This window comes from Lagenorhynchus albirostris, chromosome 5 (assembly GCF_949774975.1).
Source record: "Lagenorhynchus albirostris chromosome 5, mLagAlb1.1, whole genome shotgun sequence".
NCBI lineage: Eukaryota > Metazoa > Chordata > Mammalia > Artiodactyla > Delphinidae > Lagenorhynchus > Lagenorhynchus albirostris.
In genome coordinates, this window is record NC_083099.1 from 92141657 (window position 1) to 92430014 (window position 288358).

Genomic DNA, 288358 nt, shown 5'->3' on the forward strand with positions numbered 1-288358 from the left:
GTCTCTGAAAGTTACTAATAAAAATCTATATAGGCCCCATTTGCATTTATCCATCTTCCATTTTCTTCCCCTCCTGGTATCTTTATCTTCTTTCCTCATTCTCCCAGTTGAAGAGCTCCAAGGCAACATTCAGTTCCCCATAACCAAAATCCACGGATGCTCAAGTTCCTTATAACAGGGGTCCCCAACCCCTGGGCCACGGACTGGTAACAGTCCGTGGCCTGTTAGGAACTAGGCCACACAGCAGGAGGTGAGTGGCAGGTGAGCGAGAGAAGCTTCATCTGTATTTACAGCCACTCCCCATCGTTTGCATTACCGCCTGAGCTCTGCCTCCTGTCAGCACCATAACTAGACGAATTGATGAAATAGCAGAGGATGTTGAGGCACAATTGTTAGAGAGGATTAATGAGTCACCGTGGTATGCAGTCCAGGTTGACAAGTCTACTGATGTTGACAACAAGGCAACAATGCTTGTTTTTGTGTGATATATTTTTCAGGAGGATGTGCATGAGGATATGTTATGTGCACTTTTGTTGCCAACCAACACCACAGCTGCAGAACTATTCAAGTCCTTGAATGATTACATATCAGGAAAACTGAACTGGTCATTTTCTGTCGGTATATGCACAGACAGAGTGGCTGCCATGACTGGACGGCTTTCTGGTTTCACTACTCGGGTCAAAGAGGTCGCTTCTGAACGTGAGTCTACACACTGTGTCATCCATAGAGAAATGCTGGCTAGCCGAAAAATGTCACCTGAACTTAACAACGTTTTGCAGGTTGTGATTAAAATTATCAACCACATTAAAGTACATGCCCTTAACTCACGTCTGTTCGCGCAGCTCTGTGAGGAGATGGACACAAAGCACACACGTCTTCTCTTATACATAGAAGTGAGATGGCTTTCTAAAGGTAGATCACTGGCCAAAGTTTTTGAGTTACGTGAGCTGCTCCAGAGATTTCTTTTAGAGAAACAGTCACCACTGGCAGCACATTCCAGTGACACAGAATGCATCACAAAACTTGCTTACTTGTGTGACATATTCAACCTGCTCAGCAAACTCAGTCTGTCATCACTTCGGGGGAGAATGGTAGCTGTGTTCAAGTTGGCACATAAAGTGGCTTCATTCAAAGCCAAACTGGAATTATGGGGGCAACAAGTGAACATTGGGACTTTTGTCATGTTTCAAGCATTAGCAGAGATTTTGAAAGAGACTGAGCCAGGGCCTTCTTTCTCCCTGCTGGTGCATGTTCACCAATCTCAGCTTTCAAAAGAGTTTGAGCATTATTTCCCAACCACAAAAGACCCCCGAACTGGGAAGGAATGGATCCACAACCCATTTGTGAATAAGCCAGTTGAATCGACTTTATCCGTGCTAGAAGAGGATCAACTGCTTGAGATCGCAAATGACGGTGGCCTTAAAAGTTTGTTTGAGGGCTTCCCTGGTGGCGCAGTGGTTGAGAGTCCGCTTGCCGATGCTAGGGGACGTGGGTTCGTGCCCCGGTCCGGGAAGATCCCACATGCCGTGGGGCGGCTGGGCCCGTGAGCCATGGCCACTGAGCCTGCGCGTCTGGAGCCTGTGCTCCGCAACTGGAGAGGCCACAACAGTGAGAGGCCCGCGTACAGAAAAAAAAAAAAAAAAAATTTGTTTGAGACAACTTCAAATCTCCATATGTTCTGGACGAAAGTCAAGGCGGAGTATCCTGAGATTGCCACAAAAGCACTGAAAAGCCTGCTTCCGTTTCCAACATCCTATCTTTGTGAAGCAGGGTTTTCTGCAGTGACAGCAACCAAAACGAGATCACGGAGTAAACTGGACATAAGCACCACACCTCGGGTGTCACTGTCTCCCATCACCCCCAGATGGGACCATCCAGTTGCAGGAAAACAAGCTCAGGGCTCCCACTGATTCTGCATTATGGTGAGTTGTATAATTATTTCATTACATATTACAATGTGATAATAATAGAAATAAAGTGCACAATAAATGTAACGCACTTGAATCATCCCGAAGTCATCCCATCCCCACCCGCGGTCCGTGGAAAAATTGTCTTCCATGAAACCGGTCCCTAGTGCCAAAAAGGTTGGGGACCGCTGCCTTATAAGTATAAAATGGCATAGTAGAGCCGGCCCTCCAGTCCTCCAGTTCTGCACCCACGAATTCAACCAGCCTTGGATTGAATTTGGTCCGGAATTGGTTGAATCCAATACTAGGTTGGTTGAATCTGTGGATGTGGAAGCCGCATAGCTAGAGTTCCGGTTGTAAATATCAGATGTTATTTAATATACTCAGAATCCTCAAGAGTCTCCTCAAAGAGCAGAGCAGTAGACCAATAGAGTTTTATATTTATTGGATGATCTCTCCCTTGTTCTTTTTTCCACGTTCTTTTTTCTTTTTATTCTCAAATAAAGCCACACAAACAACCAGTGTTGTTTACCAAAGGTGAACTGTCCAATCAGATGATCTACATCCAATCCTTTTTTTAAATCTCAATCAAGATCAGAGTCCTTCTTCTAGACAAACCTTTTTATCTTTCCAATTATCTAGCCTCCCTCAGTTCTTCCAATGGCTGTGTCATTTGACAACTCCAGAGCTGACATTTCATTACAGTGATCAGGTAGGCAGGTTTACTCTTCCCCAGAATGACCAGCCTCAGTACTAATGTCTAAAGTACCTTTTACCTTATTTTTACATTTCAGAGGAAATAAAATTAAGGAATGTGCCAAATTGTGTTAGAAATTTCTAGCATTAACTACTAGGACTGTTAATATCACAGTAAAATACTAGGCTATTGATAGGGCATATTCATTAATTTCACTAGTAAATAGTCAAGAACGTTGAAAGAATTTATATATAATTTATCTTTAAATACAAGCTATAACGATTAAACAGTTTTAGTAGAAATAATGGATTAGGAGTTCAATAAACTATAGCCTGAGGGCCAAATACCACTCACTTCTAGTTTGTGTGTGGCCCGCAAGCTAAGATTGTTTTTGTTTTACTTTTTAAAAAGGTTGAAAAGAAAATCAAAATATGAATATTTTGTGCCACTTGAAAATTGCATGAAATTCAAATTTCAGTTTCCATAAATTAAGTTTTATTGGGACACAGCGACACCTGTTGATTTGTGTATTGTCTGTATTATCTGTGGCTACGTTGGCACTACAGTCAGTGGCAGAACTGATTGCAGCAGAGGCTATGGCTCTCAATATTTACTGTCTGTCTATTTACAGAAAAAAGTTCGGCAACCCCTAAGTTAGGTGAAAACATGTCTTATGACTTATATCTATGTGCTTCACTAAAACTTGATTACTTTAACATCAATTAGTTAAAACAAAACTAAGAAGGTTGAGCACAATGCATGTGGTATTTGGAAGAATGGAAAAATTGTTTAAAATATCTGGATCTTGTCTAGTTCACAATATAATAACAGATTTATAAAAATTAACACTGAACACATCGTTACTGTTTATGTCAGGCGTATGCTAAGAACTTGTGGGTCTTATATTTTATATTACAGCTAGTCAACTGGCATTATCTCACAACCCACAATTACCATTTGAAATAGGCACCATCGTGATCCTTATTTTGGCAACGAGGAGGTGAGACTTAAGTTAAATGACTTGCCCCATGTCACCCAGCCAGCAAATGGCAAAGTCAGATTTGAACAGAGACAGTTTAACTCTTGAGATCAATATTTTAACCCTATAATATAGTTCATCAACATTTTACAAAGATAGTACAGTTGTCCCTTGGTGTCTGTGGGGGATTGGTTCCAGGACATACCCCCCTCTGCAACAATACAAAAACCTGAGGGTGCTCAAGTTCCTTATATAAAATGGCGTAGTACAGTTGACCCTTGAACAACTCAGAGGTTAGGAGTGCTGACCCTCCTCACATTTGAAAATCTGTGAATAAGTTAGAGTTGGCCCTCTGTATCAATTCTTCTGTGTCCAAGGATTCAACCTTGGATCGTGTAGTACTGTAGTATGTACAATTGAAAAAAATCTGCGTATAAATGGACCCGAGCAGTTCAAATCCTTGATGTTCAAGAGTCAGCTGTAGTTGCATATAACCTATTCACATCTTCCCATATACTTTAAATCATCTAATCATCTTTATATCTTCCATATACTTTAAATCATCTTTATACAATGTAAATGTTGTGTAAGTAGTTGTAAACACAATGTAAGTACTATGTAAATAGATGCCAGTGTGCATCAAATTCAAGTTTTGCTCTTTGGAACTTTCTGGATTTTTTTAAAAAATATTTTTGATCTGTAGTTGGTTGAATCTGTGGCTGTAGGACCCACCAATATGGAGGGCCAACTGTACCAATTTTCTTATACACATATTGATCAATTCAGTAACATGTATGTGGGAAGTATCCATTTGCTCACTACCTTGTGATCTTCTGGCCTGAATGTGGTCTTGTTCAATTTGAGAGGAAATGGAACTCTTGTAGATTATTATTAAAGTCACTGAGGTATACGCTTCTTTTAAAATTGCTTCTCCTATTTCCCTTAGTGTTTGAGTGACTGTGAAGTAAAATGGCAACAGGCAGGTTGAAGTTTAATCCAGGTAAGATGGAAGCTTTTGGAGAAGCTGAAGAGTATTTTCTTTACACTGAATTAAAGTCTTCACAGAGCAGAAGTGATTTAGATGGTGCCTCAGGAAAGAGAAACTTTGCATTATACTCTGCATAGCACACAAGTTGTGACCATTTTTTTTTTTTTTTACCTGGTGGCCTCATTACAATTCTTAAAGGCTGATAACCTTTACTTAAATACCTTTTTTACAATGCCATGTTTGTGCATGTATGCCTACGTAAACTCAGATGAGCAAGGGAGCACAGTCAGGGCTCTCAAAGCTGCAATTAGATGCATCGCCAGCTTTTTCCTCCCCCCAAAATTTAGCTAGCACAGAAAACAATAGGCCACGTGCATAAAGCAATTAGTGATATCAAGGCCTGGACAATCACCTAATTCTGTAGCAAGCTACTCTAGACTGGATTATTTATTTACCCTTGCCTTCTTTTACTGTGCTGGTGGGATTTCTTAGGGCTTAAGGAGAGTTAATTCTGCTGGTAGGCATGATCTTTATGCAATTCCACTGTTGGAATTATATGTATTGAGATAAATGTGGGATTCATTGTAGATTAAAAAGGTTCTTTTGTTTGGAGTTGAGGAAATAACAAGGAGAGTGTTTTGAATTCTCTGTTTGTTTGGTTTTTTTCCCCTCTTATTGCATCACACATTTCCACTGCTGACCTTCAGGCAGGCCTCTTTGTAGAGGTTTTTGCCCAAATGATTTGTGAGGGTCTTTTGAGTGGGTAATTGGACATTCAGTTGGAAGCTCTATTTTGACAGTGGGCTAATAGGTTAATTCTGTATTCAAAAACAGATGTGTTTGTTTGTTTGTTTTAAATAATGAGGTGTCAAGCCAATTCCCATTTTCCGGGCATTTTGCTTTCTTTTGATGGCAGGTAATTTGGTAAACAGATCATGTTACTTAACTGTATTCACTTCTTCATCCATAGCAGAAATCTTGTTTCTCCTCTAAAGAGAAACTTAAATATGATATTTATAATTCACGTGAAGGCTGTAGGAGCTAGCATCAAGTGCTTATGATTATATTCAGATGATAAGAAAATGTAATGAAAGTCTAGTAGAGCTTGCTTATTACCGTTGACCTCAAGTGCAGCATCATTTAAATTGAAACGGCTCTGCCCTCTGCTATGAAAAATTGTCCAAAGGGCAAAGAGTTGTCTCTAGGGCTATTCATTGATGTACATTAAACCTTCGTAGAGAATACATTTCCATTGACAGTATGAAAGGGAAAACCAGAGTGTTTTTTGGAAAACTACTTATTTCAGTAAATAATTTCCAAATGATTTCATTAGATAATTGAGGCTTTTCAAATATGAATATACAGAGAATTAGGACAGAAAGACAAATAGTGACATTTAGTAATGCCGCACCATGAAAAGTCTTGGCTACCACTCTAAAAGCGAACAAATAATTATTAAAACCCCATCATCTTATTTTATTATTTTATTAGGGGCCATGATCTATTAAGTTTCCTATATCCTGATAAAAATGTGAATTTTTCCTTAGCAGTACTGTGAATAATACAAATCTAATATCGTATTTCATTTTATTAACCAAAGGAAGACAGCAACACACACACACACACACACACACACACACACACACACCACATCAGACTGCTCTAAGGGAAAAAAAAATCAGCAAACAAAACAAAACAACTGAACAAGTATATAAAAAAAGCAGAAAATATTAGGAGGGGAAAAAATCAACTAATTTCTCTGGACAATCACCTAAATCTGTAGCAAGCTACTTTATAGTGGGTTATTTATTTACCCTTGCCTTATTTTACTGTGCTAGTGAGATATTTAGAGAAAAGAAAACAGAAGCCTAAAAATATTTAAGAATATTATTTCTTAAATATTGATGAATATATGTATCAAATAATATCTGACTTCTTCGGCAAAAAGTATACACAAATTTCTTAGAGAATGTTAGGAAATAGTTTTGAAAATATTGGTGGAATGGTAAAATAACAACTTCTTTAATTTTTTTCTATTTTTAAAAATATTAAAGTAACATTTTTGTCACTGATTTGATAAATAATCATGAACATTTATCATTACGTTAATTTATCATAGTTTTGCTTTAATTATCTTTAAAATGAAATGTGGACAAAATAGTATTTACCCTGTTTACCTCATGGGATACTGACAGTGTCAAAGGAAAGATCTTATTAAATATATCGACTTTATTTCAATTTGTTTCCAAGCTACCCCAAAATATTTTAACTAAACTAAGTATTGTATTTTCTTTAAGAAAACACGCAGAACTTTATTTTTTAGTGGAAGGAGAAAGTAAGTAATATTGACCAAATTCAGATCAATTCAGTTAAGCAGTTATTTCTGACTCTCTCTCAAAGAAAGTAATGCAGTGGCAAGAAAACATATTCACAATTATATGTGATTTAAGAAAAATGAGTAAATTTTCCCAAGTGTTGAGACACTGCTCATCAGCTCCCGACCTGTTGTCCCCATATCCCTGTGTGCCACTGAGTTCTAGTATCATCCAACAAAACCAAATTTGCTCTCTGTCTTCCTTTAGTGTTTTGCCCCAATGCATTTTATCCCATTAGACCATTCTACTTAGATAATTCCTTATTTAATACTACCCAAGTTTTGATTTTCCTTCTTAGTCTGATCCTTGGTTTTTCTGATTAGATCATCAAGCTTCTCTCTCTCCCTCCTCTTTATTTTCTGAAGAACTAACCCATCCTTACCTAATAAGGCCATCTTCTCCATCAGTAGCTCAAATGTGGAGCACGTATGAATGCCGCCAAATAGGCATCGTGGATAAGCTCAGTTACTTCTTCCACTTGACAAAGCGGATCTTCCATTTTGAAATACAGTGCACTGCAAATAACTGAGAAATAACATGATGAAAGGTAAAATGAGATAGCACAAGCACAATGTTTTGATCCACAAACAAAATCTGATTTTTGGTCTGTTGAAACCTTTCCAGTCTCTTTTTTGTTTGTTTGTTTGTTTATTTTTTAACATCTTTATTGGAGTATAATTGCTTTACTAATGTTGTGTTAGTTTCTGCTGTATAACAAAGTGAATCAGCTATATGTATACATATATCCCCATATCCCCTCCCTCTAAATTTTCATATGGAACAACAACTAAAAATATGATTAGTCACTTTGGTTTAATAATTTGTTCTCATTTTCCTTAAAAGTAGATTTGACATTTATCCTCTCTAAACCACATCATTACTTCAGCATAGCAAATTCCTTCTTCCCTTCCTCCTTTTTTCCTTCCTTTCTTGCTTGTTTCTGCATTCTCTCTCTCTCTCTGAAATAAAACTTCTCCTGAACAACAAGAATACAAATAGCCATGAAGATAACATACATCTAGAGACTACAAACAGAAATGGTGTGAGAAAACCATCATCCCATTTTTAATAACTTAATAATTAGAGATGTCTTTGCATCAGTCTAAAATTGACTTCTTTCCTATCCCTGGAAATGACAATCATGTTGCCGGAAATAGATGGTGGACATATCTGGTAGATTATTTTTTCATGGTGGTCAAGAACAGATTTTTCATGTAGAGTACTTTTCTGATACATTTTAATGTTTCTTACAGGCATATATATATATCACAAGTGATAATTGTTAGAATTGTTTAAATGAAGGCCTTGCACCCTGCTTTATGACCAAGATTTGTACATTTACTGCCGCCAGTGACCTACACTTCATTTTACAATAATAACAGTTGAAAACAGCCTCTGCCAAGTATTTGCTTTATTCATCATTCTTTGCTATTTTCCTTGTCCATTAGATTATAAGCTTTCTGCCAGTATAGCTCCTGTTGGTACTACTCAAAGATCTATGTCCATAGAACTGCACTGTCCAATATGGTAACCACTAGCCACCTGTAGCTATGTAAATTTATATTTAAATTAATCAAAATTAAATCTAAAAAGTTTAGTTTCTCGGTCATGCTGACCACACACCAAGTCCTCAATAGCTGCATGTGGTTAGTGACTACCATATTAGATGGTGAAGATTTAGAACTAGTAGACTAGCTCACCTAGCCAGCGATATTTTAGAGCCTAGCACTGTTCATAGAGAAACAAAATAAATATTATCTGAATAAGCTTACTAATTAATCTTTAGGGAGCAGCAATTCCATTTAATTTCTCTTCATGATGGAGTGGTAGATTTGGGATGCTGATATAGGAATATGCACATTTAAAAATTTTTTTTACATCTTTATTGGAGTATAATTGCTTTACAAGATTGTGTTAGTTTCTGCTGTATAACAAAGTGAATCAGCTATATGTATACATATATCCTCATATCCCCTCTCTCATGCCTCTCCCTCCCACCCTCCCTATCCCATCCCTCTAGGTGGTTCCAGAGCACCAAGTTGATCTCCCTGTGCTGTGCAGCTGCTTCCTACTACCTATCTATTTTACATTTGGTAGAGTGTATATGTCAGTGCTACTTTCTCACTTCATACCACATACCCTTCCCCCCAACCCTGTATCCTCAAGTCCATTCTCTACATCTGCATCTTTATTCATGTCCTGCCCCTAGGTTCATCAGAACCATTTTTTTTTTTAGATTCCTTATCTATGTGTTACCATACTGTTTTTGTTTTTCCCTTTATAACTTACGACACTTTGTTTGACAGACTCTAGGTCCAACCACCTCACTACAAATAATTTCGTTTCTTTTTATGGCTGAGTAATATTCCATTGTATATATGTACCACATCTTCTTTATCCATTCATCTGTCAATGGACATTTAGGTTGCTTCCATGTCCTACAATGAACACCGTGGTACATGTCTCTTTTTGAATTATGGTTTTCTCCAGGTATATGCCCAGGAGTGGGATTATTGGCTTATATGGTAGTTCTACTTTTAGTTTTTAAAGGAACCTTCATATAGTTCTCCATAGTGGTTGTATCAATTTACATTCCCACCAACAGTGCCAGAGGGTTCCCTTTTCTCCACACCCTCTCCAGCATTTAATGTTTGTAGATTTTTTGAAGATGGCCATTCTGACTGGTGTGAGGTGATACCTCATTGTAGTTTTGATTTGCATTTCTGTAATGATTAGTTATCTTGAGCATCCTTTCATGTGTTTGTTGGCAATCTGTATATCTTCTTTAAAGAAATGTCTATTTAGGTCTTCTGCCCATTTTTGGATTGGTTTGTTTGTTTTTTTGTTATTGAGCTGCATGAGCTGCTTGTAAATTTTGGAGATTCATCCTTTGTCAGTTGCTTCGCTTGCGAATATTTTTTCCCATTCTGAGCGTTGTCTTTTCGTCTTGTTTATGGTTTCCTTTGCAGTGCAAAAGCTTTTAAGTTTCATTAGGTCCCATTGTTTATTTTTGTTTTTATTTCTGTTTCTCTAGGAGGTGGGTCAAAAAGGATCTTGCTATGATTTATGTCATGTCTATGTTTTCTATTTATGTCATGCCTATGTTTTCCTCTAAGAGTTTGATAGTGTCTGGCCTTACATTTAGGTCTTTAATCCATTTTGAGTTTATTTTTGTGTATGGTGTTAGGAAGTATTCTAAGTTCATTCTTTTACATGTAGCTGTCCACTTTTCCCAGCACCCCTTCTTGAAGAGGCTGTCTTTTCTCCATTTTATATTTTTGCTTCCTTTGTCAAAGATAAGGTGACCATATGTGTGTGGGTTTATCTCTGGGCTTTCTATCCTGTTCCATTGATCTATATTTCTGTTTTGGTGCTAGTACCATACTGTCTTGATTCCTGTAGCATTGTAGTATAGTCTGAAGTCACAGAAACTGATTCCTCCAGCTCTGTTTTTCTTTCAAAGATTTCTTTGGCTCTTTGGGGTCTTTTGTGTTTCCATACAAATTATAAAATTTTTTGTTCTAATTGTGTGAAAAATGCCGTTGGTAGTTTGATAGGGATTGCACTGAATCTGTAGATTGCTTTGGGTAGTATAGTCATTATCACAAGGTTGATCATTCCAATCCAAGAACATGGTACATCTCTCCATCTGTTTGTATCGTCTTTAATTTCTTTCATAGGTGCCTTATAGTTTTCTGCATACATGATTTTGTCTCCTTAGGTAGGTTTATTCCTAGGTATTTTATTCTTTTTGTTGCAGTGGTAAATGGGAGTGTTTCCTTAATTTCTCTTTCTGATTTTTCATCGTTAGTGTATAGGAATGCAAGAGATTTCTGTGCATTAAGTTTGTATCTTGCTACTTTACCAAATCCATCGATTAGCTCTAGTAGTTTTCTGGTAGCATCCTTAGGATTATTTATGTATAATATCATGTCATCTGAAAGCAGTGATAGTATTAATTCTTCTCTTATGATTTGGATTCCTTTTATTTCTTTTTCTTCTCTGACTGCCATGGCTAAAACTTCCAAAACTATGTTGAATAATAGTGGTGAGACGGGGCAACCTTGTCTTGTTCCTGATCTTAGAGGATATGCTTTCAGATTTTCACCATTGAAAAAGATGTTTGCTGTGGGTTTGTTGTATATGGCCTTTATTATGTTGAGGTAGGTTCACTCTATGCCCACTTTCTGGAGGGTTTTTGTCATAAATGGGTGGTGAACTTTGTCGAAAGCTTTTTCTGCATCTGTTGAGATGATCATATGGTTTTTTTCCTTCAGTTTGTTAATATGGTGTATCACAGTGATATATTTGCATATATTGAAGAATCCTTGCATCCCTGGGATAAACCCCACTTGATCATGGTGTATGATCCTTTTCATGTGCTGCTGGATTCTGTTTGCTAGTACTTTGTTGAGGAATTTTGCATCTATGTTCATCAGTGATATTAGCTTGTTGTTTTCTTTATTTCTGACATCTTTGTCTGGATTTGGTATCAGGTTGATTGTGGCCTTGTAGAATGAGTTTGGGAGTGTTCTCCCTCTGCAATATTTTGGAAAAGTTTGAGAAGGTTAGGTGTTAGCTCTTCTCTAAATGTTTGACAGAAATCAGCTGTGAAGCAATCTGGTCCTGGGCTTTTGTTTGTTGGAAGATTTTTAATCACAGTTTCAATTTCAGTGCTTGTGATTGGTCTGTTCATATTTTCTATTTCTTCCTGTTTCAGTCTTGAAATGTACTTTTCTGAGAATCTGTCTATTTCTTCCAGGTAGTCCATTTTATTGGCATATAGTTGCTTGTAGTGGTGTCTCATGATCCTTTGTATTTCTGCAGTGTCAGTTGTTACTTCTCCTTTTTCATTTCTAATTCTGTTGATTTGATCTTTTCCCATTTTTTTCTTGATGAGTCTGGCTAATGGTTTATCAATTTTTTTTATCTTCTCAAAGAACCAGCTTTTAGTTTTATTGAACTTTGCTATTGTTTCCTTCCTTTCTTTTTCATTTATTTCTGATCTGATCTTTATGATTTCTTTTTTTCTGCTAACTTTGGGTTTTCTTCCTTTTTTCCTTCTTTCTCTAACTGCTTTAGGTGTAAGGTTAGGTTGTTTATTTGAGATGTTTCTTGTTTCTTGAGGTAGGATTATATTGCTATAAACTTCCCTCTTGGAACTGCTTTTGCTGCATCCCATAGGTTTTGGATCAATGTGCTTTCATTGTCATTTTTTTCTAGCTATTTTTGGATTTCCTCTGATTTCTTCAGTGATATCTTGGTTATTTAGTAGTGTATTGTTTAGCCTCCATGTGTTTGTATTTTTTACTGTTTTTATCCTGTAATTGATATCTAGTCTCATAGCATAGTGGTTGGAAAAGATACTTGATATGATTTCAATTTTCTTAAATTTATGGAGGCTTGGTTTGTCACCCAAGATATGATCTATCCTGGAGAATGTTCCATGAGCACTTGAGAAGAAAGCGTGTTCTGTTGTTTTTGGATGGAATGTCCTATAAATATCCATTAAGTCCATCTTGTTTAATGTGTCATTTAAAGCTTGTGTTTCCTTATATATTTTCATTTTGGATGATCTGTCCATTGGTAAAAGTGTGGTATTAAAGTCCCCTACTATTACTGTGTTACTATCATTTCCACTTTTATGGCCGTTAAAATTTGCCTTATGTATTGAGGTGCTCCTATGTTGGGTGCATAAATATTTACAATTGTTGTATCTTCTTCTTGGATTGATCCCTTGATCTTTACGTAGAGTCCTCTTTTGTCTCTTGTAATAGTCATCATTTTAAAGTCTATATTTTCTGATGAGTATTGTTACTCCAGCTTTCTTTTGATTACCGTTTGCATGGAATATCTTTTTCCATCCCCTCACTTTCAGTCTGTATGTGTCCCTAGGTCTGAAGTGGGTGTCTTGTAGATAGCATATATATGGGTCTTGTTTTTGTATCCATTCAGCAAGCCTGTGTCTTTTGGTTGGGGCATTTAATCCATTTACACTTAAGGTAATTATCAATATGTATGTTCCTATTACCATTTTCTTAATTGTTTTGGGTTTGTTTTCGTAGGTGTTTTCCTTCTCTTGTGTTTCCTGCCTAGAGAAGTTATTTTAGCATTTGTTGTAAACCTTATTTGGTGGTGCTGAATTCTCTTAACTTTTGCTTGCCTATAAAGGTTTTTATTTGTCTGTTGAATCTAGATCGTTGCTGGGTAGAATAATCTTGGTTGTAGGTTTTTCCCCTTCATCACTTTAAATATGTCCTGCCACTCCCTTCTGGCTTGCAGAGTTTCTGCTGAAAGATCAACTGTCAACCTTATGGGGATTCCCTTGTGTGTTATTTGTTGCTTTTCCCTTGCTGCTTTTAATATTTTTTCTTTGTATTTAATTTCTGACAGTTTGATTAATATGTGTCTTGGCATGTTTCTTCATGGATTTATCCTGTATGGGACTCTCTGCTCTTCCTTGATTTGATTGACTACTTCCTTTTCCATGTTAGGGAAGTTTTCAACTATAATCTCCTCAAATATTTTCTCAGTTCCTTTCTTCTTTTCTTCTTCTGGGACCCTTATAATTCTAATGTTGGCGCATTTCATGTTGTCCCAGAGGTCTCTGAGACTGTCCTCAATTCTTTTCATTCTTTTCTCTTTATTCAGCTCTGCGGTAGTTATTTCCATTATTTTATCTTCCAGGTCACTTATCCGTTCTTCTGCCTCAGTTATTCTGCCATTGATTCCTTCTAGAGAATTTTTAATTTCATTTTTTGTGTTGTTCATCATTGTTTATTAGCTGTTTAGTTCTTCTAGGTCCTTGTTGTTTCTTGTATTTTCTCCATTCTATTTCTGAGATTTTGGATCATCTTTCCTGTCATTACTCTGAATTCTTTGTCAGGTAGACTGTTTCCTCTTCATTTGTTTGGTCTGGTGGGTTTTTACCTTGCTCCTTTGTCTGCTGCATATTTCTCTGTCTTCTCATTTTGTTTAACTTATTGTATTTGGGGTCTCCTTCTCACAGGCTGCATGTTCGTAGTTCCTCTTATTTTTGGTGGCTGCCCCCACTGGGTGAGGTTGATTCAGTGGCTTGTGTTGGCTTCCTGGTGAGGGGGACTGGTGCCTATGTTCTGGTGGGTGGGGTTGGGTCTTGTCCCTCTGGTGGGCAGGGCTGCATCTGGTGGTGTGTTTTGGAGTGTCTGTGAACTTAGTTTGACTTTAGGCAGCCTGTCTGCTAATGGGTGGGGTTTTGCTCCTGTCTTGCTAGTTGTTTGGCATGGGGCATCCAGCACTGTAGCTTGCTTGCCGTTGGGTGGAGCTGGGTCTTTGTGTTGAGATGGAGATCTCTGGGATAGCTCTCACTGATTAATATACGTGGGGCTGGGAGGGCTCTGGTGGTCCAATGTCCTGGATGCGGTTCTCCCATGTTGGAGTCTCAGGCCCGACACGCAGCCGGAGCACCAAGACCCTGCCAGGCACGTGGCATGGAAGAAAAGGAAGAAAAAAACCCAAAAACGAACAGACAGAACCCCAAAACAAATGGTAAAAACAAAACTAAAGAGACAAAATCACACAAGGAAACAGAAACACACACACACACTCATAAAAGGAAAGAAACCAACAAAAAAACCTGAACAGACTGAACCCTAAGTCCAATGGTAAAGCAAACCTAAACAGACAAAATCACACCAAGAAACTTACACACACACACTCACAAAAAGAGAAAAAAAAAAAATGGAAGAGAGTAGCCAAACCAATAAACAAACCCACCAATGAAAACAAACACTAAAACCTTAACTAAGATAAACATAGAAGCAAAAACAAATCAGATGCAGAAAGCAAACCCCAAGTCTACAGTTGTTCCCAAAGTCCAGCACCTCAGTTTTGGGAACATTCATTGTCTATTCAGGTATTCCGCAGATGCAGGGTTTATCAAGTTGATTGTGGGGATTTAATCTGCTGCTCCTGAGGCTGCTGGGAGAGATTTCCCTTTTTCTTCTTTGTTCCACAGCTCCTAGGGTTCATCTTTGGTTTTGGCCCTGCCTCTACGTGTAGGCCACCCTCGGGAGTCTGTTCCCCACCCAGACAGGAGGGGATTAAAGCAGCCACTGATTAGGATTCTATTGCTCACTCAGGCCAGGGAGAGGGAGGGGTATGGTAGTCATAAGTGGAATGCAGGGTGTGCCTGTGGTGGCAGAGGCCAGCATGACATTGCAGGAGCCTGAGGCACGCCGTGTGTTCTCCCAGGGAAGTTTGCCCTGGATCACGGGACCCTGGCAGTGGTGGGCTGCATAGGCTTCCAGGGGGGTGTGGGTAGTGACCTGCGCTTGCATACAGTATTCTTGGTGGCAGCGTTAGCCATCCTTGCCCACCTCTGGGGTCCAAAATGATAGCCGTGGCTCGCGCCCATTTCTGGAGCTTGCTTAAGCAGTGCTCTGCCATCTCTGGGCACACGGAGCAGGAAGCCCCTCTCCTTGCTCACCCTGAAACAATGGTCTCTTGCCTCTCTGGAAGGTCCAGACTTTTTCCCAGACTCCCTCCCTGCTACCTATGACACACTAGCCCCCTTCAGGCTGTCTTCACACAGTCAATCCCAGTCCTCTCCCTGGGGTCTGACCTCCAAAGCCCGAGCCTCAGCTCCCAGCCCCGGCCGCCCCAGCCGCCCCAGCTGCCCCGGCGGGTGAGCAGACAAACCTCTCAGGCTGGTGAGTGCTGGTTGGCACTGATCCTCTGTGCGGGAATCTCTCCGCTTTGCCCTCTGCACCCCTGTTGCTGTGCTCTCCTCTGTGGCTCTGAAGCTTCCCCCCACACCCCCACTTGTCCCCACCAGTAGGGGGACTTCCTACTGTGTGGAAACCTTTCCTCCTTCACAGCTCCCTCCCACTGGTGCGGTCCCATCCCTATTCTTTTGTCTCTGTTTTTTCTTTTTTCTTTTGCCCTACCCAGGTATGTGGGGAATTTCTTGCCTTTTGGGAGGTCTGAGGTCTTCTGACAGCATTCAGTACGTGTTGTGTAGGAGTTGTTCCGCATGTAGATGTATTTTTGATGTATTTGTGAGGAGGAAGGTGATCTCCATGTCTTACTCCTCTGCCATCTTGGAGGTCTCCCCAGTACGTGTACCTCTAAGGGTTTTGCTATTGTTTTTGTTTCTTTGTTTTTGTAGAAGAAGTCTTAATGCAATTCCTAGCTCATATAATCTACTTCCTAGACCAGAAAGGCACTCAAGAATGATCTCATTCTAAGAATTCAATCTTATCAATCCTTATGAACATTGATAGACATTAAGGAAATGGTGGTAGTAGTGGGGACCTGTCTTAGTCTGTTTGGGCTGCTATAACAAAATACCACAGACTGAGTAGCTTATAAACAACAGAAATTTATTTCTCACAGTTTTGGAGGCTGGACATCTAAGATCAGGGTGCCTGCACAGTCAGGTAAAAGTCAGATTGCAGACTTCTCATTATATATATATCCTCACATGGCTGAAGGGGCTAAGGAGCTATGTTGTGCTTCTTTTATAAGGGCACTAGTCTCATTCATGGGGGCTCCACCCTCATGACCTAATCACATCTCAAAGGCCCTACCACCTAATGCCAAAACTTGGAGGTTCTGTTTCAACATATTAATTTCAGGGAGACATAAACATTCAGACCATTGCAAGACCTTTTAGAATTGTAATGAAAGATTTCAGCAATGAGAATCTGAAGTTTCAATTGTATCATGATAACTTCTTCGACTCCATAAGATTGAGGGAAAAGCTTTGAATCAAATATGTGAGTTTAAGATGATAGCAAAGGGACTATAGAAAAATAATTGTTAAAGAAATTTGTTTTTTAATTAAATGTTCTTTCTTTAACTTTCCGTCATTCTAGATTTTTTTTCATTAAATTCCCCAAAGCTAGATCCAATTTAAGTCCTGTCACTCCATCTTTGGTTCACACTGCTCAGGTACAGTACCACACTGTAGTACACAATATTGTGCACTGACCACAGACCCAGAAAGAATAGAATTTATTGTTTTCTCGTCATTGATGAAATTTAGCCAGTCATTAATATCTATTCACTGTATAGAACTGTTTCCTTTTGGGGCTATAATATTAAAACACAGAGAAGAAAGTGATGAGATTCTTTCAACATGCTATTTGTAGATTTAACTGAAGTGAAAAGAACATCTTAAGGCACAGATTAGGGAGGACCATAATGAAAGCATGACAGTTTGAAGAAAAAAATACTCATTAGCCTTTCTCCCAGTGTTCTTTTATCTAAGGAATTCGCTAATCTAGCAGAATAGTTAAAATAAGTGTAAATCAATAGAATGTGAGCTCTGAAGTTATTTAACCAAAATTCCTTTTGGGTAGAGAGGACATGGAACCACCAGAGATCTCCTAAGTGTCAGCAGCTAAAATTAAAAATCCTTGACACTATGCTAGAGAAAATGGAGTTTTGAAATGCATTCTTATACCAGCAAATATTTATTGAGCATTTATAAATGTCAAGGTATTGAGAGATTTTATTCAAACATGAGACAGACATAATTTCAAAGATCACATAGTTTAGATAATTGTGTTGATTTTCCCTGTCTCAGAGACATACTCTTTAACATCTACTCTCATCAAAGATAATAGGATGGTATATGACTTAAAAGAGTGTCTGCCTCATTCTGTTTAATTGACATTTTATAAAGTAACACTCATCAGACTTTAACAGTAAAGCACAGTATTTAAATAGCAATTGCTCTAAACACTTAGCAAAAATATGCCCTGGAAGAATTATATTCATTTATGTTTCCCTGGTGAAGGATTGGCCAACTAAAAAATTTATTGACCCTTTACCCTGCAGCTCTGAAGCACAAGATGGCTATTTAGAGACCAATTTTGGTGGGAGAATGTGAAGATGCTTTCATTCATCCACTCTTTCATTCAACAAATATTAGTTCAGTATCTACTATTTAGGAACTGAACTAGATGCTTGGGATTCAACAGTGTTTGTTTTGTTAAACAAACATTCCTGCTCTCCAGGAGCTTACCTTTTAGGCAAAATGGTTATAAAATTTAAAAAGTATATGTATTATATATAGGTTTTCTTGTGTGTTAGAAGATGATAACTGGCAAAGCATATGTAAGAGGAGCAAGATGAGGAGTATCAGTGGAGGGAACATATTTAAATAGGATGGTCAGGATTGGCATTATTCACGTCTTCTAGCAAATGCTTGCAGAACAAGACGGCATCAACCATGTTGAAATTTTGAAGAAGATTCTAAAAAGAAGGACCAGCCAGTAAATGCCTTACCTTAGGATGGTACCTAGTTTGTTTGAGAAGTAGCCAAGAGGCCAGAGGGGACTGGAGCAGAGTGACTGAGAGGGAGAGCAGCAAGAGAGAGATCAGAGAGGTAGCAGGTGCCAGTTCATACAAGATCATTGTGAGGACTTTGACCTTACTCAGAGTGTAATGCAAGGCCATTTCAGGGTCTTACGCAGAGGAGTGGCACGATCATGACTCATATTTCTACTTAACTTTTGTCGGACAAAATTACCTTTAGCTGATTATCCAAAGTAAATCTTATGTAGGTTACACCGTAAAACAGCTATGGAAAAGAGTTGGACCCGCATTCAAGTTACAGTCACATTGCTCATTCAATAGTAAATCGTTATCAAACACACTTTGTATGCCCTAGTCGTGACTTCCTGGTAGAAAAATTTTATGCCAGATTTAATGCTTTTTAAATATTTAATTCAAGCTTAGATATTCATATTTCTAATTAGGTATTATTTGTGCAAAGTTATTTAATAAGCATATCTCTAAAGAAGATAGGTAAGATCTAACAAAAATCAGGGAATGAACTCATTGTTATTCTTACTTTTTCATAAGAATCTGTTTTGGATGAAACTTTGCAAGAATTTACTGTGAGCAGATTTTTAATGCTTTCCTACTTTCCTATGTCTTCCTAACGCTTTCCTTTAATGCTTTCCTTACTCCAAAAGAAACTGAAGAAGAATAATCAGATGGAAAGATGTCTTTAGGAAACATAGGTAAGGACAAAGCTAATTTTTCCTTAAGAGACCTGTCTGCAAAGCTGGTTTGTATCATTTCTACTGAATACATATTGGGGGAAAATCATTCACACAAAACCAAACCATCACCACAGAGCAATCTGACAAAATGAGTCTATTCTGAGACATCTGCAAATTGTTTGCATCTAGAATTTTCTTTCAGACCAGTCTAGGATAACTGACTATCATTAGCATGACCACATGATTCAGGAAAAGGTAGAAGCAAATTTCTGCAAAGAAAATGTGGATAATACTAATACATTCTCACTCAAAAATTTTATTCCTTAAATGTGTTGCGTTTTCACAGCACTGTTTGATCTGATCTGATTTCCTTCACATTTTCTTTAGCACCCTTTCATTCCTCTTTATTTTCACTCTAGCTGCACAGTAGAGCAACTTACCACAAAAGACCAGTTTTAATTACTTGCCTGCAGGAGTCGATCTTAAAGACTTACTGCCCACATTAAGTTCTGGCTCATTCATGGGTCAGCTTGGGGATCTTGCGGAAATTCTTGAACCTGTCTTAACCTTATCTTCTCCCCTGGAAATAGGAATTACTATAACATCAGTCTCTAAGTACATTTAAGATGACACAATCCATGTTGGTCACCTAGCACAATGCCTATTACACAGTAAGTGCTGAGTAAATTTTAGGTATTAGTATTATCATCCATCCATGTTATTTCTTATATCTAGATTAATTTTTATAAAGCATTGCCACCTCAGATAAAAGATTTTTAAGAATTTCTCTCTTCCCATAGGATAAAATGCTTTTTCCTTAGACTTGTATTAGAAGTCCCTATGTACTAGCATGTCCCTATGGTCTAGTATGACCTAGATTCCAGCTAGTTTTCAATGGATATATCCTACAGTTTTTTTTTTTTTCTTAAAGTCTATTCTGACCAGATAGATATGTACCTTCTTCCTAAACCAGTCCCCTACCATGTGCTTTAATATAAGTTCACACAATTATCAATGCCTAAAATGGATTTTTCATTTTCCACTGTAAGTCTGAATTCCTTTCACCATCAAGTGATGCTTCCAGTTAAATTTCTTCTATGACGTAGTGACTACAGACTTTTTCCTTAAAAATCTACAGTACCTTATTGCCTTTCTACTCATTTCTCATGTATCGTATGTTGTTGCTATTCGACTTCTTTGTTGTTTGTAGACCGTTGATCCCTAGATAGTTCAAAAGCTCCTAGAAATGAAGGACCATATTTCTCTGTATAAACTATAGATCCTGGCACAATGTTAGACTCAGAATCAAACCCAAATTTTGATCAATGTATTGTTCCTAATACAATGATCTACATAGTGTATACATTAAATTTAATGGTGGTGAAATGATGAGTGAATTTTTCTGAGACCAGTGCAGTAGGTGTCATAATAAAAACAAGGGCAGTAAATTGTTCAGGCATTTGATGATTGAAGTCCTAGATGTTTTATTAAAGAGTAGTAATTTTCTTTTTATGGATACAGTTTTAGGTACTATTGCTACAACTGTATTTAGAACCAGGCAGATACTGATAATCTAAGCTGACTCTAAGTGATCTCTAGAATAAATTCAATCATTATGAAGATTGATGAATGTGTGTGGGGGGTCAGGGGGGAGAGGGAGAGAACTAAACATTTCTTCCTTCACGATGTTCTGTGATAATAAATACATATAAAGCAACATACACTATATTTAATACTTGATTATTGGAAGAGCATTTTGAAATTACACCCACGTTCTCAAAAAAGTTACATAAGAAGGCCTCAAGGAATATATTTTAAAGCATGTATTTTAAGGACAAAATCTTGAAAAAAAAACTAGATTATTATGTATTTTCTCATTTTCAGAAAACTTGAACACAGCTGCGCTTCCTGTATATACCCGTGGTCCAAAGTTTTCCATTTCTCAAATTGCTTGCTAGAAACTGGAGATCTAATAAATTTGTTGACCCTGGTTATAAAAACTTTGTCTACTACACAGTGATCAGCCTAGTACTGTTTACTCTAGATCTTAAATTCTTCCAAATAAAAAGACATTTTAAATTTCTCTATCTAAATAGAATAATTAAGGATAAATTTTCAAATATCTAAGTCTCCCTCCCTCCCAGTGAAAGATCAAATGAAAAAATAGAGTATGTCATTGAACCATATGTTTGTTCTATACCAGCAGAAATGGTTAGGAGTTAGGAGGCATATATTCACTTTGTTCCATAATAACTTACCATTTTCAGGGAATTGTGTGATTTTAATGGCTTTAAATGTGAAATCATTCAAATATTGGGCTAATTACTTTCTGTATTGATGACAAATATGTTATCTTATTTGGCATTAATAATTTTGTTTGCTTTTTTGATGCTGCATATTCAAGAAATAATGACATTCATTATTAATATGCCCTAACAATTTATTAACCTAATATAACTAAAATTATAGTTTTATTTTTATTTTAAATCTTACAAACTAGTGATTGCTATCGTCATTTTGTTGTGCTCTTCAAAATTTAATTCCAGTGTTGGCCATCAACTATTTTTCCCAAGGTATTTTCTCTAAGTTTTTATTTATTTATTCATTTATTATCGAAGTATAGTTGATTTACAATATTGTGTTAGTTTCAGGTATACATATACAATATATATATATATATATATGTTCTTTTTCAGATTTTTTTCCCTTATAGGTTATTAAAAAATATTGAGTATAGTTTCCTGTGCTATACAGTAGGTCCTCGTTGATTATTTTATATGTAGTAGTGTGTAATTGTTAATCCCAAACTCCTAATTTATCCCCACTCCCCCACCCCCACCTTGTTTTCTTCTTTGGTAACCACAAGTTTGTTTTCTATGTTTGTGGGTCTATTTCTGTTTTGTATATAAATTCATTTGTATCATTTTTTTAAGATTCCACATATAAGTGGTATCATATGATATTTGTTTTTCTCTGTCTGGCTTACTTCTCTTAGTATGATAATCTCTAGGTCAGTCCATGTTGCTGCAAATGCCATTATTTTATTTTATTTTTTTATGGCTGAGTACAATTCCATTGTATATATGTACCACATCTTCTTTATCCATTCATCTGCCGATGGACATTTAGGTTGCTTTTGTGTCTTGGCTATTGTAAACAGTGCTGCAATGAACATTGGGGTGCATATATCTTTTTGAGTTATGTTTTTCTCCAGATATATGCCTGGGAATGGGATTGCAGGATCACATGGTAGCTCTATTTTCAGCTTTTTAAGGAACCTCCACACTATTGTCCACAGAGGCTGTACCAGTCTACATCCCCAGCAACAGTAAAAGATGGTTCCTTTTTCTCAGCACCCTCTCCAGCATTTATTATTTGTGGTCTTTTTGATGATGGTCATTCTGACTGGTGTGAGATGATACCTCATTGTAGTTTTTATTTGCTTTTCTCTGATAATTAGTGATTTTGAGCATCTTTTCACGTGCCTCACATTTATATGTCTTCTTTGTAGAAATGTCTATTTAGATCTTCTGACCATTTTTTGATTGGGTTGTTTGCTTTTTTGATATTGAGCTGCATGAGCTGTTTGTATATTTTGGAGATTACTCCCTTGTCAGTCACATAGGTTGCAAATATTTTCTCCCATTCTGTAGGTTGTCTTTTCATTTTGTTTATGGTTTCCTTTGCTGTGCAAAAGCTTTTAAGTTTAATCAAGTCCCATTTCTTTATTTTTGTTTTTATTTCCATTACTCTAGGAGACAGATCCAAAAAGATATTGCTGCAATTTATGTTGAAGAGTGTTCTGCCTATGTTATCCTCTAGGAGTTTTATAGTATCCGGTCTTACATTTAGGTCTTTAATCCATTTTGAGTTTATTTTTGTATATGGTGTTAGAGAATGTTCTAATTTCATTCTTTCACATGTAGCTCTCCAGTTTTCTCAGCACCACGTATTGAAAAGACTGTCTTTTCTTCATTGTATAGTCTTGCCTCCTTTGTTGTAGATTAATTGACCATAGGTACATGGGTTTATTTCTGGGCTTTCTATCCTGTTCCACTGATCCATATTTTTGTTCCTGTGCCAGTACTATACTGTTTTGATGACTGCAGCTTTTTTAGTATAGTGTGAAGTCAGGGAGACTGATTCCTCTAGCTCTGTTTTTCTTTCTCAAGATTGCTTTGGCTATTTGGGTTCTTTTGTGTTTACATACAAATTTGAAAATCTTTGTTCTAGTTCTGTAAAAATATTTATGTTTTGTTTTGAGTTGTTTTTACAAAATTATCATTTATCTTGTCCATTGTTGATTAACTTTACTCTTAAAAATGGATTATATCTGCACTGTATTAAAAATATGTCATAGTTAGCTGATATAATTTAATATTAACTAAATTATAGTATATATATATATTTACATACATGCTTAGACATAGAAATTTCCCTACTAAGAATTTATCCTACAGTTACATTCACAGATGTGTGCGATATATATAAATATGTAATTATATTATTTATCTAAAAGATAATATATATAAATGTATCCATAACAATCTATCAATTCATAGAATATGTATAGAATGATCTGCCAAAAGTCATCAATAATGAATTTCTCCATTTTAATATGACTATCCAAATGACCTTTGAGGATAGGAATTAGGCAGCCAAGGCTTGGGAATGAAGTCTATTTTAATCTATAATTTCTCCTATATTATTAAATATGTTATTATGAATATGTTTTTTATAATTAAACAAAATTGACCTAATTTAATTTATGCTTTTCACTATTTTTCTAGATATAAATGATTTTTGATACATATGAAATAAATTTCCTAACCTCAAGAAATAAAAAGATAGGAATTAAACTCCAAAATTTTTATCCTTGTTTGTAAAAATAAAAGGTGAATGCATTAAGGATGTGTATTTGTTGTATTCACCAGTCAGAGAAAAGGTTATGGTTGCCACCTTTTGTCATTTTCTAAGAGGACTATAAAACTATACAATTTCATAAATTTAGAATGGCGTTTTAAAGTATATCCTTCTGTGTAATTGTGTGGCTTTGTTGTCCTACTGTCAGTTTTGATTGACACTTAATAATTAGGTATGGAGGTATAACGGATGGTGAGTTTTTTTTTTTTTTTTTTTTTTCAGTACGCGGGCCTCTCACTGCTGTGGCCTCTCCCGTTGCGGAGCGCAGGCTCCAGATGCGCAGGCTCAGTGGCCATGGCTCACGCGCCTAGCCGCTCCGCAGCATGTGGGATCTTCCCAGACCGGGGCACGAACCCGTGTCCCCTGCAGTGGCAGGTGGACTCTCAACCACTGCGCCACCAGGGAAGCCCTAGTTTTGTGTTTTTTTAACATAGCTTGGATACGGGTGGAAATTGTCAAATCTTTTCTCAGAATGCCTGAGTAGAACGTCAAGATCACAAACTATTTTTTTTTCAATTTCTCTGGGTAAAAGAAGAGGTCTCTTTGTTACAAAGGCAATTTATTAAAAAGTAAAAACACCAAATCCCTTTGAGTATAAATTGAAGGGCATGCCGACTGAAACATTGGTTTACTCTCCTAATAGCATTTAGAAGCAAAATTTCTCCATTTTAATAAGACTGTCCATATGAACCTATTCAACTTTCATAAATACCTTACTCATGCTGAATATATTATTTAACAGTGTTAAACAGTGTCCATATTATATAGAAAATCGGCATTTCTGTTTCTTCATGAATCTAAAAAGGAAGAAATCAGAATGCAACCTTGAATGTAAGTGTAGAAAACAACCAATTTCTTTTTAAAATATGTACTTGAGCACATTAAGCACATTAATGATCCCTAAAATTCTGAAGCATAAGCCAAAAATATATTTTTAGACAGCTCTATGATGTGATTATGTGGATAATTCTATTGATGGATTCCATTTTTTTAATCCAAAGAAAAATGTCTTTTCCCATTTGGACTGCTGAAAAAATTTTTTATTGAAGAGACCATCTCTAAAAGTTCCCCTACCTTATTATTTTAAGATCTTTGTTAACTCGATTTTCTTCAGTTCTTTGGTAAAAGAACTTCAGTAAAATTACCTTTTTTTGCTCATTCTCAATACCTTGCCATTTTTTGTTGGCTTTCAAAAGCCATAGGAAATACCTTTGATTTGTGCTGTTGTGACAACCTCATATTTGTACATTTCAGGTTTCTTTATTATTTCATTAAGCAGATATGCCTTCATGTTACTATTTTCATCTGTTCTTGATATCTTCCCTACTATCTCCTAAAAGTCTGTCTACATAATCACTAGGAAAATAATTTTTAGCAATTGCTTAAGTGTTTAAGAATCAAATATGCCTAGTAGCATTTTGAAATCTTTTATGCATAACATAAAACTGTGATGATTCCTTTTCTGTTACATTTAGATCAGACTTTAGACATATGTTTTTCTAATCATTCTACTTGGAAATTGAAAGAGATAAATTATATTTCATATAATATAAATTTATGTATTTCATATAATACAAGGTACATTGAATACATATTTCATATGAGAAAGCTAAGGTTGGATGAATTAGGGGAGAAGAGAGAAAAATGAATCATGTGTCTTTTGTCGGGTACTGGTTGGAAAACAGAATGGTATCTAAAGGTAGAAACAATGTGAAGTTCAATTAAGTGCTGCCAAAAAATGTTGATAGCTTTATTTTAAAAATTAATTTTTTCTTAACTCCCTTATATCAAAATGATTGTTGAGAGTTTTTCTTCTATCATATTCCAGATTTGAAAATTAGATTAGTAAACCTTAATTTGAGTTTGAATTGAAAAAAATCCCTTCAAGATATTGTGTTAGAAAACATTTTACTTCTTTTTTTCCCACTATATTTTACTTCTATAGGGAGCCAGAATAATAGAAAAATGACATATAGAATGGTGCAAAAGAAAGAATGCTAACCTGGTTGTTGAGAGTTTTGGATTCTGACGCAGTTATGCAGCTAGTTAGACCTGATTTCAAACATGTCACTATTCATATCTGTACCTTGGTTAAATCATATATCAAAAACATGGCTAAATTGGATGATAGTTAAGGCCCCTTCCAGCCCTAAGATGTTATGGTTCTATAATACCAAGTCTCATTGGGAGTCAATATGGTAAATTAGTAATTCTCATGTAGGTCTTATATAGATAGCGTGACTTAATATCTGTGTATTGATTACTGATACTCTTTGTAGAGTTTCTTATTCATCAACAACTATTTAATGAGACTAAGCTGTAGTCTCTGAGCCGTGGGGAGCTGTTGAATGAAGCAATGTGTTCATTTAATTCTGTTGTCATTTCAATTATAATGAAGGATAAAACTTACATGCCACTTTACAGTTAGAAGGATATATAATAAATCAGGTATAATAATTTTGAATTAACACAGATTACTAAATAATGTTATGTTCATATACTAATCTGTACCTTACAAAAGCACTTTTACGTATTGGAATATTTCGGTCTTCACAGTAACCCTTGAAGCATTCATAAAACACACACACACATAAAAGAAACATACAGAGCTTGCCCTACATCGTATCATTAGAAGGCACCCTAACTGCATGCCCTAGGTCACATAAAAGACAGTAGAAATAGAATTTGAACCCAGGTCTTCTCACTTCCGACCAGTGCTCTTTCCAAGATGTAATATTTTAGTTGCTTCTCTGAATACTGGGAAGGAGAAAAATGTCCCTAGTATTGATTTCTCTGGTTATCCCATGGAATTTTTTTAAGAATTGAGAGTATTTGCTTTTTTATAAAGTTAATTTTTTGCTATACAATTTAGTGATGTTATTTTATTTTATTTTGTTTTTTAAGTCATAAATTATTTTAAATGACTTTGAAAATAACACACATATCAATCCTTTGTTGATACAATACGTACTTTAAGTATGGTTGCATATAGTGTACACTAGAACATTGGAAAACATGATGTTAATTGAATTCAACTCCTATGGAGAGACTTAAAAATTGCACTGAACTTCTTTTCAGTTTACTAGTGAACTTTTTATGATATAATATACCAAGTGGGGGTGTAGTAGACATTGTGACCCCTTCTTTAGGAATAAAGGGCTTCCCCCCAACCTGCCCTGCCAACTGCTGTTAGAGATGTAAACTGAAAGTCCTCAATTATTAGTTCCATTCAGATTGCCTCGGCTAAAAGAGCCTCCTCACCCAAGATCACATCCCCTTCCCTGGGCAGCCTGTATCCACCAACTGGTCGACACAGAGGTATAGCGTTCTGGCTATTTTGCCACAACTTAGAATAATTCTGAAGGGTTATCAAAGCTTCAGTGCTCCCTGTGAGGCCAGCTGAGATCTCTTCTGAGAGAGCATCACAGTTCAATTTTCCTTCCATCCAATCCTGTATCCTTTACTTTTCTGTAGATGTTGATTTTGAGAGCACTCCCCAATAAACTTCCTGCTTAGAAATTGCTATATAAAATCTGCTTCTGGAATAACCATTTACTCAGGAAAGGGAATACCCAACCATTTGGAGTGTTAGACACAGGGTCTGAGTTGACATTGATACCAAGACACCTTCATACCCCCCATCTCTGAAGAGACTTGAATTATCTGGACATCATCATAATTATCTCACTAGTACAGTATATTGATGACATCATGTGAATCAGATTGGAAAAGCAAGAAGTAACAAGTATGTTAGGGGTGTTTGCAAGACACAAGCATTACAGAGATGGGAAGATTCAGGGGCTTGTCATATTAGTGCTCAGGGATTCAATGGTCAGGGACAAGTCAGTATACATCCCCTAAAGTAAAGGACAAATGATTACCTCTGATATCTCTCGCCATGAAGAAGGAAACACAACAAACACTGTGTAGACCTCTTAAGGTTTTGGAATCAGCATATTCTACCCCTGAAAAACTGCTCTGTCCATATAAAGTGTGACATGAAAAGCTGCCAGCTTTGACCGGATAACAGAAAAACAAAGGTTTCTGTAGCAGGTCCAGGCTGTAGGACAAGCAGCTCTGCTTCTTGAGCCTTATACTGTATCGGAGAGGTCTGTAATGGAAGAAAATGTCTGGTGGAGTATTGGGTAAGTTTCAGTGGGACAAACACAATACAGTTTATTCTGGAGCAAGGCTCTGCTGAGAATTTTATGCCTTTTGGAAAATATCTTTTTTTCTGCCACTGGGCACTGGTAGAGATGGAATGTCTCACCATGGGGTCATCAAATGACCATGTGGTCAGAGCTTCCTTCATGAGTAGATCTGTGATTAAAATTAGTAGCCCTATAAGGATTTCATTGTAATATAGAAGCAGTGCATCTGAGATCTGGTATAAGCAATGCCCAAAGACTCAAGTTAAGCTTGTATCTTAAGCAGATGGCTGAGCCCACCCCCCTTATCATCACTACAACCATAGCATTCACTCTACCATCACTACCCCACCTCCCCTCACCCCCCACCAGATCATTCACTTTTGCACCAGAACCTCTCACTCTACTTACATTTATAGATAAATGGGGATTTGGAGGAGGAAACGAATCAGAGCTTGGTTCATAAATATGTTAGTTTAGTACGTTGGTTCAGCAAGAAAACATTCTATCCTCGGGGAGTAGACAAAAAATGTGAATTTTTTTTCATTGCAAGCTGATTCCACCAGAGAACACCCATCATGGAAGAGGCACTAAACAACCAAGTAGACAAAGTGAATAATCCAATTGATGTCAGCCAGACTCTGTCATGGTCTGCTCCAGTGCTTACAGAATGGGCACGTGAATGTAGCAGACATGATGGCAGGGATGGAGGCTATGCATGGACTCAAGACCATGGGCTCACACCCACCAAGGCTGGTCTAGCTATCCCCCTACTGAACTGTCAACCTCTCAGCAATAGAAACAAACACTGAGTCTAATACAGCACCATCCCTCAAGAAAACCAAGAAGACACTTGGTGGCAAGTTGACTATACTGGACCCCGTTACTCTTCAGTGGCAATGATTCATTTTAAGAAGAATAGGTATATTTTCTGAGCATGAGTTTCCCTTTCCTGACTGCAGGATGTCAAACAGCACCACTATCCAAGGGCCTAAAGAAAGATCCACCAGATCAGGATCTCACTTAATATCATGTCAGATTGAGACACTGAGACACTCATTTTACAGCAAAAGAGGAGTGGGAGTGAACACATGACCATGAGATCAACAGGCCACCTTGCACTGCCCAGAAGCTGTCAGCCCAATAGAACAAAAACTGGAATTGTGAAGGCAAAGGTGCCAGCGTGAAGATGATTCCTTGCAAGGATAGGGCACTGTCCTCCAGGATGCAATATATGTGTGCGATCAAGAGTTGGCAAACTTTTCTGTAAAGAGACAGATAATAAATATTTCAGGTTTTGCAAGCCATGTGGTCTCTGATGCAACCACTTAACTCTGTCACTCTAGTGTGAAAGCAGCCTTAAATAATACGTAAATGAGAGTGTATGGCTGAGATCCAATAAAATTTTATTTACATAAATAGGCAAACAGGATGGATTTGGCCTGAGAGCCGTAGTTCACCAACCTCTATACTGAATCTGTGGCCTTTATATGTATATGAATTCAAGAATCAAGGGGTTAAAGGACACGTGACCCCATTTACTATCATTCCTAGTAATCTTCTTGAGAAATTTGTGCTTTCTGTCTGCACAACTCAGTCCTTCTCCTGGGAAATATCTTCTGTGTTGAATGGCTAGGATCCGTCATGGCTGAAGACTCTGGGGCCTTTTCCACAGGTCTGAGTGTCTTCCAGTTATCATTTGAGGAGAGTCAGGGGCCCTCTTCTGCAAGAAACCTATCTCTAGATCATGCTTCTGGAACCTCCATATATGTCCATAAGGTATTGGATATTATGCAATTAAGTAAGACTTTATGAAGGTGGTTACATTCACCCATTTAAAATTTTTTCTCACATCAATATTCTACTTAATAGTTTGTATGAATGAGACCTACTTGGAAACATATGCTGCTTTTGAGTGTCATGCTTGTTTAAGACATTGCATCGAATCTTCTTAGACTGACTTTCTTGAGGCTGTGTTTTAGAAAACGGGAATGATAATACTGAATGAAACTGAAAATGGATGAGAAACAAGCTTATGAAGAATATACTCACAATCTAATACATTAGGCTGTAAATTACAAAGTGGTAAACAATCCTTGTGGATACACATCAGGTTTGAGCCACCTAACTCTTAAAGTGTATTTTCTGGCAGGAAACCGTAGGGTCGGTCAATGTATTGGGGAGATAATCTAAGCATAATGTAACTCAGTGTTCATGCAGAGCTCATTGCAGGTACCTGAGTGCAGGGGAAAGCTTTGAAACAGATTGGTATCACTGCCTCCTCAGAAGAGCATTTCTTTTGAAGAACTGGTGCACTGTTTGCCCCAAGATATTTAACACCCCTCTCAGGCTCAATACTTGAGGTTTATTGTTTGCATTTTAAATCTGGTTAAATCACTGGAGCTATGGTTGCTAGGACGCCAGCATTATTTGGAGGCTACTTTACCATCTCCCTTCTAGTCACGCCCTTAATTAGAAGAGCCATCAGTCTGCAAAGTTTTGACTCAATGTATATTTCCCTTTGAAAGGTCATTGAAAATAAAGACCACATTTCCAGCATTTCCACTTCTCTATATTCAAAAACTGTTTGTGTAATACATTCCTTTGTGGACTTGATTAAATTATCCTTATTAAATAGATTCCTATGTCTCCCATTGTGTTAATACTTAGCATTTAAAAAATTCTCCTGATGTGGATTTCCATTGTGAAAAAAGCAGTGTTCATTTATAAGAACAACTAAAGGGTTAACACTTACAGTTGGCAATTTAAATACCAGAGACCTTTAAAGGAGAGCTAATTAGTTAAATAAATCACAGTAATATGCTTTTACTGCTTTCTTCACATTGACAGCATTTTGGGTGCATTGGATAAATATTCACCATTTCCAGTCTGACGTTTAGGATTGTTTCTTTGTTGCCATTTCCTCTTTTTACCTCCCCTATAAAATAATGTTATTTTCTCAAGTTGTTGGGCTGTGACTCTACCAATTTCCTGAATGAAATGGTGGGAGCATGATCTTCCAATTCAATATTCTTAAAAGGTTGGACAGAGCTTACTAGCCTAAGAAAATAATATCAGCAAATTATGCATGCTGTCATCTATACCATGCAGATTACATGAATTCTGCATGAATCATGCAGATTACAGAATCTCAGATTAGCATTTACCCAAAGCATAGAAAAGAGAGATTATAAAGACATTTAATACACTTTCCATCTCCTTATTATAAACTTGCTGAATTTTCAAGAAAAGATATGGGAGAATGTGTTCTGAGGCCACATCTTTACACGGCAAGTGACAGCAGAGCTAGGCGGTCTGCTAGTGTTTCAGGGGATCAGAGAATAGTTCATTTATTCAATAAGTATTTGTTGGCACCTAACAGCAGATTTGCTAATGGCCAAGGGTAAAACGAAAAAGCAATTATGCTTCCTTTGCTAAAGGAACTTTTATTCCAGTTAAAGGAGAAAAAAGACATGTGCACAAGAAGCATAAAAAAAACCCAGGAATATATTTACTGAGGGAAAGGACTGATTATTTGCACCCCCAAGCTAAAGAGGATGGCTTGCGAATGCCTTGTTTATCCTGGACTGCCATGTATACAACCACAGCCTAATATAATCCCTTGGGTACGCAAAGAATGAAAACTATCTTAACAAGCATTTATTTCCCTCAAATATTCACCTTAAGAGCTTATATGACTCTTTCTTTGATATCAACGTTGCTCAAAATATTTCTGAACACATCTTTGCAAATGACCTTTTTTTTTTCTTTTTTTTTCTTTTTGCGGTACGCGGGCCTCTCACTGTTGTGGCCTCTCCCGTTGCAGAGCACAGGCTCCGGATGCGCAGGCTCAGCGGCCATGGCTCACGGGCCTAGCCGCTCCGCGGCATGTGGGATATTCCCGGACCGGGGCACGAACCGGTGTCCCCTGCATCGGCAGGCGGACTCTCAACCACTGCGCCACCAAGGAAGCCCTGCAAATGACCTTTGAGTCTGTCACTTTTTGCAGATCCTTATAGTCTATTTATAGAATTTGAAATTGGACTTGGGTGTTGGAAATGAATGAATATCATTTAAAGATGAGTCTGGTATATATTTTTGGTCATCCTTGAGTATGGTTTTATTATAAAACTAATATATGATTTAAAGTAATGAGACGCCAAAGAATTTTCTTCTATTTCATGGAAAGCAATCCCTCCTACCGAAAAGAATTAAAAAATTTTGCCAGTTGGCAACATGGTTTTAATAAATACATGACCTCCAAAGAGTCAACACTTTTATGCACGTATCAACTGTGCTTTTCCTGACCAACTATATTTAACCTCCTTATAGACTCTGAATTAAAAATGATAGTATTTCTCATTTTGTTTTGTCTATTAGGAAGCTCACAGCAAAATCAATGACTTATATTTAAAGAAATTTTGGTATGCGTTTTTTGGGTAACCTTACCTTGAATCTCATTTTCTGTTTATCTTATTTTTCCTTTTTTCTTGTTCTTGTTATCTATTTCTGTGCCATTGCAGTGTATATGTTTTATAAATTATTTCAAATCTCTTTGAAAAAAATTGAGTATAAATATTTATATTCTTCTTCAATGTTTCTTCTTTATAGATATAGCTCATAATTTATGGATAGTTATACATTTTTCTTTTAAGCAAATAATTTAGGGAAGTGAGAATATGTAATTAGGAGATTATTCGGTAAAAAATCAGTAGAAAGTTCAATGAGGTTATGCATTTAATTAAGTCTAGCTTAAATAGTAAATAACTCTTTTGGAATTTATAACAGATTTATTTAAAAGTTAGCATAATATTAAATAAGAACAGCACATTGATTTGCTAGATTGTAGAGATTAACAGTGAACAAGCTAGATACATTTTTAATTTCCAGGACATGAATATGTTCTGGAAGTCATAAACAATACTTCATTTACTTTATGAGTAAAGACATGATTTAAAAGGATTCATTTTCAAAATAAGAGGGAAAAAATACCTCTATGTACACTTTGTTTCATACACATATATGTTTAATTAGGAATGCAAGGTTTCGTTAACCAATTTGGGCAGAAAGGGATAGGGCTTAGTCTCTTTAAACTTTTATGAATTATTGGAATTTACACTTGAATCAGTGAAGTGAGGTGGTGTCCACGGCAGTGTGTGATGATGATGCAGTATTTACAGATGACGTCTTTCCATAAGTTGCTTTGGGATTTGGAAAGTAGATCCAAATTCAAATCAATATTCAAGATCTGTTTTCATCTCATTTAAGAAGATAGTGTCATACGTTGGTAGTATTAAACATTTGAATCCTCATATGTTAAGTTTTGTGTGAAACACTTTCATCAACTGACAGACCTACCCTAGGACCTTAGGTATTAAGATAGCTGATTACCATGGCAGCATGAGGATACATACTCTCTTACTTTCTGTATTCTCCATAATGGTTAAGAGCATGGACTTTAAAGTCAGATAGATCTGGATTCATTATTTAACAGGTTATATAATTTCTTTGTTACTCAATTTCTTTACTGTAAAATGGGAATAATTATACTTAGGTTTGTTTTAAAAATTATACATATATAAATTGCTTAGTGTAGTAGGTCATCAGTAAATAATATTAACTAATAGTAATAGGAGTTTTAGTACTAGAAGTAGTATTAAAAGTAACAGTGATAATAGTAGAGTAATTATTCAAGAAACATATGAGGAATATAGATTACATATGAAAATGCCAATATTAAATAATATTGGGTTGGTCAAAAAGTTCATTCAGGGTTTTCCTTAACATCTTATGCAAAACCTGAATGAACTTTTTGGCCAACCAACATTTCTCATATGCAAATGCTATCAGTCTTGTGGTTCTATGAAACATAGTTAATAGTTTGCCTTATACGGTCAGAGTACGAAACACATGTGCACAGGGAAGTGAAATGGCAACAGAAATGAGGTCTTAAAACCCTTCATCTCTAAATGTTTTTAATAAGTATGTGGCAGAGGAGACTGTGTAATTGGCAAAATGAGGTGGAAGACGGATATGCATGACAAAGAGCTATTTGCAGTGATAAAGTAACAGATCTTTTGTGTGTATACGAGTATATGTGTGTGCACATGTGTACGTGTGTCTGCTCTGTAATCCTCAGTTGATGATTTATCCCTGAGATTGTTCATGTTCCTAAGAATACAGTGCAGGAATGAAGGATGCCTAAATTGACATATACAAAAAACAAAATCCAACTAAAGTAATTACCTTTAAGATGGAAAATTGTTTAATGGCCATGTCATATTTCACGCAGCTAGGGCAGTTGGTGTCTTGAGGGGAAGTGATGCTGAAGGTGTGCAAAAGGAGCAGATAAGCAAAATCATACTGGCACAGTGTGGGAGGGGATGCGGGGCTAGGAATCATCAAGATTGCAAGTGTTTGCCCAGAATACTACCTTTTATGATCTCCATGTACTTTTTTTTTTTTTTTTTTTTTTTTTGCGGTACGCGGGTCTCTCACTGCTGTGGCCTCTCCCGTTGCAGAGCACAGGCTCCCGACGCGCAGGCTCAGCGGCCATGGCTCACGGGCCCAGCCGCTCCGCGGCATGCGGGATCTTCCCGAACCGGGGCACGAACCCGTGTCCCCTGCTTCGGCAGGCAGACTCTCAACCACTGCGCCACTAGGGGAGCCCACTTTCATAGGTTCTTTGTCCTCTGTTTCTGCAGTGAGTTTTGAAAGATCTAGACAGGATAAAGCCTTGGAGAGTCTTAAGAAAGAAGCTTTCATAAAAAGTAGCCTCTGGAGTTGAACCCAGCAGTCCTGCTACACATTCCATCTTGCTGTTAAGAATACCTTCTTTCATTGAAACTGGTAATAAGCTTGGCTGGCAAATATGGGGGTAGGTCTTCTGAGCAGATTTTAAGAAAGGACTGTGACATTTCTCCCAATGTCTCCACTTGCATCAGGAGAGAAATTGGATAGAGTCGCTTTTCCTTTATCCCCTCCCCTCACCAGTGAAAAAGCTTTGATAATATGGAACCCTATCTGATTCCTCTATCTCCATGGCTGTGACTGTCCTTACCCTCCTAGCCCCACTTATTCAGCTACTATAATTATATCCTTGTTTATCAAGGCTTCCTGATTTTATAGGAAACCTCTAAGCTATGCATTTTTTTGTATGGGATAGTGGCAGCTTACTCTCATTAGTTGTTGGGATAATTTGCTGACATCTCTCCAATTGTAGTGCTAGGAATCAAGATAGGAAGCCAATGGCCTCCCCATTTCATGAGGTATCTATCTTGATACAATCTGTTTTAAACTGTCTGTTGGACTCAACTTTATGGTCATTGACCCCTAGAGTCCTGGTGCCTAGGTAAGTGCATTGACCTAAGATAAGCCCAGAGACTCCAGTTCACTTTTATTTCTGCTGATCAAACGTCCTGACCTCAGCCCAGGATGTGCATGTCTCCCAGTGCTTGATTTTCTCTCTAAATGGCCATGGATCTGACATACAGATCTACACTCTATTGTAAGTTCATATGTTTACTTAAAAAATACTAGAGTGTTGCTGCTAGTTTGTTATATACAGAATAAGTTCAGAATCCCTAGTAGGTGCTCAACACAAATTTATGAAATAAATTATTGATGGACTCTTAAGTTAGTGTCCCGGTGTTGCATGCTTTAGTGATATTCCTGGTAAATGATGGGTATCTGTTGACAACAGTTTAGGGGTACAGCCCAAGGCCGAGGAACTGACATACAAAAACTGAATCCATGACCTTGCCCTCATGACTACAAAATCTCAGTTAACAAGATAAGATCCTGGCAAAAAACTGTATTTTTTGCTGGTACCAGTGCCAAATGCATCCAAAGTGTTCTCATCCCTGAGACCCCCTTGAGATTTCTTCAACATGACCTCCTTAGGTTCCCAAACTCTAGTTTTAGTAAACCCCCTGCCACGGAGTTAAATGTTCACAGAAACTGGTATAATCACAGAACGTCAAAGTGTTCTATTTTGTAGCTGAATTTCAAAGTGAGCTGGATAATCCTATGACAAGCAGTAAAAGTAGTTATGAGAGCTAAATTAAAAAAACTAATCAGATCTCATGTTTCAGGATATGAACTTGTCACCATGAGCATTAACAAGATTTTTCCCCCTTAGATGTTATAGAGGATTTTCACGTTTTAGTCATCTGAGCCATATGTTTGTTCCTGGGAAAATTTAATTCAGCTGCATTTATTAGGTGCCTACTGTGCATAAAGCACCATCCTAGGCAAGATTTCATAAGATTGAGAGGCTTGAAAAATAGAATTAGGCATAATCTCGTTGCAGAGGGGCAGAGGGAGAGGTATGCAGCCAGAGCCTACATCAATGACTCCAAGAGTCATAGAATTTCTAGGAATTCTCATTCCAAAAAGGACCTAAAATTCTTTTGGGGCAACTGTAAATGGAGTATTATGATCATAAGTTAGTTCTTTTCAATTAAAATCTTTATCAAAGGCTGAGATGAAGGGTGTCCACCCAACCCTGGAGAGGGTTCCATGTGACAACCCTAAATGTCAGAGAATATTTAAGGGACCAGATGTGAGAGTAGAAGAATGTTAGGAAAAGCCTAGTTTACCATAACCTGGTCTGAATTTCTTATCTAAGGGAGCTTTAAATCTAAAAAAGCAAATATCTCTTTAGGAGATTTTTTAAAATGCATAATTTCTTAGAGGTGAGTCCATCTCTGTGAAAACTTTGTCATGTTTGGAAGAAGGTTTTCTTCTATGGCAGAAAGAGCCATGATTCTAAATGGGAATTCATCAGGAATACCAGAGAGTGGAGAAGAAAGGTAATGGCCAGGAAGCTCAGGTCGTTAGGGAGGAGAGGAGAAATAAAGCACAGGCAAGGTCAAATTCTAGGTGCTAAAGGGGTACCTGATAGTGAGAAATACCACTGGGAACATCCAGTATCAAGTTACCCTTGCTACTTGGAGGGAGACAGGAAATTATGGGCAACTGTATTTTCACTGTGGCAATAAAGCAGCTAAGGAGGAAGAAAGCTTTCTAGACTGGAGTGTGAACTAGGAATTCTAAAGCAGTGGGGCAGGGGCTTCCAAGTTGCTAGTATAGCCTAAACTTCAGCTACAAACAAAGATCTACTATAGAAAGCAGAATAAAATAGGTGCTATATGATAGAGGAACAATGAATGGGCTGCAGAATTTTTTTAAAAGCAGCTAATTCTGAATGGAAGGGCAAGGGAAACTTCCCAGCAAACAGTATTTTAACAGATATTTCAAGGATAAGTAGGATTTCACGGGATGTTAAGAAGGCATTCCAGTGTGGGGCATTCCAGTATAAGCAGATAGCACAAACAACAACAACAAAAAGTTTAACTGTTCCTGTTTTTCAGCAAAGGACTAATACTCTTTGCTGGACTAATACTCTTTTGCCCTTTGTTGGAGAAGATGAGACTGGAAACAGTCTCAAGTTTGTAATTTCTCTAGTAGACAATAGGGAATCTATAAACAGAGGATGGCCATGATCTGAAGTATTTTTAAGGATATAAATCTGTAATCATTGTGAAGCTTGGCACTGAGAGTCAAGAGACAAGAAACAGATCATTCCCCTTGCCTGGAAAAATGTTCCTTCTTTTATTTTGCTTAATTAGAGAAGGGGCTCACCACTGGGTTTTGGCTTAGACATTCACCTGTTCCGGGAGCCTTAATGATCCTCAGCTCTGGATTAGTACTAAATTTAACTATTGATTTATTTGTCATTATCTACCTTAGACTATCAACACCATTAAAACAGGTATCTTGTCTGCCTTATTCCCCACTCACAATTTTCATTTTTGTGCCTGGCCTCAGTGGATACTTAATCCATATTTATTGAATAAGTAAATGAAAAATGTGTGAATACATTGAACAAGTCAGTTGGGGGAGAAGGACATCAGAAGAATAGTGATGATGGAAATGAAAAACATGGGAAATATACTGTAAAATTCTATCCAAAGGATTGGAGACTTGTGAGATGTGGAAAGACAGATTTAAACATGTCTCCAGTGTATCTGTCCTGATTGGGATGGTGATGCTACTACAATGATGCAGTTAGAGTCTTGTATCCTCCCAGAGATAATCTCCTCCCTGTACAAAAATTTTCATCCAGGTGTTTGGAGATCCCTTATTAATTTTAGAAATGTGGCCATGGTCTCCCCCTATATGTACCCTCCAGGCTGGTTCCTAGGATGAGAAGATATGAATAAGATCCTGGTGCCAACTAAATAGGGTCTGATACTCCTCTTGGGTGTGATTTCTTATCATCCTACAATCGTGATGGGAAGAGAATCCAGAAGTTGGGATGCTTAGATTTGATGCTATTGACATCTGAAGCCCCCAGAATTGTTTCTGGACCCCTTCTCTATATTCAAATAATATATCTGAGAAACGTAAGAATATTTATTGAATAATTTCCTAGAATAAAAGGGTTTAAGTCTGTGAAAGTCTGTAACGTTGGCACCATAGCAACAGAATAATCAAATAGATCACAAAGATTCTCGTTCTACAAAACATGAAAGTGACTAACCTGTACCCAGTTTCATGGAGTAGTCATGGTGCCTGGGCTGGAAGTTAAATCTTCCATTTAAGTTACCTGTTTTGAAGCAGAATAACTGAATAGGATTACTATATAATGTAATATATTTTAATACATTTATTGTAATCAAAATTCATTGTTTCAAGAAAGAAGAAAAAAATTCTATTATTTTAAAAAGAAAGTTAATTTTTATTGAAAAAACATCTGCCTAATTTGCTAGCCAAATATCAGAATGAAAAAATAAAATTCTCAAAGCCACAATTCAAAATCTGAAATAATTAAATTCTTAATTTAGATTGGCAGCATTGTAACTGGTCATATTTTTCTGCACATTAATCTAAAAGAGTTTTGTATTTGGGTTATTTCCATCTTCTGTACCCAGCCACTTGGCGATTTATCCATTGAATATGCACCTGCTTCTCATATTGGCAAAGCAACAATTTACTGTGAAGAATCAGTTGTTTTGAATGACTAATTGGTTACAGGTGCAATGAATTAACCATCTGCCTTAGAGACTGACTCAACTAAGGAAAGGAAAATCCCTTTCCTTTTTGTCACTTTGGGAGCACACCAGGGAGATGTGATTCTAACTTGGAATTTGTAGATCCTATGGTGGTGGGTGGGGTGAGGTGAGTGGGAGGAAAAGAAAGCAAGTTCAGAGGTTAATCAGAAGAATATTACAGAGTCATATGTGAGACTAGTTTATTAGCTTTTATCAGTAATCTAATTATCTTTTGAATTAAACAAACCCACAAACATCTCAAAGTATAAAATATTTGGACTGTATCTGGAAGAGAGCATGTAAACCCATAGATGGATTTATACCAGAACATTTGACATTGTCTTCGTTTATGTTTTTATTTTCTAGCTGTTCTTTCTTGGTTCAAATCTAATTTTCAAAATATTCTAAACATTTATGACATTAATCTATTGACGTGTTACAATATTTAAAAGCAAATCTTTAATTTACTCAGGTGACTGTCTGATTGGTCAGCTGAGGTGAATCATAACATTTTTAAATGGGCAACAATCACTTTTTTTTTCTGGATGATCACAATCTCCTGACTCCAAGATGATAAAATGAAGTTCTTGTTAACTAGGAAATGGCAGTCTGCATTGGGTGACTAGGTGGGGAATGATATTAGATAATTTGGTCTGACTCTACCTCTTTGCCTTCAGGTAAACACTTCATTCTTCTTCCCCATAACTGAATTCCTGTTTTATATGTTGTTTAGTTTACTATGCCTAACTTGTAATAAATATGTAAGTGTTCCATTTGGCTTAACATGCTTCCCTGTTAACACGTTTCCTCAGTTAATTGTCAGAGAATCAGAGAGTCCTGTAACCTGTTCTGATTAGGGATTTTTCTGCAAGCCTCTCTGCCTACCCACATTTATCTTGGGGAATTGGTAAGATGAAAATTAGCATTTCCTCACAAAGTGATGAGGAATCTTTCAAGGTTCATGCACCCAGAAGTACTGTTTCCCTTCCAGCTAGTCTTATAATACATCCTGATGTTTGATTGACTTGGTCAAACAAATTAATACTTTTTCCTTAATTATTTTCAGCAAAGCACAATCATTTGCGTGTATGTTGCCCTTATAAAACCACATGACCTCTTGACATCACTGAGAAGAGCAATCTATGTAGCGAAGTACAAAGGACTTTTCTACATCATTTTAGTTATTAAGAGTATATGAGAGTGAATGGGAATTTTAGGCATGATTTATTCTTTTCCAAAAGTGCTTCATTTCTCTTATAAAATATACTCTAATACAAACAGAATATTTTGGGAGAATTCTATTTTCAAGATTCTTTTTTAGGAGTTAACTCTAGTTGGGTTGTTTTAAAAAATATTTCCCATCAAATAATAGTAGGATATTGAATAGATGAGGTACATTATAATTCCAGTTTTCTGTACCTAGTCAAAATGTCATAAAATGAGATATCTTTTAACAGAATGCCATTTTAATTTCCTTTATTCATTTAGAAAAATACATTTCTGAATTTTCCATTCTCTTCGAATACAAATAAAATTTTATTGTGATGAAATCTTTGTACAACAATGAAATATTTCTGACAAAAGCTCACTCTTTTCACATGCTATTCAGTACAACATTTTATCTGATCAAAAAATTTAGTTCAAGAGTTTCTTAAGATCATTGTAAACATCCATGGTTAATGTATACCTAATAAATTGCTCTAGAAATAATTTGAGTTATTAATTAGCACTACAGAAGTTATGTTCTTTCACTTTCTTTTTTTTAGTTTCATAATTTCATTTACTTTTGTAGCCCATTCAATGGAAAACTACCAAATAGTAGCATTCTTTTCTACTTATTTCTGAATGAATACAAATGCTCATATTGACTTTCTCTTTTAACGAAGTGAAGGCCCTTCACTGTGTATCTCCACTATATTCCCTTCCTTTATTAGTGTTTTAGTGATGCCCATTATCTGATGTAAATTTGTGTTGATGAAAATCCTGTCACAGGAGCTGTGTGCACAGAGGTTACTTAGGGTAGAGTTGAGAATTATACACCTTGTCTACAATACCTTTGCCATCATGAGAGCTGGAAGTCACTTTAGAAACCCTCTTCTAGACTACGAATTTTTCAAGCATTTTATGGCAACAGGACTCCTTTAAATGAAAATGTAAAATGCAATAGAAAAATGCAATACTACTGCTCCAGTTGATGCAAGGATAAAATGCTCAGATTCATTTTTAGTTACTGTCCCTGTTGTGTTCTATAGTCCTTAATGTTCTGGGTGAAATAGTCCTTTTCTAACCATATTTTTTCCTACTGGGAAACGGAGGCATGGAAAAATCATTTGGTTTGTCTAAAGGCAACCAATGAGTTATTAACAAAATCAGAGGGAAAACTAAGTACACTTGAATTCTGATCTAGAGTTTCTCTACTGTTAAACTATTAATTTTAGTATTTGAATTATCCATGTGGTTTCTTTTTATTGGTTAAAATGCCTTTGGTCGCTTACCACTCTATTTGACCTAACCTCTGTATATGAAGTTACTGTGCGAACCCCTTCCTAGATCCTCCCTTCTCTGAGCTCGTGCTAACCTTAAATCCCAGTGCCTAGGACTTTCAATCTCTTAGACAGTTGATTGCGTCAAATGCTTAGCGCAGGACCAAGAGCTAGCTCCAGGCTACAGATGATTTCATTACATTTTCCCCAATCTATTTGTTTACACAATTTCAGCTGGAAAAAAAAATGCATGGAAATCAAACATCTCATTTCCAGTACTGTCCCGAGGCAAAAAGAGACAATGATACATGCCCCCAATTTAGACTAGATGAAGCTAGCCACATTTCAAATAGAGTTAAGTCACATTGCGAGTTAAAACCAAGTTAACCTGAAATGAGCCATTTTCTCCCAGCATATCTGTGCACAGCTTCAATTGATGGCACTGTGAACTGTAAAACGGAACCAAAGGCCAACAGTTTTTCTAAAGAAACTTTAAAACTAGGAAAGTTGCTCAAAGATTGCCTTAGAGTTGCCTCCTCTATTGTCTTTCCTGCGGTGATGGTCTCCGTGGCATTCACTGGTGGCAAATAGATGAAAGTTTCTTACTGAATTGTCTTGATTGCCATATTGATCAGTTTTTGTGCTTTTGTTCTTAAGACAACAGTAAAAGAAAGTAGTCAAGAAAAGTTTCACTTTGACCAAAAAAAAAACAAAAAACAAAAAACATTTCAGGAGAAGCAGTTGGTTCCAGTTAAGAAACAGTTAAGAACGAACTTTCGACTTGGAAGGATAGCTTTTGTTTTGTAACGAAGACTGCCAATTGGTCACAAATGAACTTGAGCACATTTTCTTGATAATCATGCAGCTGATGACTGGATGGATGAGCCACACATGCGTTATAGTTAGTCTCACTGCACTGCCTTTACCTACCGTGTTCCAAGTAGTAGCAAATATTAAGCCGTTAATAACTGACCAACATTTTAAAAGAAGGTTTCACAAGAAATGTAATTAGATTTTATAATTGAGTTTCAGCTAATGTGTGTTTCTGCAAAAGATCAGGTGCTTAGATTATATTTCAATTTATGCTTGCCATCTGCTAAAGTTTTTTTTTTTTTCCCCCCCATCTCTCACTATATATATTCAACATCCTGATCAGGTCTCCATATTTCCAAATCAACTTTGATTATTCAAGACTCACTGTAAATTTCAAATACCAGATTGATTTCTTAGTCTCCATGTTCTCCCTGTATGCTTACAGTTTTATATAAGAAAAGCCATTTCTTAAGTATTAAGCACAGTGTATTAATATTTCTTCACTATGCAGTATTCTTGTAGTTCTTGAATACTATGAAGTATTCAAAACATCTCATTGGAAATATTTATGCTCTGAAACATAATGTTTTGAATTGTTGAATGTAAGTCATTTATACTGTAGTACTTTATGGGAGAAGCATATGTTGACTTTTAATGTTGTTTAATTTGCAGTCCAAAATTGGGAATGCATGTATACAAAACCATGAAGTGGCTAGTGAAGTACTGTAAGCTGGCTACATAAGATTCTACTGTCTGTCTATCTATCTATCATCTATCTATCTATCTATGTTATGTATATCTAATGATATAAAACTTTAAAGAAAAGATTCTTTAATTATCAAGTAAATAATGTTGTAACTCCCCAAATGGTATTCATGTAGATGGTACAGAGATTGAGATTTTGAGAACAACTATTCTAGTTGCTAGACAACTGACTTCGGTAAGCACCAGCATTAGAATCAGTTAGAGAGCAGCTTGACCCCACCTGAACCTCCAGACTCAATCTCCAGGAATGGGTACTGACCTTTTGCATTAGGAATGAGCCGTCCAGGTAACTCTGACACTAAAGTTGGTCTAGAGAGATTTTTCTCTAAGAAAGGGTAAAGGGCTATGCTGTGCTTGCTGTTTGCTTCTGCATACTTCCATGTTTTTGTGCTTTAAAAATCGTGTCTGGTAACAGATTTTTGGAACAAGATTTTAGGGTTTGGAGGAAGATAGCCGAATTGACTTTATTTTTGCTTGCTTATATTTTAGCATAGGCCATTAATAGTGTTGGCAGCATTTCCTACAGAAAGACCCTCTAGCACTCTTCAGAAGATGGACCTGAAGGGTAGATAGTGTGACACCAGGATGTCTATGCTGAAGTGTGTAAGATATCAGTATAATACTAGCCTCTGAGATGCCTCACATGATATTTTGAATTTAGACTACAGATAAAGGTGACACATTGCATTATACTTTTTTATTATCTCTCTACTTTAATGTATACTTTCTTAATTTTGCAAAATATAATTTATTTAATAGAATTACAAAATAGGAATGAGCTTAAGGAATGAACATCTTCCTTATACTTGTATTTTCAGTGTTAGATAGGAATTTACCTAAAATATAAAAAGGTAAAAGTCTGGGAAATCAACCAAACAAAACTTGAGAATTTCTCCTGACTTTTAATCCATATTCTTATGTACTTTGTCCTCTCGAGCATTTTCTTTTCCCTTTGTTTTAAGTAGAAAATGAAGAAAAGTGTGTCCTTCGTGTGCTGTCTCTGTCACAATTCTTTTCTGTACTTTGTATCATGTAACTTGGTGCCTTCAAGAACATCAGCTTCAGAGCTGGTTCTTCCATCAGGAGGTTCTGGATCTTCAAATTGTGTAGATATGAGGAAAGGTAATGAATGGGTTTCCATCAGATGGATCACCTTGGAAAATTTTAAGGATAGTTTACAGTTCCTGTTGTTATTCTCATGTGCTATTTTGCTACATATAAACAAAATACAGCACCAAAGATGTTTATTTGTTTAATGGCAATAATGGTATTGCTAGAGACCAAAAGCTTTCTAACAAACTAACAGCATCATATAATGTAACAAACACAGAATCTAAGTTTTCTTGTTCTTAATGTAAGTTAATAGTGGTGTGGAATTGAGTCTCAGTCTCCTCCTTTCAGAGGAGAATTTCGGCTAAGAGTACAGACTCCATTGCCAGACTGTCTATGTTTAAATCCTGAGCTTGCCACTTAGACGTTATGTGACTTTGTGAACATTACTTAACTTTTCTGTACTTCTGTTTTCCTGTATGTAAAATGGATTCTTACCTCAATGGGTGCTGTGAACAATACATTTTTAAATACGAGTAACGCTTCTAGAGTAGCCCTTGACATAGTACACATTAAATAAAAGTTATCAGTATTCAGTTCAGCCTCCAAAGAAGAACTTTACAGTTTACCCCTTGGGACATCAAATAGCAAAGGAAATGGCCAGATTAGCAGAAGGTAATCTTGGCATCATTCTCAAGCCTGAGAGTGTCTGACTACCTGAATGTTCTGATGATGGATCAAGGAGACATGCTTTCATTGGGAAAAAGCTGCTTTCCCGAAGATTTTTTCAGGGCAAAGGCTGCATGGATCATGCCCATCCTGTGGTCTTATGGGGACTCAGGCCTGTGAGAGTCACTTGGTGGGGAGTTGGCTCAATAGAGCTTCTCTGGAGCAAACTGCTCAAAACCAGGGTGATGAGAGAATATCTATAAAAGATTAGATGGAGGAGATATGATCTGAATTTAGGAAACTAGACCTTCTCCCAAGTCAGGGGCAGGAATGGGGGATGGTGAGGGGAGACTAAGTTTGAGCCATTTTCCATGCCTAGGGGGTCAGATATAAATACCTACCACACTAAAAGTCCAAAGTCAGAGTTCATTAATGCTCTTCAAGTATCATCACTCCTTTCCCTCACATCTCCTTCCTTCTCCCTCATCTTTTTTTACCCCCAAGAACCCAGCAGCAGCCTCATTAATGGAGTGGAGTCGTAAATGAGACAGGCAGGAAAAGGAAGTCAACTACACCCCACTTATGCCACTGAAGCATTTCCAAAGCTAACTTCAGTCAGAAGCGGGAGTTTTTTCATCATACACAGAATGACATTTTAATGACTGAGACAGTACCCTTTTACAACTAAAGTGATTGGAGAACTTTTTCTCTGCTTCCTTTTACAGCAAAACTCAAAAGGGCTGTCAATATCTGCCAGCCCTATCAGTCAGGCTTTTGCCCACACCATTCATCAAAAAATGCTCTTGTTAAGGTCACAGATGACTTGCAAACGTTCACAAGTCCAGTGCTCTCCTCTCAGTCCTCATCTTGTTTGATCCAAAGCCATCATAAGACACACCACCACCTTTCTCCTTTGTCCACTTTCTTCATTGGCTCCAGAACATAATTCCTTTGTTTTGTTTTGTTTTTCTTACAACATTTTCTTAGTCTCTGCAGCTTTCCCAAATTCCTTACCTCTAAATTATGCAGTGCACCAGGGTTTGATCCTTGCAGCTATCTTCCCAACTATAATCACTCCTTAGGAGAGTTTATCCAGTCCCACAGCTTTTAAAAACTATTTTTTAATATGTAGTTGACTTACAATATTATATTTATTTCAGGTGTACAACATAGTGATTCAAAATTTTTATAGTTTATACTCCATTTAAAGATATTATACAATATTGAGTATATTCCCTGTGTTGTACAATATATCCTTGTAGCTTATTTATTTTATCCGTAGTAGTTAGTACCTCTTAATTCCCTAATCCTATCTTGCTGCCCCCCCTTCCTTCTCCCCAGTGGTAACCACTAGTTTGCCTTCTATATCTATGAGTCTGTTTCTTTTTTGTTATATTCACTGGTTTGTTTTATTTTTCAGATTCCACATATAAGTGAAAACGTACAGTATTTTTCTTTTATTGTCTGACTTACTTCACTAAGCATAATTCCCTCCAGGTCCATCCATGTTGTTGCAAATGGCAAAGTGTCATTATTTTTTATGGCTGAATAGTATTCCATATATAATACATCTTTTTATCCATTTATCTGTTGATGGACAGTTAGGCTACTTCCGTATCTTGGCTATTGTAAATAATGCTCCATGAACATTAAGGTGTATGTATATTTTTGAATTAGTGTTTTCATTTTCTTCAGATATATACCCAGCAGTGGAATTCCTGGATCTTATGGTAGTTCTATTTTTAGTTTTTTGAGGAAACTTCATACTGTTTTACACAGTGGTTGCACCAATTTACATTCCCACCAGCAGTGCACAGGGGTTTCTTTTTCTCCACATCCTCACCAATATTTGTTATTTGTGTTCTTTTTGATGATATCCATTCTGACAGGTGTAAGGTGATATCTCATTATGGTTTTGATTTGCATTTCCCTGATGATTAGCGATGTTGAGCATCTTTTCATGTGCCTGTTGGCCATCTGTATGTCTTCTTTAGATAAATGTCTCTTTAGGCCTTCTGTCCATTTTTAAACTAGGTTGTTTGGGTTTTTTTGATATTGAATTGTATGAGCTGTTTATATATTTAGAATATTAACCCTTTATTGGTCATATCATTGCAAACACTTTCTCTCATTCAGGAGGTTGTCTTTTTATTTTGTTGATGGTTTCCTTTCCTGTGAAAAATCTTTTGTTTAATTAGGTCCCATGTATTTATTTTTGCTTTTGTTTCCTTTGCCTTAGGAGACAGATCAAAAAAAATATATTGCTACAATTTATGTCAAGGGTGTCTGCCTCTGTTTTCTTCTAGGAATTTTACGGTTTTCAGTCTTACATTTAGACCTTTAATCTATATGGTGTGAGAAAATGTACTAATTTTATTCTTCTACATGCAGTTTCCAGTTTTAAATATAATTTATAACTTCTTATTGACTCCTATACAATGCTAGACCACTCATATGAACTCCACATGTACTTTACTGTGTATTCAGCTTATTCACTTGGATGTTCACTGGCTTCTCAAACTTGACATGATTAGAACTTCCCTTTTTTTAATATTTTTTTGTTTGTTTGTTTGTTTACTTATTTATTGTCCATGCTGCGTAGCATGCAGGATCTTAGTTCCCCGACCAGGGACCAAGGGTCGAACCTGTGCCCCCTGCAGTGGAAGCACAGACTCCTAACCACCAGTGCCAGGGAATTCCCAGAACTTAACTCTTGATTTAAATCTGCCCATTAAACCTGTTTCTATCTTGGTCTTCTTCCATCTCAGTATATAGCAACTATAATCCTCCAGTTGTTCATCAGAAAACTGTAAAGTCATTTTTGATTTCTTTTCTCTGACATCTTATATCCAATTCATTAAGAAATCATGTTGGCTGTACTTGTAAATGATATTGAGAAACTTACTACTTCTCAGTATATCCCAGTGTATCACTGACATGCTCATATAAGTCACCATCATTTCTCACCTTTGCTCATTTAAAAGCTGGCTAATGGTAGTCTCCTTATTTTGATGTATGCCATGTACTGTTTACTTTTCAACACAGTAGCCAGGGTGATCCTATTAAAATAAAATTCAGAATATGTCATCTGTCTATTTATAACCATCCAAATGCATTCCTTTTGTTCCATAGAAAAGTCCATAATTTTTAACCTGACCTACAAGGCCCTACACGATCGGGGCCCTGTTGCCTCTTTGATGTCATTTTCCTCTGCTCTCCCCTTTGCTAAGTCACGTACTGTCTCCCCAACTTCTTCTCTGCTCCAAGAACACAGGGAGCCTGCTCTTTCCGTAGAAGTTTGCCTTTGCAGTTCCCTCTATCCAGAATGTTTTTGCCCACCCACATGGACTCCTGGCTTATTTATTCTGTTGGGTTTCAGATATATAACCTTTCAGAGGTACCTTCCCAGACCAGCCCATGTAAAATTGCACCCACATACAAGTCATTCTTTATCCCCAGTTCTCTAGATCACTTGTTTTCACCATATTATAAAGTTTTAAAAAACTTTTTATGCTTCGAGTTTTGTTACCTTCTGCTTCGCACACACCTGGCAAATAAGAGATGATCTTATTTGAGAGTGATTGGGACAATCATGGGACCTGTCAGAGAGTTAAAGGAGAGGAAAGGAAGAACATGTTCCCCAGAGCTGGTTTGAAAGGACACAAAATGGGGAGTGGGGGAAAATAAAGTTGTTTTCTGGTACATCCTTTGGACTAACATTTTTTAACTTAGTGTATTCATATATATTAAATAAGCAGTTATAATTAGAACATTGTACATTGCTGTTAATTGGTGATTAAAGTTCATTTATTTGCTTTCACTCCTAAATAGTATAAATATTAACTTTATTTATACTGATATTTGTTTCTTTATCTGTGTTTTAAATGTGCTCCCCCAACCCTTTGTGGTTTTAGCTGTTGCTAGTTTTTCTTGGATCTTACTGTAATTGTTGGCATACTGTCTCCCCTCTCAGACTATATATGGTCGGCAAAGGTAGGTTTTTTTTTTTTTAATTTTTAAAAAAATTTTAAATAACCTTGGGGACTTCCCTGGCAGTCCAGTGGTTAAGACTCTGCGCATCCAATACAGGGAGCACGGGTTCGAACCCTGTTTGGGGAACTAAGATCCCACATGCCACATGGCGTGGCCAAAAAATAAAATTAAACAAAAGTGATGTAAAAAATAACGTTGACACCTTGGTCAAGGTGTATGTACTTGAAACATAACAGGAACTAAAAAAGTGCTTGTGAAATTTATTTTTAATAAGTATTTGACTCAGTTATCTCTTTTAACATAAATATTGTATACTGAAGGAGTCTCAGAATATGTGAGCCAGGGATTTTACATCTAAGCAAGTTGTTCTTCAAACATAAAGTCTACAAATACTGAATTTTTACACAAGAACCCTGAGAATATTGTTTTCTTAAGTCCTCCTTGAGAAAAATCCTTGAGTCCTCCAACAAATCAAGGGTACTTTAGCAAAAGAACTGGCAATAGGGCTTTCCTGGTGGTGCAGTGGTTGGGATTCCGCCTGCCGATGCAGGGGACGTGGGTTCGTGCCCCAGTCCGGGAAGATCCCACATGCCGCGGAGCAGCTGGGCCCGTGAGCCATGGCCACTGGGCCTGCGCGTCCGGAGCCTGTGCTCCGCAACGGGAGAGGCCACAACAGTGAGAGGCCCACGTACCGCAAAAAAAAAAAAAAAAAAAAATAACTGGCAATAAGCACTGAATAGATTTAATTGCAAATCTAAGCCAAAAAAAGTGAATATAAGGCTAAAAAAATGGAATGTAAATTTAAAATTTTCTTAGACATAGAAATGATATATGAATAATAAAAATTGGGAGAAAGAGGAATAAATACTGGAAGTAGAATAAACTCATGGATTACTCATTTGTGAGCGTTGGGGATCAAGGAATATCATTTAAACTGACTATTCTAGTAGTGAAAGTGTTAGCAAATTTAAGGGAACAAAAGCAATCATTCAGTAAAAAGATAATTGTATGACAAAGGAGCAGGGAAGGATGGAAGGGAAGAGGATTAGAGCTGACGTTATTGGTTTTCATAAAAGATAACATTTGTTATCTAAAGGGGGGAGGTCTAAGGGTATTGTATCACAGGATAAGTATAAAGTTAACCACTAGAACAAAAATACAAGAATTCCAAAATTTCAGAGGAACTTCAAAAAGAGGCAGAGAAAACAAATCATGCACACACATGCACACACATGCATATATGCACGTATGTAATTTATACCTGTTTATATACACATTCACGTGTATTTAAGTTACATAATGTTCATGTATATTATGCAGCACATGTTGTTTTGCATGCTAGCTGTTATATAAGATAAAATTTGAAAGACTGTCATATGTCTTTTTCAGTAAGTATAAATGGGCTTAACTATTAAAAGATAAAAGATTTTTAGCATGCATGGCAACTCTTTGCTGTCAAAAAGTAATATATCTAAAAACAAATTGATTTGGAATGGTTAAATATAAAAAATGGAGTAGGTATGTCAGGCAAATACAAAGTAAATAAAATAACAGGTAGTGATCTTAATCTCAGTGTAGAATCTAGGCCGAAAGCATTGTAATGCTAAAGCTACAAGATCCAGTAAGATCTAATACTTAGGAATATATACGTACAAATACTGTAGCAGCAAATTTTATAAAGCAAAAGTTATAGATGATATGGAAAGGGGGCTAAAAAAGTAACTTCACAGTGTAGAAACAGAATAGTCATTGCCACAGCTGTGTGGGAAAGCTTACCTTCCATCAGTGATTAAGTCATGTCCTTGATACGATGTGATGAGAATGGCAGCTTTCCCTCTGTGGTTTTCCTCCCCAAGACCCGTAACTGCAGTCTAATCATTAGAAACATAATGGACGAACTCAAATTGAGTTCGTCATAATTGACGAACTCAAAACGCTCACTAGCACTCCTCAGAACTGCCAAGGTCATCAAAAACGAGTAAAGTAGGAGAAACTTGTCACAGCCAAGAGGTGCCTGAGGAGACATGACAACTAAATGTAGTGTGGTATCCTGGATGGGATTCTGAAACAGAAAAAGGACATTAGGTAAAATTGAAGGAAATCTTAAAAATATATGGACTTTACATATATATATAATTTATATATTTACATATAATTTATATATTACTACTTTACAGTAGTAATTGACTCAGAAATCTCTTATTAAAATGGCTTAAATTTAAGTCTACCATGTTAGAGTCATGCAAATTCAGAAAATATTGATTCCCAAAATATATTTTTTAGTTGTCTAAATTCGGTTAATATGTCTGGACAACAGTTTGCCAAAGATAGAGTAATTAAGCATATAGTAATGCACTGTATTATAACACTAGTCTTTAAATTGTGTAAAGTACTTTCACATATATTATCTCTTTTATGTATTTGCCTTTTAAAATAAAGAATAATAAGTAGATTTTCTCTCCTCCCTTCCTCCCCCTTCTTTCTCTCTCCTTCCTTGCTTCCTTCCTTGCTTCCTTCCTTCCTTCTTTCTCTCTCCCTCTCCCTCTCCCTCTCCCTCTTTCCCTCCCTCCCTCCCTCCCTTCCTTCCTTCCTTGCTTCCTTCCTTCCTTCCTTCTTTCTCTCTCCCTCTCCCTCTCCCTCTCCCTCTTTCCTTCCCTCCCTCCCTCCCTCCCTCCCTCCCTCCCTTCCTTCCTTCCTTTCTTCGTTCCTTCCTTCCTTCCGAATGTGGAGTGGCAGAGGAAATAGGACATAAGAGAATCAAATTTATTCTAGTTCCTAATTCAGTGCTTTCCACCATATGTTGCCATCTATGTGAAATTATCCTACTGGACATAAATTCTGCAGTAAATTGTTCTCTTGAAAGAGAAGATTGCAGTGTAGTTACCTTCAGTCTCAAAATAGGTTGAGTAACATCCCTGTGTGCTGTGAGCAGATAACAGTGAATGAGTAATAGTTTTTAGATAGGATGGGCCAGATTTGAACCAAAAACATGACCAGGAGTAGATTGATAATACATTTACCAGCCTAAGAACTGTCAGGAACTTAATAATAAGGTCTGAGCATTCCCTCTGCTGATTTTCTTCAATTGTGAATGACTTCCAGATAAACTTACAAATAAACCATGACTGGTGTATTTCCACTGCTAGCTTCCCTAGGGAGTGTGTGAATGAAGATCGCCACTTCAAGGATAGGAAATCATAGTATCATGTAATGCAGATTCATATACTCAAGCCTTGCTCCCTTTCTTGAATATATTAAGTGAGCACTATTTTATGTTTTCAAGTTGTATGTTAAAGTCACTAGATGTATTTTCTTTAATTTTTTTTTTTTTTTTTTTACAGTTCCCTCCCCAAAGTGCAAGTCCCATCCCTATTCTTTTGTCTCTGTTTATTCTTTTTTCTTTTGCCCTACCCAGGTACGTGGGGAGTTTCTTGCCTTTTGGGAGGTCTGAGGTCTTCTGCCAGGGTTCAGTAGGTGTTCTGTAGGAGTTGTTCCCCGTGTAGATGTATTTCTGATGTATCTGTGGGGAGGAGGGTGATCTCCATGTCTTACTCCTCCATCTTGAAGGTCCTCTCTGTAAGATCTCTTTTTTTTTGATTTTTGAATTCTATTTTATTTATTTTTTATACAGCAGGTTCTTATTAGTTATCTATTTTATACATATTAGTGTATATATGTCAACCCCAATCTCCCAATTGATCTCACCACCACCAAACCCCCCCTAAAAACTTTTTTTATTGAAGTATAGTTGATATACAATATTATATGTTACAGGTATACAATATAGTGATTCGCAATTTTTGAAGTTTAGACTCCATTTATAGCTATTATAAAATATTGGGTGTATTCCCTGTGCTGTACAGTATATTCTTGTAACTTATTTATTTTATGCATAATAATTTGTACCTCTTAATATACTACCCCTATGTTGTCCCTCCCCTTTCCATCTCCCCACTGGTAACCACTAGCTTAGTCTCTATATCTGTGAGTCTGCTTCTTTTGTTTTATTCACTAGTTCATTGTATTTTTTAGATTCCACATATAAGTGATATCATACAGTATTTTTCTTTCTCTGTCTGACTTATTTCACTTAGCATAATACCATTCAAGTCCATCCATGTTGCTGCAAATGGCAAAATTCCATTCTTTTTTATGGCTGAGTAGTATTCCACATATATATACTATATATATGTGTATATATATATATATATAGTGTGTGCATATATATATATATATATATACACATTACATCTTCTTTATCTATTCATCTGTTGATGGACACAGGTTGCTTCCATATTTTGGCAATTATAAATAATGCTGCTATGAACATTGGGGTGCATGTATATTTTTGAATTAGTGTTTTGGGTTTTTCTTAGACATATATCCAAGAGTGGAATTGCTGGTTCATATGGTAGTTCTATTTTTAGTTTTTTGGGAAACCGCCATACTCTTTTCCATGGAGACTGTACCAATTTACATTCCCACCAACATTGTACAAGGGTTGCCTTTCCTTCACATCTTCTCTAACATTTGTTATCTGTGGTCTTTTTGATGATAGCCATTTAGATAGTTGTGAGGTGATGTCTCAGTGTGGTTTTGATTTGCATTTACCCGATGATTAGCAATGTTGAGCATCTTTTCATGTGCTTGTTGCCCATCTGCATTTCCTCTTTGGAAAAATGTCTATTCAGTTCTGCCTATTTTTTAATAAGATTGTTTGTTTTTTTGCTGTTGAGTTGTTTGAGCTATTTAAGTAAGTTGGATATTAATCCCTTATTGGTCATAACATTTGCAAATATTTTCTCCCATTCAGTAGGTTATTTTTTCATTGTGTTGATGGTTTCCTTTGCTGTGCAAAACCTTTTAAGTTTATTTTCCATTTAATTTTTAACTATCCATATTGAAATAATGCATCTCTTTTATTTAGATTTCAATATTATAACACATTAAATGTCTCTTTTCCTCCCCTTTAGATATTTTGTCAGTCATTCCATTCCTTGGTCTAACCACTAGAGAAATAAAAAGTCATTCAAGCTCATCTTTCAGATATTATTTAAATTAATACCTTTGGTATTAATTTAAATAAAGGCTATACCTCTAAGAAGCTTCCAGTCTTTTAGAAGAAAAATAAAGCAGACATATGGATAAATATGTATATGTAGTTTCAAATTGTGACAAGTGATATGAAGGAGAATAATCTTATAGGATAAAATTAATATCTGAGATGGAATTGGAGCTGAATCCTGGTAGATAATTAAGCATAAGCCAGACCATGAGGGACAAGAGACAAAGGTCCAGGCAGAGCTTCAGCTTTCACTAGAGGCCTAACACGTAAAGAGTTCTGCATAGTTAAGGAAACAAAATAAACATGACCATTTCCTATGTTTGAAATTGAGTGCTTCCTTTCTAAAATGTATCCCTGTTAATAGATCTTCAGGACCTTATAGAGGTAGATTATATTCCAGTACAATAGGTGGTTCTTAGAAGGGTTGTGGCATGATTGAATTTATATTTCTAAAACACCCACTCTGACTGCTCTGTGCAGATCACTGCAGAGGACTGCTGGGAAGTGGCTATTGCAACATTAGACCAGATGAGAGACAGAGCACTGGACTAGGGTGGTTTATTAGATGAGTATTTTGCTGCAGTAATGCCGTGTAACAATAACCTCAGAAATCACAAGCATTTATTTTTATCAATCATGGTTCTGCAGGTAGACTGAGGGCTCAGGGGCTTGCCTCAAACATCGGGTGCAAGTCTGTTCTACATATCTTCTCTTTCTCATGGGACGAGAAGCTTCCCCAGGTATGTTCTTTTCAAAGCAAATAGGCAGAAGTGCAAAAGTCTAATAAGCCAAAGTATCCAAGTACATTAAAGCCCCTCTGTCAGATGGGGCATATATTATATTTGCCTACATTTTATTAGCTAAAGCAAATCATATGAACAAGCAAAACATTGGGTGGGGATTAAAGTCTGACTGCTCCAGTGGGAGGTACTACAAAATTATATTGCAAGAATATATATATGTATAAAATTCTGTAACAGTGAGTGAAGAATATAATCTAATGGATTATTATAATAGGTTGGATGTATAATGTATTTTGCAGGTAGCATTAAATTAGATATGAGGGATGAGAGAGGGAGTTATAAATGACGATTCCCTCAGTTCAGGCATAAACAACTGTGTAGATGCAAGTGCCATTTACTGATAAAAGGAAACTAGTGTAAAAAAAAATCAAGGCTGAGAAGACCACCAGTATTTCAGTTTGGAATATATCAATGAAATAGACAAGTGATAGAGGTGGGTAACTGCATATTCTTGATAGTGAAAAGTGTGGTTAGGGCTAGAGTTGTTGGCATATCAATAGTATCTCTCTCTCTTTCTTTCTTTCTTTCTTTCTTTCATTTTTTTGTTGCTTCTTTTACAAGAATAAGCAGAAGTAAATTGTAGAAGCAGCAATGGGGAAGACCATGGGCTCCACCTCTGTACGCTGAGGTATGACACATGTGGGAGAATAAATGCCTATAATAAAGAGAGACTTCAGGGGAGGCAGAGTGGTCAGGACCAGGTAGTCAAGTCAAAGCAGGGGAGTCAGGGGAAGGATTTAGGAGGACTGAGATTTGGGTCTGACAAAGGGATATATGGAGCACTATGGAAATGAGATATTGATAAACAAATGACCAAAGAGATTTAGAAATCCAGTTTTGATGAACTTAAAGAAAAATGTAAGACATCATTCTTTTGTTTATGTTCCCAACTTTTAAAATATGTATTGTAGAAATGCATGACATTTCAAGATACTTGTAAAAGAATAGTCACCATTTTAATTTTTTAGCACCTTTTATTTTATTCATATGCATATATCCCGCTCCATTAATTTATTATAAGTCAAATGATATGGAAATTTATAAGAGGAAAATTAATATTTTTCTAACCCTGGCAAATTCTACTCTTTTCCGTAACTAACGATAACAGTTTGAGAATTCTTTTATACGTTTCTGTATGCTTGTGGGTATGTGTATACTTATTTATACGGCTTTTTATATTGTTCCAGTTTTTCTCATATAAACTTGCCTTATTCACTTGACAATATGTCTTGAAACATCCCTCTAAGTCAATAATGTAGATATATCTTTTTATATGGGATAGCTGTTATGCTATCAGATATGATAATGTGATGCTGCATTATTTGTACAATATTAATTCAACCTGTGTCTTAATGATGAACATACATGTTTCAAGAGTTAGTATTTTTGTTATTGTTTTTATTCTTTACTTTATTGGCCACTATAAACAATGCTTTCATAAATGCTTTATGCATAGGTCCTTATGTACTGAAGCTTTTATTTCTGCCTGCTTTTATTTCCAAAACTACCAAGATTACTGCTCCAAGGAAAGTGGAGACTTTTTTTTTTAATTTTAGTACATGTTGTCGGTTACTTAATCTGAAAGTTTGTGGCAATTCACATTTCCACCAAAAATATATGTGTATCCATTTAGTGGTACCATGTTCAGCATTGTTTGCGATTGCTTTTTTTGTTGTTGATCTTATCTCTCTTTTTTAAAACTAATATTTTTGGTGACCACATTATTCATTTATTCTAAAAACATTTCCTGTGTTCTTAGGGTACTAGGCACTAAGAAATACATTGACAGGCAAGATAGGAATAATACCAGCCTTCCTGGACTCTAGTAGTCCTGGAAGTTAGTTTATTATTAATTAACAAATTTATTTATTGTCACAAATGCTGTAAGAGGAAAAATACATGGTGCTAAGGAATATTGTCTGCTAGGGCTTCCCAGAGAAAGTAACACCTAAGCCAAAATATAATAGATGAGTAGGAATCAGCCAGGTGAAGGCGAGATGGGGTGTGGAGAACCCTTCTAAGCGGAGGAAGTAAATCAAAGGTAAAGGTCCAGAACTAGAGAACCTGGTTAGCACATAGCATGGGAAGTAAAGGAGAGCCCTGCAGTGAACAACAGTTTGCCTTTTAAGCCTAGTTGAGGAGCGATATACAGTAACACTAAGAAAACACTGGAAAGACTTATGAAGGAGAGTGACATGACAAGATCTGTATTTTACAAGGATCTGTTGGTTTGTGGTATGCAAAACCTATTGACCGAGAGAGGAGGCGATTGAAACAATTCAGGTGAGGGACCCCTGGAGTGAGGTAGTAGAAGAGGAGCTAGTAAAGTAGAGAAGGCTTTGTGTTTAATTGGATGAGTCAGTTAAGTAGAGAGGAGGGATTCCCAGGTTTCTCATTGTAACAATGGAGTGGAGGGTGGTTCTGTTAACTAAGAAAGAATATATTCTGGCTTATAACCAAGTTTAACGGGTTTAATTTCAAAGCTGCCAATTGCCCTAGTCGGGCTGTCTAATTGGCATCTGGGTAGATGTGTCTGGAGCTCAGGGTTGAGCCTGAGATGAAAGTTTTTCCTTCCTTTAGCTCCTTTCTTGAGGATAACTTCCCAAAGTATGCCAAATGGTCATGGATATTTTATGCTTCTCGGTGCTCATTACTATAATTTTTATAAAATCAGTTTCTTATTTACATTCCTACTAGTAATATATGACTATACCATTTTCATCTCATAACTGCTCTCATTGAATAATGCCATTAATGTAATTTTTCTTTGAGTAAGTGACTGAAGACAGATTTGTCTTAATTTCTACTTCTTTGATTTGCATGGTAAACAAGGCATGTTTAATTGATTTTATTTCCTCTTGGGTGAATTGTCTATTCCTCTCCTTTTCCTCGTCACCACTTGTGCTGTCATCTATGCATGTGAGCTCATTCATTAAGTAGTCATTTGTTGTGTACTTATCACCATGCATTAGGCAGTTACATAACAGTTTGGAGCTCAGAAAAAATAATGTATGAGACATTTTCTTTGCCTTCTGGTTCTGAGAAACAGAAACACACACGGTAACTAGAAGATTAAAATAGCATGTACTGGGCTTCCCTGGTGGCACAGTGGTTGAAAGTCCGCCTGCCGATGCAGGGGACACGGGTTTGTGCCCCGGTCCGGGAAGATCCCACATGCCGCGGAGCGGCTGGGCCCATGAGCCATGGCCGCTGGGCCTGTGCGTCCGGAGCCTGTGCTCCGCAATGGGAGAGGACACAACAGTGAGAGGCCCACGTACCGCAAAAAAAAAAATAAAATAAAATAGCATGTACTTAGTGCCATGAGAGAGATATTTCTAGGTTGGCATGGAGATATCTGGAGGGGTGTCTGACCCAGACTGGGCAGTGAGTGGGACAGAAAAGGAAACAACATCTGAGCTAAAAGCAGGGGTAACTGGGCCAGGAAGAGGTGGGTTATGGGGATGATTGGGGTGTGCTGAGAGTGCAGTGGGTCAGGTAGAAGTAACTGCTTGTAGGAAGGCAGAGAGAGGAACATAGAAGTTCAGGTACAAAAATTAGTTCAATAAGATTAAGGCATTGAGTGGGAAAGCAGAGAAAGGCAAAAATAATACTAGAAAGATGAGCAGAGGTCAGATTACAAGGTTAGCTGTGTGGTAGATCTGTGTTTCCTTGATATGTCCACTTCAGAAACTATTCTATTTATACACAGACACCATACTTATGTCCTACTTCCATAGGATGGAATTTGGCACAAGGTATTACATTTTCTGCTCATTTTGACCCACGTGGATGGAGAAATCAATGAAATAAAGATTTTATTGTTCATAGCAGAAATACAAACAAAAAAATTGAAGCTGGATTGTATTCTATTCCATTTATGTCCCAAACTTCTTTCAAGTCTCAAGACCATCTCCTTCATGTGAGTGTTCAGTGATTTTTTAATGTTTCAAGGTTGATTGCATCCATAATTGTTAGTTTCACAGATTTTGATAAGCTAATACTAATTTAGAAAAATGGGATTAATTACATAGCCTATTAAAGACCCTATTCATGAAGTCAGAACTTACAAAAATGAAAAATATAGAATGTGAAATAAACAATAAATGAACTGATAGTTTCTGAATCTCATACTTTCAGATATTCTTTTTTATTTTGTTCTTGGAAGTAATAAACACATATTTTTAGATGATTATTATTCACCAGGTAGTTTGTTTGTGAGATGCCAGATAGGCTGCCGGTGAATGAAAAAAAATAAAACCAAACACAAAACCAGAAAAATACAATTCTACCCTCTTGTCAGCACAGGAGGATTAGTTGTTATTTCCTGTTTAATTAGCACATTTGCTTATATTGTGCTTAATTTGTTAAACTTCATAAATAGTAGTAAAGTCATCAATTTTAACTGGAACACACAGTTTATAAAGTTAAAAGAGCAATAAAATACCCAACATTTAAATAAAAAACTGTCTTTTAGGATCTTTGATGGCATTGTATTTTTTAAATTTCTAATATAAAACCAGGTACTTTAAATATATAAAAGTATGTTTCTGCATACTGCAAACCGTATTTCTTTGTGGGAATATGTTTGGCAACATTTGTTTAGTTCATAATCTCTATCATCATATGTATTCAAATAGAAATGAATTTGCCAGCAAATTTCTCTTAATTTATTTGTCATGCAGTCTTCATGTATGGTCTTAATGTAGAAAATAAAATATGGAAATAAAAACAAAAATAAACAAATGGGACTTAATTAAACTCAAAAGCTTTTGCACAGAAAAGGAAACCATAAGCAAAATGAAAAGACAAGCCACAGAATGGAGAAAATATTTGCAAACGATGTGACCGACAATTAGTCTCCAAAATTTACAAACAGATCATGGGGCTCAATATCAAAAAAAACATTAACTCAATCAGAAAATGGTCAGAAGACCTAAATAGACATTTCTCCAAAGAAAACATACAGATGGGCAAGAGACAAATGAAAAGATGCTCAACATCACTAATTATTAGAGAAATGCAAATCAAAACTACAGTGAGTACCACCTCACACCAGTCAGAATGGCCATCAACAAAAAATCTACAAATAATAAATGCTGGAGAGGGTGTGGAGAAAAGGGAACCCTCCTACACTGTTGGTAGGAAAGTAAATTAGTACAGCCACTATGGAGAACAGTATAGAGGTTCCTAAATAAACGAAAAATAGAGCTACCATATGATCCAGCAATCCCACTCCTGGGCATATATCTGGAGAAAAACATGGTTCGAAAGGGTACATGCATACCAGTGTTCATTGCAGCACTGTTTACAGTAGCCAAGAGATGGAAGAAACCTAAATGTCCATCAACAGATGAATGGATAAAGAAGATGCGGTACATATATACAATGGAATATTACTCAGCCATTAAAAAGAATGAAATAATGCCATGTGCAGCAACATGGATAGACCTGGAGATTATCATACTAAGTGAAGTAAGTCAGACAGAGAAAGACAAATATCATATGATACTGCTTATATGCAGAATCTAAAAAAAAGATACAAATGAACAAAACAGAAGCAGACTCACAGACTTAGAGAATGATTTTATGGTTACCAGGGGGGAAGGGGAGGGATGAATAGACTGGGAGTTTGGGATTGACATGTACACGCTACTATATTTAAAATAGATAACCAACAAGGACCTGTTGTATATAGCACAGGGTACTCTGCTTAATATTCTGTAATAACCTAAATGGGAAAAGAATTTGAAAACTAATAGATACATGTATACATATAACTGAATTGCTTTGCTGTACACCTGAGTATAACACAACATAGTTAATCAACTATACTCCAATATAAAATAAATTTTCAAAAAGTGTTTGCAGAAGTTAATTTTCACCTCAGTCACCTTGACTGATATTCAGTCCAATCCCATTCAAACTCTCAGTTTGAAACATATAAATGAAAAAGAATTACTTTCACTGTAAAATAGAGGCTAAAAATTTACAAAATGTAATTACCTAGGCAAATAAACCAAAGCAATGTAGCCTAAATAAATATCAAGAAACAGTGTAAAAACCATCTATACTTTGCTTAAAAATAACCCATGCTACCACATCACATGTGGAAAGACAGGAGTTAGTAACCAATGGCATATACTGATAAATGCTGCAATGTTATACATACAGGTGAGTTGTAACCTTAGGTTATTTCAGACATATTATAAATGTTCCAGTGTAATGAATCAATAGAACTCTGACTAGAATAGATGAATTGATGAATACTAGAATTCAACTCATGAATGTGTTATCTAAGTGTCCTTGAACAAGTATTTCTGAGTTCCTTCCATATGTTGAGTACTATCCTAGGTGCTAGGGATACAGAAGCAAACATGATGGACAAAAACCTTGCCATCAAGGAGACTGTATTCCATTAAGGGAACAGGACAGTAAGCAAATAAAGAAAATAAATAAATAAATAAACTAATCTCAAACTGTGGTATGCACCTTTTAGTAAATAAAATAGGGTGATAGTATAGAAAGAATTTTAGATAGACTGACTTCTCTAAGAAGTGAATATTTGCAATGAACCTTGAAGATAAGCGAGAGCCAACAATGCCTATTAGAAATCACAGCAGAAAGGTCAGGCAGACAAATGAATGTATTAATGTGGTGCTGAGGGGAACAAAACAGAGGTATAAAGTTTGGAGTCATAGTATTCAGTGCTATTTAAATCCATGGAAGTATACTCACCCAGGAAGATAATATTGCTAGAGAAGAGAATAGGGTACGAAACCAGTCCCTGCAGTGCTCCTGTGTTTTGTGTAAGGGTATTTTATACAGTAAAAAGCTAAAGGGTCACAAGGAAAAGTTAGAAGGTTATGAAGTCTTAAGCCTAAAGATAGGGAACTACATCAACTGTGTTGCCTTTGACAGAAATGAAAAATGATATCATGTTTCCATTGGATTGGACAATAAGGAAGTATTTAGTGATCATTAAAGTAATTTCAGTGGGGAAGTGAGGAAGAAAGCCAAATCAGAGTAGTTCGAAGAGTAAATGGTAGATATAGATGGATTTACTACTTAGTGTATGGAAAATATTTTCAAAAATAGGCCTTTGAAACAAAGAAAAACATGTTGGGGTGATAACTGAAGGAGAGTATAAGCTCAAAGAGTACATTGATAATTCAGAAGAGAGAGGAGACAAGTTCCTTGAGCAAATGAGAGGTGATAGGATCTAGTGTCCAAGTGGAGGAATTAATATTATAAAGGAGTAGGAACAATTCTTTTATGAAATAGAAGGAAAAATATTATATGAATACAGAAAAAGATGGAAAATGAGATTGTATGTATCTAATTGTTTTTTCTCAGTGAGTAAGGATTGGAGTCAAAGGCTGAAAAAGAAAGAAAACTCTTTTGGAGATTTGATATTACATTGTTATGTTGAAGACTGAGAAAACAAATTTACTGGTGAAATGTAGAATAATGGCTTGGTAGTGCTAAGTGCCCACTTGGAATCTGGGTTCAAGAATATAAAGTGAGGGCTTCCCTGGTGGCGCAGTGGTTGAGAGTCCGTGTGCCGATGCAGGGGACACGGGTTCGTGCCCCGGTCCGGGAAGATCCCACATGCCGCGGAGCGGCTGGGCCCGTGAGCCATGGCCGCTGGGCCTGCGCGTCCGGAGCCTGTGCTCTGCAACGGGAGAGGCCACAACAGTGAGAGGCCCGCGTACCAGAAAAAAAAAAAGAATATAAAGTGAGTCTAGGCAATAAGATTCTGTTTTCTCCATTTGTATTCATATGATGGGGTCCTGTCATGGAATAGATTGGATTTGGGGTTTAACTTGTTTTTTTCAGGTATATTCAAAGAAGATAGAGGGAACTGGGGAGCGTGATAGGTAAATTCAGAAGTATGATTATCATGATAGATCACTGGCCAGTAGCTGAGTAAGGAAGAAAATAAGAACATTGAGGGGAGCAAGAGAGCAGAAATAGTTGGACCAGTAGTTTGTAGATATTGGTGAAATTGAAGTTGGAGGACAAATATTAAGGACCTGGAAAAATAGATGACAGTTGGCAGAGAGAATGGAAATAAGAATGAAATAGCAAAGAAAATGTAGTTAATTTGTTACAGAACAACAGTTTTGTCTATCAGAACCCCAAGCCCAGAGATGCACATATAAGACAATAAAGAATATGCAATCCTGAATACTTTAAAATACTACTTCCAACTAAGAAGCTAACAGATTGAAATAACACACATCTTAATGAAACAAACAGCTGGTAGTTTTACAAATTAAACTTTTATTGCTCTGTGATGATAAAGTAAGTCATTCTCAAACACAATTTTATAGAGTAGACTGTCTTACAGCAAAACTGTAGAATGACAAAGGAAAAGTATATTTATAAGAGTTTAAATTCATAAGAATATTTTGCCCTTAAACACTGAAATACTTCCTTCATAAATTTAGAAAACATAAGTCATGGCTCCCCAGACATGAATGAGTTAGAATTTTTCTTCTTTTTCCAAAGATAAAACTGTCTTTATAGGTAATTCAACTGATCCACTTTTTAAAATGTTTGTTTAAATTTAAAAATATGGATTCTATTTGTAAACGGGGAGGTCTGAAATAAATGAATATTTTCTCCCACTGTCTCTGAGATTCCTGGCTAATTGGTAATTGAGTTATAAATTCCTTTGATATGCTGTTGTGAATTCAGTTTGCAATTGTGAATAGAAGAAAATCTAAGTAAGATATGCTTAAAAGCCTGAGACTAAATGTATGATTATATTTCTATTATCTGCTATATTTTTTTAGAAGGAAGTAATAACAGAATCCCTAACTGAAATACTAAAATCCACTTCCCTGTACCTATCACACAAGAAGTAGAAGAAAATAGGGCTTTCCGATTGCAAGTGATAAAGAAATATTCTAATATGAGACAAGAAACATCAACCATGATAAGGACTTTCATTATTAAACATAACAACAGCAAAAATGATTTTATTCCTTGTTACATTGTAAAATGTATGTGTGTGTGTTTGTGTGTGTGCACACATGTAAGATTATGTGTGCATGGTATGGAGGAAAAGAAAGGAATGGGTGGAGATGAGTGGTCCTATAACTTTTTGGATCAATTTCTATGTTGCCTCAATCCTGTAGGATTTTTTGAGTATGACTGTCAGGAGAGTGTTATGCTTGAAAGTGAGATTTCTCTATGAAGAGACTAGGAATCTTAGGACTCTGGATTCAGTTAGAGAGGGTTTATCATGGACAGTATTATTGAAGCAGGAGGAAAATTTGTTGAACATGTTTACAAGATAGTAATTATAATAATGGATTTTGGTTTAAACTTTTCTTCTTATATTAGTATTTAACAGTGTAACTTTAAATATCTGTACTGCTTTAATTACATCCTACATACTTTGATATTTTATTTTAACTGCATTTCATTCAAAATACTTTCTCATTTATCTTGGTATTTCTTTTTTAACCTATGGCTATTTAGAGTATGTTGTTTAATTTCTAAATATTTGGAGCTTTTCCAGATAACTTATGGTTATTGACTTCTGACTTAATTCACTTGCTGTCACAATACATACTCTGTAAAGTTTATTCTTTTGAGCTGCATTAAGACATATAGTTCAGCATTTTGTCTATTTTGACACCCGTTCCATCCATACATGAAAAGAATACGTATTCTGCAGATGTTGGGTACAATGTTCTCTAAATATAAACTAGATCAAGACAGTTGATGGCGTTATTCAAATATTCTTATTGATATTTTAAAATAGTTATTTTGTCAATTACTAAGAAAGTGTTAAAATATCTCATTAGATTATAGTTTTTTTTTTTCTCCTTTTAGTTCTACCAGTTTTTGTTATAGATATCTTGAAGCTCTTTGATTAGGTGCATACCCATTTAGGATTGTTACGGTTTTCTGATGGGATTGACCCTTTTGTTATTAGAAAGTACCATTCTTTATCTCTGACAATATTCCTTGTCTTCAAATAGAAATTTACCCAGAAGTGAAATCCATAGCAGCTTACTTTCATTTGTGGCTGTATTTTGATTGATTTAGTTTTCCATGGACTATGGATCACATTTTCCTGTTTCTTTCTATGTCTAGAAATATTTCATTGTATATTGGGCAATGTGGATAATATGATATATATACTGTATGTCCTATTATCTTCCTCTGAAGAGTGTTGATTTTGCTGTAGCAGGCAGTTAAGTTAAAGGTCTATTATCCTGAACATGTGAGGGATTGGTTTCATATGAATAATTTCATATGGAAGAATGGCTTGTCCTGATTTTGCTCTTAGTCTTAAGGTTATGTTTAGCGCTGGCCTGATATCTTTTCTCTTAAGGCTTAACTGTCCTGGGGTTTTTTTGTTTTTGTTTTTTAATTAATTAATTTATTTTTCGCTTCATTTGGTCTTTGTTGCTGTGTGCGGGCTTTCTCTAGCTGTGGCGAGTGGGGGCTACTCTTTATTGCGGTGGCTTCTCTTGTTGCAGAGCACAGGCTCTAGGCACGCAGGCTTCAGTATTTGTGACATGCAGGCTCTAGAGCGTAGGCTCAGTAGTTGTGGCACACGGGTTAGTTGCTCCGCGGCATGTAGGATCTTCCCGGAACAGGGATTGAACCAGTGTCCCCTGCATTGGCAGGTGGATTCTTAGCCACCGCGCCACCAGGGAAGTCCCTGTCCCAGGGCTTTAATGGAATGCGCAAGCTGCTCGTCAAGGCCTTCTAACACATCAAAATTAAAACTTCAAACTCTGTCTCCTTTGTTATGGATATTAGCTGAAATATCTGCTCATTTTTTTCAGCTTTACAAATATCCCCTGCTGCTGGATTTTGGGAGTCTGTCCTATATTTATGTAATTTAGAAGTTAAGCCAGTGCTGGAGATTTCAGAGCTTTTCTCTCTGTGCCTACCTCCTTTCTGGCACTTTTCCCTTCAAATTTCCAGCTGTACTAGCAGCCCTAAATGTCATCGTCTGAGATTTCAAACCAATAAGACTTTGGCTTTTTGCTTGAGTTCAAACTGCACCAGCCGTACAGACAGGGAAATGCCCCGGGGGGGGGGGCGGGGCATGTAAACATAGATCTTTACTCAGTGTAATTTCCTTCTTTCATGATGGAATCACTTCCAATTCTAGCCTGCCTTTGGGCATTCCCTAGTGCTTTCAACTAGTTGTTGTCTTTCAAAAGTTTGGTTCAGAGTTTATAGTTATTCTTAGTGGGAGGATTAGTCTGATACAAGCTACTTCTCCATTACTGGGGCCAAAACTAGTGTGATAATGAACTTTATAATTACACAATTTGGTTAATTTACTTTCACTAACTAAATGCTTACTTACTACCCAGTGTGCTAGTAAACAATGCAAGTATTGTAAATGATAAAGTTCTTGCTTTACAATCTACAGATTCAATGCAATCCCTATCAAACTACCACTGGCATTTTTCACAGAACTAGAACAAAATATTTCACAATTTGTATGGAAACACAAAAGACCCCGAATAGCCAAAGCAGTCTTGAGAAAGAAAAACAGCTGGAGGAATCAGGCTCCCTGACTTCAGACTATACTATAAAGCTGCAGTAATCAAGACAGTACGGTACTGGCACAAAAACAGAATAGAACAATGGAACAAGATAGAAAGCCCAGAGATAAACCCACACACATATGGTCACCTTATTGTTGATAAAGGAGGCAAGAATATACAATGGAGAAAAGACAGCCTCTTCAATAAGTGGTGCTGGGAAAACTGGACAGCTACATGTAAAAGAATGAAATTAGAACACTCCCTAACACTGTATGCAAAAATAAACTCAAAATGGATTAAAGACCTAAATGTAAGGCCAGACACTATCAAACTCTTAGAGGAAAACATAGGCAGAACACTCTACGACATGAATCACAGCAAGATCCTTTTTGATCCACCTCCTAGAGAAATGGAAATAAAAACAAAAATAAACAAATGGGACCTAATGAAACTTAAAAGGTTTTGCAGCAAAGGAAACCATAAACAAGACAAAAAGATGACCCTCAGAATGGGAGAAAATATTTGCAAATGAAGGAACTGACAAGGGATTAACCTCCAAATTATACAAGCAGCTCATGCAGCTCAGTATCAAAAAAACAAACAACCCAATCCAAAAATGGGCAGAAGACCTAAATAGACATTTCTCCAAAGAAGATATACAGACTGCCAACAAACACATGAAAGGATGCGCAATATCATTAACCATTAGAGAAATGCAAATCAAAACTACAATGAGATATCATCTCATACCGGTCAGAATGACCATCAGCAAAAAATCTACAGACAATAAATGCTGGAGAGGGTGTGGAGAAAAGGGAACCCTCTTGCACTGTTGGTGGGAATGTAAATTGATACAGCCACTATGGAGAACAGTATGGAGGTTCCTTAAAAAACTAAAAATAGAACTACCATATGACCAAGCAATCCCACTACTGGGCATATACCCTGAGAAAACCATAATTCAAAAAGAATCATGTACCACAATGTTCATTGCAGCTCTATTTACAATAGCCAGGACATGGAAGCAACCTAAGTGTCCATCAAGAGATGAATGGATAAAGAAGATGTGGCACATATATACAATGGAATATTACTCAGCCATAAAAAGAAATGAAACAGTTATTTGTAGTGAGGTGGATGGACCTATAGTCAGTCATACAGAGTGAAGTAAGTCAGAAAGAGAAAAACAAATACCATATGCTAACACATGTATATGGAATGTAAAAAAAAAAAAAAAGGTCATGAAGGACCTAGGGGCAGGACAGGAATAAAGATGCAGACCTACTAGAGAATAGACTTGAGGACACGGGGTGGGGGAAGGGTAAGCTGGTACAAAGTGAGATAGTGGCATGGACATATATACACTACCAAATGTAAAACCGATAGCTAGTGGGAAGCAGCTGCATAGCACAGGGAGATCAGTTCAGTGCTTTGTGATCACCTAGAGGGGTGGGATAGGGAGGGTGGGAGGGAGGGAGACGCAAGAGCGAAGAGATATGGGAACATATGTATATGTATAGCTGATTCACTTTGTTATAAAGCAGAAACTAACATACCATTGTAAAGCAATTATACTCCAATAACGATGTTAAAAAAAAGTTCTTGCTTTAGTTTGGCAGGAAGGACAGACTATAATATTGGGAAGGACAGACTCCACTACATGTCTATGATACAGCATGAGAAGTGCTGAGAGAGGAATACTTCCAAGGGCTATGCTAGCACAGTTCTGGGAGACTGGAACTCTACTTAGTCAAGTTTTCCTAGAAGAGGTGATAGCTGGATTGGATCCTTGAAAAATATGTCAGGGGTTTACCTAAAGAAAGGTGTGAAAGTTGTGAGGAAGGAAATTTTAGACAAAGGCAACATACAAACCAAAGAAGTGTGAAGCTGTTTTGAAAATGGCTGATGAACATGAGTAATAAGTTTAGTTGTAAAGATGTTATGATCAAGATTGTAAAGGATGTGTAATAGTAATAACAGTAGTTAAAAATTACCACCACTTAAGGAGAACTGATTATGCAGGTGCTTAGGCTAAGCAGTTAACATGTTTTCTCTGTTGATTACAACTACAGCCCTTTTCAGGAGGTACTATTAGGATTCTCCCACTTTTCAGATGAAGATATTGAGGTTTAAAGGGATTGAATCTGTTGGTAAGTGCAGTGTTGTGATTCAAACTTACTGTTTTTGATTTCAGATTCTACATACTTAGCTACTCCCCTAAAGAGTTTGAAAGTAAATAGGAAAACCTGAATAGTTTAAAAGAGGCCAGTGTCTTTATTAGATCTGAATTTTAGGAAATTTAGCTTTATATTATATATGGAAGTTCACAGAGGAAAGAGATAAGAAGAAAATGTACTGAATTCTACACATAACACTTTATAAAGGCATTTAAATTACCCAACAGTTCATTGCTGTTTGTGGGTTTTATGGTATATAAAGAGACGAATAATGGAGTGTAGAAGGTGGAAAAAAGATCAGGCCAGACAATTCTTATGTCCTTAAATTTAACACCATCATACAATAGTTTAGAGTCTTATAACTCCAGTTGCCATCATCCTCCCCTCTTTCCCCATCCCATTTTGTAAAATGCCACCTGATACACATTAGGGAACATTCTGATTAACCTCGATGACCAAAGATAGATTCTACATTCTTAGCCAGTTTTGGATTAATGTTTATTCTGATAACTGCTGCTTTTTTTCTTTTTTAATTGAAGTATAGTTGATTTACAATGTGTTAGTTTCTGGTGCACAGTGAAGTGATTCAGTTATATATATATATATTTTTTTCAGATTCTTTTCCATTATAGGTTATTACAAGATATTGAATATAGTTCTCTGTGCTATACAGTAGGTCCTTGTTGTTTATCTATTTTATGTATAGTAGTGTGTAGCTGTTAATCCCAAATTCCTAATTTATCCCTCCCGTCATCCTTCCCCTTTGGTAACCATAGGTTTGTTTTCTATGTCTGTGAGTTGTTTTCTGTTTTGTAAATAAGTTCATTTGTATCATTTTTTTTAGATATCACATGATATTTATCTTTATCTGTCTGACTTACTTCACTTAGTATGATACTCTCTAGGTCCATTCATGTTGCTGCAAATGCCATTATGTCATTTTTTTTATGGCTGAGAGCTTTTACTAATTTGAAATACCAACTCAAAAAGAGAGAAGTCGGTTTAGATCCACCTTTGAAATAAATTGGGGTGGATAGCTCAAATAACTGTATTTTTCTGTCTTAAAGGGAAATGTTCATCTGCCTGTATTCATTACCTAGGGCTGCCGTAACATATTATCACAGACTTGGTGGCTTGGAACAACAAAAATTTATTTTCTCACAGTTCTGGAGGCCAGAAGTCTGAAATCAAGGTGTCACCAGAGTTGGTTCCTTCTGGAGTCTCTTGAGTCTGTTCCACGCCTGTCTCCTTGCTTCTGTTGGTTGCTCACAATCCTTGGGATTCCTTGGCCTATAGAAAAATAATCCCAATATTTGTCTACACCTTCACATCATCTTCTCTCTGTAACGAATTTTCCTTTTCTTTCTTTAATAAAGATACCAGTCATTAGACTGAGGGCCAACTCTAAATCTACGATGATCTTATCTCAGGATCTTTAACTTAATTGCAACTGCGAAGACACTATTTCCAAAAAACGTCACATTCACAGGTACTAGGGTTAGAGCTTTGACAAATCTTTTTGGCACCACTATTCAACCCACTACACTGCCAAATGCTAGATTAGGGGAATTGTTATAAAAATATTAATATTCCAATGACAGCATAATAACTGACAAGGTACTAAAGATACATGAATTAAATATAAGTTGTCACAAGCGCAATTGAGATGTAGAGAAAATAAACTTTATACATGAAATGATTGTTTATTCAATAGAGCATTTAATAGAATTCTAAATTATCTAGACCAAGGAATTATACAATGGGATAGGTAATATGTTCCACTTAGGAGTCAAAATAGAAACATTCAAATGGAATTTAGAAATAACATTTATTTCAACCTGATTTTTTTTTTTTTTTTTTTTTGCGGTATGCAGGCCTCTCACTGTTGTGGCCTCTCCCGTTGCGGAGCAACAGGCTCTGGACGCACAGGCTCAGTGGCCATGGCTCACGGGCCCAGCCGCTCCCCGGCATATGGGACCTTCCCGGACCAGGGCACGAACCTGTATCCCCTGCATCGGCAGGCGAACTCTCAACCACTGTGCCACCAGGGAAGCCCTCAACCTAATTCTTAATCTTATCATGGGAGCTTGTGTAAGAGAAAAAAATCTCTATATTATGTACTTCACTTTGAATTCTCTTAAGTCAGTTTGCATACTTGTTTGATGGACAGAATGTAGACCTTGCAATTCAGCAGAATTGGGTTTAAATGTCATATCACTACTGTTAGCTATGTGATCCCAGGAAAGTAAATTAACCTGTTGGTGTCCCAGTTACCTCATCTGCAAAACAGGTGTGTTAATCCCAACTTCCCAGGTGTTTAACTAGCTATTTGCACAAAATTTGAGAAATTGTATAAAGGGGTCCTGATACAGAAGTGCTCAGTAATGTGGAGTTCTTTCCTGCACTTGGCTGTTCAAGTGATGCCCAATCTGATCAGGCACTAAACTAAACTAAACTAATGAAACACAAAAGGCATTTTTAATTGATATTTTTCATATTATCTCTCTCCATGCAAGTTGGAATAGTTGATGAATGACTTTTTATTAATCTTACCAACATCTGTTTATCTGTTTGTGTTAGATAAAGGATGAATCAAAACCCCTCTCTCTCTCTGTCTCTCTCTCTCTCTCACACACACACACACACACACACACACACACACATGCACGCACCTTAATTTTTCATGGCTTGAGTCATACCACAGATCCAATCACTACTCTCTTATTGTAAAAAGTGAAGTCCGGGGCTTCCCTGGTGGCGCAGTGGTTGAGACTCCGCCTGCCGATGCAGGGGACACGGGTTCGTGCCGCGGTCCGGGAAGATCCCACGTGCTGCGGAGAGGCTGGGCCCGTGAGCCATGGCCGCTGAGCCTGCGTATCCGGAGCCCGTGCTCCGCAACGGGAAAGGCCGCGACAGTGAGAGGCCCGCGTACCGCAAAAAAAAAAAAAAAAAAAAAAAAAAGTGAAGTCCAATCCAGTTGCTGTGCTTATGAAAATTGACTCCTACTGACATTTGTTTTGTTTGTTTTTATAAATGGGAAAGTGAGGCATGATCAGAGTAATCATACCCTGACAATCTTAAGGTCTTGTAAGAACTCTTGCCAAGTTGGTAGAAACGTTTATGTATGTTCTCTTTCAATCCAGACTGTTGGTGCCTTGTGACAGTTTAAGTTCCCAGGAGTGTGTGGAAAGTGGCTAGCTATATCAGGAAGACTTGCAAGGAGGCTTTTATGTTGGTGATGTGCAGAAACTCAGGGTGTGATTCTTAATCTTCCAGGTGCAAAAACTCGATCATGTTGGTGAACTCAGACTTAGGGATCATGAGTCATACTTGTTAACTCAAGAGAGACTGAGGTACATGAACAAAAAAAATAATTTATTGAGTAAATAGGCCATATTGCTTTCTGATGAGAATTTTAGTAATATTTATTAAGAAACTTAACTATATTGATATGCATTTATTTATATCTAGGTGTAATAAGGAAACCAGAGACCCACACTTTCCACATAATCATGTTTCTTTATAATTGTCTGTGTATTTAATTAAGAATATTCATGCTTATCAAACATTTTTATAACAGAAAAAAATTAAAACTGCTAAATATTCAAACATAAGACTAGAACAGTGCTTTTCAAACTGTGAGCCCTAATCCATAATGGGTCATGGAAACAATTTACTGTATTGCAAAAAGCATAGTTTTATAAATTACCCCAATTTATCAGTGAGAAAATCGAGGCACAGAAACACTAAATAAAATGTCTAAAGCCACAGAGTTAGCCAGGGGAAGCTGAGCTTCCTGACTCAAAAATCTCATGTTCTTTTATTAGAGTTGGGTCCTTCCAGAAACTGATATGCTATTTGTCTGGTGATGTAACACTGGTCTTAAACAGGGAAAATGGGGACCATGTGCATATGAAGGTGGTTTGGAATGGGTGAGGGGAGTTGGCTCTCAAGGGAAGAAATGGGCAGAGTTGTCATCATTTTTATTCCTAATATTTCTTAAGAGCTTTATTTTTATCTTTGGAGTATCATGACTAATTACAGGCAAATCTCATCTGGCTAGTCTGAATTTTTCAGGTATTGGCCTTAAGGAACTGACAGGTTTCTAACATATAACCCAAGTCTTTCATCCTGTGGAAAGCTAGGACATAAGAGTTACACATACTTTATTAACTGTCCTAAAAGTTCTCATCTTATTTCTATTTCTAATAAAATATTTCAGGCATATAGGAAAGTAAATGTACAGGGTAATGTGAAAAATTTCATGGACCCAACATCAAGCTTTGCCTACCCTTCCTTCCTTCCTTCCTTCCTTCCTTCCTTCCTTCCTTCCTTCCTCCCTCCCTCCCTCCCTCCCTCCCTCTTTCATTCATTCTTTCTTTCTTTTTCTTTCTTTCTTTCTTTCTTTCTTTCTTTCTTTCTTTCTTTCTTTCTTTCTTTCTTTCTTTCTTTCTTTCTTTCTTTCTTTCTTTCTTTCTTTCTTTCTTCCTACCTTTCTTTCAGAAAAACTGTTGCAGATTAGCTTTTGATTTCAGTACAAAGAAAACTTGTCTTCAGTGTTCTTTATAGTCAGTATGTGTATGTGTATGAATATATGTGAATGCTTATATAGGGAGTATGGCTTGACTTATAGATATACTCCTTTAGAGCTAAGCCTCACTTTTCAAAGTTTTTTAATATACATATAAATATAAATACATATAAATATGTATTTTTGCCATGAATAGGTATGACCTAAATTACCCATATTCTTCTTATATAATCACAATTTAATGAAACAATAAAAATATTACAGCTGCTTCTAAGGTTTGAAAGAATGACAGGAGAAAAATACTTCATTAGGATGACTCTATAGATTTTTTTTCCCAATTAAACTTATGTAGGTAAGGGATATTGATTCATCCCCACAATCTGATAACTTTGTGAGCTTCAGCATCTTTTAGCTCAATGAATTTGCTGATTATTTTACTATAATTATTATAACATTCTTAATATAGTCTAGGTACCATTTTATATAGCAGTAAATAAGAAACATGTCTCCCCATCATGGAACTTGCATTAACAGGAGCATTAAGGCCAAATATAATATATCCCAATATATTATTTGCTGGTTTGTTTTTTTAAAGCAAACAGTTTGTATCATTTCTGGAGTTAATTGTTGTGTCAAATTAAAGGTTTGGGAAGTGAAGGGGAAATTTTACATAGAATGGTCAGGAAGGCCTCCCTGAATAAATGACATTTAAACAGAAACTTTATTTGAAGGAACAAACCATGGTAGATCTGGAATGAACATTCTAGAAAGAATAGGTAGTTTAAAGGTCTAAGCTACTTTGTTTAGGACAGAGCAAGATAACACCAAACAACAGGGAGGAGCCAGATCACATGAGGCCTTATAAGAAGTGTAAGTAAGCAGTCTGGATTTAATTCTAAGTGTAATCAAATACAGTGGATAATTTTGAGCATGAAAGTCATATTCTGATTTACATTTTAAAGAGGTCATTCTTTGTGCCCCAAACAGATTAAATAAAAGGTAATTGTTGGCTAGTTCAGTTGTTCTGGCAAGTATATGTTAGTTTGCAGAGAACAGTGGAGGTGGTAAGAAGTTGTAGGATTTTGCATATGTTATCAAGATAGACTATTTAGGACTTGCTCTGATTAAGATAACATTTCTAATAAGTGGTGAAAGAATAGACTATGGAGGGAAGAAAACCAGATACCTTTCTCACTGATAAAAATAAATGTCGAATGAAAGAGCTAGTTGTTAAAAAAAACTCTAGGAGCAAGAGTCAGCTCTACCCACCACAAGTCAGTCCCATGAGGAACCTTACACAAGCCTCTTAGATAGCCTCATCCACCAGAGGGCAGACAGCAGAAGCAAGAAGAGCTACAATCCTGCAGCCTGTGGAACAAAAACCACATTCACAGAAAGATAGACAAGATGAAAAGGCAGAGGACTATGTACCAGATGAAGGAACAAGATAAAACCCCAGAAAAACAACTAAATGAAGTGGAGATAGGCAACCTTCCAGAAAGAGAATTCAGAGTAATGATAGTGAAGATGATCCAGGACCTCGGAAAAAGAATGGAGGCAAAGATCGACAAGATGCAAAAAATGTTTAACAAAGACCTAGAATAAATAAAGAAAAAACAAACAGAGATGAACAATACAATAAATGAAAACTACACTGGAAGGAATCAATAGCAGAATAACTGAGGCAGAAGAATGGATAAGTGACCTGGAAGACAGAATGGTGGAATTCACTGCTGTGGAACAGAATAAAGAAAAAAGAATGAAAAGAAATGAAGACAGCCTAAGAGACCTCTGGGACAACATTAAATGCAACAACATTCGCATTATAGGGGTCCCAGAAGGAGAAGAGAGAGAGAAAGGACCAGAGAAAATATTTGAAGAGATTATAGTCGAAAACTTCCCTAACAGAAAGGAAATAGCCACCCAAGTCCAGGAAGCCCAGCAACTCCCATACAGGATACGCCCAAGGAGAAAAACACTGACACACGTAGTAATCAAATTGGCAAAATTTAAAGACAAAGAAAAATTATTGAAAGCAGCAAGGGAAAAACAACAAATAACATACAAGGGAACTCCCATAAGGTTAACAGCTGATTTCTCAGCAGAAACTCTACAAGCCAGAAGGGAGTGGCATGATATACTTAAAGTGATGAAAGGGAAGAACCTACAAACAAGATTACTCTACCCGGCAAGGATCTCATTCAGATTTGACAGAGAAATCAAAAGCTTTACAAACAAGCAAAAGCTAAAGAATTCTCAAGCTAAGCTAAGAGCCCACCAAACCAGCTCTACAACAAATCCTAAAGGAACTTCTCTAAGTGGGAAAAACAAGAGAAGAAAAGGACCTACAAAAACAAACACAAAACAATTAGGAAAATGGTAACAGGAACATACATATTGATAATTACCTTAAACGTGAATGGATTAAATGCTCCAACGGAAAGACACAGTTTCGCTGAATGGATACAAAAACAAGACCCATATATATGCTGATGACAAGAGACCCACTTCAGACCTAGGGACACATACAGACTGAAAGTGAGGTGATGGAAAGAGATATTCCATGCAAATGGAAATCAAAAGAAAGCTGGAGTAGCAATACTCATATCAGATGAAATAGACTTTAAAATAACGAATGTTACAAGAGATAAGGAAGGACACTACATAATCATCAAGGGATCCATCCAAGTAGAAGGTAAAACAATTACAAATATATATACACCCGACAGAGGAGCACCTCAATACATAAGGCAACTGCTAACAGCTACAAAAGAGAAAATTGACAGTAACACAGTAATACTGGGGAACTTTAACACCTCACTTACACCAATGGACAGATCATCCAAACAGAAAATTAATAAGGAAACATAAGCTTTAAATGACACAGTAGACCAGATAGATTTAATTGATATTTATAGGACATTCAATCCAAAAACAGCAAATTACACTTTCTTCTCAAGTGCGCATGGAACATTCTCTAGGATAGATCTCATCTTGGGTCACAAATCAAGCCTCAGTAAATTTAAGAAAATTGAAATCATATCAAGCATCTTTTCTGACCACAACACTATGAGATTAGACATGAATTACAGGGAAAAAAACGTAAAAAACACAAACACATGGAGGCTAAACAATACATTACTAAATAACCAAGAGATCACTGAAGAAATCAAAGAGGAAATCAAAAAATACCTAGAGACAAATGACAATGAAAACACAATGATCCAAAACCTATGGGATGCAGCAAAAGCAGTTCTAAGAGGGAGGTTTATAGCCATACAAGCCTACTTTAAGAAACAAGAAATATCTCAAATAAACAATCTAACCTTACACCTAAAGGAACTAGAGAAATAAGAACAAACAAAACCCAAAGTTAGCAGAAGGAAAGAAATCATTAAGATCAGAGCAGAAATAAATGAAATAGAAACAAAGAAAACAATAGCAAAGATCAATAAAACTAAAAGCTGGTTCTTTGAGAATATAATCAAAATTGATACACCATTAGCTAGACTGATCAAGAAAAAGAGGGAGAGGACTCTAATCAATAAAATTAGAAATGAAAAAGGAGAAGTTACAACAGATACCACAGAAATACAAAGCATCCTAAGAGACTACTACAAGCAACTCTATGGCAATAAAGTGGACAACCTGGAAGAAATGGACAAATTCTTAGAAAGGTATGACCTTCCAAGACTGAACCAGGAAGAAATAGAAGATATGAACAGAACAATCACAAGTAATGAAATTGAAACTGTGATTAAAAATCTTCCAACAAACAAAAGTCCAGGAACAGATGGCTTCACAGGTGAATTCTATCAAACATTTAGAGAAGAGCTAACACCCATCCTTCTCAAACTCTTCCAAAAATATTGCAGAGGAAGGAACACTCCCAAACTCATTCTATGAGGCCACCATCACCCTGATACCAAAACCAGACAAAGATACCACAAAAAAAGAAAATTACAGACCAATATCACTGATGAATATAGATGCAAAAATCCTCAACAAAGTACTAGCAAACAGAATCCAACAACACATTAAAAGGACCATACTCCATGATCAAGTGGGATTTATCCCAGGGATGCAAGGATTCTTCAATATATGCAAATCAATCAATGTGATACACCATATTAACAAATTGAAGAATAAAAACCATATGATCATCTCAATAGATGCAGAAAAAGCTTTTGACAAAATTCAACACCCGTTTATGATAAAAAACTCTCTAGAAAGTGTGCATAGAGGGAACCTATCTCAACATAATAAAGGCCACAAATGACAAACCCACAGCAAACATCATTCTCAGTGGTGAAAAACTGAAAGCATTTCCTCTAAGATCAGGAACAAGACAAGGATATCCACTCTCCTCACTATTATTCAACACAGTCTTGGAAGTCCTAGCCACGGCAATCAGAGAAGGAAAAGAAATAAAAGGAATACAAATTGAAAAAGAAGAAGTAAAACTGTCACTGTTTGAAGATGACATGATACTATACATAGAGAATCCTAAAAATGCCACCAGAAAAGTACTAGAGCTAATGAATGAATTTGGTAAAGTTGCCAGATACAAAAATAATGCACAGAAATCTCTTGCATTCCTATACACTAATGATGAAAAATCTGAAAGAGAAATTAAGGAAACACTCCCATTTACCATTGCAACAAAAAGAATAAAATACCTAGGAATAAACCTACCTATGGAGACAAAAGAACTGTATGCAGAAAACTATAAGACACTGATGAAAGAAATTAAAGATGATACCAACAGATGGAGAGATATACCATGCTCTTGGGTTGGAAGAATCAATATTGTGAAAATGACTATACTACTCAAAGCATTCTACAGATTCAATGGAATCCCTATCAAATTACCAATGGCATTTTTTACAGAACTAGAACAAATAATCTTAAAATTTGTATGGAGAAACAAAAGACCCCGAATAGCCAAAGCAGTATTGAGGGAAAAAAACGAAGCTGGAGGAATCAGACTCCCTGATTTCAGGCTATACTACAAAGCTACAGTAATCAAGACAATATGGTACTGGCACAAAAACAGAAACATAGATCAATGGAACAAGATAGAAAGCCCAGAGATAAACCCACGCACCTCTGGTCAACTAATTTATGACAAAGGAGGCAAAGATATACAATGGAGAAAAGACAGTCTCTTCAATAAGTGGTGCTGGGAAAACTGGACAGCTACGTGTAAAAGAATGAAATGAGAACACTCCCTAACACCATACACAAAAATAAACTCAAAATGGATTCGAGACCTAAATGTAAGACCAGACACTATAAAACTCTTAGAGGAAAACATAGGAAGAACACTCTGACGTAAATCACAATAATGTCTTTTTTGACCCACCTCCTAGAAAATGGAAATAAAAACAAAAATAAACAAATGGGACCTAATGAAACTTAAAAGCTTTTGCACAGCAAAGGAAACCATGAATAAGACGAAAAGACAGGCCTCAGAATGGGAGAAAATATTTGCAAACGGAGCGACTGACAAAGGATTAATCTCTAAAATATACAAGCAGCTCGTGCAGGTCAATATCAAAAAAACAAACAACCCAATCCAAAAGTGGGAAGAAGACCTAAATAGACATTTCTCCAAAGAAGATATACAGATTGCCAACAAACACATGAACGGATGCTCAACATCACTAATCATTAGAGAATGCAAATCAAAACTACAATGAGGTATCACCTCGTACCAGTCAGAATGACCATCGTAAAAAATCTAGAAACAATAAATGCTGGAGAGGGTGTGGAGAAAAGGGAACCCTCTTGCACTGTTGGTGGGAATGTAAATTGATACAGCCACTATGGAGAACAGTATGGAGGTTCCTTAAAAAAGTAAAAATAGAACTACCATATGACCCAGCAATCCCACTACTGTGCATATACCCTGAGAAAACCATAATTCAAAAAAGTCATGTACCACAATGTTCATTGCAGCATTATTTACAATAGCCAGGACATGGAAGCAACTTAAGTGTCCATTGACAGATGAATGCATAAAAATAACGTGGCACATATATACAATGGAATATTACTCAGCCATAAAAAGAAATGAAATTGAGTTATTTGTAGTGAGGTGGATGGACCTAGAATCTGTCATCAGAGTAAATTAAGTCAGAAAGAGAAAAACAAATACCGTGTACTAACGCATATATATGGAATCTAAAAAAAAAAAAAAGTTCTGAAGAACCTAAGGGCAGGACAGGAATAAAGATGCAGATGTAGGGAATGGACTTGAGGACACGGGGAGGGTGAGGGGTAAGCTGGGACAAAGTGAGAGTGTGGCATTGACATATACACACTGCCAAATGTAAAATAGATAGCTGGTGGGAAGCAGCCGCATAGCACAGGGAGATCAGCTCAGTGCTTTGTAACCACCTAGAGGGGTGGGATAGGGAGGGTGGGAGGCAGACGCAAGAGGGAGGGGATATGGGGATATATGTATACGTATAGCTGATTCATTTTGTTATACAGCAGAAAGTAACACTACAATGTAAAGCATCTATACTTAAAGATGTGAAAAAAAGAAAGTCATGGTAAAGCTTAAAATCAGCCTAACATAGATCTTTAACCTGAAACACTTTGAAGACAGAAATATTTCATACAGAAAAAAGAGGAGCAGTGAAAAAATATGCATGTGGGACATCAGACTTGCCATTGCTCATTCAAACTGAGTATACCTTTATGAGAAATTTAATGTGAGAAAGCTTATCAAGTCATCATAAAAACTGGTCTAGAAATTCCATATATCAGATGTGATGATGTAATGTATTTTATTTGTTTTGAGAGTTAGAGGAAAAATGGCTCTATATAAATTCTTCATCTCTAGTTAAAGATGTTAAAGTACTAGTAACTGGGTGGCAAGCAATTTGGCAAGAGGGTAGAATAATCATGCTAGAGTATTTTCCATATGTGTTAGGTACAAAAGGTAAGAAGATAAGCATCTGAATTAAAACAGCCAAAACTTTGAAATCCTTCATAAGAAACAGACAATTTGGCTCATTTGGGGAACAAAATAGGAAATGTGTTTTAGGTCACTAACAGGAAAATTGGGTCTCATCAGACAATTTATAGCCTGCTGTGGCAGTGACCAAATAGCTATATTAGGGTGCAGAAGTAGATGTAATTTAATAGGAGTTCAGATGGGACTTTTGACAGTCTATCAGAGAAGAAGTTAATGAGCAAAATGCTAGACTTCAGTCTAAGTGCTAGCTTAGCTAGCTAAAAACTAGCAATCTAGCTAAAAGACTGATTGCAGCCTAAAATATATAGGATAGCAGTAAATCGTAGCAAATCCTCGTGGAGAGGTGACAAATGGAGTCCTTCAGCACGGATTGCCAGACCCATTACTTTTTAACACACTGTATAAGTTATGGTGTCTGAATTAGCTGATAATATTAAAAATCCAACTTTATCTTTTGGAGAAGTTATTAGATAGAACACTTCAGTTGCTTTGAATTTGTTTCTTTTAAGCTATGACTTCTTAGACTAATTTCATGAACTCTCACATTGTTTAGGCTTGTCTGAGAGAGAGAATTTCAAATTCATACCTAGAAAATATGTACCCCTTCATTATTGCAGGTAATTATGTATGAATTTCCAATTGTTGGAAATATTGGTTAATAAATATTTATTGAACACTTATTATGTGTAGGACTGCCAATAATTTTTGGTAAGAATGCATAATACAAGGATTATGTGAACACAGATGAGGGAAGCCTGCCTAATCTAGAGTTCAGGGTCATCCTAATAGAAGGAATATTGGCCTAATCTTGATGTATAATTGAAAGTCATTAGAGAAAAGGAAGAGTGAAGATGCAAAAGAGGGCACTGCCTATGTAAAGGCTTGGAGGTAAGAGAGAGAATCTGACTCTCTCAGACTGCTGCAAGCATATAACCTAGAATCTTGGTTGGATAGTAGATTGTAAAAATGGCTGTGGTTATTACCCTCCCTGGATCCTTGACATTAACAGTATGACGTTTCAGCTCCTCCCATAAAGAAATTGAGTCTATTTATTCACCCCTTGAGTCAGGGGTGGCTTTGTGACTTACTTTGGCCAGTAGAATGCAGCAGAAGTAATGGGCCAGTTCTGAGCAGAGACTCAAGAAGCCTTGACACTTCTTACTCTCCTGGAAGCTTGTCCAGCCACTATGTGAACAAGCACAAGCTGAGCTACCAGAGAATAAGAGACCCTGAGGAGTGAAGCCAACCATTCCAGCTGAGGCCTGCTGCAGCCGAGCTGGCTGCTCATTACAGACGTGCGGGTGAACCCAGCTGAGACAGGAGAACTGGCCAGCTAAACCTGGCCTAAGTCACCAGACTGAGTAATACAAATGATTGGTGCTTAAGTCACAAATATAGGATCATATGTTACTCAGCAAAAGTGAATTACTACAGTAAAATGTGAGGCGGAGATAAGAGGGTAACAAGATTATGCTGTCTCTGGGGCTCTGTACTGAAGGCTCTAGTATTCCCCCTAATTTCTGGCTTTGATTCTTCCTAAATTGCTAGTTTCTGAGAAGTGTAATTATATCCTGCAAGGACACTGAGGTGGAACCATCTTCAATCACCTATTTATGGGTACCGGAAGAAGTGACCATATCTAAGTTATCTGAAGGTTGAATCAAATAGCTTTATACATATCTAATTCTACATATCTAAGTCCCAAGATGGGTTCAACTGTGTCAGAAAAACTTAATTCTATCCCATGTAAATACACTCAGCAAAGTGTATTCTGGGGAAGGCAGGATAGCTCACTTGAAATGGTGTTCTGGAGTCTCTCTTATAGTTTATGGATGGTATTGCTACCCAGAATTCATTCCCCTACCTTATTTTTGCCAACACATTTTTTTTTCCTTCTATTATTTATTTATTTATTTTGGCTGCATTGGGTCTTTGTTGCTGTGCGCAGGCTTTCTCTAGTTGCGGCGAGCTGGGGCTACTCTTCATTGCAGTGCGTGGGCTTCTCATTGCGGTGGCTTCTGTTGTTGCAGAGCACGGGCTCTAGGCTCACAGGCTTCAGTAGTTGCAGCACACAGGCTCAGTAGTTGCAGCACACAGGCTCAGTAGTTGCAGCTTGAGGGCTCAGTAGTTGAGGCACGCGGGCCCTAAAGTGTGCAGGCTTCAGTAGTTTCAGCACGCAGGCTCAGTAGTTGTGGCTCGCGGGCTCTAGAGCGCAGGCTCAGTAGTTGTGGTGCATGGGCTTAGTTGCTCCACAGCATGTGGGATCTTCCCAGACTAGGGATCGAACTCATTGGCAGCCGGATTCTTAACCACTGCACCACCAGGGAAGTCCCTGCCAACACATCCTTATCCTGCTTCTTCATCCTGATCTGCATGTTCCTAGTAACACCGTATTCAGTCTGAAAATTATAAGTTGTCATAGAGAAGCTAACTGTTCTGGCTGATGTGTGGTGATGCATGACCTTTAAAGGATATGCAGCAGCTACTTTTGACTGAAGCATGGGACACAGTCACCCAGAAGCTTTGGGTATATAAGGCTGAACAAGCAATCCCTGATTTATAAAGCAAATATTATGCCAGGTTAGCATATGCATTCCTGGGGAAATGCTCTTCTGCTAAGTCAAAACTAGAATGATTGAATGTGGCATTGTTTGAAGGTAGGATCAAGGTGAGGCTTGGGGAGAAGAAATGCTGCTTTTAATTTTTTTTTCTTTTTCTGCATGAATAGGGAGGATCACAAGATATTTGTCACGTTTCCTCAGGGGCCAGTTCTATATTTGAGGGGTGTATGTGTGTCCTGGTGTGTATATATGTGTATTTAAAGATGTTGTTGGGTCACATGTACCTGCAGTAGTCATCGATCTTGATCCTTGGCATCAGTGGTAACGGTTAAATAATCACCAGCTATTGACTAACAATTTATTCTCTTCTCAGCATGATACTAGTTTGGAGATGGACTCGAAAGAAAAATAGAATCCCTGACTTCAAGGTGCACATTCCCTAGATAGCAAGGCTAACCCATGTGAAAAGAATTAAAGAACAGCACACTTCAAACATTCTATTTTATGAAAATTATAGTGAACTAAGTTTGAACACAGCCTTGCCCAGTTGCATGTGCTGGAATTTTTTTTTTTTTTTTTTTTTTTTGAGATACGAGGGCCTCTCACCGCTGTGGCCTCTCCCATTGTGGAGCACAGGCTCCGGACGCGCAGGCTCAGCGGCCATGGCTCACGGGCCCAGCCGCTCCGCGGCATGTGGGATCTTCCCGGACCGGGGCACGAACTCACGTCCCCTGCATCGGCAGGTGAACTCCTGACCACTGTGCCACCAGGGAAGCCCCATGTGCTGGAATTTTCAAAAGCTTATTTCAGTGAACTCTTTGGTCATATTTCGTACTTGACCTATTGTGTCTTGTGAAATTCTTATAAGGCAATACTATTATTGTTGAGAAATTATTCCCCTTCGAAGCTATCTTTTTACAAAGGGAGTAGGAAGCAGGAAACCATTAGAAGCCTGTTCACTCAGCAACCTTATTTCATATCTAGTTTCTGAATCCCAGTCTTCCGTCCCTTCTCTGGTAGAGAACTGTGACAAAGTTCATCAGTGGCAAAGTTAATTGGGTTCTCTTGCTCTCTTAAAAAGTCTCCTCTCCTCAGGGATTTCTCAAGCCCCTGTCAAGAGGCCCCTTAGGGAAGAAGTCTTCTTCAGAAGTTTCCTTCCTCAGGGGAGATAATATGTGTTCAGGGAGACAAAAGTGGTGTTTACACATCAGGGGGCAGTGAACAAGATTATAAAGCAGGTGAGGCTTGTAGTCCTCACCTCCCCAGTCTGAATCCTCGTCCCTCCACGTGGGTCCCCCACTTGTATTCCAGCGGGTCCTCTCTCCGTGCAAGCTTCTTCCTCGGGCACCCCTCCAGATCCACCTGCTGTGGGAATAGTTCTCGACCTTTGCTTTTCTTCTCCTCCCGAGCCAAGCTTATCTAACCTTCAGCCCACTTGCTTCGGGCCTCTTTTCTGTTAGAGAATGAGCATCCCCCGTGTGTTAAGGTAGCAGTAGGTTTTTTTTTTTTTTTTAACATCTTTATTGGGGTATAATTGCTTTACAATGGTGTGTTAGTTTCTGCTTTATAACAAAGTGAATCAGTCATACATAAACATATGTTCCCATATGTCTTCCCTGTTGCGTCTCCCTCCCTCCCACCCTCCCCATCCCACCCCTCCAGGCTGTCACAAAGCACCGAGCCAATATCCCTGTGCCATGCGGCTGCTTCCCACTAGCTATCTACCTTACTGCGTTTGTTAGTGTGTATATGCCCATGACTCTCTCTCGCCCTGTCACAGCTCACCCTTCCCCCTCCCCATAACCTCAAGTCCGTTCTCTAAGAGGTCTGCGTCTTTATTCCTGCTTTACCCCTAGGTTCTTCATGACATTTTTTTCTTAAATTCCATATATATGTGTTAGCATACGGTATTTGTCTTTTTCTTTCTGACTTACTTCACTCTGTATGACAGACTCTAGGTCTATCCACCTCATTACAAATAGCTCAATTTCGTTTCTTTTTATGGCTGAGTAATATTCCATTGTATATATGTGCCACATCTTCTTTATCCATTCATCCGATGACGGGCACTTAGGTTGTTTCCATCTCCGGGCTATTGTAAATAGAGCTGCAATGAACATTTTGGTACATGATTCTTTTTGAATTTTGGTTTTCTCAGGGTATATGCCCAGTAGTGGGATTGCTGGGTCATATGACCCAGCAGTAGGTTTTAATGAGACCCTTCGCTCTCTTCCCACCCACCGTATAACACATTACATTTTAATAGGGGCCTTGGGGGACAACGGTTTAACCTAAGAGAACAATTTCAGCCACAATGTGTGATAACTTGGTACCTTTAAGCCGTCACCAAACACTTTTGGCTTCTCCTTGTTACAATGAAAATGTATTACCTTTCTCAGAGTTGTAGGGAGTCAAGTACATATGATTCTATCTGAAGAAAATGTAAAAGTGCTGGAGTCCCAGCTAATTGCCTCACCTCTTTCCTATTCCCCTGTCAAAGCCAGCAGCAAAATTTTGAACATACTTTCTTTTAAGCTTTTATCCTAGTAAAATAAAACCACAGTGTATTTTAAAATTTTATATTTTTTGTGCTTTAAAGGAGAAAAAAATGTGTGTATGAGTGCAGGCAAGTGTGTGTGTGTGTGTGTGTGTGTGTGTGTGTGTGTGTGTTGTTATGTTACTAGGGGCTTGTTAACTTTCTATTACTGCACAACGATTGTATTATGCACTTAGCAGCTGAAAGCAACACCCATTTATTATCTCACTTTTCTGTGGGTCAGAAGTCCAGGCATAATTCAACTGGGTTCTCTGCTCAGGGTCCTCTAAGGCTAATATCAAGGTGCTGGCCATGTCCAGGTTCTCATTTGAGGGTTAGAGTTTGCTTCCAAGACCATTCAGGTTATTGGCAGAATTCATTTCCTTTTGATTGTAGGACCCAAGTCCCTGTTTTCTTGCTGGCTGTTGACTGGGGCTGCTCTCAGTTCTTAGAATGTAGTTGTTTATTCCCTTCCACATGGCTCTCTCTAAAACATTGCTGTTTGCTTGGTCAGGGCCAGCAGGAGAATGTCTCTGTTGCCTTGAATCTCTGACTTCTTTCTCTTATTTCTAAACCCTCTTTTAAAGGCTCTCACCTGATTAGGTAAGGCCCACCCACGGTCAAGGTGGGGAATTGTACTGGATGCATATACCAGTAGTGGAAATTTTGGAGACTTTCTTAGAATTCTGCTTACCACAGAGCTTTTCTTGGTTTTCTTCTAAATATTCAGTGAAAAGGTGGAAATATAAGAGGGGAAAATAAATGAATAGATGTAATAGGAGGAGAAAGTAGAGACTCCCCCTTGAGGCTGAAACCACACACCCAAATATATGTAGCACCCTGCCTTTCTCTGGAGACAGCACTGTCCAACAGAACTTTCTGTAGCAATGCAAATGTTCTATGTCTTCTCTGTCCAATGTGGTAACCGTTAGGTGTATGTGACTACTGAGAATTTGAAATGTGGCTCGTAAACACTGGATTTTTTATTTTATCTATTTTTAAATATATCCTATTAGTTCTCATCCCAAGGAAAAAATTTGTTTCTATTTCTTTAATGTTGTATCTAAATGAGACAATCGATGTTCACTAAACCTATCGTGGTAATCATTTCATAACGTATATAAGTCAAATCACTATGCTGTACACCTTAAACTTATATAGTGCTGTATGTCAATTATATCACAATAAAACTAGGGAAAAAATTGAGAAAGTAGAAAAAAAAGTTTAAAATTCCATAGCCATATGCCCCTGGTGGCTGTCATAGTGGGCAACACAGCTTGAGAGCAATATATACCTCCCAGTTCCTCTTCACCTTCCTGAGTTATAGAATCATCTCCCACATGCTGAAATATTGTCTGGTGTCTATATTCTGTTTTTATTTTCCACCTGTACCTGGGCTTTTAGTTTAAATTCCAGTTGCTATCTTTATATCAACATTTTATATCTGCCTCTGGCTTCCTGACAAACTTGCAATTTTGGATATTGAGTCATTTCCTATATAAATACATAATTATAAGATGTTCTAATGTCATCTAGACTAATCTCCTAATCAAAGTAGAAATCCTTTCTCCTCACTGCCTTTGTCACTCCATGCACACCAAAATCTACTTGTTACCTTCATTGAGTGTTTACTTTCTATGCAAGGCACTGAGCGAGGTGCTTCAGACATGGTCTCAATCAATCTTCACAATAACCCATGTGGTATTATTACGATTCCTATTTTACAGATGAGGGAACCTATATTTGGAGAAGTTAAGCGACTTCCTAAAGTCTCACAGTTATTTAGTGCTGAAATAGAAGTCAACCTCAAGTTCACTGTCTGCAATCACCCCTGATTTTAGTCTCTAAACTACATCACCATTTCCTACAAACATTCTTGTACCTATGTGCAATTATGTGCACATAATTATGTGCAATTATGTCTTGTTCTAATATTATTAGTGGCAGTGAGCCCATAAACTTGAAAGACAATGCATTCCATTTACAGCTTTAAGAGAGCTTTGGTCCTTCTGTGGTCTTTTAGTGGTTTCTCAAGCGAAAAATGACTATGTCATCTACTTCTCTGGGTTTTCTCCTGTAGGTTTGATCCAGGTTTTAAATGTTGATTCCCAAGCATGAGCTTTAAACATGAGTCATTCTCTGGTCTTGAGTGCAAATCTTTCTCCCAACAGTTTCTACTCATTGTTCTTAATTTAGCTTCTTGAGCTCTTCTAAACAAATGGGTGCCCTTAGACTATGGGGTAGAGATTAGGAGCTAGGGTTTGGGATTCAGGCAGCTCTAAGTTTAATAACTGGCTTCAGATTTTATGAGTTGTGTGACCTTCTACTTCTCCATGCCTCTCTCTCATCTATAAAATGGGATTAAAAAACCTATCTCAGGGCTTCCCTGGTGGTGCAGTTGTTGAGAGTCCGCCTGCCGATGCAGGGGACACGGGTTCGTGCCCCGGTCCGGGAAGATCCCACATGCCGCGGAGTGGCTGGGCCCATGAGCCATGGCCGCTGAGCCTGCGTGTCTGGAGCATGTGCTCCGCAGCGGGAGAGGCCACAGCAGTGAGAGGCCTGCGTACTGGAAAAAAAAAAAAAAAAAAAACTATCTCAAAACAATTGTTTCAAGGAAGAAATGAAATGCAGTTGATGAAGCACCTGGAAGAAAGTCTAGCATACAACAAGCACTTGATGGTAGGTAGCTACTCTTATTTTGGTCTTGTTATAATAGAAGATAGCTTTCATGTTCCCCACCCCCAGTTTTCCCTGTCACAAAATAAGATATAATAATAACAAATGGTTATGTTTCTAACTTTCCTTGGTTTTCTCTCTTAGATTTGATACAGGTTTTAAGTGTTGCTCCACAAATTGTGAGCTCTAAAAATAAACATATTCCATGAGCTCTTATAAATGCTCTGCTTATACCAAAGACAAATAACTTTGTGCCATGTTTCAAGCTAAACAAGTAAGGTCGAATAAGGTCGCCCCTGCAGTCCGAGCAGTGAGAGCTGCATAGGCTTTTATTGGAAAATATAAAGAAGCTGCAGTCTGATTGAGAAGCAAGATGGAGATTCTGACATAATGCAACAGACATCACTTCTACTGGGTAGGCTTTGAGTAGGCAAACTTACATGTCTGGTGCAAAATGAAAACATGAGGCCACTTTTTCAAAAAGCAAAAAAAAAATTGCTGTTAACAGTATTAAAATTAAATTTATAAAAGCTGTTTCTCCTGCAGTTTTTCTTTTGGTTTGTCAGAGTTTGTTATATATTTCCTGTTTAATGCTGTTCTAAGTTAAGAAAAATTAACATTTTTAATTTTAGTGTAACTTTTTAAAATAATTTATTTATGTTTGCCTGCGTTGGGTCTTCGTTGCTGCACGGGGGCTTTCTCTAGTTGTGGCGAGCGAGGGCTACTCGCGGTGAAGTAGCGAGGGCTACTTCATTGCGGTGCGTGGGCTTCTCATCGCGGTGGCTTCTCTTGTTGCGGAGCACCGGCTCTAGGCGCGCGGGCTTCAGTAGTTGTGGGCTCTAGAGCGCAGGCTCAGTAGTTGGGGTGCACAGGCTTTGTTGCTCCGTGGCATGTAGGATCTTCCCAGATCAGGGATCGAACTCGTGTCCCCTTCATTGGCAGGTGGATTCTTAACCACTGCACCACCAGGGAAGTCCCAAATTTTATTGCAACTTTTTATGTTTATCCTCTATTTATCTTGTGTGATGCTAGTCTTAAATGCAAAAGTAAGAACAATTAACTCATATCCAGAGTCACCAAAATCACATAATTTGCATTTAGCGGCTCACATGGGCATATGTATTTTGTTCTGAATAGAACAATAGAAATGCTGCACAAACTGAACTCGACTTTTCTTTCACTTCTTAATAACATTCTATCTTCAGCTTGGTGAGTAAGGAAGGACAGAAGGGAAAAGGATCCGTAGGTTGCCCTATTTTTCCTTTTCCTTCTGTGTTATCATTTTCAACATTAGTTAGTGGTTGGTTAATACAGAGAAATAACATGTAAAAGAAAGGATATAATAGGATTCCTTGATGGATTGTGTTTCTTGGAATGTCATCACTGTGGTCAGTGATTGAATTGCTTACTCTGCTCCTTCTGATTAGCTGCATGGGTCTCTCTCTCTCTTTCTCTCTCTCTCTGTTCTTTTCAGCATGTTTTATGTATATATATATATATTTATTTATATATATATATTTATTTATTTATATATATATATATATATATATATATAGTCTCAATCACCATCTAGAATATATATTTAAAATTTCTTAGTAATCCATTTAGAACCCCGTACTTACAAAACCCACACTATTTTATTTCCTGTGGCCGTTTTGTCCTATTTATCTTTATTTTCTATTTCTTTAAAAAAAATTCTCCAAATATGAAAAAGCTTCTTAATATCTATGCTTTTGATCCAAGATTTCCTACATGACACTGGCACCCACATCTTTTAATTCTTTGTTTTTTCACCCCACAATTTGTTTTAAGATGAATTAAGGAATTTTCAGTTTTCTTTTTTGTTTGCATTAATATCTAGGAACACCATCTTTGAATTCATCTTTCCTTCCTTCAGTCATAACTACAGCTTTTTAAAAGTGTGTTTGTGATATAAGTCCATTGTGATACTGAGTTTGAAAATAACTGAACTATTTACGGAATACCTACCATGTGCTATACACTGTGCTAAACATTTAAGTTATTTCTAATCCTTGATATATTCTTATCAAATGTGTATGGTATTTAAGAATTGGTATGGATGCCAGTGACTGACTGGGGTATAAGAAATTACTGTACATGAAATTTAAAACTATTGTTATATCCAGAAATAGAGCCATAAAATCAGAATTGAGTTGTTTGCCTATCTTTTTCTTAAAGAAAATAAAATCAAACAAAAACAAACAAACAAACGATACTGGTGACAATATCCCCAGATTATAGAGGATTTGTTATCATCCCATTAAATGAAGGCCCTGAAAGGAAGAGACAATATCTAATGTTTTGGGCTTTTTTTTTTTTTTTTCCTAGCTCCAGCTGCTAATGTTGTACCTGGCACATAGCTGAAGCTCCAAATGTGTTTGGAGATTAAATTCAAAAAATTTAATGAGAATAAAATAAGTTGCTCTTGAGGTTTTCTGTGTTAAAGAAATGTATTTTAAGGTATAGTTTTTCATTAGGTTTTCTCACCAAAGAACACATACCATTGTACCATTAGAACAATCAAGTTTTAGTTTGAGTACTTTTGAAATTTATCAACTTGTCTCCTTCGTGCAAAAAGGAGGCAAAGGTCCTAGAACTACTGCATAGTTGCAATGCCACAGACTTCTTTATGTTCGTAAACCTATTTCCCTCTGCTCTCCATCTTCATACCCTAACAGTCTTGACCAGAAACTGAAGTGCTGCAGCAAGAACAATTGTATAATTAGAAGACAATCATTTACTTGGCAGCATCTAGAAAGCATGCATTTTAAAGAACAATTAAAACTTCCGTGTGTTTGATTGGAATGTGTTTATCCTGATTACCAGTTTGCAAACATTTCTTTCTCTAAACCTTCGCTGAGAAAATCTCAAAAAACTTTTAGCCTCCATAGGCTTTTAATTCCAGAATAATCAAAGGCTTATACTGAACTTAATAACTCATTCCATTTATTTCCCCCATGACAGCAGAATTGCTTTAAATAAAGCATTCAATCTATCTGTAGTTCTACAGAGAGATGCTAAAAGTCAAAATAATCAAATAAGAAGACCAAAGTTCCAAATGTGGCATAAATTAAATCATCCTCACTTGCCAAACTTGAGAATAATTTTCAAATCATGTCATTAATATAAAAGAAAAAGGCCCATATTTCCTCTTTGGAAAGACAACTGCAGAGGTTAATAACACCCAGTTGCCTGCCATTGAGAGCATCTGCATCACTAGGACAGTTTGATAATGAGATTTTGTACAAAAGAAATAGACATTTTTTGAGAGAAGTCAAGATGTAAAATGAATTCTTAGCAAGACAAGTAAGAGAAGCTGAAATAAAATCCTTGTAGATTGCAGTGGTGAGAATATTTCTAGAATCAGAGCTCTCTGGTTGATGATTTTTTGGAACTTGTTTTAATTGCAGTACTTATATGTCAACTCATAGTTTTACTGGGACCTATTGTTTGCAAAGTGCTTTTAAATTTACAGAAAATATTCCTATATGATAAACAACTAATTTCTTCATTTTAGACGTTAAGAATTAGAGGTTAAGAATGTTGCTTAAAATCCTATGAAACTTTTGCAAAAATAAGAGAATATGTGCCCATTTTCTCAGTTTTTTACTCTTACATTATTTCCTTGGCCTCAAATCCAGAACTTCATGATCACATTCCAGTGCACTTTTACCGTAGAGCAAACTAGTTAACTTCTTCCTAATCCCTCTTCATGAGAAATTTACAAATCCCTTACAATGAATTCAGACTAAATGCTGTATCTGGAGATCTTGAATCCAGGGATCTATCTGAACAGACATGAGGCCGGTTGAAAACAAAATGTTGGGGTTACTTTAAAAGTCGTGCCTTTCATAAGTATGCTTTTAAAAAAGGTTGTAATTAATGCAAGATTAGTGTTGAAAGAAATTTCCCTTCTTTTAGGTTATTTCCATGATGATACATCTGGTGATAATGAGTTTGATTTTCTATACATAGGCGTTCATGACTATTTGTATTATCTGTATTTATGAATGAAAATTTGAGTTAGGTCTTTTTCTTCACAGTCGTTCTAAATCAGATCAGATGCCTATTAATCAAATCACACATATTCTATTATATTTCTGCCTCCCACTGCTGTATTCAGAAGTAAATTTTAAAATTCTTCCTAATATTGTTCTAATAGAACTGGGGTTGCTGGTTTAACAAATAAAAATATAGGGTACCTAGTTAAATTTGAATTTCAGATAAATGATGAATAATTTTTTATATTAGTATGTCCCTAACACTGCATGGGACATAATTATCCTAAAATAATTATTCATTGTTTATCTGAAATTCAAATTTAACTGGGCTTTCTGTATTTTATCTGGCAACTCTAAATGGAACGAAAGGGTTCCATGTGTGATGAGCAATAGCCAGAAATAAGGGCAGAGTCACTGAGACAAGAATAAATTGTCCATGAATCTGATTAAAAATACCCTGATGAGTGAGGGATTATATTTTTTTCCATATAACTGAAAAGTCAGAATAAGAAGAAATCAGTCCCCAGGTACAGTATGATCAACAGTTCAATAATGACCTCAAGGACATGGTTCCCTGATAGCTTTCATCTCTCTGCTAGGGAGCCCTCGGGCATCCCTTCCTGTGTGCATATAGCTACAGTAGTTCCTGGGTCACATCAGGAAGTGGCAACATCCAGAGACAGAAAAGAACACTTCTGTGTTGTTTTCTTAAGAGCAAGGAAACTTTTCCCAGAAGCCCTGTGAAGACCTGACTTCATGACCACATGCCCCCTCTCCCCAAAACCAGTCATAGTCAGGAGTAATGGGATCATGAGTTTTATTCTAAGAGCTGAGCTCATCAGTGAACAACCATTGTATGGAAAGGATATGTTTTAGTGAAGAGGAAGAAAGGAAACCAATACTTTCCTCCTGTTTCAAGTCTTACAGAATCTTTCATGTTCCTCTAGAGTGGACCTGGGTTTGTTGTTTAAGATCGTATTTCAGACACCCACACAGAAATACGGGGAACTCAATTTATCTCAGTTGCAGCAGGAGAACTGTGAGTCACCTCCAGTGACATTTAGTTGGTTTGCTGAGAATCTGTGTTTTGAGATTAAAAAAAGGAACCAAACAAGAAGATATTCTTTCTCCTCTTCTCCTCTCCCTCCTCCTCCTCCTTCTTCTCTTTCTTCCTCTTCTTCTTATTATTTTATTTACAGCTATTCTTAATCATAAACAAGACTGTAACTTAAACTTTGATGGTATAGTTTGGAAAAATTGTATTCTTGTACAGTGGAAATTTCTACTCTATTTGAGCTGAATGAATATTCTTGGGATTTGGAATAAGCAAAGTAACTATAATTAGTTTGACATATGAATGAACTATCATGTTTTTCTTTCTGGCTTTAGCTTAATATTGAATTTCCTTATGCTACAAGTATGCAGGACTCCCATACTGTGTTAGTAGCCTAATGGTGCTAAAGTGATTAGAAGCACAGAACGCAGAAAGTGAGTAGACACACACACTGTTTTTAAATTAATTTTTATTGGTGTATGGGTGCTTTACAATGTTGTGTTAGGCTCCACTGCACAGCAAAATGAATCAGCCATACACATATAGATATCCCCTCCCTTTTGGACTTCCCTCCCATTTAGGTTACCACAGTGCATTAGGTACAGTTCCCTGTGCTATATAGTATGTTCCCATCAGTTGTCTATTTTATACATACTATCAATAGTGTATATGTGTCAATCCCAGTCTCCCAATTCCTCCCTCTCCACCTCTTTCCCTCTTGGTATCCATAAATTTGCTCTCTACATCTGTGTCTCTATTTCTGCTTTGCAAATAAGATCATCTATACCATTTTTCTAGATTCCACATATATGCATTATTATACGATATTTGCTTTTCTCTTTCTGACTTACTTCATTCACTCTGTATGACACTCTCTAGGTCCATCCACATCTCTACAAATGACCCAATTTTGTTCCTTTTTATGGCTGAGTAATATTCTATTGTATATATGTACCACATCTTCCATTCCTTTGTCCATTTATCCATTCCTCTGTCAATGGACATTTAGGTTGCTTCCATGTCCTGGCTATTGTAAATAGTGCTGCTATGAACATTGGGGTGCATGTATTTTTTTGAATTATGGTTTTCTCTGGGTATATGCCCAGTAGTGGGGTTGTTGGGTCATATGGTAATTCTATTTTTAGTTTTTTAAGGAACCTTCATGCTGTTTTCCATAGTGGCTGTATCAATTTACATTCCCACCAACAGTGTATGAGGGTTCCCTTTTCTCCACACCCTTTCCAGCATTTATTGTTTGTAGATTTTTTGGTGATGGCCATTCTGACCAGTGTGAGGTGATAGCTCATTGTAGTTTTGATCTGCATTTCTCTAATAGTTAGTGATGTTGAGCATCTTTTCATGTATTTGTTGGCCATCTGTATTAGACACACACGCCTTTAGGAGCTCTTTAATCTACCTACCAAAGCATTAGCCCTTACTACTGGGAATAAGTCCTCTCATCACCAATGAAAACAAGGTCTCTGGTTCTGATTCCTCACAATAAATTCCTATAGTTGCTACTCTAGAGGTAGGGGTGAGACACAGATGTTTTCCTGTGAACCATAAGGAAGCTGGTAGCTTCACTAAATAGAATATAAGTAGAAGCAGCAACCTTGAGAAATGTATCAAGTTATAAAAGTGAGGAATTGAGTGATAGGAATATTACAATGACACATATCAAGAGAATCACATTCCAGAAGAGTCTTTGAAATGAACAAGGCTCTTAGGCTCTACCCTACACCATCCAATAAACCACAGATTAATACATATATCTAGTGAGCTCAGCAAAGAGAATATTGAACGACTACTATGGCTTAATGGTAATGTTCCAGAACAACCTTCATGTCTCTTTTTCTCTGAATCTATATCTAGTAATTTTTAATTTTGAATGTTTTAAAATAGTTTCTTCTTCTAATATGGACTAAATATCAGGAATGCCTACTAGTTATATTTCTTGGTACAAATTAGTAGATTAATTTGGCTTTTGTTGAGTTCTGACAGTATTCTAGACACTAGGGACACAAAGACAAAAAGGATGGGGTAGAAGCACAGGTATGAGAATGACAGTACATTGTCACGGCTCTTCTGGAAGAATGATTGTTACCTTCAGGGAGCTTACATTCTTGTAAACAGAAAATAATTGCCTATTAATTAATACTTGCAGTAAAGGAGACACACGTTCTTGTAAAACAAATACAAATAGAGAAAGCACCACAGTGTTACTAAATATAACATGGACTGGAGAATATGTGGGGCTTTCTGGGAAGCCTTCGTGAGGGATGTAAGATTTGAGATGGCTGTGCAGGGATGAAGGGACTGTTTTCAGGGAGAGAAGGTAACAGGGAGAAATGTGAGAAAAAGCATGAGGGGTGAAATAAAGTATGCTGGTCTGTAAGTAATTCAGTGTGACTGGAATATAAGTATGGGTTGTTGGGCTGAGTGCAAAGGCCTTTCTGTAATCCAGCTGAAGGATGATGAGACTACAGACCAAGTCAACAAGTGAATGGAAAGTAGAAACTGAAACGAGTTGTCAGCGAGCAGGTCTTGGTCATCAAGTGAATGTGAAAAATGAGGAAAATGGTGGTCCTCCTCAGGGTTGTTTACTAAATAGCTCCCTTTTTTTTTTCTAAACAGTGTTAGTCTTGCACTTTCTTTCCCCGTCCCGTGAAGTGAGGTGGGGCCCTGTGGCTTGCTTTGGCCGATAAACATGAGCAGAAGTGGTATAGGTTGCTTCTAGGTGTTACTCCTTAAACAATTTGACATGCTTTCCTCCCTTGGCTGTGGTAATCATGAGGTGTGTGTTGAGACAGATCGTGTTAGCTCAGGTCCCCAAACAACTATGGTGAGCAGAGACCCCTGCCAGCTCATGTGAAACATGTTTTGTGAGTAAGAAATAAATGGGTTGTGTGAAGCCATGGAGATCTGGCAACTGTTGTTGACATAATCTACCCCCACCAACATACATACCATCCAGCATTCCAGAACACACTCTTAATTCAAAAGTACCTGTTTGACCTGAGTGAACTCTTAAATTCATTATTTAGACTTGATTCCATGCCGAGATTTAGATTTTGAACAAGTTCTATACATCAAGTCATGCAGGTTAGATTTAGATTTTGAACAAGTTCTATACATCAAGTCATGCAGGTTAGCTGCTTATTAGGGTCATAGTTAGATGACCTTGTTGGAAGATGAAGACCCCTTTTTTCAGTTTTAAATCAGAATGTAGCACAATAGTCACCAGCAATAGCATATTTGAAGAACACAGTAGTATTTAGTTCACCAGGCAAACCTTAAGGACATATGGATTCCTACCTTAAAATCACATGTTGTAGAGTCTGCAATACTGGACAAAGGAGATATGTAACACTTTCCAGGAAAGGGCAGAAAAATGCTCCATTCTGATTGGAAAATGATAGTTGTTGAGGTATGTACAGTCAGAGAAGAATAGCATATACGGAATTAGATTATCTTTTGTCTCTGCAGTGCAAGGGTCAATGAAAATACAGAGAGCTGTGGAAAAGCATGCTTTGTAGTTAACTCCTGTTCATGTGTGAGTTGTTTCCTCAGCTCTTTCCCTTCTTGTCTGGAGCTTTGTGAACCTGAGGCTGAGTCTGTGACAGCAGAACACTTTTCCAGGGCTGCAGACTACCTCAGCCTTTTCAGAGGACCATGTCTCCAAGAGCAGGCCCTCTCTGAACTCCAGGAAACCTAAAATCTGTCCCACAAGTTTCTGCAGGGCACCAACTAGCTGCATTCACCATGACTAATTTTTGTTCTTTATTATTATTATTATTATTACATTGACACTTTCCAGTTTAGTTCCATGCACACCTCCACTGCTTTACAATATTATTGCTTAATCTTTATTTTTTTAATAAATTTTGAAAAAGCAAGAGAAATCAATGGGGAAAAAAAAGACAGTTTAGTTACTAACTGAAGTTAACCCTTAAGTGGCTCTCTTGGGATCCACCCATAGAATTGTCAGATCATCTGAAACAGTATTTTTCAAAATTATTTGATGAGGTTCCACATAAGAAATAATTCCATATCACCCACACAAATATAAACATATACTTAAAACAAAAATATACATTAAGCAATACTTATCCTTACTGTATGTTACACACACGTACATAGTCATGGGGATTGTTCAATTGGTAGTTGTACTTATTTGGAGGGAAGAGGGGAAGGAAGCCACTACCTCACTTCTCAGCATCTACTATGTGCCTCTAAGTCATCTAACTCTGCTCAGAACTGCTGAAGTCCTAGAGCCACAAGCTTGTTTCTCATTCTAACATAATCTTTTACAGGATACTAGAAATTTCTGACATTTGATTATCTTAGGACATGGAAACTCTGGCAAGGTGACAGTTTTATTGTTGGCTGCTGTTGTAGTAGTAGCTGTAGTTACTGTCTTTAGTTTAAAAAAAATTCTGTGTTCACAAGAAGAGTGGACTACAGAGTGGACTTAGAGAGTTAAAAAGAAATCCCAGAGCTGTGAGAATTGTCAGAAATTCCAAAAATAATGTCTGGGCACCCTATTTCCCTCTTATATCCTGGAACCTTTACAGCCTAAAAATTATATCACAAGACTCGCTTTTCAAACTGTAAGTCAAAAAACAATAATGAGACTTAAGAATTATTTAGTGGGTCATGATCACACTTTTTTTCAAGGAAATATATAAAATATAGAAGAATAAAATAGAATGCATTGCACATCATAAGGTAATTATTATATGATGGAATTTTTGTTTATACATACATGTAAAGTGTGTTCTTATTGTAGTAAAAGTAGTTCAAAAAATTGTTTATATTTTAACAGTGATTCTTACATGGCAGAATTTATTCTGAGTGGCTATATGTTAACTCCTTTTATCCTCACATCTGATCTCATCATTTTTCCCATTTTACACTGAAGCACAGGGAGGTTGAGTGATTTGCCTGACTTTACAGAACTATTCAAATCGAAGCAGTTTTGCTCGGAAGGCATCTTAGCTCAGGCTGCCGTAACATATTACCATAGATTGGGTGGTTTAAACAACAATCATTTATTTCTCACAGTTCTGGAGGCTGGCAGTTCGAGATCAGGGTGCCAGCATGATCGGGACCATGGTAAGTGCCCTCTTTCTGGTTTACAGAGGACCATCTTGCTGTGTCCTCACATGTCAGTGAGAGCTCTCTCTGGCCTCTTGTTATAAGGGTACTAATCCCATTCATGAGGGCTCCAACTTTATGACCTAATTATCTCCCCAAGGCCCCAACATGACCCAGTGTGGTGAAATACCAACACACTGGGATTAAATTTTCAACATATAAATTTGAGGAGGACACAAACATTCAGTCCATTGCAACAGGCTACAGTCATAACCCGTAAGCTATCTACATTGTTCTCTGTGGACATTGAAAACATTGTCCTAGGAGACCACTGGCATAGGGCAAGAAGGAAAATTTATTTGGAAAACAATGAGTATAGAGAATGAATCATATAGACCAAAACAGGGAATTCCAGGCATAGGTAAAATATGTATGGAGAAAGAGGTGGTAGAAAAGGAAAAAATAGTAGGGAGAAATTCCAGTGCAAAGGCAAAGATTTATGTAAAAATTGGTGGGGATCACTTGCTTAATTTAGCTGTTAGGAGAGGTCAGCCCATTCTAGACGATGACATTGCATACTCTATAACTTCCAGTACACCTTTGATCATCCTTGTTTCTATTTGACTTGGAATTTAGATCCTAGAATTTAAACTTCCCTTTTTCTTTGGAAATACTTTCATAATTGCCTAAATTTTAGGTTGGGAAATATTTCCAGAAAGTCACTCTACCCTTATCAATTCAATTTCCTCTCCATCCTTTATTTATACCATTTAAAACAACTTCTCTGCAAGTCACATATTTGCTGACCATTATCATCCTCTCTCTGGCCAAACTAAACAAATTTCAATGTTTTCATGTGAGTTTATGAGTCATCCCCCTCCTGACATTTCTGTGGTACACAGCACCCCAAGGACCACTGCTCTCACCACAGTGGTCCAGGTGTGGTTCAGACTCTCACAGACTCTGCTCAGCCCCTCCAGGCTCAGAGCCAGGTGTGTGGGTGAGAGAGAGGCCAGTGGCTGCATGATAGGAAGGAGGGACATTCATGCTTCCAGTCTCTAGGGACCTCTGGGAAGCTGTATCACCTTTTAAAAGTTTCCATACTTTAGCTACGTCCCTTGAGACCAAGAATTAGCAGCTTGTGTAATCAGAGAGATTTCAAACAGATGGTTTTGCCTGTGGACTTTCTTGAAAATGTCTTATTTATTTGCCCTCCAGGACAAGAAGGATAACTTGTTTCCTTTTCTGTAGATTTTTAAAAATCGAATGAATTATCCTATTAGTAAAAACAGGTCACATTCACATCTATTTAGAGACCAATTTAAAACAAACACACACACACACACACACACACACATACACACACACTAAATTCCAGACATAGGTAGTGGGTCTGTGTCAATTTCTTGGTATTGCCTTTTCTTAAATATAAGAAAAACTTGCTGAAATTGTTTCTTTTATTTAAAAAAAAATTCTGTTCTCAGTCCCTTCAAGAATGATATAATTGCATTTCATTGTATTTTTAGAGATAACTGTGAAATAAATATGGCCTGACCTGAAAAATGCGGCATTTCTGTTTCCAGAGAATTTATGGGAAAAGCTGAAGCTCTTTGGTTACCAAATATAATGGAAACAAACCACACTTCTTCCTAACAAAAAAGACTAGCAGCTGCATTAGCAAAGCCACTGCAGCTGAGGCTGTGGTTTCCAAAGTGTTCCTTATTCTGAACACTAGAGAGCACTGATGATTTACTCAACATTTCTCGGTTTCAGGGCTTTTAAAAATGCAGTGTGTTGCCAGCAACTTCTCAACTTTCAGTGGGCAGGAATGGAGTGGAAAATAACTGTTCAAAAGTCTATATTTTGAGAGAAAGAGAGAGAGGTTAAAAATGTTCTCTGCAGAACCTATCAGGGGAAAGAAGAAAAGTGGCCAATCTCTCTTATATGCTGGTTAACGGTCCTCATCCAGTTGTCCTGGGTTCAGACTTCATCACTTGTTAAAACAAATGCCAGAAATGAAGTGTAAAATAAGAGATGGCTGGTTCCAATCCTATGTTTGAACATACTGTTTTCCTTTTGACTCTTATTTTTGCTGTCACATAATGAAATGGTTTTGTATGTATTGGAAAGACATTCTGGGCCACAAACACTGATTAAACGGAATATGTTCATTTGGACATAATGAGGTGAGACAAAAAAAGGATTAAATAAACAAGGGCATGAGAGTATAAGATACCTTCACAAACAGAGTTTAAAATAAAATAGCAGAAACCCTAGTTATCTGCATGATCCGTGCTCCCAGTGCTTTGAGGCACAGGGGAAAAACAGATGACAGTGCAAAAACGACTGAAAAAAATTTAAAGAGACACCAATATTTGATGTGAAACATTGAAAGAAGCTACCAATTAAAAGCATTGACAATAAATCTGTTACGTGTGACCAGGAATCAAAGCAACAGCAAGCAGAGGCCACTATACAATTTACTTGGTCTGTAATTATTTTCCTATCCCAGGTTATTTTTTAAAACTCATTTCATATTTCCCCGAAGCTTATAGCTAGAGAATTTAGAAAGGGAAGCCTATTTTCTTTTCAGAATCTCCTCTTGCCCAAATATGTCAGTTCTTACCACGGGCATGGAGAGAAGCGTGAGAGAGAAGGTACTGCATGTTCTTAGCAGGAAACACATACTAATAGTGGCCAGAGTTAGCTGTCTTCCTACTTCAGTGTTACCCCCTGAAGAACTGGGTCACTCCAGCCCTGAAAGACTGCTTGATTCCCACTCCATTCACTCATGTATCACTGCTGAGAGTAAGTCAACTGCAACAGGGTTGTCTTCTTATACACTGTACACTGTGCGCTGTGGCAGTACATAATGGTGACGTCTATTGGGCAGAGTCACACAGAATCCTGTTAGGAAGAGTGTTTGCCCAGGATAATAACTACCAACTCAGAGCCTCCTCTGGAACTCAGGTGCCACCTTACTGTCTAATAAGTTAGTTTCTCCTAATCGCAATAAGCTTCCTTTGACCTAAAGACTTATTTTGCTAACTGGTTTCTACTTCCCGTCCAGATGACTACATTGTTTGGTGACTTCAAAAGTCCTTTTGTGTCAGCTGAGGAGATAATGGTTGTTTACTGACAATGATCTTTAAAACAGTTTAACCACCCAGAAACTCTCATAGTTTATAGAGACGGATGGAGCAACTTACTCTACATGATGTTGTTAACAGGAAGATTTACCTTTCCTCTCATTGCACTTAATCTTCTGAAGAGCAGGTTGATAAAGAATCCATATTATTAAAATGCACAGAGAAGTAAAACTGTAATATATATTTGCTTAGTTTATAGAACAGTTTTCTCTTGGTGGGTTTAGGTATTGAAGGGGCATGCACATACATATTAAAACCTTGGAAACAATGTTATTGAGGATGCACAGATCAATGGTATGGAGGTAGTGAGGTAGTGAGATAGTTATGTTTTGACTTATACTGTTTACATTTCTTTTATGAAGTGGCTATACATGTCTATTATAAAATGAAAAACCTCATAACTGTTTTATAAGCCTCTGTATATTCTTGTACATTCTTATGTTCAATCACACACGCACACACACACACACACACACACACACACACACTCGTTTATGACCAAGAGTCAATTTCTAATTTATTTTTCTGGGAAAGAGCTAATACATTTTGAGTCATTTTTTTTGTTTCAAAAATGACTGACTTTAGTTTGTTACAATAAAAAGTGGAATGGGACATAGAAGTAGTAGACTTCTTAAAATTCTCCTCTCTTCAAATAACATTAACTCTATTTTAACTATGTGTGTGTGTATATTATCACACACAATATATTACATACACATATATGCACACACATATTTTTAACTTTTACAATTTCTAATTTAAAGTACTTTAGCTCTATTTAAAGACTTCTTCACTTTTGTTTAAAGGTAAAATTCTTGATTGAGACATTGTTTTTCCTGGTGGTAACTAGTTTAGAAATTCGGGACATTTTGACTTTATTCTGTTTACTATCACAGACTTTGTAGGAAACATTTAGGACATGATTCTTCTTTGGTGACGGCTGCTCAAGCTTCCACATTCTACATACCTCAGGGTCAGAAGGTGGTTCCTACTCATTGCTCCCAAGGGCTATTTTAAGATCATTATTCTCTTGTAAAAAAACAAAACAAAGCAAACAAATGAACTCTGTTCTCTCCAAATGTACACTATTGGCACCATCAGTTTTCACCTTGTCTTTTTCAAGGTCACCCATTAATGTTCTGGTACCTGGCTCATAGTTTACCTCTCCTCTCCAAGTCCTCCCATGAGGTCAGGTGACTGAAATTTTCATGTGGGCTCAATTTCTTGAATGCTGTGTATGCAGTGACTCCTTCCACCCTTCTATTGGGCCATCCACTCCATTATGCTTTGGACTTTGCATCACCTTGAAAGAATTGATTTAAGATTGTGTTTCTTGACCATGACCTTCTATCTTTCTCAAAGATTCTGACTCCGTCTTTCCTTTATGAAATTTTCAACTTTTTCTCTAGCATCAACCTCCTCCTATTTTGACTTTGCTGGGTTACGGAACCAAATCAGTAACCCAGAGAAGTTACTTTTGTTGTTGATATTCTAAACTCCTCTGTTGTTTTGTCCTTTGGAAGCCCATCTTCAGTCCATTTTCTCTGCCTTTCCATCTTCCTAAAAGACTCCCAACCCTCCCACTGTCCCTCTCTGATACATTCTCAGTCTGGAGAACATGTACTCCACCTTCAATCTATGGCTTAGATGTAGTATGGAACCTTCTGTACTGTTATATCCTATTAGCTTTATCTCATACAGTCCTCCAAATGAGTTTCATTTCCCCTTACTCACTTTGGTAACCACATGTTCATTGTCTTATCTTCTCAAGTGTTGCCTAAAAGCAACCCCAACTGAAGGAACTACAAAATCTTAGTACCTGCCTCTGTGTGTAGCAGTCTACAATAGCTAATGAAGAAATACCTGTTGAATGAATGATACATGACTTTGGGAATCTAATCAAATGATTTTAATGTTTCTCTGGAAAAGCTTAATTCCTCTAACTCCCTGATGTCTCTGTCACTCCCTGTTATCTTCACCAATTCTATTGTCTTTCTGGTTTTAATAAAACACTTAATATTTTCTGAGTGCTTAATAAATGCCAGTCACTGTGACAGGTGTTCTTTATACAATATTACATAACCTTCCCAATCATCTCTTGAGATAGCCCCATGTTTTTTCCAATCTTAGGGATGAAGATCTGTAGATTAAGTTGCCTGCCCAAGATCAAGGACTAATATGGAAACTGAAGACAGGAACCAAAGTCATTCTGGCTACAAGCCCATGGTTATATTAATAGGGTCTCCAAGAGTGTGTTTAAGCTTGGATGAAAATAATATTTTTAAGTGGGGTCTTTTCCATTTCTAGCAAAGGTGGATTGGTTAAAATTCTACATAATATTTGTATTTCATCCCCGGGTTGCCTTTAAGATCTTGGACTCTGATATTTTGTACTGGCTTCCTCTTCCCATTCCACACACTCTTGTCAGCCTTATAGTTAAGTGGTGACAACTAATAAGAAGATTCCACCACATGCGAATGACAATTTGTTCACAGGGTGCATCTGAGGATGACTCTATGCTCATCAATCTCCTTTTCTTCCAGTGCACAAAAAAGTCTTAATTTTTCACCTTCATTTGTAGTTGACTGAATCCACGTGACTGGACCTTGGTTAATGGTACGGGGGTTGAAGGGAATGCTGCTCTCAGGATCAGTCTCTAAAATCCCTCCATTTTGTTTGTCTGTTGCTGAAAAAAATTACTCTAAAACTTAGTGGTTTAAAAAATAAATACATATTATCTCAAATTCTTTGTTGATGAGCAGTCTCTAAGTGGCTAAGCTGGGTGGTTCTTGCTTAAGACCACTCATGAAGTTGCAATCAAGTTGTTAGCTTGACTGTAGTTATCTGAAGGCTTGTCTAGGGCAGGAGGATTCAGTTCCAAGATAATCTACTCACATGGCTGTTAGTAGGAATCTTCAGTTCTTCACTGGTCATTGGTAGGTCCATTATCACATGGCCCTCTGCATAAATCTGCTTGAATAGCCTCACATGGAGCTGGCTACATAATCTGTGGAGCTCTGTGCAGCATGAAAATGTGAGACCTCTTGTTGAAAATTATTTTAAGACTTTTTTGGTGTGGACCATTTTTTAAAAGTCTATTGAATTTTCCACAATATTGCCTCTATTTTTATGTTTTGGCCCTTTGGCTGCGAGGCATGTGGGATCCTAGCTCCCTGACCAGGGATCTGACCTGCACCCCCCGCATTGGAAGGTGAAGTCCTAACCATTGGACTTCCAGGGAAGTCCCTGAAAAATTATTAATAATTGTAATATGACAACCACTGTGCATTTAAACACGTATGGGACCTTTCTAAGTATTGGGCCTATGAGATTACACAGGACATACACTTGTGAAGCTAGCCCTGTGCTCAAAACTTGGTATCTGGATTTTTCCGACAATGTTGTCAAAGAAAGAAAGAGAGAAGCAAGGAGGAAGCTGAATGTGTTTTGTGACGTAGTTTCAAAATTTACTCACCATCACTCCTGTTCCATTCAGTTAGTTTAAAGCAAGTCACCAATTCCAGACTACACTCACAGGAAAGAGAATTAGCCTCCACCCTTTGATATGAGGATTGCAAAAGAATTTGTAGACACATTTTAAAATCACTGTGTGGTGTCTACATCCAATATGTTTTCTTTTCTTCCTCGTCAGGTAGACAGGTGGAGGGAAACCAGTGGAGAGCCTCAAGGAGTCCCTAGGGAGTGGCAGAAACATAGGATAGAAAATTCTAGATCCCTGAGTCACTATTTAGAAAGCAGCTACCCAGGAGAGCAACCCAACCCTACCTTAGACTGTGATTTAAGGTAGAAATAAACTTCGTGCTAAGTCACTGAAATTTCAGGGTGGTTATAACATTAATTACCCTTTCTAATTCATAGGCCTAATTCAGAATTTACTAACACAGTTTCAAAAAGAACAATCTCAAGATGTATAGAAAAAAGCAATCTCTATAGAGAAAAGTCTCCATGTCCAAGTAAGTTAGAAAAAATACTAGATACTGTATTTCTCTTTTAAAGACCCACAATGTATACTACCAATTAAAGCTCTGAGAATTCCCTCAGTAAAAAATCTGTTTAACTCCATTTAACTCAATATTTGCCAAATGTATATAACTACACTAACAGGTAAACAGGACTGATATTCACAACGATGCAATTATATTGGTTGTTCAAAACATTGAAATGCTTTCATTTTGGTTGGTAAATACCATTGCCCAAGCCATCCAAATGTCCCTGTCCCCACTGCCCTGCCCCAAGGTCACCTAAGTGGATACTTTTGATGAGTTGTTCTGGTACCCACCAGCCAAAGCACTAGCCCATGAACCTGCCATGACACCTGTGAGATGGCTTCAATCACCAGATGTTACCCTTTGTTCTGAGCAGCCTCCAGCTCTGTCAGGGGAGAGAGACAAATGTTCAGTGCCTTTTTGGTCCCCTGCAAAATATCACGACAGGCCAATATTTCCTCATATGATCTTTTGTTGCATGTGGCAATTTTAGGAAATTGCATCTTCTAAAATATTGCCTACCAGTGGTTAAACATTTTTAATCTCACTTCTTCATGGAACCACCAGTATTTTAGTCAATTTCTGTTTCCAGGAAGACATTTTTAAAAATCTTGACTTACTGCCTTACCAATGTACAGTCAAGGTGAAATAAACCTATTATTTACTTTTTTATTTTATTTATTTTTGGCTGCCTTGAGTCGTCGTTCCTGTGCGCGGGCTTTCTCTTGTTGCAGAGAGCAGGGGCTACTCTTCGTTGCGGTGCACAGGCTTCTCATTGCGGTGGCTTCTCCCATTGCGGAGCATGGGCTCTAGAGTGCAGGCTCAGTAGTTGTGGCACACGGGCTTAGTTGCTCCGTGGCATGTGGATCTTCCCAGACCAGGGCTTGAACCCATGTACCCTGCATTGGCAGATGGATAATTAACCCCTGCGCCACCAGGGAAGTCCTGCAAAATCAATTTTATATCTATATACTGGAAATTTGGAAAAGAAATTTTTAAATACCATTTATAATATCAATGAACATGAAGTACTTGGAAATAGATGCCATAACATATGTGCAGGACTGAAAACTACAACATATTGTTGATAGCAGTTATGGAAGGGCTAAATTAATAGTCATGCTATTATGGATTGAAAGACTCTATATTGTTAAGATGGCAATTGTCCCCAAATTGATTTGTAAATTTAACACAATCCAAATCAATTTTTCACCAGGGTGCATATGTGTGTGTTTGTATGTATGTGTGTTTTATAGAAACTGACAAGTTGAGTCTAAAATTTATATGAAATTGCAAAGAACTTAGAGTAGCCAAAACAATACAAAGTAAAATAAAGTTGGCATACTCACACTACCTGACTATAAGACTTAATAAAATGTGATAATACTCAAGAAGGTGTGGTAATGGCATAAGGAGAAACGTAGATTACTCTAACAGAATAGAATGTCTATAAATAGACCACACACATGTGGTCAATTGATGTTTTACTACATTCCTGTGCATATACAAACAGACAAATAAACCCAAACAACTCTAGGACTTTCATACAACAGTATGAATCTTAAAAAACATCATGCTAACTGAAAGAAGTCATACACAAAAAGGGTACATACTGCACGATTTCATTTATACAACATTCCAGAAATGGCAAAAGTCATAAGAATGGCAATCAGATCAGTGCTTGTCTTGAGCCAGGGGGTAAGGGCAGAGGATTTATGACAGAGCGTCACAAGGGAATTTTTAACTTTATATAACTTTATATCTTGCTCCAACTATATAGAGAAATACAAAAGCAAACAAACAAAAATTTAGTCTTTAATTATTGTCTCTTCCACTAGCATGACTTGGCAATGGGCAAGATAATCGAGATAAAGTTGTAACATTTTGAACTGAGTCCAGTCCTTATAATGTTGACCTACTTTACTCATGTCTAGACCATCCCTTGAGAACAACAATTTCTGTCAACAGTTGTGAGATAGCCCGAAAATCTTTAGTTAGTACTTTTTTGTTTGACAAATCTTGAGCTTCTGTCATGTGCCAGGTACTTTTTAAATGCTGGAGATAACAGTGATCAAAACAGAAAGATATGACTTCCCCTTGGAGCTCATGTTCTATTGTAAAGATATAGACAATATAAACAAGATAAATATTACGTACACTTTGTTAGGTGGTGTAAAGTTTTAAGGATAAAATGAAGGCAGGGAATGGGGGCTAGGGTGTGTGAGGTGTTGCATTTTTGATAGGGTGTCAGGGAAGGCTCCAACTGAGAAGGTGACATTTGAGTAAAGCCTGAAATGAAGTGATAGGGACTTGGTCATGTAAATATCCAGAAGAAGCACATTCTAGGAAGAAAGAGTGTAAAACATATGAAGAAAGAGAGACCTAGGCTGTAAGAGGCAAAGAAGCAGCTAACAGACTGTTGTAACTGGAGCCAATAGCGTACTTGGGCAGAGCGGTAACGGTGAACCAGAATATATAGGACATTGTAAGCCATTGGGAGGCCTTGATTTTTACTCTGACTGCTATGGGAGCCTTTGGAGATCTTTGAACAAAGTGGTGTCATGATCTGACTTTTGTTTTTAAAGAACCACTCTTCCTGCTGTGTTGACAATAGACTGGAAGGGAGCAAGGATCCAAATAGGGAAAATGATTAGTAGGTCATTGCAATAAACCTGGAAAGAAATGATAATAGCTTGAATAAGGGTAGTAGCACTGGATGGGGTGATAAGTGTTTAGATTCTGGATGTATTTAGATGGTATAGATGACAGGATTTACAGTCAAATTTTTTTTAACATCTTTATTGGAGTATAATTGCTTTACAATGTTGTGTTAGTTGCTGCTGTATAACAAAGTGAATCAGCTATATGTATACATATGTTCCCATATCCTTTCCCTCTTGTGTCTCCACCCCACCCTCCCTGTCTCACCCCTCTAGGTGGTCACAAAGCACCGAGCTGACCTCCCTGTGCTATGCGGCTGCTTCCCTCTAGCTATCTATTTTACACTTGGTAGTGTATATATGTCAATGCTACTCTCTCACTTCGTCCCAGCTTACCCTTCCCCCTCCCCACATCCTCAAGTATACTCTCTATGTCTGCATCTTTATTCCTGTCCTGCCCCTAGGTTCATCAGAACCATTTTTTTTTTTTTAGATTCCATATATATGTGTTAGCATATGGTATTTGTTTTTCTCTTTCTGACTTACTTCACTCTCTATGACAGACTCTAGGTCCATCCACCTCACTACAAATAACTCATTTTCATTTCTTTTTATGGCTGAGTGGTATTCCATTGTATATATGTGCCACATCTTCTTTATCCATTCACCTGTCAATGGACACTTAGGTTGCTTCCATGTCCTCGCTATTGTAAATAGTGCTGCAATGCACATTGTGGTACATGTCTCTTTTTGAATTATGGTTTTCTCAGGGTATATGCCCAGTAGTGGGTACAATCATATTTAGGATGTAAAATATAATAGATTTAAGAAAGCAATGAAGATGATTGCTGAAATTTGGACCTGAGCAATTGGGAGGCCAGAGAAGCTTGTTTGGCATATGGTACGTATAATGTGGTACATTGAAGATGAGAAGCTCAGTTTTTAGCATGTTAAGTTTGAGATGGCTATTAGACATCCAGATGGAGACAGTGGTTAGGTAATTGAATATTCAAACCTACAGCTCAGGAAAGAAGTGTAGGCTGGAGATTGAGACTTGAGCGTCATTGGCATATAGACAGTATTTAAAGCCATGGGAGAAGATGAGAGTGAAATAAGAATGAGGGATTAAGTGTGGAGAGAGAAGAGAAGCTGTCCAAGGACTGTGTCCTGAGACACAGATGGTGGGAGATGAGAATAATCCACAAAGGAAACGAAGAAAGACAGAGACAAAGAAAAAGCAGGGAGAATGTGGTATCTTGGTTAAAGAACTAAAGTTTTCAAAATTTACAGTTTTATAAATGAAAGTGGATCCAAAGTTATTTCTGTGATAATATCACTCCCACTACTTGCATCCTGATATGCTTTTTTTTTGAGTAAGAAAGAAAATGATAGAACCTCAAAGCTAGCAGGCCAGAAGCTGTGCAAAATCAGCCTGTCTTGCCCACACCGCTGTCTAGACCAGGTGATCATTACTGGCAGATGATTAATTAATGTAGCAGTTAAAACAAAAGAAACAAGCAACTAAACTACAGTGTCAGTTTCTGTTTTCTTTTCCATTTACTCCACCCCTATACCCCAGTCCTTTTCAAATACTGCAGGCAATATCCAAATCTGGATATATCCATGCAATAAATCAATTCATGAACAATATGTTCCACATGCTAAATTAGGAAAAACACTGAGAATCTCAGGTAAAACTTATTAGAGGTACCTCACTGGCCACATCTGTGTTAGTTTTTTGGTCAGAGCCACATGTACTTCTTAGTGTAACAGTATATCAGTAATAAGCTTTGTGCTTTAATAGGTTTTTCAAACAGCAAAGGGCAAAGTGTCTATAGATGAGATTTTGTGGCTCTGTAATGAAATTCGGGCCCTGTGCATTTCATAGCAAGTGCTTTTCTATGGTGACTGGCTCATAACTAAAGCCAATGTTAATCCACATATTAATCCACAAATAATGGGTAACCAGTGATATGCAATCTCAGCAGTATCATTCTTCTTGTTGGTGTAAACCACAGGAGCCAAGGGAACCAATTCTCCCAATTACATTTTAGCTTAGCTTCCATGCGTATTTTTCATAATATATTACTGAACGTGTTACTTAACTATAATTAGCTTATGCTTACTCAAAACACAGATTAGGGCTTCCCTGGTGGCGCAGTGGTTGAGAGTCCGCCTGCCGATTCAGGGGACACGGGTTCGTGCCCCGGTCCGGGAGGATCCCACATGCCGCGGAGCGGCTGGGCCCGTGAGCCATGGCTGCTGAGCCTGCGCATCCGGAGCCTCTGCTGCGCAACACGAGAGGCCACAACGGTGAAAGGCCCGCGTACCGCAAAAAAAAAAATAAAAAACACAGATTAATCTAATATATATTGGCCCTAACTGCGTGGACCATATTACCCAAGGATATTAGAGTAATTTAATATTAGGGTAGAAATTCTTATTATATGGCATATATCTAAATTTGTTATTTCTCTCATTGTTCTAAAACATAATGATACCCTAGTTTTTAAAAATGTACAGTGTGATAAAATGGAGATGCTACCCATGAGACTTAACCTAGATCTCGAGGTATTACCATGCAAATAATGAATTAAGATTAGTGAACTGTTTTTGAGTTTCTCAAAATATAGTATATAGTTATCCAGAAAAATAAAAATGTACGATGTGTTAATGAAATTACCTCCAAAGGCAAAATAAACAGTTTTGCTTGATGTTGCTTGGTTTCCTCATTTAATTTAGATCTTTATCAGAGCTATACCTATGTAAATTATTTTCTTATTTAAATATAATTTTCAAAAACTAGGTTATAGATTTTAACAGTGTTTGCTGCCACTTGGGTTTTGTTGTTGCTGCTGTTTTGCTGTGATGCCTACATCTGGGTTGCCTTGCAGTGTGTTATGCCTGATGGAATGCAGTGCGTAACTCATGGTTTTGGAGGTGGTCAGCCTTCAGTTCCTACGCCTTCTCTGTCACTTCACTGGTAAAGTTGCACTAGCTATTTTGACTTAGTCTCACATATGTAAAGGAAGTGAAAATATGTATCGCCACACTAAAGTATATACATACATAGACAGACACATACACACGATCTTTAAAGAGCATGGTGTACTGGCTGATTTAAGCCCTTCTTGTCTTCATACCTTCCTGCCTGCCTTCTACATCAGACTTTATTTCTCTACCTTAAGTATATTAGTCTCCACTCATCAGGATGTTTATCTGTCTGAATTGTTGTCTGTCCATCTGTTCTCCCTACTGTCCTTCCCTCTGTCTAGCCATCCATTAGTGTGCCTGTTGATTCATTTGTCCTCCCATCTTCTCAGTTCATTTGTCTATCTGTCCATGGGATCGCCTATCCATTCACCTTTCTATTTTTATCTAGAGAAATACCCATCTATTTCCACTAGATCCATGATACTACAAAAATAGGCTTTCAGTTTCACCTAGTAAAACACCTTGAACACGTAAAATCCAACATACTTAAATGTAGAAAAGGCCTTAATTTTTGTTTCTAGTTCAAACTTCTCTATTCACAGATTACGGAAGTAAAGTGAACTGACATCTATTATTACTATCTAGTAAACATCATAGGTACTACATAAACTAGTATCAGGGATTCTCGACTCTCTTTAAATTTCTTTCCTTAGACAAAGTTTTTCCCAAAATATTTTGTGTAATTTGAACTTTTGTTAATTTTTCCTAAATATTTTGGGATAATTAGGTTGATTTTAGCTGCAAATTTCAGAAAATGGAATCCAGCTGGCTTACCAAGCAATTGGGGTTGGCGTGTATTTCCACTTCTTCCATCTCTAGTCCTTCAATTCTGTCTGTCCTCTTTGGTGTCTTACTTTTGTCTTTCAGATGTTTTTTTTTTTACTCAGGGTATGTCAATGGCTGGCAGCAGCAACTGGGACAACATGCATTCTTGTTCACCTACTTTTGCCCATTACCAAACTCTACCAATTATGACATATTCATGTTTTCTCCTCTGTTCTAATTCAGTCAGCTGAAGTCATATAGCTACTGCTGGGTCAAAAACACTCACCAGAGTGATGCTGTGCTTGGCTTGGGGGATGGAATTATAAACTATTGGTTTTAGACCATCAAAATCTGCTCTTAAACCCTAAATGGGTTCCCCTTTTTGCTCACTTGTGCTACGTAGACAGCTGTGTATACCTCAACAAACTTGGAATTATATATTTTGAAGAATATATAACATAAGAATATATAATTTATAACAAAGGCAGTTAGCAGTGTCAATTGCAGGCACTTATCAAAAAGGTCTCTTTTGTTCTCATCTGAATTTTTTATTGCTTTTATTTCTAGATTTTTCTTTTTAATAAAATTTATTTTTCTGCTATAAAAACTTATCCATTTACTCATCCACTGAATTTTCATGGTACAAAAGCTGTTATCCATTTATTCATTCGATTTTACCTTGTCTAAGCCACTTGAAACACATAAATTTCTTTTGCATTTGTTTGTTTTCATGGTTTTGTCTTGTACTACACTTAAACTCTCATAAGCAAGAATTGTTTCTTTCAACTTTGCATTTCAGTGTATTTAGTATATCATAGGTACTCAATAGATATTTATTAGATCAACAAATAAAGAAAAAGACTATCCAGAAAAACAATTCAGCTATAAGACAGCCTAGGGTTTTTTTTAAGATTTATTTATTTATTTTATTTTTGGCTACGTCGAGTCTCAGTTGCAGCACATGGGATCTTCCTTGAGGCATGCGGGATCTTTCGTTGGGATGTGCAGTCTTCTCTAGTTGTGGTGTGAGGGTTTTCTCTTCTCTAGTTGTGGTACGTGGGTTCCAGAGTGCGTGGGCTCTGTAGTTTGCGGCATGAGGGCTCTCTGGTTGAGGCGTGTGAGCTCAGTAGTTGTGGCACATGGGCTTAGTTGCCCCGTGGCATGTGGGATCTTAGCTCCCTGACCAGGGATCAAACCTGCATCCCCTGCATTGTAAGGCGGATTCTTTACCACTGGACCACCAGGGAAGTCCCAACAGCCTAGTTTTTATTATACTTTTTTTGTATGTGGAAATATATAAAAGGAATTTAGTAGTTAAAAATGGGAAAATGGTTGGGAAGAGTATGGTATATCAACAAGAGAGAAAAAAGTATGCATGAGAGAAAACCTTAAAATATTGAATAAAAAAATTAGTATACTAAATTATATATATTTAATATAAAATATGTAATTTATAAATAAAGAAAATATTAATAGTGCTTATGAGAAATATTTTCATCTTTAGATTTCTCTGTGCATACTCAAATTCCTATAATAAACTTTTTTTAAAATTGAGGTATAGTTGATGAACAATATTATGTAAGTTACTGGTGTACAGTATAGTGATTCACAATTTTTAAAGGTGAATTTTATATTCCATTTATAGTTATTATAAAATATTGGCTATATTCCCTGTGTTGTACTATATATTCTTGTAGCTTATTTATTTTATACATAGTAGTTTTTACCTCTTAGTCTCCTACACTTACCTTGCCCCTCCCCGCTTCCCTCTCTCCACTGGTAACCACTAGTTTGTTCTCTATATCTGTGTATCTGTTTCTTTTTTGTTATATTCACTAGTTTGTTTTATTTTTTAGATTTCACATGTAAGTGATAATCATACAGTATTTGTCTTTCTCTGTCTGACTTATTTCACTTAGCATAATACCATCCAAGTCCATCCATGTTGCTGCAAATGGCAAAATTTCATCCTTTTTTATGGCTGAGTAGTATATACACACCACATCTTCTTTATTCATTCATTTGTTGATGGACACTTAGGTGGCTTCCATGTCTTGGCAATTATAAATAATGCTGCTATGAACGTTAGGGTGCATGTATCCTTTTGAATTAGTGTTTTCTTTCTTTCTTTCTTTCTTTTTTTTTGGATAGATACCCAGGAGTGGAATTGCTGGATCATATAGTAGTGCTATTTTCAACTTTTTATAATGAAATTGTGTTTCAGGATGCTGTGAGCAATAAATAAGTCAATTAGTTTATTAAGGAATACAAAAGTTTACACATAACAAAATACCCTGAGATAGAACAGTTCTAGGGTTACTTAATTCAGCAGCTCAGTGACATTGATAAAAACCTAGGTTCTTTCTTCTTTCCTCCTTGTCATCTTTAGCACATCAGCTTAACTCCACCAGCAGTTGCAAAAGAATGCCAATTTCCAGGATCAAGGAAGACATGACAAGCTCCAGCAGAGAGAGTGCCTTTTCTTCCCGTATGTCTCTTTTTAAGAGCACAGAAAGTCAAACTAGGGGTCTTCCAACAGGTCTTCTCTCATATATCATTGGACGTACCTGAACCATATGCCCAATTCTAAATAGATTATTGGAACACATAGAAGTATCACGCCCAGCTGAGTCACTTGATACACTTCGGAACAAAATCAATAAGAGAGCTCAGCTCTAAAAGGGGGAGAAACAACAGGCTGCTCGGGGCCAACTAACACTGTCTGCAACAGCATGGAAGCAATATCAATTGCTGAGGTACTTTACTCTTTTCTGTATTTTATTCCATTGGCAAATTAAATCACACAGCTATCAGTTGATTTGTAAAATTTTTTTCCATTGTTTCTGACTATTACTTAGAACAAACTTGGGTCTGTACTGGGCCATTTTTAAATTCTGAAAGAATGTGCTAGATTTTTCACCTAAGGTAAATTTATTTCCTTCATCTTATTATTCATACTAACATAAGTTTTTAATATTTTCTCCACCTTCGAGTGGTGTTTTAATCAACTCTTTAATTGCTCTGTGCTTTATATCTCTCAAAAGTGGAAAGGCTAGATATAACTATTATTGATTCTATTATACAGGATTCAAAAATATATGAAGTTCTTAAGAAGAACATCACACATAAATGAAACCAGTAAAGATTGGGACTACAGATGGTCAGCTATAAAATAAAATGTAATATATGTATTTTTAAAGATTATACATTTGCTTCTACCTACCTAGCTATTCTATCTTCATCTTGGAACAAAAATACTAGTAAGAGATTATTTTTGATTTTCCTATACTTTAAAAAATTACCTCTGGTAATTCTTTTTCTTTTTAATTTTTATTTTATATTGGACTATAGTTGATTTACAGTGTTGTGTTGGTTTCAGGTGTACAGCAAAGTGATTCAATTATATATATACATATATCTATTCTTTTTCAAATTCTTTTCCCATTTATGTTATTGCAGAATATTGAGCAGAGTTCCCTGTACTATATCCAGGGCTAAGGATAAGACCTAAATATATTTCCCTCTTAATGGTGGGGTATTTGAAACTATTACTCAAAGCAAAGAAGGAAGAAAGGAAGAGAGAGAGGAAGGAAGGAACATAGAAGAGAAGGACTGATTAACCCATGGTAAATGCCATTTGGTACAACAGCAATTGATGATGATTATTATGATTAGTTTAGATAGGGTAGCAGAGGGAATAGCAGCAAAATAGAAGTGTTTTTGTTCCTTTTCAGTCGTGCCATCTAGATTGCTCTCTACTCAAAATACTCCTGACATTGGTCCTATTTGAATCTTCCAGGTGAAATATTTTTATTTTCCAAGGCTCATACAGCCATCTACCCTCACTAAGTTTTTAAAGGACAGTATTTATTTTTCCTTGGGTGGAAATGATTTTCAAATAAATTCTCAGAAGTATACATAGTTTAACAACACAAAACCTACTGGAATAGATTACCAAAAATTATTTGATGAAGAAGATGACATAGAATTTATTGAGCACCTACTTCGATTCAGACACTATATCTAGCACATTCTAATTTATGGTCTTATTTAAATTTTTATAGAAATGATCTTACCAATAAGGAAGCTGATTTAAGCAAGTCAGATCACTCAAATAAGGTAGTATATGTAATGCCCTTAGGGTAAGGCCTATCTAACACATGCTCAGTAAATTCCATTATTGCCAATATATCTTTGCCCGGAGTCACACTACTGGTATGAGATGAAGCCTTATTTCAAATTTAGGGTTCTTAGCCTGTGAAACATTTTTATAATTCCCATATTCTATAATGCAATTTTGTTTCTGAAATGTGCACCTCAATAGCAATTATTTCCTCTCCCTTTGGCATTCTACCCACCAAGTAGACTCACAATGACTACAAACTGAAGTCAAAGTAAAATATCTGCATAACAACTCTTCAGTGTTAGTGTGACAAAGCCTGCAAACCCTGCTGGACTATATCAAAATGTGCTGAGACCAGTGGTTTCTCCAGCAGTAAAAGGAGTCAGTGTTCTCTAAGGGTTATACTGTTTCTTCCTGCACTTTTGTGTATCGGAGACTTCCCTGTAAATACCAAGTGAATATAAGACAACCTCAAAGTAATATTTAAACCACTACACTGTTTCTACTGTTTAGCCAAAATCTTAGAAAATGATTGGCTGTTTACTTAAGCTGGTTTTGGATCATTATCTGTTCTGTTGAAATGACTTTAATGGAAATACACAAGGACTCTGTCTCATTAATTTTCTAGGGCTCATCACTGATGTAATATTATTTCTTTAGAAACAAAACTTAACAATAACAACTGCAATTATAATAAAAATCCTATCCTAGCTTTTATGTTTGTTAAATCTCTAGGACACCAAGTCGCACCATCAGCTAGTATCTATACACTTGAAAGCTTATGACCTAAGAGTTAAAAAAAGAAAGTAGTAGAATCCATGCTCTCAAAGAGATTGTAATTTATCAGGAAAGCAATTCAATCCAACCAATATGCAAATGCTATAGACACAGTCATTGCTAATGTCATGATCCAGACTTGCGAAATTTTGGACTTTTGAGGATTGCAGTGTCCTGTGTATCATATTGACGAAGAAGGTATGGTTTCTCTAACGAGAGATGCACCTATACTTTTGGAAAGGGCAGTCATGAATAAAAGGAGAACAAAGTTAGAGCACGGATATGTCTGAAATGTAATTCCTATGAAGAGCTTAGCAGTTTTGTGGGCTTTTCTCTTGAATTTTGGGGACAGTCAAGTGAAGTGAATTTCTTTCCTTCTATGTTTTATTAACCATTATTTACCACTAACTCTTTGGAAAATCTAATAGATCAGCCTTCAGATGGGTGATGTTGAGGATAAAGGGATGGAGCAATACAGGGAAATGTGGTTTGGCCCACATTCACCTCTCTGTTGTTGCCTCTGTGTACAAAAGCAGCCAGCAACCTGTCTATGAGACCATCTAGAAGTAGCAGTTTTAGCTATTGTCCAGAATTAAGTGATTTGAGACCCGGGTGGCAACTGGGGGCCAAAGAAGAAGCATATGACATTGAGGTACAAGAGGGCAGCCTAGTAACAGAAAAGACCCACCTTCCCTTTGCCCAACATATGCTTGAGTGGCATTTCTCAAAATATGGTCACCAGGCTTCCCATGTCATGATAACCTGAGGATACTTTCTAATGAAGAATCTAAACTTTGGCACATATTTGTTGAATCAGAATCTCTGGTGATGGCACTAGGAATACACACTTGAACTCACAAATTGATTTTTATGCACACTAAAATTTGAGAAACACCAGGTTAGAGGATAGTGACCCTTGAGGGAGAGAGAAGGTGTTGCTCCTGGTTTTACTGCTTTAACATGTGTTGGCAGGGTGCTGCGTAGACACTTGACTGGGTCACATTTCCATATGATCAACACAGTGACAATCTTTGGTTTGGTTTCTGGCTGCATTAAAAAAATTCTCAGTGTTATCATGCTTCTTTGCTCCCCAGCCTTAGGTTTAACTAAAGCAGACCATCTTTAATTTTAGCACCATAGTTTAATCTGTACTTCCCTCTGTTTTTTAGAAGCACATATATAATTTTTTAAAACACATCTGCTTCATAGTATCTAATCACATCTTTTGCGTACACTGACTATGATTCCATCTTTAAAATTTTTCTCACACTCAAAAATATATGTGCATGTATGTAGGGTGTTGCCTTTCAGCCTTTATTCAGTTTAACTGAGTTGTTTAGTAATGAGCATTGCTCTAGGAATAGTTGACTGGTTATAATCTAGGACTTTAATGATCCTGCCCTGCCATCTGACATCAAATGGGACTTGGGAGTAATGCCGTTCAGGAGCTGGAAGTGATATCTGTGACAACACACAGTCAGATACGACTGACATCTATGGCAGGGTTGCTGTCATACCTGATCATCCACAGCTGACGTCACAGGTTCATAGAATTTTAGAACTCTAATGGGATCTAAGAGTTCATACAGCAGACAGAAATATTGTCACTTGATTAATTACGACTAGAACCCAATTATGCAGGTTTTTAATTTGATTTCAGTATTTTTAAAACCGGTCAGTGCATTTGAGGACAGTGTGCTTCATAAGTAGCAGTGTTATTGCAAAATTTAGGTTCAAATTCCTAGGAAAATATGGAGCTAACAATTTGATTTCCAGGTCCAGGATGATCTAAAACCTTAATCTTCTACAATATTTGTCAAAACTAAAAAGCTGTGATAATTCTTGAAAAGCAGTTAATATTCTGCAAGTGTGTCTGAAGAATAATCTGCGTGTGCAGTCATGTAAATTTTATCTTAAGTTGTTTTGAAAATGCATTAGCCTTTTCATCAAAAGTATTACTAGATTAGTAAAATGACTCTGTACATGTTAAGCATGACTCTCAGAAGTCTAATCTCAAATAGAGTAACTGAGACTTATCTCATGTGATCCTATTTTATTTATGAGAAGTGGGTTCAGACAATAAATCATTAATTCATTTGAAAAAACCTTGAGTACCTACTATGTGTAAAATGTGGTACCAAACATTATGGTGGATCTAGTGATTTTTTTTTTTTTAATAAAAGACATGGTTCTGTAGGGGAAACTAGCCTCTCCATCATTAACAGAACTTGTTCTAAGTGCTAAAAATTCAATTGACAAAAATGTAAATGGCAACTTCTTACTCACTTCAAAGTACCTCATACCCTTTTTATAAATCTTCAGTGTCCATATCCTTTGAACAAAGAGTATTCCTCAACTTTAGAAACATATGTTGGGCAAAAGGAGGTTGGGCCGTTTTCTGTTACTAGGCTGCCCTCCTGTACCTCGATGTCATATGCTTCTTCTTTGGCCCCCAGTTGCCAGCTGGGTCTCAAATCACTTAATTCTGGAAAATAGCTAAAACTGCTACTTCTGGATAGTCCCATAGACAGGTCGCTGGCTGCTTGCATATACAGAGGCAACAACACAGAGGTGAATGTGGGCCAAACCACATTTCCCTGTATGTATATATATACTCACAGACAGGTATGTATGTGTATATGCATGAATTTACAACTTTGACCAAAGCAGAGTATGTTAAATATCATAAAAGATAATATGTTATGAATGTAAGGGGAAAAGATTACTGCTTACTTGGGAGAATATGAATATTCTAGATTTTTAGCATAAGTTTTAGGGCACTGAAATTAGTTTCAAACTGTTAGAATTCAACTATATTAATGGTGTTGATAAGGATTAGGTCCAGAAAAGGCTGTGAATTATTTCACTGTTGCTTTTCTATCTACCTCAGGGACCCAGTGCTTTCATGTTGCTTCTTCATTTCACTTGCAAAACCTTTTCCTGCACATGTATTTTTGTGTCAGTTGCTGTGCTGGGTCATAGGGAGAGACAAGAGACTGATGATGACAGTGTGGTGGCAGGGTTAGATAGGGGTACCACAGGGCAACATGGGAACCAGAGGAGAGGCATCTAGAGAGGATTGGCCTCTTAGGAGCACACAGCAATAGATTTTTTTGTGCCATGGACTTCTTTGGCAATCTGGTGAACTGGTAACTCTGGCAATATATGAGCCCCTTCATAGAAGAATACATTTAGATTTGTATAATAAAATATGTGGGAATTTGAGGGAATCAAGAATAATAAAATACAATTGTCAAAATATTTTTAAAAACACATTTGTGCTGCTTTATTAAAACATTAAATAACAAGATCTAGCAGCAGACATGACAACTACTATAATTTTGAAGTATAATGTGCATAAATAATATTTAGAGATAGGCAACTGTGATGTGATATAAAAATATCTGTCAGTTCTTTGGTTGGAAAATTAAAGGTACTGCTGATGCAACTGCTGTTGTTGCCAACATTTGTCACTAAAGAAATGTTAAATTTCAATGAGATTTTCATGAAAGTAGAGGTGAAAATTTTTGCTCATCCAAGTTAATAAATTTCCTGAATTTTCTCTACTCAGTAATGCTTTTGGGGGGCCATAGGCCCCAGGTTAACAACCCTGCATTGAAGCTCAGAGTTAATGCAGTTTAGGAAGAAAAAGGAGCAAACGTTCGTTATACAGATGCCATAGATATCTAAGAGAGTGACTCACCATCCCTGAACACTCTAAAGGACCTTACTTCTTACTGCCGCCTTTATATTTAACAGCCTTGTTTCCTTTCAGTCAGAGGTCTGCTCTGTGTTAGGCTAGGAGCAGTAATCCCTGTTAGCTACTTATGTGTTATCAGAACTGATACAAATATTTTCATTCTAAACATTCCTTGCCATTCTTATTGAACTCCTGTTTCTATTTGGAAATTTCACCTGTAACAAGCTTGGGGGTTAGGAATTCTCATCAGATGAGCTAGGGAAAATTTTATGTACCTTCTTGTATGATGAATTAATAAGTCCATCTTTGGTTATCTCATTCTATATTCTTGAATTTGTCTATCACTTTTCTTTTTAAAAATTACTTAAGTATTCCAATCTTGTTTAAAAAAACATTATTCATATATAATATGAAAAACGAAGCATAAAATAAAATTAGTTATGCTACCAAAAGGAAAACTCTTCTTCCCTATGTCCCTACCACATGGAATAGCCAATATTTGTTAGTTTTTTTGTGTATCCTTTCACAGTAGATACACAGGTTTTTTTTTTTTGTTTGTTTTTTCAGATTCTATAAGTACACATTTTACAACATCTTTATTGAGATATAATTTCTATGCCATGAAATTCAACATGAAATTCACTATAAAATATACAATTCACTGGTTTTTGTATATTCACAAAGTTGTGCAACCATCACCACAATTTGTTTTGAACATTTTTGTCACTCCAGGAAGAAACCCTATATCAACAGTCACTCCCCATTCCTCCCCATCCCCTCCCCTAGGCAACCCCTAATTAATCTATTTTCTGTCTCTATAGATTTGCCTATCCTTGGCTTTTCATATAAATGCAGTCATGTAATACGTAGTCTTTTGTGACTGTCTTCCTTCACTTAGCATAATGTTTTCAAGGTTCATCCATGTTGTAGCATGTATCAGTACTTTATTCCTTTTTATTGTCCAATAATATTCCATGGTATGAATATAATTGATGTATGGATATTATTAATATCCATTTTGTATACCCATTTATGGACATTTGGGTTGCTTCCATTTTTTGTTTTTTTTTTTACATCTTTATTGGAGTATAATTGCTTTACAATGGTATGTCAGTTTCTGCTTTATAACAAAGTGAATCAGTTATACATATACATATGTTCCCATATCTCTTCCCTCTTGTGTCTCCCTCCCTCCCACCTTCCCTATCCCACCCCTCTAGGTGGTCACAAAGCACTGAGCTGATCTCCCTGTGCTATGCGGCTGCTTCCCACTAGCTATCTATTTTATGTTTGAAAGTGTATATATGTCCATGCCACTCTCTCACTTTGTCACAGCTTACTCTTCCCCCTCCTCATATCCTCAAGTCCATTCTCTAGTAGGTCTGTGTCTTTATTCCTGTCTTACCCCTAGGCTCTTTATGACATTTTTTTTTCTTAAATTCCATATATATATGTCAGCATACAGTATTTGTCTTTCTCTTTCTGACTTACTTCACTCTGTATGACAGACTCTAGGTCCATCCACCTCATTACAAATAGCTCAATTTCGTTTCGTTTTAAGGCTGAGTAATATTCCGTTGTATATATGTGCCACATCTTCTTTATCCATTCATCCTATGCTGGACACTTCGGTTGTTTCCATCTCCTGGCTATTGTAAATAGAGCTGCAATGAAAATTTCGGTACATAACTCTTTTTCAATTATGGTTTTCTCAGGGTATATGCCCAGTAGTGGGATTGCTGGGTCATATGGTAGTTCTATTTGCAGTTTTTTAAGGAACCTCCATACTGTTCTCCATAGTGGCTATATCAATTCACATTCCCACCAGCAGTGCAAGAGTGTTCCCTTTTCTCCACACCCACTCCAGCATTTATTGTTTCTAGATTTTTTGATGATGGCCATTCTGACTGGTGTGAGATGATATCTCATTATAGTTTTGATTTGCATTTCTCTAATGATTAATGATGTTGAGCATTCTTTGATGTGTTTGTTGGCAGTCTGTATATCTTCTTTGGAGAAATGTCTATTTAGGTCTTCTGCCCATTTTTGGATTGGGTTGTTTGTTATTTTGTTATTGAGCTGCATGAGCTGCTTGTAAATTTTGGAGATTAATCATTTGTCAGTTGCTTCATTTGCAAATACTTTCTCCCATTCTGAGGGTTGTCTTTTGGTCTTGTTTATGGTTTCCTTTGTTCTGCAAAAGCTTTGACGTTTTATTAGGTCCCATTTGTTTATTTTTGTTTTCATTTCCATTTCTCTAGGAGGTGGGTCAAAAAGGATCTTGCTGTGATTTATGTCATAGAGTGTTCTGCCTGTGTTTTCCTCTAAGAGTTTGATAGTTTCTGGCCTTACATTTAGGTCTTTAATCCATTTTGAGTTTATTTTTGTGTATGCTGTTAGGGAGTGATCTAATCTCATACTTTTACATGTACCTGTCCAGTTTTCTCAGCACCACTTATTGAAGAGGCTGTCCTTTCTCCACTGTACATTCCTGCCTCCTTTATCAAAGATAAGGTGACCATATGTGCATGGGTTTATCTCTGGGCTTTCTATCCTGTTCAATTCATCTATATTTCTGTCTTTGTGCCAGTACCATACTGTCTTGATTACTGTAGCTCTGTAGTATAGTCTGAGGTCAGGGAGCCTGATTCCTCCAGCTCCCTTTTTCGTTCTCAAGATTGCTTTGACTGTTCCGGGTCTTTTGTGTTTCCATACGAACTGTGAAATTTTTTGTTCTAGTTCTATGAAAAATGCCAGTGGTAGTTTGATAGGGATTGCATTGAATCTGTAGATTGCTTTGGGTAGTAGAGTCAGTATCACAATATTGATTCTTCCAATCCAAGAACGTGGTAGATCTCTCCATCTATTTGTATCATCTTTAATTTCTTTCATCAGTGTCTTATAATTTTCTGCATACAGGTCTTTTGTCTCCTTAGGTAGGATTATTCCTAGATATTTTATTCTTTTTGTTGCAATGGTAAATGGGAGTGTTTTCTTGATTTCATTTTCAGATTTTTCATCATTAGTGTATAGGAATGCCAGAGATTTCTGTGCATTAATTTTGTATCCTGCCACTTTACCAAATTCATTGATTAGCTCTAGTAGTTTTCTGGTAGCATCTTTAGGGTTCTCTATGTATAGGATCATGTCATCTGCAAACAGTGACAGCTTTACTTCTTCTTTTCCGATTTGGATTCCTTTTATTTCCTTTTCTTCTCTGATTGCTGTGGCTAAAACTTCCAAAACTATGTTGAATAAGAGTGGTGAGAGTGGGCAACCTTGTCTTGTTCCTGATCTTAGTGGAAATGCTTTCAGTTTTTCACCATTGAGGACGATGTTGGCTGTGGGTTTGTCATATATGGCCTTTATTATGTTGAGGAAAGTTCCATCTATGCCTACTTTCTGGAGGGTTTTTGTCATAAATGGGTGTTGAATTTTGTCAAAAGCTTTTCCTGCATCTATTGAGATGGCCATATGGTTTTTCTCCTTCAATTTGTTAATATGGTGTATCACATTGATTGATTTGCATATATTGAAGAATCCTTGCATTCCTGGAAGAAATCCCACTTGATCATGGTAGATGATCCTTTTAATGTGCTGTTGGATTCTGTTTGCTAGTATTTTGTTGAGGATTTTTCCCTCTATGTTCATCAGTGATATTGGCCTGTATTTTTCTTTCTTTGTGACATCCTTGTCTGGTTTGGGTATCAGGGTGACGGTGGCCTTGTAGAATGAGTTTGGGAGTGTTCCTTCCTCTGCTATATTTTGGAAGAGTTTGAGAAGGATAGGTGTTAGCTCTTCTCTAAATGTTTGAAAGAATTCGCCTGTGAAGCCACCTGGTCCTGGGCTTTTGTTTGTTGGAAGATTTTTAATCACAGTTTCAATTTCAGTGCTTGTGGTTGGTCTGTTCATATTTTCTATTTCTTCCTGATTCAGTCTTGGCAGGTTGTGCATGTCCAAGAATTTGTCCATTTCTTCCAGGTTGTCCATTTTATTGGCATAGAGTTGCTTGTAGTAATCTCTCACGATCTTTTGTATTTCTGCAGTGTCAGTTGTTACTTCTCCTTTTTCATTTCTAATTCTATTAATTTGAGTCTTCTCCCTTTTTTTCTTGATGAGTCTGGCTAATGGTTTATCAATTTTGTTTATCTTCTCAAAGAACCAGCTTTTAGTTTTATTGATCTTTGCTATCATTTCCTTCATTTCTTTTTTATTTATTTCTGATCTGATGATCTTTATGATTTCTTTCCTTCTGCTAACTTCGGGTTTTTTATGTTCTTCTTTCTCTAATTGCTTTAGGTGCAAGGTTAGGTTGTTTATTCGAGATGTTTCCTCTTTCTTAAGGTAGGATTGTGTTGCTATAAACTTCCCTCTTAGAACTGCTTTTGCTGCATCCCATAGGTTTTGGGTCGTCGTGTCTCCATTGTCATTTGTTTCTAGGTATTTTTTGATTTCCTCTTTGATTTATTCCGTGATCACTTCGTTATTAAGTAGTGTATTGTTTAGCCTCCATGTGTTTGTATTTTTTACAGATCTTTTCCTGTAATTGATATCTAGTTTCATAGTGTTGTGGTCGGAAAAGATACTTCATACAATTTCAATTTTCTTAAATTTACCAAGGCTTGATTTGTGACCCAAGATATGATCTATCCTGGAGAATGTTCCATGAGCACTTCAGAAAAATGTGTATTCTGTTGTTTTTGGATGGAATGTCCTATAAATATCAATTAAGTCCATCTTGTTTAATGTATCATTTAAAACTTGTGTTACCTGATTTATTTTCATTTTGGATGATCTGTCCATGGGTGAAAGTGGGGTGTTAAAGTCCCCTACTATGAATGTGTTACTGTTGATTCCCCCTTTTATGGCTGTTAGTATTTGCGTTATGTATTGTGGTGCTCCTATGTTGGGTGCATAAATATTTACAATTGTTATATCTTCTTCTTGGATCGATCCCTTGATCATTATGTAGTGTTCTTCTTTGTCTCTTCTAATAGTCTTTATTTTTAAGTCTATTTTGTCTGATATGAGAATCGCTACTCCAGCTTTCTTTTGGTTTCCATTTGCGGGGAATATCTTTTTCCGTCCCCTCACTTTCAAGTCTGTATGTGTCTCTAGGTCTGCAGTGGGTCTCGTAGACAGCATATATATGGGTCTTGTTTTTGTATCCATTCAGCCTGTCTGTGTCTTTTGGTGGGAGCATTTAATCCATTTACATGTAAGGTAATTATTGATATGTATGTTCCTATTCCCATTTTCTTAATTGTTTTGGGTTTGTTATTATAGGTCTTTTCCTTCTCTTGTGTTTTTTGCCTAGAGAAGATCCTTTAGCATTTGTTGTAAAGCTGGTTTCATGCTGCTGAACACTCTCAGCTTTTGTTTGTCTGTAAATGTTTTAATTTCTCCATCAAATCTGAATGAGATCCTTGCTGGGTAGAGTAATCTTGGCTGTAGTTTTTTCTCCTTCATCACTTTAAATATGTCCTGCCACTCCCTTCTGGCTTGCAGAGTTTCTGCTGAAAGATCAGCTGTTAACGTTATGGTGATTCCCTTGTGTGTTATTTGTTGTTTTTCCCTTGCTGCTTTTAATGTTTTCTTTGTATTTAATTTTTGACAGTTTGATGAATATGTGTCTTGGCGTGTTTCTCCTTGGATTTATCCTGTATGGGACGCTCTGTGCTTCCTGGACTTGATTAACTATTTCCTTTCCCATATTAGGGAAGTTTTCAACTATAATCTCTTCAAATATTTTCTCAGTCCCTTTCTTTTTCTCTTCTTCTTCTGGAACCCCTATAATTCGAAGGTTGGTGCGTTTAATGTTGTCCCAGAGGTCTCTGAGACTGTCCTCAGTTCTTCTCATTCTTTTTTCTTTATTCTGCTCTGCAGTAGTTATTTCCACTATTTTATCTTCCAGGTCACTTATCCGTTTTTCTGCCTCAGTTATTCTGCTATTGATCCCTTCTACAGTATTTTTAATTTCATTTATTGTGTTGTTCATCATTGTTTGTTTCTTCTTTAGTTCTTCTAGGTCCTTGTTAAATTTTTGTTGCATTTTCTCTATTCTATTTCCAAGATTTTGGATCATCTTTAGTATCATTATTCTGAATTCTTTTTCAGGTAGACTGCCTATTTCCTCTTCATTTGTTAGGTCTGGTAGGTTTTTATCTTGCTCCTTCATCCGCTCTGTGTTTTTCTGTCTTCTCATTTTGCTTATCTAACGGTGTTTGGGGGTCTCGTTTTTGCAGGCTGCAGGTTCTTAGTTGCCGTTGTTTTTGGTGTCTGTCCCCAGTGGCTAAGGTTGGTTCAGTGGGTTGTGTAGGCTTCCTGGTGGAGGGGACTAGTGCCTGTGTTCTGGTCAATGAGGCTGTATCTTCTCTTTCTGGTGGGCACGTCCACGTCTGGTGGTGTGTTTGGGGGTATCTGTGGACTTACTATGATTTTAGGCAGCCTGTCTGCTAATGGGTGGGGTTGTGTTCCTGTCTTGCTAGTTGTTTGGCATAGGGTGTCCAGCACTGTAGCTTGCTGGTCGTTGAGTGAAGCTCAACGGTGCTGGTGTTGAGATGGAGATCTTTGGGAGATTTTTGCCGTTTGATATTACGTGGAGCTGGGAGGTCTCTTGTGGACCAATGTCCTGAAGTTGGCTCTCCCACCTCAGAAGCACAGCACTGACTCCTGGCTGCAGCACCAAGAGCCTTTCATCTACACGGCTCAGAATAAAAGGGAGAAAAAGTAGAAAGAGAGAAAGGAAGGAAGGAAGGAAGGAGGGAGGGAGGGAGGGAAGGAAGGAAGGAAGGAAGGAAGGAAGGAAGGGAGAGAAAGAAAGAAAGAAAGAGAAAAAGGAAGGAAGGAAGGAAGAGAAAGAAAGAAAGAAGAAAGAAAGAGAGAAAGAGAAAGAAAGAAAGAATGGGGATAGAGGAAAATAAAATAAAGTAAGGTAAAATAAAATAAAGTTATTAAAATAAAAAATAATTATTAAGAAAAAAAATTTTTTTAAGTAAAAAAAGGACGGATAGAACCCTAGGACAAATGGTGAAAGCAAAGGTGTACAGACAAAAATCTCACACAGAAGCATACACATACACACTCACAAAAAAGAGGAAAAGGGGAAAAAATGATAAATCTTGCTCTCAAAGTCCACCTCCTCAGTTTGGGATGATTCATTGTCTATTCAGCTATTTCACAGATGCAGGGTACAAGTTGATTGTGGAGATTCAATCCGCTGCTCCTGAGGCTGCTAGGAGAGATTTCCCTTTCTCTTCTTTATTCGCACAGCTCCTGGGGTTCAACTTTGGATTTGGCCCTGCCTCTGCATGTAGGTCGCTGGAGGGCGTCTGTTCTTCGCTCAGACAGGACGGGGTTAAAGGAGCCGCTGATTCGGGGGCTCTGGCTCACTCAGGCCAGGGGGAGGGAGGGGCACGGAGTGCGGGGCGAGCCTGCGGCGGCAGAGGCCGGCGTGATGTTGCACCAGTCTGAGGCGTGCCGTGTGTTCTCCCGGGGATGTTGTCCCTGGATCCCAGGACGCTGGCAGTGGCGGGCTGCACAGGCTCCCCAGCAGGGAGGTATGCAGAGTCACCTGTGCTCGCACACAGGCTTCTTGGTGGTGGCAGCAGCGGCCTTAGCGTCTCATGCCCATCTCTGGGGTCCACGCTGTTAGCCGCAGCTCATGCCCGTCTCTGGAGCTCCTTTAAGCAACGCTCCTAATCCCCTCTCCTCGTGCACCAGGAAACAAAGAGGGAAGAAAAGGCTCTTGCCTCTTCGGCAGCTCCAGACCTTTTCCTGGACTCCCTCCCGGCTAGCTGTGGTGCACTAACCCCTTCAGGCTGTGTTCACACCACCAACGCCAGTCTTCTCCCGGCGCTCCGACTGAAGCCTGAGCCTCAGATCCCAGCCCCGCTGCCCCGGCGGGTGAGCAGACAAGCCTGCCGGGCTGGTGAGTGCCAGTCGGCCCTGATCCTCTGTGTGGGAATCTCTCCGCTTTGCTCTCCACACCCTTGTTGCTGCACTCTCCTCCATGGCTTTGAAGCTCCCCATCTCCGCCACCCGCAGTCTCCGCCCGCGAAGGGGCTTCTAGTATGTGGAAACCTTTCCCTCCTCACGGCTCCCTCCCACTGGTGCAGGTCCCGTCCCTATTTTTTTGTCTCTGTTTTCCCTTTTTTCTTTTGCCCTACCCACGTACGTGGGGAGTTCCTTACCTTTTGGGAGGTCTGAGGTCTTCTGCCAGCATTCAGTAGGTGTTCTGTAGGAGTTGTTCCACTTGTAGATGTATTTCTCATGTATCTGTGGGGAGGAAGGTGATCTCCGCATCTTACTCTTCTGCCATCTTCCCCCTCTCTCCCACAGTTTTTTTTTTTTTAAATTAAGTGTAATGTAGGTCTTTTTTAAAGTTTTTACATTCTTTTTTAAAATATTTATTTAATTAATTTATTTTTTGCTGCATCGAGTCTTAGTTGTGGCACTTGGGGTCTTCATTGCGGCGCCGGGCTTCTCTCTAGCTGTGGCATGAGCGTTTTCTCTCTAGTTGTGGTACGCGGGCTCCAGGACCCGTGGGCTCTGTAGTTGTGGTGCCAGGGGTCAAGAGCACATGGGCATTGTAGTTTGCGTCATGCGGGCTCTCTTGTTGAGGCACGTGAGCTCAGTAGTTGTGGCGCACAGGCTTAGTTGCCCTGTGACATGTGGGATCTTAGTTCCCCAACAAGGGATCGAAGCTGTGTCCCCTGCGTTGGAAGGCAGATTCTTTGCCATTGGACTACCAGGGAAGTTCCTAGATACATAGTTTGTGTAAAATATATGATCATAATATATAGTCTGACAATTTAATAGACTAATTGCATTGTTCATTCATTGCATCCTAAATTAGATGTCTTGACATTTGTTTATTTTTTCAGAGTAAAGCCTTATGAAATTTTTGATTGATGTTTGAATTTGGAAAGTTCTTACATGATCATTGTTTGGCATACTTGAACATTTTCATCAGGACAAAATTGAGCCTGAGGCAAGGAAAAGAACTTTTGAGGATCATGTGGATTTAGAGATGTGACTTTCAGTAGAGGGGGAAGGGGTGATGAAATAGTTTGGAAGACAAGTTATTAATTTTCAAGAAGATAAAACTAAGGGAGTGGGGGCAAAGCAGCTGCTTCTCTACTTCAGCCACTGCTCTGAAATTTTGCACAGCAAAATGTCAGTGGAGAAAGGACAGTAGGTTGTCATTGGTTAGACAGGTTAGATTTTTTTTTTTTTTTCCGGTACGCGGGCCTCTCACTGTTGTGGCCTCTCCCGTTGCGGAGCACAGGCTCCAGATGCGCAGGCTTAGCGGCCATGGCTCATGGGCCCAGCCGCTCTGCGGCATGTGGTATCCTCCCGAACCAGGGCACGAACCCGTGTCCCCTGCATCGGCAGGCGGACTCTCAACCACTGCGCCACCAGGGAAGCCCGACAGGTTGGATTTTTAATGCCTCATCAGCCACAATATATTATCTCCTAGGTGCTTAGGTGTCTTCCTGATTTCCTTCACATGTTGCAGTTCTGCTCCAGTCAAAAAGTACCTAGAAAACAAAGACAGTCACACACACATACAGAGTTACCTTTCCCCTACTTACATTTAGCTATACCTCTGTTACTGATGTCCTTCAGCGAGCTATGAAGGTTAGTGAACAGCCCTGACTACTTCATTACTGCTCAACCTTTATTTCAAGTGAAGCTAAAAAGATAATTTTAGAAAGCAAGAACACATACTTTCAAGAATAGGTAGATGACCAAGCTGAAGTAAAAAGGACTGTGAAAAATGTTTAGTGAGTAATGTTATGCTCCCAGCTTTTGGAATTTAAACCACAATCACTTAGTAGGTGGCATTTAGCCCAGCTGATACCAGAAGCCTTGAAAACATGGCTCTCACTCAGAAAGCCACATACATGGGGCCGTGTTATTGTAGATCCCATTGACAGCTCTAGGCTTGGCAGCCATGGGAAATTTACTTGTCTTTCTTGTCACTAAGTGATTTCAACATACATTCTTTGGAAAGTAGAGAATGACCATCTATTGTGGGTAGGTAATGTCTGTTGTGTTTTTTGTTTTTTAACCTTCTGCTGCATTGGTTTGAATTTGCCACTAAATTACTTATATTGAAAAAAAAGCTACATTTTGACTTAACCAATTATCTACTTAGAAGCTTAATACGCAAATGTGTGCTAGGGAAGAAAGAGAATAAATTTTAAAATGTAGAGTGAAGGACTTCCCTGGTGGCACAGTGAGAATCCGCCTGCCAACGCGGGGCACACTGGTTCAATCCTTGGTCTGGGAAGATCCCACATGCTGCAGAGCAACTAGACCCGTGTACCACAACTACTGAGCCTGCGCTCTAGAGCCTGCAAGCCAAAATTACTGAGCCCACGTGCCACAACTACTGAAGCCCACATGCCTAGAGCCCGTGCTCCACAACAAGAGAAGCCAACACAATGAGATGCCCGCGCACAGCAACGAAGACCCAAAACAGCCAAAAATAATAAATAAATAAATAAATTTTTAAAAATATATAGGGTGAAAATTATGAAATTGAGGAAGGAAGAAAATTAGGTAAAGTTCTAGCTTGATTTTAGCATTAGTGTTATACTCGGTAGTAAGTGAACTTTGTTGCTAAGTATCAGAGGAATTGGAGGGGATGACTTAGCCCTGTTTACTTTCCTACTGTGTTCCTTTATTATGCATGCATCCACCGTCTTTGTAGATTCACCTGTCTGATGACTAACATTACACTGTGACCGTCTGGAGTGAGGATGTTCTTTGGCTTTTCCATCAATACTGCCTTTACCATGCCTGGCACTTCTTTTTAAAAGAAATATGAAGGTAAAACAAATTCCTAAAGTGTAGTAGTTTTTCTTTGTGAGTTTTACACTTAAAGAGGCCAAAATGACTGTATTTGAGAATCATTAACTACTCTTAATATGTGTTAAGAATCATAGGCTTATGAGGAGGATGAGAGTGTTAGCAGTGGGGACTTGATCCTTCAAGTTTACCTCTGAGTACTCTGAAGTATTCCATCAAAATGCTCTTACTTTGGGATTAGTTATATTTGCTAAAAGACAAACATGTTCTCAATAAATATGATAAATATGTTTTAAAATTAGAGATTCTATGTTATTTGCATTTTATGGCCAGGAAGCAGTGATGCTCCAGTGCTGTGTGATCAATAATGAAATAATGTAGAAAAGGAACAATATAGCACTGCTCTGTCTTGCTGTCTTTTCTTTCTCTCTCTCTCTCCCTTTCCCTTCTTATCCTTACAAAGGTAACCACAGCCATGGGAACAAAAACATACATTTGACAATGACTAGGAATAGAAGGAATAAATATAACGGAATTTAAACTTCCGTTCCAGACTTTTCTTACTGTACAACCTTAGGCAATTCATATAATCTCTCTTAGCCTTACCATCCTCATTTGTAAAATGGAGATACTAAGCAATTCTGTTTTGATTACTTACGAGATTGTTGTGAGATTCAAACAGTGGGATATTTATAAGGGCTCAAAAAGCTGGAAATCACTAAATAAATATTGCTTTAAAATGGTTTCATGAATTTTGTTAGTCCCTTTTGTAAGAGATGTTTTTGATTTGTTTTGTTTTGTTTTTTAAATTTATTTATCTTTGTAGACATCAGTTTCTTATTAGTTATCCATTTTATACATATTAGTGTATATATGTCAATCCCAATCTCCCAATTCATCACCCCACCACCACCCCCGCCAGAGATTTTTTTAAATGAATAAATATTATCAATGATGTCAGATTCCTGTTGTATATAAGAACCATGGTGGGGATATTTTAGAAACTCTTCCAGAAATAGCATGTATTCATTCTAAGTATCTAAATTACTCTTGAGGGATGATTCATATGGAGTAAGAACTCAAATTAACAGACTTCAGTGTCTATAAAATGTAGTATCCTAGGAAACCCTATATTTACCATACTACGGAATTCAAAGTAAGAAAATTCTTAAACTCAGTTATGGTTTGAATTATATAGGCAGAATATTGAAATTTAGTTTTTGAGTCCTTTAAAAATTTGTTTATAAAGTTTATATAAAATTTTTTATAGAATGCTATTGAAATATAGACAATTAAACTTCTCAGAAACCCAAGAAGGTAGGACAGAAGGGCAATGGAGCAGAAACATTGAAGGTATTTCTGAATATGAGAGACATGTTAAAACAATGGCAAGAAAATTTAAGCTGAGGAAAGAAAAGAAAATGATAATACTAATAAGCACTACTACTACTAGTTCTTACTTTATGCTAAGCACTAAGTACTTGACATATATTAGTGCCTTTTTCTGCTCACAACTCTATGAGGTAGGTATCATTATTATTACCCTTTTTTATGGATGAAGAAACCGAGGCATTAAGAGGTTAAGTTGTCTGATGCCACGCAAGTAGAAAGAGGTGAAGCTGACATTCAAACTCAGGCAGCTTGGCTCCAAACCCCATTTGTTATGTGCCTCTTGATAAGAAGGGAGGACATTTGAATTAATTTACACCCCTAGCACTAGCTTTTGACAATCTACTTTAATCTTTTTTCCAGTTGATAGCCAATAAATGCTATTTTATTGTTGCATTTATTAATATTTCCTTTGTTGCTAGGGATTCTTAATACATTTCATATATTCATTATCCTTTTATATTTTGTCTTTTGTGGGCAGCATACTCACATTTCCACATATTTTTCTAAGGAAGCATTTAACTACTACTTTTTTTTAAATTTTTTTTTAGAGTCTTGTGTACAGGAGGGATAGTATTCCTTTTCTATATATTGTATTGCAAGTTTTTCCCCATATTTTGTTTATCTACATTTTATGACATTTTTTCTATAGAAAAGTTTTAAGCTTGTAGGTTACCTTATGATTTCTAGCCTTCATGTCATGCTTAGAATGACTTTCTCCATCCCAACACTGTATCGCTGTATCATTTATATCACTTAAAAGTATTTTTACAACTTTACTTTGTAATTATTTACATTTCTGGTATACTTAGACACTTTACTGGTATAAAGAAATGAGAAAAGTTCATTTCCTATATACATGTTTCTATACAACTTGTTCTTGACCTAGTACCATTTACTAAATAATCTATCTCTTTGCCACTAATTTAAAATGTTGCTTTGTGTGTGTGTGTGTGTGTGTGTGTGTGTGTGTTCGTTTCTGCTTTACAACAAAGTGAATCAATTATACATATACATATATTCCCATATCTCTTCCCTCTTGTGTCTCCCTCCCTCCCACCTTCCCTATCCCACTCCTCCAGGTGGTCACAAAGCACCGAGCTGATCACCCTGTGCTATGCGGCTGCTTCCCACTAGCTATCTATTTTACGTTTGGTAGTGTATATATGTCCATGCCACTCTCTCACTTTGTCAAAGCTTACCCTTCCCCCTCCGCATATCCTCAAGTCCATTCTCTAGTAGGTCTGTGTCTTTATTCCTGTCTTACCCCTAGGTTCTTCATGACATTTTTTATCTTATATTCCATATATATGTGTTAGCGTACAGTATTTGTCTTTCTCTTTCTGACTTACTTCACTCTGTATGACAGACTCTAGGTCCATCCACCTCATTACAAATAGCTCCATTTCGTTTTGTTTTATGGCTAATATTCCGTTGTATATATGTGCCACATCTTCTTTATCCATTCATCCGATGCTGGACACTTCAGTTGTTTCCATCTCCTGGCTATTGTAAATAGAGCTGCAGTGAACATTTTGGTACATGACTCTTTTTGAATTATGGTTTTCTCAGGGTATATGCCCAGTAGTGGGATTGCTGGGTCATATGGTAGTTCTATTTGCAGTTTTTTAAGGAACCTCCATACTGTTCTCCATAGTGGCTGTACCAATTCACATTCCCACCAGCAGTGCAAGAGGGTTCCCTTTTCTCCACACCCTCTCCAGCATTTATTGTTTCTAGATTTTTTGATGATGGCCATTCTGACTGGTGTGAGATGATATCTCATTGTAGTATTGATTTGCATTTCTCTAATGATTAGTGATGTTGAGCATTCTTTGATGTGTTTGTTGGCAGTCTGTATATCTTCTTTGGAGAAATGTCTATTTAGGTCTTCTGCCCATTTTTGGATTGGGTTGTTTGTTTTTTTGTTATTGAGCTGCATGAGCTGCTTGTAAATTTTGGAGATTAATCCTTTGTCAGTTGCTTCATTTGCAAATATTTTCTCCCATTCTGAGGGTTGTTTTTTGGTCTTGTTTATGGTTTCCTTTGCTGTGCAAAAGCTTTGAAGTTTCATTAGGTCCCATTTGTTTATTTTTGTTTTCATTTCCATTTCTTAGGAGGTGGGTCAAAAAGGATCTTGCTGTGATTTATGTCATAGAGTGTTCTGCCTGTGTTTTCCTCTAAGAGTTTGATAGTTTCTGGCCTTACATTTAGGTCTTTAATCCATTTTGAACTTATTTTTGTGTATGGTGTTAGGGAGTGATCTAATGTCGTACTTTTACATGTAGCTGTCCAGTTTTCCCAGCACCACTTATTGAAGAGGCTGTCCTTTCTCCATTGTACATTCCTGCCTCCTTTATCAAAGATAAGGTGACCATATGTGCATGGGTTTATCTCTGGGCTTTCTATCCTGTTCCATTGATGTATATTTCTGTTTTTGTGCCAGTACCATACTGTCTTGATTACTGTAGCTTTGTAGTATAGTCTGAAGTCAGGGAGCCTGATTCCTCCAGCTCCCTTTTTTGTTCTCAAGGTTGCTTTGGCTATTCGGGGTCTTTTGTGTTCCGTACAAATTGTGAAATTTTTTGTTCTAGTTCTGTGAAAAATGCCAGTGGTAGTTTGATAGGGATTGCGTTGAATCTGTAGATTGCTTTGGGTAGTAGAGTCATTTTCACAAGGTTGATTCTTCCAATCCAAGAACGTGGTATATCTCTCCATCTATTTGTATCATCTTTAATTTCTTTCATCAGTGTCTTATAATTTTCTGCATACAGGTCTTTTGTCTCCTTATGTAGGTTTATTCCTAGATATTTTATTCTTTTTGTTGCAGTGGTAAATGGGAGTGTTTTCTTGATTTCACTTTCAGATTTTTCATCATTAGTGTATAGGAATGCAAGAGATTTCTGTGCATTAATTTTGTTTCCTGCTACTTTACCAAATTCATTGATTAGCTCTAGTAGTTTTCTGGTAGCATCTTTAGGATTCTCTGTGTATAGTATCATGTCATCTGCAGTGACAGCTTTATTTCTTCTTTTCTGATTTGGATTCCTTTTATTTCCTTTTCTTCTCTGATTGCTGTGGCTAAAACTTCCAAAACTATGTTGAATAAGAGTGGTGAGAGTGGGCAACCTTGTCTTGTTCCTGATCTTAGTGGAAATGCTTTCAGTTTTTCACCATTGAGGACGATGTTGGCTGTGGGTTTGTCATATATGACCTTTATTATGTTGAGGAAAGTTCCCTCTATGCCTACTTTCTGGAGGGTTTTTATAATAAATGGGTGTTGAATTTTGTTAAAAAGCTTTCTCTGCATCTATTGAGTAAAACGTTGCTTTTATCATAGAATGCAGTCTCACATATATTTAGGCATTTTAGCCTAGTAATTTCCATTGATCTACCTATTCTTATGCCTGAACTGCATTGTTTTAATCACTACAACTGAGTATTGATTTTCTTCATGAAATGCTATCTCCACTTGACATCCATGGCATTGCACACTCCTCGTTCTTTCTCCACTCTGGCTTCTGCTTTGCTGTCTCTGGTGTAGGTTACGCTTACTCTGCCTGCCCCTTAAATCCTGATGTTTCTTAGAACTCAGTCAATCACTTTCTTTTCTGTCTGCACATTTTTCATGGGCACTCTTGTCTATTCCCAAAGCTTCAACATTATCAAAAATGCATTGACAACTCTGAAATGCAAGTCTCTGGCTCAAAATTCTTTGCTGAGCATTAGACATATTCCCCAAGTGTCTGTCTACATGGATGTTTCACAATCATCTTAAATTCAAAATGTCAAGTATTCATTATCTCTTTTATGTCATTCACCCCAAACTTTCTTTTGTTGCCATATCCCTGATGCTATCTCATGACCAGTACTGCCGTCTACCCACTAGTCCCTAATCACGCCCTCTTCATCACTGTTTTTTAGTTAATAAGCTTGTTATGCCAATAAGTACCACGTCCTCACTTTTACCTTTTGATAATGTCCCAATCCTTACTGTCAAGCCCTGTTTTGAGCTGCCATCATCTTTTTCATGGATCATTTCAGTAGCCTTGACCCTTTTCAGTATATCTTCCACATTGCTTCCAATCAGATCTTCCTAAAATGCAAATCTGATCATTTCACTTCATCTGCATAAACTCCTCACTGTTTTTCTCTATATTAAGATAGTCCAATTTCTAAATAGCCTTTAGAATGTCCTTCATGGTCTGGCCCTTGCATACTGCATCTCTTGCCAATGTTCCCCTTCTATTAATAATCTGGGAATACTGAACTTCTTTCTGATCTTCAAACATGTCCTGTTCTCTGTTGCCCAGGTCTCTGCATCCGCCTCTCCTTCTGCTTGGAATACCCCTGGTCTTCTTCTCTTCCTAACTGCTGCTGTTCTTCCATCTATCCTCAGCTGAGACCTAACTCCTCCAGGAAGCCCTCCTCAAACTCTCCAGCGTATGCTTAGTACCAGCGGATGTGCTTCCATGACAGTCTGCGCTGCTCCATTTTAACACAATGTTTTGGAAATGCCAGGCTATTTTGTATAATAAACCAAATTGTAAAACACATAAAAGGAGGAATTTTATCTGATATATTCACCACTGTGTCCCTAGTACCCAGGAGAGTGCCTGGGCATTCAGTGTTCCCAAATATGTGTGGAAGAAAGAAACGAAAGAGAGAGGGAGGAGAGGGTGGGAGAAATATAATATTCACACAATGTCTTTCTCTTTCTCTCATGTACACACAATAAATACACAGGCATAATTCTACACAAACATATAAATATCGCCCACAAATTTCATACACAAAATATTGAAAGCAAATGCCACAAAGTGTTACTGGTTACTTGTGGTATTGTAAACAGATTTATTTTCTTCTTTAAAAGTTTCTGTATTATCTAATAGAAAAAATAAGAAAATCTATCATTAGAAAAAGTTTTTCAAATAAGATGTACAATTATCTTGATTTTAACTCCTAAAGTGCATTAACGTTCTTGAGTAAAAGTATCTTGGTTTGCGTAGTACTCATTCATAGGATTGCTGTAACAAAATGCCACAAATTGGGTGAGGTAAATCTACAGATATTTATTCTCTTATGATTTTGGAGTCTAGAAGTCCAAAATCCAGGTGTTGGCAGGGCCATGCTCCCTCTGATTATTCAAAATCCTCCCTTCTTCTTCCTAGCTTCTCATGGTGGACAGCCATCCCTGATGTTCTTTAGCTTTTGCAATTACAGCACTCCAATCTCTGCTTCCATTGTCACATGGCATTCTCCTCCTGTGTGTCTCTCTTGCCACTTCTTAAAAGGACACCAGTCACTTGGCTGCAGAATGACCTCATCTTAATTTAACTAATTATATGTTCAATGATTGTGATTCCAAATAAGGTCACATCATGAGGTACTGGAAGTTAGAACTTCAACATATCTTTTGGGGGAACACAGTTCAACTCATAACATGTTATACATGCTTTTTTGTCTACTATTATATATGTAATGACGAATAATGAGGTTATCCACTTTCTACTTTTAAATTCCCAAGGAAACAGGCTGACTTATTACGATACATATGTAGTGGTTCATCATCACTAAGATGTAGAGTAGTATGTTCTTCCTATTACCATGTTCTTCTATTCTGTTACTGAGGAAAGAGTATTTCTTCCTTTTCCTATTTGTTATATTTGCATAAGTTATGAATTGAGTTTTGTTGCCAGTAGCAGATCTGGCCATAGTGTTTTGTTTTTTCCATGGGGAAAAAGGGGGCAGCTAAGAAAGCCCCTGCTTTAAAGAGTGTTTTGCTCAAGCCTCACCACCAATTTCTACAATAGCTCATTGGTCAGAATGGTGTCACCTAGCCACCACTGTCTGCAAGGGAACTTGATTAATGAAGGAGGTTTAGCTGCACACATTGCCAACTTCAACAGAATCAGAGTTCTGTTCCTAAGGAGGGATGGGAAAAGATATTGGGAAGAAGCTAGCTGTCTCTGCCATTACTCCCTTCACTCCCTCCACAAACTTGTTGACAGAGGATGGATGGATGGAAAAGGGATTTGGAAGGGAAGATATTCAACCTTTCTCTTTCCTTCCCCCCAATCAACCCATCAAACACAGAAACTTATAAGCGCTTGGTTAATCCCAGTGCTGGAGGTTTGTGTGATAGTTTGAGGAACAGAGTTATCTAATTAGGTCAGGTTTACTTTTGCAGATACTATAATTTAAATACGTGACAGTAAAGCTTAGGCACTGAAAAAAGAACTTTAAACTTTAAGCAGAGTCTACACGAATGGTTTTCAAATGCTGATCTAGGTCTTTGGTTCAGGGACACTTTTATAGTCTATGGAAAAATAAGAATAATAAGAGTAATCTGGTGAGTTTTTCATTAGGTTGCATTGATTCAGTTTAAAGAACTGTCATTCATTCTGAAATTTTGTCCTTCTTATCCTTTCTGAGGAGAATTAAATGTCCTTTCTTACATAAAATGTTGGTAATAATAATAAATTGCAACTTGTTTCTTTTGCTGTTTGTTTGCTTACTCAGGGGAAAAAAAGTCTGTGTTTTTTTAAAATTTTATATTTAAAATTTTCTGCCTCATGAAATCCAGAAATCTGAGAACCATAGGCAATTATTTACCTTGTTATATATTTGGTATATATTTTATATAAATGTCTGTAAGCATTTATATTTTAGTATTTATATTATCCTTTGTATGGACATATATACACTACCAAATGTAAAATAGATAGCTAGTGGGAAGCAGCCACATAGCACAGGGAGATCAGCTCAATGCTTTGTGACCTCCTAGAGGGGTGGGATAGGGAGGGTGGGAGGGAGATGCAAGAGGGAGGGGATATGGGGACATATATATATGTATAGCTGATTCACTTTGTTGTACAGCAGAAACTAACACACCATTGTAAAGCAATTATACTCCAATAAAGATGTTAAAAATATATACCCTTTGTCTTTAGATGAAAAGGTTTGAACACATAACCGTGGCTTTCTTGCATTCCATCTTTATCTTGTTGTCAGCTTAGATGCCATCTAAAGAGCATGGGGTTAAAGAATTGATGATGTGGTGAAGATTAAAACACATAGGGCAGCCTGTTTTGGCTGGATAAAAGACTAACCACTTTATGTATATTACCATTTCTTCCTTATTGCCCCTCTTGGTGGTGCATATAGTCCTTTCATCCCACAGTTAAAAGATCTGATATTCATAGACTTGCCAATGATTCACAGAAGATAAAGAAAAAGTCAGAATTCAAACACAGTTCTGTCTCCTTTAACAGACGAAGCTTTGAATCTATTGGTAGAAAACATTCTACTCCTTTAACTCCTATTAAAGGTGAAGATATTCCTTTATTCAACATAACCCTGACTTTGTAATTCCAGAAAAACTCTTCCTGTGCCTAGTAATGAGAATATTTTCCCCTGCAGGGGTAGTCTTCTACAGAGGCCAAGCTATCCCACGTATTTTTTTCTAAATTGCTTGCTTATGAAGACTACAATGAATATATAACTAATATTTACTGTTGAGTTGTGGTTGCCTTTTTAAAATAAAGAAGTATACTAGCTTCACTGAAATTTTTAGAACATGAACAGACATTTAGATCTTTCAATTCTCAAGCAGTCAAAATAACTAAAAGAATATAGACTTCTGATGAAAAAAGGAACTGGTTCTGGTTTAGTTTGGAACAGCAACAGGGAGGGTTGAGGATTTGGGCAGCTAGAGGCTTCATGACCCACCTAAAAAAGGAAGGTGCTAGTAGTCCAAGAAGATTATTGTCCAGATGATTATTTTTCCCCAGATCCTTAGATTTTCAAGAGAAGTTTGGAATGTCACATTTCATGTGCAAGTTCTCCATTTTCAAAGGCTGGCTAATAGCTGAAATTTAAATATCTTACTGGTCAACACTAGATGGACCAGACACAAATCTCGGGGGAGAGTCAGTCCATGAGCTAATAGGCTGCAATGTCGGTTGGATTCAGGGTTTTTTTTCACATGCACGTGTAATCAGTATGATTATACACAAAATGATTAACCAATCACATCCTAAGCTATTATTCCAAAGGAAAAGGATGAAAGACAGCTTTGCAAGTGTGAAATTTCAGTTTGACTAAAACCAAATGAAACTCTTTCCCAGGAAAGAATTTTAAAACTAGTCTCAATGAGAAAGCATACAGATAAAGCAGACGAGATCCTTCAGTGAGAGAAACTGAGTTATAACTCCACTGTTTTCAGACTTTAAGAAGACTTAATAAACATGATAAAAATATTACTTTAGAATTAGTTGGAAGCTGGGGCAGGAAAAGGGCATTCAGAACCCACTAGAATAACTAGAATATGCAGAGGCAATAGGAAGTGCTAGACACAGATGATTCCCATGTGACAAACACAGACTGTTTACTTAGCAAAATGGTTAAGGCTCATGAAGAGTTTCTTACTGAGGAGTTAGAGGAGACAACGTCACAATCCACTCTACAGGCTTTAGAAATCATTCTGACTCTCACATCAAATACCTTGTTAGTGCTTCCAAAGTGCCAGAAACTGTTCTGATAATCTGGGGATAGAATGAAAAGAAAGCTCCAACTCTCAGCTTACATTCTCCAATAGAGTCAATCAATCAATCGATCCATCATATTGTTTTGGATTGTGTTAGACACTCCACAGAGGATAGAAGAAATCAGATAGGATGATAAGGTGGGAGCATGGGCACATGGCCTGTGGGATTGGGGAAAGCCTCCTGAGCTCAGACCTCAATGGTGAGAGAGGTGAGCTCTGAGATGTGCAGCAAAATGATTCAGCAGGAAGCAGGAGCAACTGCAGAAGCTTTGAAGCAGGGATGGGCTTCACGGACTATCACTTGAGTGTGGATCTCTTTACAGAGTGTGGTTGCAATCAATTCCAACAGCATATTTTGTCCTTATTTAAAGATGCTGTGAATATGAACACCTACACTGTTAGAATTATGGTTTAGTTGCTCAGAGTGAGCAGAAGCAGTTAGGCAACCCCCTCGAGAGACACACACACATGCTCACACACACACACATACACTACACTTCCCAGTACTTGCACCTAAAATGCTATTAATTTCTGTAAACGCATTTTTTAACATCTATCAAATCTCAACTCATTTAAGAAAGAATTGTATAGGATGCAAAATTCACTTCTCTCTCTTTCCTTTCTTTTTCTGTTTCTTGAATAAAAAGTCAGGTTGAAAATCAGTTTATCCATAATAAAAATGGAGTGGCTAAAAAAGGGGACATAAAGACATAGAATCAGTTCACTGTGTTCAGTGTTTCCTCTATTAAACTCTTCATGACTCTCCTTTTAATGCTGGCTAGCCTGAAACAAACTTTGAAACAGGATCTGGCTACTGCAGATGCATTTACAAGAAAACCCAGAGGCCTCAGAGGAGGCTGCACTTCATGGGGAAGGCAGGAAACATCTGTGAGTAGGGGAGAACTGTGGAGCTATGGTCAGATGGCCCTGCCAACTTTCCATGTTGTCTCATGCACCCTAGTCTGAGGAATATTCTTGAACACATAGCACACTGTAGGAGTAGAATATGGCCTGCAGTCAGCCCTCATAGCTGGTCCATGCCTAGAGCGAGCCTGTATCCCATATCCCCTGTCCCACGTGGTTAAGTACCGTGTATGACTGGCATTTCCTCTACCAATCTCTAAACCCCTTTGGAAACAGGATCCCCTTTGTATCTCCATATAGGAGTTTTTCTGGTTGTATTTCAGAAGACGAGATATTGTGTGAAGCACACAATTTGATTTCCCTGATCTCTTAGCCTCTTAGTTCTGGATAATTTTTTCCTTATGGCTACCTGTCTTAGAGTCCCCATATCCCCATATTTTTTCCTCCTTCTCCTCAAAGAAAAAATGTATCCCTGGGAAAAGTCCTGATAAATTCATTTACACTAGGAAATAAACTTCCCTTTAAAATGTTCCTCTTGTTCTCCTCTCATGAAATTTTGCATTTTAGCTAGTCCAAGAAAGACTTTGGTGGAAGGAAGAAAAAAACAGTGCCTAGGACATTTCAATCTATATCTCTCAGGTACTTATGTATGCATGGAAAGTAAGTTTTATAGATGTGTTTGCATAACACCAGTTAAGCAAATGCAAATTCAATACACACATTATTAGAATTTAAGTATTTCCAGGGAATTCCCTGGCGGTCCAGTGGTTAAGACTCTGCACTCCCACTGCCAAGGGCCCGGGTTCCATCTCTGGTTGGGGAACTAAAATCCCACAAGCTGCATGGTGCAGCCAAATAAGAATAAAATAAAATAAAATAAAATATTTCCAATTCAATCTCAGGTGCTTGAGTTTCAGGAAATATTATATACATTCACCCCAAACACTTCTTCTGTTTAGCTTTTTTTTTTTTAAACATCTTTATTGGAGTATAATTGCTTTACAATGGTGTGTTAGTTTCTGCTTTACAACAAAGTGAATCAGCTATACATATACATGTATCCCCATATCTCTTCCCTCTTGCATCTCCCTCCCTCCCACCCTCCCTATCCCCCCGCCCCAGGTGGTCACAAGGCACCGAGCTGATCTCCCTGTTTAGCTTTTCTGCTCCTCAGTGGAACTCCCTCAGTCTATCTTCCTTCCTCTTCCCTTCCTCTCCGCACTTCCTTTCCTTCTTTCCTCCCTTCCTTCTTTTCTTCCTTCCTTCCTTCCTCCCTCTCATATTTCTTGAGCATCTGCTATGTTCTAACACTACCCTAGATGCTGACAGTATAGATATGAATAAGGTGCAGGTGCAGGCTAGAGAAGGGTGCTGAAAAGTAATCAAATAAAATGAATTTAATAAGAATAGATTTGTCTTAGAAGTTTGAAGAAAAGAACTCTGAGGATAAAGTAGATGACTCTGTTTAGGAGAGGCAACAATATTCTACAAAGAAAGGACTATTAGGTACAGCTCTTGAAAGATGACTAGAAAGTGCTACCTAGGAAACAGTGGAATAGCATTTCAGATAATAGGGAGAATGTGTGTAAAGGAATAGCAGCTTCGATAGCAATGATAATGCCTGTGGAAAAGCATCTGGCCCCTGTGGTCAGAGGTAGAGTATTTGACATTGCGGTAGGAGACAAAGCTGGAAAAGTAAAGTTAATTCATGTACTTAACTTGTCAGCAACAATCTTTGCACCCCTCCAATGTGCTGATTCCAAATAACTCATTTCAGTCCTGAGACAGACTGCATGGCCTCCTGGCTTTCTGCCCATTTCATTGGTTGGTCTTGCCCCGTTGTCCATTGGACCTCTTAACTGTCGGTGCACCCAAGGCTCAGCCCTTCAACCCTTCTCCCCTGATGTTTTCTGTTCTCTATTGCAAGAGGCTCCTTTGCAAAGGATCCAAGAGCTCTCTCACAGGCACCAAACTGCCAGGTTTCAATTCCCAAACTCTTCACCTATTAGCTGACAGAGCTTTCTCCTCCTGTTGCCTCATCTGTGAAACAAAGATAGTAATAGGACTTATCTCAGAAGGTGGTTGGAGTCAAATAATTTAAGACTTGTGCAGAAAACAGTCAACAGAGCAGTCCTGGCTGCTTATCTTTAGAAAGGCTTCTGATGAGGTTGGCCTTGGGCTGGCCTTTGGGGACTTGGATTTCAGGAGGGTTCCTAACCACCTAACTGATAAGGGTGCCCTCACTGCACCTAAGCTGCTCATGAAAACAATATGGTTTCTGCTGAACACCAGCTTTCCCTCTTGGAGTCTGGAATTTTGGCAAGTGCCAGGCATAGGTTGCCTACGTGATCTGCCCCTAATAAAAATCCCGGGCACTGAGCCTTTAATAACCTTTGCTGTTTGACGATATTTCGCAGGGGTTACCACACTCATGGCTGGGGTAATGAAGCACGTCCTGTGTGACTCCACAGAGAGGACCTGGTTTCCCTTAGACTTCACCCCAGGTGCCTTTTCCTTTTCCTGATCTTGCTTTCTATCCTTCTGATGTAACAAATCACGGCTGTGATTATGACCATATGCTGAGCTCTGTGAGTCCTCCTAGCAAATCATAAAAGCTGGGGTGGCCTTGGGGACTGCCCAGCATAGCATGTAAAAACCACTTAGCTGAGTCTTAGACATATGGTAAACATGTAATGAAGACTAGCTATTTTTATTATGTACCCTTTTTCCTAAGGTGAGCCCCTCCTGGCTTTAAGGACCACCTGTATGCTGATGATTACTAAGTTTATATCAGCAGTTTAACCTGGTCCCTAACTCAAGATTCATATATCAAACTTCCTGTGTAGTATCTTCATTTGAGTTTTTAATGGACATCTCAGACTGATCGTGCACAAAAAAGACTCTGGGTTTCTGCTCCAAAAACATCTGTGACCCCAATCAAGATGGTTAAAATCACTACCATTCATCCCATTGCTTGGAGTCCCCACTGTTTTGTCTTCACTCTCTACATCTAACCTATGAGTAAGCCTTGTTTGATTTACTTCCAAAAGGATGTCTCAAACCTTAAACAGTGGTCACCAACTCATCATTTTCTCTCCCTGACCCTTGGCAGGAACATCCTAGCCAGTCCCCCTGCCTTACCAGGGGGTAAGTCCATGCTTACCCCCTGTTGTCTACTTCTAGCAGAGCAGCTACTACTGTCTCTCTAAATCTGAAGTAGAGCCTATCTCTCCACTACTTAAACCCCTTTGACAGTTTCCCATGTTAATTAGAATGTGACCCAAACTTCATGCCATGAGCCATAAGGTCTGCACCATCTGGCTGCTGCACACCTCCCTGTTCCCTAGCGCGGTGCTTCCCTTGGCTCACTAAGGCCTCCTGTCTCTTCCTCCAACATGCCAAGCTCACTCCCCCTGAGCACCTCTGGATAGGGAGCTCTGTCTGCCTGGAGCACATTTACTCCAGATTTTCTCTTGGCTACCCCCTCTCATAAGTCACTCTCAGACCACCCTATTTAAAGTGACCACCACTCACTTATTTTCTAGTGACTCTTTTATTTTAATCAACTAGCACTACCATAGTTTTGCTTTATTTACTTTTTATTTTTAAAATGGTACCACAACCATTAAAATTAGCCTCTGATCTACCCCTCTGTCCTCCTTTTATTCCCCAGAAGCAACCCATTTGGAACCATTTCTGCTTTGCTTTCTTCTCATAGTAAGCTTTTTATTTCTAAATGATATATATTTCATCATTTATCAAATTTAGTCATATCTGTTTACTTCTCATGTTGAAAGATAGAACTTCCGTTTATTTGCATCGCTCTTAATTTTCCCTCATCCCTAACTCCCAAAGTCGATAATTTTATTATCATTTACTTCTTCTTTTTGCTTTTAAACTTTGAATAATACACAAAATTTTCAATGCCCTCTTCCATCAACCTTAGACAGTATCTCCTTAGTCCCCACCATGAGAAATGATATTTGTGTTCCTGCTCTCCTCTCTATATCTACTAACCACCTCCCAATTTCTGTTATGCGAACAATTTTTCTTTTACATTATGAGGATTTATAACATTGAGATTCTATTCAGAAGTCATATTTTATTTTTTCTGTGTTGATGTATTTCTGTTTTAAAAACCAACTATGGAGGAAGTAAAAAAAAAGAAAGACTACAGATTCTTCTTTTTTTCCCCCTCTTCTTATCAAAATATGCTCCCTAAAAAGTATTTGATTACTCATTCAGACTAAAATGGAAATGACTGATTAAATCCATTATAAACATGAGGAATAAAGACTTATTGGCCGAATTTCAGGCTCAAATCATGTTTTGAGTTTCCAATCACTTATCTAAAGTTCTTGTATTCAGATTATTTTACAATTAATAAAATATTTTACAATCTTTTTGAACTTTAGAAGTTTTGCACACAGCATATATTCTAAATCACATAGCACTTTCAGCAGGGACTGAGGCAAAACCACGTAGTCAAAAAATTTCTTCAGTAAAATGTATGAATAATCATACTATGAAATATAAACAGAGACTATAAATATTTTTACATCACTTCAGTCTAGATTTTCTTGCTCAATGAGTATACACTCACTGTATACAAATTGTATACACTCATTGTATGTTATCAAGTTTTTTTTTCAATTTTTAGAGTGTTTTGGTTGATGAAACTATAGATGTAGGATTGTGCAACAACATAAGTGACAGCTTATTAATTTGTAAACGTAACTTTGCACTTAGTTTCTCTGCTACTTGTTTTTACTCTTACATGACATGAATTTGCACCTTGCACTTTCATGTGATGCCACTGTAAACCCATTAGCTTTGGAAGAGCAAGTTAGTAAGATTGATTGTTCTATCCACCAACATTTTGTCTTCACTTGAATTTATGTATATTACAGTGACATAACAACAGTGGGTTAAACAGGTGGGTTGCTAACTTATTGAGTTGATTGAGAACTAGTAAATTTCTTTAGGTTGAAATATAGGAACATGAACTTTACCTGTTTTTTCACATTCAATTTCTCCAGCTGAATTTGGTTGAATGGGAAATGCTTTGAAATCATATCAAAGGCTGTCCCTTCTTTACATTTCTGGAACATTGTAGACAACATACTTTATGGTTAATCACTCAGGATTTAGAGTCAGAGGTTATTCATTTAATCTCATTTCTATGCCTTGGGTAGACTTTGGGAAAATTATTTAAATTCTCCAAGACTCAATTCTCTTATTTGAAGAAAAAAACCCACACAGTGATGGTATTCATTTTATCTTGTGGGAGGCTATAAGGTAAAATTGAGACACAGCTACAGCTTATAAAGTGTTTAGTGTAGTCTCTAGCAGGGGCTACATTTTATTTTTACTGTTTTAAACAGAACATCCTCTAAAGCTATTTGATGTATGTGTCTTCATGAAAAAGCAAGCAAGCAGCATAGATATTTATTTATTTATTTGCGGTACGCGGGCCTCTCACTGTTGTGGCCTCTCCCGTTGCGGAGCACAGGCTCCGGACGCGCAGGCTCAGCAGCCATGGCTCACGGGCCCAGCCGCTCCGCGGCATGTGGGATCTTCCCGGACCGGGGCACGAACCCGTGTCCCCTGAATCGGCAGGCGGACTCTCAACCACTGTGCCACCAGGAAGCCCAGCATAGATATTTATGATACCACCCAGGAATTTATGTATAGTTGCCTACATTTGTTCCAAAATATTAATGTATTTTTGGCCATCCAAATCAGAATGTGAGTTCTAATGTGAATGAATATCATTGTGAGGGAGAATCTGAATTCTAACAGATAAAATGGTGAAAGTATAGGATAAATGTATCAGTTAGCTCTTGCTGCATACCAAGCCACCCCAAAACTTAGTGGCTTAAAAGAAAAGCTATTCATTTAGCTTATATTCTATTTGCCAGCAATTTGAGCTGTGCTCAGCCTTCTGGTTCTTCTGATCTCAGCTGGGCTCACTCATGTGACTGCAGTCAACTCTCAAGTTGGCTGGAGGCGAGCTGGTCTACGATGGCTTCGCTGGGATGGCACATCTTCGCTCCACTTTCTCTCCCATCACAGAACACACAAGCCTGGGCTTGTTGAAATGGCAGTTGAAAAAGAGTAAAAGTGAACAAGACCTCAAGAGGCTTTGACTCAGAACTGGCATAATGACATGTTACTGTCCAAAGCGCATCAAAATTTCAATCTAGACTCAGTGGCAGAGAAATGAACTCTTCCCGTTAATGGGAAATGTTACAAAGTCACATTACAAAAAAATATGGATATAGGGACAGGGAAGATCTGAGGTTATTTTTGTTATCGATGTGAATATGTAAAATTTTGCTAAAATCCTTAAACACTGAATATTAACATCAGGAAAATTAAAATGATTCATGTGGTGCAAGGAAGAAAAATCAATGGTAAGAAAAATAATGCTTGGTATGTGAAAAATATGAGAGTGAAAAACTGGAAATTAAAAATGACTGCATGTAATCTATAGTTCCCCTGTGTATTATTAAGAAGAAAGATTGAACAAAGACAATGATTTATCTAACCTGACTCTGCAGAAATGCAGTCCTCTGCATGTGTATGGGTAAAATTTCTGCACAGGAAAATGTTGTACCCAATTTAGTGGAATATGGAAAACCCAGATATTTTTACAAAAGGAATTCCTATTAATTTTCACTTTTGTAATTATATAGACTAATGCATCCTAGTAAAGACATTAGAGGTTAACTAACATTTATCTTACATTATAAGTGTTTTAAAATTAAAATATTTTAATCTCATATTTGAAATTTGAAAATTTCTAAACAACAGCACAGCCTACCTAGTGATTGAGAGTGAAATTAAAATGTAACAAAAGAAAATATCCTTCTTTACTGTTGATTTAGCTGCATCTCTGAGCCTAGTTTCCCTATGGTAACTTATTTTTGATACCAGACATGTTGGCATTTCCTAAATGAACAAGAAAATCTGTCTCTGATATGGGATTAATCCTTCTTAGAGATTCATAGAGGTAGACCCATCTGGGAAGGGCGTTTGCAAACTATTGAATACATTCCTGGTATATTTTCTGCTGTAGATAAACCAAATTTAGTGCTGAAAATTGATCTTGAATAGTGCTCGTGACTCTAGACCTGATATATATATTTAAGGCGGTGCAAAGGTCCAGAGAAAAAGCTTTATATGCTGGTTGCATTTCCTACTCAATTGTAGCTCCTCTCCTAATTTTAGTAAGATTGTTTGTTGTTTTAACTTTCCTTGGACAAACTCTAGAAAAAAACTCACGTAAAGAAACTTAAATTTTCATCTTCTCCTGCTATAAACTTGCTGCTTATAATTCTTCTTGGTTACATAGGCCAACTCTTCTCAGATATGCCCAGTTTAGTTTTTTCTTACCAGTCACCTCATTCATTCATTCATTCATTCATCTATTCTCTTTATTAGGTTCATTATTTCTCAAATATTTTTAACTATTGTGCTCCTTTAAAATATAAATATAAATGTTTAAAATATAAATTATATAATATATATGTGTAGATAAGATCACATAAGGAAGGACAATTTAGAAGGGCCCCCCTCCCCAAAGCCGGGGTTCAGACCTCATTGGAATAACGGTGGTTATAATCTACTGGATGGCAGGCAGGTTTGCTGAGTTGTCCAGGCCAGAACTGGTCCAGAGTTACCAGGAAAGCAGGAAACAGCCATCTGGGTACAGGCAGACAGATCTGCACATCTGTGGGTAGGCAGGCATGGAGAAAGTTTTAGCTGTTAGGAGCCTGACTGCTGGCAGTGGCATGTGGCCTGGCGAGCAATGTGGTTGTATCGGGAGGGCTGGAGGAAATAACCTTCCTAGCCCAGGAGAGCTGAGGCTGATGTGCAGGGGCTCAGAGGGAGACACTGGCATGCTGTTGCCAGCAACAGGCCTGACTCTGGCAGTGGTCACTGTGACCCAGCCTGGGCTGCAAGATGGCTGAGGGACTGTACACTCTGAATGTGCAGTTGGCGCAGAATGACACTGGATGTGAACACACACACACACACACACACACACACACACTGATGGATTGTTACAGCAGGAGCAAAAAGGCAGCATTCCAGAACAGGAAGAGAGGCCCCTTTCAATGTCCCTCAGCACCCTATACTGACAAAGCTGAACATCATGCTCATAGTAGAGGAGAAATGCTTGGAGTCCAGGTCATTATGGTGGAGCAGGTAGGAGGGAGTGAATGTGGAGCTGAGAGGCTGAGAATAAACTGAGAACTGGCCCAGGCTGTTCCTTTTGCTACTCAGTTACCACCTACACTCTCACATGCACACTTCAACCCCTGTAAAACAATAAGACAAGGCTTAAATGTACAACTAGACCATGCTGCAATAAGAAATAAACCCCTCTAATTCAGTGGTTTGTCAAAAATAAGATTTATTTCTTACTCATGTTTATCCTACTTTATGCAACACAACTCTGCTTCAAGTGGTGAATCAGGGACTTGGGTTGCTTCCTCTTAGAACTCCAAGACCCATGTGCTTTTTAATTTCTGATTATGGAGAGACACAGAGAAGGGTGGAGGGAGAAACATTCATTCTTAACCATTTTAGTGGAAGTGACCCAGCCCTACATCCCTCCATTTGATGTTCCATTGCAAGAATTTACCACATGACCACACCTAGAAGCCTTGGGACAGGGGAGATGTAGGAAATATCTCCATGTTTGGTGAGAACCAATGGTCTCTATCACAACTTGTCAGATATATAAACATAAATTATTTTTAATGCTTCATAATACAAAATAAATTGATCAAATAAATGAGTTAAGGACTGAGAGCCATGAACATAAACACCAGTTCTGGTGTTTTCACAACATGCAAATTTTGTTGTTTAGCACAAGACAACAGAGTTGTTTTCTGAATTCTACTTGGGGCTTTTTAGTTCCCCTGAGCTGTTATTTATTGCAAATCATTTCTCAGGGGTGTGTCATTAAGTGAGGCTTACTCACTTGTATCCAAGAAAAAAGAAATAGGATTTGGCCTTTTCTACTTAAATAAGATGACAACAGGAAATAGTTTGTGTAATTTGCAAAAATAAAAAAGAATGAATTTAAAATTTATTTCACACTGTTTTCTAATAAAGCCATTTGTAAGTAGAGAGATGCTAATAAGAGCCAAATTAAAATAAAATATAGAAAAATGCTTGCATGTTCTGAATTTGCTGTCCAGTTAACCCCAGAGTGAGCTTCACTACTGACTTTTGCCCCACAGAATCATCAGTTCATACTTTATAAACAAGGCTGAACATATTCAACAGACTTAGTGCTCAGTTGCAAAATACACAGACCCATGTTTTTACATCTCTGAAGTACCCAAGTTATAGTAGGAGAGCATCTAACAATATAAAAGTCAACAACATAAGTGAATCTAGAAAAATAACTAGGAATATATGCACTGAATGGCAATACTGCTTATAGAGATGGTAAAATTATGGGTGATATTTTTTCCCTTCTTGTAATTTTCTGTATTTTCAAAATGTATTTTTTATCATTTTATATATTACAATAAACATGCATAGCTTTATAGTTGGGAAAAAAAGATGATAAGGAGATCAGCCAAGATGGCAGAGTAGAAACCCTAAGTTCACCTCCTCTCATGAGAACACCAAAACTCCTATTTGCAGAACAACCATCAATGAAAAAGAGCAGAACATACCAGAAAAGATATACACTAACAACGAACTATCAGAAAGAGAAATTAAGGAAACAGTCCCATTTACCACTGCACCCAAAAGAATAAAATACCTAGGAATAAACTTACATAAGGAGGTGAAAACCAGTACTCAGAAAACTGGTGTTCACTGATGTTTTATCAGTGAAGACACCGATGAAAGAAATTGAAGCGACACAAACAGATGGAAAGATATACCATGTTCTTGGATGGGAAGAATTAATTATTGTGAAAATGACTATGCTACCCAAGGCAATCTACACATTCAATGCAATCCCTATCAAAATACCAATGGTATTTTTCACAGAACTAGATCAAATAATGTCAAAATTTGTATGGAAACACGGAAGACCCTGATTAGCCAAAACAATCTTGAGAAAGAAGAATAGAGCTGGAGGAATCATGCTCTGTGACTTCAGACTATATTACAAAGCTAAAGTTATCAAAACAGTATGGTACCAGCATAAAAACAGACACATATATCAATGGAACAGAAATCCCAGAAATAAACCTATGCACTTATGGTCAATTAATCTATGACAAAGAAGGCAAGAATATACAATGGAGAAAAGACTACTTCATTAAGTAGTGCTGGGAAAACTGGACAGCTACATGTAAAAGAATGAAGTTAGAACATTCTCTAACACCATATACAAAAATAAACTCAAAATGGATTAAAGACCTTCATGTAAGATGGGAAGCCATAAAACTCCTAGAGGAAAACACAGGCAGAACACTCTTTGACATAAGTTGTAGCGATATTTTTTGGTTCCATCTCCTAAAGCAAAGGAAATAAAAGCAAATGAACAAATGGGACCTAATTAAACTTAAAAGCTCTTGCATAGCAATGGGAAGCCATCAACAAAACGAAAAGACAACCTACTGAATCGGAGAAAATATTTGCAAATATTATGACCAATAAGGGGTGAATATAAAACATATATAAACAACTCATACAATCAACATCAAAACAAACAAACAACCCAATTTTAAAAATGGGTAGAAGACCTGAATAGACATTTTTCCAAAAAGGATGTGCAGATGGCCAACAGAAAAGATTCTCAACATTGCTAATCATCGGGGAAATGCAAAGCAAACCACAATGAGATATCACCTCACACCTCTCAGAATGGCTATCATCACAAAGAACACAAATAACAAATGTTGGTAAGGATGTGGAGAAAAGGGAACCCTCCTACACTGTTGGTGGAAATGTAAATTGATGCAGCCACTGGAAGACAATATGGAGCTTTCTCAAAAAACTAAAAATAGAACTACCATATGACCCAACAACTCCACTCCTGGGTATATGCAGTAAATCCCCTACATACCAACCTTCAAGTTACGAACTTTCAAAGATGAGAACATGCATGCCAGCTGTTGTACTGTACTACTGTACTTTTCAAGGTACTGCACTGTAAGATTAAAATGTGTTCTTTATTTTTTGTTTGTTTTTATGTACATATTATTTATGTGAAAAGTATTATAAACCTATTACAGTACAGTACTATATAGCCGATTGGGTTAGTTGGGTACGTAGGCTAACTTTGTTGGACGAACAAATTGAACTTACAAGCGCTCTCAGAACAGAATTTGTTCATAATTTAATGTTCGAGTTAAATTACTCGTTCGTAATTTAACCCTCTGAACCCTAGATTTTTTCTCTATCTTATAATAATTACCACCACTACCCAGTGGGGCTGTATTAACTATAACACGATGTGTTTTACCTCTAACTTGGATCAAGAGACAAATGAAACTGATTCATTAAGTTAAATACAAGAACAAAAGTAAGAGTTTTTCCCTTCCTTGTTTTCAATCATCCTCTAGAAGTCCAGAATCCAATCCTCCATGGAAGGGAGTAATGTAGATGCAGAAGTATACTTTGCTGGTGAAAAGTGGTAGGTAAATTAGGCTGGGATCTTTGGGGCAAAGTATAGAAAAACCTAAGGGCATCAGCTCTTCTGGACAGTCAGCTAGTACCATGTTGATGCAATCAAAGGGAAATCCTCAGTGGAAGCCACTAGAGAGGACGATTAATGTATTTCCTAGGTGCCAGTGGTATATGTACTCACACAGATGGAGTCTGGACAGTTTTGAACATGAATTCTGCTCCTACAGAGCTCCTTGTCACTGGCAATAGGTGGTGTGCCTTGGAGCAGAGGTTAGAGGTTCTTGAACGGTGGCTCATTTCCTTTCCACAAGCTTCTTCTGTATCTGGACCCCTTATCCTCATCTTGACCAACCTCCATTTCACTCTTTATACCTTAACATCTCTTCTATCTCTTTCCCTCTTTTTTTTTTTTTTTTTTTGTGGCAGTACGTGGGCCTCTCAATGTTGTGGCCTCCGCATTGCGGAGCACAAGCTCCGGACGCACAGGCTCAGTGGCCATGGCTCACGGGCCCAGGCGCTCCGTGGCATGTGGGATCTTCCCGGACCGGGGCACGAACCTGTGTCCCCTGCATCGGTAGGTGGACTCTCAACCACTGCGCCACCAGGGAAGCCCTCCCTCTTTTATAGTCCCTGGATGGATAAATTCTCTCTTATTCATCAATTTTACTTATTTATATAGTATGAGTTTCTCACATTCTCTTGAGAGTTAGATGTTTAAAATCCAATAATCCTTGTCTATTTATTTCTGTGATCCCTCATGTCATACTTTTCATGAGTAGGGAACATGAAATGACTGACTCAGTGAGAAAGTGGCCAGAAAGTAGAAGGAACTATGGAGAATAGAAATCCTATCAATTAATATTTCAGAAGTACCTTACATTGTAATAATATGAGGAGGCAGTGAATGTGCCATGTTCAGCACACTGCTCACCACGTAGAAAGTCTCAATGTAATATCAGTTTCCTACTTTAAAAGATGATGTTTTGCAGAGTCTGTTCTAGTATCAAGACATTTGACTACATTCTGCCTGATGTCTTTGACCTCATACCTTGTATCTTTACTTAAGGATTTGCTTATTACCCTTTACCTAACCTACATGATTTTTTTTTTTTTTTTTTTTTTTTTGCGGTACGCGGGCCTCTCACTGTTGTGGCCTCTCCGTTGCAGAGCACAGGCTCCGGACGCGCAGGCTCAGCGGCCATGGCTCACGGGCCCAGCCGCTCCGCGGCATGTGGGATCCTCCCGGACCGGGGCACGAACCCGTGTCCCCTGCATCGGCAGGCGGACTCTCAACCACTGTGCCACCAGGGAAGCCCTTTACATGATTTTTTTAATAACAATTCTGAAATTGTATTCAATAGTCTATTGATTTTTTATATATATATATACATTTTTAATTTTATTTTTGGCTGCATTGGGTCTTCGTTGCTGCATGCAGGCTTTCTCTAGTTGCGGTGAGCAGGGGATACTCTTCACTGTGGTTCGTGGGCTTCTCATTGTAGTGGCTTCTCTTGTTGCAGAGCACAGGCTCTAGGTGCGCAGGCTTCAGTAGTTGTGGCTCGTGGGCTCTAGAGCACAGGCTCAGTAGTTGTGGCTCATGGGCTTCATTGTTCCACAGCATGTGGGATCTTCCCAGACCAGGGCTCGAACCCATGTCCCCTGCATTGGCAGGCGGATTCTTAACCACTGCGCCACCAGGGAAACCCACCCACATGATTTTTAACTAAATTTCACTTGCTAGCTTATCTTCAGTTTTCAAGTCAAAGAAGATAAATAAATGCATTAATGCGTGAGCAGAATGTGGTGAGAAAATATGGACACTAATTGTTCTTACTAGTTTAGGTGAAGGATTATTTTGAGTTTATTGTCTGTGATGATACTGATCAGTAAGGCCACAATTATTTGAGAAATTCATTCAGTGTGGGAAGATTGATTCTAGAAAATAATGGACTGTGTAAATAGCAAATTTAGAGTTAGAGATTTGGCAACATAATTTTAAAATTATCACAAATAAATAAACCAATAAGGTTTTTTGTTTCCCATAGGGTGTGCATTTATCAGTGTGAAGAACTATGTACTGTGGATGTGATAAAAATTATGACAGGATCATTGAAACTGACTGTTGTAGTGTTTAACATTTGCAAAGTGTTATTTCCCAGAGGAAGGAGGGTTATTCTGATTTTTAGGGTCTGGAGTTGCTGGTTACCTCTAACTGAAAGCAAAATTATATAATTTCACTGAACATCTGTAAAATGAGATTAGAGCATCAATCTCCTCATAGTTTTTTTTTTTTTTTTTGAGAATCAAATGAGATAATCCGCTAAAAACTTGGGCACAACAGTTGGCACATTTATTTGTGGTGTTTAGACCATTTATCTTTAATGTGGTTATTGACATGGTTGTTTACATCTATCGTCTTTCTTTTGTTTTCTGTTTGTTTCATCTCTTATTTGTCCCATTATTCTCTTATTCTGCCTTCTTATTGATTAGTTCAGTATTTTTCATGACTTTTTTCTTTTATGTAGGTTTATTAGCTGTAACTTTTTGTTTCACTATTTTAGTGGCTGCTTTAGCATTTATAGTATACATCTTTAACTTATCAGTTTACTTCAAGTGGTCTTTTACCACTTATCATGTGGAATAAGAGCCTTACTACAGTATACTTGTATGTCTTCTAGACTCTGTTCCAGTGCTTTGTTCCATTTCATTTTTACATATAACTCTACAATCTGTTGTCTCTTTGTTTTTAACAGTTATCTTTTAAACCGATTTAAATAATGAGGAAAATTTCGTTATATTTACCCATTTAATTATTTTCAGTACTCTTAATTCCTTTATGTAGATTTGAATTTTTGTCTATTATAATTTTCCTTCAGCTTGAGGACTTCCTTTAACATTTCTTGTAGGTGTCATCTGCTTGTGATAAATACTTCCCATTTTTTATGTATGAAAAAGTCTTTAGGGCTTCCCTGGTGGCACAGTGGTTGAGAGTCCGCCTGCCGATGCAGGGGACACGGGTTTGTGCCCCGGTCCGGGAATATCCCACATGCCGTGGAGTGGCTGGGCCCGTGAGCCATGGCTGCTGAGCCTGCGCATCTGGAGCCTGTGCTCTGCAGCGGGAGAGGCCACAATAGTGAGAGGCCTGCGTACAGCAAAAAACAAAACAAAACAAAAAGTCTTTAGTTCTTCTTCAAGTATGAAAAATATTTTTATTCAATCTAGGTTTTACTTTACATGCTTTAAATATGTTATTCCATTGTCTTCTTGTTTGTATTGTTTCTGATGAGAAATGTACAATTATACTTATGTTTTTCCTCTGTACATAATGTTTCTTTTTCTCTAATTGCTTTTAAGATTTTCTATGATTCGTTTTGAGAAATTGACTATGATGTGCTACAGTGTAATTATCTTGATGTTTCTTTTTTTGGAGTTTATCGAGCTTCTTGTGTCTGTGGATTTGTAGTTTTCCTCAAATTTGGAAAATATTTAGCTATTCTTCTTTAAATACTTTTCTGATCACCTTCTCTCTTTCCTCCTCATGGACTCCAATTGCACATATGTTAGGCTGTTGCAGTTATCCCACAGCTCATTTCTTTCAGTTCTTTTTTTCTCTGTGTTTCATTCTGGATAGTTGCTATGTCTTCTATTTCACCATTCTTTCTTCTACGATGTCTAATCTTCCAGTAATTCTACTCATTGTATTTTTTGACTCAGACATAATTTTAATCTCTAAATTTTTGATTTTGGTCTTTTTTTGTACCTTACTTGTGTCTACTTTTCAACATGTGAAATTTAGAGTGAATCACTGTCTCAATGTGCTTGTTTTTAATTTTAGCATCTTTATTGGTTCTGGCTCACTTCAATTGTTTGATTTTTCTCCTTATTATGGGTTACATTTTCTTGCTTCTTTGCATGCCTGATAACTTTTAATTGGATGCCAATTATTGTGAATTTCATCTTTTTGGGTTCTGAATATTTCTATATTTCTATGTATGCTTCAGTTTTTTCTGGACTTTAAGTAACTTGTAAAGACTTTAATCCTTTTTGGTCGTGCCCTTAAGATTTGGTAGGCAAGACCGAAGTCATGTGTAGTGGAAGTCTGATTTGTTCCCAATGCCAATGAATTATGGCGTTTTCTAGTCCGGCTTGTGGGAATGGGCATTATTTCCAGCTCACTGTCAGTGCTGGGTACGGCTCCCTCAAAACCTTTTGGGTGATTCTTTCTTGAGCCTCAGGTAGTTTAATCACCTACAAGCACTAATAATATCTCTGCTGAACACTCAAGGGGGTCCTTCTGCCTGTCTCTAGAGTTCTTCCTGTGCGGTTCTCTCCTTTTCAGTACTCTCTCATGAGAACCCAGGCTCCCTCAGTCACCTGAGACTTTCAGCTCTGACTCCTCAACTCATGCTATATGCTGGGCCCTGCCTCAGTTTCCCTCCCCTGTGTTGCAGCCTGGAAACTCTCTAGGTGCAGTAAGGAGGGACAGTGGTAGAGCTGAACTCATTTGTTGGTCATCTCTCAGGGAATACTGTCTCATGAGGCCTGATGTCCAATATCTTGGAAACCATTGTTTTCATAAATATCTGTGTATTTTTATTGTTTCAGGTGGAAGGGTTACTCTATCTTGGCCAAAGTAGAAATTATTATGTGGCATTTCTGATTTTAAATAGCAATATTTCATAGTGAAATTCAATTGTGTCTATTTTTATTATTTTACAACTTTCATTCTTACTAAAAGTAGATGATTTTATTCTAATGTATGTGAGAGAACAATCACATATACGCATTTGTAGAAATGCTATCAACCACTATCTATCTATCTATCATCTATCCATCTATCATTATAGCTAACTTCAGCATAAGGCTGTAGGTAAGGAAACATTGGTCATCAACAATCAAACATTAAGTATTAGAGCAACTTTATTAAATCATGTTAAAGAAATGAGAAGGAAAAAATTTTAAATAACATTTAAAATATTTTTAGAGTCAGTAAGCATGACCTTCTTATTCTTTTATGATGCATTTTAGTTAAAGTGATAAAATTTGTATGTAGGTCTTCCTTGCTTTTGTAAAAACATACAATGTAATCTAATGTAAAGAGTATCATAATCAGATTTTTCATCTGGTTTCTTCTTTTAATTTGTTAAAACAATATTAATTTTATGCTGTTTTAAATTTTATTTTTGAACATATAGGCAAAACTAAGGAAAAGGCTGTTATAAGTTGATATTGGAGAAATAGATGTAACTACTACTTATTGCCTGGTCATATTTCAGTGAGGAGAACAGATGTTATTTTGCATTTGAGGAATACAGACAGTATTGACTATGGCATTCAGCCTCTGCAGGATCTGAGCACTAACTAAAGAAAGAAGTGCCATAAGGTCAATGGAGAAGACATTGTAGTTGGAAACAGATATTAGTGAGCATGAAGCTTTGTTTATGCTCCTACCCCAGCTCCTTAAATTATGGTCTGACCCAAGAATAACCAGAATTATGGTGCTCAAAGTGTCTTTATAATAGATTTTACTGAATAGATATTTATCAATTTATAAATGGGCTAAACATACAAAAAAGTTAATTTGTAAGGAGTTGCTTTTCAGATTAGAAAACAATTTTTATATAAACAAATATTTTAAACACAGGCATCCCTCAGAGATATTGAAGGTTCCGTTCCAGACCACCACAATAAAGCAAGTGTTGCAGTAAATCAGGTGAATTTTTTGGTTCCCCAGTGCATATAAACATTATGTTTACACTATACTGTAGTTTATTAAGTGTGCAATATCATTATATCTAAAAAAACCAAAGTACATACCTTAATTAAAAAATACTTTATTGCTAAAAAATGCTAATCATCTCCTGAGCTTTCAGTGAGTTGTAGCAACATCAAAGATCACTGATCACAGATCACCACAACAAATATAATAATAACAAAAAAGTTTGAAATATTGCCAGAATTACCAAAATGTGATACAGAGACAGAAAGTGAACAAATACTGTTGGAAATATGGCATCAATAGACTTTTTAAATCCAGGGTTGCCTCAAGCCTTCAATTTGTAAAAAACACAATATCTGCAAAGCTTAATAAGGCAAAAAACAATAAAACAAGGTATGCTTATAATAATTTCCTCAATATTGACCTCAAAAAGATAACAATCATATATATATTTAATACATACAGTCAATGGAAATATTTTAAATACATGTAGCCACAATTCCTAATGCCATTTATATAAAAAAATGCACTTCAATAACAACTTAGGATACCAGGATTTTCTCTTTCTTCATAATTCTATTAGAACATTAAGAACTACTGTAGTTCTTAGGGTAGGGGGACATTACATGGGAGATAGCCACTTTGGGGGAATTACTCACTTATTAAATGGATGAATATTCTAAAGAAATATGTATTTGCATAAGATAAAGTATCTTTATTAGTTACCTACTTCCCAAAAGTTCCGAATTGAATAAAACAGACATAAATCAGGGATGCCCAGCAGGAAACTTTCCCTTCTCCTTCTTAGGCTAAATTTTCTTAAATGGGATCTTTGTTTATAAGTTGTTTAATGTGAACAGATGGATTGAAAAAGTGTCTTTGATTAGTTCGTGAAAAAAATAGGGATAATGATGATGATGAATATCACTGACTTGTAAATCCAATGTGAATAGATCAATATTTTCTTCTCTTTTCAAAGGTCTTACATCATTTGACATAGCTAATAAGACCTATGTTGTTGCATTTGTTAGTTTTTAAGTCACTTTCATATAAGGTGTCTCATTTGATCTTCAAAGCCCAATGCTTAAGAAATGGAAAGTTGATTATCATATGTATTCTATTATTTATAAATAGCACAAAATATATCCACTGGAAATTCACTTAGTTACTAAGTGTTCAAGGTATCAGCAATATGAAATTGTAGCAATTCCAGTTTATTTTGTCACAGACATCCGATTACTTAATATATTAAAATGCACTGAGCCTTAAAGACCTATCTAACTCTTTAGAGCTTGCGCAATACATTATTGTCTGTGGTTTATTTATTCTGCCATATTTATTTAACAAAATGCACAGCAGTGAAGCTTTTTAAGGCCTCCTTTAAAATGAAATAGTTTCACAAGTCCCAAATGTAAAATAAGATTATGGATTATAATGGCAATAATAGCTTCTGCTTCTTCCTCTCTGCTTTCTTTAGTAACTGAAAACTTGAACTTTCAAGGCAGCTTAAGAATAGATTTACTATTCTATTTTTAATATATTTTTTCATACAGTGTTTCTTAGAACTCATTTTGCAATGCATTTGTTCCATTTTTTTTCTTTTTTAACCCTTTTTTCTTTATGCTTGCATTCAATTTCAGTGGATATTATTTATCACCATTTCAGTACTCTTTATAAAGGATTTGTCACCCAGATGCCTGCTCCTTTCAACAACAAAACAACCTCAGTAAACCTCAGTGCATGTCCTGACCTAACAGCTGAAAAATCACGCTGGAATTAAGGCCATAGTTCTGGTTCTTTAATCTAATCGGATGTCTAGTTTATATATAAATTCTGAATAAATAAAATCGACCTGCAAACAGACAAGCTTAAAGATATTAAACCCAAGCCTTCTAACTGATAGACAAGCTGGAGAGAAATGCTATGGTGTGTAAGTTCCTCTCTTTTGTGTAAAAAGGTTATCTGTCCAGGCAAGCCTCTTAGGCTAAGTGTAATTAAAATCAATGGATGGAAAAGCATAAGCATTTTAAAAATGCAACTTTAAAAAATGGCAGTGGGGAAAACTTTGACTATTTGTACTTCCGGAGGTGAAGCAAAACGGTTGGGAGATTCTGCAATTTCCGCAAGCAAGCAAGAGGTAAAACTGCACACCCCTAGTTGAATTCTACCCTGACTCGCCAAAGCAAGGCTTGATAATTGCTCCACTGAGAACAGCGCAGGGTTGAATGTGCTCGTGATGTGTTTTATTGTGATTTGCATTTTTCTGCATAGTAATTCATTGGCTTTAATAAAACATTGATTTACATGCTGTTACAAAGTACATCATCTTTCAGGCTTTAAATTAAGCATTTCAGCAGTGCGTGTGTTGGTGGGAGCGGGGGTAGGGTATACATTAGCTTGATTCTCTGCGCTAGGGAAAAAGTCATTTCTCCCCCATCTGGCCTCTTTATTTTATTTATTTATTATTATTTTTCTTGCGGTAAGCGGGCCTCTCACTGCTGTGGCCTTTCCGGTTGCGGAGCACAGGCTCCGGACGCGGAGGCTCAGCGGCCATGGCTCACGGGCACAGCCGCAAGCGGCCTGTGGGATCCTCCCGGACCGGGGCATGAACCCGTGTCCCCTGCCTCGGCAGGCAGACTCTCAACCACTGCGCCACCAGGGAAGCCCTGGGCTCTTTAAATGCAAAGCGTTAGTTGAGCATTTTTTGTTCATGAGTAGTTTGTCACTCTAATTTCTGTTAAATTTCTTAAGACCTGACACATTTACATGGCTGTTAGATAATGTTTAGCACTTTTCATCTTCAAAGTGCTTTATAAATATTAAATAATCAAAGCTGCCAGAACACCCATGAGGCAGAGAAATATTGGGTGGTTGTTGTTTTATCTTACTTGGTTTACCTTATGGGGAATTTGTCATATGGCTGAATGTTAATTTTTTTTAACCAGTTTTAGGTAGCTTCTCTCTACTAATAGTAAAGAATTGCACCCTTTCAGGGGTCTGAACATGGAAGCCTGTGATTCATTATTTACCACATGTAGCCTTGAAAAGTTATTTGAATTTGTACACCTGTCTATTTTTTTTTCCTTAGATGTAAACCTCATTGCAATAAAGACCATCATTTATACTTTTTTTCTTTTACACGGTAGCTAATCTAATACTGTTTTCATTTACTCATTTGTGCATTCCAAAAACATTTAATGAGTGCCCACTCTCTTCTAGGCATTGTATTAAACACTGAGAACATAAAGTTAATGAACACCTAAATTCTACTCTTTGGGAGGATATGGTAAGATTGAAGTAAGAAAAGTACTGCACACTCAGAAGAGTTGAGAACATTAGATGAAGGAACTATTTAGCAAACACTTAAGACACAGGGTTAAGAGACCTAAGCAGCACTGGTGAAGACCCAGGGACTAACAGCAGTGGGAAGATACTGCCTACCCTAAGGAGAGGAAGGATAAGAGCTGAAGCTATGGAATAGGATCCATCTAACAAGGGATGTGATGTTAGAGAATGAAACCATTCCCAGGACTATGGACAAGTAAGGAGGGAGTCAGGGAAAGAAGTACACCTAACTCTCCATCTTGCCACCTTCCTGTGTCCTACCAAAGCCTGGTGAAAGCTAACTGGAAACAAGAGGTAAAGGGAGCCTGGGTAGCATGGTCCATGGAGGTGACAACATACATCGCAGGACATAGAAGGGATGGAAGGTGTACAGAGGTTAACAGACAGTATCCAACACAAGAATCTTATGAGATAAGGATTGAGCTAGGCAAACATATATGATTTTACATATGTATATGTACATATATATATATATATATATATATATATGGAAAAAAGCACAAATACATTTCTGTGTGTGTCAGAAGTGGAAAACAGTGTTCTGTCTGCAGACATTAGGAAAGCATTTCAGAGAATGTGAGCTTTTATCTAAGCCTAAAGGCTGATACTTTGATTGAATTACTAGGACTGTGAAACCTTAACATTGTTTTGCTGGTTTGAAAAGGTACAAATGATAGAACAACTGCCCTTGTACTCTGTGGTATGCATTAGATTTTATTTGACTAGTCTTTCAGATGTTTAACATCATTGAAGATTGGCAGTTGATCCAGATAACTTCTATTCTGACCACTTATTAAGCTGTTGATTTAAAAACAAATCAATACAGTCAATTAAAATCACTCGGAATGTTCTCTTTTTTAAAAACCATTTATTTTTTTCTCTTCCTTTAATATTCTAGCATAACACAGAGGAAATTTAGCATGGCAGTGAATGTGCTATAACTGCTTCCCCAGGAGTATCATCTAAGGTCCAACATCTACACTTGGTGCGTTCCTATCTCATTTTCATTTCTTTCAATTAAAAGCCCAATAAATAGATAAAAGATGGCTAGTTTTATTTAAATAATAAGTTTCTATAAAAAGCACTGATTTCTGTATATTTCTCAATCATATAACCCTTTGAAATCCATCCAGATCTTGATTATCACAAACATCTTTTTTCTTTATGTAAATTGGTTTTAATTTCTTTATTTTCTCCAGAAGCAGAAATAAGAAAGAAATTGATTTCTCAGATTTTCTCCCTTATTATCATCCCTGAATTCATTTTCTCAGTATATTGGTACAACTGATTCTTTTTAGCGAGTGTGATATGGTGAATAAATATGTACAAAGGGAAACAAATTCAGGCAGATCTATGGTTCCAAGCGCTCCCTCAGCTGTGTGTGTGAATCTGCCTCACTCCTTCCCCAAATTTGTTTCCAAGAGCTTTACTTCATATTGGAACTTGGTTTTCTGTTGGGTAGCAAGGAAGTGTCTCCAAAATAGTGATTACAGTTTGAACTACTGACCTTCCTATGCACTTTTTTCCCCCTCAGTTCTGGTGATGTTCTTTTTCAGGGTTTCATGGGGGAGAATCTGTGTAACAATTTCCTGTGCAAGGCATGAAGGCAAAGACAAAAAACAAGTGGAGATGTAGTTCTAGCAATTATCTTATCTTGCATCATGTCTAGATTGAACATTGCTGGGTGTCATGAGAGTATTATTGGAGGCAATCATATTTATGGTGTTTGTTTGAAGGTATATTTGAAGGTATATTTTGAATGACTCAGATACCTATTTTACTATTACACTCAGCCGCTGTTTCTAACCATTTTGTGCTTAGGATTGTTAAATGCAAAGATGAGCTTCCCAGTCAAAAGAGTGAATTTATTAGTCCCATCAGATGGCATAGTCCATAAATCTTGAAAAATGCAAATATTCAAGATACAATTTAACATGGTGTGGACTATCTTTTTACTGCTCAATAGTAGATCATGGAATCTGAGGCAAACTTAAAGATTCATTATGAAAAACATTGTTGCAAGTAAATGACACTAGCTAGGGAGTAATAAATGCACGTAATTACCATTCATCACTATACAAAAGGGATACCATATGAGAAGTAAGCATCTCTCCCACACTCCCCTGATCCCTCTCCCCAAGTGTAAGCATTATTCTCAGTTTCCTTCATAACTTTTAAGAAAAGAATGCAAATACCTACATAATTTTTATAGTAAATGGGGTTTTATTAAACTTGTGCATATTTTTATTGTACTTTTTCCTTTTATTTATTTTGGAGATACATCAGTGTATGCATATATCATCATTCATTTAACCATTCTTCAAATGATGGCCATGTCCCCTTATTCCCAAAGTTATGGCTAATAAAGCAATGTAAAAATAAACATATATTGTGTGTATGTATATACAGGTGTGTATTTATGTGTGTGTATATATATGTATATATGTATGTATAGTATGTATATATGTAAACTTTTACCATTATACACACATAAAGTAAATCATTAGAGTGAAAATGCTGAGTCAAATGAAATATCCATTTTACATTTTGACGGCTATTGCTAAATTGCCCTGCAAAAATATTATAATTTATTCTACCACAAACAATGCATACAAATACTTATTCCCTCCATAAAGTCTTGTTATTATCAAACTTACAAATTGCCAATCAAGAAAGTGAAAATAGTATCTTTCATTTATTTCAGTTTGCATTTGCTTAATTTCAGTGACTTGATATTATTCATTCACAAGGAAATATGAATGATGTGTCTTATCATAAATCTCAGAGTTAAAATTTTGATTTGATATTACTAAACCTTAGATGAGGAGAAAATACTCTCTGGCTGTTTTCAGAAACTACAGAAAAAAAAAATTACTTTTCTAAGCCATTCCAGTGGAAATATGTGCAGTTGTGTAAAACACAGTGATAAAGAACAAGAATAATGTAGAATTGAGAATCCAGAGTTCAGATCCCACTTACTAGCTATGTGACCCTAGGCAAGTCACTAAATTTTCCTTATTTGTAAATGATGTGAGAATGAACTTAGAGTGTTGTTATGAGTAACAAATGAAATGATGGGCGAGAAAGATATTTGTATGCTACAGTGCTCTTCAGTTCGTTATTATTACAAAGAAATAAATTATTAAATAGGAACCTAGTACTTCAGAAAAAAATACAGTTGGCAGGGTGGGGTGTCTACCCCTGGGTGATGGTGGTCAGGATAGCTGTTTTTAAAATTTTTATTTATCTTCATTTTATCTTTTAATTTAATTTTTATTTTATATTAGAATATGGTTGATTTACAATGTTGTGTTAGTTTCAGGTGTACAGCAAAGTGATTCAGTTGTACATACACATATATCCATTCTTTTTCAGGTTCTTTTCCTATATAGATTATTACAGAATACTGAGTAGAGTTCCCTGTGCTATACAGTAGGTCCTTGTTGATTATCTATTTTATATATAGTAGTGTGTATATTTTAATACCAAACTCCTAATCTATCCCTCCCTGCCACATTTCCCCTTTGGTAACCATAAGTTTGTTTTAGAGGTCTGTGAGTCTGTTTCTGTTTTGGAAATAAGTTCATTTGTATCTTTTTTTTTTTTTTTAGATTCCACATATATGTGATAGCATATGATATTTGTCTTTCTCTGTCTGACTTACTTCACTTCGTATGATAATCTCTAGGTCCGTGCATGTTGCTGCAAATGGCATTATTTCATTCTTTTTTATGACTGAGTAATATCTCATTGTATTTATGTACTACATCTTCTTTATCCATTCATCTGTTGATGGACATTTAGGTCGCTTCCATGTCTTGGCTATTGTAAATAGTGCTGCAGTGAACATTGGGGTGAGTGTATCTTTTCGAATTATGTTTTCTCTGGATATATGCCCAGTAGTGGGATTGCAGGATCATATGGTAGCTCTATTTTTAGTTTTTTAAGGAACCTCCATACTGTTCTCCATAGTGGTTCTATCAACTTACAGTACCACCAGCAGTGCAAGAGGGTTCCCTTTCCTCCACACTCTCCAGCATTTATTGTTTGTAGACTTTTTGATGATGGCCAGGAATAGCTCTTGCCTAGTAAATCTCAAGGGGTACCCAGTCTGATTGAACTGGCGAGGTGCATCAATAGGTCTTCCCTTGCTCTTTCATGGTCCTGCATACAGAAAGTTACTCTACAGGATGGGTTTGTTTGAAACACTGAAAGGTTAAAACAACCGCTAGCAGCCTGGAATGGTAACGTCCACTTGCAAAGAGAGTAATAGTTTATTTTGTAGAATGCCCTGTCCCTTTTCAGGTTTTCCTTTTGGAAACAGTTCTTTTTACTAATAGGGGAAATTAAACATTTCTCTAGTCACATAATCAAGTTTACATATACCCAGTCAAACTTGTCTTTCCTAAACCTGACACTTAGTGACTTTTATCCTAACTCTTACTCCTCGTTCCTTACTCTTTAATATTTTAAAATCAAAAAACAAGGTTGAAAACATTTTTATTGATTTGGATTTTCTGAGTATTATTATTACTATTTAATTTTGGGAATCTAGACAACTACTAGACTCTTCTGTTGTCAATTATTACTCATCATTTTGTTGGTTTAGTTTTGTTCCAAGTTTAGTTGCCAAAGGAACATCTAGCACTGGTGCATTTACCTTCAGACAATAAACTTAGTTTCAAACCTTATAACCTTAGCTGAAGTGATTGTATTTCTTAAATTACGTTAGGCTCCCCTGAAGCAGGTTAATTGAACTGCTGTTTACTGTTTTGTCAAGATTTATCCCCTTGTATAAATCTACTTGTGTCAGCTCTGTAGCACATTGATCTGAAAGAAAACTACCTGCTCCTAGAAAAACCCTAAACAAGGCTCAATAATTAAATAGAACGTAGAGACCGACTCATCCCAGCGCTGATTTGAGAGGAAAAGTGTCCTCCTGTGGTTAGAAAGTTTCTGAATTGTGTTTTTTGTTTGGGAGATTGGTTGTTAGATAGAGACAAAGGTCCTTGAGAAATCTTTCTTTCATCTGGTAGAGAGCAATGAGTTGGAGAGGAGTGAGCACTATAATTGTAATAAATGGTTTGTATATGGAGGCTCAAAATCTAGGCTGCCTTTTGTTGTGAGGGTGACATTTGCTTTTGTGCTATTATTCAACCAGTTCTAAGAACAAGTTAATACATATATATGTGATAATTTATTATATGACTTATTACTTGTACATAATTATAAAATTATATAGTTTGTAAAATTTTAGCAACCGTAGCTAGAGTTTGTCTTAAACACTGGTTTAAAATAAAATCTTAATAAGTTATTTGGGGATAAAATAGAGTTCTTAGGCTGGTTTGATAGAGGGCAAACTTAAAAAAAATAAAGCTGGTGCACAAATTGAACAGTGTTTTGTGGATAAAAGATATAAAATGGAGGGTAGAAGAGAGTGAACAGAATTGCAGGAGGTTTGGGCCTGGGAAACAAAGGTGGGTATTAAGAAATTTCCACTCAATAAAAGTTAGCCACTGTTTTATGACTACAAAGGAATTCATGATCTTGTTATTCCCATCACCAAATTGTATAGCTCATTGCAATTTTGGAGTCTGGAGGAGAGAGAGGTCATTTAGAGTTGGAGTAGACCAAAAAGATTTTGTGGAGAAATTTTCACTGGATGTATGGGGAAATTAGGTGGGACTTAACTAGGAAGAAAGGTGAGTTAAATTAATCATGGAAGCAAGGAACAATAAAACTGGTGTCAGAGACAGAAGGACAGGAGCACTGGGATGGGAAATTGCAAGGATATGTTAGAGTTTGACTGTGGAGGCCTGGCTTCCAGGTCAAAGTAGATTGAGCTTAATCCTACCAACCATATGTGTCTTCCAAGTCTTATTAACAGGGATCTGAACAACTACTGGCTTTTCTAATCACCTTAGTAACGAATGTTTAGAACACAACTAGGAAGTCTTCACTTACCTTTCAAGATACAGGGTTGAGTTCATTTTCCTTAGAGATTTTATAACCCTGTTGGGAGCTCTGGGAGCGCTCACATTTTATAATTAATTGGTTATTATGCTCTCTCCACTACTAGTCTGGGAGACCCTGGGGAGGGGGCAGATCTGTGTCCTACGAAACTGTTGTAGTTCCAACACCTAACAGAGCGAGAGGCAAACAGTAAGCACTTATTGAATATAAATTAGATGAATGGATAAATCAATGGTGAGATGTTGAGTACTTCTCATTTTTAAGGCATCATGTAAGATTTGTGGGGAAATACGTAATTATTATTTTTGATATCTGCCTATAAGGAATTTAAACTTTAGTTTGGCAGCTAGAACTTGGTTACAAAAGTAATTAGTCATTTTTGATAGTTTATACTTTCTGCTTCCCTTTTCTCTGATTGATCACCTACCTTTAACCTTTATATGCCTCTATCACTGTGTCTTCTAAGGTTACTAAATGACCTCCTATTTGTCAAATCCAGTGTTTGAATTTTCTTAATCTGCTTGATCTCTATCTAGCACTGAGTACTAGAGAATCCAATCTTTTGAAATTCTCTTTTCCATTTTGGTACCAAGACACTGAACTGGATTCTGACATCTCCTTCCCTCCACCACTATGCTAGTCATGCAGCCTCCATCATCAGCATGTTCAGTGTTCCTACCTGATGTGTCATGTGCTTCCCTGTCTCTTCTTTTCTACACTGTATGTCCTTCAGAGTGTTTCCTAGGCTAATACCTCTGTTCATGATATAACTTGTATGTGTAAACTCTATTTCTGTCACTGAGTATCATCACTTGAATACCACATCATCCTCTCAAATTCAGTGTTTTCAAGACTAAACATTGTGTTTCCCCTTAATCCCCTATCTCTTATTCTGACACGGTACCAGGAGTTTCCTTGTCATCCAACCTTGAAACTTGGTACACATTTTCTCCTCTTCCTTACTTTTTCTATTCAACCTTTGGCTCTTATGGCAAAGATACATAGATTCTTTTTCCTTGCCACAGTAACTGCCAAGGCACTGGTTTCCCTGCAACCAGGTTTTGCCTTCTTGAGTCCATGTTCTATGTTGAATTGAGCCTCATAAACTATCCACATTAGCCCAACTTCAGAATCCTTCTATGATGGTTATTGCTTGCAGTCTGCCTCGCCAAGCCTAGAGTTTGAGGCCCTGTGTACGATGTGAATGACAGAGTTCTCCAGCTATTTCACCCCCTCACAAACCCAATGATTTAGTGACAATGTACTGGTCAACGTGCCTGATTTGGTGCATTTGCTTGCACCGTTCCCTTTTCTAGAATGAGTTGAAGCTCAAAAATTACCTGAACTCTGGCCTCATACTGAAGTCCAGTTAAAGTCTAAGGATCTCCCTAAAGCTTCCTGCATAGTAGTGTTTTCCAAAGTGCGGGGGACATAATTTTAAGTGGTGCATTAAAAGAAAGGCATCAAAAGAACATGAATTATTTAGTTAAAAAAGTTATTCCCTTTTCTGTTTCCTTCACTCTTTCTGACTTTATCAAGGAGAAGACCTCAATTTGGTTAAACAAATTTTGGGTTTTAACATCACTCTAACATTTCATAATTTTTCTTTTAATCAGTGAAAAAGCAGGGAGATAACTCAGTGCATTTGGCAGTCACCATTATCTAGTTAGAAATAAATAACGTTATTTTGTTTAGGTTTGTTTGTTACCTTTCATTTATGGTAAAAATACTGGTGTTTCTTTAGGATGATAATATTAATTTAAATAATATTTAAATGTAACATTAATTAATAGTTAAACAATCACCCTATTTTAATATTTAAATATGATTTAAATATTTAAATCATGTTTCACTTACATACACAGAAAAATATCAGGTAAATAATAATATATGTAGCAATTATTAAGAGGGAAATTAAAGAAGGTGGGACATAGGAGTGCCCAGAAATTATAAAAACTGCACATGAATGACTGCAATCTGGGGAACTCTCAATTACCATTTTAGCCTACAAATTTTTTTTTCATTTTTAAACTGTGAAATTTTAGTCACTCTTCTAAGTTTTTCTGTATTAACTAATGCCATTCTTTCAAGAATCCTATGTAAGATACTATTGTTTTCTCTATTTTACAGACAAGGAAATGGAAGACATAATTTGCCCAGCTTCTCTCAAGTGGCAAAGCTGTAGAGACAGGTTTTGAACCCAAGTCTTTAGCCGCCAGAACCTGTTCTTTTAGCTACAAAGCAACTCTGCCTCAGGAGAAGCACATCAATCTTTGATGTGATAATAACAAGTAAGATCTTTTGTGTTTACTATCGTTCGTCTGTCTCTTTCACCCAGAGGGAAAATTTTTATTCAGACCTGAAGTCCAGCTCTGTAGAAACCTCCTATAAGTAATTGTATTTAGAATTGATTTCCATCTCTACAAATGACTTGAAAAACTTTTTTTTCCAACAGTTTAGTTCTTAAAACTCAGGGAGTACTCAGTACTACAGGTTTAATAACAAGTAGGAAAACACGTCTCTGCATGAATAACTTTTATAGTTTGTTCATTAGAAAGTCCAGGAGCATGATGACCAAGCACAATTTGCATCTGCTTCCTCAGCAGACTGCCCTGTAGATGAACAGCCCTGGGCAGTTCAAGTGAAATATTCAGTAACTAAACAGGGAGTAGTATGAAAGCAAATTATATACACTGGAGAAATGCATCACAGAAAATGTTATGGTTAGACTTGATATTAGAAAGGATCACCCTTACATTTGCCTTTTCAATTCTCGAAAAAAAAACTGAAAGGGCACTTTTCTGAAGAACTGCAATACCCTAATTTTATAATTATTGGAAATCATATTTTGATGTAAGGATTTTATAATAACCAGATATATTTCCAGCATCTAGGTATTTAAAATATAACACAGAAATTTGCTCATAAACACTCAATATTTGCTTTTTAAACCCACTTAATATAACTAAAGTTGCTGTATTTCTTTCATAATTCTACTATCTACTAATTATTGGTCTAACACAGGAGTAGGCAAACTATGACCTGCATTTCGAACCTGGATATGGCCTCTTTTTATGTGGCTCACAAGCTAAGAATGATTTTCACATTTTTAGGGGTTAAAAAGAAAAGAAGAAAAGAATTATATGACAATGACTGTATGTAGCCCATAAATCCTAAAATATTTACTATATAGCCTTTTACAGAAAAGTTTGCCAACCACTGATCTATCTTCTATTGTTCTTCTATAATGTGCCTCCAGCTTTTATTTTGCTATGAATTTATTTCCTTTTTCTTAAATATCTCTGATTGAATTCTGGTCTGGTAGTACTTCATCTTTCAGTTTACAATATGTGATTCTGGTGCTGTAATATAGTCAGTCAGTTAAAGTCATCTCATATTTTACCTAACCTAGTGTTTGTTATGCTGGAAACCTGCACTTTAGGAAATGCACTTGAGCAACCATCTCCAAGGATGTCTATTTAAACCAGGATATCAGAACTTAGCCTGATACTGATTGGGGTGGGGCGATGGTCATTGGGGCATAGTGTATTGCCTGTGGGAGGAATGTAAGTCACTGAAGCCAGGGGGCAGACAGTGTTATATCTAGAATCTAAAGGTGGCCTGCCTACAAACCATGCCTCCTGGTATTTATACACCTGTAGAGTCCCCTTCCACACTGAATTTGAGTTTGCCTTTGGTACTTAACAGAATGCAGCACAAGTGACACCATATTACTTCCAAGCCAAGTCATAAGTCTTGTAGCTTCTGGCTTGTTCTCTTAGAATGCTTGCTCTTTGAATGCTTCCTCTCAAAATCCAAAAAAATTAGCTAAGAATCTCAGGCCACGTAGAAAAGACACATGTAGACATTCAGCCCCAGCTGAGCTCCTACACAAAAGCCAGCATCAATCACCAATCATTTGAGTAAGCTATGCTGAATACCTAATCTCAGACTATCAGGTGATTCCAGAACCAGCTGCCATTTGTTTGCAATCATTTGAGAGATCCCAAGCAACAAGCACCCAACTGAGCTTCTACCACCATGAAGGGTAATAATAAATTATTTCAAACCATTAAGTTTTGAAGTGGTGTGTCCTGCAGCAATAGATAAATGGAACAACATGTTCCAGTAATTCTTTGAGTATGTCCTTATTTACAGGCTTATCTTGTTCTTTCCTGTGGCATGCCTGGGATCAACCATTTCTCCAAGAAACCCTAATTTCTATTAGTGGAGAATGATATTTAAAACTAAGATATGGATGTTAGATGATCTCCTTGTTATAATAGGTCTCTACTTTGAGGTCCTCTCAGGGGCCAGTACTAAAATATACAATATACGTTATTTATTTTATCTATTATCTAACCATGTATTCACAATGAAAATTTTCAATTCTAAAACAACCACACAGATTATTGTAACCATTCCCTTTAACATATTTGTACCTCTTATTGCTGTCAATGTACTTACTTATTTGATCAATCTCTCTTACTTCATACCAACTTTATAATGAGGGAGCCCTTTCTTCCCTCAGTGTAGATGCCCTCCTTACCCTACTCAAGTTTTAACTCCAAACCCAGCAAAGACACTAATGCTACCCCCATCTACTATATGAGCTCCAACCTTTATTGCCCATCTAATGACTTTTGACAAAATGAGAAAGGGAAGAAGGGAGGAAGGGAGGAAGGAAGGGAAGGAGGGAGGGAGGAAGGAGGGAAGGAAGGAGAGAAAAAGGGTATGTTTTAATAGTGATTTTTGAGGAGAAAATCTGGCACATGTTGACTTATTTTGAGATTGGAGTATGAAGAGAGCAGTGTAAAATTGGCCAAGAGGATATCTCAAAAATCAGGCAGAGCTGATGTGAGAAAATGGAGAAAAAACATTTTGAAGAGAAATTTGAGCTTAAGAGCTGAATAGGTACAGGAATTTATACAGAAAAATAAGTAAAAGTTGATTTCTAAGTACAAGACTTTTATTTTGTTGGCATGTAGAGAGTAGGGCAAAGAAGATATGTTCATGTGAATGTTCTTGGGGCTAAATAACCTATTAAACATATTGCTGCATAACTTTGCAACTGTAGATTTGTGATGCAAATATGGAAAATTAAGTCAAATTTTCATGTGGTTATAGTCAACAAGAAGAACCAATGGAATAATGTCTAATTTAACAATGCATTGCAAACTCAGGTATAGTAACTATGCTCAACCCTTAAATATAACACTATGGCTTAGTGTTTTACATGTAAAACAGGCTCAGAAAAAAGATGAATTCAGCACTGGCCACATCACAAGTTCATGCAGTAACTAAAAGCAAAGCATTTCTCAAATGATTTTTTTAGCTTGCAAACAGATTGCACTCTCTTGTTAAAACATACTGAAATCTGTGTTATGAAGCTCTAATAGGTTATGCCATAGTAAATTCTTATTCTTCTGTCAGTAAATGAAAGAAAAAGAAGCCTGATTTGAAGAATTGAAATTGATTTACAATGAAAAAGAAATTCTTATTTTTTCCCTTTGAGCTACAATTTCTCTTTTCTCTCTCAGTGAACTGTAAGTAAAAGTAAGACCTTGTCATCCATCAGTCACTTACACCCTCTGAAAATCTACTGTTTCAGTCCCAGCCCTGTGATGACTTGGAAACTGGTCATTAACTTATTTAGTACTGGTCAGCTGAGCCCACATTCCACACTCTCATTTTCTCTAGAATAGAAACAGTTACTGTTCTCAATCTTATTCATCCACATCTTACATATATGATCTGTCTCAATTTTTCAGAAACCAGTTATTTTATCTATTATTCACAATATGGTTTTCAACATCCACTATTCTCACTAACCATGGACAAATAGTTTTCTGCATTTCCAGATTTTAATAGGTAAATATTGTCTTCATGGAGAAAAAATCTATCTTTTAATCTGCTCTATAATTTATGGACATACACTATTTTTTAAAAATATAAAACAAAACCAAACAAACCAAAACAGACATTCAGCAGGCTGGATGCTCAAAAGTTATCTAATTTATTCAAAGGCAACTTGTTGCATATTTCTTTAAAAACAAATATTAGCATTATTAAAGAAGTAATTATTTATAAGAAGTAATTAGATTGTAATAAGTCAAGGATGCTTGTTGTAATATTTAGGGAACCCAGGAAAAGAATGCATACCTAACAACTTAATAGAAAGTTTAAAAAATGGAATTTTTGATAATAGTAATATGTGATCAATCTAAAAGATGAACAAGAAGAGAGAAAAGAGAACATAAAATATAATAGGTCAAATAGAAAATATCATTTAGATGATGGAGAGAAAAATGGCCAACTATTTGGGAAACTGTAAATATATATACAGTTTATACACACAAATATATAATTGAAATAAAAGTGAATTCTATAAAACCTATAATTTTCAATGAAGAAATTAACTCATGAAATATGAAGAAATTATGAGTGGATATTTATATAACCTAAGAGGTAGGGATAACTTTATTCATTTGTAAGATTAATGACTGAATCCCTAATGAGAAAGTGTTAGAATTGACCATGTGTTTAAAACATCTTCACACCAAATTGAAGTACATAAACAAACAAACATAAAATAGACAAATAGGAAAATGATAAAATATATACCAAAAGATTATATTTCTTGATACATAGAATGTTCTTAGACAATAATAAAAAACATTTATATAATGTTTCTTTGCAGTAACTGTAGCTTTGTACCATCAGATTTAGAAAATCATAGAGCTGAGAGAAATTAAATATAAATCTTCATTTTATATAAAAAAAACAAAACATGCGAGCACTCCAGTAGAAAAATGGGAAAGATCATCAACAGGCAATTCAAATGAATACCATTAGATAAATTATAAAATATGTTACCTCAAGAGAAATCAAAGAAATATTACTTTAAAACTCATTTTAAATTATTATACTGGAAAATGTTAATGCAATAATGTGTCGGAGAATGGACATTTTCATGTGCAACTATCACACTGTAAGTTTGTATAACTCTAGAGGATATGATGGAGCCAAAAGTTTAATGCATTTCTTTATACTTCAAAATTCCATTTTTAGGAATATTCCCTCCTAGGCAAGTCACTCAATAAGTGTAAAAATTATAAGTATATAACAACATGACTTTAACAATTTTGTAAGTAATAAGAAAAAAGATACTTTAAAAAAATTTTATTGCAGTATAGTTGATTTACGATGTTGTGTTACTTTCTGCTGTACAGCAAAGTGAATGAGTTACACATACACATATATCAACTCTTTTTTAGATTCTTTTCCCATATAGGTCATTACAGAGTACTGAGTAGAGTTCCCTGTGCTATACAGTAGGTCCTTATTAGTTATCTATTTTATATGTAGTAGTGTGTATATGTCAATCCAAATCTCCCAATTTATCCCCGTCTCCTTCCCCCCCCAGTAACCATAGATTGTTTTCTACACCTGTGACTCTATTTCTATTTTGCAGGTAAGTTCATTTGTACCATAGAAAAACGATACTTACAATAAAAAATTATTGTTGACTTTATTTCACCTCATGCAGTCATAGGTCCTTCAAGAACATGTGAAAAGCTGGTCTTCGTACATATACTTTCGATAATGGAAATTTCTTAGGGTCAAAAAATATCCTCAGATAATATTTTATTAATTTTTATTGGAGTATGGTTGCTTTACAATGTTGTGTTAGCCTCCACTGCACAACAAAATGAACCAGCCATACACATACAGATATCCCCTCCATTTTGGACTGCCCTCCCATTTAGGTTACCACAGTGCATTAGGTACAGTTCCCTGTGGTATTCAGTATGTTCCCGTCAGTTGTCTATTTTATACATAGTATCAGTAATGTATATGTGTCGGGCTTCCCTGGTGATGCAGTGGTTGAGAGTCCGCCTGCCAATGCAGGGGACACGGGTTCGTGCCCCGGTCCGGGAAGATCCACATGCCGCAGAGCAGCTGGGCCCGTGAGCCATGGCCGCTGAACCTGCGCGTCCGAAGCCTGTGCTCCGCAACGGGAGAGGGCACAGCAGTGAGAGGCCCGCGTACCGCAAAAAGTAAAATAAAATAAAATAAAAATAATGTATATGTGTCAATCCCAGTCTCCCAATTCCTCCCACCCCACGCCTTTCCTCCTTGGTATCCGTAAGTTTGTTCTCTATGTCTGTGTCTCTATTTTTGCTTTGCATATAAGATCATCTATACCATTTTTCTAGATGCCACATATATGCGTTATTATATGATAGTTGCTTTTTCCTTTTTGACTTACTTCACTATGTATGACACTCTCTAGGTCCTTCCACGTTTCTACAAATGACCCCATTTCATTCCTTTTTATGGCTGAGTAATATTCCATTGTATATATATACCACATCTTTTTTATCCATTCCTCTGTCAGTTGACATTTAGGTTGCTTCCATGTCCTGGCTATTGTAAATAGTGCTGCTATGAACACTGGGGGGTGTGTGTTCTTTGAATTATGGTTTTCCCTGGGTATGTGCCTAGTAATGGGATTGTTGGGTCATATGGTAGTTCTATTTTTAGTTTCTTAAGGAACCTTCATTCTGTTTTCCATAGTGGCTATATCAATTTATATCACCAAAAGTGTATGATGGTTCCCTTTTCTCCACACTCTCCGGCATTTATTGTTTGTAGATTTTTTGATAATGGCCATTCTGACCAGTGTGAGGTGATACCTCATGGTAGTTTTGATTTGCTTTTTTCTAATAATTAGTGATGTTGAGAATCTTTTCATGTGTTTGTTGGCCACCTGTTTGTCTTCACTGGAGAAATGTCTATTTAGGTCTTCCGCCCAGTTTTTGATTGAGTTGTTTGTTTTTTTGATATTGAGCTGCATGAGCTGCTTGTAAATTTTGGAGATTAATCCTTTGTCAGTTGCTTCGTTTACAAATATTTTCTCCCATTCTGAGGGCTGTCTTTTTGTCTTGTTTATGGTTTCCTTTGCTGTGCAAAAACTTTTAAGTTTCATTAGGTCCCATTTGTTTACTTTTGTTTTAATTTTCATTACTCTAGGAAGTGAGTCAAAAAAGATGGTGCTGTGATTTGTGTCAAAGAGTGCTCTGCCTATGTTTTCATCTAAGAGTTTTATAGTGTGTATTCTTACATTTAGGTCTTTAATCTATTTTGAGTTTATTTTTGTGTATGGTATTAGGAAGTATTCTAATTTCATTCTTTTACATGTAGCTGTCCAGTTTTACAAGCACCACTTATTGAAGAGGCTTTCTTTTCTCCATTGTGTATTCTTGCCTCCTTTATCAAAGATAAGGTGACCATAGGTGTGTGGGTTTATCTCTGGGCTTTCTATCCTGTTCCATTGATCTGTATTTCTGTTTTTGGGCCAGTACCATATTGTCTTAATTACTGTGGCTTTGCAGTATATTCTGAATTCAGGGAGCCTGGTTCCTCCAGCTCCATTTTCAGATAATTTTTTATCCAAATTTTTATGTACTCCTCTAGCTGCCAACATTCCCATACGGACTTGCTGTCAATATACACTAAAAGGTATGAACAGTGCAATGTGAAAAGCCCCTGACGTAATTTCAAATATATAAACTTCATTAAATTGTTCTGGTTCTTTATTGAATTTTTCTTTCAGCCTTAGTGTCTGAGATTGATTTCAAGCAAATGCAGCAACAAATCAAATGTTCTTCCTTGGGAATAGATGAATGTTTTGCTGCTTGTCAATCTCTAAGTTCCATTACCATTTCTTTCTCTTTGTGTGGAGTTTTGATTGTCTGTTTGTTTGTTTTAGACATTTTATGTCTATCATTTTCAGTTCTGGTACCCTGAGTATTCCAAAATAATTTAATACTGAAGATGGACTCTGAATTTGGGGATGCCAGTTTCCCCACAATCAATAAGGCAGCATACCTGATTAGAAGCACCATCATATATCACAATCCTACCAGATAGTCTGATCTGCTACCAAGGTTGTCTGAGGTTGCTGGTGGTAGAACTTGGGATAAGTCAGTTGAAGATTCTCCCTGGTCTTCACTGTCTTATTGTAAGATGATGAATTTGATTGCAGTAGATGGCTTTTGTAAATAATCTCTTTCAGTTCAAAATTAGTACAGTGCTCTTAATCCCATACCTCTACCTTGCCCCTTCCCCCTCCCTATCCCCACTGGTAAACCACTAGTTTGTTTTCTATATCTGTGAGTCTGCTTCTGTTTTGCTATATACATTTGTTTTATTTTTTAGATTCCACATGTAATTGATATCATACAGTATTTTGTTTGTCTATATTTGAGAAATGTCCTATTTTGTTATTCTTAGAATACTTCCCACCACAGAAGCCAGCTACTGGTTTTCCTCATCTCCCTTACAGCTATGAACAGGCATGTGTACTGGATGTTGCTAATCACATCACTGAAGCTAGAGGCTTATAAAATAAAGGTCTATGTCGAACTTATTAGGTAAGGGTTATGGTAAAGGTAGAAGCCACATTTAATTTCCAGTGGTAATTAAGGAAGCTTCACTGTGACTTTCTGCAGCATTCCTGAATGTTTTATCTTCAAGAATTTTTTGATCCTTCCATAGATTATTTTATTTTTATTAAATAATCTTTTCCACTTAAATTAGCCAGCTTTTTTCTACTGCTTACAAGCAAGAACTTTCACTGAAACATTAGCACCTAGTAGTAGTCTTCAAATGGTGGTGGTGATAGTTAATAATAGTTATAGTAGAAACTGTCATATTATATTAAAATATGAATGGCTAAATGTTGATCATTGTTGGAGCTGGACGATGAGTATACAGAAGTTTATTACACTATTCTCTCTTCTTTTATGTATATTTGAAATTTTCTGTGATAACTTAAAAAACACAAATATATGCATGACAGACACATGTGATGACAGTTGGAAATTGATTCTTAACAGATGCTTTACAGTTTATTTTTAAAACTGTATGAAAGGTATCTGCAAGAATTGGCAGTTCCAAATATGAGGCTATATTCAGCTTTATTTTTTGTTTAATATTGTGAATATCTACTTGGCCCACCTGGAGGATGCAATCACAAATGATATGAGGGGTTGATGAGAGACTTGAATTCATTATCCCATCTTAATATATTAACCAGCGATAAGTTTTGTGTTTCAAATTTTGATCATGCAGTTTCTTCAAAGAATCATATTTTATATTAAAATGTGGTGAAGCAGGGTGCAAAATAAAATTACAAGTAATTTTTAAAAAATTGTCTTAGTAATAGATACTGCTAATAAAATTATGTTTTTGTCAAATGATCTGCTTTGAAGTATAATACTATGTCAATCAATGTCTTTTTTAACTTTTAAAGGTTGCATTTAATTATTGTAAAATATTAAAATAACCAATGTCAGGGATATGCTTGGTAATTGACATTAGACATATATGCATATCTAGAGATATTATTAATGCAAATAAGATGTTTTCTTTAACCCACTAAAATGCATAGCCGGAAAAAATAATATTTTTTCATGGTTAATACTTTATTTTCTTTTAAAATTTTATGCCATTGTACCTTATTATAATTACATTTCAATGTTATATTCTAAATTCTATCTCTTAGCACACTAACCCGAGTATTTACCCAGTGTTATCAAAATCTTTGCAGTGACTGCCTAATCACTCTTGTGTCATCATAACCTAGTTCAATTAAGGATTCTTGCATGAGAAAAAATAATATTTTTTAATATTTCAAGGTACAATTTGTCTATATAATCATGAAGTGGAAGAGAATAAATCTAAATCTATAACCGAATAGAAAAACAATTTTGTATTGCACTGTAAAGTGTTATTATCATATTTCATGAGTGTATTGTTCTAAAACAAGACTCCTTAAGCTCTTTGTAGATAGTAGCATAGCCCGAAGCTGAGGCCCAATATCAACGTCTAATTAACAAATGGAAATCAACTGGGTGAGAGTTACTCTTTTTGCATACCCGAATAATACCCTAATATTGGCAACAGATTCACCTGAATCTATACATCTACAAATTTGTTGAGAACTGTGAAATCATAAAAATTTCTTCAAATTTATGATTATGAGCTTCAGTCTTTATATACATAGAGATTTGTAAATTTGTGTTATTCGGTATAAAATAACCTTTAATAGCCTCTAGAACCTTTAATATAAATTGTAGCAAGAGAGTATCTTTGTTTAGGATTTTATTATTTTAACTTCATACTAGTTTTGCTTCCTAAATGCAACTCGAATTCTGTCTCATATATCTAGTGTTAATGTTTTAGTATAGGTTCTTATCTTTTTCCTTGACCAACACAGATTCCATGTAGCCAGTTTTCCTAATTATTATCTATCTTCTTTCAATTCCTCTTCAGTCACCATAGTTTATTGATTCTAAGTACACAATTTTTCATATTTAAATTTCTTTGAAATTAGAATACTTCTTACAATCACTGTCAGCCAGATGGCAGTCATGATGAGGTTGTGTCTTCACCCAAACATCAAGTGTCCCAGTATTATAACCTGCATGAATGTCAGCGACTTAAAAACAAACAAACCTAGAATAATGGTAGAACAACATTCCTAAAGAGAAAGTCAAAAGTATTCTAGCTTTATATGACTGCACACCTAACTTTCAAGCACTAGTGGCTTTCAGTTCTTCATCAGTTCTTTAAGAAATGTTGTATTACCAACATTCTTGATGGAACAGAGGAAGATTCAGAATGTAAAATCACAGATATGGACCACTCTGAGTTGAGAATGACTCAGTATTTCATATGAATACATTCTAGTTATGAAGAAGTTTTGAAAATACCTTAGCCATTTTATTTCCATTGTAATATCCTTTCTAAACATATGCACGAAAGTTATAACTAATAAAAATCAATGTTTAATTCTAAAAATAACTCTTTCAGCAACTATAAAATAATAAAGTGATCAGTAAGCATTGTTTCATAGTTTAATTAGTGGTTTTTTATTTTCAGTGTACCTTAAAACCTTTGTCGTCTTTGTTCAGTAATTCAGTAATTACCTTGTGTCACCTTTCTAATTAAAAAAATAGCCATCAACATCTCCCTGTTGCCTATGAAATACAGTCACAACTCATTAGCATGATGGGGCCTGCTTTAGGTTGGGTTATCTAGAAGTAGAGACCAAAACAGAGTTCTTGCACAATTAATTTGCTGAAGCGATGCTTCCAGGTGAAACCTGTGATTGTCTGGGAAACAGAATGGGCAGAAGAAATATCAAGGTAAGAATGTGTGCTCAGCTGAAGTCTATGTGAGGTCTCTGTAAAAATATGTGTTCAGCTGACCCTATGAAGAGCCTGTGGTGGTGGTTCTGTGCTGTGTCAATGTAGTTAAGTTGGAACTATATTCCTAGAATCTCTTTCTCATTATGGTTTTGGGTTTATGGTTAGCCACAAGAGAAATATGCATGAGATCTGTAGGGCAGAAGTGAAGCAATAGCCATTGTACTCTGAAGGTCAGTGAAGGGCACCGGGTGCTGGTGCAGATTGCTCCCGCTGTTGATGAGCTGGCTCTCCCGCTTGGCCGGACGCAGCAGCTGGGGGTTCACAGCCGCTCCAGCTCCCGTTTGATCTCCTACAGTTTCTCTAAGTCCTGGGCCAGCTGAGTATGCAGCTCCATGGTGTGGGTCTCCAGCTTCACCTACAGGTCAGCTATACCATCATGGTTGGAGGCTGTGGGAAACAGACATGCATTTCAGTTTGTGCCTGTTGGTTCTAGTCTGCCTTCATGAGTTCTACTTTGCTCTTTTTCTGTTCCACTGTATGTCCATCTTTTCTTCCTAACTGCCCTTCTGACTTTTGGCAACTTCACCTATACCATGAGATGCAGAGGCCACAGTCTTCTACAGACTCTTTCACCATTGCTCATATTTGCATAGGTTTACACTGTCCTACAATTTACCATCTATGTAATTTGTCTCCTCATTTCCTGATACTTCATATGGGCCCTGATTCTGACCATAGTTAGTCTTTTGTCTATTTTCCTAACAACCATCCCTTTCTTTTCAGGTTCTAGGGTTTGTTTGTTTCTTTGTTTTAATTTTACTGGAGGATAGTTGCTTTACAATGTTATGTTAGTTTCTTGCTGTATAGCAAAGTGAATCAGTCATATGTATACATATATCCTCTCTTTTTAAAATTTCCTTCCCATTTAGATCACCGCAGAGCACTGAGTAGAGTTCCCTGTGCTAGGCAGTAGGTTCGCATTAGTTATCTATTTTACACATAGTAGTGTATATATGTCAGTCCCAATATCCCAATTCTTCCCACCTCCCCTTCCCGCCTTGGTAATCATAAGTTTTGTGCTCTACATCAGTGATTCTATTTCTGCTTTGCAAATAGGTCCATCTGTACCATTTTTCTAGATTCCACATATAAGTGATATTTTACAATATTTGTTTTTCTCTTTTTGACTTACTTCACTCTGTGACAGACTCTAGGTCCATCCACCTCACTACAGATAACTCAATTTCATTTCTTTTTATGGCTGGGTAATATTGCATTGCATGTACGTGCCACATCTTCTTTATCCATTCATCTGCTGATGGACACTTAGGTTGCTTCCATGCCCTGGCTATTGTATTATAAATAGTGCTGCAATGAACATTGGGGTGCATGCATCCTTTCGAATTATGTTTTTCTCCAGATATATGCCTACGAGTGGGATTGCTGGGTCATATGCACAGCAAAGGAAACCGTAAAAAACGTGAAAAGACAACCCTCAGAATAGGAGAAAATATTTGCAAACGAAGCAACTGACAAAGGATTAATTTCCAAAATTTACAAACAGCTCATGCAGTTCAATATCAAAAAAACAAACAACCCAATCAAAAAATGGGCAGAAGACCTAAATAGACATTTCTCTACAGAAGACATACAGATGGCCAACAAAACACATGAAATCACTAATTATTAGAGAAGTGCAAATCAAAACTAAAATGAGGTATCACCTCACGCCAGTCAGAATGGCCATCATCAAAACTTCTACAAACAATAAATGCTGGAGAGAGTATGGAGAAAAGGGAAGCCTCCTACACTGTTGGTGGGAATGTAAATTGATACAGCCACTATGGAGAACAGTATGGAGGTTCCTTAGAAACTAAAAATAGAGGTACCATATGGCCCAGCAATCCCATTCCTAGGCATATATCCAGAGAAAACCATTCCTTTTTATACTCCAGACTAGACAGATTTTCTTCTCTTTCTGTCTGGAAAGCTACTGTGCAACCTAATAGATTATCCTCCAATGTGCCTTCGTCTGAGCTATCACATCACTCTGGACATGCCTTCAGTACAGCAACTATCAATATTTTATTTTCACTACAGCTACATCTTTGGTTTTTAAGTTATTTAGTAACTTGAGGTTTGCTGTTATTCAAAGTAGATGGAGTTTGGGACTTCCCTGGTGGTCCAGTGGGTAAGACTGAGTGCTCCCAGTGCAGGGGGCTGGGGTTCTAACCCTGGTCAGGGAACTAGAACCCACATGCATGCCACAACTAAAGATCACACATGCTGCAACTAAGCATTCCGCAACAACGATCCCGAGTGCTGCAACTAAGACCTGGCGCAGCCAAAATAAATAAATATATTTTTTAAAAGTAGATGGAGTTATCACTGAAAGCTTAAATTGCTTTGTACTGTACCTTGGGTAATTGAAATTAGAATGCCAGCAGTATTACATTTTTAAATCTTAATATTTATAATGTATGTGTACATTAATAGGATTCTAATTCAGCTTTGCATGAGTTACCATATTCTTATGGACAAAGACAGGGCAAATGAGAATTAGGGACATGTGGACCAAAGTTCCTGTAAGATTTCTTTTTTGCTTTGTTTCTCAGTTTTTATTTTTGTTTAATATTTATCACCCCTCCAAATGAATAGCTCAACAGAAAAACTGCTTGAATTTATGTGTGCTCACAAAAAAAATCCATGTGAGGTTCATTTTCTCTCCTATACTCTTCTGACAAGCAGTTCTACTTTCACTACTATTTTCACATGCTGTATTATTAAAGCTACTAAAAGAAAGATAAGTAGAAAAAAAAGTAAAAACATATTTTAAAACTAAAATTCTTCTGATAATTATGAAGAGTTTGCAAATTTCAAGAAATTGTGAGAGCTTTAAGACCAGACTGGAATTACATGTACTATAATTTATAAAACCCGAATTTGGAACTGGGGAGATGCTTGGGATATGGAAGGCCTATGTAATTCAAACAGGACAGTGGTTAATGAACAAAATAGATTGAAGCACACATGTGTAGAACCTGAAGATTTTTCCCCAGAGAATATTGTCAGGAGAGAAAAAAAAAAAAAAAACAATGAAAGATATGAACAAGGAAAGGACTGAAAAAATAACCCAAAGGAAGAAAGACCTCAGAAAGCTACACATAACATGCTGAAGATTAAAGAACTCAAATTTTAAGTTGTTCTCATTTGATAGAGATAGTGAATATTTTTAAGTAATTAATGCTAGCTGTTGTAACAAAAAATTCAAAATTACCATTGATTAACACAGTACAGTTTTATTTCTTGCTCTCCTCACAGGCTAATCAGATGTTTGGCATGTGGTCCTTTTCATAATTCCTAGAACTCAGTCAAATAACTGAATTGCAAGGGAGGTTGGACTTGTAGGCTAGATGTGTGTCTGGAAAAGTAAGAACATTGGTTTAGGTAAGCAGCTAGCATTCTCTGCCACACCTACTTTAAAGTGTATCTCAGAGGACACACCTTTTATAAAACCTTTCCTGATTCCCCTTAGTTCTACTGAATTTCCTTAAACAGATCTGTCACCTGTCTCATTTGACTTCAAGTCTGGGCTTCTGTTTATTCTGTACTGGGTTTGTCCTTCCCATTAGAATGGATCTTAGCTCTTCTGAGGGCAAAAACTGAGTGTTAATCATCTTTGTGTCTCCTGTAATAATCAGTGTAGTACCTTTTGCATTTAGAGACAATTGTATTTGAATTTTATTTGGTTTAGTGGAAAGAAATAAATTCTCAAAAAAAATTAAACTCACTAAAATTACAACTGGCAGCTTTATATAGTTATCTGTTTAGCTTTATTTGGGAGATTATTTTAAAGCTTAGCCTATATTCTAATAAAGTCATACTTTAGAAAATGCATTTCAGGCAGGAAAGAGTGATGGCATATGTGTTGCAGATGGAAAAGAACAAAAGATGCCACTTACACTTCCAACATACTGAAAATAATATAATGAAGGCTCTCATAAATGACTGTGCTTCTCTCATAATGAATTAAACAATTCACAAGAACAAAAGGACAATTTTAGAATAGAGTGGTAAATGTAATAGAGCTACTTAGTGAGGAAGGGAGTCATTATTGAGAGATGAAAGAGAAAGAAACAAATTGAAACAATGAGACTATATTCCATGATTGTTTTCCCATTTTTACTTTAGGAAGGTAGATGAGTTACAGAACTCATCTTGATTCTGTTAAGTGTTTAAAGTAAAACTAGGAATAAAATTTTGAAAGTGTTCTTTAAAAAATGTGAATGCCAGTATTGACCGCAGCTGCACACTAATTAAGGAATCTCTTAATGATGGTAAGAAAACTGGCTCATTCCCAATTCAGATTGATTATCACCAGGACAGACAGTGTAAGTGATGGCCACACAATACCATTAAGATATATATCAAAGAGTCTGAGAGGGAAACTTTAAGATCTACAGTAAGATTGTCAATCCATGGCAAAATATAGTCAAATCAGATCAATTTTCAATTTTTTTCTTTCGTAAATACATGTGTAGAATGAATGATCAGTTCATGGTATACCACAAGTGAAAGAGTGGTTCAGTGACACTGTATACTCTGTTAAAAAATTAAGAGCCACCTAGCCAGAGCATTGGTCATGCTGATCCCATGTTTACATCTTAAAATGTGGATGTAATTCAGATGCATGAGATAAAACCTATACTCTTAAAGTACTGAGTTTTATTTCAAATCCAACCATTGTATTGAGGGACTTAATTCAGTTGTATTGGGTTGGCCAAAGAGTTCTTTCGGGTTTTAAGTAAAAATATAAAAGACACATTTTTCAGTTTCACCAAGAACTTTATTGAACAACATATTCACCGTTTTGTTCCACTACATTCTGCCATTTTTCAGGCAACTTCATAATTCCATCTTTCCAAAAATTTTTAATCTTTTTGAGCAAAGAATTGTTCCAGGTGCCTTTTACAGTCTTCCAGGGAATTGAAATTTTTTCCATTAAGAGAATTTTGTAAAGACCAGAATAAATGGAAATCCAAAGGTGCAATGTCTGGAGAATATGGCGAATGAATCAGAACTTCCCTGCCGAGCTGTAACAGTTTTTGTCTGGTCATCAAAGAAACATGAGGTCTTGCGTTATCCTGATGAAAGATTATGCATTTTCTGTTGACTAATTCCGGACGCTTTTCACTGACTGCTGCTTTCAGTTGGTCTAATCGGGAGCAGTACTTGTTGGAATTAATCGTTGAGTTTTCCGGAAGGAGCTCATAATAGAGGACTCCCTTCCAATCCCACCATATACACAACATCACCTTCTTTGGATGAAGACCGTCTTGTGGTGTGGTTGGTGGTGGTTCATTTCACTTGCCCCACGCTCTCTTGCATTCCACATTATTGTACAATATCCACTTTTCATTGCCCATCACAACTTGTTTTAAGAATTGAACGTTTTCGTTACATTTAAGTAGAGAATCGCATGCAGAAATACGGTCAAGAAGGTTTTTTTCGCTTAACTTACGTGGAACCCAAACATCAAAGCGATTCACATAACCAAGCTGGTGCAAATAATTTTCAACACTTGATTTGGATATTCTGAGTATGTCAGCTATCTCCTGTGTGGTATAACATTGATTGTACTCAGTTAGTGTCTATTTGATCACTATCAACTTCAACTGGTCTACCTAACCGTGGAACGTCATCCAGCAAGAAATCTCCAGCACGAAACTTCTCAAACCACTTTTGACATGTTTGATCAGTCACAGCACCTTCTCCATACACTGCAAAAAAAATCTTTTTTTTTTTTGCGTTTCAGTTGTGTTTTTACCTTTCTTGAAATAATAAAGCATAATATGCCGAAAATGTTGCTTTTTATCTTCCATCTTCAATATTAAAATGGCCACGCAAAAATTCACCAATTTTGATTTTTTTTTTTTTTTAGTGCACGCTGATATGACAGCTGTCACAATAGAATCTAACAAAATTGTTGCAAATGAAGTTAAAGACAACTAAGCACTGCTAGAGTGAGCGTATGGAAAAATACGAACGAACTTTTTGGCCAACCATATTTAATAAGTACACTTTTTTTTTTTTTTTTTGCGGTACGCTGGCATCTCACTGTTGCGGCCTGTCCCGTTGCGGAGCACAGGCTCCGGACGCGCAGGCTCAGCGGCCATGGCTGAGGGGCCCAGCCTCTCCGCGGCATGTGGGATCCTCCCGGACTGGGGCACGAACCCGTGTCCGCTGCATCGGCAGGCGGACTCTCAACCACTGCACCACCAGGGAAGCCCAATAAGTACACTTTTGAAAGTTTCATGTGATAGCATTTGGCTGTAATGGAATTTGTTGTTCTGTTTTAAGAATAGAACATAATTTAAGTTTTAAGGATAGAATACTCATGTACATTGTCAAGCATACTATTACCTAGATTTGGATAAATTACAGATCAGAATATGTCTCTGCCTGAAATGTTAAAAACCTTACCCACCAACTCAGTTGTCTTATCTGGTTTAGTCAGATCCCACAACAGTAGCATTCTAAATATTCTATCTTACGTGGTGTGAACACAAGGTCCGAGGACTGTTTGGGATTAAAGGTTAATATTATTTCTGACAAAAGATCAGGTTTATTGTTTCTGGCAATAATTGATATAGTTGGGCAGACTCTGTCTCCACCCAGAAAATATGTATTTTACTTGCCAAGAGAATATTAAATTTGCAAATGAATCTAAGATTTAATTTAATAATATTTTGAGATGATAACAGAGTTTTAAATTTTCTTACAGAGATCAAAAATTTTCTCATTTTCCTGAGGCCATTTGCCCAGTGACTCAGTGGCATTTATTTATTCTGGGAAAGAGTTGACACAGAATAAAACAAAGGAGTCTATTGAATTTCTGAACACATTTTTAAAATATAGAACTGTCTTGGGATAGAATTGAGTCTCTATTGCAAATACTAGAATTTTTGTAGACAAAAGGATTTGGGTTCTATTATGTTAAAAAACTAGTGAGCTCAGAACAGAAAGATTATGCCTATACCACATCACAAATGAAATCTATGAATTATATAAGAGCGCATTTTCCTGCTATAGTAAATAGAGAAAACAGTAGAACTAATCAGATGGAGAGAGAGGGAGAGATTTAGAAAAGATATGGCTAGAACTTTAGATGCTTCTTGAGTCCTTTGGAAAGGATCTAACATCTTCTGTAGGGCAGATTGCAAAAGGTTGGGTGTGAGAGTAAGTTTAGTGGGGTCTAAGACAGACATGTCTCCCTTCCTAGGCGATAGTGTGAGATATTAGATTCTCTTAGAGTGATCCCATGTCCAGACTGAATCCTGAGTGGTTATCGTAGCAATGGACATGGGTGGAGCCAAAGGGAATGGGCTTAAAGTCAGATTTGTAGGGTCCTTGCATTCCATCACTATCTGGGAGTGTCTATGAAAGTTCCCTAGGTCCAGTTAGAGAGTATGGTTCTGGCTGAGAACAAGTGAGCCTAACCAAAGATATACATGGAAGCACAATGAGTCCTAGACCTGGATACCAGAGGTCGTGGACCGATCATGGACATTAGCGATAGACGCCAGCATACAATGCCACAGACCAAGAAGAATGAGTTACTCTCAGTGTAGGCCAAAGCAGATGAAAAATAATGGTAGAAAAAAATTCCCCATGATGCCAGGGCAATAAATAAGCCACCCTAACCCTGCTCATCAAACTTAGATCACTTCAAAGAGAAGGAAAAAAGAAAAGAGAAGACTACTGAGGAAGATCCATAATTGACTGACTAGTTATGTAAGTACCTAACATAAAAACTGAACTGATTACCTAAAAATAAGATGAGAGGTATTGAGCAAAATGAGAAGTTCTAAAATAAGCTGAGTTCAATTATATAGATAAAAGTCATCTAACCATAAGCCTACTGTGTGGCTAAATTCTTGTGCTTACTATCTAGCTATTATTATTTTACAAATTTAAGGACTTAATTTAACATTAAGATATTGTTTTTTTGAAAATATGAAATTCTAAAAGAAACTTGATGCCAGTGCCTTTTTTCCTTTGGACAATTATGAAGGTTCTTTTCTGTAAAGCATAATTTGAAGTTTTATCTTTTAGGCTATAGTTAATTAGCATAAGTTGCTTAGAGGATGTTTTGGGAAAGGACAAGAAACAGGAAAGGCCACCTGCAGAGCACAATAATCAGAAGTTCTTACTGGAGATTTTAGCATTAACAGTTTTACAAAGAAAAGGCACATACTCTAGTGATTATTAATTGCCTCTTGGGGAAGGGCAGGAGGGGGTGCAAAAGAGAGCGGGGAGCTTGAGAGAATTTAAGGGTTTGAACATCTGATTAAGAAGCACAATTAAAGGATCCAGTAAAGGAAATACAATTTGTGCAGATGGCTGTGAAAGAAAAATGATTGTCTTTGCTGTCATGGGTCATAAATTCACTCTTTTTCTCACAAAAGAGATAATTGATGCTTCAAACATTATGGACCAAAAGTACAGCAGTGAACCCACAGTTAGTATTGAGTTCATATTGTTTTTTCTTAAATGTTACTGGAAGAATGGCTTTTAGGACAAAACGAAATTCCATTACCAATGATAAAAAAAACTATTTCAAAAGAGGGAACCAGGGTGATTGCTTCCTCCTTATGAACTGATCTGTTTTTTGCCTTCATGCAGTGTTCGTTTTCATCAAACCTTGTAGTTTTTTCAAAAAATGACAGGGATAAAATTAGAGAAAAAATGATCTGCTCTTTTAATTTATTTTAAAATTTTTATTTTAAAAATTTATTTTTTTAATAAAAAGGAAGAAGGAAGGAGAAGAAATCCTAGAACAATAGCATGTATGAGGGTAATGCTGCGATTTCAGTTTCTCCCAAAAGGTCATTATTTCCTTCCCTGTGCTCTCTTTATGCTCTTCCACGTGCTCTCTTTATGCTCTTCCACATCCCCTTCCTTGCTCAGCAAAGCACATTTTCCTTCTCTTGTTAAAGCAAAACCCTATCCTTCTAGTTTCCAGAGGAGTTTCGTAGTTGAATGCTCTTTGTTATTATTATCTTTATGTGAGATTGAGCAACATAATCTCCCAGAGCTTCAATTATTTTTGTAAAATGGGAGTTAATAATTTGTCCTTTTCACTATAAATCCTTGAAAGGTTGAAATAGGTAGCTTATCTCTTTCTACTTGTGGTATATCATGATACATCACACATAATGGTAGCTCAATAAATATTGTCCTTTTCTGAATAACAGACTGGCAGTTGTTCCCCCAGATGGTCATTATTTCTTGAGCTAATATGTGTGAAATGACAATATATAAATATATTTTTATAAATTAAATCACAAAGGAATTTAAGTATTCCCATTTTATATAAATCATATCTAGACACAAAGAAGATTCAAGACAAAACTGTATAATAACCATCAAAGCAGGAATGACTCATATTATGGATGAGGCACTTTGACTCTTATGTATTTTAACTCATTTATTCCTTAACACAAGGCTTCACCTTAAGTTTGTCCACATTGGACAACAGAACTTTAATTCCAATTATCATATATGTACAACCCTTTTAGAACACCTACATACAACATATATAATAACAGGACATTTTTAATTCGTCTTTAATGCAAGCTTTCGTGGAGTTGCCAAAAGAGTTTGTTCATACTGATGTCTAAATCTACACTTGTAAGAAAAATTAAAATCAGCTCACTCTACAGATACAAAAACTATTATGAGTTTACACATCATTCCCCAGATCTCTTCCACCAGGAACTGATGGTAACTCTCAGTGTAACTAAGGGGTGTAGCCCAGTTAGATCCAGTTCTGCAGGTTTTATATTGTTCTTGTCCCATGCTGAGATGTCCACTTTTTGCTTGTAGGTTTTTTTTTTTTTGAGTTAATTTTCTGATTAACCTGGGAAGTTACCATGGAAAGTTTTTACTCTGACCTGAGTTGTTGCATCCAGTGTTCTTGTGAAATGGAAGAGGGGTCACAAAAAAATCATTCAAACATTTTTGTCAGTGAGACTCTCTTCTTGTTTGGATCTTGAATTCAAAATGGCTTCCCCATGGAATAAGAGGCATCAAAGCCATAACACACTCTTGTTCTGTACCATAAAATGACAGCCTGTCCTCAAGTCTTATGGGACAGATAATCAGTGAAATCATGCTGTTTTGACTGCTGAAGACCAGTTTCTGATGGCTGCCAATGCCATGAGATCCTGTGTTCTGTGTCTGAATTATTCTGCAATAGATCTTTCCAGAAATATCGTTCCCTCTTCTCTACCTTCCTACCACACTTATTCACTTGCCACTTATTCCCCTGCTAGTCTTGCCTCAATATGCTCTCTTAGAGCATTATTAGATTTTATACACTTAGAACATTATTAAGTTAGTGTTTAATTATATTTTGTACCATGATCTTTCGTTTCAGATATAGAAAAACATATACGCAAGGCATTTCATAAAGAGAATTCTTGCCTAAAGACTGCTAAATATCAAAGCTCCAAGAGAAGAGGTCACTTAGAAAACGGTTGGCCATGTGTTTCTTTGCATTGCTGGCAAAATAAGTTCCCTTTGAAATATTATGAATAAGTCATCATCTAGGCTACAGGCCAGCTTTAATATTTCTGTTCTCTGGAATGCCCCAGTGGAATGTTATGCAAGCCCAGCAGATAGCAGGTGAGGCTTTCAGGGACAATGCCCCAAATAGCTTTCAGTGCTGCAGACTTCAACTTTGCTTCAAGTTGAACTGGCATCATGCCCAAGAAAAGCAAAGAGTTCATGGTTTAGGGGAGCAGCCCTGATCCAGATATCTAATATCAGACAATGTCTTCGCTGAGACATGAGCTCAAAATATGCTTTTGACATTGAGTATGCCACAATGTCTCTCCCTTTTTCTTTGCATCTATAATATCTATCAGTTATAGGAATGACAATGATAAATGACAATGAAAAAAGAATGACTAAGCAGTTGAGTGTATTAAACATTCATCTCCCGGAGCCACTAAGCTAATTATTTAGTCTCAGGTCATTCGTGTTAGGTTCACTTTCCCTCACAGCATATTTTCATCCCCAAGATATATTACTTCCTATTTGTCAAAATCAGTATAAGAAACAGTAGCATCAAGTTCCCAAGAATAATGTTCTTTAAAAAAAGGAAACCCACTATCCTTGCAAACTAATATATTATTCAGCCATCAATATATCTACCTATACATCCATTCATTCACTTGTTCATTCACCCACTTATTTAACAGGAAGATTTTTTAACGCCAAATTAATTTCTAAGCACTCTGCTGGGTATTATGAGATATGGAGGTGAACAAGCCAGAGCCCTTTTCTGAGGGAGGGATTACAATCTTTTGGCTTAATAAGATTAAAAAAATCAAAGAATTACAGTAGGCAGCCCTACGGTAAGATTTTGCTCAAGACTATTTTAACATAGCAGAAGAACACCTGATTGAATTAAGAAAATCAGGAAGTTTTCTTGAGGAAGTAGCACTTGAATTATGTCTTGAAGGATAAAATGAATAATCCAAGTGGATAGAGGGAAGTAGCAGTGCTCTATGCATATGCAGCGCCCTACAAGCATAAAGTGAACATGACATATTCTGAGCTACATATGGATAGGGAGGTGGTGGTGGGATGATGTGTAGGTTGCATAAGCCAACTGTTGTATGACATTTTAAGAAACTTTTATTTGATTCTGAAGCCAGTGTTTATTCACTGAAGTATTTTAAGCAGTAGGCTTATGGATTTATTAGGGTCTGGTATGGGAAATTGATTAGAAGATTTGGGACAGTAGACAAGGAAATGAATCAGGAGGGCTTGGCACTAATGACCCCTTTACCTAATTAAGTCCTCTTCTTCCTACTAACCTATTTACTTTCTTCTCATCATAAATGGTCTTATCTTTTGCTAAGCTACCTGAGATATTTTAGAGTAAATTTGATTAAAATATTTATTTAAGATAATGTGTGCACAGCACTATGAGGAAGTAGAAGAATAAAAGATAAACATGGATATTTTCTCCTCTCAAGAAGTTTTTTATTAAATTGGAAACATTCAGGACCCAAGTATCTATACAGATAGGATGGAAGAAGAATGTTTATGAGAGAGATTGAAAAGAAGGAGAGATAATATCTATCTGAGACAGAGGGGGATTGTGAAAGGCTTCAAGAAGAAAATTATCAGAAGAAAATGACTAGAATTTCAATCAGTGAAACTAAGCAAGAGGAGAAGGAGAAATTTTAAAGAAAGAGATGTTATGCAGATCTTCTGGCATGCATCATGTAGTGTTTTTTTCCTTCTTTCTTTAGGGAACAGAGGGAATTAATGGATTGTGACCAGTTCTTTAGAATCTAACCAAGGTGGAGATGTCCTTCTGTAAGTTATTTGTATATTGTATAGTGACAAAATGAACAAAATATACTAAGACCCTGCTTTAATGTATTTAAGCAAATATTTATTTTTCTCCTTCTATGTCGCAGGTACTGTTTAAGGTCCTAGAAATATAATGGTGAAAAATACAAGCAAAATGTATGTCCTAAATATCTTACATTCTATATGGGGAAGACATATAATAAATGTAAACATTTAAAGAGATTAGGTTATTTCTGTAAATGTTAAATTCTATAAAGGAAATAAATCTGAGTAATGAGATAGACCCAGGTAGATAGGGCTTGGGCAGGCTGTCTGGATAGGTGATCATGAGGAACTTCTGAATAGTTGAACTTTTTAAAACTTTTTAATGAGGTATAAATATACACAAAAAAAGTTAAAAAAATCACTAACCTTTTAGGCATTGCTTTATATTTTGGGAGGGATATATTTTTACATGTTCACCATGTAGATCAAGATATGGACCATGTTTAGCACCACACAATTTTCCCTTTGGCCCCTTCGCTAACAATACCCTGTTGCCAACTTCCTATTGAGTATTTTACATTTGAAATAAGAATAATGAAAAGAGATCAACCCTCTGAAAATCTGCAAGCAGGGTATTCCAGGCAAATTGAACAGCAAGTACAAATACTCTGAGGCAAAAATAAAAGCTTGATTGTTTAAGACACAAAATTAATGTCAAAGTAGCTATAACATAGTGAAACATAGAAAAATGGTGGAAGATTATATCAGAGAGTTATGCAGCAGGAAGGTTATGTAAGGCTTTTGCTTCCACAAAAGAATCTGGATTTTTCAGCTTCCAATGTAGAACCTGTTAAAGAGATATAAAAATGTGAAATATCATTGATTGTTGTAAACATTCATTCTAAAAATGTTCATACAGAAGGTATGTGGAGATTGAACTATGACAGTGGGCATGGAAGCTGCGAGCCCAATAATGAGTTTGTACTCAAGAAAATAGATGATGGAGTCATGAATTTTGGTAGTAGCAGTGGAAATGGATAAGGTTTGCTAGATTCAATAAAAATGTAAGGAAATGAAGCAAAGTAATGGGACAGATTAACTGGATATGGCATATTCAAAACAGAAATAAATTGAGGATGATTCTTAGGCCTAAGCAACTAAGTGACTAATGGAAATATTCATCAAGATGGAGAATACTTGGCAAGAGTTAGGGATATATGTAAAGACATGAGTCTAGTTTGACCATTTATGTTTGAGATGTCCAAGGGAGATGTTAGACAGATTTCGGATTCAATTTGGGGATTCTGTGTTGGATACTATATTTTAAAACATGAGACAGAATGAAATTACCCCAGGAGAGAGTACAGATAGAGAAACAAAGAGAACTGAGGCATAGCAGCAGAGAAGTACAAACTAGCAAGGGAGACTTGGAAGGAGTAGAGAAAGATAAGAGAAAAATAAGAGAATGAGAGACAATAAATGCCAACTGACACAATCTCTTTCAGACTCAATGTCACAGAGACTTGGAAAAGACAAAAGGTTGAGAGTTGGCCATAGGATTTGGCAAGTTAAAGAACTTTGGGGAACAAAGAGGTTCTATTTCTTATTAATCTAGTATTCTTTTACCTGTTGATTTAGTCATTATTCAAGAAAAATTTACACAAAAGCCATGGTCTTCTTTTTCTTTTTTTCTTAAAAAAAATTTTTTATTGATGTATAGTTGATTTACAATATTATAAAAGTTCTAGGTGTACAACATAGTGATTTACAATTTTTAAAAACTATACTCCATTTATAGTGATTTTAAAATATTGGCTATATTCCCCATGCTGTACAATATATCCTTATAGCTTATTTATTTCATCCATAATAGTTTGTCCCTCTTAATCCCCTGCCCCTATGGTGCCCCTCCCTCCTTCCCCTTCCCCACTGATAACCACTAGTTGGTTCTCTATATCTGTGAGTCTTTCTTTTTTGTTATATTCCCTAGTTTGTTTTATTTTTTAGATTCCACGTATAAGTGATATCATACAGTATTTGTCTTTCTCTGACTTATTTCACTAAGCATAATACCCTCCAAGTCCATCCACCTTGTTGCAAATGGTAAAATTTATATTTAATTCATGGTCTTTAAAAGGGAATATTTACAAACTTTAGGCTTTCTTGGTGCTTGAACGATACTCAGTGTCAGCAAGGCCACATCCTCACTGAGAAAAACAAGTAACAAAAAAGATAATGTTAAGGTGACCCTGAGTAGTATTTATATCTCTACTTCCAGCTTTTCAGCATTTAAAAAATCCCATTACTCAGTCCACCAGTGTTTCTGATTTAATATTCTTTTATATATATGGTTCTGAATTTAGACAGAGAGACATAATCACTAGTCCATTTTCCCAAAGCAGTTCACCTCTTACTGTATCATAGCTGGCCACTGCCGTCTTTATAACTGAAGAGAAACAGGATCTACTTCTACTTTTCACCAAATGTGGTTAAGATATATAATTTAACACAGTTTTTAATGAAGACAGTATTTTTTAGAGAAGTTTAAGTTTCACAGCAAAATTGAGAGGAAGGTACAGCGATTTTCCATATATCCTCTGCCCCCACACCTGCATAACCTCTCCACGGTTCAACAAAATTGTAATAAACGTCGTACTATAACACAAGAGATTAAAAAAATAAATACAGTGACAAAATGTGTGCACAGAATTTCTCCTTTTCAAAAGAGAGTATTTGTTGAAACTAAATACGTGTGAGCACGCGCACACACACACACATACTTTTTTCTCCTTCCCCTAAAACAAAAGAGAAGCGTCTCTCCAAAGTATATAAATTCTCTCACTTGAAAGGCAAAAACTCTGTGTGAGGGGATATACACTTCTGGCATCGTGACTAGGAAATGTGGGCCAATCTTCCCAGCATGAACAGATAGAAAAGCTAATCAAAATATATTATTAAAAAACTACTTGAAGGTATCATAAAGGCAACAAGCCACTAAAAAATTAGTAACCAAGGTCTTAAAGAAGAAAAAACCTAGATAGAGAAGCCTGGTATATGGAAAATGCCAAAAGGCAAGTGAGAAGCTGAACAAAGCTTTCTTATGGGACTCGGAGTGACACAGCTGAAGTCCAGAGCCTGCCAAGGAAGCAATGCCTATAAGCACACACGATAAGGACTGTACTCTAGGAGTTAGGGTGATCTAGAAATGGTCTGGTTCTCACAGGGTAAGGAAGTCCAACTTCATATCATCTAGCTTCCTACAATTAGAGTAAATTCATAGAAGGTTATTAGTTCCCTAGACATACATCCCTTTTGAGGAAGAAAAGACATAACACTAGGCTTAATTATATAAAATTTATACAATTTATGTTACCCAAACTAAAATCATCAGGCATATGAGAAAAAAGAACATTCTTTTTTTAAAAAAGAAAATATGGGTAATAGAGCCAGACATATAAATGATCCAGGTAATGAAGTTATACAATATCTTTAAAATAATATCCTGAATATGTGTGATAATGGCATTGCACAATGACTTTAGCATAAGTATCCTGAATATTTTCAAAGAAATAGATATAATTGAGAGGTTCTGAAAAGAAATAGTGTTTAAGAAAATGAAAATCTGGGCACTGAAAAACACAGTAACTGAAATTAAGAATATAATGGAAAGGGGGCTTCCCTGGTGGTGCAGTGGTTGGGAGTCTGCCTGCCGATGCAGAGGACGTGGGTTCATGCCCCGGTCTGGGAGGATCCTGCATGCCGCGGAGCGGCTGGGCCTCTGGGCCATGGCCGCTGGGCCTGCGTGTCCGGAGCCTGTGCTCCGCGGCAGGAGAGGCCGCAGCAGTGAGAGGCCCATGTACCACAAAAAAAAAAAAAAAAAAGGAATATGATGGAAGGGTTTCACAACAGATTACAAACACCTGAAAATATCATTAGTAAAATGGAAGATAAGTCAGAACACTGTGTGAAAAAGTATAGTGAATAAAAATGATGGAGACTTCCGGGAAGATGGCGGAAGAGTAAGACGCGGAGATCACCTTCCTCTCCACAGATACACCAGAAGTACATCTACGCGTGGAACAACTCCTGCGGAGCACCTACTGAACGCTGGCAGAAGACCTCAGACCTCCCAAAGGGCAAGGAACCCCCCACGTACCTGGTTAGGGCAAAAGAAAAAACTAAACAGAGACAAAAGGATAGGGACGGGTCCTGCACCAGCGGGAGAGAGCTGTGAAGGAGGAAAAGTGTCCACACACTAGGAAGCCCCTTCGCGGGTGGAGACTTCGGGAGGCGGAGTGGGGGAGATTGGGAGCCGCGGAGGAGAACACAGCAACGGGGGTGCGGAGGGCAAAGCGGACAGATTCCAGCGCAGAGGATCGGGCCGACCGGCACTCACCAGCCGAGAGGCTTGTCTGCTCGCCCGCCGGGGCGGGCGGGACTGGGAGCTGAGGCTCCGGCTTTTGTCGGAGCGCCGGCAGAGGACTGGGGTTGGCGGCATGGACACGGCCTGCAGGGCGTTGGTGCGCCTCGGCTGGCCGGGAGAGAGTCCGGGGAAAAGTCTGGACCTGCCGAAGAGGCAAGAGACTTTTACGTCCCTCTTTGTTTCCTGGTGCATGAGGAGAGGGGATTGAGAGCGCTGCTTGAGAGGGCTCCGGGGACGGGCGCGAGCCGTGGCTAAGATTGCGGAGCCCAGAGACGGACATGGAATGCTGAGGCCGCTGCTGCTGCCGCCGGGAGGCCTGTGTGCGAGCACAGGTCACTAGCCACACGCCCTTCCGGGGAGCCTGTGCAGCCCGCCACTGCCGGGGTCCCGGGATCCAGGGACGGCTCCCCCGGGAGAGCGCACGGCGCCCTCAGGCTGCAGCGTCACGCCGGCCTCTGCCGCTGCAGGCCCGCCCCACACTCCGTGACCCTCCCTACCCCCCGGCCTGGGTGAGCCAGAGCCTCCGAATCAGCGGCTCCTTTAACCCCGCCCTGTCTGAGCAAAGAACAGACGCCCTCCGGCTACCTACATGCACAGGCGGGGCCAAATCCAAAGCTGAGCCCCTGGGAACTGTGAGAACAAAGAAGAGAAAGGGAAATCTCTCCCAGCAGCCTCAGAAGCAGCGGATTAAAGCTCCACAATCAACTTGATATACCCTGCATCTGTGGAATACCTGAATAGACAATGAATCATCCCAGATTAAGGAGCCCTGTGGATGAAAGGCTCTTGGTGCTGCAGCCAGGAGTCAGTGCTGTGCCTCTGAGGTGGGAGAGCCAACTTCAGGACACTGGTCCACAAGAGGCCTCCCAGCTGCACATAATATCAAACAGCAAAAATCTCCGAGAGATCTCCATCTCAACGCCAGCACCCAGCTTCACTCAACGACCAGCAAGCTACAGTGCTGGACATCCTATGCCAAACAACTAGCAAGACAGGAACACAACCCCACCCATTAGCAGAGAGGCTGCCCAAAATCATAGTAAGTCTACAGACACCCCAAAACACACCACCAGACGTGGACCTGCCCACCAGAAAGACAAGATCCAGCCTCATCCACCAGAACACAGGCACTAGTACCCTCCACCAGGAAGCCTACACAACCCACTGAACCAACCTTAGCCGCTGGGGACAGACACAAAAACAACAGGAACTACGAACCTTCAGCCTGCAAAAAAGGAGACCCCAAACACAGTAAGATAAGCAAAATGAAAAGACAGAAAAACACACAGCAGATGAAGGAGCAAGATAAAAACCCACCAGACCTAACAAATGAAGAGGAAATAGGCAGTCTACCTGAAAAAGAATTCAGAATAATGATAGTAAGGTTGATCCGAAATCTTGGAGATAGAATGGACAATAGAATGGACAAATTGCAAGAATCAGTTAACAAGGACCTAGAAGAACTAAAGATGAAACAAGCAACGATGAACAACACAATAAATGAAATTAAAAGTACTCTAGATGGGATCAATAGCAGAATAACTGAGGCAGAAGAACGGATAAGTGACCTGGAAGATAAAATAGTGGAAATAACTACTGCAGAGCAGAATAAAGAGAAAAGAATGAAAAGAACTGAGGACAGTCTCAGAGACCTCTGGGACAACATTAAACGCACCAACATTCGAATTATAGGGGTTCCAGAAGAAGAAGAGAAAAAGAAAGGGACTGAGAAAATATTTGAAGAGATTATAGTTGAAAACTTCCCTAATATGGGAAAAGAAATAGTTAATCAAGTCCAGGAAGCACAGAGAGTCCCATACAGGATAAATCCAAGGAGAAATACGCCAAGACACATATTCATCAAACTGTCAAAAATTAAATACAAACAAAACATATTAAAAGCAGCAAGGGAAAAACAACAAATAACACACAAGGGAATCCCCATAAGGTTAACAGCTGATCTTTCAGCAGAAACTCTGCAAGCCAGAAGGGAGTGGCAGGACATATTGAAAGTGTTGAAGGAGAAAAACCTGCAACCAAGATTACTTTACCCAGCAAGGATCTCATTCAGATTTGATGGAGAAATTAAAACCTTTACAGACAAGCAAAAGCTGAGAGAGTTCAGCACCACCAAACCAGCTCTACAACAACTGCTAAAGGAACTTCTCTAGGCAAGAAACACAAAAGAAGGAAAGGACCTACAATAATGAACCCAAAATTAAGAAAATGGGAATAGGAACACACATATCGATAATTACCTTAAATGTAAATGGACTAAATGCTCCCACCAAAAGACACAGATTGGCTGAATGGATACAAAAACAAGACCCATATATTTGCTGTCTACAAGAGACCCACTTCAGACCTAGAGACACATACAGACTGAAAGTAAGGGGATGGAAAAAGGTATTTCATGCAAATGGAAACCAAAAGAAAGCTGGAGTAGCAATTCTCATATCAGACAAAATAGACTTTAAAACAAAGACTATTAGAAGAGACAAAGAAGGACACTACATAATGATCAAGGGATCGATCCAAGAGGAAGATATAACAATTGTAAATATTTATGCACCCAACTTAGGTGCACCTCAATACATAAGGCAAATACTGACAACCATAAAAGGGGAAATCGACAGTAACACATTCATAGTAGGGGACTTTAACACCCCACTTTCACCAATGGACAGATCATCCAAAATGAAAATAAATAAGGAAACACAAGCTTTAAATGATACATTAAACGAGATGGAGTTAATTGATATTTATAGGACATTCCATCCAAAAACAACAGAATACACATTTTTCTCAAGTGCTCATGGAACATTCTCCAGGATAGATCATATCTTGGGTCACAAATCAAGCCTTGGTAAATTTAAGAAAATTGAAATTGTATCAAGTATCTTTTCTGACCACAACGCCATGAGACTAGATATCAATTACAGGAAAAGATCTGTAAAAAATACAAACACATGGAGGCTAAACAATACACTACTTAATAATGAAGTGACCACTGAAGAAATCAAAGAGGAAATCAAAAAATACCTAGAAACAAACGACAATGGAGACACAACGACCCAAAACCTGTGGGATGCAGCAAAAGCAGTTCTAAGGGGGAAGTTTATAGCAATACAAGCCCACCTTAAGAAGCAGGAAACATCTCGAATAAACAACCTAACCTTGCACCTCAAGCAATTAGAGAAAGAAGAACAAAAAAACCCCAAAGCTAGCAGAAGGAAAGAAATCATAAAAATCAGATCAGAAATAAATGAAAAAGAAATGAAGGAAACAATAGCAAAGATCAATAAAACTAAAAGCTGGTTCTTTGAGAAGATAAACAAAATAGATAAACCACTAGCCAGACTCATCAAGAAAAAAAGGGAGAAGACTCAAATCAATAGAATTAGAAATGAAAAAGGAGAGGTAACAACTGACACTGCAGAAATAAAAGAGATCATGAGAGATTACTACAAGCAACTCTATGCCAATAAAATGGACAATCTGGAAGAAATGGACAAATTCTTGGAAATGCACAACCTGCCAAGACTGAATCAGGAAGAAATAGAAAATATGAACAGACCAATCACAAGCACTGAAATTGAAACTGTGATTAAAAATCTTCCAACAAAGAAAAGCCCAGGACCAGATGGCTTCACAGGCGAATTCTATCAAACATTTAGAGAAGAGCTAACACCTATCCTTCTCAAACTCTTCCAAAATATAGCAGAGGGAGGAACACTCCCAAACTCCTTCTACAAGGCCACCATCACCTTGATACCAAAACCAGACAAGGATGTCACAAAGAAAGAAAACTACAGGCCAATATCACTGATGAACATAGATGCAAAAATCCTCAACAAAATACTAGCAAACAGAATCCAACAGCACATTAAAAGGATCATACACCATGATCAAGTGGGGTTTATTCCAGGAATGCAAGGATTCTTCAATATACGCAAATCTATCAATGTGATAAACCATATTAACAAACTGAAGGAGAAAAACCATATGATCATCTCAATAGATGCAGAGAAAGCTTTTGACAAAATTCAACACCCATTTATGATAAAAACCCTCCAGAAAGTAGGCATAGAGGGAACTTTCCTCAACATAATAAAGGCCATATATGACAAGCCCACAGCCAACATCGTCCTCAATGGTGAAAAACTGAAAGCATTTCCACTAAGATCAGGAACAAGACAAGGTTGCCCACTCTCACCACTCTTATTCAACATAGTTTTGGAAGTTTTAGCCACAGCAATCAGAGAAGAAAAGGAAATAAAAGGAATCCAAATCGGAAAAGAAGAAGTAAAGCTGTCACTGTTTGCAGATGACATGATCCTATACATAGAGAACCCTAAAGATGCTACCAGAAAACTACTAGAGCTAATCAATGAATTTGGTAAAGTGGCAGGATACAAAATTAATGCACAGAAATCTCTGGCATTCCTATATACTAATGATGAAAAATCTGAAAGTGAAATCAAGAAAACACTCCCATTTACCATTGCAACAAAAAGAATAAAATATCTAGGAATAAACCTACCTAAGGAGACAAAAGATCTGTATGCAGAAAATTATAAGACACTGATGAAAGAAATTAAAGACGATACAAATAGATGGAGAGATATACCATGTTCTTGGATTGGAAGAATCAACATTGTGAAAATGACTCTACTACCGAAAGCAATCTATAGATTCAATGCAATCCCTATCAAACTACCACTGGCATTTTTCATAGAACTAGAACAAAAAATTTCACAATTTGTATGGAAACACAAAAGACCCCGAATAGCCAAAGCAATTTTGAGAACGAAAGAAGGAACTGGAGGAATCAGGCTTCCTGACTTCAGACTATACTGCAAAGCTACAGTAATCAAGACAGTATGGTACTGGCACAAAAACAGAAATATAGATCAATGGAACAGGATAGAAAGCCCAGAGATAAACCCACGCACATATGGTCACCTTATCTTTGACAAAGGAGGCAGAAATGTACAGTGGAGAAAGGACAGCCTATTCAATAAGTGGTGCTGGGAAAACTGGACAGCTACATGTAAAAGTATGAGATTAGATCACTCCCTAACACCATACACAAAAATAAGCTCAAAATGGATTAAAGACCTAAATGTAAGGCCAGAAACTATCAAACTCTTAGAGGAAAACATAGGCAGAACACTCTATGACATAAATCACAGCAAGGTCCTTTTTGACCCACCTCCTAGAGAAATGGAAATAAAAACAAAAGTAAACAAATGGGACCTAATGAAACTTAAAAGCTTTTGCACAGCAAAGGAAACCATAAAGAAGACCAATAGACAACCCTCAGAATGGGAGAAAATATTTGCAAATGAAGCAACTGACAAAGGATTGATCTCCAAAATTTATAAGCAGCTCATGCAGCTTAATAACAAAAAAACAAACAACCCAATCCAAAAATGGGCAGAAGACCTAAATAGACATTTCTCCAAAGGAGATATACAGAGTGCCAACAAACACATGAAAGAATGCTCAACATCACTAATCATGAGAGAAATGCAAATCAAAACTACAATGAGATATCATCTCACACCAGTCAGAATGGCCATCATCAAAAAAGCTAGAAACAATAAATGCTGGAGAGGGTGTGGAGAAAAGGGAACCCTCTTACACTGTTGGTGGGAATGTAAATTGATACAGCCACTGTGGAGAACAGTATGGAGGTTCCTTAAAAGGCTACAAATAGAACTACCATATGACCCAGCAATCCCACTACTGGGCATATACCCTGAGAAAACCATAATTCAAAAAGAGTCATGTACCAAAATGTTCATTGCAGCTCTATTTACAATAGCCCGGAGATGGAAACAACCTAAGTGTCCATCATCGGATGAATGGATAAAGAAGATGTGGCACATATATACAATGGAATATTACTCAGCCATAAAAAGAGATGAAATTGAGCTATTTGTAATGAGGTGGATAGACCTAGAGTCTGTCATACAGAGTGAAGTAAGTCAGAAAGAGAGAGACAAATACCGTATGCTAACACATATATATGGAATTTAAAAAAAAAATGTCATGAAAAACCTAGGGGTGAAACAGGAATAAAGACACAGACTTACTAGAGAATGGACTTGAGGTTATGGGGAGGGGGAAGGGTAAATGGTGACAAAGCGATAAAGAGGCATGGACATATATAAAAAATAAAAAATAATAAAAAAATAAATTTTATTTATTTAAAAGAAAAAATGATGGAAAAAGCACAAAACAACATGATATACCTAGGAATTACAGTGAGGAGGGCTACCATATGTGTGACTGGAGTCCCAGAAAGAGAAGAAAGAATGGAATAGAAGCAATGTGTGGAAAGACATGACTGCAGTTTTCTAAATTATTAGAGTTTTGAAAATAATAACTCAAGAATAACAATGAACCTCTAAAAAGAAGTGAAATTGAGTTATTTGTAGTGAGGTGGATGGACGTAGAGTCTGTCATACAGAGTGAAGTAAGTCAAAGAGAAAAATACCGAATGCTAACACATATATATGGAATCTAAAAAAAAAAAAAAAAGTGGCTCTGAAGAACCTAGGGGCAGGACAGGGATAAAGATGCAGACGTAGAGGATGGACTTGAGGACACAGGAAGGGGGAAGGGTAAGCTGGAACGAAGTGAGAGAGTAGCATGGACATATATATACACTAGCAAATGTAAAATAGATAGCTAGTGGGAAGCAGCAGCATAGCACAGGGAGATCAGTTCCGTGCTTTGTGACCACCTAGAGGGGTGGGATAAGGAGGGTGGGAAGGAGATGCAAGAGGGAGGGGATATGGGGATATATGTATACGTAGAGCTGATTCACTTTGTTATACAGCAGCAACTAACACAACATTGTAAAGCAATTATACTCCAATAAAGATGTTAAATAAAATAATGATGAACCTCAAGCAGGATAAAAACAAAGAAAGTTGTACCTGACATAGCACAGTAAAGTTGCTGATAAGGGATAAAGATAAAAATCTTAAAAGCAAACATAGAAAAAGATAGGTTAAAGTAAAAGGAGCAAGAATTAAACAAAAACTGGCCTTTCCACATCTAAGAAGAAGATTGTATTAGTTATCTATTGGTGCATAACAAATCATACCTAACTTAGTTGCTTAAAACAATTAGCATTTATTGTTTTATAGATTTTGTGGTAGTAATCTGGAAGCAGCATAGCTGGATGGTTCGGGCTCAAGGTCTCTCAAGAGATTGCATCCAAGCTGTCCACTGAGGTGTGGCTCTCTCAAAGCTCAAGCTGGGGAGGGTCTATTTCCAAGCTCACTCAGGTGACTGTTGGCAGGCCTCGGAAGATCTTCCAGGCTTATTCACACGCCTGCCTGTTTGCCTGATTTCCTTACTCAATGGCTTATTCACACTCAGGCTGCCTGAGTGTTATCATTGCACTCTTTCCAGGGCAGCCTCCCCACATGGCAGCTGGCTTCCCTCAGAGAGAGCGAATGAGGGTGAGAGAACATACCAACACGGAAGTCAATGTCTTTTTTATAACCTAATGTCCAAAGTGGCATCCCATCACTGCTACTGTGTTTTATTTACTAGAATAAAGTCACCTAGTTGGCCTTGTGCTTTCTTGATAGAGCAGCATTGAAGTGTCATGTGGAATTGCTATTTAACAAGTTACCACAGACTTAGTATATTAAAACAAGCTTTTTATTTGATTCATTTTTGGATCAGGAAATAGAGATGGGCTGAAGTAGGTGGTACCTACCGCACTGGGTTGTCCAAGGTAGGTTCTTCATTCATATGACTGGTGCCTCAGTTGTTCTTGGTCTGACTGTCTCTCTGTCCACATGATGTGCCATCCTGTAGAACCTCTCCATATAGCTTGTATTTCTTATGGCATGGTGATCTCAGGATAATCACATTTCTTACATTGTATATGGCTTCCAAGAGTCAGGAAAAGAAAGCTCCCTCGCCAGTCAAGGGCCACACCCAGGACCAGTGCTGCATCGCTTCTCCTGTATTCATATTGTCATGGTAGTCGCACAGTCAGCCTAGATATCAGGGGGTGGGGATGTAAATGTCACTTCTTAATTAGGAATTAGGAAGGTCACATTGCAGAAGAAAATTGTTTTAGAGATAATGTTGTTGTCATCTTTGGAACAATGTAATATTTCACATTCTGCTCTCTGGCCACAACAACCTACATCCCATTTACATGCAAAATACACTTACCCTCTCCCTGAAGATTTCATCCCATTATGGCACTGAGGTCACATTTTACTGGTAGGGGGCTGAATTTGATCCTTGTTTTGAGGCTGCTCCTTAAATTGAGGATCTTTTGTTATCTGAAGCTAGAAGCTAGCCCTGGCTCCTTTATAGATCCTCAAAATCCATATTGAAAAGTGATCAATTCCCTCTTTATTTCAACTTTCTGTAGCCATATTTCATTATAAATAACTAAAAAAACCAGTTGGCATTTCCAACATTCTACTAAACATCTGTTAAACCAGATCCTCGAGTTCATAGGCACATTTTTACTTTATATTTCCTTCTATATTATTTATTGCTTTATAAAATAAATACCCCAAAACTTAGCATCTTAAGACAATATGAAGCAAAGTTAATATTCTTACATATTTTCTGAGTATCAGGAATCTGGAAGTGCTTTAGATGGATGGTTCTGGCCCAGGATCTCCCATAAGGCTGCAGTCAAGATGTCAGCAAAGGTTGCAACTGTCCGATAGCATGGCTGGAGCTGGAGAATCAGCATTCAAGATAGCTCACTTAGAGGGTATTGGCAGAACACTTCAACTGACTGCTGGCAGAAGGCCGCAGCATCACAGGACAGCCTGGGAGTCTTCCCAGCATCACAGATGTTTCCTCAAGAGTAAATGCTCCAAGATAGAGGGCAAGAAAGGAGCTGCAGTTCTTTTTATGACCTAATTTCTGAAGTCATACATTTCCATTTCATTCCAGTAGAAGCAAATCACTAAGGTCAGACATACTCAAAGAGGGAAATTAAGCTTCACCTCTTAAAAGGGGGAGTATCTAAGAATTTGTGGACATATTCTATAAGTGCCACATCTACGTTACCTCAGTCAATAGGTTTGCTAAATTTTCTATTACTATGTAACACAATTTATCTTTTCTCCAGCCTTCAATAACACTTTTCTCAGTTTTGTTCCACTGCCACAAATCGTCTACTTGAGGTCCTTCACACTGCCACGCAACATGTGGTCCTAAATCCAAAGCCATGTGTTTTACATTTCTGTTATAACAAAAAAAACCTACTTCCAGCACCAAATTTAGGTTCTGGAATATATTTATGAATAACAAACCCTCCCAAACTATCAGTGGATTAAAACAGCAACCATTTACTCTGTGTGGTCACCCTGTGGGTCAGGTGTTTTGTCAAGACATAATGGTGGGGGGCGACCTTCAAGATGGCAGAGGAGTAAGACGTGGAGACCACCTTCTACCCTACGAATACATCAAAAATACATCTACATGTGGAATAACTCCTACAGAACACCTACTGGATGCTAGCAGAAGACCTCAGACTTCCCAAAAGGCAAGAAAATCCCCCACGTACCTGGGTAGGGCAAAAGAAAAAAAGAGAAAACAGAGACAAAAGAATAGGGATGGGACCTGCACCTCTGAGAGGGAGCTGTGAAGGAGAAGAGGTTTCCACACGCTAGGAAGCCCCTTCACTGGTGGAGATGGAGGGTGGCAGGGGAAAAGCTTCAGAGTCACAGAGGAGAGCACAGCAACAGGAGTGCAGAGGGCAAAGTGGAGTGTTCCCACACAGAGAATCAGTGCCAACCAGCACTCACCAGCCTGAGAGGCTTGTCTGCTCACCCACTGGGCCAGGTAGGGGCTGGGAGCTGAGGCTTGGGCTTCAGAGGTCAGATCCCAGGGAGAGGACTGGGGTTTGGCTGTGTGAACACAGCCTGAAAGGGGCCAGAGCTCCAGAGCTATGTGGGAGGGAGTCCAAGAAAAAGTCTGGACATGACTGAAAGGCAAGAAACCATTGTTTTGGGGTGTGCGAGGAGACGAGATTCCTTCCCTGTCTGCCCACAGATGGCTGAGCACCCCCTAAATGAGCTCCAGAGATGGGTGCGAGCCACAGCTCTCAGCTCGGACCCCGGAGACGAGCATGAGACGCTAATGCTGCTGCTGCAGCCACCAAGAATCCTGTGTGCAAGCACAGGTCACTGTCCACACCTCCCCTCCCAGGAGCCTGTGCTGCCCACCACTTCCAGGGTCCCGTGATCCAGGAACAACTTCCCTGAGAGAACACACGGTGCACCTCAGGCTGTTGAAATGTCATGCCAGCCTCTGCTGCTGCAGGCTCTCCCCACATTCCAATTATAACTACTGTACCCCTCCCTCCCCAAGGCATGAGTGAGCCAGAGCCCCCTAATCAGCTGCTGTTTTAACCCCGTCCTGTCTGAGCGGGAACACATGCCTGAGGATGACCTACATGCAGAGGCAGGGCCAAAACCAAAGCTGAATCCCAGGAGCTGTGGAACAAAGAAGAGAAAGGGAAATTTCTCCATGCAGCCTGTGAAAAGGAGACAGCCAACACAGTAAGTTAAACAAAATGAGAAGACAAGGAATTATGCAGCAGATGAAGGAGCAGGGTAAAAACCCACCAGACCAAACAAATGAGGAAATAGGCAGTCTACCTGAAGAAGAATTCAGAGTAATGATAGGAAAGGTGATCCAAAATCTTGGCAGTAGAATGGAGAAAATACAAGAAACATTTAACAAGGACCTAGAAGAACTAAAGAGCAAACAGACAACCATGAACAACACAATAAATGAAATTAAAAATTCTCTAGAAGGGGTCAATAGCAGAATAACTGAGGAAGAAGAACGGATAAGTGACCTGGAAGATAAAATAGTGGAAATAACTACTGCAGAACAGAATAAAGAAAAAAGAATGAAAAGAATTGAGGACAGTCTCAGAGACCTCTGGGACAACATGAAATGCACCAATATTTGAATTATAGGGGTCCCAGAAAAGAAGAGAAAAAGAAAGAGTCTGAGAAAATATTTGAAGAGGTTATAGTTGAAAACTTCCTTAACATGGGAAAGGAAATAATCAAGTCCAGGAAGTTCAGAGAGTCCCATACAGGATAAATCCAAGGAGAAATACACCAAGAAACATATTAATCAAACTGTCAAAAATTAAATACAAAGAAAAAATATTAAAAGCAGCAAGGGAAAAGCAACGAATAATATACAAGGGAATCCCATACGGTTAACAGCTGATCTTTCAGCAGAAACTCTGCAAGCCAGAAGGGAGTGGCAAGACATATTTAAAGTGATGAAAAGGAAAATCCTACAACCAAGATTACTATACCCAGCAGGTATCTCATTCAGATTTCACAGAGAAATTAAAACCTTTACAGAAAACAAAGGTTAAGAGAATTCAGCACCACCAAACCAGCTTTACAACAAATGCTAAAGGAAGTTCTCTAGTCAGGAAACACAAGAGAAGGAAAAGACCTACCAAAACAAACCCAAAACAATTAAGAAAATGGTAATAGGAACATACATATCAATAACCACCTTAAATGTAAATGAACTAAATGCTCCAACCAAAAGACATAGACTGGCTGAATGGATACAAAAGCAAGACCCATACATATGCTGTCTACGAGACCCACTTCAGACCTAGGGACACATACAGACTGAAAGTGAGGGGATGGAAAATGATATTCCATGCAAATGGAAATCAGAAGAAAGCTGGAGTAGCAATTCTCATATCAGGCAAAATAGACTTTAAACTAAAGACTATTAGAAGAGACAAAGAAGGACACTACATAATGATCAAGGGATCAATCCAAGAAGAAGATAGAACAATTGTAAATATTTATGCACCCAACATAGGAACACCTCAATGCATAAGGCAAATGCTAACAGCCATAAAAGGGGAAATTGAAAGTAACACAATCGGAAGATGGCGGAAGAGTAAGACGCGGAGATCACCTTCCTCCCCACAGATACACCAGAAATACATCTACGCGTGGAACAACTCCTACGGAGCACCTACTGAATGCTGACAGAAGACCTCAGACCTCCCAAAAGGCAAGGAACCCCCCACGTACCTGGTTAGGGCAAAAGAAAAAACTAAACAGAGACAAAAGAATAGGGACGGGTCCTGCACCAGCGGGAGAGAGCTGTGAAGGAGGAAAAGTGTCCACACACTAGGAAGCCCCTTCGCGGGTGGAGACTTCGGGAGGCGGAGTGGGGGAGCTTGGGAACCGCGGAGGAGAGCACAGCAACAGGGGTGCGGAGGGCAAAGCGGACAGATTCCAGCGCAGAGGATCGGGCCGACCGGCACTCACCAGCCGAGAGGCTTGTCTGCTCGCCCGCCGGGGCGGGCGGGACTGGGAGCTGAGGCTCCGGCTTTTGTCGGAGCGCCCGGAGAGGACTGAGGTTGGCAGCGTGAACACAGCCTGCAGGGCGTTAGTGCACCGCGGCTAGCCGGGAGAGAGTCCGGGGAAAAGTCTGGACCTGCCGAAGAGGCAAGAGACTTTTACGTCCCTCTTTGTTTCCTGGTGCGCGAGGAGAGGGGATTAAGAACGCTGCTTGAGACAGCTCCAGGGACGGGCGCGAGCCGCGGCTAAAAGTGCGGAGCCCAGAGACAGACATGAGACGCTAAAGCTGCTGCTGCCGCCACCAGGAGGCCTCTGTGCGAACACAGGTCACTAGCCACACGCCCTTCCGGGGAGCCTGTGCAGCCCGCCACTGCCAGGGTCCCGGGACCCAGAGACAACTCCCCCGGGAGAACGCATGGCGCGCCTCAGGCTGGTGCAACGTTACGCCGGCCTCTGCCGCCGCAGGCCCGCCCCACACTCTGTGACCCTCCCTACCTCTCGGCCTGAGTGAGCCAGAGCCTCCGAATCAGCGGCTCCTTTAACCCCGTCCTGTCTGAGCAAAGAACAGATGCCCTCTGGCGACCTACATGCACAGGCGGGGCCAAATCCAAAGCTGAGCCCCTGGGAACTGTGAGAACAAAGAAGAGAAAGGGAAATCTCTCCCAGCAGCCTCAGAAGCAGCGGATTAAAGCTCCACAATCAACTTGATATACCCTGCATCTGTGGAATACCTGAATAGACAATGAATCATCCACAGGAGCCCTGTGGATGAAAGGCTCTTGGTGCTGCAGCCAGGAGTCAGTGCTGTGCCTCTGAGGTGGGAGAGCCAACTTCAGGACACTGGTCCACAAGAGGCCTCCCAGCTGCACATAATATCAAACAGCAAAAATCTCCGAGAGATCTCCATCTCAACGCCAGCACCCAGCTTCACTCAACGACCAGCAAGCTACAGTGCTGGACACCCTATGCCAAACAACTAGCAAGACAGGAACACAACCCCACCCATTAGCAGAGAGGCTGCCCAAAATCATAGTAAGTCTACAGACACCCCAAAACACACCACCAGACGTGGACCTGCCCACCAGAAAGACAAGATCCAGCCTCATCCACCAGAACACAGGCACTAGTACCCTCCACCAGGAAGCCTACACAACCCACTGAACCAACCTTAGCCGCTGGGGACAGACACAAAAACAACAGGAACTACGAACCTTCAGCCTGCAAAAAAGGAGACCCCAAACACAGTAAGATAAGCAAAATGAAAAGACAGAAAAACACAGCAGATGAAGGAGCAAGATAAAAACCCACCAGACCTAACAAATGAATAGGAAATAGGCAGTCTACCTGAAAAAGAATTCAGAATAATGATAGTAAGGTTGATCCGAAATCTTGGAGATAGAATGGACAATAGAATGGACAAAATGCAAGAATCAGTTAACAAGGACCTAGAAGAACTAAAGATGAAACAAGCAACGATGAACAACACAATAAATGAAATTAAAAGTACTCTAGATGGGATCAATAGCAGAATAACTGAGGCAGAAGAACGGATAAGAGACCTGGAAGATAAAATAGTAGAAATAACTACTGCAGAGCAGAATAAAGAAAAAAGAATGAAAAGAACTGAGGACAGTCTCAGAGACCTCTGGGACAACATTAAACGCACCAACATTCGAATTATAGGGGTTCCAGAAGAAGAAGAGAAAAAGAAAGGGACTGAGAAAATATTTGAAGAGATTATAGTTGAAAACTTCCCTAATATGGGAAAGGAAATAGTTAATCAAGTCCAGGAAGCACAGAGAGTCCCATACAGGATAAATCCAAGGAGAAATACGCCAAGACACATATTCATCAAACTGTCAAAAATTAAATACAAACAAAACATATTAAAAGCAGCAAGGGAAAAACAACAAATAACACACAAGGGAATCCCCATAAGGTTAACAGCTGATCTTTCAGCAGAAACTCTGCAAGCCAGAAGGGACTGGCAGGACATATTGAAAGTGTTGAAGGAGAAAAACCTGCAACCAAGATTACTCTACCCAGCAAGGATCTCATTCAGATTTGATGGAGAAATTAAAACCTTCACGGACAAGCAAAAGCTGAGAGAGTTCAGCACCACCAAACCAGCTCTACAACAACTGCTAAAGGAACTTCTCTAGGCAAGAAACACAAAAGAAGGAAAAGACCTACAATAACAAACCCAAAACAATTAAGAAAATGGGAATGGGAACACACATATCGATAATTACCTTAAATGTAAATGGACTAAATGCTCCCACCAAAAGACACAGATTGGCTGAATGGATACAAAAACAAGACCCATATATTTGCTGTCTACAAGAGACCCACTTCAGACCTAGAGACACATACAGACTGAAAGTAAGGGGATGGAAAAAAGTATTTCATGCTAATGGAAACCAAAAGAAAGCTGGAGTAGCAATTCTCATATCAGACAAAATAGACTTTAAAACAAAGACTATTAGAAGAGACAAAGAAGGACACTACATAATAATCAAGGGATCGATCCAAGAGGAAGATATAACAATTGTAAATATTTATGCACCCAACGTAGGTGCACCTCAATACATAAGGCAAATACTGACAACCATAAAAGGGGAAATCGACAGTAACACATTCATAGTAGGGGACTTTAACACCCCACTTTCACCAATGGACAGATCATCCAAAATGAAAATAAATAAGGAAACACAAGCTTTAAATGATACATTAAATGAGATGGAGTTAATTGATATTTATAGGACATTCCATCCAAAAACAACAGAATACACATTTTTCTCAAGTGCTCATGGAACATTCTCCAGGATAGATCATATCTTGGGTCACAAATCAAGCCTTGGTAAATTTAAGAAAATTGAAATTGTATCAAGTATCTTTTCTGACCACAACGCCATGAGACTAGATATCAATTACAGGAGAAGATCTGTAAAAAATACAAACACATGGAGGCTAAACAATACACTAGTTAATAACGAAGTGATCACTGAAGAAATCAAAGACAAAATCAAAAAATACCTAGAAACAAATGACAATGGAGACACGACAACTCAAAATCTATGGGATGCAGCAAAAACAGTTCTAAGAGGGAAGTTTATAGCAATACAATCTTACCTTAAGAAAGAGGAAACATCTCGAATAAACAACCTAACCTTGCACCTAAAGCAATTAGAGAAAGAAGAACAAAAAAACCCCAAAGTTAGCAGGAGGAAAGAAATCATAAAAATCAGATCAGAAATAAATGAAAAAGAAATGAAGGAAACGATAGCAAAGATCAATAAAACTAAAAGCTGGTTCTTTGAAAGGATAAACAAAATTGATAATCCATTAGCCAGACTCATCAAGAAAAAAAGGGAGAAGACTGAAATCAATAGAATTAGAAATGAAAAAGGAGAAGTAACAACTGACATTGCAGAAATACAAAAGATCATGAGAGATTACTACAAGCAACTCTATGCCAATAAAATGGACAACCTGGAAGAAATGGACAAATTCTTAGAAAGGCACAACCTGCCAAGACTGAATCAGGAAGAAATAGAAAATATGAACAGACCAATCACAAGCACTGAAATTGAAACTGTGATTAAAAATCTTCCAACAAGCAAAAGCCCAGGACCAGATGGCTTCACAGGCGAATTCTATCAAACATTTAGAGAAGAGCTATCACCTATCCTTCTCAGACTCTTCCAAAATATAGCAGAGGGAGGAACACTCCCCAACTCATTCTACGAGGCCACCATCACCCTGATACCAAAACCAGACAAGGATGTCACAAAGAAAGAAAACTACAGGCCAATATCACTGATGAACATAGATGCAAAGATCCTCAACAAAATACTAGCAAACAGAATCCAACAGCACATTAAACGGATCATACACCATGATCAAGTGGGGTTTATTCCAGGAATGCAAGGATTCTTCAATATACGCAAATCAATCAACGTGATACACCATATTAACAAATTGAAGGAGAAAAACCATATGATCATCTCAATAGATGCAGAGAAAGCTTTTGACAAAATTCAACACCCATTTATGATAAAAACCCTCCAGAAAGTAGGCATAGAGGGAACTTTCCTCAACATAATAAAGGCCATATATGACAAACCCACAGCCAACATCGTCCTCAATGGTGAAAAACTGAAAGCATTTCCACTAAGATCAGGAACAAGACAAGGTTGCCCACTCTCACCACTCTTATTCAACATAGTTTTGGAAGTTTTAGCCACAGCAATCAGAGAAGAAAAGGAAATAAAAGGAATCCAAATCGGAAAAGAAGAAGTAAAGCTGTCACTGTTTGCAGATGACATGATACTATACATAGAGAATCCTAAAGATGCTACCAGAAAACTACTAAAGCTAATCAATGAATTTGGTAAAGTTGCAGGATACAAAATTAATGCACAGAAATCTCTGGCATTCCTATACACTAAGGATGAAAAATCTGAAAGTGAAATCAAGAAAACACTCCCATTTACCATTGCAACAAAAAGAATAAAATACCTAGGAATAAACCTACCTAAGGAGACAAAAGACCTGTATGCAGAAAATTATAAGACACTGATGAAAGAAATTAAAGATGATACAAATAGATGGAGAGATATACCATGTTCTTGGATTGGAAGAATCAACATTGTGAAAATGACTCTACTACCCAAAGCAATCTACAGATTCAATGCAATCCCTATGAAACTACCACTGGCATTTTTCACAGAACTAGAACAAAAAATTTCACAATTTGTATGGAAACACAAAAGACCCCGAATAGCCAAAGCAATCTTGAGAACGAAAAATGGAGCTGGAGGAATCAGGCTTCCTGACTTCAGACTATACTGCAAAGCTACAGTAATCAAGACAGTATGGTACTGGCACAAAAACAGAAATATAGATCAATGGAACAGGATAGAAAGCCCAGAGATAAACCCACGCACATATGGTCACCTTATCTTTGACAAAGGAGGCAGAAATGTACAGTGGAGAAAGGACAGCCTATTCAATAAGTGGTGCTGGGAAAACTGGACAGCTACATGTAAAAGTATGAGATTAGATCACTCCCTAACACCATACACAAAAATAAGCTCAAAATGGATTAAAGACCTAAATGTAAGGCCAGAAACTATCAAACTCTTAGAGGAAAACACAGGCAGAACACTCTATGACATAAATCACAGCAAGGTCCTTTTTGACCCACCACCTAGAGAAATGGAAATAAAAACAAAAGTAAACAAATGGGACCTAATGAAACTTAAAAGCTTTTGCGCAGCAAAGGAAACCATAAAGAAGACCCAAAGACAACCCTCAGAATGGGAGAAAATATTTGCAAATGAAGCAACTGACAAAGGATTGATCTCCAAAATTTATAAGCAGCTCATGCAGCTTAATAACAAAAAAACAAACAACCCAATCCAAACATGGGCAGAAGATCTAAATAGACATTTCTGCAAAGAAGATGTACAGAGTGCCAACAAACACATGAAAGAATGCTCAACATCACTAATCATTAGAGAAATGCAAATCAAAACTACAATGAGATATCATCTCACACCAGTCAGAATGGCCATCATCAAAAAATCTAGAAAGAATAAATGCTGGAGAGGGTGTGGAGAAAAGGGAACCCTCTTACACTGTTGGTGGGAATGTAAATTGATGCAGCCACTGTGGAGAACAGTATGGAGGTTCTTTAAAAAGCTACAAATAGAACTACCATATGACCGAGCAATCCCACTACTGGGCATATACCCTGAGAAAACCATAATTCAAAAAGAGTCATGTACCAAAATGTTCATTGCAGCTCTATTTACAATAGCCCAGAGATGGAAACAACCTAAGTGTCCATCATCTGATGAATGGATAAAAAAGATGTGGCACATATATACAATGGAATATTACTCAGCCATAAAAAGAGATGAAATTGAGCTATTTGTAATGAGGTGGATAGACCTAGAGTCTGTCATACAGAGTGAAGTAAGTCAGAAAGAGAGAGACAAATACCGTATGCTAACACATATATATGGAATTTAAGAAAAAAAAAATGTCATGAAAAACCTAGGGGTGAAACAGGAATAAAGACACAGAGAATGGACTTGAGGCTATGGGGAGGGGGAAGGGTAAACGGTGACAAAGCGATAAAGAGGCATGGACATATAAACACTACCAAACGTAAGGTAGATAGCTAGTGGGAAGCAGCTGCATAGCACAGGGAGATCAGCTCGGTGCTTTGTGACCGCCTGGAGGGGTGGGATAGGGAGGGTGGGAGGGAGGGAGACGCAAGCGGGAAGAGATATGGGAACATATGTATATATATAACTGATTCATTTTGTTGTGAAGCTGAATCTAACATACCATTGTAAAGCAATTATACTCCAATAAAGATGTAAAAAAAATAAATAAAAAAAAAAAAGAAAGAAGGTAACACAATCATAGTAGGGGACTTTTAACACCCCACTTTCACCAATGGACAGATCATCCAAAATGAAAATAAATAAGGAAACACAAGCTTTAAATTACACATTAGACCAGATGGACTTAATTGATATTTATAGGACATTCCATCCAAAAACAACAGAACACACTTTCTCAAGTGCTCATGCAGTATTCTCCAGGATAGATCATATCTTGGGTCACAAATCAAGCCTTGGTAGATTTAAGAAAATTGAAATCGTATCAAGTCTCTTTTCCGACCACAATGCTATATCAATTATCAGATATCAATTACAGGAAAAAAACCTGTAAAAAATAGAAACATATGGAGGCTAAACAATATGCTACTAAACCAAGAGTTCACTGAAGAAATAAAAAAAATACCTGGAAACAAATGACAATGAAAACACGACGACTCAAAACCTATGTGATGCAGCAAAAGCAGTTCTAAGAGGGAAGTTTATAGCAATACAATCCTACCTCAACAAACAGGAAAAATCTCGAATAAACAACCTAACCTTACACCTAAAGCAATTAGAGAAAGAAGAAGAACAACAAAAAAACCCCAAAGTCAGCAGAAGGAAAGAAATTGTAAAGATCAGATCAGAAATAAATGAAAAAGAAATGAAGGAAACAATAGCAAAGATCAATAAAACTAAAAGCTGGTTCTTTGAGAAGATAAACAAAATTGATAAACCATTAGACAGACTCATCAAGAAAAAAAGGGAGAAGACTCAAATCAATAGAATTAGAAATGAAAAAGGAGAAGTAACAACTGACACTGCAGAAATACAAAGTATCATGAGAGATTACTACAGGCAACCGTATGCCAATAAAATGGACAATCTGGAAGAAATGGACAAATTCTTAGAAAAGCACAACCTTCTGAGACTGAACCAGGAAGAAATAGAAAATATAAGCAGACCAATCACAAGCACTGTAATTGAGACTGTAATTAAAAATCTTCCAACAAACAAAAGCCCAGGACCAGAGAGCTTCACAGGCGAATTCTATCAAACATTTAGAGAAGAGTTAACACTTATCCTTCTCAAACTCTTCCAAAATATAGCAGAGGGAAGAACACTCCGAAACTCATTCCATGAGGCCACCATCATCACCCTGATACCAAAACCAGACAAAGATGTCACAAAAAAAGAAAACTACAGGCCAATATCACTGATGAACATACATGTGAACATCCTCAACAAAATACTAGCAAACAGAATCTAGCAGCACATTAAAAGGATCATACACCATGATCAAGTGGGGTTTATCCCAGGGATGCAAGGATTCTTCAATATATGCAACAAATAGTAGTAGGAACTATGCTGTAACTGTTGGTATATATCTGTAATAATTGCTTTCACAGAAATGAAAGCCAAATAATGAAGCTAGCAAAGATAAGGTAAAAAATACAAAAGAAGAGAAAAAATGCCTTTATAATTATACAGTACCAAATTACTAGTGAACAGGAAGGAAAATGCACAATTCTAGTCAGACACTGATAATTATTCAAATGTACATTATATGGGTAATTTGTGAAAATGAGCTAAATCGCTTATTAATTATATATTCAATGGGCTAATTTTCTAATTTTTAGAAGAAAGTATATATTTAGTCTTTATGAAACCCTAAAAATTATTTATAGTCTTTAGTAATACCTTGAAAGTGAAAGTTACTTTTATGGCTTTTTATTCAAGATTTTCAAAATTTCATCTTTGTTGACAGATCATATTGATCCAATGGATGGTCATTGGAATTTTTCCTATGCCATGAATGGAGGAAAATTAGAATAACATTTCAGTCTTAGAAGATGATGAAAGTTATCTTTGGAAGATATATGCAGAATAGAAATATTTATATATTCATATATGAAAACTTCATTTCTATATGTGGAAATACATATTTTACTTGATGACAACTTTCCAAGTTACAGAATTTTCTCTCCCTGAGCAAGGAGTGCTAGTTTACTGTGTGGAGGGATTAAAAGCAGTGCATTAAGAGGTGTTAGATTGTAGAGTATGCTCAGAGAAAAGACAGGCGCAGATTATTTTGTTTTCTTTTAAGAGAGTTCCATCCACATTTCTCAAGTTTACCTTTGGCACGGCATATCTATGTTGATTACCATGAGGAGGCAGGTGAAGTGTTTGGAATAATTCCCTGCTGGATTTTTTTATTTGTGGTAAGAACATGGTTTAATCCCACTGTGAATCCCTTTATAGAGCCTCTATAAATTTTAGAAAGTATAGAACTGGCCCTAGAGTCAGTTTACAGATCTATTAGTGTACTCTCTGAGAAGAATGGGTGACTGAGCCTTTTCCCAGTCTGTAGCAGATGAAGCTGGTGTCTGCCGTATCCCGTCGGCACTCCCTGGAGCTCACCTTCAGCTTCAGTGGAAGGTCCCCATATACACCTATTGCTTCGCCTTGAGCACTTGTGACTCTGCTTCTGAGAGCTTAATCTGACCCCATGAGGGGAGCAGGACAAAAGTGCTGGGGAAGTAATGTCCCAGGAGCAACTCTTTACCAATGAGGGTTTGAGGCCTATGGATAGAACACCCAGCTTCGGGCCCTTGTGGGTCCTGGAGTGCTGAGGTGTGCTCGATTTGGTTTCTCAGAGCCCCCTTGAGACTCAGGCTCAGTTGCTCATAGTGGTAACCCTGTCGTTAACGCACACTTTCTGGCTTTCCTCCCTCCCTTCTCTGACTTACTTCCCCACTCCCTCATCGTGCTTTCTGGGATCATCTCCCAAATAAGCTACTGGCATTTGTCTCAGGCTCTGCTGTTTTGTATGCCTCATGTAAATGCCTGATCTTATTTTTTAAACGCCAACAGTGTCACTATTCTGGAGGCACAAGATTGAGGAAAGAGGAAAGAGTCTCTGCTCCCTGATTGCATTTGTGAAGAGCTAAAACCATCTATTTGTCTCTGTATTTTTACCATGGGGGCCATGGCCTGCTGTGGTGACTGCTTCTTTCTTTTACCTTTACATCTGCCATGATTTGAGGCCGTCTCTCCCAGCATGGGCACAAAGGAATATATGAATGAAAATCATTATTAACAAGAAGGAATGGCTTCACTGAGATATTTATTCTGATGGATTTCAATACTTGCTTCCTGCTCACTGTACATTTCTTGAACGTTTTCTTTATGACTATTTAAAATAACTGCCTGAGGAAATGGGACTTAAAATATTGAAATTCGGTGGTCCACAAAGCCCGTTATCCTTTGCCCTTATTTTTCCTGTGCCCAGTCCACCCCAACATTCCAGCTTCCATGAAAGCAGGGGCTTTCTTTGTTTTGTTTATTGCTCTATCACTGATATAATAACAACGAAAGTTCCTGGAAAACAGTAAATTCTTCATAAATATTTGCTGAATGAATCAGTTGAATCAATTCAATTTCTTGATAGCCTTATAAACTTGGGCAAATTGATTAACCTCTCTGTGCTTCACTTTTCTCATAAATAAAATGGGGGGATGATGAAAGTCCCTTCCTCAAATGATTATTGTGAGGTTTGAATGAGATTTTGTATGTAATACACACAATGTAATCCCTGACACATAATAAATGCTAAAAAAGCATAGTTTATATTATTATTATTACAGTTAATATATATTTATTGAGGGATGATTATATGACAGGTACTATTAGTTGTTGGGATTACAACAATGAAACATACATACAAGGTCACTATGCTCATGTAACTGTACTATAATGAGTGTGATGTATGAAAAATAGACAATCCCTATATAAATATTTTAGCTTAAGGAAATTCAGTTTTTTCCTGCAGATATTGAAGAACTACAAATTATAAATCGGGGGAATGACATTTTTAAAAAGCATATCTTAAAATATGAAGATAGATTAATTAGGGAAAACACTGAAGGCGTGAATTCTTAAGAAATTATTGGATTGGCCAAAAAGTTCGTTCAGGGTTTTCTGTAACATCGTGAGGAAAATCCGAACGAACTTTTTGGCCAACCCAATACTTCAGTGTTTCAGGCAAAAGATAATAATAGTAGTAAAATGAATGCATCTGAGAGACTTTTCTGGATGAGCAAAGGTAGAGCTGGTGGATGGCCACTCAGTTAACTGACAGGAGAATAAAAAAAGAACAGGTAGAGAAAGATTTAAGATAACTGTGTGTTCCCTAAGATCCATTGGAGAAAAGCATTGCAAAGGAATTGGGAGCAAACAGGAGTTGGGGAAGATGAAATGGCTCTTAAAGCTTTGCAGAAAGTAGTAGGAGCACAAGATCTGTCTTGTTACCTGGGATGGTGAGTTGGGAAAATAGAGAAGTTGGGGGTGAGGATGAGAGGAAGAATGAGAGCTCGTGATGTATTTGGGGAGAGGGAGATTGCTCATAGAAGAAGTGAAAGAAAAGAACAGGAACATTATCGAAGTATTTTCACAAGGTGCTGTCTCTTCTTGTTTCAAGGTTGTTTCTGTCATCACTTCTGTGTTCAGAGTGACTCAATTTCTAATTCAACCCAGAATGCTTCTCTCCAGCTCCCAAAGGGGAACCAAGAATCTTAGTGTCTCTATTTAGTTATAGAAGGATTACCTTACTCTGAATAAGATATTCTCATTCCATCAAATCAAAGCATGCTTTCCAACCTTTCTGTTTTCTTTTTAATCTCTAAAAGATAAAGATTCTTGCCTTTAACATAAACATAATACTATCAACACCGGTAAAAATAATAATTCTTTAATGTCATCATACGTAGCCAGTTCAACTTTGTGTGTGTGTGTGTGCTTTTGTGACTCATCGATTCCTTATTTTGGCAATATATCAGCCCTAAATTTTTATTATTTCCAGACTTGGTTTTCTTCCTCCTGCCAAAGTTAAAAAACAAATAAAAAATTGGATTCTCATAAAGGTTCTCCCACTCCTTTGGGGATTTAAACAAAATACCACTAACTAAAATCATCTGAAACAACAGTTTCTAAGATGCTGAAAATGTAAACATGTCAGCAGAATCAACTGTGGCTCATATATATGTAGCTCAAAGGTATTAAGGCCTAAAGTAAACGCTGGTGTGTGCCTGCTTTCTAAGAGAAGAAAGGGCATTGCAAGTTCATGACTAAATGAAAGACTTCAGTAATTTGAATATGTTTCCCAAGAGCCAGAGGACTAAAAAAGGTGACTACACAAGACTTGAGCAAGCCTCCAGATTATGAAAATTAAATATTTTAAAAGATAGAAGTGGTTGTCCTTCCACTAAGATAAAACATCCTATGAAAAATATCTAGTTTGTGGCAGTTGCTCTGTTAGGAATTTTCATATGTGAACCCAATCCTCACAGTAAATGCATAAAGTAGGGATTATCAAGCCCACACTACAGATTTGTAAAGCAAGGTTGTCTAATGCGCCCAAGATCACATAGCTAGTATGTGGATTTGCTCCCAGGATTCTTAGACTTCAAAATGCGTGGTGTTTCCATGACTATAACAGGCTGCCTCCTCTGGGCTTCATGAAGGTATAATATTATCAGCTTAAGGTAAGGATGAGGAAAATCAAATTCAATATATACTTATGTAAACACAATGCTGAACTGTCCTCTACGGAGGGAATCTGCCCTGTGCACCCCAATGGTCAATGAGGTGAAGCATGCAATCTTAGAGCAGCTTTAAGATTCTAAATTCTGCTTGCTGGAATTTGGTCATAGCTAACTTTCTTATGCATGTGCATGTAATTAACATTTTCTCTTTAAATTAACCCTCTGTATCAATCAGAGTTCAGTCAGGAAAACATAGCCACCATAAAAATTATGTGAATAAAGGGTTTACAGTATTTATTAGAATAACTAATTATATTAATTAGACCTTACGCTAACGTGCAATAACCTGGGGAAGTGAAGATCTAAAAGTGGGAGTGATAGGCACCAATCATTCCATCGGACACACAGGTATGAGTATCCAGTCAGAACTATAGGATAGGGTTGTCAGATTTAGCAACTAAAAAATAATATGTAACACCCCGTTAAATTTGAATTTCAGATAAATAACATTTTTTAGTATTAGATGTCCCGTGCAATATACGAGATTGTATTTATGCTAAAAACTTTTCATTGTTTATCTCAAGTGTAAATTTAACTCGGTGTCCTGTAATTTATCTGTCAACTTCATAGTGGGAATATTTGAGAAGCCCGATATGTTGGCCTCTGAAGTGGTACTGTGGAGAGGAAGTGTGTGGAGACTCTATGGAAACAGGTACCAGCTCTGTGGCTATACAACTAAGTGTGTGGTGGTGAGCCAGGGGGTGCTGTTGGCCAACAGGGTCAGTGGTCAAGTAGAGGAGCTGGATATGGAGCAGCAAGAGCAAGCCAGAATAACCTGGGACCTGCCGGGCACCTCTGTGCCCAGAATGATGACTTCACATCTACCTTCCGAATTGCACAGGGACCTTTCTTGGCCACACAGGGAAGGAGGTTCTGGGAAAGGCAGTCTCTGGTGTTAGTCAAATCAGTGTAACTCAGTGTAATATATCTATCCTTTTTGCCCAAAATAAACTTTCTCTCTCCCTCTCTCTCTCTTTGCTAAGTTAAAATGTATCTAAAAGTGCATGGGGGGCTTCCCTGGTGGCGCAGTGGTTGAGAGTCCGCCTGCCGATGCAGGGGACGCGGGTTCGTGCCCCGGTCCGGGAAGATCCCACATGCCGCGGAGCGGCTGGGCCCGTGAGCCATGGCTGCTGAGCCTGCGCGTCTGGAGCCTGTGCTCCGTAATGGGAGAGGCCACAACAGTGAGAGGCCCGCGTACCGAAAAAAAAAAAAAAAAAGGCATGGATTTTAAATATAGCAGTTATATGAATTTTGACTAATGTACACACCTGTTTAAGCACTACCAAATCAAGATGCAGAACATTTCTGTCTCCCTAGAAAGTTCTCTCAAGCCCCTTTCCAGTCAGTCCTCTCTCTCCAATAGGTAAACAAGATTGATTTTTTTTATCATAGTTTTGCCACGTGTGGAGTTTTCTATAAATGGAAGCATACAGTATTTTTCTTTTGGATCTCACTTCTTTCACACAATATCATGTGCTCATCAGTGTTGCCACACGTATCAGTAGTTTACTTTTTTTTATTACTGGATAGTAGTCCATTGTACAAATATATCCATATTGAAAATAAGATAAATTTATTGAAAAGGTAACTTTATTCCAACACTGGAACTACTGTCATATGTAGAAGATATGCATGCAAAATATTACCATAAAATGTAATTTAATACTAGTAAGTTGTACCTGTTCGTCAAGTGCTCTAAACCCCTCTCATTTCCTATTGTTATTTAGAGTGGTATCAAATACATATAGGCACTGACAAGAGACTTCTTTTTGAGTGATCAAAAGTATTGATGGATAAAAGAAGATAATTTATTTTGATGCCCTGACTTCAAACAATCTAAAATTATTTTGCTCACAATCAGAGTTTACTGCCACCACCTCAACTCCCACACATTCTGAGAAATATTACACTAGAACATGATGTAGGAATCCTTGGAAACCGGGGAATTGGGGTACCGTGTGGTTCCCAGTGTTCCATACTCCAAACACAACCCTGGAAATCAACTCGTTCCAATACTGAGCCTGTTGCAAGCCTAGAAAAGATTTTAACAGAGCCTAGAATACTACTCTTGGCCATAAGCTAGAACCAATTTAATGAGCTGGAAAGGACTAGACTTGGACATGACTTTGGAAGAGCCAATGGGCATGAGGATGGTGGCGATTTTTATCAAACAAATGACACTCTAACTGGATGCTTAAAATTTTGCATATACTTCTCTGTACTGCTTTTAATGCCTGCTTCTGTGATCTGTCTCCTTGAGGATAGAAGCCATGTCTTTTAATCTGTGCATCTCCATTGCCTAAGAGGGTGCATAACATTTGCATGACACTTGAATAAACAGCAGTGGCAATACCAGGACACATCATAGAAATAGAGTGTCACACACAACCTGTGATGAAGTTGGTGGAGCAGAGTAATGGAATGGGGATGATGGAAACTCAGGCTCTCAGGTGAATTCTGGTTTGTGGTGAGACTGCTAGACTTCAAGATGCTCCACTCTATTCCAATTGTCTAAGGAACAAATGTTTCCTAGGGTGAAATTTTTCACACCTTGCTGGAATATTTCATCTACCAGTTAGCTCTACCTGAATGGAATTATCAAAAAGAGAGTCAGTAGTGACAGGTGTCCTGGGAGAGGAGTTTATGATACCTGAAGAAGAAGAGCCTTTTATTTGGGGGATAGATGGAGAATATTGTTTCAAGACAGTGCCCTCAGTAACTGGACCAATCACCTAGTTAAGAGATACTAATATGACCTAACCATGGCCTGAAGGAGACAGGTCTTCTAACAGTAAATAGAGTTGTTTTATAAATTGGCTAAGGACTCAAAAAGACAATAATGAGCATGGACTATGAGTATCCTTGCTCTCAATTGGATGGATGGAGAGATAGAGATAGGTGATAGATATTATATATTAAAATAATAATAATAAAAGCTTAAAACATAACTTTAAGTACATTTCATGGGACTGATGCAATGAAAAGGATTTTTTTAAAGTACTTGTTAGATACAAGAATAGTACCCTCCATGCTTTCTTTCCTGATTCCATGTTGAACAAGGAAAGTGAGAACTAATAACAAATTCAGAGACTATACCATATTCTGTTTGTGCTAATATTAGAACAATATTTTCAACGATAGGAAAACATAAAGTATGTTGTGAAATAATCTATAAAAGCTCCCAGCACAATGTCTGGCTCAATAATCAGTCGATAAGTGTTAGTGTCTTTTCAGCTATTAAAATCCCAGGATTAGGAACTCTTGTACAGCCTAGAAAATGGAATTGATAACTATCACTGATAAAATAGTTTTTAAAAATGCTTAAGATGAATAGAGAAGATACTAAAACTCTTTTGAACTTTAACCTAGATTAGTTCTATAATAATGAATGAATAGCAGAAATGGTTTCAGTGTAAACAGTCCTGTTGTTGTGAATGAAAGCTGAACTTACCTCATAGGTTCTCCAGAGAAATCACTTTATTCATGCCATGTGTACCCAAAAGAAGTTTTTCAACCATATTTTTCTATTTGGCATGAAAATTGTTTTCTGACTCTCTATCTTTGTTTATAAAGCCTACATGTTTTGACTTGCCTATAGCAGCGCCTAATAAATATTTGCAGGATAAATGAAAGGAAAATTAGGCAACATGGCAAACTAAGTGGGCAGGGAGGGCTCTCTTTACATGAAGCTCTCTTTACAACATCAGAAAGAAATTGTGCTGGAAATTTGTCCTCAATATATTGAGAGAAAGAAGTGCATAATACTTTGAAGAATCATTTTTACAACGTGTAAGACCAGTTTCAGCAAAACTGTGTTGTCAGTGGGTTGCTTTCCCAAGCTTTAAGTGACCTTTCCCCTTCCTCCTGGGCCCCTTATCATTGTTGGTCCCATTCTTTCTGGTCTCAATCCTGTGCCCTGGTCAGTGTAATCGAAACAATGGCTGATGTGGACTAACTGGTCTGCCAGGCCACGCCCCTCTCCCTCAGGCTGCCTTTCTCACCAGATCAGGTCCCCAGGGCCTGGTGCACCTACAGTCTTTACTATACCAAATTGAACTTGGGTTTTTTTTCTCTCCATCCTGTGCTGGCTTCATGCTCAGAAAGCTTCTCTCCTTGTGATTAAGAGATGGTTACAGTAGGTCCAGCCTCACATTTTCTCAGGTGCAACATCAGTGAGAAATATATGTTTCCTTGTAGTTCACATAACTCCCTCTGCTGAGTTGAGTGTTCAGCCCATCCCTGAACCAATCACTCTACTTCTACCTAGGTAGTTAGATTAGGAAGTGGGGAGAGAGAGAGACAGAGACAGAGACAAAGAGACAGAGACAAAGGGAGTGGGGGGTGGGGGAGAAGGAATCTCTCTAAGGCAGATTGATGTCTCTTATTCACCAGTTTTTTTCCAGTTTATTCCAAGAGTTTGGTACAATGCTAGGCCCATAGTACATATTCAATAATATAAATTGAACTGATGTTAAATTCAGTTCCCACATTATCGATTTTTCAGTTTACTATTTTGCTAGATTATTTTAATTCTGCCAAGACAATTTTAAAATTCCTCCAACTTTTACTTATCTAACTCTAATTTCATTTAATTCCTTTCCTTTGCATGTTCTGTTATCTTTGAATCACAGCTTCTTATAGATTCATGCTTCTCTTTTAGAGTGGCTACATCTGTTAGTATCACATGAACTATCTTAAGGAGCTTCCTAATTTGTTGTCTTGTTGAGACTAAAGGGGTGAGGGAGAGGGACAGTGGAGCAGGGGAAGAGTGCATTGAGGGTTTATGATGGCTCCACATACTCCACGTGTATTAGCACCTTCAATCCTAAGAGCAAATGCTTCAGGTAGAAAAATTATCCCCATTCTATGGGTGAGAAAACTGAGGTATAGAATGGTAAGTTACTTGCCCAAGTTTTCAAAGTAGGAGTAGATGAGCCAATTCAGGAAAAAATTCATATCAGTAAATTGTTGATTGGTTGGTTGGTTTTGAACTTGAAGGGGTAATATACCCTGTCTTTCATGGTGCAGTTTTCCTTCAGAACTTCCATTTTATTCAGTGGTGGTGTTTGGAATATTGACTTTTTCCTCTAATAAGGGAAAATATATTCAAACATGTGTTTGCAAAGCAGACTTTGGAGGTGGATATTTGAGTAGTGGTTAAAGAGGGTGGGATAGGGAGGGTGGGAGGGAGATGCAAGAGGGAGGGGATATGGGGATATATGTATATGTATAGCTGACTCACTTTGTTATACAGCAGAAACAAACACACCATTGTAAAGCAATTATACTCCAATAAAGACGTTAAAAAAAAAACAAAACCCTTCTCAAACAGACAGCTTGAGAACAGGTTAGTATGTATGTTTCCTGACTGCATTTTTAAACTTAGTAGCTATTTCATCTAGCAAGACTCACGTTTTAGTGGGATTTTTTTCCTTATCCTACTAGATATTCTTCTGACATGCTATATAGGGGAGTATATGAAAAATTATAATCACTGCCATTTGGCAGTAAATGACTATGAAGTTTTCTGCTGGAGTAGACCCTGGCTCCCTAAGCAAGAGGCTGTACGTCAGTGGGAAGCGTGCTATGGGCCCTCATGTTCTTTCAGCTGGAGGATATCATGTTTCATGGAGCAAAACATGAAGTAAAACCACTTCCCAGCCTTCATCTAGTCCCTTCTAACTTATATTTACTAGAAATTCCTCTTACATACCACTGATACATTATATGATCATCTTGATATTTAGGTCTTGTGAATTTACATCTTTGCATCATTACATAGATAATTCTATGGAAATTTATAAGGCTATTAGCCAGAAACCATATTAAACCAGACAACTCATTCATTAGGTTCATTGATTTTTCTAATTTAACTATCAGAGGGTAATCTGTATTTCCTTACTTACAAGTTATTGGTGGGGGAAATGAAACTCATTTTTCTCTCTTGAGCTCTAACATTATTATTTTATAAATAACTCAACAACATAAAGATTAAGTAAATAAGAGGAAAAGAAAGTTAAAAAAAAAAGTAGCTAAGTACAAGCTATGATGTTTTTATTTAAAATCAACCAGTGCCACTCACTACTTAAATTTAATATCGTTTCTACCTTAAACGTTTATTTATATATTTATTTATGTAATGATTTACTTTGCTTCCAGAAATTGAAAAATGCAAGGGCCTTAAAGCAGTTGTTAAATTCATGAATTCAGCAAATGTAGGTACTGACTGAAAAACAGGTGTAGTGTTCTGGAATTCTGAGGTCAGAGTACTAGGGACTGAAGTCATAGTGTTCTATTGTGTTCCTCCTTATACTGTTTTCCTGCAAATAAATCACTTGTTTTGTTGAGCCTCAATTTTCTCTTCTTTAAAATGGGAATAATAAAATATATCTTGTAATAAGATCTGTAAGATTATATATAAGAGATTATAGATATTGATAAGATTATAGGTATAGATAAGTTGTGAATCTTGATGAATAATATTTAAGGAAATGATTTGAAGAAACAAATACTTCAAATGTAGGAAATGTAGGAATTATCCTTAATAATTATGAAAACACTTATTTTGGGTTTTTTTGCAAAGTATTTGTAATGATATTGTTTGGAGATAGCTCTGGTCCTCAATTAACAACTATTCTAAAAGAAAATGTCACCCCTAGGTTTAAGAATGTCACTTACCTCATCTTATTTTTTGAAATTTCACATGCAGATTAAAAATAGAAATAGCTCAAAGTATGTCACTTTGTATCTCTTTTTCCATTTGAATAAAGTCAGGCTCTAACCTTGTTATTTTTGTTTTCCATTGAGAAATGTCTACTTACATGGCCAAATTACAAACTAATTTGAGCACTCTCATCTCTTCTTAATCAAAGACAAATATACACAAGCAAGTCTTGTTCATTTTTTCTCCATTTTTTAATAGCCTTTCTTTTAAAATAATGTTTTAAAAAAGATCTTAACCTATTTGAATAACCTAACACTCTATTACAAAAAATCTAAGATTTAAAATATTCTCTGGAGAACCTTGTCCATTTAACTCTCTCATCTCTCGTTAACGTCATCATCCTTGTCAGCCAGGATGGCTTGCTTGTAAACAAGCTTCATACATTCAAGCTTTTAAATCAGCCCACGTATCAGTTCTTATGTCCAAATGCCCTCTCTCCCCTTTCTCACCTAATCTTATTCCTCTGCTGAAGAACTGTCTACTCTATAAAGCTCTCCAAGCATGATGATATCTGACTCCAGGCACCCCATAGTGCCATTTCTACCACTTTTTCCAAGGTAGCGTATTTGAATTTTGAATTTTATATTTCACTCCAATATTAACCATTACTTTTACATACTGACACATATGCATAATTGGTCAAATCTCAACTATATTTTTTTAAAGAAGACTAAGAGTAAAATCACTGGTCTATTAATTTTACTAAGTCATCTTTTGCTTTGCCACCTTTGAGTCTATTATTTCATAAATAGAACAGATACTTAGTAAATATTTGTCTTTTCTCCCATTACTCCCCCTGCCCCTTTCATAAGTGAAGGGATGAAGTTTATTCTTCATCCATTACAGCAATTTTAAAAATTCTTATTTTCCTTACTATATAGTCATGCTTTGATTTTACAAACGGCTGTTATGTTTATGATCCCATCCAGTGCCCACAAACAACTCTTTGATGAGGGTATTGGGCATCTTTTTAGAGAGGTGGAAACAGAGCCTTAATTAGTTCATAGGACTTGACTGAAATCACACAACTAGTAAGTAGTGGAACCAGATATTTGACCTGGTTCTTGAACGATTGAGAGGCAGAATAGATTAATGATTTCAGAGCCTAGTCTGAAATTAGGCTGCCTGGGTTAGACTTTTGGCTCCTACACTTACTAGCTGTATCACCTTGAACTGACTGGCTTAGTTTTCCTCATCTCTGAAAAGATGATCCTAATAGTGTTCACTTCCTAGGACTGTTGTTCTGATTCAATCTGCTAGTGTATGTAAAGCACTTAGAACACAGGGGTGGCCCCTACTAAGTGCTCAGTAAGTATAAGCTGCTGATCTGAATAGAAGGGAAAGATAAGTGAAGACTGAAGGAATAAGTTCTTCACTCTAATTTGGCAGAGCTTATCTCATTTAACACGAAAGCTGTTGAAAAATGGCAAGGAAGAAAATATAAAATACAGGAACCTACTAGCAAGCAGAAGAACAATATTATAAGAGTAGGTTAGATTAGCCTACTCCTATTACATATATGATTCCCACTTGCATGTCACAAGGCATTAAAAATTATACAATGAATTGTGGGAGCAAGAGATGCCAACACAGCACCCTCTGAGGATAATATCATTGCCCTGCTGGGAACGAGAAATGGCACATAACGATCTGATGGCCTCTCTGAATAAGGATAAAATAGGAAAGTCCAATTCAAGTCCTTTTAAGTACATTTCCTGAGACGTTGTCAAGCTCAACTGAACCGTGATGCCTGCTAAGTTAAGAGTTGTTGACTCCTTCCTTGGGAATAAAGCAGCAACTAGCATGATCTGTAAAATTCATTGACAACTGAAACTTTGTGTACCACTGACCAGCTGAAGGGCTGGTTATTCTAAAGGACACAAGCAAAGAGAAGCAGAATCTCAGACCCTTCACAATGTGGTAAAAATCTGCTATATTGCCTGCCCACTTTACTGAAAATTCTTATCGTTTTTGTACAAAGAATTTTATTTTAATTAGAATCATACCAGATACCTAAAAAAATTTATGTGACTGACAAAATGCATATCATCATCTATTGGAACTCCTAAAATAAAACTGAAGGATTGGTGTATGATAAAAATCTTCCCCAAATTATTGAGAAAATATTTTCTCCAACAGAGAAGATACTTTAGCTGGCAAAATTTACATAGTGGCTTTATTTTCAAGAAAGCCTGGCATTGTACAAAAAAATTTTAAACATTTAATGGATTTAAATTTAATAGTTTTAAGTCACTATGTGATAAGCGATAATTCTAGGTTTCTGTTGTAGGGAAGACTGTCATAATCATGCGGTGATAATAATTTATCCATATTTGGCAAGGTGCTCATCAATAATATATAAGAAAGAATTTACAAATTAAATATAAGATACTAGATAAATGCACTAGGGACTATTATCCATTCATTTCTCTTACTTTATTTTCCAAGTCCTATCCCTGTATCATTTTAGATAACCAGAAGATATATCTAGACCTTCCTGGCTGAGCTAACAGTCCACTGTCCTTATACATTTTCTTGGCTTTTAGTAAGACATAGTAAGAGTTAAAAGATGGACAAGTTTTAATCTTCTGAAAAAAAAGTCACATTTTCCTTAGTATATGTTCCAAGAAAACATGTCTATTCCATAGAACTTTGCATTTATTTTTATCTTACAGTGAGAAACATGTAAACCCCTACGGTTTCATTTTTGCTTTGATTCCCACCATGTTCAAAACAAAATTGAGTGTTCAAATATAGTAATCATTGCATCCAAATTCCTGGAAGAATTATCTCTCTCCTTTCCTGTCTACCTAACCTATATAATTATATAAGCACAGTGGCCTGAGTGCCATGATATTTAAAAAAGGTTTGTTTTAAAAAGCAATAGAAAAATAAATGATAATTATGTAATGTGATAGAGGTGTTAGCTAATGCTCTGGTGATAATCATATTGGAATATATAAATGTGTCAAATCAACATGCTGTACATCTTAAACTTGCACAATATTCCATGTCAATTATATCTCAATAAAAAAATGAAAATCAATAAATATGTAAGTCACCTAAAGTCATTTGTGTAGTACACATGGTGAAAATTCCACTCTCATCACTATTATTCCACATAGTATTGGAAGTCCTAGCCCCGGCAATCAGAGAAGAAAAAGAAATAAGAGGAATACGAATTGGAAAAGAAGATGTAAAACTGTAACTGTTTGCAGATGACATGATACAATACATAGAAAATCCTAAAGATCCACCAGAAAACTACTAGAGCTAATCAATGAATTTGGTAAGGTGGCATGATACAAAATTAATGCACAGAAATCTCTTGTTTTCCTATACACTAACAATGAAAGATCAGAAAGGGAAAGTGAGGAAACAATCCCATTTACCACTGCAACAAAAAGAATAAAATACCTAGGAGTAAACCTACCTAAGGAGGCAAAAGACCTGTACTCGGAAAACTATAAAACACTGATGAAAGAAATCAAACATGACACAAACAGATGGAGAGATATACCATGCTCCTGGATTGGAAGAATCAATATTGTGAAAATGACTATACTACCTAAAGCAATCTACAGACTCAATGCAATTCCTATCAAATTACCAATGGCATATTTTTAAAGAATTAGAACAAAAAATTTTACAGTTTTTATGGAAACGCAAAAGACCCTGAATAACCAAAGCAATCTTGAGAAAGAAAAACAGAGCTGGAGGAATCAGGCTCCTGGACTTCAGACTATACGACAAAGCTACAGTAATCAAGACAGTATGGAACTGGCACAAAAAAAGAAATATAGATCAATGGAACAGGATAGAAAGCCCAGAGATAAACCCACATACCTCTGGTCACCTAATCTATGAGAAAGGAGGCAAGAATATACAATGGAGAAAGGACAGCCTCTTCAATAAGTGGTGCTGAGAAAACTGGACAGCTACATGTAAAAGAATGAAATTAGAACACTCCCTAACACCATACACAAAAATAAACTCCAAATGGATTAAAGACCTAAATGAAAGATCAGACACAATAAAACTCTTAGAGGAACACATAGGCATAACACTCTTTGACATGAATCACAGCAAGTTCTTTTATGACCCACCTCCTAGAGTAATGGATATAAAAACAAAAATAAGCAAATGGAAAAAAAGAGAAAAAACAAAACAAAAACAAACAAAAATAAGAAAATGGGACCTAATTAAAATTAAAAGCTTTTGCGCAGAAAAGGAAACCATAAACAAGACAAAAAGACAACCCTCAGAATGGGAGAAAATATTTGCAAACAAAGAAATGGACAAAGGATTAATCTCCAAAATATACAAACAGCTCATGCAACTCAATATCAAAAAAACAAACAACCCAATCCAAAAATGGGCAGAAGATCTAAATAGACATTTCTCCAAAGAAGATGTACAGAGTGCCAACAAACACATGAAAGAATGCTCAACATCACTAATCATTAGAGAAATGCAAATCAAAACTACAATGAGATATCATCTCACACCAGTCAGAATGGCCATCATCAAAATATCTATAAACAATAAATGCTGGAGAGGGTGCAGAGAAAAAGGAACACTCTTGCTTTGTTGGTGGGAATGTAAATTGGTACAGCCACTGTGGAGAACAGTATGAGGTTCCTTAAAAAAACTAAAAATAGAACAACCACATGACCCAGCAGTCCCACTACTGGGCATATACCCTGAGAATACCATAACTCAAAAACGTCACATGTACCCCAATGCTCATTGCAGCACTATTTACAATAGCCAGGGAATGGAAACAACCTAAATGTCCGTCGACAGAGGAATGGATAAAGAAGATGTGGTACACATATATAATGGAATATTACTGAGCCATAAAAAGAAATGAAACTGGGTCACTTGTAGTGAGGTGGATGGACCTAGAGTCTGTCATACAGAGTGAAGTAAGTCAGAAAGAGAAAAACAAATACCGTATGCTAACACATATATATGGAATCTAAAAAAAAAAAAAAAAATGTTCCGAAGGACCTAGGGGCAGGGCAGGAATAAAGACACAGTCATAGAGAATGGACTTGAGGACACGGGGAGGGGGAAGGGGAAGCTGGGACGGAGTGAGACAACGGCATGGACTTTTATATACTACCAAATGTTAAATCGATAGCTAGTGGGAAGCAGCCGCATAGCACAGGGAGATCAGCTCTGTGCTTTGTGACCACCTAGAGAGGTGGGATAGAGAGGTTGGGAGGCAGATGCAAGAGGGAGGAGATATGGGGATATATGTATATGTATAGCTGATTCACTTTGTTATAAAGCAGAAACTAACACACCATTGTAAAGCAATTAAACTCAATAAAGATGTTAAAAAAATAGTGTTAAAAATATCTAAGACCACAGGTCTCAAATACCAAAAGAAACCCAAAAAACAAAACCAGAGAATATACGTGATCTATGATAAATATAATCAGGAAAGTTGAATAAGAGTTGCCGAGCAAGGGATATTTAGAGATTGAATGCAAATGTAAGTGAACTAATAAGACAACTTTTCAGAAAAGTTAACTTTTCTATACATGGAAAATGTACAGAAATGGTTGTAATGCCATGATCGATTTTTATTTTCTCCAAACACATGTTTGTAGATTTTCAATATTTCCTGAGTGATTTTCCCTCTCTAAATCTACACTCAAAACTTGCCATGAAGAAGGACTAGGCAGTAAAAACAATTCTTTGCCCGAAAGATGCTTCTTAGTAAAGTGGAAGAGCAAACTTCTTACTAGATGGTTCCATTAATATATGTCTTACGATGGCCTATGTTATCACAGCTTTAAAATCACTATTAATTTAGAGCATCCAAAATATATTACTGCTGTTTTTTATGGAACCAAATTATAGCTATACCCAACTATTGTAACATTAATAACACAGTCTAATGCACCTTCATTCTTATAAAGTCACATTGTGTTCAACTTCAAAATAATAAATCGCATCAGAATATGAATATCATTTACTCCTTACAAATGAAAATATGTGATTTATATTGCCATGCTTTGAATATATGGGCAGGAATCTTCTATCAATCATCAATAAGCTATATTATTTAAGAGCTTTCTTATGGGAAATAATCTGAAAACGATTTGCTCTTTTGGTTTTCCTATACGATGAAAACTTTGTATAGGAAATACAACCTATATTACACCAATATATCCATATTCTGGTATAACAGGCTTTATCTGTTGATTGCTTGATATTTGGAGTGTATATGCCTCATAATAATTCTCATTTCAATAGTATACTGAAAACTTCAGAAAAAATAAAATAGAAGACTAGTGAACCTAGGAGTAAATCATACTAACTGGTTAAGTTCTTTATAAACTTCCCAGGCTTTCACATGCTAGGTCATTTGTTCATTTACATTTGGAAACAGTGAACTATATGGCTTCTGGACCAAATCTGATGCATCACCTGTTTTTGTAAATAAAGTTTTGTTGGAACATTGCTGTGCCCATTTGGTGACATTTTTATGTATGGCTGCTTTCTCACTACAATGGTAGAGTTGAGTAGTTGTGACAGAGGCATGTGGCCTTCAGAGTCTAAACTATTTACTCTCCACCCTTTTATAGAAAGTATTTGCTGACTCCCTGTATAGAGGTTCTTGGGAATAAAGTCTACATTTTTTTCAGTGATAATTTTTTTAGGAATTTTTTTCTTAATTCCGGGAACAGAAAGAAGAAAGCAGTCATTGCCTTTCTATTTAATAAACATATTTTGGACAAGAAGACATTATTCCTCTCCTAGATAGTAGGGTGATTACTGGTTCTTTACCAGTTTTTATTATGTATCTGACATTATACCAAGATATTTGCATGGATTAATTCTCACATTTTTGATTAGAGATTGACATTATTAGGTAAAATTATTGTATTGATGGACCCAAGTATTGCCTCCTTTTCTGCTTTAACTTTGTAGTTTCCATCTATTTTGACTCTGGGCTAACCCTGTGAATTGCTTTAGCGAAGTAACATTTGGCTAATTATGTCCTCATGCTCTTAAAACCCTGCCATTAGCATGAGGACTAATCCAGGCCGAGAGACCATGTGCAGCAGAGCTGAATAACCCAACTAAAGCTCTCCTTAGACCAGCCAATCCTCAGCTAACCTGCCAGCTGAGAATACATCCTGAATAAGTCATGTTGAGATCAGTCAAGTCCAGCACAGAACATCAGACCAGCCCAGACAACACACAGAGTCATGAGAAATAATAAATGATTATTGTTTTATGCTGCTAAGTTTTCGGGTTTTGTTACACAGCAAGAACTAACTGATGCGGTATTGTTTTATATCCCACTTTCCAGACAAGTAAACTGAGGCAGCATTAGGTTACCTAATTTGATTAAGAATGTACAGATAGTTAGTGGAGAAGGCAGGATTAGTAACCAGTAATCAAATTCCAGAGCCTTTAAGAACCATTAAGATCCAGGTAAGCAGGGCTATATCTGAAATGGCCAGGTGTGAGGACTCCTTCCTATTTCTTACTGGCAAAATATGGTTGGAGAAGATTAGACAGCATCTTATTACCCCCTCATCTGTGAGAGGCAGTAGTGCAGGGACTAGACAAGTAATAGCATTGTCTGACTGAGAGGCTGACTGACAAAGCAGTATGTTCCATCCTTGCAGTAGTAATAAACTTCCTGAAACAGTCCGTGAAGCTCAGTAGCCAAAGGGGACAAGTAGATGAGCCGCTTGGAGATGCAGCAGATGTCCAAGAGAGGTGCTGGAGCTAATAAATCAGAAGTAGACACTTGGTGCTGAGAAACTTACACAGATAGTTTCCTGAACAGAAATTCGCCAACAGATTTCACAAATATTTCGAGTAAAAACACATACCTTAATACACGCAATATGAAATAATAGGCAGGAGACAGAGTACAGAAAGATTTCCTTACTATTTTCTTTATGATTGCCAGGGCATGTTTTCATTGCCTATGTGAAGTAAAGTTTTCTTTGTGTTTTTGTTTTTGGTATATTGGAAATTCTGTGGAAAGTGGGTACAATGGTGGGGAATGAGAAGAGAGGTTCAGACTGCAGAAACAGAGGGGAGAAAACAATAAACAAAGCTAAAGAGACATCCGTGGCCTACTTCCTAAGTAGAATCAAACAATGAACCTTGCACAGTGTAGTTACTTCTTTGTGGATCTAACAGGAAGTTAAAACCTAGATTTTGTTTACATTTAACAATATCTGATGAAAATAACTAATTTATTTTTTTTAATATTTATTTATTTAATTTATTTATTCAGCTGTGCCGGGTCTTAGATGCAGCACGCAGGATCTTTTAGTTGTGGTATGCAGGATCTAGTTCCCTGACCAGGGATTGAACCCAGGCCTCCTGCATTGGGAGTGTGGAGTCTTAGCCACTAGACCGCCAGGGGAGTCCCAGAACTAATTTATTTTTAGGAGTGAAAAATAAAAGAAAATTTAAAAATGGAGGCACTTCAAATGTCCACTGACTAAAAACTGAATAAATAAAAAAGTGTGATATTTGTACAATGGAATAATATTCAGCAGTGAAAATAAAGTTAACTCTATCATCTAGATGAATGTCACAAGTTATATTAACATAGTAGACAGCAAAATGAATGAATTTATAAAATTCATTTATAAAAAAGTTAATAAACACATAAAATTAAATTTTGTTGATTAGGGATACAGACATAGGTGATAAAGCTATCAAAAAAAAAAAAAGGAATGGGCTACCTCTGGATGTGGAATAAAGGAGTTGCTATTTGGGAGAGGCACTGGTGGCTTTCAAAAGAAGTGATGACTAATTTCTATTGGGGGAAAAATGTACCCATGTTTATGTTTAAGTACTATGTATACCTTACATATAAGCTACATATAGTGGAGAATCCACATATAATAACTCTATGATAGTGTTCCCTCAACAGATTGATTAGTACATTTATTTCCATGATAAACTGAAATTTTCCTTAGTTCATATAAAATGGTGTCACTGACCTTCTTATGTGAGTGACAATGGAAGTAGGGCACTTCATACATTTTAAGAAATTACCTATAAAAACAATCTTTGGTCCACAAATACTAAACTGAAGGTACGTTAGGATATAAGTCCATTTTGATTCTTGCATATTAAGCACATCATAATAATTTAGTTTTCTTTGAGACATCTTGAAAATGAAAGTGACAGAATATTGAATTAAAAAGAGCAAAGAACATGAGACAGTCCATTAGCAGATTCAGTATGCATAAAAAAATGGAAATGCTTCCAGTAAAATAGCTGGGTTTTACATCCTAATAAACTTATGACCAGGGTCCTTCAAAAACTGCAAAACTCTGTCTCCCTGGGCAGTGGAGGGTCCAGCTCTGAGGATCACTGGGAAGTGACAGAAATAGCTGCACAAATAATGCAGTTTGTACTTGCTCCCAAACGGCTAAAAACACTGGACATGGATTAAATTTTCATGATAAATTTTCCTCCCCTTTTTTCCTGTGTCTTTTTGGTCTTTATTGTTCTTCTTTCAAAAGCATAAAGAAAAGATCACATGTACATACTCCCATACTCCCACATGTGAGGAAACTGTGCAAAAGTACTGGCACGTTCAGAGATGAGCACAGGTCTTGTCAGGCACTGGAAGTTGAACCAGACTGCTTGACAAATCTGATAGAAACGCCTCCTTGCCCGCAATGCAATTTCTATGCAATTTGTGACTGCTTTCTGGAAAAGTCCAGTGTCTTTTGAGAGGAGAGGAGATCTCTCTAATAAGAAAGACTCAGTTGGGATAGGCTAAGGACCAAAAGGCTGGGGCCAGGATTCTGAGAGCCCCAAGCATTCCACACTGTCTTAAAATTCCTTCCAGCTTCAATTTTGAAATCAGAAGGTGGAGGAGAAAAGGGTACTTTGGAGGGCAGAAGGGTAGTTTATGATGTTTCTCTTTGGATGGATTACCTGTTCTCTGCTACAGCAACTGAGAGAGACGGCAAGGTTACAAGGAACATAAAGCGAAGGAGAGCACTGGCATTTCCTGAATGCTACACAGGTCCTGCAGCTTTGATACATGACTGTCCTGCCTCCACAAGGCCATCAGTTCTCTGTGCAGCACCGCGGGGAGTGGAATATGCAATTTGTATGATTATAGTTATCATTATTACATCAAGCTGAACAACATTTTCAGCTCTGTGAACTAGAGGGAGGAGAAACACCAGAGGGGTTGGATTCAGACTGACAAAGGAGTGGAGAGGGAGAGGTTTGGAAATTCCTTTTATTCTCTTTTCTGCTGGTTTCCAATTCTTGACAATGGAGTGCATATCTGGGCCATAATCTAATAGATTCTGACTCAGTGTCAAGCGGGCCAAGGAATCTACTTTTTATAAGCACCCCCAGGTGATGCTGAGGACATTTTTTAAATGGTACAAGACTGGATATATCATGAGATTAAATCCCCCGAAAACATCTATCTGTTTACTCTGAGAAGCCTGAGGTATATTGGTTAAACCTTCGGCTTTTGTGAGATGATTGGTTATAAGCTTCTTGAGTGACAGGACTTTGCTTGGTTCCCCTGCCCCTAGAAGAGTGTTTAACATAAGGTAGGCATCAATCAATAGACATAAGATTTAATGAATGAGGATATGCATACTCTGAGTCAACATTATGGTTACACTTTAGATGCTCTTGGACATTAGCTTCTCCATGTGGCACCTATTTGGGAAGCTGGAGGAACAATGTATTCCTGTAATGTCATGATAAATGTTTAAAGGAGACTCAAGCCTTAACCTAAATTTCTCACTCATTTGCTCGATGGTCTTAGATTGTGGTTTAAGAAAACGTAGTATAGATTTGTTTAACGGTGCATTTCCTAGTAGTAAAATAAAGCCCCTGCTTCTCTCTTTAGAGCACAGATCCTATTGACAGTGGCTTTATGACATATCTTCCCCAGTAACTGGGGCTAAATTTTAGTGTAGGACATGAGTTTTAGATCAAAGCAATCTGTCCTCTGTGCATTGCTGAGTTTTCCCGTTCTATAAAAGAATGAATATTATTAGTAAAATGGAGATTGCAATTAAATTTTGGAAAATAACAATCTCTGAATTGGTAAAAGACAAAGAACACTATAAATATTTAAACTTTTGAACTTGGGCTGAGTCAGTTTAAGCTGACTACCCTCAGTACGGGAATAGTCTTTCCTAAGCCACTGACTTGCATGTCAGCATGTCATGTCTTTTTTTGTTTTTCCCAGTAACGTTTTAAGCAGTCCTATTGAGGACTCCAGAGGGAGTATTAAGATGTATGTATAATGGGGAATGTCAACAACAACAACAAAAATATGTTATTTGAAAAATCTGCCATATGATTTTGAAAATTCAAATGAAACAAACCTCTAAAAACATTATAACCTTAGGTAACTTGAAAATACATAATTTGAACTTGTTTTGCTGGATAAATGAATGGAGATGAATTAATTTCAAAATTGAATTTTCTTATTTAGGTAGATGAATTCAAAGGACAAAATTTAACTAGAATATTGACATTATGGAGATGCTAATGATATGTGCTACAAGCTTAGAAGTCGATTATGTAAAAGTTGAATTATGTAAGCTTAATTCAAGCTTACATAATTCAACTACAAGCTACAAGCTTGTGCTACAAGCTTAGAAGTCGATTATGTAAAAGTTGAAAGCTGCAGCCACAGTGCCAGAAGAGATTTAACGTAAATTTTATTTAAAAAATTTTTTGTATGTTTTATATATATATATATAAAAAATATCAAATTGTAATTGATTCATGGATAATAATTCAAAGAAAGGATGTAGGGCCTTGAGCTTCTTACAGAGGGACATTTTAATTGCTAATAACATAGAGGCATTAGGGAGGGTAAATATAGTTTTGCTCCACTTATAACTGTATTTGAATGAAATGCTAGAGGAAGTTCACTGACATTTTTAATTGTTTGGTTTTTGCCTTTTGATGTTTTGTTGATTTGTTTGTTTTCTTTGTCTACTTCCTAGAAAACCGCTAAAGCTGGTATTTGTTCTAGTATGGGGAGACCAGGCTTCTCCCAGTTGGGACAATCTGAAATGTGTGTTCTTTGTGAATAATCAAGCCTAACATTGTGCTGAATAGTCAGTGAGTCTTTGATGGTGCCTTGCTCAGTTTCTTAGCAAAAACTGAAAATGTTTCAATCCATGGAATGAAATGTTAATTTAAATTGTCTCCCAGGAAATGAAAATACCTTCTTCCTATATAGTTTGTAACAGTGGTTGTCCTTTGATAGATGGAATTGTAGCTACATTGTTTTCCTTCCTTTACATTTTTCCACACATATGTACACATGCACATACATATTTCTCTGTAATTAATATATATTTCCCTTTTAAAAAGAAATAGCTTTTACATTTTTATTGGAGTAGAGTTGATTTACAATGTTGTGTTAGTTTCAGGTGTACAGCAAAGTGAATTATATATATATATTCTTTATTAGATTCTTTTTCCATATAGATTATTACAGAATGTTGAATATAGTTCCCTGTGCTATACGGTAGGTCCTTGCAGTTTATCTATTTTATATATAGTAGTGCATATATATTAATCCCAATCTCCTAATTTATCACCTCCCCCACCACGTTTCCCCTTTGGTAACTATAAGTTTTTTTTTCGAGATCTGTGAGTCTGTTTCTGTTTTGTAAATAAGTTCATTTGTATCATTTTTTTAGAGTCCACATATAAGTGATATCATATGATATTTGTCTTTGACTTACTTCACTTAGTATGATAATCTCTAGGTCCATCCATGTTGCTGCAAATGGCATTATTTCATTCTTTTTATGACTGAATAATATTCCATTGCATATATGTACCACATCTTCTGTATCCATTCCTCTGTTGATGAATATTTAGATTGTTTCCAAGGAAATAACTTTTTTTTAAAAGCAAAAGAATGAGAAATAATCTCATTATACAGAATGATATGATAAAATGGCTTTCATTAAAACAGTATTCTATCTAGATATGTTGTGAATATTCTTGGCAACTTTTATTGAAATAAAAGTTTATTCATGTATTTAAGAAATACTTATTTAGCTTCTACCAAGTGCCAGGTACTGGTTCGAAGTGCTGGGATATAAGCAATTAACAAAGGGAAGTTCCTGATGTCATGGAGCTCATGTTGTCATGGATGATAGACAATAAATTATGTAATATGTTCAGGGATGACAAATGCTATGAAAAAAATCTAAGAAAATAGGGTGAGGAGATGGAGAGTGATATAGAAGGTGCTATTTTGTATAGGTTGGGCAGGGAGTAATGAAAGTATCTGAATAGATACAGGGACATTTCAGCAGAAACCTACTTAAAGTGGGTGAGCTAAGGAAATATCTCTGAGAAGAACTTCAGAGGCAGAGGACGTGTAAGTCCAGAGGCACTGAGTGGAAGCGTACTTGGCATTTTTAAGATCAAGGAGGCCAAGGTGGATGGGGTGGACTTTGAGAAGGAAAGTAGCACAGAATACAAAGTCAAACAGGGTGGTAGAAGGTCAGATTATACGGAGGTCTGATGGCCATCGTGTTCTGAGTGAGATGAAAAGTTGTTGGAGGTTTTGAGCAGAGATGATGTTCTGTTTCATAATTAACAGGATCATGCTGGCTACTGTGTGGACAGTAGGTGATAGCACGAAAGAAGTGGAAGCCAAGAAGCCAATATGGAGCCAATGAGCAGTTCAGGTGAGGGATGATCTCACTTTCTGGGTTTCTGGCTGAGTAGTTCTTGGGTACATAGAAGTCCTCAGCTTTTCTGAATGTTTTATGTCTCATGAGATTTCTTCTGTGGCCTGAATGGAAGTCTCATTTGGTTACTATCCAAAGCAACTATGAACAAAGCTGCCTACCCTGGCTTGAAATTATCTCCAACTTATTGCCTATGATGGGAAAAAACATTATAAAATTTGACAAAAAATAATTTTTCAATTTTATTTCCATCATTTTGCATATAATTCAGCCTTATCAAAGAATCATTTAGAGAGAAAGAATATTAGCATTTAAATGATTTACGTTAAAGTCTATTATACCTATTTAGGTCTAAGATTGATTTTTATTCTTATGATGTGGGAGAGAAGAGAACAAAAGGTCTTAGGTTATGAATTTGGAATTGTTGAATCTTTTCTCTGCAGGAGGTGGTGTTACTTATATGCAAGGGTCAGGTGAGTCCAGAAAACTAATGCAGAAAGAAGGACTTAGCCTCCAGAAAAATTTATATCTAATTTTGAATCTCTCATGGCAGCATTAAAAAAGAGAAATGAAAACAAAGAGTGGAAAAGGGGAAATTAGATAGCAGAGTAGATTGTTTACTTTCCTTTGCCTCCTGGATTTTCATTCTTTTCTTTTATCTCTGCAGCCTTGAGGATTTATTGGTACCCATTTCATTTGTCTTTCTCCAGGTTTAAAATTGAGGTGATGAGATGGAATATTACCTGTGTGCTTCAGAACATCCATGAGTGACATGTGATAGTTGCCTGGGAAACTAGAGATGAAATTTTATAGGCCTTTGAAATGCTTTACATTTGAGAATTAAGCTCAGCTGAAGTTTAAACAGCATACTGACAGTGAGTATTGATCTCTCACATTATCTGTTAGGATATTTGAGGTGCAGATAACAGAAAAACCCCAACTCCAAGGGGTTTAACCAACAAAGAAATGTATTATCTAATATAACTGGAAGTACAGAGGTAGAATGAGCTCCAAGTATGTTGTAATGAGAAGCCTAATCTAATCGAGGATCCAGCTCCTTTTCGTCTTTCTCCTCTGTTGTACTCAGCTACCTCCTAGGGCTGGTTGTCCTTATGGTTTCAAGATGGCTGCCAGTGACATCCTGAGCAACATTAATTCTTATTAACTGCCAGCAGGAGAGGAGAGGGGAGCTTTCTCCCTTAAACCTAGAAAATAGTCCTTTTCTTCAATCTGATTGGGAAAACTTAATTCACATGTCTACCTCTAGACTAAGGAAGGCCATGATCTAACTGGCACAAACAAATCAAAATCCTCCTTGAGGACTAGATGTATTGTGAATCTCTGGATTAAAAGGGCTTCTACTAGGAAGAAAAAAGGGGGGAATTGGGAATTAGGCATTGTATATATCATACAATGGAGAGGCAAGAGTTAACAACACATTCTACACTGGAAAAAACTTTCAAGGAATGGAATCTGCCCCAAATTTTGTTATTCTGTCCCTTGTCATCAACACCGTGGACATGTATCTCCCTCACTAAGGATGAAAAGAGAAGGGGAGGGAGTTCTGGTGAGTCCAAAGTTTCTCCTTTCTACAGTATTTTGAAGCACTTCATTAAAGAACTTAGCAATAGTTATTTTAAAACATAAGTGGTTCTAAGGCCTTTGTTCAGCGTCCAAAACTTAAAATCAGTGAATACTTGTGATGTTATAAGAGTGGTTTGTTGCTTATAATTTCCTGTATTCTGAATTCTTTAAGATACCGGTAATAATCTATTTCAGCATCTTTATTAGCTGTATCTATAGATATAAATATTAGTAAGCAATTAAACAAGGCTTTTGAGACATTTTCCCTTTTATTTTGGAATCATGAAATTTTCTTTGTTAAAAATAATTTTAGCATATTAGAACCCAACCATGCAACAGCAGATATATGACAAACTTGCTTTTTTGCAATTTATTTATAAATAATTTATTTATGTATTAATTTTCTATTGCTGTGTAAAAATTACTGTAAACCTAGTGGCTTAAAGAAATGCAAATTTATCATCTTACAGTTCCTGTACGTCAAAAGTCTGGGCACGGTGTAGCTAAGGTTCTCTGCTCAGGGTTTCACACGGTTATAATCAAGGCTGCCACCAAGTGTTGGTCACACTGTCATCCTCGTCTGAAGCTCCATGTCCTCTTTCAAGCTCATTAAGCCTGTTGGCAGAATTCAGTTCCTTGTAGTTGTAGGAATGTCCCCATTTTTAAATAATGTTGCCAGGGATCCCTCTTGGCTCCTAGAGGTCACTCACAGTCCTTTACTAGTGCTTCCTTTTTTCCAGACCAACAGGAACATATCCGACTTTGAGTCTCTGATTTCCTATGTCTCTAGACACAGATCTAAGGGTGCATGTGATTAGGTCAGGCCCACCTGATAATCTATCTTAAAGTCAGTTGACTGGGGATTGTAATTTGATGTGCAAAATCCCTTCAGAGTAGCACCTAGAATTGACGACCTGGGAGAAAGTATGTGCACACCAGGGAGCTTCCAAACGTAAAGGCTGGGCTTCCATCTCTCAGTGGAAGATCCAAATATTGTTTGCTGGGGTCTCATGTGTTGGACACTAAATACTTCAGAAGAACTATTCTTCTCTCTCTCTCCTCTCCTTTCCCTCTAGCTAGATACAAATCAGCTGAATTTCTCCCCTACAGGAAGAAATATATAAAGAATTACCTCTGTAGGTTGCAAGGGCAGGATGAGAAGGAAGATGAAGATAATGAAAAACTAGTATTATGTCTGAAGAAAATAGGGGAAAATATAATTGAGGAGAAGATGTGAGAAGGAACAAAGAACAACCCAAAAAGCAGGCATCCGTGAGAGAGAGTTGGTGTCAGGGTTCTATGGGTTTGAGATAAAGTTAGAACAAAAGAAATCATTATATGAGTATGAAAAGATGGAAAAAACAAGGCAGAGACATTAGAGTGCAAAGTAATAATAATGATGGCATTTGCGGCCATGGATTTGCTTTGAACAAGGAACTCTGCTTCTTTTTCCTAAATAATTTCCTGTGGTGAAGGAAGGCTGATGGCAGCAAATATATGTGTATATATCTTGATCTTGTTAACAGTATTTCTCAACACTCACTTTGTTATGGTCTGGCTGCTGCTTTGAGGAGCCAGACAAAACAGATAATATTACACTTAATAAACACATATGAAGGCCAAAAACATAGCTACAAATGAAAGAAGTTTAAAATAACCCAAGGTGGTCTTGTAGTCTCCTTGCAACAAACTGTTTGGACAAGAAAATGAGAATATATATAACCCAGTGTGTTGTTTTCTCCTTTTTCTTTTTCAAAATACTAACAAGGATGAATATAATTTGAAAACAACTTCATAAATCCATTTTCCCCAGAGCACCGTAAAGAAATATTCCATGTGAGTACCAACTGATTCCTAGTTACTAAATCAGAAGTGATCAAATAAAGTTAATGATAGAGGGTTGGCTAAGCTGAGACTTTCAGTAGCATGTTTGTGTGTGAGTGTGTGTGTGTGTGTGTGTGTGTGTGTGTGTAAAATCCAGTACAGATGTATTGCAAATATCTATCCTTTAAGCATGCCGTATGCATCTCTTTTAAAATAAATCGTGAACTATTGCAGAATTAGTTTCATTTTAAGAAGAAGCAACATATATCACAAATGCAGGAGACTTCGTTTTGGCTTCTGACTTTTTGATGCTCCTGAATCTTCAGGTTCTTAGCTCCATAAAAGAAGGGCCTAGGCAGAGGTTGAGAGTTCCTATGACACCATCAGTCAGTAGCAAACAAGTGAGTATGCGAGGCTGCTCCTAATGTCCTCTATGAAGATTCACTTTTCTCTTTGACTGGACATTGTTGCCATGGGGTTATGCAGTTGACTCATTTTCATTTTATTGGGGGAATTGTGAGAGTGCTATAAAGAAGGGAGATGAATTGGAGGAAACAGCTCTCTCTTTCCTTCTCTGCCAACAAGCTTTAGAGCATAGCAGAGGGATGGTTCAGAATCCAACATACTTGTGACTCTGATGCCCATTCTAATTAGATGACTACTTGTTTGGGCTTTGTAAGACATCTCCCACAAGAATGAAGGGGAGTTTTTCTGAGAATAGAGGCAGAGATATATTTGCAGGGTTGTTAATAACAGCTGCCAAAGACAGCAATGATGCCAAGATTATTAGCCTAAAAGGAAGACACAGTTTAGGATAATTTTTTGGAATTAATTTACTAACCAAATCACCAACATTGACCTCAGGTATGTGCACCTACTTTTCCCCCTGGCTTCTAGATCTGACTCCTTGTGTATGAGTTACCGTTCATGGATTACCAGGCATCATTTTTCTCATCAAGTATTTAGATTAAAGAAATGCCAGTGTTCCATTCCCCATATTTCTCAGGTTTAAGTGTTTGTTACTAAAGTACCAGAAAGCAATGACACTTTGTGGCTTTTGGGATACATATGGCTTTTCAAAATGCAGTTCATGAAAGCTTCCAATTTCTGAAGGAGTGATATTTTTCATCACAGGGGATCAGTAGTCCTATGATTCTTTGGTTCAGGAAAGCTTGCCATATCATTTTGCAAATTATGACTACAAAATACTGAAGGCAATCTTGTCAAGAGGATGTGTTCTTTCTGTTACTTGAACTTTATTTTGGTTGGGTCTCAGCTCTAATGAAGACTGGCCTGGGTGATTCTGGTTTGAAAAGGTCACAGGTATACCAAAGTCTATATAAGTATTTTCATCTTATTATGTCTCTACCACACAGCTGCTATTGAATTTTCCTGGGAGAATATACTAGGAGGGCCAAGATCCTTGTACCAGATTATTGATAGCAGCTCTTAATATATGTAGCTCTTGGGGAAAGAAAGTGATTTAATTCATAGTAGTATTCACTAATGCATAAGTAGAATCAAAATTAGCTGCTTATAATTTGTTAAGAAATCAGAATTTCACTTGGGAGTAAAAATTACTTCAAATATAAAATAATAATGCTATCATTATGCATTCTTTTTTGAAACTTTGTGAACATTAATGACTTGATGTTTCTGGAGAAAGTTCTTATGAGTGACATTTTTGTTTGTTGCTTTGTCTTCATTTGACAAACCAAGTTGCTAAGTCCATATTAATGGGTTAAACTGATTTCTTTAATTACATTTGGAATGCAAGAGTAAATTAAGAATTTATTAAATTAATTGGGTTATTTTATTCAAATGCTTCCAGGGTGATTATCATGATACCTAAGTAATCAGACTCAATCTAAATAAATTAATTGAGTAAAATATTAGCCTAGTTTGTGCCTTAATGGAATCATTTCATTAATACTGTCAGGAATGAGGAGAAAAGTTTCCAGGCATTTTAAAGAGCACAGCAGCATAAATGTGGTCAATACATTATAGCTGGCAGTGGAGTTTACCAAGTTAAGGAAACTATATTACTGATTAGAAAAGGCCTGATGATATTACTCCTCCATTTTACTGAGAAATTTAAGTCTCCCCACAAGCCTCCCCACAAGCCTCCCCATACTCATCATCCAACTTTTTCATTTCTAAAACCACTCGATAGCTTCTCCCTCTTTTCCATTTTACAGTCTCTGAGAAAGAATCTTTTTTAACCAAGGCTGATCCTTCCGCTTGTGCTCTAATCCTACTCATTGTTCTGTCTTCTCTAGGGCTTTGATTTATCAAATATGTCCTGTAAAATTATTTATCTATCTACATATATTTCTTTAATTTTTCATTTACAGCTACTTTCTTTCCCTCTGCCTGAAAATATACTTGGGATAAGCAACACACAACCCCCTGAGAAAAATAAACAAAAATACAAACACACTTCTCTGATTATTGCTGCCCCCAAACTTCTTACTGTTTTGTCACTTTCTTTCCATTTTCTTTCAGCAATCTTAGAAAATGAATTTACCCTTGGTGCCTTATCTTCCATATAGTTGACTTATTTTATATACTTAGGATTCTGTACCTAATGAAACTGGGGTCTCAAAGATCACTAAACAATTTTAACTAACACATTTATTTCATTCCTCTTCTATTCTGATTTCCAAGGTTGAAGTTTTTCTTGAAATATTTTCCTGGCCAGTGTTCATCATTTGCCTCCTAAATTTCTTTTTTTTCCTCTCTCTTCTCATTTTTTATTTTTTAAGAAAGATTTAGGATTTTGTAAGAAATTACTGTTACATTTTTAAAAAATCTGTCAAGTACTGCAGTAATGGAATAAATAAATAAGATTTTTAAAGTTCAGTGTTTATAGACATATGTATAAAATAATGACTGAGTTAGAAGACATTAAATAATGTTGATACACACCAGGAAGGGATTAGGCAAGGAAAGGCACATCATTTCATCACAAGAAATAAAGACCATAGTTGGAAGTTAATGACCAGCCAAAGCTTTAGGTCTTGTGGTAGTTTTCATAGCTCCAGGGGGTCATTATGGTGGAACCTTCTTTATGGTACTTAGCTGAAATAAATAGATGGCAGTTGGAGAATTTTACTCTGGGACCCCAATGTGGTGTTAAAAAGAAAGCACTGTTTTAATAAGCCTGGTGTATGAGGAGGGAAGGAAAAAAAATCCAAAATGGTTTGGTGATACTGAAAGTCCTATTGACATATTAAGGAGAGTTAAAAAAAAAAAAAGTAAAATAAGGTTAATCCTCTTGTCTCGCTGAACTGGAATTCGTGCAGTTACAAAGTTAAAATTGCATGTAAACACTTCCTTTCTTGTAAACAGACACAGTATAGGTAAACAACCGTGATATTTCACCTCAGATGAAGCTATATGCCAATATTTTGGGAAAAAGATCTTAGGTAATTTCCTTATTTTTAGATAGCCTAAGTCCTTGAAAATAGCACTAATACCTCTGGCTGACAGGCTATCTACAACAGCAAAGTGAATAGAAGTTTTGACGATGATAAGAGGTTTCCCAAAGAAACTAGAGTTTCCAGTTAAACACATACAGTTACTATACTGAGAAGTCCAACAGACATCAGAAGAACTTGCTTTGGGTCAACCCCTTACTACCAATTTTCTTTGACAAATTTGTGCCAAGAGTCTACCCATTTTTTTCTGTCTGGACTCTGAACCTAGATTAGTTTGTCTGATAAATGGACTCACTCAGGTTCCATATAAATTTTAGCAGTATTAAGAAACCATCTGTGTGAATAAATAAAATGAATTTTCAGGATGAAATGATACACACACACACACACACACACACACCACAAAGTTAAAAACAATTGGGGGGGAGATAAGGGAAAATATTAATGTAAAAAAATCATAAAAGTGACAATTGTAAAGCAAGCAGATTCCCACTCATGCCACACGATATGCCTTCATTAAGGTGTACTCTTTCCAGTTGGTATGAGGGGCCCAGACGAAGAGAGCAGAAGCCATGAACTGTAAGGGAGCTGAGACGCAAGCCAGGCAAAAGGACCATCTGAATTTGCCAGACACATTCTCAGGCAGCTCTAATTTCTGGTGGAGTAGTTCAGTTCCAGGAATGTAGAAACTCACTGAGCCCAGGGTACACAGACCCACAAGGAGATGGAGAATGCCTGTGGCAATGGTGGGGGTACAAGCTTCAGCGGATACAAGCACCAAGTCCAGTCAAAGCCTCAGAGCACATCAAACCTAGACTAACAAAAGGTGAAAGGAACTGGCAGCACCGAAGAGGTCCGAAGAAGATCAATCCCACCGTTCTAGTTTCCAGGATCAACGAATTTCTCCATGAACTGCTCATTCAGCATGAAACTCATGCATTTTGTGACCATATCAAATGACTCTGTCATTTCAGGTGGGCTGTACTAGTATGTATTTTGGGGTATAGTGATACACCGTCTCCACAATCCCACTGTGCCATTATATCGGAAAAGTTCATCATTATGTCTTTTCATCTGCCTCATCACTAGCAAAGTCATTTCAGATGCTTTTGTTCAAATCACTGGAATTTTCTTGAACTGGACTTCGATACTCATACCAGAAGTCTGTGCCAATTGCGGCTGCCGTATAGATGGTAGAAGTGGGGCTAAGCACACAAGCAATTACAAATGCTGTAGCAACATGGTTATCCATTGTGGCATTCAGACTGCTGGCCCATCCTCCTGCCTCACAAACTTCACCCTCAAGCTCAAGCCGCAGCACCCTGCTCTCCCCGTGCCCCCTCTGGCACACGTCCCTGCAGAGCCCACCCCCTGCACTCCAGCACCTCTGCCTTGGCCCTCACCCTGGCTGGGCCTGACCCCGGACTGCCTCCTAAATTTCTTTATTTTATTTTATTTTATTTTATTCTATTCTGTTCTATTTTTTAAAAACACCTTTATTGATGTAAAATTGCTTTACAATGTTGTGTTAGTTTCTGCTCTATAACAAAGTGAATCAGTTATACATATACATATGTCCCCATATCTCTTCCCTCTTGCGACTCCCTCCCTCCCACTCTCCCTATCCCACCCCTCTAGGTGGTCGCAAAGCACTGAGCTGCCTCCCTGAACTATGCAGCTGCTTCCCACTAGCTATTTTACATTTGGTAGTGTATATATGTCCATGCCACTCTCTCACTTCATCCCACCTTACCCTTCCCCCTCCCCATGCCCTCAAGTCCATTCTCTACGTTTGTATCTTTATTCCTGTCCTACCCCTAGGTTCATCAGAACCTTTTTTTTTTTTTTCAGATTTCATATATATGTGTTAGCATACGGTATTTAAATGTTGGAGAGGGTGTGGAGAAAAGGGAACCCTCTTGCACTGTTGGTGGGAATGTAATTGACACAGACACTATGGAGAATAGTATGGAGGTTCCTTAAAAAACTGAAAATAGAACTACCATACGACCCAGCAATCCCACTACTGGGCATATAGCCTGCGAAAACCATAATTCAAAAAGAGACATGTACCACAATGTTCATTGCAGCACTATTTACAATAGCCAGGACATGGAAGCAACCTAAGTGTCCATCGACAGATGAATGGATAAAGATGTAGCACATATATACAATGGAACATTACTCAGCCATAAAAAGAAACAAAATTGACCACCTAAATTTCTGAATTCACTATTTCTTCCCTCTTACTTTCCTTTTCCACTCACTTTTACTAACTTTCAAAGCCCTGGCTTTACCTGCTAGCCAAATTCAGGAATTAAATGAAAGTCCTGACTTTGTTTCGCTTCACTATTCTCTACATTTATTTTCTTGGTGACCATATGTGTTTTCTTAATCACAAGATCATTTCTATTCTATTGAGTCCCAAGTCTATTTACTGATGATCTAACTTATTCCTAGGATGCTAACCTTCAATTTTAGATAGGAATAACTGGCTAACACCACAATTTCAAAAATCTAAAATTTAAATCGATTGACAATATCTAAACTTAAACTTTTTAATTTTTTTTTTTTTTTTTTTTTGCGGTACTCGGGCCTCTCACTGCTGTGGCCTCTCCCATTGCGGAGCACAGGCTCCGGACGCGCAGGCTCAGAGGCCACGGCTCACGGACCCAGCCGCTCAGCGGCATGTGGGATCCTCCCGGACCGGGGCACGAACCCGTGTCCCCTGCATCGGCAGGCGGACTCTCAACCACTGTGCAACCAGGGAAGCCCAAACTTTTTAATTTTTTTAAACCTTTTTTTTTTTTTTACCCCCAATCAACATTCCCAAGATACAAACTTGAAATCTTGGTGACAAAGTTCGCTTCTTCTTTCCTCTAACCTTACACATCTACTTAGATATCCTGTCCATAGATGAATTCTCCTAAGTGTTTCATTTATATTGTCCTTTCTTTCCATGATTATAGCCAACATTTGAGTTCAGGATTTTGTTACCTCCTAATATATTGCCGTATTTAATATGACAGTTTTCCCATAGGGTACCCTCATTCAATGTCTTGTTTACAAGATTGGTATATACTAATAGCCTCTCCTTCCCACTGCTTTATCTCTAAATCCCATGAGATGATGGTGCCTTTCCCTACTGTTCTTCTGACACTTCTCTCTCAATAAATGCTTTTTCATTCCTATAGTACAGTTTGAAAATATCACGTTTTTGCCAAGAAGACTTTATACATTTTTGATTTGTAACCCAATTGAAGAAAAATTCTTACCCTTACATTTATTTGCCATAATCATCAAAGCCACCAACATCATATCTGAAACCAAAACAACTTCTAAACTATAATTTTTTTTCTACTTTATAGATACCTGCTCATTTTATTGTCAACAAATCTATGAAATAAATATTTATATTTCCCCTTGTTAAATGGTGGAGCTGTAACTCAGAAAGTTAGCTACTCAAGACACAAAAATGTATCCTTCAGGGTAGGGAGCATAACAGACCATGGCTCCAGCTGCTGGGCTCTGAAATCCATCACCATTTTGTGCACCAAAGTCACAGTTCCTAAGGGCTACGCCTAGTCAGTGACTGGGAGATACAGGACTCTTCTAACAAACAACTTTGGCTCAAAGACTCCCTACCAATTTTGTAGAAATTTCCTGAGCTACACTGCAGTCCTTCCTTCCTTCTCTTTCTCTTGAAAAGGTAGCAGGCCTAAATCGTAGTCTGACAACTTTCTTGATCTTCTCTGGCTATCTCCCATTTTCCCTCATAGGCATTTACTTCAATCAGCTGTTGTATGGCTAAATCTGGCTTGGTATGTGCTTCTCAGAAGACCCAGACTAACACAGTCACACTACTACTTAGAAGGTGAGCTGAAATTTGTACTCTAGCTAGGTATCTAGTTCCAAACCCAGTATACTTAGCCACTAATATATGGTCTCCATCCACATTTACAGATTTTTACCCATCTTTAGTCCACCACTCTCCATCCAAACCAGGCTACTATCCACTTCCATTTCATTGCTTTCCATTTTGAATGCCTTCCAGTCTCCCTCTCAACATATAAGTTACTTTTCAAGGTCTATTTCAAATATAACCTATCCTTTGAAGCTTTTTTAAAAAATCATTTGCCCTAAATTGAATTCTCTTTTCAGTATCATCACTACCTGTGCTTCTTTTATTAGTTTAGGGAATATTTTAACATTTTGTGTAAAATAGGGCCAAAATATGTGTTAGCTACATTCTCATTTCTGCAGTTGACTTCCTATGTGACTTTAATTATGGGTCCGTGGGACATGGTGCCTTATATGCCTCACTTTCTTCTACCTTACAGTAAGCAGATATAAATAGAAACAATTTCCAAGCTACAAAAATAATCTTCATAGTGCTGAGATCTCATGAGACTCGAAAATATCTATTATAACATTTGTTTTAAAATAATGGCTTTTATTCATTAGGATTTCTATAGCAACAATGAAATAACTTGCATGATATTACCAGTCAATTATAAGATTCCTAAGAGTAGCTATTTTTTTTCCATTGATGATCTCCCTCTCTCTCTTTCTTTCTAGAAGAAGAAATACCATATGCATCCATTTTTCTTTTCCTATATTCAGTTGACAGGAATATGAAGAACACAATATTTCCTTCAAACATAGTTACAAAGATAAGTTGATTCTTCGAAAAGTAATTTAGATCTAGACATTAAGCATCTATAGCTGTTAACATCACAAAAAGAAAGATGACTAAATGTTATCTCTCTTGATAGATCTAAATACATACAGCTATGGAATAATCTTTTCAAAAAATAAAATGTAGGAGAAACTTAATTTAGAAGACATCTTTAGATCCAAATGCAAATTTAATTATATGACTAATGAACATGTCAAGTGACACTACAGGGATGCAATCAGCACCTATGTTCTTTTTTCCAACATTTAAATTGTGAGTCAGAAAAATAAAATTGAAGGGGATCCTTATAGAGTAAAGAAGATTTAAACAACATATCAGCTATTTGCAATGTGTGGTCCTTATTTTGATCCTGATTCAAACAAGTGTTAATAAAAATAACATATATGAGACAATTGGAACTTTGAACATTTAAGCAGGTATTCAAGGATTTTAAGGAGCTATTGTAAGTATTTAGGTAATAACGGTTTTTAGGTTTTTATTTTTTTAAAGAGACATTCTTTAGAGATACATACTAATATATTTATTGTTGATGGACTATGGATACATAGGGCTTTATTGTGGATTCTGGCTATTTTCTATGTTTGAATATCTATAATAAACAGCCTAGTACAATTAATATAAGATAAAGATAGTGGCTGATTAGATAAGCAACAAAGGCTAACTACCCTTTTTACTGACTCTCTCATAGTCAATTTTTGATCCTCTGTATTAGTCTGCAATACAGATTGGTCTGTGTTAGTTCCTACCACAGTGATGAGGCCTCAGAGAATAGTCGTAAGCATTAAATCACAAGTTCCTGCTTGATCAGACATAAAGTAATATTATTAAGTGAAAATGAGGATTAGAACAGCCACGAGCTTCAGAATACACCTGTATTTTGCCAAAACTTTTTTTTTTTTTTTTTTTTTGCGGTACGCGGGCCTCTCACTGTTGTGGCCTCTCCCGTTGCGGAGCACAGGCTCCGGACACGCAGGCTTCAGACGCGCGGGCTCAGCGGCCATGGCTCACGGGCCTAGTCGCTCTGCGGCATGTGGGATCTTCCTGGACCGGGGCAAGAACCCGCGTCCCCTGCATCGGCAGGTGAACTCCCAACCACTGCGCCACCAGGGAAGCCCTGTCAAAACATTTTACTCCTAGATGGAATAGTGAAATTACTGTCATAAAGATTTTTTTTAACGAACAAAGAATCAATATAAATATACTAGATGATTTTACGAAATAGTATCAAGACTGATATATGCCCACCTTTACCACAGGGATAAAACTGCTAAACAGACCAGGATACCTGTGATAACAGCCAAAACAGCCCATTTCTATTAAATAAGGCCAGGATTATACTGAGCAATTTTTGCTGTTTGTCTCTTGTATTTCAGGCTTGAGGCAGACCATTTTTGTTATTATATTGTCAAGTGTTTGGATGCACAGGGCATAGCTTGTTTATCATTGCATCTCTCCACCAGCACAATTTTGTAACATATAATTGGCACTTAATAAATATTTATTAAATAAATAAATAGATAAATAAATTCATGTGACTTTTACCTTATATTACATTCATTACATTTTATATTAGCGTCCTTTTGAGGGTTTCAGGATTCTAAATAGTGAGCCATTAATTAAATGCAATAGTTTCATCAGTTTTATATTGATAATCATTAGCTTCGGTGCCAAGGGTACATTTTCTAAGTAGATCTGCACACTCTAAGGCTGTAGCCTATCAGGAGTGTATAGCATCACATAGTGTAGAAAACAGAGTGTGGGTTTAAATCCCAGCTCAAGATAATCTTTACCACACTGACCTATTTGCTCGTTCCCAATGGTCACAGCTTTTTGTCTTCTATGTCTTTACCTATACTGTTCCCTCTGCCCTGAATGCTGTTTTTCCTTGTTTGGCTAACTGTTACTTTTCCTTGAAGACTCAACTCAGACCATGCCTCCTGGCCTGGATGAGATAATGCTTTTTTTCTGTACTAAGAGACACATCAGGTTTGCCACCATAGAGCTTATAGCCCTGCAACATAATCATCCATTTATTTGTTTCTCCCCCAGCCCTGGTTGCTACTCGACTCCATCTCACCCCAGAACACACACACACACACACACACACACACACACACACACACACACACACTCTAAAAAAATATCTAAGGATAAGGACTATGCCTACCTCTTTGTATCTTCAGTGCCTAGAATAATGGATGACACTCAACTGATGCTCAGTATATCTTCACAGTTGTTGACATGACTTAAAATTAAATAATTGTATGAAGTTGTCGTTAAACTTTTGTCTCCCATTTAAGTGGAAAATTTTTCTTTGTCCTGAGATAAAACAAACATATACCTCAAAGTGATATGACTTCTATTGGTAATAAAAGGAGAGTCACCTTCACAACCAATTTGACATCACAATTACCTGGTATGATTTAGGGAGCATCAAAAGGACCTAGCCTTCCTACTCATAAATAATATTATGGCTGTGACACAATGCCTGAAATAACCATAATCATTCACTCCTATAGTTTAAGTAATAAGTGCTGCTGTTACAGTAAAAAAGTTAACTTACAGAGGAAACTTGTTTGATAGTTCACCGGGCAGTATGGCATTTAAGTAATGAACATAAGTCAGATAAATTTGAAAAGAGGAAATGAATTCCAAATACATAGAGAATGGTTCTATGGTAACCCAAGAGCATCATGAGGACACAACTCTAATAAGTTGTTCCTGGATTATAGTAGGTACTAAATATAAACTCACCAATTTCCCCTAGTACCAGTTCTGAATAGAACCCTCTTAGTGATGCTACTGACTGGAGATGGACAGTAGGTCATTCAAGAACTTCCTAAAATTCCATCAATCAAATACAACTTTACTAATTTTGCCATATCCGATAAAGCAATATGGACACTTCTTTGGCACCAAGAGAGTGATACACTGAAGTGCAGAGTAACTTCAAGAAGCCTCAGGTAGGAGAAGGGAATGAACCAATGTACTCTAGCAATTTAAAAAGTCGGTTTTTTAAATTTTAAATAATCAATTTTGTTATTTGTATGAGCTTGCATCTAATATCACTGTTACAAAAAGAAACATATTCAAGAGCATAATCTCAAATTAGAGCTGGACAAGTGGGAGCTACTATTCTAAAGCTTAAAGCTCTCTTAAATCATAATATCAGAGCCTCCAAATTTGAAATCTCCATGGTTTGTTGAGTCTGGTCTATCGAGCTCAGTTTTGGCCCGGTTCCCACACATCACAGCTTCCTTTAGCATTTCAGTTTTGCAACATGTGGTTCATGCTTCTTTTCACTTCTGCATAAAATGAGCTAGCCTATCATTTTAACTGTTTATCCCTCAGGGTATTTTTGTCACTCAGTAAATATTATTTAAAGCTAAAGATGATGGTTTTCAAACATCTATCTGTAGAATATAACATACATTGGTCATCTGGATAAATGTCAAAGCTGATTTTTTTAATATTCTTTTTGAGTTTCTCTAAAAGTGAAAAGGAAAATTGAGTTCAGCCATCTTTCCATATTCAACTCTTGTTCTGTCTCACCATTCTCATGCCTCTTGTAATAATCTGTCCTGTTTTGTCTTTAGGTTTTTTCTTTTATCTTTTTCCCTCACCTTGTACTTTCCTGGGTGTCTTCTGTTTACACATTTTCTCAACTGAATCCATCACTACTGCAGAAAGTAAATTCTTTTTAAAATACTAGAATTTTTCAAGGAATTTTTTTTACAATTTTTTATGAAAACATCATGATATTTGTGGGAAAAATTTAATACAGTAAATTGGGTAGAGCAAGTCTACTGAATAAGAACAAATAAAACATTAGGCTACTTCAGCTTGGAAGCACAGAGTTTAAACAGTGACCTGTATTCATTTCATAAATATTGATTGAGTACCTTTTATATTTCAAATCCTGTATAGATTTTGATATAGGACAGTGAACAAAAGAAATACAATTCCTGCTCTCATGGAGCTTGTATTCAAGTATCGGTAAAAAGTATGATGATATTTCTGGTCATAGGTTTAGAGGGTGTGAAATGTATATAATTGGGAATAGGGGTATTTGAGAAGAAAACAATACAAAATTCAAAATACAAAGTTGGATATATAAATATTTATTTAAAACTAGAAAAAATTCACAAAATTAAAACAATTTAAAGCTGATACATGCCACAGGCATTATAAAATTCAGGAAAATAATAACACTTCTACTAATAAACTGACATACAACTATGACACTTTTTTTCCGTAAAATTTTGGCTGTATACTTTTTATAGCCTCTTCATACATTAATGATTTTATACCATTTTCTGTAGAGAGTACAGAAAAAAACTCAGGCTCTTGTCTAGAATGACAGAAATAAGTTTGTTTTATTATTGATAGTTTAGAAAAGTTTCAGTTTTACAACTCACTGAGAAATGTAATGCTAAGGTGCAAGTTATTACAAAAGGATGAAAAATACATGATTCTTTACACACTGACATACTCCATGGTACAACTACAGGTTTGTTCTCTAAAAATTTAGGAATTCTAATCACTTCTATATAATCAAATGAAAAGAGCTATTTATTGTGCATTTATAGTAATAGATATTGTATTATGGGTATATGTGCAGTAATAAAAAGAAATTTTTCACTGAATAAGCATGAGGGAGAACTGAGTCTTCTACTTAAATGTTTACATATCTGATGATTGGGAGAAGTTCTCACATACCACATCCAAAACCTATTTCTCTTCCATAGCCCACATATTGCTAGTGCTTGGTACTGTAGGACTCATTCATCTCACAGCCTGACTCCTAACCATGCACCACGCATGACCACTGCATAACCATGCATGACTCATGTACTTTAGCACCATGGGAGGCTAACACTAACTCAACCCTTCATGGAAGGGAATGTGAACCACATACATAAATCTCATTAAGCCCAAATTAAATGTATCTCCAGTGAAATTTCCACTTAGTTGAATTTACCCTTAATTGGATTCCGGGACATGAGGGGAAGTGTGCTCAAAGGAAAGTCAGAGTGGAAAGAGGCAGTTGTCTTATACAATTGTGGCTAGAATCTACTTCTGCATATTTTACAAAAGCATTGCTAGAGCTGAGCTTTGGAAGAAGCTTGAGCAAGTGAGAGGCTCTGGAGTTTCAGCTACATTAGATGTACTGTAAATCTGTTTCTGTGGTCACAAATGAATTGAACAAAGCTGTTTTATTTTTCCAGAGCTGACATTTCCAGAGATACAGCATTAATCTTACCTATCCAAGATAAACTCAGTCATATCAAGTTTAACACTTAGTAGCATTCAGTTAACTTAGCATTTTCCTGGGTGGAGCTCTCTGGAAGTGATTATATATGACTCTTGCATTAGAGGAACATGGATCCAGAATTGTCCTCTATCCACACTACCCTCCACTGACGGTACCATCCCGCTTGGTTCCCATTGTCATATATTTGCACCCATTGTTGCTACATGTGGTGTCCAAGTTTGTTCTACATCCACTCTCTGAATCTGCTCTGAACCTGGTGGCTCTCTTTCAGCCACTTTCAAGGTTCTCTCAAATGTTATAGATACAATTCAGGTGTTTCCCTTCACCACAATGGGTGGTGCTGACAATAACATGCTGCCTGTGACCCCACTCACCATTCCCATCTCTCAGCACTTGCAATTCCACTACTTTATCAACTCAGTTGAAGAGGAATATGTCTAAGAAGCTAGTAGTCTTTCCGGTCTTTGCTCTGAGATGCTTTCTGTGCTCTTGGATTCCCTTTAACCTCTTAGAGTTTCTAATACATTTGCTCCTCTAAGTCTTGGCCTGGAAATTTGGACACTGGGTCCCCATCTCAGCTTAGTTTTACTATTCAAATCAACCTTCTTTCATAGGCAAGTCAAACTTTTATCTCCTTCTAGGATAGATCTAATTCTTAGGATGCATCCTATGTTCTTTCCAATTCTATGTCTAATAGTCAAGATTTAAGAAATTAAAAATCAGTTTTTTTCTGTGAAGCATCTAGTTTTGCAGTTGAAAGTCCTGATTTCAGAATATGTTTCTCTGCCATTAATTAAAAAGTATCTGTGGGAGAGTTCAATGGATTTTTTCCTGGACATTAAATACTTTTCCTATTAGGCAGCGGATGACACTGGAGTAATTAGTGGGGTGTCTTGGAACCATAAAACAGTGTGGCCATAAAAATGTCTCTGTTTAAAATTTCCAAGCCTTATCCTGCTATGACTAAAAGTGATGAAAATGAGCAATTTTAACAAATGCTAATATATTAAATATTGTACAAGAAGATACCTTTAAAAATATTGCAACAAGAAAAAAACATGGAGATACATGTAAAATGTATAACATGAAATACTACTTCAACTAGATAATAACACTGAAAAGACTTGTTTAAATTAAAAAAGCTTTGTTCTGATTGTAAAATCACTTCATATTTATTTTAAAAATATCATATAATACTTTATAAAATTGCCCATAATTCCACTACTGAAGGATAATGCTAATATTTAATGCTCTTCTTATTCCAAGAGCTAGGATAGGCAGAAAATGAAAATAAATGTACAAGTTCTTACAGCCGTTTACAGATGAAAGTAATGGGTCTATAAATGGAAAATGGAATGTGTTTTACCATAAGTAATAACTATTATGACTTTCCTTCAGCTTATATTGACAATGTAGTCTTGGGCTGACCCACAGTCAGCATAAAATGGTTAATCAACAAAGCTCTGAGGAATATGGTGAAAGAGATTACTTGAAGGTATCAGAGAGATGTTTGTTCACAAAAAGAGGGGGGATTCTTTTTATAACTTGAGCTGGAAATTGCCCCAAACTCCAGGGTAGTTTTTATAACTCTTCCACTGGCTCAGGCAAAGATAAAATTAAGAGAGGAAATATGGGGGCAGTACAATGAGATGGGAAAGAAAAAAATCCTGGGAAATCTGGCAGCTGTCTTGGGCCACTTTGGAAAATATATTTTGGAGGACAAACATTTTCATGCTTCAGTGTGACACAGATCTCTAGAGAAGTAGCAAGTTAGGAAAGGCAGTAAATTGCACTTCAGCGAGAAAGTTGATGACAACTCTGAACTCAAAGTCTGGCTTTTGAACAGTTGTAAAAAACAATATTGAAAAAATATCTCTCACATATTCATATAAAAGCCCAGAAACTCAAATATGCCTGCTCCAAAATAGTCTGGAATGACATGTGGAATAACAAACCAAGTCTTGTCGTGATGATGGTGAGACGGTCTCATCAAGGCAGGACAGCAATAATCCTTTTAGCTTTAGCCAGCTTGGGGTGTTAAAAGTTCCTTATGTAAAATTAAAATCAGTATCACACACTACGAAACATTTATAGGACGTACAATGTATGATATAATTTTATGATAAATGAAAAATGTAGAAAGTAAACCTCAGAGAAAGTTAGGCATAGAAAGGTATGTATGACCTGACGTTTTTGTGGAAAATATCTTAAAGCAAATGTTATTTGAATAGGACCTGAGAGTTGGAGAGAACTGATAACTAAAATAGCTTTAGGAGGCTTTCAAAGCAAACACAATTAAATTGTACAGATGAACATATTGTGATGTGAAGCAAGGGATACATGACAGATAGTGAGAAAGAAAATAGGTAGGTAAGGTGAGTCAAGCAATTTTTGTATAGTTAAAAAAAAAAATTAGTGTTGGGTCAGGATTTTACTCTTAGACCTAATCCTAACTTTCTGGTTGATTTTAGGCAAATCTCTTATCTGCATCTCATTTTCTTTCTCTGTAAAATGATGTTAGACATGGCAGTTCTAAAATTTGATGCACATGATAATAAAAACTAAAATGTATTAAATGCTTACTGTGTGAGCAGAGTGTGCTTTTAGCATCCATTTCATACTTGCAACTTTATGAGACAGACTATGTTATGATTCCCATTTTAGATGTAGCAAAATTGATTATTGAAAAAAATATTCAAGCTTATTTTATAGCTAGCTGACTAGGAAAAAATATGATGAAAGTAGAAAACTTTAAGGAAAATGAGTCAAGGTATTGTGTATAACAATCAGTATATAATGCTGGAAATTTTGTAGGGAAGCAATTAGTTAAGAGCATATTCTAGAAATAAACACATGGATTGATGAGAGATTAGAATTAGGAGGTAAAAGTGGGAACACAGAAGAAAGATTTAGTCTAGGAGATATTTCAATGAGTCTTATTGAAAAATTGTATGGATGCGAGAAAGAAGACCGGCAGAATGTGGCTTTGAAGTCAGGAATGCCTGAACTCTGACACTTTCTCTCTGGATCTTGAATATGTGCTTAACCTCCTTGAACCTTAGTTTCCTCACCTATAAAATAAGAGTCAGGATACCTACCATGTCGGTTGTTTGAAGGATGAAATTAAATACCATACAATGTGCCAATGCTATCCCTGGAATTCCTTAATTGCTAGCTATTAACATCATGCGGATGGCAGGTTTGGAATTTTCATCAAAGCATGTTATTAACTGAGATACTAATGATACCACTTATTATGTATAGTATCAACAATAAACATTTACTGAGCATTTCTTGTAAAATACAAAGAAGCATGCGATGCTGACCCTTTATATTAATGTTTCACAATTTTCCAGCAAAGATAAGAAAAGTACATAAAGAGGAAACAAAAAGTCAAACCACCATATGATAATGCAATAAGAGAATTACAGAGTACAATGAGAATTGAGAAATGAAAGAGCTTATTTTTGGCTAAGGGATGAAGAGCATAAAACCATGATCTAACTCTTAGAAAACGAGTAGAATTTCAACATACAGAGATGGGATCATACCAGATTTTTGGACTAGAGTGAAAAAAGACACATTATTAGGAAAATGACAAGAATACTCTGGTTAAGGTGGCTAGTGTATATTGGGAGAATAATAGAGGGAAAGTTATACATAGTTTGCAGGTGGTTTTGAGTGATAGGCCAGCACTGAATTTTATCCTTCAAGAAGCAGGGAGGGAGGTGACATTTTTTAAAACAGAATGACACTATAAAATTGGTAATGTAAGAAGATTAACAGACTAAAAAAAATGAAATTGTGGTGCTGGGGCAAGGTAATATAATTGGTGAATTCAAGATAAAAAATATAACTATTTTTAGCCATATGATTTAAAACAAGGATCCTTTCTTTGAGGAAAAATTCACCCCTCGTAGTTGTGTTCCCTCTAAAGATTGATCTGTTGTCTCCTTTATAACCAATTGTTTCTAAGGGTAAACCCAGAGTCCCAGATATATAACTGATATCAAAATTCTAAGGAAGGGCTGAGAAGGCTACAAAGAAAACCAGGAGTCCAGTGAGATAGGTGCATATGAATTTGTGTGGATAGTATTTTGTTAAGCTGGGATTCTTCTTCTTTTTTTTTTTTCTGGAGGCTTTTAAGCCAGGAATGTCCTCTATTGTTCTAAAATCATGTTATTCAGAGGAGAGCAGACAAAGAAGGAAAGTAGATGCATTATAGCATAGTTGTTCCTTCTCAGAAATCCTGGGTTCAAGTCCCAGCTTGCAATAGTTCTATAATAATGGACAAGCTGCATAATTTCTCTGTACTCCAATGTTATCACCTTTAAAATAGGGATAATAATACTTCATAGGGATATTGTTAAGGCTGAATGACAAAATTCATTGAATCAACTAGAAGGATATCTACCACATGGTAAATATGACATGATATTTAGCTTCTGTTGTCTTTAGTGTCAATCCTTTTTAGGTAGAATCCATTGTAATAGTTCAAGGATATGTTAATTATAGTTCAGACCAAAATGTTTAGCAGTAGAACTGAAAAAGTTGAGAATAAAGAATATTTTGGTAACAATAGCCCTTGAACTCATAGAACTGAAAAAAAACAAAACCAAACTGTGGAGCCAGTCCTAAAAATCTACTAGTCCTAAAATCCGCTAAAATAAAAACTTGTGATTGGGGTTAGTGCTTGGAAATTGAGCCACAATAGGGAGTTACTGTGGAATGCAGTATAGTCAGTTTCCTGTGGAAAATGAAATAGAAATAACCTAGAGGATGGAATAGAGTCTTGAATAACACCCAGATGAACAGAATGCATTAAGAAAAAAGAGAAAAGATGGGACCAGAGGATTAAATGGAAATCAAAAATATGCTCTTTCAAAAGCCCAAATAAAAAAACTAAAATCTCATAAAATAAAATATGGTGATTTACATGGATTTAGTGTTCATTGCTTCAAGTTCAGGGAAATGGAGACTGAAGATAAAAAATAACTGGGGTTGGAAATTACCAGGCAAATGATGTCCCTTAAACACACAATATTATTAGAGTCATGTGAAACAAAGTCAGATATGGAGGAATATGTGGCTAACAGATAATAAGAAATAGAGGTCCAGTCATCTTTGCAAAAGTGAAGTAGGCAGAATCTGGATTTAATGGTAGCATTTAAAAATTTTTTGTGGAGTATCCTGAAAAAAAAAGAAAAAAATAAACCCACTGGGCTAGAGCTTGTTTGATACTGGATACCATGAATTTGCAGTAGGCAAGATCCACGTGATTTTCTGTTCTGCAGCCCTGGCCAATAAAGGAGAAAGCAGACCAGGGGGTAATCCAAGGTTCAGAATGGGTGCCCTCTGAGTTAAAATCCATGAGACAGTCTTAGGGAGTAGCAAATATGGCATGAAAATAGATGTTCACAGAAGCAAATTAGCACCCAAATAAGCTCTAGAACTGGTCTTACTTCTTTTGAAATAGAACCAAGCAATGTCCTGGCAGCATACATTATAGTGGTGGGTGCCTGTTGTTTTATAAGCAACTTGATTGTTTCTTAAAGTTGGCTTTAAGCCTGAAAAGAATATGCATTTGGAGTCTAAGAGGGAACCAGTAGCAGAAGAACTATAGCAATTAAATCCATGTTTAGCCCTCTGCTAACCCTTTTAGCTGTCTCAGCCTGACAGTCTGCATTTGGCAAGGGCGCTGCTCAGTCTGCTTTGCCCTCTTGGCAAGGCAGCCATCTGGCCAGTTGCACCTGCTTCCAACAGTCCTACTACTCCCATGAGCCCTATGTTGGTTTAAATGAAGTGAGAGCTAATGGGACTTGAATTACATGTGGAATGGGATGGAAATGTGTGAAAAGGAGGGCTAAGCAAAGCCAATTAGCTAACCTGGAATGGATAAACTAAACTGAGTAATTGGAAAGAATGGCAGAACAAGGTTAGACAAAACAGCAACCAGGATGATGAATGTTCTTCGAAAAAAGAAGCTGACAAGTTCATGGTCTGGGGGGAAAAACAAAACTCCATCTGCCTATTCAAGTGTCTCCAGCTTCTCATTCATATTAAAGATAATTCTGAGCTGTGCTCTAGCAGCATTGCTGAAAGAAATTGCTTCCCATCTCCTAACCTCTGCTTGATGACTTGAGGTACATAATGAGCGCGGTGGTGCTGTCAGAGGAGCAAAATCGGTACCTAGAAGAGATTAAATTGAATGTAGGGGAAGCCTCCAAAATAACATACCTTTCCTCCTTGCAGAAACAATGATGATATTTTAACGTAAAAATGGCTGAAATGGTCTAGATGTGAATTTTGCTTCATTTTATATATCGTTTTGGACTTTTTCAATATCTTCGCATTACTTACTGTTTTAGCCATACCTACTGCCCCACCCCCTCTTTGTACTAGTTCACACTAGCAAAATATATGTCACAGGATTAGAATTCCCATTGTTTTCTATACTGGAATACTGAGGATTGTATTACATGGTTATGTACCATACATGATATATACACTACTATAATAGTTTGTGAAATTTCACAACTTTATAATAGCTCTGTCTATGAAATAATTAACCTTAGATGCCCAGAATATTAAGACAGAAACCTTTTGAAATTACTTGTCTCAGAAGTTAATCAGCAAAAAACATAGTATACTGAAATTCAGTGCACGTGTGCACATGTATATATGTTCAACTGTCTAATTCGTTGTTAATTTTTCCTCAAAACCAACAAGTTACCAAAAAATATCTACATGTCTTAAATTTAGATTATTTTTGTTAATCGGCACGTCTCTGAGCTAAATATTTCAGAAAAAAAATGGAAAACGATTTTCTATGATTCCAAAGTTATATAACAAATCCACATGTGCCCCTACATTTACTGAGTTTTGCTTCTCCATGAATGGCCCGGGAAAGAGTGAATAAGTTCTTTTAGAAAAGCTCAGTTGTGACAAAATATAGACATTTTTCCTATTTTCAAACATTTTCTGTTTACTCTATAACTCACATAAACATTTGGGCACTTATCAAAATTAATCATTTTGGTACAAGGGAAAAGTTTTAGAATTTGAAAAGGCCAACTTTCAGTGGATGTGGATGTATGTGTATGTGTATGTGTTTAATGCCAGATACTGCAGATAGAAGGGTATGAAGTTGGTGATTTTATGTCTATCTCCACATTCTATTTCTGTACTTCAAGTCTCCACCTCTAAAGATTTTCATGTGGGTATCATGGTAGCATATGATAAAACTCAGAGAGATTAACAAAAAGTCATACAGTGGTCTTCTTTGGGGTAGTTTGAGCTATACAGGTTTTGCTTTGTGTTTGTCCTTCATATGAACTCCTGAAATACATTTAATAAATAATGAAAAAGAGTACTATTAAAGTTTATAGAAACCACTATAATAAAGAAAAATTATTTTGACTTCAGGAATCTTCCACCCAGAGATTATCTTCTCTTTATCTTATCTGGCCCATCATTCATGCACACACACACACACACACACACACACACACATAAAATTGCTAAATTGACATTGCTTTTAAATTGGCATAATGTGTTTCTTTTATCAATGACATAAAAAGAAGGCTTTGATTTAGAAGTGATAGCAGCCACTTACGAAAAATTTCATTTATTCACTGTAAAGATCTCAAAATAACCCTACTCTATCTGGGATACTCTGTAGAAGGAAATAAAATGAGATTACCGGGGCTAAATGCCAAGAGCAAGCAGTAATTAGACAAGCCCAGAAGAGGTGCCAAACCTTCTACACCACCATAAAAAAGTGAAGAGAGACACTGACATGGCACTGTGAACACTGCATTTGAATTTCACATGTTTTGCAAGATTCAAAGATTTCATTAACGTTAGGGAGAATTTAGGATAAGCCATGTAATGAAATACTTGTTTAGAGGCTTAAATTCAGGTTTGAAAGAATTTAATGTAGATGTGTAGATTAATCAGGATACTTAAACTCAGAACTATATGAATTTTCTTTGTAAATTCTCGCTTACTTTCTGCAACTCACCTCTTCTCTGTATTTGTAGATTTGAAACTCTCTCTCTCCCTTTAGCTATTATAAGAGATGAATTCTGTGATGTTAATGAAAGAACTTGTAGAATTTGAACTTCACAAAAGCATATTATGATTACCATCATCTTCATATTTCAAAAACTTCTTCCAGACACAAATGGGGCCTCAAAATAGAAGCAAAATGAGACAAAGGATTAGTTGACTTGCAAATGAATTGGGAATTGTTTTAGAGAGACAGCTGTATATCTATCAGTAGATCATGTTATTTCAAGCATGGGATTGGCTTGAAGACAGTATACAGAATTTAGAAATTAACTGCAGTAGTGCCAATCCTACTTTTGCCTGTGGGGAAGGAGGGCAAGATGGATATATTTAGTAGTGTTGCATAGAAAACTTCATTGCTTCCATGCCTCCTGGTAATTGTGCATCTCTTTCCTTCTCATTCTTCAAGAAAATGGAGACTTTACAAACATATCTTCCTCTATCGTTCCGCCAAAATTAGTAGTAATAATAGTGAAGGTGATGATGTTGATACCACAAAGAGAACAAAGCCACCACTAGACAGGGATGGAGCGCACAGGTTAATAGAGAGCTGCTACATCACAGACCCAGGGCCAACATTGTGCAAAGCATATGTGAGGGTACCAAAACCAATGACTTGAAAAACTATAGTCATACAAAAACCTTTATAACAAGGGCCTAGAAATATAAGAAGCTGACATCCCAACATAAATGATGTGGAACAAGGCAATGTTCTAATAAGAACTGCTTCATTAAATGCAGTGGTTAAGGGTTGTTGTCAGTTGCTCAGAAGAGAGGAACTCAAGGCTGAAATCCAAATCTGGTATACTAACTCTTTATCTTTACGTCATTCTGTGTGAGTATTTCGTAATCTCCCTCAACAAAATATTGTCATCTCCACAACGTCTTAATTTAAATACCTTTAATCTCCGTTACTAAACATATCTTTTCTAGTAAAACCAATGCAACTATTATAGTTAAGTTTCTAGTTTCCAATGTAGGAAAAACACAGTAAGGAGTACCCCTTTTCAAGTTGTCTTTCAAAGCTTCTATTCATTAGATATGGGGCATAAAAAAGAAATCCAGAAGACTCTTCTAACCTGAAGGTATAAAACATTATAGTCAAGATTGTGGTGATAGAGCATATTTTAGAAGCAAAGCTATTAGATGGTATCAGTTCCCACCTTTGGCATATCTAGACATATTTGAAAGCCACAAAAATGTTAAGTCCAGAGGTACCATTTTTTCACTCTGATTTGCCATTAAGCAATTTCCTAGTCAGGCTCTCTAGCCAGAGATTTCTCTGATGTCACAGGATGAAAAGCAGAATTACCAATAAACCGATCATTGGTAATACCATCAACTCATATTGCTTCTAACCACTGAAGACAATTTCTTCATTAAATCCCAATTCTCTTTTTGAACTAGATCTTTTTCATAACCAATCAACTGATAAATGAAGCCTCACGTTGTTTAGAAAACTATGCTTGTCACTGGAGCCTACCTTTGTCAGACCATCTCCCCAGAGAGTCCCATTCATCAGGCCTTGTCAAGTTGCATTACTCAGCCTCATTAATGCCACCTCACAGGATGCAGCACTACATCCCTCCCGGAACTGCCTGATAGACAGCTTCTCCCTGCACAGACTTCTCAGGGGCCCTTTGAGAAGTGCTTTATTGAGGGCTCTGGTGAAGGGAATAGCACCTTAATGAAAGACATGTACCAGGGCATAATTAACTCCTACTGCAGCCCATGGCTGTCATCATCAGTACTTTCATCGATTTGTCACCTATGAGGATGACAACTAACTTTTCTTAACTGAAAGCACAGGTGATAAGAGAAACTAAGTAAAAGTAGAGGAGGAGTGATTTCAAAAGCTGTTTTAATAGAAATATTTTATATTCTGTTGGCTGAAAGAAGAACCAGTCCTTGATCTCTCAGTTGGTGTAGTTAGATTAAGGAAAACAGCCTCAGGAGAACAAAGTCAGAACAAAGGCCAGAGATTATCAAGAAAATCATTTAGCACAAGAGGTAAATGTTTATTTGAATTGTGACAGACACTGTTAGTAGTAGATCAAGATGTCATAGATTTAAGCTCTTTGTCATTGCAAATACTCTAAACACAGAGTTTGAATGGAGGATCACTTAAGACATGACAATGTATCCTGTAATTAAAGGTGACAGGAATGAAAAGCAGAGATTGATGACAACTGTTCTCCTTTACAAAGCTCTCTACTGTTCTTTTCTTATTTTCCTAGTGTCAGCTTCTTTGAAAGAATTAAAATAAATGAAAAGATTATTTATTTACACCTGCTTTAAAATGCTACACAGGCACATGCACACACAAACACACACACACTCCCCATTCAGCATTGTTCCAGAATTGTATACAGCTTCCGCTCTTGTCTAATTGCCTTTGCAGAGCAACAAAAGAAGTAAATGACTTTTTTTTTTTCTTACTAAGCTGTAAATCAGATTCCTGTCAGCCATGGTGGCATCTGTGGGTGTAGGGCCCCTTTAGAATGACAGTGTCCAATTACGAACAAACATTGCTGTTATCCCCAAGGAAAACAGAATTCAGAGGATCTGTGAGATAGCACATGGCCAAAGAATCTGATGGTTTGGTTGCTTTTTGACAGTACAATATCTATTTAGTATTAATAGTGGTAGGCTATATTTCTATCCAGGTGGAATTCACAATTTAAAAGGGCAGGTTTAAAACACCAAGTGCTAAGCCTGTGTAAAACTAGTATGTCTAGTCAAGGGCTCTCAAAAAATCTATAATTCTCTGGAAAGCCCTGTTGTGGAGATTTTCTTTATTATTTATGGAAGAATATTATTTTTATCCCAATTTTTAGGATCCCTTTTTTTCACTCCTAAAAACACTTTCCACTGAATATTTATACCCACACACAGTCCCTTATTAAAATTCCAAAATCTAAGAGCTCCCAAATCTTAGAATTTATTTTAATTTGTTTGGTGGTAAACTCTGCCCTAACATGAAGCAAATAGCCGTGAAACTTCACGTGAACTTATATGAAGTTCTTCATTTTTCCACTTAGTGTGAATATTGATATACTGCATCCCAGTGTCTTTGATCATAGGACACTGACCCAGGCTTAGAAGGGATATTATGTAATATATAGTAAATGCCCTGCCTTACCTTTGTCACGTTGAAAAAGTGCTAAATTCTGAAATATTTGTCTCCAAGGAATTCGGTGATTGTAAAACTGTATTCTAGTCTCATTCTACCACCTGATCCTGGTTTTTCTCATAATTATAATTATATGTTTACGTTGGAAGTTTTGAGAAAGAAACATCTTTTTTTTTCCTTTGGCTGTAAGAAAAACTACTTCTGCATTTTCAATTCTTTCCAGATCCATTCCTTATCTAAAGGAGCCTCAGACTAGCCCTTAAAAGTATTATATGAAAGAGATTTTTTAAAGATTAATTGTAGAAATTCTGAAATAGGTAAGTGGACCTGGACCTGAGATCGTTCATAAAGCCAAGAGCTGCCTGCTTCATAAAAACAGAATTAGTCATGTTTCATCCACCACTGACTAAAGAAACTACAAGAAAGAATGCAGCCTGCCAGAGACTAAGGGTGCAAATAGTCACACACCAAAAATTTAAACTCAAGCCTGGTCATTCATAAGTAGATGAAGTTCACATTACACTATCCATGGTATGGAATGCTAACCTAAGTAATCAAAACAAATACTGGTCCAAAACACTACTATTGGTTTTTTATTGCTGTGTAACAAATTACCACCAACCTAGTGGCTTAAAACAATACCTGTTTATTAACTCACAGTGCTCTAGGCTAAAAGACCTGGCAGACCGAGCTGGGTTCTCTGCTTACAGTCATGTAAGGCCAGAATCAAGGTGTCAGCTGGGCTGAGCTCTTATCTGGACATCCTGAGGAAGAATCTGCTTTGAGGCTCATGCAGGTTTTTGGCAGAATTAAGTTCCTTGTACATGTAGAGTTGGGGTACTTGTTCCTTTTCTTTAATTACATCTGAAAAAATTCTTTGCCAATATGTCAGTGTTCATCCAGAGAAACAGAAGAGATGTATATTAAGGGATTTATTGCTAGGAATTGGCATATGTGAGTGTGGGGACTGGCTAGGAAAGTCTGAAATCCATTGGACAGTTTGGCAGGAAGGGCAGGCTGGAACGGTTGTCCACAGGCAGAATTTCTTTTGAGAAGTCTCAGTTCTGCTCTTAAGACCTTTAGCCTGATTAAATCAGTCCCACCCAGACTAGCTAGGATAATCTTGCTAACTTAAAGTCAGCTAATTATGGACTTAATCACATCTACAAATACCTTCAGAGCAACTGCTAGATTACTCTTTCACTGAATAACTGGGGACTAAATCTTAGCAAAGTTGGCATATACATTGAGCATCACATGTAATATAACATAATCATAAGGTAACATCAGGAGAAAAAGGTCATGGGGGTCATCTAGAATTCTGGCTACTGCACCACTGAAACTCCTATAGCCACAAAGGAAATAAACGACTCTACATGTCAGAGCACTTCAGATTCCCCAGAGGCCAAAGAGTCTTACTAAAAATGAACTCTCTTTCAAAAAAGTGCATAACAGATGAGGAAACTATCACCTTAGGGGCTAGTTGGTAGATGCAACAAAGAGAGGAACTAACACCAAGAAATGGAAACAATATTACAATCTAAAATGAAATATGAATACTCAAATGGTAAATGATTAAGACAATTTAAAAAAATATAGAAATCACAATGAAAGTACTAAGCTGTGGGAAAGAAGAGCCAAGTTTAAGGTAGGAACAAATTCAACATTAAGAAAGGAAATATATAGCCCCTCAATTTAGAAGTAACAAAGAAAAAAACTACATTTTAAAGACTGTTAGTTGATATGTTCCACTGAAAAAATAGACCAAGAGAAGGTGGGCTTGAAAAAAATTCATAGAAAATATAGCTCAAAGAGATAAAGTTATGGGTCACACAAAAAAGTAGTTTTGAATCATAGAGGATAGATCCAGTATGTCCAACGTGTGTCTGATAAAATTCTGTAAGAGAAAACGTGAGAGGCAGTATTGAAAACAAAAAGGCCCAGATTTTCTTGAGTTTAAGAAATATAGAACATCAACAATATAGAAATCTTTTTTAAAAAAATATTTATTTATTTATTTGGTTGTGCTGGGTCTTAGTTGCAGAAAGCAGGCTCCTTAGTTGCGGGTCGCCAGCTGCTTAGTTGCGGCATGTGGGCTCCTTAGCTGTGGCATGAGAACTCTTAGTTGCAGCATGCATGTGGGATCTCGTTCCCTGACCTAGGATTAAACCCTGGCCCCCTGCATTAGGAGTGTGGAGTCTTAACCACTGTGCCACCGGGGAAGTCCCAACAATATAGAAATCTTGAAAATATCTCAGAAAAAAATCATAAGATACATAAAAAAATAATAATTAGGGTAAAAGTAAAAATTTTCCCAGAGAACAATGAAATAATATTCTGTGCTGAGTAAAATGATTGCCATAAACTCAGTTAAGAGAGAGGTAGAATAATACTTTCAGTCAAAGACTCTGACAGTTTATTACTTTCAAAATGTACTTTACTAACCAGGAAACTGACACCAAAACAAAGAGTAGGTTGTAGGAGGAATGTGCAAAAGAATTGATGAAGATGTTTGTAAATTTACATAATCATTGACCGGTACTACTACTGCTACTACTATTACTAGTAATATTAATAATAACCAACTGGGAAGAGGCAATGGTTAATAACAAACTGAAAATAAAATACTGAAAATAAATAATCAGGAAGATGGGAAAATGGAATAAATACTACACAGTATTTCAGATAAACCATATCAACAGAAATACATCTTACAGTGTTGAATGAAAAAAAGTTGAAGTAATGTAAAGTAACACTGAGTAAGGAAAGTAAGATGCAGAAGAATATGCATGGTGTTACACCATGTAGCTTTATTTAAAAAATACGCAGAACTATACAGAACATTGCTTTGGATGTGTACATTCATGATACAATATTTTAAACCATTTTTAACTGAAGTATAGTTAATTTACAATGTTGTGTTAGCTTCAGGTGTACAGCAAAGTGATTCAGTTATACATACATATATTCTTTTTCAGATTCTTTTCCATTATGAGTTATTATAGGCCACTGAATATAGTTCCCTGTGCTATACAGTAGGTCTTTGTTGTTTATCTATTTTATATACAGTAGTGTGTATATATTAATCGCAAACTCCTAATTTATCTCTTCCCCCTCCCTCCTGCTATCCCCTTTGGTAACCATAAGTTTGTTTTCCATGTCTGTGAGTCTACTTTTATTCTGTAAATGAGTTCATTTATATCATTTTTTTAGATTCCACAAATAAGTGATATCATATGGTATTTGTCTTTCTCTGTCTGACTTCATTCACTTAATAGGATAATCTCTGTCTATCCATGTTGCTGCAAATGGCATTATTTCATTCTTTTTTATGCCTGAGTAATATTTTTTTAAAAAGTGGGTGGGAAGGAAGCACACCAACTTCAGGGTACTGTGTTTGTTTGGGAAGGGTGGGAAGGAAATGAAAACAGAGAGGGGTTAAAAAAAGAGTCTTTGGTTTATCAACAGCATTTTATTTCTTAAAAAATAAAAACTTCTGGGGCTTCCCTGGTGGCGCAATGGTTAAGAATCCGCCTGCCAATGCAGGAGACATGGGTTTGAGCCCTGGTCCAGGAAGATCCCACATGCTGCAGAGCAACTCAGCCTGTGCACCACAACTACTGAGCCTGCACTCTAGAGCCCGTGAGCCACAACTACTGAGCCCATGTGCCACAACTACTGAAGCCTGTGTGCCTAGAGCCCATGCCCCGTAACAAGAGGAGCCACCACAATGAGAAGCCCGCGCACCACAATGAAGAGTAGCCCCCGCTCGCCACAGCTAGAGAAAGCCCGTGCACAGCAACGAAGACGCAACGCAATCATAAATACATACATACATACATACATACATACATAAATACATAAATTTATTTATTTAAAAAAAACTGCTAAATTCTATTTCAGTAATCCATGCAAGAGATGACCTATGACAGTGGCTCAAAAAAAAAAAAAGAATTAATGAGACCTTTCAAAGGTAAAATCAGTATGACTTAATAATCAATTTTGTACGAGTGGCAAAGGAAAATGTTGAATCAAAAATGACTCTGGGGCTTCCCTGGTGGTGCAGTGGTTGAGAGTCCGCCTGCCGATGCAGGGGACACGGGTTCGTGCCCCAGTCCGGGAAGATCCCACATGCCGCAGAGCGACTGGGCCCATGAGCCATGGCCGCTGAGCCTGTGCATCCCGCAACAGGAGAGGCCACAACAGTGAGAGGCCCGCATACCACACACACACACACACACACACACACAAAAATGACTCTGAGTTTGTTGTCTTGAGAAATTTAAATGAATGTTGATGAAAGGGTATCTGGAAATATGAATCTGAAAATATGAATCTGGATTGTAGACAGAGTTTGGGGTCAAATGAATGCATAGATAAATGGATGGATGAGTGGATGGATAGACAGATGAATAAAAACCTATATATCAGTTTATCCATTCTTCCTTTAATCCTTCAAGCTATCTGTTTGTCTTTACTTTCTAATGATCCTAATGGCCCATACTATTGCATTCTAAATTGTTTTCTTTTATATTAAATTATTTATTGGCATTTTATTTTTCTTTTGAATTTAGGTTTTGTACTTACAATCTGCTTGTATTTTCTTGAAGCTTTTAAAAGATAAAGAAGGAGCTATGAAAGGAGCTATAGATGATTATGAAGAGCATGAACATGGATTGTATAATATAAACATGGATTCGTAAAAGAAACCTCATAACCACAAATAGCTGAATTTTCACAATTTGACTCAATTAGATATCCTTATAGTTAGAATTTCAACTTGAAGTTATTAATTTTTCCCTTTCTACTGTCTTTAATTATAGAAAACTTCCACCAGCTTGTAATTTAGCGAAATTTGCTCTAACAAGGAAAGCTTATTTACCATATGGGTATTCTCCAGATTATAGCTTGTATAGATAGAAATTGATATAAAAGATTGGAGAATAGAGTTCCTTGGAAAAAGTTAACATTGAAATTCATTACAAACCACGTTAAAATGCTCACATTCTCTAGAGTTGTAGGAATCCTTAAAAATCAAACTCTACTTTCCTCTGCATGTAATTTTATTAATTTTCCTCCTTCTCTTTAGAATATTTCCCACATTTTTGCCTATTTGACATCTTTAGATCCTCCAAGTCTTTGTGAGTACTTACATTGCTCTGTGATGCCTTTCCCAACTTTCCAGGCAGGACTGGAAAGTCTCCCACAATGCTGAATAGTAAATAGTAAATAACCACACACTTTTGGAAATGAACTTGAGCCTCGTCATCACTGTTTCTGTTAGCTCTTTGGGTAGGAATTGGAGTAATGCAATTCCTCTATAGCAATGGTAAGATGCTTAAAAGATGCTAATGAACCAACAGTGAAACTTCCTAAATAACTAGAAACATAATTAAGATATTTATTTTATATTGATACAGTTTTTTCAGGTAAAGAATGAAGTCAGGAGAATCTAATTTTTTTTTTTTCTGATAGGCATTGATGAAAGGACAGTAAGAGAGAAATGACTGAAAAGGAAAAAGATATTCATTCTACCTAGAAATGTAGGCAAATTTGTAGGCAAATATGTAGGCAAAAATGTAGGCAAATATAAGCATGGAATTTTTTCTCATTGTAATAATCGTTCATTCATTCGACACATTGATTGAGTACTTACTATAAGTTAGGCCCTATGCCAGACCCAATAGTTTGATAGCAGAAGACTCAGACCAGCAATCTTGCCATAGATAGTAGCCTATGTTGAGTACACTCATCTTCTCTGCTCCCTCAAAATATTCGTCCAGTGTCTCACAGGCTTATAATCGAGTTTATACACTTCAAGAGGAAATGTAGTCCTCCCTGCTGCCCTTTGAGGTGGTACAAGCTTTATACGCTGGTTGTGTTACTGACCCAGCAGAGTGGGAGCCACTCACAGCAATAGAACAAGACCAAGTTCAGTTCAGAAGCAAAGGAAAGTTTTATTCTTTTTTCAGAGAACGGAGAGGTGTGAGCGCACGCTCTCCCTAACAGGCTGCAGCTGTGGATGGACCGCTTTATGGGGACTTAGTGGGAGGGGGCGGAGTTCTCATGGGTCAGGCTCAGCTGTGCTGCTCTCACTCCAGAACGCAGTGCGCATGCAGCGTCTCCGCGCGCGCAGCCTGCCTCCGCCATTTTGAATCTTCACTCGGCCGTGGAGCCGAGGTGACCGGAGCGGTTATTTCGCTGGAGGAACTCTGGTCTGAAGGGCCAGGAGGGTGCAAGGCCTCTGCGTGCGGCATCCTGCCAGCACGTGAAACTAGAGGAAGCACGAAGAAAAAGAGAGGGGAAAAAAAAAAGGTTAGAGTTTATCTTATTACCAAGATTCTATTCTTATTTCCCGGGAATTGGTAATGGGCTTTGCTGGTGACAAATGTGTATAACAGCCACTCCAGTTTTTAATAGCATGGGTGAAAAGTAATCTCATTTTTCTCTATTGAACACTATGTTATTAGAAGCTCCTCACCATCAGTCGGCCTGAAGCAATTGCCCCACGTATGACTCCTAACCATACCCCTCCTCCCTGGTCCCAGGGGTATGGAGACCTTGCTGTTTCAGGCCACATTCCACTGACTTCCAGAATGTGTCCCAGTAGCACCTCTGCCTCAACTTCCTTTGCTCCTTTTCTGTGGGCTCCCAGGGAGTGTTGGGGTGAAGGATGGAGTAAGGATGGTAGTGGACACCTTGAATATTTTAGTCAAAGGCAGGACACGTCTTCCAGTGCCATGATGTGTCTTTAGGGCTGAGCAGCAGCATTAAGGGCTTAGGCCTTGTCTACTTCCAACTGTAGCCTTCAAGTCCGCTAAATTACCATCACCACCACACCCCACCACCAGATCTTGAACAGATGCCTCTTTTACGTAAATATTCAAATATGCTGGATTTGCCTCAGAATGTTAATCACAGTTGAAAGCTAAATATTTCTGTGGCTATCTGATGAATGCATTTTTTCCCCATAATCTATAAGCTCAGTGAGTCCAGGAAGTGTATCTATTTGATCACCACTACATCAAATAGCTGGAAAAAATGTTCTCATTTAGGTTCTTTTGAATAAACTCTGATGATTAAAACATTACAGACTATTAACTAGACTGAAAATTTAACAAAGAGGTAATATCACACTTATTTTTCAGTCTCTTACTATCTCTAGTCTAGTATTTTATATAAAATAGGCCCTTAATATATTCAGAATTGAAACAAAGGGACCATGATTAAGTCTCCTGCTTGAGAATTTTTTCAGGGTCTTCTCTGTATGACAGAATCATGGTCACCAGCAGCTCTGGGATCACATTTTTTTTTATAGGTCATGATTCAAAGGGAAAGATAAAGGTTTTCCTTTAGTATCTGTATAAAGTTCCTTATAAAGACTCTAATTTGCCCAACCTGTGTCATATGATCTTCCCTGAGCCAATTTCTATGGTGAGAAATGTGAGGTTTTGTGTGTGATAGTTAAATGTACACCCAACAGACTGATGGCAGATGTGCTCTGATTGGGAGCCCAAAGAGAGTCATATGGAATGAGGAACAGGTAATTCCCAAGGATGTAGAGTTGCTGTTGTTTTAACAGAAAGGAAAAAAATCCAGAACTTCTACCACATACACCACCACCACTACCATCATCAACAACAACAACCAATATTTATTGCAGTGGGTATAGATATACAGTAAATGAGGAAGATGAGAGTGTGGTATAGAGAGGTGGAATAGTTCATCAATGATTTATAATCAGATAGGCTCTACTTTATTAGTAAATGAATTAATGTTCTTAATTTACTAGGGAGAAATTCTTTAGGCAAAATTAGTTTCAGTCAAACTTTACAGTTAATGTTTAAAATAAAGACTGCAAAACTGTTGTCAGCGCCTGAAGTTGAGAGTTTTCCATTATGAGTGGTGATAAGAGGCTTATCTCTGCTTTGATTTCAAAAAGTCATTTCACTTTGGAGTCTCAAGAAATATTGAGCTTCCCTAAAAACATTCCCCTTAAGTGAAACTATTGTGGATTTTTTAAAGGCACTTAAATAAAAGTAGTGGTTTTTTTCCTTTTCTAAATGGAATCCTTACATTATGCATGATAGTGAATCTAGGTTTAAAGTGATTCTTTTTGGTAGGACTACCCAGGGAATCAGATAAATAAAAACTGAAAGGTTAGTGTTTTGCAAAAACTAAATGAAAGACCAAGCATCAAAGTTTGGAATTATGTTTGAAATGATTTTTGAATAGATTCAGTATTTGCTTAATTGAGGTTCTCCCTCAGTGAACATGAAACTCCTTATCTTTTCCCTATTTGCTTCACCTATGTTTTTAAACAAAATTTAGCTTTCTCTGATCCTCAAAAATCAAGATTTGCTAATCGTTCCAACTACCATTCCATTCCCCACTGCACATGAAAGCTTTTGCTGAAAAGTGAAGTACACGCTTGTCTCCATTTTAATTCATTCAACTCCCTTCTCAAAACTTTGTTTTTTTCTTTTTCTTTTTTCCCCATCTAATCTATCCATAGCTCCTTGAATAGCTATGTTATGTCTTGGCACTTTTTCAGTCATTCGTTTTAGAGCTGCTGTACTGTCTAATATTTATCACCAACTTACCCATAACTCTAGCCACTTCGGACATTCCGTTATGCTGTTATACCTCAATTTCCAAAGAGATGTGCCCCCAGGTAGCCAGAGTTTATTCTTCATTTATGCTTATTATTGACAGTCTCCTTCAGAGGAAATTCAGTGTCTGTTTCTCTGTACTTTCATTTCCTTTCAGATTCTACATGGCATCATATTCACATCTAATTACCTCTAGCTCAGTGTTTGCATTTTGACACACTAATTAATTCTCTTCTTGCCCCAGAGTTAGCATTGTTCAAAGGATATCATCATGTGCTTGGTTTATGGTGTCAAATTCTGAAATAAAAGGGAATGTATTTGTAGAATGTCTTTATTTTAAAAGTCTTTGCCATTTCTACTGGCTTTTTCAAGCAAAGAACTATAAAGTGAATTTTGGACTATAGCCTCAGTTATGCTAACTGGCTGTGTGATTTGCAGCAAGTTCTTACTCTCTCTCATCTCTGTCTCTCTCTTTCATTATGAAATAAGGGTAGTAGGTAACTTAAGTAATCTATGAGTTTTCTTGAAGTCCCCAAAGTCAGGATATTTATTCAGGGCAATTAACACCAAGTGTCATAACAAATAACCCCCAAGTTTTAATAGCTTAAGACAATAAAAGTTTATTTCTTGCTCGTATCACAGCTTAGTGCAACTCAGGTAGCTCTTCTGGGTGAATCTATTCCAAATAACAACTCAGGGATCCAGGAATCTTCTATCTTGTGTCTTCGTTATCCTGTAGGTTCAACTTGGAGGTCTCTGCTGTCATTTAGTCAGCCAATGAGCAGAGAGACTGTAGAATCTCATGGGATGTTTTGGAGCCAGATCCCAAAATAGCATACATTAATTTGACCACATCCACAGTCCATTGACCAGAACTCAGTTATATGGTCTTAGACTTAAGCTTATTTTAGGGGGAACTAGGAGAAGTGGTCTGTGTGTCCAAGAAGAAAAGACAAGCCTGGTGAGCTGTTAGCCAATTTCTGCCACAGCCTTCAATATGATGAGACTATTAATTTCCTTCTGTTTTTCTACCATCCAGTTTCCCATTCTTTCTATCTCTGTTTGGTTGATTAATGGTTTTGATCCACATCATTTTCCTCCCTGAGTTTGTTTGCTTTTTTTTACTTAACACCCTGACCCTGAACTCTGGTGTCACTGCCAAGTTTTGCAGGAGACCTCGTTTTATCCCTTTTTTCTATAGAAGAGCCTGCAGATCAGTGTGCAAGGATCCCAGTTTTCCCATTTGCTAGCAACTTGCATGACTCTTCAGAACCTCAGTTTCTTTATCTGTAATAGGCCTACCTGAGAAAAACTTAAGTTGTCAGAGACATAGTATGTGCTCAAAACACTTTTATTTTTTGGTTCCATTTCCTATTGTCCTTGTATATTAGGAAGATTATCTCATCCATTAAACCTCTGCCCTATTATCTCTGTAAGAAAAATAAAGCTATTATCTTAAATTCTAAAGCCTGTCCTATATACATAAATCAATTTACTCTCCCTTTCTGACCTTCCATTATATAAAAACCTTCCTACTATATGGTCTCTATGTCTGCAATGGTCTAACTTCTCTACTCAGATAGCTATATTTCAAAAATATTTTAATATGAACTTTCTAGATATATAGCCAGGGTTATCTGATTTGTTGGTAAAGTTAGTTAATATTCTTTCTGACTCAATGTTTACTATTTCATTATCTCTACCATTATCCATTACCATCTCTACCAGTCAGAGGAAATTTTTTCTATGGCTTTGACTAAACCATTACTTGAATAACAGCAACTATTAACTAAAGTGAGATTCGGGTTTGTGTCTGAACAGATGAAGATTTCCCTGCATAACCATTAAGCATTGTAAAAGGCACCCTAATAGTGAACCATTTCAAGTATGTATTTCCCAAAAGATAATTATATCTAAAATTCAGGGCTCTCTATTGAACTGTATGAGATTGGACAGATAACCTCTCTGTGCTCAGTTTTCTCCACTATCAAATATTCAGGTTACTTCCTGTCTCTTCTTTACCTAAAATTGTTGCTTCATATTATTTGTGAGAGACTCCTCATATTTTATAAATATCTTTCCAATTATAGCAAAAGATTTTTTTTCTTTCTACAAATCATACATACACCTGTGGTAGGCTGAATAGTGTCTTCCGAAAACTTATGTCAACTCAGAATCTCAGAAACTAGGAAGAGGTAGGGAAGGATTTTTCTCTGGGATCTTCAGAGGGAGCATGGCCTTTCTGACAACTCGATCTCAAACTGCTAGCCCCCAAAACTGTGAGAGAATTAACTTCTTTTTTGTTAAGCCACCAGTTTGTAGTACTCTGTTAGGGCAGTCCTAGGAAAATAATACAACCCCTTTCAATTATTTTTAACTGTTGTAATTACTCATTTAACTTGTTCATTTTCACCATAACTGTAAGTTCTCCAAGTGATATCTTGTTCAGTAGTATTACTCATAACCTTGTAAGCATAAGTCCATTAATAGTTATTAAAATGAATGAACGAATAACTCAGTTCATACTGTCCTGGTACAACTATGCTATGAATAACTAAAGTTTTCTAATATAGCAGGGAAAAAGCCTATTAATTTCCCCAATCAAACACTTCTCAACTTTCACCCTTATGAATCATTTTTTCCAAAGTCTTATTTATGCATGAGACAGGAATGAGAGCTTTTTTTTTTTTTCTGGTAGTGAAGCTGAACACCAAGGCTTTATTTCTGTTTGTATTACTGCTACTGTCTTTTTAATTTAATTTAATTTAATTTTTTATACAGCAGGTTCTTATTAGTTATCTATTTTATACATATTAGTGAATGTATGTCAATCCCAATTCCTTGGTTCATCCCACGCCCCCGCCACCCCCTGCTTCCCTCCTTGGTGTCCATACATTTGTTCTCTGCATCTGTGTCTCTATTTCTGCCTTGCAGACTGGTTCATCTGGTTCTTGAGCATCACATTTTCTTGAATATGAATGCTTGCGTTGCTCTTTTGGTGTCTCCCTCTCTTGTTAAGTCTTCACTGGATTCAGTGCATATGGGAATTCTATAAGAGACATATGAAATGGCATCTTGAGAGTCAGATTTTATAAACAACATGGACAGCAGCAGCAAGGAGCATCCGTGCCTACATTTGTTCTGTTTTCAAGGTTTTGCTTTACCTCTGATGACAGAACTTATCCCATCACAATGTTTGTTCCATCCCAGTACAAATCCTCATATATTGCCAAAGAAGATATTATGCAATATGAAGATTCCATAACTGTATCATTGCAAGGACAGTTATAGAAAACACTCTGAAATAAATTCCAAATACTATATTGTGTGAGATTGAGGAGTAGTTATGTCCGTCTTATTTCCAACAGCTATGTGGTTTCATTGATGAGTATTAAGAATTTAAGTTCTTTGTGGGCTGAGATTTTCTTCTGTTCACTGCTATATCCCTAGAACTTGGAAGATTGCCTGAAACATTTTATATAACCAATGAATATTTTGAACGAAATGTCCCTTTCTTAATTTACCTTGCTGCTGCTAACTCAGTGATCAGATGCTGCTTTAAGTACATTCTATTAGATGAATAAAGCAGGGTTTTGCAACTTGTAGAAGTCATGTCAGAGAGTTTCACTGCCAGGGAGGTTTACCATATTCCCTACACTCCTCAAATTTGGCAATTAACACTCCAGCTAGAGCGCTTCTTTTTCTCACTGACTCCAGCGTTTACCTGATCATTATCCCTTCATGCTGAGTGTGTCCTATTACAGAGGTTTGGCCATAGCAACATTTTTCAAGAATAGCTGATTCAAGGACTAGGGTCATCTGTACCGTGATTACAAAAGCTAATTAGGTATAGATAAGTACAATTTTAAGAAGTTGTGCATTTTCGTGTATTATTGTGAAGTATTATTTTCAAGTATTTTTCTTTTGAAAAGATATAGAATAGATTAATTTTAATCTCCTTTCTCTTTCTCTCTCTCTATTGCTTTCAGAACTATCATCATGACCCACAAACTTAAAGATTTAGCACAAAACTATTGCCTGAGGGCTCCATGAAATAAAACTCTTCTTTCCTCAACTTGAGATTAAAAGGTTTAAGAATAAAAAAAGTTGGAAGGGTTAACACTGTTGTGATTTAGTTTCAAATCAAAGTCCAATGTTGACTTCAGCTCTTTTCCTGTTTGGCCTTCATTTATCTTTATCTGGGCTGAAATATAAAGAGAAGTTTCCACTGCCACCCAGTATGTCAGAATAACTGCACATCCAGACACCTGAACGGAAACCCTGGCTGGGAATCCTTCCAAATCTGGGAGCTGGTTAAGCTTGCTGAAAGAAGAAGCAGAGGAGCAAAAAATTCTAAGCCAAGAGTAATCAGTGGGTTCAGAACTTATCTTTCAGGCTTAAGCCAGGGAGCTGCATTCCCAGCAGGCTCTGGTCTTTACTGTTTCATTCCTGCCCGTGCCTGTCACTTGCTTGTTATGTGAATTTGAACAAGTTTTGTACACTCTGTGTGCCTCAGTTTCCATATGCATAAGATAGAGAACACAGATTGTTGAAAGGAGTAAATGTGTGAATATATGTAAAGTATTTATACAGTAAATGCCTGACAGTAAGCACTAATTAAGTGGTAGCTGTTATTGCAGAGGTGGATGTATTAGGCCATCTTAGCCTGAACTCTAAAACATATTTATATCCTATAAATAACTCCCCTTTTCTGAGTCTGTGTTCACCAAGCCACCTTCTGATAACTTGGCTTTCCTAGAGGATATAGCATCCGTAGAGAGAAGATATTTTAGCTGGCCATAAACATCCATTCCTCTTGAGAGTTTTATTTATCTCTTAAAAAAATATATGTACCAGACACTTCCCTAATTTTGTATATTATTAAAATCCTATGAATTAACCTTCTTTTAATAGATTAGAAAATTGAGGGTAATATGGGTAATATAATTCGCTCTAGGTCACTTAAATGTAGGTGACAGAGACTTTGTTGAAACCCAGAATTCTTCCCTTTTTTCCCTACACAGGTGCTCCCTGTGCTGTAGCAAAAGGGCATCTTGTGTGGTGGTCACCAAGTTCTCTTCTACTCTCAGTTGGACTAAAAGTCTAATTGAGGGTAGAGATCTCGGTAAATTAATCCCTTGTATTTTAGTTAGAATAAAGACCCCTCAGCAAAAGTGGATCTAGGTTGCGTCCTCCTTGAGGAATGGAAAATAAATCCATTTTATTTGTTGAGTCCATAGAAAACACTTTGCTCTTTTGTTTGTTTTGTTTTGCTTGTTTTTCCTATAGTAGTTCACAGACCTCATTGTGCATCCAAGTCACCTGGAGGGCTGCAATCGAACACTCATTGCTGGGCTCATCCACTGAGTTCTTGATTCAGGAAACCTGGGCTTCAGCCTGAGGCTTTGCATTTCTAACAAGTTCTCTTGTGGTGATGATGTTGCTAGCACTGGCACCACACTTTGACTCTGTCTTAAAATCAGTGGAGTCAGTGCTCTTAAACTGTTTATGTATGAACTCAGTAAAGCTTAGCTGATCTGATATTAATCTTTAACTAAAATACCTTTTTTCCCTTTGTTAAGTACTTCAGGTCTTACTCATTAACCAAAAAATCCTGATACAAACCAAATAGACCTTGAGTTACCCAAAGTAGAATTGAAGTCATCTATGTAATGGCTCACTAGTCTCCGGGGGTGTAACACATACAACATTTATATACTTTTGGTCTTTCAGATTACATTTTATACAAGATGCCATATTATTATGACATGTCTGATTAAACAAAGAATGCAAGACAGAAATTGCATACAGGGATTGTTGCATTTTGTTTGCTTGTTTTAGCATTTGATGGAATTCACTTTAAGGGCTTGTCCTGAGTTGCTAATTCTGAAGGGAGTTCTAAGAACAAGTAAAACAATCATGGAATAAAGTAAGCATTTGGATTTAAAGGGTTGGGGGTACTGTAAACTGCTAATCAGCAAATTTTCCTTGGTAAGTCACTATTCCTGTGGCATTTTACTTACATGCAGAATTTGCTGCTCATCATATCATACCTTACCACTTCATCCCTCCCCACAAGCAATCACAAAGTATTCACAGAAAATGTTGAATGAAAAAAATGAATGAGTTCAGATTATTAATAACAGTAATAATGAGAGAAGCAACCATGTACCTGCTTCCCACAGACCAGGCCTGTTCAATGTCCTCATAAGGAGTATCCCACTTAATCAGCACAAAATCCCTATAAATCAGAGTTTCTCAACATCAGCACTAGTGACATTTTAGGCTGGATAATTCCTTGTTGTGTGTTCTGTCCTATGCATTGTACAATGTCTTGTAGGATCCCTGGCCTCTACTGACTAGATGCCAGTAAAAACCTCCCAGTTGTAACAACAAAAATTGGCCCAGTTGAGAACCACTGATATATATCAATATATAGGATTATAATCTCTCTTTCATAAATGTGGCCTTGGAAATTTAATTTGTCCAACTTTCCACAGTTCATTTTCATCAGAACAGGAATTCAAGTCCAGACCCTCAGATTTGTCCATTCTTAATAAGTTGACTAAAATGGGAGACACAAACTTCTGTAGACCAGGAGAGGACAGATCAGCTGTGATTAATTTCCTCTAAATGCAACTTTTCTAAATAAATTTTGCCATATTTAGGCTTTAAATTGTATAGTCTATGTTTTGTCTTAGTTTTTATTAGACATATTATAAGTCCTTGAATACAATCCAGCATCCGTTCTTTTGTTATGGAAACAGATGCCTTTGGCTTGTGAGTTAAAATAGCTACTAGTACAAAGCAGGGTTCTAACTGGCCTGGCTGTATGGGTCCCCAGTCTCTGGTCACCACCTAGGCTGAGATGGGATTTATGTCTTGGATATGCATTTACTTTGCTGTGTATTTCCTTAGTTGAATCTTAGAATGTTGTTCATAACCTTCTCTCTCCCCTGCTTTTTTACAGCAAGGTCCAAACTTCTGTTTTCTTAAGTGTTTCATCGGACAAATAATATATGTATAAACTTCAGTTGAAATGGAGAAGTGTGTATTTTAAATCAACCACATGAGAATGGATAGATGATAGATAGATAGGCAGACAGGCGGACAGATAGAAGTTGGCTGTGTAAAGCATGGAATCTCTATCACTTCTAAGAGTCAGTCAGGGGCTCATATTCTGGTCCTGAATGAAAAGAACTGGTGATTGTAGTAACTCTTTTGGGAAAGAGGACTATAAACTAAAAAGGAAATTGAGAGTATATAGAGATGGATAATATAGGGTCATTTACTACAGAATAGAACAGGTTGAAGAGATATGGAGTTATAAACTAATTAAGGCAATTGTAGATAGGAGAGAGGAAGGTCCCATAATTTATATTTAGACTATAATATAAAGAAAATGGATATGTGCTATCAGCACAATACACACACACACACACACAAAATCACATGTTTGACTTATTGTAATAGATCCCATAAGATTTGCTGGGATTAAGTAACTGTCATAAAGTGTACTCATATGCTTTTATGTACTTAGGAAAATATTGTTAAAGGTTTAGTACCTACATGAGGAAAAATTAAAATCTCATTAAAGGATATAAAACAAATATCTCAACAAATGGAAAGACAAATCAGGTTTTTGGGATACACTATAACAGAAAATGTTTATGCTTCTAAAACAAATGTGGACTTAATTTAATATCAGTCAGAATCCCAACTGGGAATTTTTGAAAGTGTTAAAAAAAAGCCTTAAAATTTATATAACAGAGTGGGTTTTATAGATCTCTCTCTCTCTCAATCTCTCTCACCCACACATACATAAGAATAGTAAGAGACAGCGTAACTGTAGAAAAACCTGTAAATCAGATATTCAGTTATTATTTTATCAGCATGACATAGAAGAAAAAGGGAGTCTAGAAATTGATTGTAGTATGTAACAGAAGATTTTATATTGGACAAAGGTAGTATTTCATTTCACAGGGAAAAGATGGATCATTAATAATTAGCCCTGGCACAATCAGCTATCCATTTGCATCTTACACCATGTACAAAAAACAAATTTCAGATGGAATGAAGATTAATTTGTAAAAAGTTTAAAAAAAAAAGTTTTGCAAACATCTAGGAGACTAGTAGTACGTGTACATGTACAATAGCTAGTAGCAAGTATAACTTTCTTAAATAAGACTGAAAACCCAGCTGTAAGAGATAAGGTATATAAATTTGTAGCAAAAGCTAACACAGACAAAATATCAATCAAAAGATACATAATAAATCAAAACTACAATGAGATATCATCTCACACCAGTCAGAATGGCCATCATCAAAAAAATCTAGAAACAATAAATGCTGGAGAGGGTGTGGAGAAAAGGGAACACTCTTGCACTGCTGGTGGGAATGTGAATTGGTTCAGCCACTATGGAGAACAGTATGGAGGTTCCTTAAAAAACTACAAATAGAACTACCATATGACCGAGCAATCCCACTACTGGGCATATACCCTGAGAAAACCAAAATTCAAAAAGAGTCATGTACCAAAATGTTCATTGCAGCTCTATTTACAATAGCCC

General features: G+C 37.2%; 1 protein-coding gene and 1 pseudogene across 2 annotated transcripts; one reads left to right on the plus strand and one right to left on the minus strand.

Moving 5' to 3' along the window:
- Positions 1–502: 502 nt before the first annotated feature.
- On the plus strand, positions 503–193939 carry LOC132520622 (SCAN domain-containing protein 3-like). Of its 2 annotated transcripts, XM_060149365.1 has the most exons (4): positions 503–1922; positions 4530–4583; positions 170453–170613; positions 193872–193939. In XM_060149365.1, exon 1 carries the CDS (start codon positions 516–518, stop codon positions 1545–1547), a length of 1032 nt encoding a protein of 343 aa, XP_060005348.1. In that variant the 5' UTR covers positions 503–515; the 3' UTR covers positions 1548–1922; positions 4530–4583; positions 170453–170613; positions 193872–193939. The 2 variants fall into 2 exon arrangements, with proteins under 2 accessions (XP_060005348.1, XP_060005347.1); XM_060149364.1 differs by lacking the exons at positions 170453–170613; positions 193872–193939 and having other exon boundaries at positions 4530–4607.
- A 56553-nt stretch (positions 193940–250492) lies between these two features.
- On the minus strand, positions 250493–251263 carry LOC132520625 (claudin domain-containing protein 1-like; annotated as a pseudogene).
- Positions 251264–288358: the final 37095 nt, after the last annotated feature.

Bases quoted from the DNA above. Each gene is read 5' to 3' on its own strand.
- LOC132520622 (XM_060149365.1), top strand. From the start codon at position 516: ATGTTATGTGCACTTTTGTTGCCAACCAACACCACAGCTGCAGAACTA.